Source organism: Pleuronectes platessa, chromosome 6 (genome assembly GCF_947347685.1).
Source record: "Pleuronectes platessa chromosome 6, fPlePla1.1, whole genome shotgun sequence".
NCBI lineage: Eukaryota > Metazoa > Chordata > Actinopteri > Pleuronectiformes > Pleuronectidae > Pleuronectes > Pleuronectes platessa.
The window spans coordinates 6,145,193-6,433,550 of NC_070631.1; the positions used below are offsets into that span (position 1 = coordinate 6,145,193).

At 41.8% G+C, this 288,358-nt stretch overlaps 8 protein-coding genes and 1 long non-coding RNA gene across 13 annotated transcripts in view; 4 read left to right on the top strand and 5 right to left on the bottom strand.

Annotated features, from left to right (window-relative positions):
* Window positions 1-28,981: 28,981 nt before the first annotated feature.
* Window positions 28,982-141,863, bottom strand: LOC128443121 (metabotropic glutamate receptor 4). Its single transcript, XM_053425877.1, has 10 exons — window positions 141,396-141,863; window positions 77,749-77,965; window positions 56,947-57,082; window positions 53,476-53,630; window positions 53,254-53,394; window positions 43,847-44,047; window positions 39,455-39,591; window positions 37,089-38,024; window positions 32,989-33,235; window positions 28,982-29,578 (listed from the first exon to the last, which is right to left on the bottom strand). The coding sequence occupies exons 1-10, from the start codon at window positions 141,837-141,839 to the stop codon at window positions 29,529-29,531; spliced, it is 2,664 nt and encodes an 887-aa protein (XP_053281852.1). The 5' UTR covers window positions 141,840-141,863; the 3' UTR covers window positions 28,982-29,528.
* LOC128443122 (uncharacterized) lies at window positions 72,209-75,043 on the top strand. Its single transcript, XR_008338949.1, has 4 exons — window positions 72,209-72,307; window positions 72,717-72,899; window positions 73,519-74,512; window positions 74,745-75,043. It is a non-coding gene; the product is annotated as an uncharacterized LOC128443122 (long non-coding RNA).
* A 65,910-nt stretch (window positions 141,864-207,773) lies between the features above and the next one.
* Window positions 207,774-213,829, top strand: hmga1a (high mobility group AT-hook 1a). Of its 2 annotated transcripts, none has more exons than XM_053425104.1 (5): window positions 207,774-207,889; window positions 208,814-208,926; window positions 209,764-209,844; window positions 210,918-210,980; window positions 211,755-213,829. In XM_053425104.1, the coding sequence occupies exons 2-5, from the start codon at window positions 208,834-208,836 to the stop codon at window positions 211,815-211,817; spliced, it is 300 nt and encodes a 99-aa protein (XP_053281079.1). In that variant the 5' UTR covers window positions 207,774-207,889; window positions 208,814-208,833; the 3' UTR covers window positions 211,818-213,829. The 2 variants fall into 2 exon arrangements, with proteins under 2 accessions (XP_053281079.1, XP_053281077.1); XM_053425102.1 differs by lacking the exon at window positions 207,774-207,889 and adding an exon at window positions 208,002-208,114.
* Window positions 213,830-213,872: 43 nt separating this feature from the next.
* smim29 (small integral membrane protein 29) lies at window positions 213,873-218,203 on the bottom strand. Of its 2 annotated transcripts, none has more exons than XM_053425100.1 (5): window positions 218,067-218,203; window positions 217,294-217,648; window positions 216,616-216,641; window positions 216,392-216,497; window positions 213,873-215,381 (listed from the first exon to the last, which is right to left on the bottom strand). In XM_053425100.1, the coding sequence occupies exons 2-5, from the start codon at window positions 217,399-217,401 to the stop codon at window positions 215,313-215,315; spliced, it is 309 nt and encodes a 102-aa protein (XP_053281075.1). In that variant the 5' UTR covers window positions 217,402-217,648; window positions 218,067-218,203; the 3' UTR covers window positions 213,873-215,312. The 2 variants fall into 2 exon arrangements, with proteins under 2 accessions (XP_053281075.1, XP_053281076.1); XM_053425101.1 differs by having other exon boundaries at window positions 217,779-218,127.
* Window positions 218,204-221,820: 3,617 nt separating this feature from the next.
* Window positions 221,821-252,999, top strand: LOC128442913 (protein kinase C and casein kinase substrate in neurons protein 1). Its single transcript, XM_053425542.1, has 11 exons — window positions 221,821-221,974; window positions 228,484-228,554; window positions 241,099-241,228; window positions 244,553-244,709; window positions 244,829-245,064; window positions 245,860-246,015; window positions 246,565-246,740; window positions 248,112-248,232; window positions 248,346-248,452; window positions 248,775-248,998; window positions 250,204-252,999. Exons 3-11 carry the CDS (start codon window positions 241,169-241,171, stop codon window positions 250,311-250,313), a joined length of 1,347 nt encoding a protein of 448 aa, XP_053281517.1. The 5' UTR covers window positions 221,821-221,974; window positions 228,484-228,554; window positions 241,099-241,168; the 3' UTR covers window positions 250,314-252,999.
* A 99-nt stretch (window positions 253,000-253,098) lies between these two features.
* Window positions 253,099-260,467, bottom strand: LOC128442914 (SAM pointed domain-containing Ets transcription factor). Its single transcript, XM_053425543.1, has 6 exons — window positions 260,220-260,467; window positions 256,871-257,306; window positions 255,384-255,581; window positions 255,231-255,275; window positions 255,008-255,142; window positions 253,099-254,247 (listed from the first exon to the last, which is right to left on the bottom strand). Exons 2-6 carry the CDS (start codon window positions 257,286-257,288, stop codon window positions 254,069-254,071), a joined length of 975 nt encoding a protein of 324 aa, XP_053281518.1. The 5' UTR covers window positions 257,289-257,306; window positions 260,220-260,467; the 3' UTR covers window positions 253,099-254,068.
* Window positions 260,468-263,155: 2,688 nt separating this feature from the next.
* On the bottom strand, window positions 263,156-269,419 carry LOC128442645 (protein ILRUN). The gene is made up of 5 exons (XM_053425203.1): window positions 269,111-269,419; window positions 266,694-266,848; window positions 266,376-266,573; window positions 265,214-265,539; window positions 263,156-264,698 (listed from the first exon to the last, which is right to left on the bottom strand). The coding sequence occupies exons 1-5, from the start codon at window positions 269,272-269,274 to the stop codon at window positions 264,663-264,665; spliced, it is 879 nt and encodes a 292-aa protein (XP_053281178.1). The 5' UTR covers window positions 269,275-269,419; the 3' UTR covers window positions 263,156-264,662.
* Window positions 269,420-270,210: 791 nt separating this feature from the next.
* Window positions 270,211-286,558, top strand: bltp3a (bridge-like lipid transfer protein family member 3A). Its single transcript, XM_053425853.1, has 21 exons — window positions 270,211-270,441; window positions 272,517-272,679; window positions 274,555-274,593; window positions 274,833-274,924; window positions 275,023-275,212; window positions 275,494-275,634; window positions 275,746-275,916; window positions 276,713-276,893; window positions 277,087-277,170; window positions 277,748-277,918; window positions 278,410-278,528; window positions 279,550-279,691; window positions 279,954-280,147; window positions 280,239-281,425; window positions 281,552-281,730; window positions 281,807-281,946; window positions 282,092-282,242; window positions 282,645-282,904; window positions 283,122-283,230; window positions 283,327-283,391; window positions 283,841-286,558. Exons 1-21 carry the CDS (start codon window positions 270,398-270,400, stop codon window positions 283,955-283,957), a joined length of 3,939 nt encoding a protein of 1,312 aa, XP_053281828.1. The 5' UTR covers window positions 270,211-270,397; the 3' UTR covers window positions 283,958-286,558.
* taf11 (TAF11 RNA polymerase II, TATA box binding protein (TBP)-associated factor) overlaps window positions 286,557-288,358 on the bottom strand; it is a 2,958-nt gene continuing 1,156 nt past the window's right edge. For all 3 annotated transcript variants that reach the window (XM_053425852.1, XM_053425850.1, XM_053425851.1), the window contains exons 3-6: window positions 288,087-288,217; window positions 287,899-287,986; window positions 287,578-287,674; window positions 286,557-287,445 (exon numbers count right to left, since the gene is read on the bottom strand). In XM_053425852.1, coding sequence (XP_053281827.1) covers window positions 287,315-287,445; window positions 287,578-287,674; window positions 287,899-287,986; window positions 288,087-288,217 — 447 coding nt within the window. In that variant the 3' untranslated portion in view covers window positions 286,557-287,314. The remainder of the gene's footprint in view (window positions 287,446-287,577; window positions 287,675-287,898; window positions 287,987-288,086; window positions 288,218-288,358) is intronic.

Below are 288,358 nucleotides of genomic sequence, written 5' to 3' on the forward strand. Positions count from 1 at the left end.
AGATATTCCAATCGGTTGGGAACAAGTGCCCAGTGGTTTGGAGGTTTGCACGTGTTGTTTTGAGAATGTCATTTCTGTTTCGTGAAATGACCCAAAGCAATGGAGAAAAACTGTAAGCAATTCTTAATATTCATTTGACCAGTTTTCATCTGAAACACTCAGTGCATGTAATTTCTTTATTGTAACAACATCTATTAGCGACAGATGGAAAACATGAGCACGAATTCAGTCATGCAAATGTCACTCGCTGGTACTTACCATGTGATTTCGAGGAGAAGCTGTCACATGACGTATAAAGCTTTCATGTGATGCTAAATTGTCATTACTATTAACAGTATTTTCAACCACAGAGTCAGTGATGCAGAACAAACGCTCTTAATGTGTTAATTATACATGTTTCCACATTACTTCACGATGGTAATGACACAGACACCATTGATCATTTAAAATACCCAAGGATACTGTATTGGATTATTACTGCCCAGATGTTTCATCGTTCCACTGATGATTATCTATGATTTAATGTCGTATTTAAATCGATGGTTTGACATTATTGAAATCTTGGTTATTCTCCTACTTATGAGAAGGTCAATCCCACTCAGCAACCAGCTGCTGTCTGTACATCACATAAGAATCCAAAGGAGCATAACATAAAGAGTGAAATCAGGCAGAACTGCTACCCTAGCTATGCCCAATGCTAATACCTGCAGGCTGCAGCTCTGATGGGGGAAGCTCTGCCCTTATTTCTTTAATGGTAGTGGGGACATGTGGGTGATGTCTGACTGCCTGGCGACATCACTGTGGTGACAAGATAGGAAGTCTCTGCTCTGGGCTTTAGAGGTGACAAATCAAGTTCTTTACAAACAGTAATACTGGTGGTTTATCTCTTAAATGTTAAGAAAGTGACTTTTACTTTTCCCTATATTATCCATAAATCATGATAATAATTTGTTCGAGCCTTAAAACAAATTGTATTGCCGTTGTAAAGCTGCTAAATTCTCATAATCAGATGCTCTTTATTTGAATCCCAATGAGATCAAATTTCTCCTTTGACTATGAAGCCTCATTGTTTTTATAATGTCTCACCTAATACAAAAGTGATGATCGTTAGAGTTGTGTATTGTACTTTTTCTATTGGGAGAAATGAGATCCTTCTCTGACAGTTCCTCCGTTGTTATGCTTGAGCATCTTTCAGTGTAGAATGAATGAATTAACGTTGCAGTTTCTTATGGCATTTATAGCTTTATATATTTATAGCCTCTTTTCAGTGTTAATTACAGGCAGATCATAGAAACAAGTTCTTGCATAATGTTACACTTAACTGTATGTAAATCAGCTTGAGATTGTGCTACACAGTTGAAAATATAATATATGTATTAAAAGTGTAATATACAGAACTTACTATAATAGAATAATAAATTCTGTCATGTTCTGTACTGAAAACCTTCAGAGCCGTGGTAAGACATCTCATTTCATTTACAAAATCCTCTGGACGAGCATCAGCCACGAAAAGGATCTGACTTAAAAGTCCACTGGCAATAAAAAGAAGAAGCAGAAACTGGTCCCTATCTTTCACTGAGGTTGCTCCCCTGCCACGGATTACTCTCTAAATCCTCATCACATCTTCCTGGTGGCCCGTCTCCATCCTCATTACTCACAGCTCCGAAGGCTCCAAGCTTGATTAATTCTACTCTATCACAAATAATCTCATTTGAATCATGTACTTAAGAGCCGACCAATCACCGGAAAAAGCAGAACATAACTAGGATCTTATTGGGCGGAATGGCATTCAGTGAAATTTCCCTCTGCCAAAAATATGAGGATTTATAAAGGTGTGTTCTCGGAAGTGGCCTTTGTATTCATCCAGTGGGATCAACACCATGTCGCAGTGATGTCAAAGAGCCAGAGATCCACACAGACATGGCACAGTCCTCCACATCGGTTTGTTCCGGATTGACTAAATATCATCAGACATTCTTTTTTTTATTGACTGCAGCTGCACAAATTACGTTATGCAGGTGGAGCATGCAACACAAAAAATCTTGTGTGTTCACCTTTATGTGCATTTTGTGTTCTAGTATTATTGTTGAGGTAAAATGCAGATTCTGTTGTCTCAGCCTGTAGCTCATGTGCTGAATTTTAAGTTGTACCAGCAGGTTCTCTGTCGGATACGTGCAGTGAGTGACTCACACTGATGTTTGGACTCATTTTACATTTAAAAATCAGGCTGGACTTCTTTTCCTACAGATTCCACAAGATGGCAGTAGATTTCCTTCCTGAGCACTCATTGTGACATTTAAAACCACTGTCCTGGAACAAGTTGTATATGTAAATACTGAAATGATCAACGTATGAATCATAAGAAGCCCACTCTTTGTTATTGTGTAGGTGTCCAGCAATTTGGTATATATACCATATCATTGTAACATTAGTCCAAAACCTATTTTCTTTCTCAATTTGGATCAATGCATTTTCCCTCACAAGGTGAAACTGGAGATTAATACAGCTTCGACCATTACATAAGCTAATATCCAGATTTGATTCAGTTATTTTTCTTCATTGAATTTCAGACTATTTCCCAAATGCAGTGAGTAACTCATTTTACTGGATTTGAGAAAGGCACAGGGTGAGGATGTATCGGGGCTACCTCGGCTAGATGAAATAAAAAAGCTCTCCGATGAAATGTGAGCCGGCCATTCTTTAACTGTGACCCAACAACTGCACATTGCTCGTTAAAAACCCTTTAGACCACCTCTGACGTTCAGAAGTCTCACATAACTGTTTAATAACTGAACCATAGTAGTTATTGCTGAACTTTATCAGCGCTCACTTTTAAGGTCTCCTACAATAATCATATGATTGATGGAGACTACTTGAGTCGTGGCTTTTCTCTTGAATCTGCTTGAACATTTCTTTTGCCCCTGACTGGTTTGCACAGACTTTTCTTCTTCCTGTGCAGTTTCAGAAAATGACACAATTATCTTGAATCCATCACTTTAGCCGACAGCTGAGGGTCATTGAAGCCAGCATTCGTATCGACAAACATGTAAACAACCAAATACTCATGAGAGAACACAAATGTTGCACTGGGATAATGGGACCATCATGGTTACACCTGCATAGAAATCACTTGTCAAAATCTGTGTCTCCATGGGGAAGCGTTTGTCATTTAAAAGCAGGTGTTTGTGTCACATCTGAAAAGTGTAATTGGGTCCAGGATAATTGGCCCAAATATTTTCGGTTGCCTCATGGGAAAAAAAAAAGGATAATCAGGCCCAGCATCGCTCCTCATGAACAGCCGCTGTCATGTCGTCAGTGACTCTAAACGTGGCAACTCAAATCAAATCAGCTTCATCATCTCCAGTCCCCAGTAGTGAGTAACAGCAGCCTGTTGCCCCATGTGCTAATTTTAAAAACCCTGTCTGCCTTCTGTCTCTGGTGTTGTGTATTAGAGACATCTGCAATTCATTTATGACCACCAGCATTGACCCTCAGTGGTTAACATGATTAGCATCATGCAAATCTAATCTGATCCTAATTTTATTCTCCGTGTAAACAGCTTGTGACATTTTTTATCTAACAAAGAAAAAAACATATTTTAACAATTTTCTTTATAGTAGAGATTGTAATCCAACAGACACTCATGATTTACCAATATGAGTAGATGAATAATAGAAAATATATATGTATATAAGTAAGTTTATTAAGTAATGTTGATGTATAACACAGATTGGACGTAATCTATTTACAAAAGATGAAGATAAACATTTACAAACCTGACATTATATGTATATATGTATCTAAGAAATAATATGGCCCTTGGTTCCAGAGAGGCATGAGAAGCCTTCCTGGAACACCAGTCAGTTGTGGCATCTCTCAAGTGCCTGCATGGGAGGCTGACTGCCCGGCCTGAGTTTGGCGATGGGTCCATGTGGGCACGGAGGTGGCTCAGAGAGCACCTCCACCTGAACCAGGGGAGTAATCAGTGCAGCTAAGGGCTGTTGGCTGATTACTCCTCAGGTTTAAGAGCTGCCACAGGGACACACGGGAGGAACTCGTGAGACACACAGAGAGACAGAGACTGAGCTTTGAGTTTATGTTTAGCTTGATTTATGTTTGCTAATGTGTTTGAGAGACATAAATGATTTTGAAAAGTGAATGGTTCGTGTGGGGAGACCCCGGTGGCATCGGCAATTGCTAAACACAGCAAATGCAATTTAAAATAAATGGAGGTTTACGGTCTCTACAACTGTCGGGCACATTTCCTCTGGTCCACAGATAAACACACATTATTTCTGCTTGACCTATTCAGGCACATTAACTGTTTATCACAAACTTCACAGGCTTTTAGCAAATATACAAATGTAGCGAAAGATTTGAATGTTTTTAGCCTTTTAATGAAGTGAAGCCAGGACACAGGGTTATTACTGCATCCATGGGCACAGTCCTTCGTTTGAACTACAATATTTGGCTGGTTTCTCCAGCACCCCCAAAAAGTAAGGAAGCAATTTCAGACTAAAAATAAAATAAAAATTGGCTCTGAGTGAGGATTCACATGGCAGTTTGATTTGTGATGAAACTGGCGAGATTGTTGCTGGTGATGTGTGGTGTCAGTGGCTCCCTATCTCTCAGCAAATCCTGGCCCATCAGCCAACAGAACACGCTTCAGTGAGATCATGATACTTAACCATCCACTTAACAAGATGGCACAGCAGCAGCAATTTAGGGGGAGAAAAAGAGCCGTGAGAGTGCCTATCAGTCTTTGAACTATACGGCTTAACCACATCTCTGCAGAAGACCCACTTAATACAGAAGATAGCAGATAAGCAATCCCGAAAATTCTGAGGCCAAAAGTTGAACATCTAAAAAGCTCTGCTGTTACAGAATCTGTGTCAAAGTTATACGGCAATGTGCGATGCATCAGAATTATTGACAAGGATCTTTTGTAGCTGGACTGTCAGTTTCAGTATTTTTTAGATGTACAATAAAAGTACACAAAGCTGTTTAATCTAAAATCACCTAATGTGCATTTAGCTCATTTGATTAATTGTCAGATTGTTTTCATTTATCTATTTCTGATTGAAATGGATTGAAAGGGAAAGTGCATCACTGCCATCCACTATACTCTTTAGAGACCACATTTGAAATTTCCAAGTAATGGTCGAAATATATTAATGAAGGTGATTGCAAATTGATTAAAAAAAAGACAGAAATCAATTTCTGCACCTATCACCCAGGAGAGCCGCTGGCCCCTTCTCATTATATTCTATCGTCTCTTATCCTGTAATTTATGTTTTTTACCACAGAACCATTTAACTTGACAATGACTTTGGGAATGTGACACTCAACCAAGTGTCTCTCCTGATGTCAGTCATTACAAATGTGGGTTAGATTGAGGCCCGCCCCTCAGGACGGCCTGACACCCGCATCCTCTTCACTCATCTGTTTCGTCCGCCGACGTCTCGAACCGCTGAACCTGTCAATAAAAACACAGTTTCCCCCGCCACCTTCCCACTGCTCATCTGCTGCTGTCGCGGGTCACAGGGACCAGACCAATCTAACACTTTTCTAATCAAGAGGTCACCCTTTATCATCTCCAACTGACAGCTTTAAGTAGCCATAAATAAGCGTGAGCCGAACTCCTCATTTGTCATGTGAGGCCCTGCTCGCTGTATATCTCCCCCGTTAGAGACCATAGCTCTTCTTTACAGCTCCTGCCTTAAGTAGGCAATGCTGGGGAATGACTGTAACAAATAATCCTGTGATAATAATGGGCCTCTGCTCCTCAACGATGATGAAAGGATCCCTTCATAAAAATACCTTTTTAAGCTTTCATTTTATTAAACATCGGAGCCTCCATTAGCATCGCAGAATTTATACTGCGGTGGCTTGTCGAGAGAAGATTTCCAGCCTGCAGAGGAAAAAAGATGTGATACATTTACCCTCCACCGTTCTGGAGAAATTTCTCATGACTACAGGTTCCCTGCTCATTACTTTTCTGGTTTCAAGGTTTCATACTCAGGGAGGTAATTGCCATATTATTAAAAAACACAAAACACATCCCAACTTCAAACATCCGGCAGCAACAGAAGACTTTGAACCAAATTTAGTTTATTAAAGGAAAGAATGTGCTTCACTTACCTCCATTTAAATTTTGATTTGAAAACATATTACGACTCATTGGTGCGCCATTGTTTGCACTATAGGTTTCATTATTATTATCATTCGTTATCTGTGTGACGCAAACGTTATACACCACCACACCTTACACCTCATCTGTGAGGGAGCCTGGGATTAAAGATACCTCCACACTCATTCATCTTTTCAAAAAATGGAATTACTTTTTTTGGAGCTTTGCCGGTTCTCAAATGTTGTGTGTCAAAATCCCAGTTAAGATTATAACTACTGACGGCTGAGCTCCATTCTCATCCCACCAGACACTGATGAACCACTGGTGTCAACTGTATGAGCAGGTAATTGTAAGCTTCTCACCCAGTGGGCTGCTCCAACACATCCCTAACTGATGGTGTGGAACTCACACACAAGTGGATGTAGTGAGACGTCCCAGCTTATTCAGGCCTGATTGTAACAAGCATCTTTATTAGAGCTGTAACAGAGTCTTGATCATCTCAGTCGAATCATCATCACTACTTCTAACCAATTATCTTGACTCCAGAGTTAGGGTTGGTGCGTGGGGTGTCATCTCTTTCTTATAATTTTCATGTTGATAAACGTGAGTTATTATTTACTCCCTATACATGTAGTGCCTATTTAATTGCCCTAAACCATACACCTGAACACAACTCTTCTGTTTTACCTAGAAAGTCATGTTGTTATGACTTCTTTGATCACCTGTTATCGGACAACACATGATTTCCAATCAGTCAGAGAAGGAGAAAGATGGCATCGTGAACACTGTAGCGAGGGGTTAGGGTTTCATTACTGACCAGGGTGTCTCTCCTGCCAGGCAGCTGACAGCGCTGTCTGCCGGACACCAGAGCTGAGAGCATTGTAGTCGCCAACACCGACTTGTAACGCTGACCTGACCTGCTATGTCCGGTTTCCATCACCTGTCTCTATTTCTGTCACGTTAGTTTTGTGGTTCAGTTATTTTAAGACATGACTCGGTTTGTAAAGTCTCCAGTCTGCCACACTGTTGCTCCTGCAGTGGTCGGTGTTCTGAGAGGCAGCTGAAAAAAGAGAAGGGAACCAACGTGAGCATATTGTAAATCAGTCAATTCATCGAGGGGTGTGCAGGGAGACTGGCTGACGATATTAAAGCTATTCAAGTCATTTCTTCTGCTCTAATGCTGTCCAATGTGAATGAATACATTTTAAATAATATATCTACATTTTCAGCTACCAACACTGCCTCCCTTGATTTACTGGCCACTGCTTAGCAGGGAGAAAACAAACATAGTCTTTTCCTGATAGTGCACAGCAGGATCCTGAATATATCATTTTCCTCACACTTTTTCCTGTTGTAGCCATCAGAGATTTGCAACATGCCATTTAAAGGGAGGTAAAAGGAAAGGAAAATATCACTTAATTCACAACCAACCCAAGGCCCTTTACAACCCCACATTTACTTTTCTATCTCATAGCCGGTGAGTGTGCAGAAATTATGCGCCTGACACTGAGCACAAGGTTCTCCTGCATAATTCTAAAGAATAAAGTTCTATGAGACAACACGATAGACAAAATGTATGCATTTCATTCTTTCAAAGTAATAGTGAATTCAAACAAACTTGCAATACAATACCATGAATAAGAATGCAAAAACAATGTGAATTAAATTGGGACAATTGGGTCACATTGACTGTTGAAGCAGTAAATGAGGATTAATGAGTAGATTCACAGGAGCATTGCACTGACTTGTAACCAGTACTTAATAAGAAAAGCTTTATTAAAACCCTGTACTTGTGAGCGCAGATTAGGTCGTGAGGAGAAAACAGAAAAAACACAAAAGTCAGATGCAGATACAGAACAATGATATTAGCCTATTACGAGTCCACAACTCTCTTACACACATTGATCAGTCGCAGTTCAGCTGTAGTTTTTTGACCTAGTTTTGCCCTTTGTGATTTTGCTCCTTTAGAAAACAAGAGCATCAGTTGTTTCAGTAAATACCTTTTAAAACATGTGTTTTATAATCAAGTGACAAAGTACTCTGGCAGCTGAAGTGATTGAGTTACCATTCAGGAGAGAAAGAGGAAGTCGATTGACATTACTGGAACAAGGACTGCAGAAGGAGCAGGTTGAGGGTAAATGGATGGGTCAACAAAACATCACACTTAACATAAGAGACTGCTGGTTCTTTCCTCGTTTACCTAAATCATATCCAGCTCGAGCCACAGCAGTGTAAGATCAGAAAACTGTTTAGTCATGATAAGCTCTAATGAATTCTGAGATATATGGTAAGAAGTGTTGATCAGTCTGAGACACCGAACATCAAATCCAATCAGGGTAACTGTATGAAACTAATACTCTACACCAGACTAAAAGTGTTCATTTTTAAATATTAATATCCCGAGGCTCGGGGAAAGTGGTAATCATTCCAGACAACATCATGAGATGGCCGCCTGTTGAAAAGCGATTTATGAAGTGGATGGCTGCCTGGGTCTGAGCCCCAGGAAACACCCTGTTCGGTATGCACCACTGAACACAGTTAAAGAGGAACGTGCCCACAAGGTGCAGGTGTCTGTGGGTTTCTCTGAACGCAGAGACCTGTGTGAGAACGTGTTTTTAACTGGAGGCTAATTAGAAATAAATGTGCTGTTGATTTAAACATTCTAAGTGTGGAGTTAATGGTGAATAATTGAAGGTAATTGGGTGTTAATGGGACTCACAGGTGTCACCTTCACACATGTACTCCAAACAGAGTAGTTAATCACTGGTTGTGTGTTTGTAGCATGCTGCTGCATACAGATTACACTGAGCAACAGAACAACGCAGTATATTTTCCCTGGGCTTTGTTTACCCTATCCCCTGGTAGCTTTGCTTTTGGCCCATCCTGTGTGAAAGGCCTTTCTAACTGGACTGACAGGCACAGAAGTTTGCCAGTAAATGAGACTTGAACTGAGCGGGTAAACTCTAATCTCCAATATCTTGTCAAGAGCAGAGTCTAATATAACAGCTATACGTTTTCCAGGAAATCTCTGAAAAAGTCTTTCACACCTAATATGAAAACTTTCAGAACAACAACAACATACAGCAGAGGCTGGAGTAAAGTTGCCTCCGCCGCTCTTATTGTAACCTTTATGTGTGTTGTCAAAAGATTGACGGCTGTTTTTTTATTAAACCCAGTCAATCAATTAATTGTGTTTCTGGATTCTAGTCTCACAAAGCTCCTTAGTAATGTGAGACACTAGTGTCCGTCCAGCAATTCATTGTGTTTTCAGTTGATATTGTCTCTGGGGTGTTAATTTACTTTACTGTCCTGATGAGTCCCCTGTGGTTTCCTCAATAATCAGTGCAACGTCTCCGACTCAATTTTCCAGTATATCTACACTATTATCGAGTGAGGGATCGATAACAATGATTGTTGTAATGGGCTCAAATCAGGGTCCACCTGATTTTGAGCTTGTTAATCCTCAGAATTTGAAGTTGTAAATCAAGCTTTGTAAATCTGTAAAAAAATATAGGCTTAATGAGTTATTCAGGTATGTGTTTGTTTAAAAAAAAAAAAGTGTAGTCAATTTTTAGATGGGCATTTATTATGCTATGTATGTTTGTAAGCCAACAGGCTGGGGCAGCGTCCTTCCATCTGAGCAAATATACCGTGAATAACCTTATTGGCTTTGCAATCTGTATCTTTACATTTTACATTTTTGAATTATGCTATCACTTAAATTCCAAACCATTCTGCCTTGTCTTACATCTGCATGAAAGAAAATGATTCTGCCTACAAGACTTAAAAGACTTCCAGTCGTGTGGTTGCAGCTCTTTGTAGTTTTCAGTCATTATCACAGAACTGCAGGTAAAATAGAAACATGTTGTACAAACTGTTTGCATAATTAAAGCTAAGCATATTGTCATGGGTGTATTCCCATGCTGCAAATTAGAATTAGATTTAAAGAATGTGATACCAGGATTGAAAATTATAAAATAATCCTTGTCTTGGGCAATCAAGACAAGGATCCTAGTTGTGTAGTAACAGCCTGTAAGAGACACTGTGAAACGAATGTACCTGCAATGAGGCAGTGATGATTTCAGTGGTCAACCTTATATCTTACATTTTCTATTGTTTGGGGATTTTCAACAGGGTCAAACATCCAAGAGCAAGTTCAGTTTCACAAGTGCACAGACGCATCCTGAGTGTGAGAGGAAGGATTCAGCCTGAAGCACAGAATGATTGTGTAGTAATATCCGAGTGGCGACAAACAACGAGGGACTTTTTGAGAGCGAGGGCGAGTATCGCAAAATCTGAACGTGATGTGAAGAAATGATTCTCTCAAAAAATAGACCAAGCTCTTGAATAATACAAGAAACAAGTGCCATGGTGGGGTAGTAAGGTCAAATTGGAGGAGAGCGCTATCCAATATCATGTCTTGAGGGACCATGAAATGCCAATTCAATTAAGTTGCTGGACTTGTCTTATATTTCAACTACAGCAACGTCACAAGACCTCTGCTTGTTTTTAAGCATCGGATCCAATTTCTCGCTTGTCAGCATGTTTCTGATTTCTCCTGAGCACACGGGTTACTTTGTGGTTCTGCACCCCACTTGAAAACAGCATTATGTAACAATAGCATTCATATTAATGCGACATCCAGAGAGAAATGTTGATGTTGGTGAAATATTGATGGCAGGAGAATTTTGTGCTCAGCATTTATTTAGAGCTCAACAAAAACCAGGAAGTCCCTGTTTCTCTACCCGGATGAGATTCAGGCTGGGTTGTGGCTCTGTGGCGCTCATGTAACTGATGTTTCTGAGATTTCGACCTGTTCTCAATGGAGGGTAAATGGTCGTTCATCTCAAACCAGACCCTCTGGTGTGTCATTACATGCGAGTATGTTGGGAGCTACATTGTTTTTGCAGGTCGACAAGATCAGTTTGATACTGTGACACTCGGACCCACTGAGGCAGCTTTGTTTACATGTTTGTAGTAACAATTTCAAGGGTTTAGGGTTACTTATCAACTGAAGATAAATTCATGTTTGTTTTTATCAAGTATTTGCACATGGCTCCTTTGACTTTGATTTCCTTATGCACAAAAAATTGAATGTGCATCTGTTGTGAAAATGTCAAAATGAAATCCAATCATACTTGATGTATTTCACTTATTTAATATGCTGCCATTGGTTTAGAAAGATATATTGATTATAAAAAGACAAGATAGATATCGTCTATTTGTAAAATAAAGTGCTTCCATTGAAATGCGATTATCAGTCTCAGATCACTTGCAGGGAGTCCTCCCATGTGTTTCTAAATCTATAGAGACTTGGAGCAGGTGTTTTTTTTATAGCTGAACAGAAATGTCACAGCATGAATATACAACCATTTTTATTGGGGATGCTGAAATGATATCAAGGGATGAGAGGAAAGCTGCATTGTTTACCCGGGCCAGACGAAGAGAGGTCCAGAGAGACAGTTTTTCATCCTGTCTGGTGGCACTGTGCACCAGCAGGTTTGTAATAGCCCTGCTTAATGAGGGCTATGATATACCTCAACCACTTTATTGGCAGGACTTGGATTCTTTCCTTGTGTAGAAAACCATTATTCATTATAAAAGAATCCCTGGCTCCAAACAAGCCCTAATGCATTGCATCTGTGTGGACAGAAGAATGTGACCACGAATATGAAAATAGAAGCAGGAAATTCAATTTACTTTGGCCTTCTTGTAAATACTGTATAATGAAAAAAGGAAGCGCTTGTAGTCTGCGATGATGGGTGAGTTGCTGAGTGGATATGTCTGTGATCTCATCGTGCATAAAGGGAAGATGACGAATGGTATCATGGGGGAAGCAAGTGGCCTGTTAAGTGTTTATATGTCAGTTTTACTCTCTTTTACACACATGCACACGCACACGCACACCTATCACAGTCAGGAGAAATCCAACGTGCCTGGTTGACTGTCAAAACATCCATAGTGTCAAGTTTTAAGTATCTTAAGCATCGGTAGACAGTTTTCTACTGGTAAGTCAGAGATAACATGTCCACATACTATGGGGTAATTTTAACAAATTAACCGATATTAATTTGTAAATGATCAATATCCTTAATTATGTACTTAAAAGACATAACTCTAAAAGAGAGTTGGATCTTAAGACCTGAGACTGCTACATTTTAGCTTAAGGTGAAAATTGAGAAGAGGATCAATCACTTACTTGGACACTCATTAAGTAGAGACCTCTTAATGGCCATAGGATGTAACTGCGTGGATGTACAATATGAAGAAGATTTGAAATTACAAACTTTTTTAAATAGGCCACTGACAATGAGAAATTGATTTTATATAACACAAGCGTGCCAGACTATGATCGTTCAAACCAGCTATGTTTAGCAAGGCATACTTGCGTTTTCTGCTGAGTCTACAGCAGTTTTCTTTGCTCCTCTGTGCACAGCATTATGTGCCTTCATTTCTTTACTGTGCTGTCTTAAGCCCCAGGTGGGCTCGGAGCTGGGGGGGCTCTTGTTCCATTGTGGGTGCTGTTTGGTTTTGTAACATGTGGTGAGACATTTCATCTTCTCATCCTGAGTTCTGAGCAAAGACAGGCTTTGCAAACACACTCTAATCCACCAGCAGCTCCACACAACAGACTCCAAAGCTTCCTGATTCCTCATATATCCTTTTAAATAACAATAAATATGACTCTTTCTTTCCGGTCCAGGCGAGGCCTGCTCGAAAAGACTGGGGGCCTCATTCACTTTATTTTCTATTCAACTTTAAGTCAACTTTGAGTCTAATATTAATCACCCCTTTTATCATCACTTTTTCACAGAGAACTGCTTGGTATCTTTGTCATAAAAAGGGGGTGAAGCTCTGCGTAGACAAGGAACCCCACCCTCACCAGTGTTGGTTGTATGGGATGTAGAGCTGAGTATACGAAATCGGTTGGAGATGATAGGAGGCTCAACCAGGGCCCTGGATATGAAGACCAGAGGTGATTTAGGTGGAGTAGGATCCCTAGAAAATGTAGAATTGTGAACAAATTAGTCGTCAAGATAGTCTTGGTTTTAATAACTGTTTTAAAAGGATTAGGAGGCTGCTTGTCACCATGAAATTGGTTCCTAGAATCAGATCAGTGTCTCAAGGTTTGCTTTTATCATGGTGTGTAATTTCAATTTACAAAGTTGCCACACATTCACTCAGATTGTGTCCTGCTGGGAAACCTCAGTATACTGTCACTTCTCCACCTCCCTCCTCCCCGTGGAGCCTGTGGAGAAGGTTACTTTTTCAAACGCCCCTTTTAAATGCACTAAGAATACATTTCTCATCACGTCGGGTTGTCAGTAGACGGTTAAAATAAACACAAACTGTTATTTAATTAGTGTGATGTTTATAAGTTTGATGTTGCTTTGATATTTTGGTAATAAAAGCGTTACTGACAGAGGTGTCAAAAGTATTCACATTCATTACTCTAGAAGAAGTATAGATACTAGGGTTTAAAAAGACTTCTGTAGGAGTTGAAGTATCAACTAATTATTACTAGAAACCTACAAGTAGATATGTGGCTTTTTGCCATTCAGACAAAATATGAAGGAAGACTAATACTTCTGTATCAGCAGATGAGATTCTTTGTCACGGTGGATTTGGCAGCAGAAGAAAGGCCACCGTGTTCTGGGTTTAAACGAGCACAGTGATTACAGCAGTTTCACTGCAGGTGCCAGAAGGCGTTGAGGAATAATCTCCAGGGCGAGCTCCTATTCTTCTCATAGATACTTCGGCAGGGCTCAGACAGGACAGGTGGCAGACAGGAATGCAAACGGTTTCACTGGATGGCGGCCACGCAACGTACATGCAAGCTGTTGGATGCTGACAGTGAATAAGTGCTTCATATACACAAACCCATTATTGTGGCGTACACCAGCACTCCTCGAGGAATTTCTGTGGTCGGCCATGTGGAGTTTCTCATTTTTCTTGAGGTTCCATTTTTTATTTCCTGGCTTATTCATTTCCTACACTCATTTCATTTGCTCTCAAATATAACAACCTCATTTCTTCTGATGAAAGTTTGGGCCATACACTGTTCCTCTCTCTAAGTGAATTACTAACCATAAAGACAAATGGCCGGCCGTGGCAGCAGATGCTCCACTGAGGAATGGCGCGGTGTTATTGGATGCTTATTAGAACACGAGAAAGCGCGAGAGATTGAAAGGATCGGGCAGTCCGAGTAATTCTGCACAGGACTGCTCTTTAATCTTCATTTCAAGACAATTCACCCAACCGGTGGTGTTCAATAGCGGTTTTCCTGCTATAGTGGCTTCATCGCATGGCAAGTGTTTGGACCTGACACATCATAAAGGCATCAGCGGGAAACCTCTGTTCCTTCAGCCTCTTCATAGCCGACAATAAAAGCAATTTAATAGGATTAGTTAAAAAATGTATAACAACTTATAACCGCAATGCGAAGACTGTTACATTTTGTGTGTTGGGTTGAGGTGGGAAGATGATGGCTTAGAATACAGATCTAAAGAAATGTTAGTCTGCAGGTGTGGTACTTTTGCAGTATTGTCAGGAACCAGGTTTTTAGGGTAAATGTGGAATAATAGAATAAAAATGCTTTGCTCTACTAATTGTTACTGCAAGTTCAACGTTAAAGCCCTGTGATTTCATTTTTCCCCAGATTAAACATTCGAAGCACAAAAAAGTGATGAATTGAGGCAGCAGCGTTATTTCATTAGACAGATGAGAGAGGAAGTTAATTCCACCCGTGTCTCACTTGATGAAAAAATATCATCCACTTTCCCAAAGTAATTACTTGGGATCTTAGTCTACTTGAACAAAACAGCCTCCGCGTTTATGGATTTCTGTATTTGTAGTGTTCCTCGAGTGCTGCGGGGATTGATGGTGCTGGACGTGCATATTAGTTGCACAAATGAAATTCAGCTCATTTCTGCTCCGTAGACAAAACAGAGGAGATGTCCCAACTCTCATAAACAATTCAAACTGAGTTCTGATGGAGAGTAAATTGATCCCTGAGTACAGTTAACGTCCTGCCGCTGGACCGTGACCAGACGGTCCAGCGAGCTGAAGGCCTTTTTCTGAGTTATGAATATTTCAGAGAAAGTGCCATATATTTTGAATTCCAATCAACACATAAGGAACGCCGGAGAAGACCCCTGAAGGAAATGTTAAAGAAGTGGTAGGATTAGTGGAATTTCATATAGTTTTTCTGTGTTTTAATTCAATAGTTAATCGAGAACAGTGGTTTAAACTTAATTCTATCAAGGTTTTGTGCCTTAAAAAATGCATGTTCATCTTCCTCCTCTAAGGGGCTGGCAATAAAGCCAAAAAAGTTCATAATTATGAAAATGTTCTAAACAGATAATATCCATATATATCGAGGTAAATGTCATTAATATTTAAAGACTCATTTTGGCTCCTGAGTGAAGGTTGTGGTTTTAAACTTTTTGAACACCAAAACATTTTACAAATCTGAGGTAGATCAATTGTGTGTTACACCTCCTCCCTGTGCTTCCACAGTTCATACATCAATAAATATACAAATTGTGTTCTATGGCTATTGATGAAAATGTAATTGCAATAATTTTTATATTTTTGCAGGGTCTGAAGTTGTAGAAGGTAAAGAAGAGGTTGAAGAGTATATTTGCCAAAGATGCTGTTATAACAAACTGATTACAGTTTTATTACACAGATTTTATTACAACATCCACCATCAGGTTGCTCCGATATCTAGGAACCCACAGGCAAGCACACCCCCAGATTATAAACCTGGCGCAGTCCAAAATGAAGATATTTCCTTAACATCTGCTAGTGGTTGCTAACACTCACTAACATTTACTTTTTTTTTAAACTATGATTCATTGTTTTATTGTTAAAATGAGGCACGAAAAAACAAAAAGGTGTTCATCTAGTATCATGACATTAATCAACTGTCAGTCTGGCCCTTTTAGTTTTTTTTGGGGTCATATTACATTCTTGGGTTTCTTGCTACAGAAATTGCAAGTCAGCTGTGGCAGTAAACCTAATTTCCACATGGGTGAACTTTTATTCAAGCTCTTCAGAAAGGGCAACGAACCAAACCCTTTTACATGAATGATATTAAATAGATTCCTCACCATGGCTTGGCTTGAGCAGGGGGAGGGATGATCTGTGTGTCTGTGACTCCAAGTGAAAGCAGAAGCTTGTTGATGAATGGGAGGAGGTGTGATTTTAAATTTGAACAGGGCCGTTTCTCACACTGTATCTACCCCTCGCATCCACTGCCTGAGATTGTCTGGCGAAGTCGGGCTTTCTACGACAACTCAAGCATGATGGAGGGACCACAACCTTCATGCACTGATCCAAATGGTTGGAGGCTGCTCATTAATATAGATGGGGTTTTTATAGGAATGGCTGTTGAGCTAAATTATTCAGAGAGTTCAGGGAGACATATGGGCCGGCTTCTTCAGTGGCACAGCTAACTGAACACGTAAATACCTACTGCGGCCCAGGTGAGGCAGAGGAACGAGCAGAGAGTGTGCTGTGTGTGTGTGTCTGTGTGTGTGTGTGTGTGTCCGTGTGTGAAGAGTTATGGCTCCGAGGTTTGACGATCCTAAATCACGAGCTGTAATAGTGTCGCCGAGGTGGCAACCACATACACACACTAAAGGGTTTTCTTATTTGAAAAAGACGTGTATCATGCATTTGACAGAGATGTGTAGATGTGATGCATATAATTAATGTTAAAGATAATTATGCAGCATTACAATTGGCTTCAACCTTTTAATTTAGTTATTTTCTGTGGATGATCCATGTGTTGGAACCAGGCAGTGAGGCAGGGCAGGGAAAGACAGCACAAGCAGCTGTGGAGAGTGGTTTAAAAATAGCAGAGAAGAATATGATCGAATTCCTGTCGGGGCATGTACACATTTGATTGACACGTCCTCACATGTGACAGACCACTGCAGAACACGGGACTGCACAGAGTGGGGTTGTACACCCGTCTTTTCATCCAACTGGTAGTTTATATACACTCACGTACTCACAAACTCACGTGCACGCAGATAAATGAGAGGTCTCTACTCTGCGATCAGGTCCATTAAGTTATCCTGTCCGTGTGGGCATGCTGTCATTATTGTGTAAGGAGTGTGGGTAATGTGCACATGAAACTCCCCCCTCTACTGTAATGTGAATAAGGATGGGCTGGATAGAATTTCCTTGAACGTGAATCCTTTATTGAATCTTTTGTTCTTAAGGAGATGAAAAGATCTTAGTTAAATAAATATGTGATGTCTTGATTTCACTTTGCACCGGAGCTAAACCTCTGAGATTCAGATGTTCTGCTGGGATAAAAGGGTGAAGGAATTTGCAGCACACATTTTATTCCTGCTCTGGGACGTTCATTAACCCCCGTCCAGAGTCAGTTTTCCTTTTTCTGTGTGTAAAACAATTCTCACTGCAGGGCTATGCTGCAGCTGCAGAATTTACAAAAGCTGCTGAAGCCTAACTTAAAAAAAATAAAAATACACAGGGGGAAACAATATTTATTCTACCTTACATACCAGAAAATAGAAACTAAGTAAAACCCCTGATTTATCTGTATGCACGATGCACTTCATTACGACTATGACTTCAAAACACAGGCACAAAAACTGCTTGGTCAGGAAGGATCATGGTGTGGAACAAAATAAGTACTTTTAAGGCTTTTCCTAATACTCCAGAGAAACAAAGCTGGAGACTCACATCTACAAACACTAGACCAGTATTTATTGTTGTTAGGGTCTAACTCCTAATTTAAGAGAAATCGTGTGGGAATGTTGTGATAATGGAATATTTGTCTGTTGAGTTAAACATATCTGATCATTTTCATTACAAAATGTGAAATGATACTGTGTTGGAATGTGGTTTGTATAGAATACTATTTGGAGGAAGATATTCAATTATACATCTCAAGATTAAAGTCAATTTTTTTTAGAATTAAGTCAAAACCTAAGTTTTTTTTCTCCATTTTGGAAATACAGTTATATTTGACTATTTCATGAATAAAGTAGAAATATCTGGTCCCTCCCTCCAGTGTTTGGGTAACATTTATATCCTTGATCCTTGCATTGATCCATTTTGAACTATTTCAGTTTGGCTACTTCTTCAGATTAGATATTTAAACTCAGATTTCAAGGATTTTTAGCAACAAGGTCATTAATTCAATATTTTCTGCAACCTTAATAGATTATTAGTTAGGTTGTTTGCTTGTTTGCTGCTCGAACAAACTTGTCCACAGAGTTTGTGTCTTCAAGTTTAAAGTGCAAGCCAAGTGTGGGGATGGGGCTACTAATGGAATATGATTTAATATTTGCCGAAGGAATATTTGTCTCTCCTCCTCCATTATGCTGTCACGCAGTTTATTAAGATTATTCTAGGTCCACAAAAAGGCTGCTATTATGCATAATGAGTCTCTTACCGGCTGATTTAAATGTTTGTAGTGGATACGTGCTCATTTGAATTTCAATGATCATATTCTAGTGAAGAGACTTCTGCCATCTGATTGTTTGATGGAGCATGTCCACAGACTCTTCAACTTGTTGGGAATAATCATCGTAAAGTTGCTGCACACGTATATGCTAAAATACCACATGTCATCTCAAGATACACGAGCCCTTTAAACATTCATAAAGCAGCAGGCTGATGCTGTTGTTCAAACAAATTGAACAAGCACTTCTTGGCGGGGAGGGCGAGCGGAGGCGTTTGGGACATGCATAAACTGTTAATGGCTTTCCCTCCAGATTAACTGCTTTACCATCTCGTGTTTTGTGTGTGGCTATGTTCAGGGTGTCGATGGTTTGCCCTCAGCTGTTGCTGTAAAAACAGTGGCAGCTGTATGCTCACAGAATTCATTTTGTTTAACCTCCTTGTTGTGTTGTCCAACATTCAGTGCTGCTTCCATTTCATGTTACATGGTTTAATCAGAGTAAATTGTTGCAGACATCTGTCCTGATGCTGAGGATTTGATGAACTGTACAGAGAATACCTCAGAGAATGTGGATTACAAGATTTCCAGTGTTCTTCAGCTCAATGTGGTAATTTTACGGTTAAAGTTACTGTTATAATCACATTAAAACACGTAAATGTAGAACTGATCTAGATGTGACCCAGAGTGAGCTGTTCAATCTGAATAGTCTTGTTTGTACAGTTTTGTTCAGGTTATCAAATTACTTATTTTTTTCCTTTTATTTCCCCTGAGATCTAGAAAGAAATGAATGATTGTTCGGCCTTGACAAAACTTTGCACTCTACTGAGACCTGTTCTAATTTTCCCAAGGTATTCAGTGTGTGCTTGTTGACAGAATCACTAAATGCTGAGTCATGGTCACACGAGCGATGTGCCAGATACAGATGTTTTTGTCGGCTTGTATTGTTTGGCCTTTGGCGAAAAATAAATTTTTATCGAAACACCCAAACGCCACTTTGCCACCATCTTATTGAAATTAAACTTTCATCTTTTTTGCATCTCTCCAATCCAGTAACCGAGTGTTGGGAATTTCACTCAGGAGTAAAATTCTCAAATGCACAGGAACAGCTAAACGACACAAACATGGCTTTATTTCCTTACACTGCTCAGTTTGAACTCAGGTGCTGACAAAAACAGGAAGTAAAAAAAATAAAAAAAATCAGTAATTAAAATAAGCAGCGAGTGAGACTACACATAAATCCAGCTTTTATAAGTTAACTCATTGGTCTTCAGTATTTTTTAACTTGTATATATTTCACATGCCTGGTTCCATCTCCATAAACCAGTATAGTGCCCCGTCTTTGCTGTGTATCCTGGAGTTTTGTAAACACTTTTACTGCACTTTGGCCCACTGCTAATCGTTCAGACTGCTGTGTGGTGTTTAGTTGTTCTTTTGGGGATGAAAAGATTGCTTTCTGTTAAACTGCCAACCTGTCCAGGCGTGTGTCCCTGCCTCTTGCCCAACGTCAGCTGGGATTGGCTCCAGCCCCTCCATGACCCTCGAAGGAGCAGCAGTATAGCTACTGGTTGGATGTGTAGATATATTTCCTAAAGGATATTTTAACACATGCAGTTTTAAAGGGCTGAACTACCAGAATCCTTCACTCCGCCGGCTCTATGGTGATGTTTACCTTCTGTAGCTGAAATGAGCCTTCGACGCTTTCAATTTTGTTGCATCTGTTCAGTTCGGTGAAACTTTCCCAATCAGAAAATTGTCACAGAGACGGGGCCCAGTCGAGACAGCAGACGATTGTCGAGAGGGAACTCGATTCTGATTATTTCACAGCAATTACGACATTTTTTGTGACTAGTCACGGGAGGGCCAAATGAAATTCCTGCTACAGGCCCTCGCTGTAATGGGCCACCAAACAGTGTATGGGATGTCATCGTGATTTATTGTTCTACCCAGAAAATGTCCCCCCCCCCCCCTCCCCCTTCTGGTCTTTTGTGTTATATTTTTACTTCTGGTAGGAAGTTTGTGAAAACAAGTTAAAGTGGGATACGTGCATCGTGAGAGGGATCTCAAACATTTTTTAATAAAAATGATAAGAGCACAAACTTTAATTCCTTAAGCAATCATTGGATGGTGTTTTTGGCTTGTGAAGGTATTATCTCTGCACTGCAAAATACTACATTATATTGTACATTATTTATATCACGAGGAGGAACAGCCACACATGCAAAGGGGCCATTTCCAACCGGCCTAGTTTCATTCCCATTGTCATTAGAGCCCTGCAACCTTCCAGCTCCATCACTCACAGAAAAATCCTGTCTGGTGCCAGCTTTAGTTGACAGGAGCTGCATCAGTCACACAAAGTAAGATACATGTGCATGAAGCTAAGATCAATGGTACGTTGTATACAGCTGCTGGAACAACGCAAGGGTATGTGGGAGACATAAAAAGCAGGACAAGCACAGGGTTTGACCACGAAGGGACGGCCTCAGAATGTGTTTGACCCCATTCCTTCAGCTCACTGTATTTAACAAAGCACCAGAATCCAGCAGGGTTAAATTCAATCTGCGTTTACCCCATCCACAGTATCTGGTTTTGTGTCTTCACCTCACTGAGAGGGAAACAAATGCCTCAGACGCATTTTAATGCGTTTGTCCTGTCTGAAGAAATGAAATACCCACTCCCTGACTGGAGCAGCAGCGTGAACATATTAAAGTGATATTTCAAATGAGAAATCTTTTTATTTCCAGCGTGTAGTGCAGAGATGATGTCGTGGAAATGTACTTATTCATTTGCACAACGGGGACGTCATTCTGATAGCATTAGATTTAATGGGAGAATATTCGGAAGATGTGGCGTTTCCTTGGTAATTTGTGGGAAGTGATACGGGGAACAATGCATTCTGGTCTTATAAACCATTTAACAATTTAACAGGAAAATCTTCTTCAAAATACTACAGATGTGTTTTTCTGGATCTCCACCCACAGCTTCCCACTGTGAGTTGCACAGAGAGTGCATATCTGGGGTCCACAAGAGCTTGACTCGATTTAGTGAATTGATTATAAAGATGGGAAATATGCACCTCAGGAAAAGACCCAGTGTTTTTAGAATTGCTGCAACAGCCGGCTACAACCTGATAGTTTTTTCTTGAGTATTTAGTCTGTGTCCATTTGGTTCATATATTTTCTTCAATTGCTCGATAGCTTCAGGCTACGTCATATCCTTTAAAAGACAAAATGGCTTTAAATACATTGAGAAATTAGCTTTTTATCAGATTGAACAGACAAAAATTTAATATTCTCAATTCCGAAAAAATAAAAGCAGCGATATTCCCTCACAAATGTAAAAGCTTGCATGGACGGGATACGGGTGTGCTAATTAATTGAGTGTAAAAAGCCTCAAGACCTATGGCCTTTCTTTAACTTATGCTTGTATCATTTTATACTCGGCCCCACGTTTCACCTTGCATTGCTCTATGCATTCATGACAGCTTTTAAACAGTTATATTACTTTGTAACACCATCCCTCACCTTCTTCTCTAAATCATTTTACCCCCTCAGTCAAACAGAAGTGCAAAATCTATCTCTGAGGAAATGTGGATAGAAAGGCAATGATTTAAGTGTGAATGCTTTCTCCTGTGTGAAGAAGGGGGGGGGGGGGGGGGGGACCTTTCAGACCAGAAGGAGAAATTACACCTCACCGGTGAAACAACTTCCTAGATAAAGCTTTTTGCATCGGCGCTATGTGTGCGACTTCTATTTCAACCCTGTAAGAGTTACTGTTTCTTTTACTCTTTGGATTCCTAACCAACAACTTTTGACATTCACACCTGACATCAGACCTGTTTTTATTCATCACCCCAAGATCACCACATACCTCTCTTGTATACAAGTAAGAGAGGAAGGTCAATGAGACTATGGTGAATTTGGTGGTTTGCCAAATCATGCCATCACATGCAGAGTATATGCTTGTCATTAATTGTTTTTTCTCTGAAAATGGAACGTTATGTCTTGGGTTCTGAACCAATTGAGAAAACTGCTTCTTTCTCTTGACCCCACCTTTTCCTGTCACTATATTAATATTATAATGGATAACAATAACTTTATCAACAAAGTAAAACAAAGAGCTGCACAACAGAAAACAAATGGTTTAAATACAGAAGGAAGTACATTAAATATAATGGTAGTAATAGTGGTAGAAGCCTCTTAACCAATGATGCACCCCATGCCTCCCAAAGTACTAATATTACCGACCAATACTATAAATATAAAGCATGAGAATAAAGTCTGTTATAACAAAAAGTAGGGATGTTGTTTGTATGCTGGAGTCAGTGACAAGCTCGGTCCTGTTTGTCAGGGGCTGAACATTTCTGCTGCCATTTACTTCTGTTCCAATATCTATCTCTGCATTAACACCTCTGCACCTTCAAAACACACGAGACCATGCCAAACATGCATCTGCCTTTATTATTATGACTGATGACAAATTATTTCCCGACAGGTGCACGTATAGTATGTGGTTATCAGACAGCCGGCAGACAGCGTGGAGAAAAAGGTAAGAGTAGTATTTACAATATGTTTCTCTGAACTAGTCTTACATCATCAGCCCTCGGGGGGCCGTCCTGCCGTCACAGTGACGCTACACATGCTTGACAAGTTAATCAGTTTCCTGCAGTGGGAATTTTCTACGGCCGAGCTGTTCATCCTCCTCCATGACAAAAATATAACCGCTGCCTGTGAAGCTGAGAATAATGAAGGGTGGATATGGCGAGAGGCTGATTGCGTCTCGCTGATAATTCGCCCCAGTGGTCAGTTGTGGAAATGCAAAACATAATTTTCCGTGCTGCCACTGTAAAAGAAACGTCTGTGAAAATGTGGTATCTGAGCAATATGTCTGTTAAATGTAAGATCTCAATGTCATGGTTTGGGAAAATGTTTTAGAAGAATATTTTAAATTAAGTAGAGTCTTTGTACATAAAAGCCGAGCTCAGTGATTCTGTTTTGGTTGTATTTTTGCCTGTCACAGCTCGATGGGACTAACAACTTAATTAATGTAATTACTTACACACTTTGTTTTGACATCTTTTCTATGAAGAAAAGTTGTGGTTAGGTGATTGTATTATTTTCTTCATTTGGTTCAATGAAGTCATTAGATTGAATTAAGGACTCATTCACTGTAGAGTTTACCTTAGTTGAATGAACATTCCCAGTCTGGGTTAGATCCAGTATTTTTATTAATCATTCATTACTTTATCTTTCAAGCTAAAACCATACATATTACATTTCTAATGTATTGTTAAAGTTACCTTCGATAAGCTACACAAGATGACAAGGCTCTGATATATTATTAGTCTGGTAAAAATCTTAACCTTGTTTTGAATTGTGCTTTACAGCTGGTACCTGAATGAAGACTTTAATGTTTCCTAATTTATTACCTCTTAATCGATGCCACATTAAAACTTCCAGACTGTTAATGTGTTTGTTTGTGTATCAAAGGTGATTTGAATTAAGAAACTAAAACCAAATGCACTGCACATTAAAAGGCCCCATCGTGTTAAGGTGTTTTTGTTTGCTCATTAATTGTGTCATATTAGGACGGTGTTCTACTACCACTGAAAAGAGAGAGAGAGATAAATTAAGACATTCATTGAACAGAAAAAGCAATAGCCATTAGTATGAGAGGCTTGTTTTCTGTTTGAAACCAGAAAGGCTCTGTAGTATAGTGGGTGGGTGTGTGGGGGGGAGGTTAGCAGCAGGGAGGAGAGACTTTATTAGAACTTGAAAAATGTCCATTCTCTCCTCACACAGTTTCCTATCGATCACAGTGAGGACAAGACGCTGCAGTTTTGTACATACTGCTGTTTTGCTAATTGTACAGGGCAAGGGATTCACTTACTAAACACAAGGCTAACGATAACGCCCTATCAGTGATCGCCCAGGTGGTAATTCCACTCCTGCAATAAATCCACTATAAGGTTTCACTGGCTCTACTTTTCATTTTGAGAGGCTCATATTTCTGTCAGCTTTTATAGATGGCATGATATTTTCTCAATTTGTTCAAGGCTTGTGCTGAAGGTGTATCTGACCATATTGATCCACCGTTAAACCGAGGTTGAGGTTGTGGCTTCCCTGATTACTGGTGAAACTCACAACACCCATTCCAGCATCTTATTCTCGGCTATATTTTTTACTTGTGCTCGTGTTTCATTACGGTCTCTGCACAAGTCTCAACGCATTGAAAAACAAGTCACAGCTTATCAGCTCCTGTATTCATAAGTCACAGAGTCCTTGAGATCTTCCCTGTGTTACGTTACAATTTAATGTTTTTGACTGATGCAGAAATCCATTTGCCTTCCCAGACCCTTGACAGCCTCTCCCCCGACAAACCACGAAAGTACATGTCTTCTGGGCCAGCCATGGTAGATGTCATGTATGATTTGATTGTTTGTTTCTAGTCTCTATGAATCACAATGATGAATTATCCAAGTGTATTCATGCAGAGAAACCTGAGTTTGTCATTCCATAAATACCAAGAAAGATTGCTCTTTAACACTTGAGATATTTAATACATACTCTCAGCAAATAGTTTACAATTGACTTGTGCATTGTTGAGTGAGCTGCCAGTTTTTTTTCTCGAAAGAGCTATTATTCTTTTTCTCTTTACACCAGAAAATACTGGGAAAAGGCTTTCATAGTTCAATATGACATCTTGAGATCAATTAAATATATAAACATTTTATTTATGATTGTTATAGCTGGATTTAGAGAGTCTCTGGACTTTTTGTTCAAATCATCAGCTCAGTTTGTTAAATTATTGATAATTAACTTCACCAAGCTTCTTGTCTGATTCCTCTTTTAATGTTACAGTGGAACCAAATGGAAAACCCATCCCAGCAAGTGGACGGGGTTGACTCCTTAGGTATGTGATGCATGAAACCCCGGGTGTGATGATTTCATTGGTGTTTGTCTGTCAGCAGAATTACTCAAAAACCACTGAACTGATAGCAATTAAAATGTGTTGGATCCGCCACTTTTGCTCTGAACTCTAATGGATTATTATTATTATTATGTTGAAATCTGTTCGTTCATTTCTATGTAATTCTTCTAAAAAACAAACAAATCAGGAAACCAAATAGGCATAAAACACAATCTCCTTTGTGGAGGTCACTGATGGTGGTTGTTTGTTCCAATAATGGAGAAAGTTAGTCTTCAATTATATGAACTGCTAATGAAACATGTTATCAAAGGAAAAGACAGCAACACTTTATTAGCAAAACAGTCTTTTATTAGAAATATCTTGTATAAAAATGAACATGCTCTACACATTTTTTTTCTATAGATAATTCATAAATATCCAGGCACTGTAATTATTTTTTATCTTTCTTCTTTTTTTTAAATAATTCAGTACATAAAGCAGACATGATCAATCCATTTTAATAACGAACATTAACTTGCCATTTAATTTCAGTCAGCACTTACATATTCTATTTTGTAACACAGACAAAGTGTTTTAGAAAAAACAAAATGGTTTGTGGCCCAAAAACAACTGAAATGATCATATTCACAAACACAAACAATCCCACAAACAATACTTTTTTTTTTATCGAATGATGAGAAAACATTTGCGGCCACATCTTAGACTTTTGTTGAAGCTGAGAGAATAAGTTATCAAACCAAAATATTTGTTATTTATAATCCTCTGTAGTAGTTTTCCTTCTGGACATTACACCTTTCTCTTAAAGTGTTCACACGACTTGTTATGGGTTCTGACATGCAACATACAGATTTTTGCATCGCTGAGGCTAACATTAAATGAGACAAATTCCAGAGTGTATAACAAATACTTTTAGAGATCAGAGACTTGAATGAAGGTTACACACACAATTACAACTGTAAATGTAATCCTTTTCTTCTTTATATTTGAAAGGAACATACGTTTGAAAGGTACAAAAGCAAAATGAAGGATCCATGGAAAGACTGGCTGTGGTAGTTGAATTGGTATATGAGGCACAGAATGAAGGCACTGGCCCTTATTTCTCAAGCAGCTGTATGTCCACCTGATTCGTTTGGAAATAAAAGGAAATCAAATCATTTGTCTTAGACTTAGACGTGGACGTTATCGCAGTAGAAGTTTTAAGCTGCGTTTTTTTTTTTTAAACCTCTTGATTTAACAAAAACCAGAGACACTACTGGCAAGCAACACCACTATCCTAGTCGTCCTTTTGACCACCTGACAAATTCAAGTCCCGGATCTGGGTCTTAAACTAAATCACTCACTGGTTTGCTGCATATCTTTGCTGTGTCCTGCTGGGAAGGATTGATCCATACACACCTGATCAGATTGTAGTCAGATAGTCCTTAACCATATGAAAAAGAGGCGTAAATGTACCCAAGACACATTTAGGATGGATCGATTCAGGATAGTGGAATAAGGTTAAGATGAGACCAGTTTTCAGACGGCTAGGTAACATAAAAACCATCGTCTTCTATCCGTCCTCTTCGGATATTTTTTTGGGGACGTACTCAAACTGGTTTCAATGGGGACACTGGAGACACCAAAAGATATCAAAATCAAATCTAGATACGTGGATGAATTTGTGTGTTTGCTTAACAAGTGTTTGCTGCAGTGCTCTACAATGTAAAAATTGTACTCATGTATTCTCTTTCTCTGCTCTGCTGTCCATGGCAGTGTTTGACAGCGCCCCCCCCACACACACACAAACACGCACACACACACACACGCACACAGCGTCTGTGACACAGCAGAGGTCGGCACTGTACTTCCAATAAAAACCTTAGTGATTAATTACTTAATAGACTCTACCCTGTTTGACTTATTGAAACACACAGCTATAAAGATCCTTTGTTAGTTTCCATGTTTTACAGCTTTATTTCTTGCTCCAGAATTCTTTAGTCATCTCCTTTTTAAGTAACCTTACATCTTGGTCTTACATAGTTGTTTGGTTAATGTTTAAAAGAGAGATGAGTTATTGTAATTTCTTTTGAAAAAAAAAAAAAGGAACCTTATTGTATTTCTAGGTCTGTTTTTTGTTTTTGATTTAGGAATGCCACTAGACTAGTAAAATAAATGTAAGAACCCAACCGGGGTTTACTGTTGACATCCTCACAACTTTACCACATAGTCGTATAAAAAAACAAAACAAACAAATAATGAGGACTTAATCCACACTATCATCGACACTGTTACTTAACACTGGTCTAATGTAAACGTAATCCAAAGTATGAGGTTTAATGAAGTGACTGTTAAATGAACGTTCATGTGAGGAGTTCTCAATTTCCAAAATCTAATTCTCAAGGACTGTGGAGACCAGTTAAATTTAAACGAACACAGGCCACACTGAGTCGGTTAAAAGTGAATACTCTCACACACCTGCTGCGGTACAGTATGTCGTCCACCTAGTCATCTTTTTGCTCTTTGATGAAACTGCGATTGCAACACCTCCAAATGGGTCTTCCTGCTGAGAAGCCACACGAGTCTAATTTTGCACCGAAATTACCATCAAACCTCTCATGAATCATTTCTACTGCAGCATCAAAAAATTCATGACGCAGAGGAGAGGGAGAACTTCTGTGGAAAGAAAAACTTTTCCAAGAGGCCCAGGTGATCCGTGCACCTACCACAAATCACAGTGGGTCCTAGTGTAATAGCCCCCATTCCTTACCTTCAAGCTTTGAAATGAATATGACAACAGACTGCTGTGGTATATTATTCCCGTAAAAATTATCAAGCACTGCACTCACTTACAGAATCTCCCTCAACCCTCTGCAATAGAAATTCAGACAAACACACACAAATACAACAAAAAAAAACTTGGCGTAGTATGAAAACAACCTTGGTCTCTTTGTTGTTTTCAAGAAAAGCATGTGTAGTGTTGACTGCTTGACTTTCAGGAGGCTTCAACAAGCGCATGATAAATAAGGGCCAATAAATCTTGGATGATTAAAGTATGCATCGCCAAGTCTCCAAGTCCTGGCTGACATTTATGGAGTGCGGTGGGAGCCATAAAGGTTTGGCTCCTTTTTGTGTTTGAATGACTCTTTTTTTTATTTTTTCATTTTTTTCAGCCATGGGTAACCCAGTGGGTAATGGTTTCAAAATGACATCTCCACTGTGAATGACAACCATGACAAATGTTGCATTCCATAGACGTTTGACAACACAGCACAGTACACGTGATGCTCCCACACGCATGCTCTGGGACTGTACACTAGGTTTGCCAAGATGGTGGCGTCATCATCATCATTATTATGAAACATTTATATTAAAAAAAAATAATAATATCGCTCAGATGACCAGCTGCTTAATTTTTAGGTGTTTCACATGTGGTCAGTTCGTGTGGGAATACTGAATGTACTAAAGTAAGGCAGTTTGGAGAGTACTGCAGCTTTCAGCAGACAATAATACCAGTAACCAAAAATAATGAATATATATATTTTTTGTACTCTTTAATCTTGTAAACTGCATTTGACTAGAGCAAAAAACAGAACTCTCTTTTTCCCCCTGTTTTTGTTGAAATGAGGGGGAAATGGATCAGCCTCGGAGAGAACGGAAATAGTGTGCTATACATTTCAGAAGGAAACCGATTCCAGGTGTTCACTCAGCCTGCATCTGGGAAACGTCACTGTTCGCCTCTCGGTCGCGTCTCAGAAAGGGTGGGAAGAGGAAAATGAACTGTCCAATCTCCCCCCCCGACGTCTCCCCAACTCCCTCCTGTGGATCATTTCGCTATCTCATAAATTTTGGCATCCGAGCCTTTACCTGATTCTCTAGAAAAATATGACATCCTCTCTATTTATGGAGTGACAAATTCCCATCTTTCCACCCCGGTCGTCTGCGCTGTAGAAGTGTTGAAGTCCTCCAGTGTTTCTCCACTATTCCCCAGAATCAGGTGATTTCTCCTCCGGCAGTTCCCTTGCTCCACTCGTACGGCTCGTCTCTGTCTTAGATGGCATGGTTACTGTAGCTTATGTAAGTCTGCTTGGAGGCCAGCACTGCAAGGGAGAAGTGTCGCAGACAGAGAAAGGAGGTTAAAGGTGCAACAGGTGAGAATCAAATGGATGTGAAACTGAAATCTTCTCAAGCAGGTTGTTACGTCTTGTCTGTGGCTCGACTGCATTTACACTGAAATGTGTCATTTGTGAAGATGAAGACTCAGGAATTAACTGGGCTACAAAAACTGTTTATAATCCTTATGATCATCAGCTGGCAAATATGTTTTTCAAGTTATCAAATCACTTTTTAAATCCCCCCAAAAAATGTATGCATTGTTTTGTCTGAACCAAAACTGAAACAAACAGAAAAAACCCAACGTTTAAAAGAACTAGACAATATTTCTGATATTTTTATGAAAAAATATATTAAACATTAACAAGTTGTAGAAATGCCATGCTGCTTCTCTGCTGATGAATCAATGGTTTCAGCTATAAAACATCCGTTACATGAATTTATAATATTGGAAATTTATTAATGCTGAGATTGACCCACTGCTAAAGCACATTAATATGCAGACTTTGAATCAGTGGTTGTGGCAATGTTCATAGACACCTGCTATTCGTGGAATTAAGGGAAACTGTCATAATGTTTTCCTCACAGCTGATAATATCATAAAATTGTCTCAAATCACCAAGCAGATCACAACATTAGTATAAAATACATTAGTACTCATTCATATGCAAGTCTTTTACCACATGCAAAGACCTGAGATGTCTCTGTGCACCAAGCAAAGCATGCAGCAGCAGTCTGTGTGATACTATTTTGAATTGCACAGCGTATTAGATTTAAAAATGATACTGAGACAATATGTGATCTGTCCTGGCACTACAAGTGGTGTCATACATTTTTGATAACAGTGCTCATTATTATTTAATGTTTTCATGTATCATGGAATTTTATATCGGCTGTGAATAAAACACACGAGACAGATAAACAGAGGGCTGACCACAGAGACCATGAGAAGCCGGGACTGCTGGTCAAACGTCGCTGTCATATCATACAGTACCTGTGTGTATGCGTGCAGTCATGCTTGTCTGCACGCATGTCTGTGTGCAAGTGTCAGCTTATATGACAACCTGTTTGTCATATTTTTTTTTTTTTTTAAATAAGATTGTCCTCAGCGAGCATGCTCCATGGAGGTAATCACACTACCATCTGCCAATCTGCCCACAGCAGCCTTGTCTGATTGAATATGTCAGAGGGGATGAATCCAATCAGAAGAAAGCCAGAGTAAGGGCAAAAGTGCTGTGGAGTAGAGCTCTGTAATGGTAAATGTTTCCGTATATTTGTCAGTGCCACGTTGGCTGTGTGAATGGAGGGGGCGGTGTTCCTCGCCATTTCATCCAAAGCATCTCTTCCAAGAGAAACATTGATAAATGAACCTTATTTGAATATTTATGTGCTGCGAGGCCAAGATAAAGAATAGATGGTCCAGAAAGAATTGGAGCTGGCAGACCCATCTGTCTTTTCCTGGTCACACTTATTGTTGTTGTTGTCCCATTACCACATATTCCTCCTTTTGTCAACAGGGATACAAATTACAGGGGACACATGGCTATCGCTTGTCTCCTGCACTCAGGCAGAGTGGTGTCATCTTCCCACATTAACAGGCCCTACCATGCCGATTGGCCATTTTACAGCGCCACACGCCATTATTGTCCATTCAAGTCAATGTCTGTTGGTCAGAGATGGATTTGCGGGGGCGTGATTACTGTGATGACATTCAGGGTGCTGTGTTTTGGCCAGGGGGGGGGGCGAACTGTGATGCTTTGTGCATAGTTTATGCAGGCATGGGTGTTGTGGTGAACATTAGCAGAAATTAACCGGGTAAAAGAAAAAGTGGTCACAGATAATAAAAGGGCAAAAATCATTATCTAATTTGGTTACCTGAGAGCCTAAAGTCCCTCACAAGGCTCCCCTCCCCCAACACAGTCTGACACATAAGCACAAAGAACATTTGTTAGATTCACAGTTCAAACCAGAGGGGGAGAATCAGCACCTGTAAAAGGGCTCTTTAATAGGATGGGATATAACAACTCCATTCTCACGTCAAGAAAAAGACATGCCTGCAAGTGAAGCCACAGGCGCCGTGGTTGTAATACACATCATTGTATAGTGTGCAGCTTGTCAGAGTGTAACATCAGGACCTTCAGTAATTAGAACATGTGGGGTCGCTTGATTGGATCCAAACCTGCTCCCGCACAGGGGCTGCCTGCTCACACACTCTATCTCGGTGATTGAAATAGTCTCCTTTTCAACACCGAGATAACCGTCTCCTTCGTCCCTTTCAAAATCAAGAAGTGTGAGCACCCTGTCACACGTCACAATTACAAATCCACTGTGGTGAGAGTAAGCCACAATGAAACCATTATTCATTCCCATGTATTGAAAATGCTGGATTATCCCGGTGAAAGGGAACAGTGGCTTTCTGCCTTTTAAAAAGTATCTCTTGTATTTGCAGCGAGAAACATATTTACACTATTATTGCATCTTGGATGATTAAAGAAGATAGGAAGGTATATTGCAAATATTAACCTGTAGGTTATTTATCTATAGCTATTCTAGTTAAGGGTTTATGGAAATATGCTATGAGTGTTTTCAAACATATTTAGATTTTATCTGTGGACGTAGCTACAGATAGAATCTAATGAGGGGTACACAGGTTATGCTGAGTTCTGCCTGCTTGATGATAGATGTTTAAAAACTTGATGGACTTTTAGATGGGTGGGATTTCTCCTGATGCTGCTGATGGCCACTGTGAATATGACAGAACGTTTTATATAAATGTGTGAGGGAGAGACATATCTACACCCCTTATCCTTAAAACACTGACAGGTTTCCAGCCCATCACAGAGCCAATAAACAATCATTTACAAAATCACAGTCAGTTTACAGTCTCAAATGAACCAAGCCCCATTCTGCATGTCTTTGGACTGCAGGAGGAAGCTGTAATACCCAGAGAACAACACACACCGGACATGCACACTCTCATAATGAGAAGTGTAGAAATATTTGAGATCATTATGAACCTGTGACAGGACAAATTAGACTGTCTGCCTGCCACCTACAGGTAATTAATGAGAAACACTTCAGTCCAGATTGTTGACGCAGTTCTTTTAAAGTCCCTGGTAATGGGTCATGGTTAAAAAAGAAGCCATATTATAAAAGCTGTTTAGCTAACTGCTGAAGCGCAAAGTAATATTGTCATCAATTATGTTGTCACCTAAAATTAGTCAATTATTTTTTAAATGGTGCACTGAATTGTGTTATATATATTAAACCTTATCTGCAACCATTTGTCACAAACAGCTCATTACATTATATAAATCAATTGTCGGTTGAGGTTGTTTTTTTTGCCTTTACATTTTTTCCTCCTTCTTTTTATTGCTCCATCAGTCGTGATACTAACCTTGTGTTTCGAGACTTTCACAGAGTTCAGACTTGGCCTCTCCATTGGGCCTCAGGCCACCTTTAGGGTTGAACTTGTTGGACATGGTGGCTGCAGTGACTACAGCCTTCAGGCTGCGCTTGCGCTTGGGTACGTTCTGCTCCGGATGAAAGAGAACCACGTAGACTTTGGGCATGTAGAGCATTCCCAGCGAGACGGACGCACTGAGGCTCACGGAGATGGTCAAGGTTGTGGTCTGGATATACATCTGTATCGTGTGAGAGACAAAACAGAATCATTTGTTGAAGTTACACTGAGTGATGGGTTTTTGTTGTTTCAGGTTAAGCTGAGCACACGATAATGAAGGGTGAGCCTTCAGTTTGAAAAAAGACTTACATGCATGACAGATATAACAAGTCGTATGTGGATAGCAGAGGAAAATAGTTGCACGTAACTACAAATTCACAAACAAAGAAATCAATGTGCCCTTTATTCAAACTCTTTTATTCTTTTATACGAGTTTCCTCACTTCTAAATTCCACTTTTATTGCTGTGCTTGTTAATTTATGACATACAACTAATAGAAGAACCTCCTCCCTTCTTTTGGGAGTCTAAGTTTTCTGAGGATAAATGTTTTAACCCTGAGGTCTTATACAACAGCATAAGGATTTTATCTCTGAGGTCTGTGACAGCTGCGTCTCACAGCTGGGTAACAGATACACAGCCACAGGCAACAATGATGGAGCAGAAAAAATACATCCTAAAGCACATTCAAAGTGGCTACCAATGATTTTTTATTTATGCTAATCACCCCTGTGCTCATAGAGAGTCTATCTCTGATTTGTTGATGCAGGGATTGAGGTGAGTCAGCACAGTGGCTGTAAAAATAAAACAGGCTAGATCAAATTTAAAACTGAATCATGACACTTTGATACTGACAAGCTGCATAGAGCAAATACAGAAGATAACATTAGTTGAAGTTGTAATTTCAGTAGCAAATAAAGAATCTGAAGCTCACACTCCTTCTTTCCCCAGTACTAAAGTTTTAAACACAGTCATTAGAGAAACAGGAGGAAGAAGAAGAGAACTGATTACACCTCTTGGTTGAAAATTGCTGCCCGGTGAACACGGGGCGAATGGTGTACAGTGGAAACCCAGCTGGCAGACATCCCTCATGGAGTTTTGCCTGAGGTTTCGTCTGACATTACATTCTCAGACATCACAAATGACTGAGTCGTTTGGCATGGGAATAGCCCGCAGCGCTCTGCACCATGCCAGCATGTCAACAGTAATGGATGATGTTTCTCGATATAGGACTATGACATATGTTGTTAGTATATGAGTTTTTTGACGCTTCAGCATTATTAATTTTAGGACCTTTTTTTTTTTACCATCATGAAAGTTTAAGTGTTTGAGGTAAATGTCAGTATTGAGTTGTAATATCTCATATTACCTTTGTTTTCAAAAGGGCAATGTGTAGCCACACAACCTTTTGCAAATGTAGGACATTGGTTTTTTTGAGAAAGCACCTAGAAAAAATATATAAATAAGATAATCTCTCATACTGTGACTGATACTGTGGTTTATGTGATTTAAAACTATTGCGATAATTAAGCATCCTAATATCATGTTAGTTGAGAAAAATAATATCATTGCTAAATGGGAGGGATGGGGCTTTGTATTCTGTCGTACAGCAAGCGGCACAGGAGCCTTTCTCTGTGACAGAGGGGGGAGTGCTGTAATCTCCTGAGAAGATTACATGTGGCCTGGGGTGAGTACAGAACAATATTGTTACCCCTCTGGAGTACAGAGTGGAGTCACTCTGCGATGGGAGCCAGGACCCTTGTCCACTTCTATCGGCTCCGATGACATAAATTTTCACTGACATGCCGATATGATTGCCAATCTGCTCCATCGGTAGGGCAAGAGAACTGGGCCGGGGACAGCAACCTCAGCGAGCCGAACCATTATGAAGTTTATGTGAAGCTGGATTGCTCCTTTTTGAGGCATCAGACCTCATGTGCAGACAGCTGCCACAGAGCTGTCCCTATCCATATGCAAAACTCGACAGCAGGAACGCACGTCCACATCTACTCCCAAGTTCTCGTATCCAATTATTTGGGTTTAAGGTATTCTGAACATAGAATAAATTACTCGAGAGATATTTAATCATGTGCACCTCTTGTTGGCCCAAGGACACCATATGGCTTTTCACAGGAGACACGTCATCGTTAAAAAGAGAAGTTGTAAATAATAAGATTAATGAATCACATGTGGCTACTTTGGTTTCAGGCTCGTTCACTTTTCGGGACGTGTGAGAATTATGAAGCCGTCATTAATGTCAGTAATTAGTAGCGCCTTTGCTTTTCCTACCATGACAGGTCAAAATATGAGCTGTGAGAAACGCCCGTAGACTTTGTTCACTGCATATTTTTCTTTTCATGTCATGGCATTAAACCTCAAATTTGAAATTAATAACATTACATTGCATATGACTGTATTCCAGCCAGGATGCTGGTCATTCTTTTCATAGTGAATGTGGGTTGCTGGGAAACTTAATTTAACTTGTTAATGGGATATGTATGTGCACACAGGCTAACCCTGCGCTGTAGGTTTCTGCTGTACAAAGGCGTTTAAAGTCAAATGTGGTTGGTTCCAAACATACACACATTACTAGTTTGTGATTTAATTGGGGTATTTTTTTTGTCTTTTCTTTTGTATATAAATGACCTTCAAGTCTTCAAAGTACCTAAATTCCAAATTGGATATTATTGGAACACTCCCGATAACTCTAACTCTGTCTTCTGATGGAAAATGATAAACCAGTTGAAAGAATATTCCTTCTGCCTATGGTGTCCTGCCAACAGCTTAACTATGGGTTACAGAAGAGATTAAACCAAGTCACCAGCTTGTAGTCATGTAGTATTAGCCAGCAAGCTTGCTGTCTGCTGATGCTAAAGGAATTTGACCCAATCAACTAAAAACAGATCTGGCAATGAGGGCCGAGTGGATTCTGGATTCTGCCACAGGGTAATTCCACATGTATTCTTGTGTTACTAAATATAGAGTTTTAAGCAGTCGTGCTGTACATGGAGTAAAGGATTTAAAACTAAAAAACATGATTAATGCTAGAAACAGTTTTTTACTTGGCAGGCTGAAAGCACAAAAAGGCCACTCATCAAAAGATGTTAATGGTCTGTGGTAGTAAAAATAGTCCTCAGGAAGAGAACTGTCGAAGCTGTCTGGTCTTTAATGTGCATCTGTGTAGAACCAACTCAAAATTACCACAATTGGAGGTAATTTGTGATTTGACTTTACACAGGGAAGAAATACTGTAATTGTATGCTATACTTCACAAACTACCTGCTATGTGTGAAAGAATGTGCAGTGATTAACTGCTCGGTAACTCCACCCAGTGAAGCTGAATCAGACACACACACACAAATACAATTAAAGCAAACATATCCAGGAAATGTTAGGTCAATCAATTACCCTCACAAGGCGACTCTAAAAGCCTTGTAAGCCCCACGGTGGAGCACAAAGCCCATCGTCTCATGATGAATCCCGGCTGATGCTATACAACAAGCTTAATTTGAGTGGCTATTTTCTTCACAATGAGACACACAGAAGGTATAAGTAGTCTAAATGAAAAACAGGCTCCCTACATGCACACGTGGATTTAAATCACATGCTGCTTCTTTACTTTTTGTAAATAACATAAAACTGATGAAACCTCCCGTGTGTGTGTGTTGTCTTTGGAAAAACACGGACAACACAAAATAAATTGTAAGTAGGGTTCAAACTAGGTTGGTTATTTAATTAAATACTATTCTGATATTTTAGTTCATAATTTGGGTTATCTCTTTAAAAGGTTTACATGCTGTTTTGATCAGTAAAGGCATCACTTTAAGAACCTCCTCTCGATTAAGCCCAGTCTGCTCTGATTGACCAGTCGGCCCACACTGCTGTGACTGGTCAACTGATTCCAGTGCAGGTAGAAGGTGTCGGTCTCTGCTCCGGCTTTCCCTGTTGTGTCAGGGCTCATTATGCATGAATTGTGCAAATCTTGAGCATTGTTATGTCATGTGACAGCCTATTGGTGTGGAAGTATCAGCCAGTACCTTTTCTGCTGACTGTGAGGTCCCGAAGAAGATGGGGATGAAGGCGAGCCACACGATGCAGGTGGTGTACATGGTGAAGCCGATGGGCTTGGCCTCGTTGAAGGTCTCGGGAACCCCCCTGGTCTTGATGGCGTAAACCGTGCAGGTGACCATCAGCAGCATGCTGAAACCCAGCAGACAGATGAGGGACAGGTCGGATATATCACATTTCAGAAGACCACGGGCCATTACAGGATTGGTCGTACGCTGGTCCTGGTAGTCGATGATGGCTTGTGACGGGTCAACTCCGAACCAGATGCACACTCCTAGGAGCTGCACTGATATCAGGCTGAAAGTGATGACTAACTGGGACGCCGGGGAGATGAACCGAGGGGCACTGACCGACATCTTGCCCTGCTCAAAAATCCTGTAGATCCGATTTGTCTTGGTAAGCAGTGCTGCATAGCTTATACTCATACCCAGGCCGAGGAAAATCCGCCGCAGTGAGCATATTACCACATCAGGAGTGGAGATCATGAGGAATGTTGTGGCGTAGCACAGAAAAATACCCGTCAGCAGCACGTAGCTCAGCTCTCGACCCGATGCCTTAACAATGGGTGTGTCATTGTAGCGTATAAAGGTGGCGACCACAAACATCGTGGCCATGATGCCGAAGACAGAGATCAGGACAGGGATGACTGCCCAGGGGGAGCTCCACTCCAGCTTAACAATGGGAATGAGATCACAACCAGTGTGGTTGGCGTTAGGCCGCAGATCAAAACGGCACATCTTGCATGTGTAAGTGTCGGCCTGGTACTGGTACCCATCACAATTCTCGCAGTGCCAACAACATGGAATTCCCTTGACTGTCTTCTTGCGCTGGCCAGCACGGCAAGGCTGGCTGCAAACAGAGGAGGGGACTTCTTGTGTTCCACCCGGCCACTGCATCTCACTGATCTGCAGGGGAAATAATGAGAGAGGACATGGTTTTGTGGAATTTCACCACATCAACAACATTAGTAACGTAAAACCTGAAAAAACTAATCAAAATTAAAAAGCTCAATTTAAAAAAAAAAGCATCAAACAAACCTCCAAGGGCTAGTGTAGTAACTCAATTTGATGCATATATTGTTGTGTTGTGTATACGCAGTTCACAACATTATAAATCCAATTCAATTAAGACTTGTTAGAGGAGAATGAGCAAACTGTAAATAGTATATTCACCTAATGAAAGTGGAGTTTTCTTTGGTAATACAGCTCACTGAATTATAGCTCAACAGGAGATAACTGCTGTTTAATTGCTCTGAATGTTTCACAACGTTATGTGAATAGAGTCGCGCTTCGTGGCTCTGCAGTGTCAACACAGTGCAATGTGGTATCATGTGCCCGTACTGTTGCATGGAGCTTATTAATGTCATTACAAAATAGTTAGCTGAATACCTTATTAAGTGAATAAGTATTTGTTATTCAAACCAGTATCTGGATGATAACCTTTGAGGTTTAAAATATCTTAATATGTATTTCTTGACTTTAGTGCCATGCATGTTAAGGTCAGTGGATCTCAGTGCAGCAGTAAATCAGGACCTTCACGTCTAGAATAACCTATTACTGTACCTGCAGTATGCGCATTAACAAAATAAAAATGCCCGGGGGTTCATGTATAAATGATGATAACAATGAAAATAATACATGAGCTTTGTTCCTCAACATTGTTTCAAAAAATTGCTTCTCACAAAGTTTGAAACTAAGCACTTTTGATGTTAACACATGCAATGCTGCAGATTCTGTGTTCCAATGCAGTAATGTTGAAGAGGAAAATCTACTCCTGATGTCAAATGTCAAAGTAATTTCAAAATGCTTTGAAATACTCTCCGACACTTTCTGCATTGACATAAAGCTTTTGTCGGCCTGTGTGTTTACACATTGTAAAGGCGACGAGGCAGAGGAGGATTTATTATTAATATAACGTTGTCGGCTGCTGCCCTGTAAAACCTGACATAAGGAAGATGCATTCTGCATAATGTTTGATAACAGTGATAAGTTATGAGAAGGTGAATACCCTCTACTGTGTGTAGCAGTATAAGCTTTGCTGTAAATGTCACATATAACTGTTGCACTTCAAGAGATGGCTTTGGCGCTGGAGAAGGAAGATAAATTCAAATGGAAAGTATATTTTGAAACTCATGTACGGTGAACTTAGTTGTAGTTTGTTCTTGTGAATATGTGTGATGAGCATTCCTTGTCTTACTTGTATATTAAATTAATTACCAATAAAATGCTTAATGTCCAAATATAGGACGAATATAAATATTTTTTTTGCTGTCAATGAAAACCCTAACGTTTAATCCTCTATACACATTTGAACTAATATTTAGAAAAACTCATACGTCTAAGTGGAGCTGATCTGTCCAGTGGCCGATGCTCTTGTACTCTGTGGTGTTATTTGCCATCTGGTACTGGTAGATCTCATAGCGACCCGGAGCGTCTCCATTCACATTGAAGACCACTGGAGTGCCGGCAATTCCTACAGACAAAAAAAAAGAAAAGGGGTTAGAAATATCTAAAATCTAAAACCCAGTAAAAACTCCCTCTCTTATTCTCACAATGTCCTTAGATGAATCAAGGCAGCAGAAGGGGACTTCAAGCCAATGCTGTTAGTGCTAATGACGTTAGCCGAATAGATGTTGACAGCCATGTTGTCCTGGTCCTTTGAGGCAGGCCAGGGCGGCTGTCTGTTCCTGTTCCCACATCATTTCACACTCCTTCATTGTGCTTATTGCCCCATTGCTTGTTATCCGCAAGGTCCCCCACTCAGAGTGCTAACGAATGACCGCATTGGTTTTGATGACCACTTTGAGGTCTCTCTCATCCCTCTGCTTCCTGTTTCTGTCCGATTCTGAGACGACCCACAAACCCCTTCCTCCGCTTCACAGCTTGGTTTAAAATTGTGCTGTGAGGGGTTTTGCAGATTTAGTGATAGGAGGCTACCGCAGTGTTTGCTTTTAACAAATTTGCTTTTGCTTCCTTTATGCAATCCCCTAATGTTGGGCAATTCTGAGGCTTGTTGAAGTGTGTGCGGGGGGGGGGAAGTTAAGTTGATGTAGTGTTGAATAGATTCTGCTGCTCCATCAAAGGTGTAAGACTCTGTTTTACTGCAACACAAAGAGGATATACATCACGCCCATAAACTTGACTTGGTGTTTTCAACCTCTTGCACTTCAGGAGAGAGTTGCACATATTTTACAAATAATGACAACTCTCTCTCCACTGTATGAGAATGATTATTTATTCTCTTTTAATTGTTCACAGTATAAATTAATGTTCGTTTTTTTAACCCGTGAGTCGGAGTTGAGCTGTTGTGCTTCAGACTTTATAACCATACTTATTTTTCCCAATCCGAAACTTATTTTTGTGTGTGTGTGTGTGTGTCAAAGGTCTGATTAAAACCCATAGGAGATAATTGCTTGAGCACAATCCTGCTGCATTATCTAGAAGGCACGTCTAAGACGACAACAGGCAGTCGTGTAATTATGAAGATTTTCTCGCCTATCTCAGCAATACAGAGAATCGAGTGGGGTGTATTTCCCAACTAATTTGATTGCCTTAATTGATTAGTTTCACCTCCTTAACTTGCAGGAAAGCATTTCTGTTTTCATGCACACACAGCGGATATTAAGAAACTGCCTGTTTAATAACCAGTTCATATTTTTGTACGAAATATTACATAAGAACACTCTGAAATGAAAAATAAAGATCTGATGACATCAGCTCTTCACAAATATTCTGAGGACGATGTGGTCAGATCAGAATACTATGTTAATTCAATGTGCTCAGCTAGAATAACAACAGTGTATGTATAAGACTCCATATTAACATTAAGTGTACATGCTTAATGTTTTTGGTATGGCTGTAAAACTCAGCTTTGTTTACTGTTCTTGTTAAATCTTCTCTTTAAGTAAATAGTCTTCTCATTCCAAACCTGTCCATGCATCTCTTGATTTTATGGCTTGTGTGTTGAAGACTGACACACATTTGAAGCTGTGCTATGCTTCTCTTAAGAATTGGTTACTTGTTTAAACAAAACTGTAATTTTATGGATGTCACTGTTGCAGTTAAACATGAATATTCATTTCACTCCATTAAGCACTTACCGAAAGCGATGAGAAATGTGATGTATTTACACATGTTGAATGAAAACGGATCAAATAGCACAACGGTTCTTACTGCTCAACTTAAAACGTGTGGGTGGCTTCAGTTATCTGGCTGAGGAAATTTGCTTTAAGAAAACACTATTAGGAAACTGTCTCGATAAATGTAAAGCATTCATTTAAAATAAAGGTTCGGAGATGTCAGACATCGTATTTTATTTGTACTCTGAATGGAGGCTGAGCCTAACATGGTTATTAGTGATTAAATAGGGAAGAGTTAAGTGCCATTTCTGGGGTTGATTATCTATCAACGTTTTAAGTTTCTGATCTAAAGAATGGTTTAGGCTTTCAATATTTGCTGTATTTGCTAAATACTTTGTAAAACAAACTCAGGACAAAATGGCACCATGCAATGTCATCTGCAATATATGTAGTGCTTGGGTGTCCTCTTTCCTTTACTCAGCATGGACATACTATAGACAATTCCCAGAATACACTGGGATCATGTAGAGTTTCCTGCTGTTTTACTATGAACCTTTTAAATTCTCAATCCCCTTTGAGCCAAACGACTCTTAAAAGCAAGACTATGCCGGTAATGTGTAGCATTGATTTTCTAGCCATCCCTGTTTTAACCCCAATGGCTTCAGTGCTGACGAGCCTTCCAGTAAAATAAGGCTTGAACATGAAAAAGGGGAATGCATAAAGACTTTAACTCTATAAGACAAACTGGTAATACAGTGTTTTCAGATTAAAGCTATACTCCTCTTGATCCATATTGTAAAACCAAAGCAGATATGACTGGAAAACAACTCCAAACGTTTTCCTTTCATTTAACACAAATGAGAAGTGACCCGTTTACATGGTAATAAGCTCACCCGGGAACAGGTAAACAATGTTAAGACTTTGAAGATGTGGCCTTCAGTACAACACTGCAGAGAGCTGCCCTTTCCTTTCAATATCTATTCGCTATAAAGAGGATGTGCTGCAGACCTTAGTGTCAAGTTGACCTTTATTATCCCCCAAAAATAAAGGTTATGTTGAGTACATTAAAAACCTCCTGATAATATTGTTTGCAATGTTCTCTTTGGTAAATGCCTTCTTTTTCTTGCCAATAGAATTGATCCCTGCCGCTGCCCTCCCCTACTGTGGCTCTGCAGAGGCGCAGCCCTTTAGGGAATATCAAGTCCAACCAACTAGGACTCACAATGTAGTGTTTATCACTGTCTTGTGATCAAGTATCTGGATTTACTAATACAGGGATTTGTCAGACAGTATCAGTTCTCATCAGAGACGCTTTTCCCCTCAAACGTTGATATACCAGACCAACCCTGACCAACCAGTAGCTGTTGTTGGTGTGGGACATTTCTTGCTTTCCAGCACTTGCAGCAGTGGGAAAGGGTTTCTTCATCCTAAAGCTCCGGTTCTTTTTTCTCATTTACTGTCAGTTACTTCCACCATGTACTTGCAACTGTCCTTCACACAATATCCCACTGAGTAACTGCCGTACAATTAAATGCTGTATAATCATCTGCGATGGTGGAGCAGGTCTAACACTGTAACTCCTCTTGTTGCATTCTGCTTGATTGGTTGGACACTATGACCCTCTACTCCTCTGACGTACAATTATATCTGCTAATGCTGACCTATGTCAAACCCTGTGTGGCGTACATTCTTATTACGTGTTCTAGCCAGTGGATTTTATTCATACCGATGGGGCTTTCATGGTCTCCTTATGCATGGATATTTTCTTGTACATGTAAGCCTGTAATTAAGTTTCAAAGTGCATTTTACTTCCTGCTATTGTATGTCATATAGAATCGTGAATTTTAAGAAGGCACATTTAAGCCTAATGATTATAAAAATCAGTTTTTTTAACTCTTTCTGAATATTCTATCATGTTCATTACCTTCAACACTTTATCATTTATGATGCTCTCCAGACGTTAATTAATAGCAAAAGCATGTATACACCACATCAGTACTTTTATTTACATGCAGAAAGAGGAAAAGAAAATGCAGTCCAGTCAGTCTTTCTCTGTTAGTTTGATGGAATAAGATCCTCTTCATAGAGTGGACTTATAGAATACAAGTGTCATAGTTATGGGACCTGGTCAGAGATAACTGCAAACTCTCGCTGTCAACACTAATAGATTGAATTTCAGTTTACATAGGATAACTACAGGCAAACTACTGATGCCTCATTTTGCTGCTGCTGTCTTGTCTTGTCTCTTCCTCCTGTCTTTTCCATGTTAAATTGTTTAACTCAACAGCCAGCACACTTACAGAAGAAGATCTTTTGCGTGGGCAATTCAATGCTGACAAGATAAGGCGGGAAATCTCACAAAGCTCACAGCTCCTGCACATCATCGGTGATGATAAAACACGCTGTTCTGCTGCTGATTGTCAACCCCTCCTACAGACCTCAGCGCCATATACTTGCTGGGAGTACTTTACATTTAGTAGCCTGGTAATTGGAGACCATTGTACACTGACAAAGCCTCTGCATGGGCAGGTTGCTGATTCCAAAATAGGACACACCAGCAGCTTCAGATAACACCACACAGATGAACAACTTGTACTTCATGTACGGGAAATACACACATGCAGCTGTGAGGCTGCGAAATATACCAACCTGTAAAGTTGACATCGCGGATGTACTTGAGCAGCAATGTGCCATTTATTGAATCCATGTTGGAGCAGAGGCCAACTTTTCCAGGACAGAGATCTTTGTGCATGTTGTGTAGAGCGTGGGCCATGGAATACACAGCATCGATCACAAACTGGACCTTCCCCTCCTGTTCATAAGATGAATCTTTCCCAATCCGCTCATGATCTGAAAAAAATTAAATAAACATAGTCCAACATGAATATTAGAAATGATTAGCATTTCTCCCACAAAGCACTGATATGATTAATCCATAAACACTTGAGGAAATGTGATCCTTTATTCGGTAAAACTCCCATGTATTCACACGCTGTGTTTCACTGGTAATCACGACAGGCAATTGAGACCAGAATATTTTTTAAAAGGAAGACAATATAATAACACTCACAACAGAAAAGCTGATCCACAATCAGTAAAAAATGTAAGAAATAAAAGACGGTTGCCGTGTGTAAAATCAGGCAAATCATAGCCTTTCAAGAGACATGATTACTCAATTGTGAACTCCTTTATACCCACATTATTTAATTTATTTAGTGATTGAGATATTGCATGGTGCCTGTTAACTGCCTAATTATAAGCGATTTCTTGTAGACATCAATCACAGAATCTCCCTCTACAAAATCCAAAATGGCCTCATATGCAGCCCCTCTAATTATAGTGCACAGATCACTGATCAGACACGAGATTGTTCAGCACGATAAAATGCCTGACTGCACCGCATGGCTCCATGAAACCAGGATGTTCCAAATGAAACTGAGCAAAGGTTTGTCAATGCAAACATAGATCACATTAGATTGCCGATGTTGCTTAGGAACAGTCTTATGATCTCCTTGAGTAAGTCACGTGCACATCCATCAATCAAGAGCAGAGAGTGTGATGGACCGGTGGAGGAGGAGTGGAAGACTCAACAAGACAGGCCCAATCATTCCGCAGCATTAATTTAATTAGTTATGACAGGTGTATATTAATCGTGGCTGGGGTTGATCTAATGCTTTGAAAATGTGTTAATTGCCAATCAAGTTTTCAATTAGCAGCCTTATCATTTTATTAGCCAATTCCCCAACAGATAAGCTGAGCAGAAAGACACTTTAACTGCTTTAGGTGAAATCTGTTGACGGCAGTGTGTTCACTTTGCTTTTTAACTAGGATCTGCTGATAATTAAGGAATTGTCCTTGAGTTATTTGCTAATGGTAAGCGCAGATGAATGTAACAAATAACTTGAATTAGTATGCAACTACACGTTCCTGTGTCCTTCGAAAACTAATTTGAGTTTTTTAAATTTCATTATTTGATCTCAAAATACCAAAAAAGTTAAGAGCTTTAGCAAAACATGAAAAAATAACAATTTTTCACAGATTTCTGACTTTGTTCCATCACAGACTTCAGTGGTGGTACAGCTGAGATGAAGAGGGTTGAGTAAAAACACAGACACTCCACATGTGCGCTGCTTTCAGCATCTTTTATTTATAACCCATTTGAACACTGCCATTCTTTAATTCTAGGGTGCTGCTAATTTCCCTCTTGCTTTTTGAATGAAACAAAAGATTGCAGACTGACTCTTATGATCAGAAATTAGTGATCTAATACAAAGTGGTTTTGAATTGGCAGTAAATTGTTGATTGCAGGTTGGTCTGTTGATGTTAACTTCCTCCAGATCAGCAGGTTTTCTTTTTAGGACTGGGGTTGATGGCAGTTAGTTTTAAACTGGAGGTAAACAACCCAGTCAAAAGACACTTAAATGATTTGTGTCTGAAGGGGATTTCATAAGGAAGGAGAGGGCATGAGGTCAAGATGCATCATGGTCGACCCTGGATTTGTGACTAGGTCAAACTCTTCAGTGACAGGAGAGAAGGTGGAAAACGAGCTGACACAGAAGGGAGAGGGGGTGGTGATAATGTACATTTTTATGGATTTGTCATGTAACCATAAAACTCGCAGCAGAGTTTTATAGCGGGTTCAAAATTGTTTAGCCGGTTGAAGTAGCTTATTGATGGTTTGTGAAATGACTCTGGGGTTATCTCAACCGTTTGCAACTATTGTAGAAAAGAAGGTTTAAAGCCAGAACTCCTCCCGAAATCCTCTGTTTGGATTGGCGACCAGTGGCCTGGAAATGTAATGGTTAACTATTGGACAGTATGGAAGAAGGACACATTGCATGTGTGCAAAAGTAATGCAAGACTAGGAGTTTGTGTTAGCGGACTATTAGGCTTATAACTTGGTGTATATGATGCTGTGCAGACACTTGGATGACACCACACGAGCAGTATGGAGGCATGTTGTGTTTTTTTTTCTCCACTTTATTGCTTCTGAAAAAGAGTTCACTTTGGCTGAAACACTCTTTGTGGACTCAAACACTTCAGCCACCCCTCCTTCGGCATAGTGGTGAGTAGATAATTATTATATTTACGTTTTTCTGTGGACGAACTCTTTGGGAATGACTTGAATGTCATTCTGAACAGTAGGTAATGTCAATAACACAAGGTTAAAAAGGAGAATAGGTGTTTTTCAGGCTGTTTCCTTATAACTTAAGAGCTGTTATGCTTTGACATTAATACTAATTACAGAAATATATAATTTAAATGATATGCTTGTTGTCGTCAAGAGAGCTGTAGCCATCTCAGGACTTTGCATCGCTGCTTTCAATTAAGCTTAACATCCATGTTACTCAACCAAAGGTTGATCTTTTTTACTGTTTGTTTCTCAAGTATGTGTCAAGATAAGCACCACACAAGGCAATGTGAAGAGTGCCTCAAGATCAGATAACAAAAAACACAACATGGAGTAGTTGCTAGAGGAGAATAGTGTTTTGTAAGATGTCCGAGGCAGGAATTTCTTATCTCGACAGAGAGACTAGGTTTTAAACAGATGAATGGTTTTTGTGTTGTTCTTATCTACTGTATGTGCTCCCCAGTATTTTCTCACTTCTAAGAAGCAATTCAACATCAGTGACACGACTCTGAATGATTTAAAGAGCTTCAATATTGACAGTTATTCTTCAAATGTCTGCTACAGGCAAATAAAAGCTTGACTAGAAAGGCTGCTGTCTTTTTTTCTCTTTTAATCTATTTCACACACACATTTGTCTAATTAATGAAAGGATGATTGCTCAGCCTGCTGCCAGCCAGAAGGCCTGTGTAGATGCAGGTTTCCTTTTATAGCTCCAGTTTCCCAACCTAGTCCAAATCCTGCAACCACTGCAGATCAGATGGTTCTCGAACCCTTTCAGCACTGACAAATTCTGTCTAGTTTGATAAATATTTTATATCCAAAGGGTCAAAGGTCAAATTCTCTTTGACGTCCTCATTTTCCCTGCCATTATTTACCAAATGTGGAGACTGTGACAATTCTGGTACAAAATGTAAACATGAATGCATGTATTTTACTTATTATTTGTTCTTTAAAAAAGATGTTGCGCTTGTGTCACATATCAACAAACATCAACGAAGACACCGATAATTCTGAAAAGCTTATATTATCCAACCATGGGTCTGGCTGCTCTTAATTATGAATCCATGGAAAATAATGTAATTTACATCAAACTGAAAGTTAAAAGAACAATTTTGAGTATTGTCTTGTACATAAATATCAGTTTTGTAGACGTATTGTTGCAAGTAAATTAAAAACAGTTATAAATAATTATTTTCCTTTTAAAAACTTTGTATCTTGTCTAGATATATCAGAAAACATACAGTAATGTAGTGTTTCTAAAGTAACAGCTCAAATGAGGGCTCGACCAACCGTGGCTGACAACCACTGCAACCCCCCCCCCCCATTGTCTTTATCTAATTAAGAAGTTTGAGCGTTATAACTGTGGAGACGGGAATAGACCACAGTACTTGACATCGCCTGTCATCACTGCTTCCAGAGACACGGTCGCTCAGATGAAATAAACCCACTGTTGCAGCCGTGAGATGTGGAAAACAATTCAGTCACTGCTGTGACTGAATTAAAGGAAACATGTATGTACGACTAGGTAAGAAGCTAGCGATAGCAAATTACTTTTAAATGGGACACCCCCCTCCGCTTTCATACAGAGTAATTATTCCAAACCACTGCAGGTCAATAATAATTTCTGCTCAGAGGAGGAAACATCCTTTTGTTCCTTTTCATTTGCGTTGTCTCTCCAGGGAATCAAAGAGCTGTCGAACACTGCTTAATTGCACGTGGTGTCCTTGATGCTTTCAGTGAGCGGTGGGCGTCAGACAATCGAGCAGGCATGTGCTCATGTGTGGTAGCCTTGATGACTCATGTCTGCAGAGATGCAAAGCCACGGAGTGACTCAAGCCTGTTTGCTTCACTCCAGCCGAGCCCCATCGTGCACTGGAGTGAACAAGAAGCATCGCGTCTGCGGAGGATCTCGTCTTTGCCAGCGGCGCAGGAAGACGGCAGATTCGACTAAATACTGCATGAAATGACTGTTGTCAAACCCTCTTGTCAGTAATCTATTCCCTGTTATGTTTCATATTTTAGCAGGCAAATTAAAATAACACTTTTGGAAAAAATTTTGGGGGAAAAGAAGATTAAAGCTGTGTCACGCTCTTGTGGAACAACATTCTCGACATGGTGCATTTGAAGAGTTGTGTTTGTCAGATGAAGCCAAAATAATTGCGACTGATGTGTCAGCTCTGTTCACTAATGACAAAAGATAAGATAAGATAACTATTAGTGAGAATCTCATGATAATGTGCAAAATCTTTCTTACCACCGGTTTGTCACTTGTCTCTCAGACTTAAGATTTAATAGATTTTAAGCAGCATACATTCCAGATAAACTTGTCTGAATTTCTAATACTAATGTAATATCAGTCCCTGTAACCTGGAATATCTGGTGTTCTCACTTATTCTGCTATAAAAAACAAAGGCAATGGCTTTTACAGGCATGATTTCATAATTTTATGGGCAAGGCCACACCACAAATCAATTTAACGGGATTGTGTTTCATTGCATGTCAAGTTTTTGGTCTTATTTGTTCTCTAACTTGTTAAATCTTTCTTCCCTCAGCTCAGCTGATATTGTCATAACTCATTGTCAGTAGTTTCCTGCTCACTCACGGCTCTGCAGCGCCGCCATACCAGGATGAGTTAGATTTTGTCTCCTGGCTGGCTCGCTGCTGAATTTGTGTCCACCTATCCTCATAAATATCCTGGCTTTCCTGCAGTTCATATCAAGCCGGAAATCAAACTCACTACTGATGCCCAGGTCAAAGTTTTTTATCACCTGCCCTCAGCGATTTGTTTTGAGTGACAGCCCATAACGCTCGACCCCCAAAAATATGCCTTAATCTACGAGCCTGACCTGAACTACTACTCCTGCTTTAAAATATAATTTATTCTTTGAACTTTTCTCTAATAGAGTCCATCACATCAATATTTACAGCCTCCTCTTTCTGACAAAGTTTAGATATTTGTGTTGATGTATAAACAAATTCTGTGGATGCCATTCAGAGTTAAAAACTCTCGGTGAACCCTCATCAACACTCTGAAACCCGGGTATCGACCAAAACCGAATTGATAATAAAGCTGCTGATGAGACAGGCCGGGCTTTTATTACAAATCAAAGTCTGGGTGCATAGATCTGTGCAGGGCTACTTTAAAGTTTTTGGTAATGCAGTGGATTATTGACAACAAGCACATTAGAGCACCTGCCGTGTGTGTGTGTGTGTGTGGCTATGGCTGAGAGAGAGAGAGAGCGAGGTGAAGGAGGGGTGGATATCAGCCTTGACTTACTTATAACACAACACCTACTGCACGCGATGTTTCTGTATGTTATTTATAACAGGCTGAGCGCTGCTGTGTCACTTTTGAGGCTGCCCCGCCCTCATACTTTTTTCTATGAAGCTGACACAAGAGAGGACTTTTAAGTGATATATACTGTATGTGTGAAGACTTAAAGTGTGTAATGACCTGCGCTCAGTTACTCTTCAGAGCGTTTTCACTACATTCTGGGAAAAATCCATACAGAGTACGATTGTGACGTGTGAGTTGGGTACGTAGGACGATGTCAGTCCGAAACTACAAAGTCCACCTTGTCCTCTAGGGCAGCAAACACAATACCAAGGGAAAGGGTGCAGGAATAGGATGTGAATTATACATCTGCACTCAATGTTGTTTTTCTTGCTCTTTGAGTCAGACACGCTTTAATATCTCAGTCCTGGAAGATGATCTGTTACTACCTGGTTGTAATGGCACATAAATCAGAGGCCAGTGACTTGGAACGTGCGATTAAAAGCTTTGATATCACATTAAAAAAAAATGACATGTCCATCTCATCATGTGAGAACTTCAACAATATAACTCTAAGGTCCATAGTGTGTGATTAGTCTTCCTTAGAGTAATTCATGTCTGTGTGTTATTAAAAATGTGTTTTGCCTCAAAATGTGTTTTTAGCACATGACTTGATGCACTATACATGGTCTATACAGTAGTATTGTGACTAGCAAGGTCTATACGTGGCGACAGGGAAGGATTGTGCTTGAATGAGGAATAGTGAGAGGAAAGTCGCAGAAAGCTTTGATTGATGTGTTTGCATCTCCTGACTGTAAAGATTTACTGAGGCCTGGAGGGGCTGCAACAATTTAGCTCAAGAGCAGCCACCATGACAACTGATAGATGCAGAAATCATTCCGGATTATGTGTTGTCCTGAAACCAGCAAGTGTTGATTGTTGCAAACATCTCTCTGTGCTACCAAGGGACACATTGTTGAAGAGAGAGTTGGCAATAGATCTCTGCTTAATTGGTTAGCTCTCCATTCTACCAATTCAGGGCTTCTTAGGTGGTATTTGTGGACATCGTATCTTACATCCACTAGATCAGGAAGTCAGGAGATGGAATAAAACGTGATCGACTGGGTTTGATAGTTTTGTGATTGAAAAAACATTAATTATTTACAGAGCTGTCAACGCAGAGAGCCTCATAGTCTCCATTCTGTGTCATGATGACCAAAAAAGAGTCCGTCACGACTAATGTGCTGCAAGTACAGCGTCAGATATAAAACCCTCAAAAAGTAGTAAATTCATCTCATACGAACCATATAACATGAGTTAATCACAATTATATTTCAATAATACTCAATGGAGTTTGAGGATATGATTAAAGGGGCACAAGCAAAATTACTGAAGGAGAATTAGTTTCTTTAATCTTTGCATTTAATGTTATTTAAATGTATTCCGTGCGTTGAATCAGCGAGTTACTGTATTTTTCTGAGCATATCAGTATTCCTAGTTTATTACTATTAGTATTGTGCCTGGAATGTTGTAGTCAACAAAAAAATTAATTTAAGTCCTTTAATTAAATATGTTGCAGAAAAAACAAAAATATATAATAACGTCTGAGGGGAATCATTTCATTCTGTGATTGACTGGTGACCTATCCAGGGTATAGCACATTTTAAAACACTGTTACATCCCAGTTGCTTTAGAAGTTAAGATCACGACATTCAACAAGGCAGTGGGTGGAGCTGTAGGGGGCGTGGCTTCATCAGAGGGTGTGTGAGGGTTCAGGAGGAGATGTCTCAGTGCAGCGTGAGCAGTAACGTCAGAGCAGCTGCCATCAGAGTGTCTCTCTGTGGATACCTGTGCAGGGTTAGCAGCTTTACTGTGATAGGCTCTCCTGCTGTGCGTGTGTGGAGGCGGGTTTGAGTGTGAGCTCATGGCCATGTGTTATATTGTGATTAACGCAACTCCTTGTCAGCCCTAAATAGCTTGTTAATCTCTGAATATAGCCCAGTTAACGGCGCGCCCATGTGTTGTGTTTATTGCCACTGCAGAGGAATAAATCTTGTAATTTTTCCTAAAAAATAGGAAAAGAACAATAAAACTACAGGAGCTGTCTCCAAACTACTGTGCTCTCATCCTGACGCTTCGAAAAGTTGTTTAGCTGAAGTCGCCTCTCAGCAGGTACCAGGTTACTGCAGATAATAAACTGTCGGTTAATTGCAAACTTGTTTTTGTAATTAACATTTCAAGTGTTTTCATTATTCACAGTGCTTATGCTTAACATTAACTGTGGGCTTATAAAGTTTACTTCACAGCAAGTGTTGATCACTTAGTAGTTATTGTATGGATGAATATCTACCAGAATTTAAATTACAATGGCAGGTTTCATAGTTGGTGTATACTCGTCATATATTTATCTAATAGTGGACATGAAATGCGTTTTTTAAGAAGTTTGTGGATTACACTCTAACATGAGCAGTTAACAAATGAATGACACAGGCTGATGTTTGTGTTGCACAACACTCACAACACAGATATCAGAGGAAAGCTCCCCCTGGATACGTTACAGTCACAAGCTTCAAATCAGGACACTACTGGACATGCAGTGTTGCTCTGCCGTGTTGGGTGGCAGACAGACCTTGGGAGACGACTCATTTTAATGACCTTAATGCTTGTGTCTATTGTCCTGATTGGATTCACTATTGATTATCTTTTCAACTGGTGCAGTGTTTTGATTGCTGTTGTCGTCAACTGCAAATTGAAGCAGTTAACAGACAAATGACGAGAACACTCGGGCTGCAGCAGGTAATTGATTTAATTGATTACTATCGATTACAAGGGCGACTAATTCAGTAATCATGGAGTTGGGTCTGTTTTAATACACGGCTCACACTGTACCTACGTCTCCTGAGGCATTACAATTTTATAGATATCAGCTAAATCATTTCCAGTAGTCGTACTCTAATTGTGACTAGAAATAATTGTATGTTAGATATTTACAACATCATTCTGTCAAAACAGTATCATTCATTCTGATAAATAAACTACTCAAACAAAAAATTTCGACATACGTAAATTACATCTTTCACAAGTTCGATTCAAACTACTTTCTTGTGTGCATTTTTTAAGCAGATATCCACAATTCCTTTCAATTATTACTCTATTTAATTCCAGTTTCATATGTTGTATTTACAATCAATTCTGATTCAAGTTCATGATATCTGCATCACCATTCTGAATCGTTCAGACTAAATTTAAGGGATCTTGAATTGAGGCAAATGGAATATATATATTGAACTTAAATTATGACTAGTCCGAATTAAATTGTAGATATCTAAAACTGGAATTATAGTCATTAAGTTGCATATGTCTGTTATATGTATAATGGAATGAGCATTGTACGAGAAGACAAAGTTGCTTTTTGAATCAACTGCTGGAAAGGACTATCTACCTTTTCATTTGATTTAATTGATTATCAAAATGGCTGTTAGAAGCAGCCCTAGGGAACATTTTCCCCAGATGAGATTGTGGAGTGTGATTGTTTACCTATAACCAAGTACACGCACACACATGATGTATTCACAGGAGACTCATTCATTTTACCAGTGATTGACTGATTGCTTTCCATTGTGCCTTCACATCTTTTCATTGTTTACTCACTTGTGCATTTTTTGATGCCGGATCCTTTCTTCGCCGCATGTCGACTCAGCTTGCACTGGAAGTTGTTCTCCCAGAACTCTGCAAACCAGATGTTCCTCCGGTTGTTCTCCAATGTTCGGCTGATGAAATAGCGATCGAAACCTGAAAGGAATTGATGACAGATGTAACTGTATTTCTTGTCAAAAGTAACAAATAAAATAGTCCGGCTCTTGTTATGAATACCTTTGATGGATTGTCGTTTGGGGAGGATGGTGACGGCGCCCTCGGCCATTTCCTCCTGGTTCAGAATCGGGGTGATCTTGGAGCCCCAGCTGTCTGAGCCCACCCAGATGAAATGTCCTGTTTGATTGGCCTTCTTAGCAGCTTGAAGGAGACGTCTAGGGGACAGGAGTGGAGAAGGAGGAATAATTAGATCTTTTATAATATTGCGTGTTCCTTTATTTTCTAATATAAATCATTGCATATTCAGTATAATATCATCTTTAATAGAGGGTTCCCACCTAGAGCAGCTGATTTCCTGACAATGAGTCTGGACAAAGACGTACGCAAGTAACTACTTAAGATGATATTAAACGCCACCACAGACACCAGGTTATTCCCAGTGCAGGGAAGTTTCTCTTTGCTCTGTCAGAATTAGACCCTCGCCACATTTGTCCAGGCTTGTTGCCAGTAGGAGTAAGTTTGGGGAGTCGTAAAGAAACAAAAAACTGCCAGCGAGCTCGGCTACAGCAGCAGTGTAACATCAAGAAGTCTGGAGCACTGCAACATAAACTCTAAACCCGGCCACCTGGCACGTGAAGCATTACCAGACATTATATGGCTCCAAAGATGCTAGAGCAGTAAATATTAAGCGTCATATTGTGTTGTACACCACATCAGCTTCTTCTTACATGGCAGATACTTTTTTAACATCTTTTATACAACGTTGTGTTTGCATAAAAAAAGGACGTTATAACCTTGTAAAATAATTAACACAGATTTTTGTAAAATGTGTAGCAGGCTCACAGTGAGTCATCCGACAAACTTTATACCCCTTTACCTTATTTTATGACCCCGAGGATTTATGTTGGATTGGTAATGATTTTACCCCCCCCCCCCCCACACCATTCTAATCTTGAGAAATTTAGCGAAATGAGTGTCTTCAGATGCAATCATGTGCTCCATTTATGAAAAAGGAAAGGAATAGAGGTTTCCCACCGTCGGGAGATTGCATAACGCAGACATGGCTAGATAGTCTGACAAGTCTGGTACAAAAATAACTCAGTGAGAAGTAAAGTCAAGGTGTCGGGGTTGCGGATGGTTCATGGTTGGATGCTTCTCTGAGACTTAACAACTACAGGTTAAGAGTTCAGCTCCTGACACACATTTAGTTCTCGACCTCTTAAAGTGAAATTGTAATTATCCTACAGTAAAAGCTCAAGCTTACACAGACGTGTTACTTTTCCACCTGACTTTATCACATCCAATGTTAATGTAAAATACTCATTATAGAAGCTGTATTTATGATAACATGTAAAATACTCATTATACAAGCTGTATTTATGATAACACAATTGATCCAGCTTAGACGTTAGATCAAGGGACTTTGGAATTTGTAAATCAATATTTCAGAGGAATTAAATGTTACTTACTTGAAAATCTACGGGTTATCTCCAGCAACAGAATTTTATATAGTTAGTCATTATATTTGTGTTGCAAGTTTAGTATCACGTTAAATGGTTCCATCGAAACAGCTCTGCGGCGCTGAAACCCCCCAGGCTTTCGGTAATTACTATATCCAGACTTTTAGCCGTTATCAGGACTGGATTATGTCAATGAGCACTGGGCCTACTGCCCTGGTCCTCATCACCTGGCCGCCCCGAATCTCTGCTCCCTTCCACCAGGAATACACTGGCCTACTAACTGCCCCCCCCGCTAAGCCCCAACAGTGTCTAATGTGTGGATTCAGGCAACAGCCAATTGATTAATTCTTAATATAGACGATCTGTCTCAACAGGAGATAATGGATTTAAATTGATACATTTTTGTCCTCACGTGGAAAGCAGGGACACTGTTCTGTTGTAAAATGTGGTCAAATTTAAATAAATGGGGACAGAAGACGGTGTCAAATGGAGGAGCAGGAAGCTATTAGTCGGATAGGAAAGATATGGGGTGGGGATGGGGGGGGTCCTCTCAAATTTGATGCAGCTCATTATAATACAACAACACTATGATAAAATATGGCTTCGGAATAGACTAGTCAACACGTCTCTGACACATCCTCTATGAAACGTAGCAGTTGTGTATTAATACCACGGTAAATATACAATTTTATTAAAAGCATTCTTTTTTTTAGTTTAGAAAATATTTGTTTTCTTCAGCAAAATACACAAAGAAGCAAAGGAATTTATTATCTAGTATCGATAATTTAGTTTTACATAATCATGTATGTTTTATACATTTAACAGGCAGGCCGCATTTCAATGTTGCAGCTGACATTTAAATCTTTGTTTTGCATGAAAGTAACGTGATTTTTTCAGATGAAGTTAAGTAAAAATCGAGTTCAACCTCAATGTGATATGTAAGTACAGTACTAATAGTAATAATGAATAAAGGTGGTCTCAGCTTTAAATTGAGTAAGTTCACCTCACTATGAATAGAACATTGAAGGGAAATATAGCCCTTTAAACATAGTGATCAAATTTGAGGGGATCAAAATGTTTTGGACGGATCAGAGTTAAGTAAGATTTCAGACAAAGAATTCTCAACTGAGAGGCATCAGCAGACACTTTGTATTTTCCCTGGTTACTTCACACACGTCAGTTATGAGGAGTTCCAGTACATCAGAATGAAATGAAGCTGTGAGTGGACGACACTGCAATTACACACAACACTGACTATTTTTAATGATACAGTTGTAATTAATTTTATATGTGTAAAACATGCTTTAGTAAATGGGCAAACTTTGTAAACCAGGAGACTTGATCTTGGTTGCACTCTCTGTCTTGTTTTGGTTTTCGGAAAGCACCTGAAGGCAGCACCAACAGTGAAAATTGTGGAATAACTGTTGTTTGCTTTGCAAACGTTGCTTTCTGTCTTCTTGGCTCTGCTCTAACGCACCGGTCGGCACTTTTGGGTGAACTAGAAACAAATGTCTGCTGATCAAAGGTGACTAGCGGCGGAGCTGGTGACACCGAACCAGGGCTTCTGTCTAAATATTAGATATGTTGAAGGACGGAGCCTGAAAAGTAAAACACATGTACTTCTGCTCTACCGAGGGCTTTTCCCTGAGCTATCATAGAGTCCTACTATTTGTCTCTCGTCTCTTAACCAAATGCTTCACTGCGTTGTCCTCATCAAAGAGTATAAAGTAAATGTGAATGTACCCAAATATAAACATATTTGCCATTTATATCTCATAAATATTAACTTACGGGTAGCAGACTGTATTTTAGGAGAAAGGGGAAATTTCATTTTGTTCTACTCACAGGAGACATGTATGACATTTAAAAAAAACAGCCTCTGGTAAATACTTCAATAAGCGAAATTTATCATATCAGACATTTGTAAGATTTGCTAACTGCGTCACTTCAACTTATCAAAGGAACATTGACATAATCTGGCAGTTAACTGTAACAAAGCAAGTATCCAACAATGGAAGTGGAAAAAAAGGGTTATGTTAATTGTCAGCAATTACAATTCCGCGTTGCTCACCTGATGTCATCCTCGTTGGCGAAGATAATGACTACTCGGGCGTTCGGGTTCTCACTCAGCCTGCGAATTATCTTGTCAAACTCTCCAGTTCGTGGCTCACGTGGTATTTTCACCGACTGGGAAATGCACAGGCCACCTAATTGGAAGACAAAAGAAAAACAAAGTTAAAAGGACTTTGAAAAACAATTTTTTTCTATAATACATCTGGGCGGATCTCATTAACAGATATCTTAAGTGCGATTGCTCATTAGTGTTAGCATTAGGTCTCGTTTACCCGAAAACATCTGTCTTCTTTCTTCTTTTTTAACACCTTTTCATTCCTTTGGACTTTTCGGTGATAGATGCAGTATTAAATGTGTTCTGGTGCAGTATTTCACAGCATGAGCGATGTAAGGTATTAAAAAAAAAATCTTTCCTTGGACCACAAGGGGCAGTTTTAAGACCTGGAGACCCATCAATTCAGTTTACGGTGCTGTCAGTGAGACCGGGGGAATTTGGTAGCATTTGGAAGTACATCAATTTTGTAATTGAAAACTGGTTCCATTTGTACTGAGCCATTTCTTCTTATTACTCCGGTTTGTTTAATTTGGTTCAAGCCTGCAAACTGTTTACTCTATTTCTCCTGCTTGTGTCTGAAGAGCGTCCTCAACCATTATAGAACCTCTGGTATAATTCTAAAGGCAGCGTCCCCCTGGTTACCCACAAGTGAAGCCTTTTTAATTCTCTGGGCAACATTTCAGGATAATCGTTCTGTCGCTCTACCAAAATGCCAAAGAGAGTACGTGCATGCTAATGAATTCCCCCTCGTGACCCAGAGCAAAGCCGTCCAAAGAGCAGCCAGAGCAGGAATAATACCCTGTATGTTGAGTTCATGATAGCTGGACTAGCACCACAAAACAAAGCCTGGCCTCAGCTCAGATGTGAATAGGGTTTGGGAAACTGGAAATACGAGAACAGAAAAGCGGATGCCATCAAATTAACCGGCTTCTTTGCTCTTGGGTGTAAAGAGTCACTTCCTGTTAGTTCAGTGAGGGGCTTCAGTCACTGGCCTTTTTTTTATTGTTCTGTAGATGAATTTAATCCAGTTTTCTTTTTATTCAAAGCAGTGGGTCCTCTGTTTCACTGCGGCTTTATGTTTCCTCCGGTCATGCATGTGAGCTGCAGCTCGACTGTTGTGATTTAAACATTCACAACAGGCTTGTTATAGCAGTTCCTTCTAGGGCTGTAGAGTGTAGAGACTAATTTGTTTGTGTTTACTGCCTATGTTTTCTTGTTGTGGGGGGTTGTTTTCCTCTGAATTCAGGCAGGACTTATTTAGAGCAAAGATATCCCCGTAAAAAGGGGAAATAAGTGTACATCCAAGATTTGAGACCCAGTAATTAGATTTTAGATAGATACAATTATACCAATATATAAACCTACGTTTGTTTTGTGCATTTACTCTTTTATTTTCAGGTTTTGTGTGTTTTACTGAAGAATAAGTGATATTGAATGTATGATAATATGCATATTATGCAATCAGCTTTCATATACAGCTTTTCACAGTTTGAACACCTTCCCAGCACCTACATGCTCCTGATTGTTGACTCTTTGAATAAACTGAAGCAGAGTTATATCTGTGTCCCTCTCAGTTCTACTGACACGACCAACACAGGCACATGGGAAATGTATCAGCTTCAGCTCTCTGCTCCAAGCGAGTCCCTCAAACATTACATACGACGTCTTTGCATCGCTGCTACTTCAGTCCCCCTCACCCCCTCCCCCAACATCTGCTATGTGGGAGCAGAGCACTCATCCCTCACTACTCTTCTCTCCTCTCATCAGCGGCAGCAGGCGGCTGTGTTGCTGAACCTACAGGGAGAGAACCAGGGGATGAGAAGCTAACCTCTGGGAGATGAAGCACATTCAACGAGGCTCTCCAGGGGCCCCCTGTGTAGTAACACTGTTAGTTGAAGGGTAGACAAAGCTATTTGTTTCATTGCAGCTGTCTATTAGTTCACTGAGTATATAGGATGGTCAAACACACGGTATCCTGACTCGAGGACCTTGTTTCAAACCCTTTGACTGAACCACACACTCAATCCCTGCACCTGCTTCAAGCACTGGAGCTGATCCTGCACCTTTCCACTAACAATGTTCACTATATCATATCATGTCGTCATATCTGCACAGAGCTAATATATACAGTTTTATTTCCTCTCACAGTCGATTGTTTGCATGCTGGGATACCTGTGACGTTCAGCTGGGAAAGCTGTTAATACGGCCTGAGTGGCTTTTAATTGGTCTTGGTAATTGCAGCCCTTGCTCATTACATATATTATATTAATTTTAGCTAACTAAATAATTCCCTTTACACGAGTCACATTTAAACATCACCCGTGGCTAGATTACATCTTGCCACTGGACACAATCCACTTAAGGACTTTAAGGCTTCCTTCAGATTTAATGGATCACCACCATCTCCTGTTACACTGTCAACACAAGAACATACAGAGAGACAATTAAAAAGCAATTGTTCACCATCTTCTGGCAGCTGTGAGAAAAACAAAAAAAACACCATTTGCCTTAATGTTTCTGTCTCCACACTCATACAGCATCTTGTGCTCATTAATTATAGTATATGCATTAAAGTGGCCTAAAAAGGGTCTATGCAGATTAATAACCAGTGGCTTGTGTCAAACCAAACTGGAGTACTGGGCAGTGCTTAAAGTCTGGCAAAGAGTTAAAATGTCGTATTTCATTAATCTCTCTGACGACCTGTGTGTTGTGTTTAAGCAAAGAAGGGAAGTGCAAAGTCAAACCGAAGCCTCCTTTATTCTGCTGGAAACTTCACAAGCCATGTATTTCTCCTCCCAACACTCACCCTGTACGACTCTTAACATCCGAGCCGTGTCTAAAAAGCGCCTCTAAAAATATCCGTTGCTGAGGAGACTGTGCGCCTCCTCTCCTGCGTCTCCCATTGTCAGCCCCAGTCTCTGCTCTCCTAATAGCTCTGAACAGTAATATTCCTTCTCATTTGACGGCTGTGAGAGTGACACTGCTGCCGTGAACGTTAAAATATTTGCTGGCACTGTGGCTGATTGCAGCACAGCTCCCTGCGCTCGGTGAACAGTTTTGCAGATGCACACAAAATGCATCCAAGTGGGAGTTGTGCTGGTGAAAGTGCCCGGGATAAAAATAGCCTCTTTATTGGGATACCTTTCACAGAAATACCTACACAAGCAGGCTCAATCTGCTGGATAATGTTAGTAGTATAATTATAAGTGTATATATTAATAATAATAATGTCCCTTTCTTTTTTTTAAATGAAAACTTGAACACTGTAGCTGGTAGTCGTGTTGTGTTACAGCAAATTTATAAGACAACTTTATATTTCCCATCTGCTTTGACCTTCAATGTAGTTCCATCAATTAACTGTTGGTACCTTACTCTCTGACGTACACAGCAGCTCGATCAGTCAAAGCTGGTCACAGTGGCTCATATTATACAAATATTCATAGAATATCAAACCAAAACAAGGTGATGGGGATGGAGCTAAATAGCGAGATAAGTGACCGCCAGCTTCTGATTAAAGGAAACTGCATATGCAGTGATTTATGGAAATCAGTTGATCAGCGACACGCCATCAACTGGCAACCTGTCCGATGTTTTTCTCCTTTTCATCCAATGCATGCTGGGACACGTCTGGGCCCCCGAGAGGGAGAGAAAATGGATGGGTGTGGGGGGGAATTGATTTTAGGTAAGAAAAACAACAGTTAGAGTTAAAACCCCGACCACCCCTGCTAGCAAAATATTACCCTAGATGAATTGGAGGAGCTGCGCTGTGATTTAATATTGGAACATAATCCATTTTTTTTTTTACTCATTGCGTGTTCCTCCTCTTTTGCCGGACTACAGCCAACAGCGAGTGGGGAGTGAAATTCGGGGAGGAGAGAGTGAGAGAGAAATCATTGGGGCAGACTGACCCTGAACAGAAGAGGCCCAGGTTCTGTTCCCTGTTTCATCAACCACCCTGCTAACGTGTCCTGGAGCAAGAAACTAAATCCCCCACAGTCCCCAAGGCACTTTTCTGTCACTGCCGCTGTGCGCTGTGCTGGGTTAAGAGGATAAGAAGTAATGAAATCCTCCTCAGGGGTTCAATTACTGTATAATATCCCATTATAGTTATTATAGACTGCTGAGTCACAAATAGGGCATTTGGAATTGAGAGCTGGTTCCAGTTTGGAACAGGAAGTGTCCGGCCTATCGAAATCGTGTGTCCCAGAGCTTAACAATTCCCACATCAATGGAGACTTAAAACAAGAGGAAGACACGGCATGGCTTCATTTAATGGTTATTGGTAAGGTCTGTGAAATGGTAAGAGCAAGGGAGGTCGGAAAAACCTGCAGTTTGCTGAAACACCCTTTTACTCAAATTCAAGGAACAAAACTTAATGAAGACAGGTAATCAGTGGAGCTGGATTTGTTTGTTTGTTTGTGAGTGAGATTAGACCAAATCGACTGAATAGATTTCCACAAATCTTCCTGGAACGATCCAGTATGGATCAGTGGAGAACCCATTTTACCAAAATTGGGTCCTTTCAGTTTTACCCAGAAACTAATTCATGGATCCTGATGACAGAAAATCAGGCACATTAAGAGAACTGATTTCTAAAGAGGGTGTGAAATGAGGGGCGGCTAGGTTGAATTTAACAGGACTGTCGGGACTTGGTGGAGGTTTGTGCCGTTGGATGTAGACCCCTCACATTCCCCTAACTACAAAACTTTATTTACTACAGCAACATTATGAGAACGGCTCGGATCAATCTCACCTGCAACTTGGGGAAAACCACACAAATGAACAAATAACATCTTGCATTAAAAAATATTTTGGTAGAGATTGCATTTGATTTGAACCAGTGATTGTTCTCGTATTAGATCGGAGAAGATGAATGACCCCAATTTCACCTACATATCATTGCAGTTAATATTTATTATACCCATAATCTTGTGTGTAAATCGTGTCTGTGTGTGTTTGTGTATTCACTGTTTCTTCATTTTACATTCATGTCAAACACATGGATGCGTCTGAGTGCACTTTCTGCGCAGCCCACAGCTTATCCCGCAGTAGGTTAATATCAGGGTGCAGCTTTGGACTGGAATGATGAGTCTTGGGTTTTACCAGTGTGTTCTACTGGGAGAGCGAGGCTGAACTGCTGCTGAATGGTGTAATGTGAGGTTGGTCAGGAGTCAAGCTCTCCCACTCAGATCTCTCAAGCTCCTGTGTACTCTGGGTTCAGCTTCACTCTGCTCGTGTAAATATATATATATGTGTAGTGAAGAACTGAGTGGACACTGTTTATAGAGCGGCCAGTAAGAGACAATATTTGGATACATGATTAGCTACAATATTCCACCACTGGGATATATATATATATTACATATGATGTTTTTAATGTGTTCTTTGATGCATACTGTTTTTTTTTAAATTTCGAGATACGCAAAGATGTCTCAGGAATAAATACATAAAATATGTTAGAGGATAAAATGTGAAGAGATCTATTTAAAACACTGTTTTTCAAATGAAATTAATTTACAGCACAAAAGTCTATCGAATGAAATGTCCATTATACAAATAAAGATCTGTCTTGTTTGTCTGTGGCAGTTATTACTTCTCATAGACCCATTATATACCATCACGTCCCTGTAATTCTATAATAAATATAACAATGAAAACATCAGTGCAGCAATGTTTCAAAGCAAATCATTAATTCTACAAAGTATCTCCGTATAATATGTTTTAAGTTTATGATATCATCTTTCTTATTGGGCTGATTTGCTGTGTCCTTCTCAGTAATCCGAGCAGATAGCATGGACGACTTCTGAGGCTTTATTAGTTTATTTGTTTCTCTTGATAACCACGGCACAGTGCCTCTGCAGCCTGGCTTGTTCTGTGTCATTGAAACAAAGTGGTGATGCTGAATATTTGGGTTTCAAAGGAGCAGGAGATGAAACCAAATGATAGGAAGCAATTTGCAATTTTCCAGCCTCCAGCTCATAATGGGTTTCCAATGTACTCAAGGCGGAGATGCTCTGATGTTAATAAGAAATGCATGTACATGGTGGTGTGTGTGAAATCAGATTGGATTAGAGAGGGATGCGATTACTCTGATGCATCTTCATGTGTGCTTCATGTATGGTTTCTGTAAAAGAAGTGTGCCACCGCTTGTACGAAAGATTATCTAAAATTAAAGCATGTTCTTTAATCATCTACATCATTGGCTGCATCTGTTATTGTGACTATAGAAAAATATCTGCTTAAATCTAAAACATATTCAGTCTCCTTCTCTTTACATATCCTCTTTGAGGAGATTAGGTTTTCATCCCCCTCGGCTTGTTAGTTTTACAATTTACATTAGATGAAGTTTTGTGTTTTGTAAAACTGAATTTAGACTAAAATGTTGTCAATGTTGTTATTTATACTGTAACGTCCATGTTCTGACAGAAGACTCATATTAAATGATATCTTGTTAATCTAACCTGCCTATGATATTGATTGTATTTATTAAAATATGATTTAAATAAGGTCATATCATAATTTAACAAACATTAACAACAATGCTTTATGTTGTTTGGTATATTTTGGATGTTTCTATTTTTGTAAATAAGAATTTCCCTGAAAATGAACATTTTCTCACTGCAGATAGTTTCTCAGACGTGCTCTTACTGTTGGGGAATCATTTCTCGCCTCATTGACCTGATTGGATTAATTCAAACAGATGATTTATGATGATAAATGTGAAGAAAGGGAGCGGCGATGCGACAGCAGTGCCACAACAGGTGCTGTAATCTGGACTAGCTGTTAAATTGAGTGTTATGAAGTGCAGGGGTCTAATCTTTGGTCCCTGAAACGAGAAAGAATCACCCACTCAGGTTTGTGTTGATGACTCTGCAAACAATCGGTGAAAGTCTATATACAAACCCCAGAACTGGATCTGTAGTTACACTCTGGCCTCAAAGTTGATGGATCAACTCAGAGTATTTGTTGGCATGGCTGTGTTCTTAAGCCAAATGGCTACCAGTCGCGGTATTACATCCGTCAGCAACTCTGCTCAATATCACGCCGTAAGTCCCGGGAGGAAATAGAGCCACTCGCTATTCATCCCCACAGTGAAGGGGGGAGCTCATGGAGGGGCAAGAGGGCAGCCCTGACAGAACATGATATTTTGTTCCTATTATTCATCCCACACTGTTCTCTCACTTTGATGCATACTGTAACAATGCATTCCCATCACTGTAATACATTGGACTGGAAGCACTGTATTTTAAGGAAGATTTGACAAATATAAAAATATAGACAGTGGCTGGTTTTCAGGCGACAACGTGAATGTGATGAACTATGATTCTATTCTGTGTAGGTGTTTAATCAATGGCGCTTTTTGATGAAAATCATTAATCAAAGTGAACGCCCTTGTCACACTGTGATTGGAAACTTCCTACTAGACTTTATGTCACAGTTCAATATAAAAACACTGCATATCAATACTTCCATCTTCAGTCATGCGTCCGCCCACGTCCTTAAATTCAATCAAGCTACATTGAGTTAAACACACTCGTAGATCTCAGTCCCCTGAATGTGTCTGATCCTTTTTGGCCCAGGTCCCATTCTGCCACGAAGACCCTTTGCAGAGGTACATAAAGAAAAGCAGCATTTCTTAATACAAACTAGTTTTCAGGGGCAAATTACGTGATTTAAAAAAAAAAAAGGAAATATGATATATCATTGCTAATAAAAAAAAACAGGGACATTATTTCAACTGCGTCTGCCAGAGCTTGAAAAATGACACGTTCCACTTTTCAGCAGCTCTGAGGTTCCTGAACCGTCTTTAAATAACCAAGGTTTTTTTTTTTTTGTGGGGGTTCAATTGTGGAATTTTGACCGGAGGATACACGCTTCGTATACAGAAATTCTGCTAATGCATTTTTATATTCATCAGGAGAGAATGCTGGCATTGTCAGCCATTGAGCAGCAGTCTAGCTGGAGAGCACACTGTCTGTTCTGTTCCAAAATCCTGAATGAGAAAATACTACATGATAACAGGTTCCGGGGGCAACTGTAAATTAGATTTTAAAAACGAGTGAATGACATTTCCCTTCTCAGTGCAAATGATTTATAAATCAAAGACGGGCCTCTGAGCACTGTGAAATGAGCTTTTTCTGCGCTGTGGTAAAATAACTCACCTGACAACCATGGGACTTTCCTCTTACCAAGGAGAATTCACATAGCAAGCCTCTTAGGATTAAAATGTTATTAAAGCGTCACTGAAGAGTTTAAAAGTATATGCCACGTCTGCTCAGAGCCATCGGTAATGGTTGCTGTATAATCAGGCGTGGGCACAGAAGAAGAGCCGGCTGCTGGAGGCCTCGTCACATTGTCAACGCTCTGTGGAAAACTTCCCTGCCACTACATTTGATTGTCGGCGTCTAGCGGCTGATACGATAGCATCACGGGGTAGCATTCATTTCTAATGACAGACGAGTGAACTGACGGATCACATTCTAAATTTCCTTCTCCCCCCTTTTTTCCCCTCTATCCTGCTGAACATCACAATAGTTTCTTTCTCAGTGCTTCACAGGTGATGGATAGCTTCTGGGCTTTACTGACATTCTCCACCAACATAGCAGTCGTTTAGTGACGAAAAGTGGATGAAATATGAATGTTTTTAATGTGTCGTTAATAGATTCAGGATCGAATGCTCAGTCTGAACCTGCTCATTATTTCATGCTTTAACATCGATGGAGCTTTTTTTAGTGTTAATGACCTCTGAAAGTACTTTTCAGTGCAGTTTGGGTGTAACCAGGTGTCTGTGGGTCTAAAGTCGCTCTGCCTCAAAACAACTGTGCGCCAACAATTCATCTGACCATGCCTCGTTTTAAAACCAGCCCCCCCAATCATCAGTCTGAAACTATGTGCTACTTTGCAGGACAAGCTGTTAGAAAGGACCTTTAGACCTAAAGTTTTATTTCACAGGAGACTCTGCTACATCTGAGTCTGTGGTGTCAAATGTGTGGGAGACAGTGATTTAAAAAGGTCCCTCTCTCTGTTTCTTCCTGATTTGCCAGGCTCCGTTACCATTGGACTCAATGGGGCCATTTGATGGAACATCAACACACAGTGAATGACCGAGGTCATCTTTTGTGAGAGAATAGATTTTGAAGAGCTTAGAGACGCCTGAAACCGATGCACACTGGCATTATAAAAAAAGAAGGTAATGGATTTTTTTTTTTTACTTGCACAGTGACTCATTACAAACTTTGGAATATTTTTTTTTAAATAGTATTTCGAATACATGCAATGAAAATACTGCTTGCCTCTGCTTCTTTCCACTGCGTGCTGCAGCATCAGAATGCACCAAGGTTAACAGATACCCCCCCCACAGCTGCAGCGGAATCCAGCTTCCTGAAGGTTCATCCATTTTGTGATATAGTGCCTTCACCTTTAATATTGCCTCTGGCAGGCCCCAGGACAACCTCTTTTCAGAGTCCAGAGGAGCCTAGCTGGGCAATCAGCTTCTCCAAGATACGATAATGAACAAGCCTCCGATGGATTTTCCTTTTTTGTTGAGTTGTTATGGAGCCAATTTATTGTTCTAAATGCTTCTGCCCTCATATTAAACAAGGTTAAATATCCACAAGAGCATCTGGCGTTCCTGCATTAGCTCATCAACTGAATCCTTCATGTACAGACACAAAACATCTCATATTATTAGTTACACGTTCTGAAGACGATACTTTCTACTCCAACAGAGTGAACAAAAATAGAAAAGAAGAGTTTACTTCATCCAAACAACAACATTTCAGTTATTTTTCTCCTTCTTTTGAAGGTATTTCAGTTCCATTGTTATGCTGCTCTGCCCATTCAGCACTTTTTCTATTTTCCACTTTCCATTACTTTGTTTGATTAACAGTTTGCAAATGGTTTCGTTTATTCAAAACTGCCACAGTCACACTTTCGAGCTCTTCTTCATGGTTCTTTCAACCACCTGGAACATGGTTCCTCAGACGGTTTGAAAATAGAGAGACAGAGAGAGAGAGTCTCACAGATCTGCTTTTCTGCATAATGTGCTTTATCTCTATCGAGTCACAGAGAATTCCCAGAACTGCATGAAACAATATCCCAAACTTTACACTTTGAACAAAACGACTAAAATCTGCGGTTTTAGTTTATTAGCCTACGTTTTCTTTTTCATAATCTATTTTGAATATAAATTGTGTATATACCGCAGCTTTTCCATATTGCTCATCACTTCTCTGCTGTCCTCTTCCCCGGGAAAGCCACACAGTATTAAAAATAATGTCAGGGTTTCAGCGTCAAAAGAAGTTTCCCCTTATGTCTCTTTTAACCCTTTCAAAGCTGAACACAGTAAAGCAGGAGGATCAGCCGAGGGAACAGGAACTCCCACCTTTCTTCCTCTGCTCATTTCCTTTATTCGTCCCTTCCCCATCTTTTTCCGCAAAATTATAATTAGAATAACACATTTACATTAAGCAGGGAATACTGTGGAAGCCACAGATTTGCATGATGCTAACTCTTTATTGGTTAAAATGCTCAGCTGTTCTGTTAATTCTTGTGATCGTGACAAAATGAACCCAAAAAACAAGAAATCTATTCATTACACAGTCTCTCGTGTTTTGTCCTAATTGTTGTTTAATCCTAATCTCATAAAGTGTGTTTACATAATAGGTAATGTCCTTGTGTGCATTGGTTACACAAACATTAGAAAATATTAGAGAGAAACTCTTCTTTAGAGAATATTTTTTACTCTACGTTTCAGCTTAATGAGTATTCAAATCGTCCCTCGTGACATTTCCCCCATGACAAAGGGCGCAGTAGGCAACCATCATTTCTAACATTTGCATAATCTCCCTGTCGTCTCTGTGCTGCTGTCTTTGCCCTCCTCCTCCTCCTCCTCTGCTTCAACTGTCATTTAAGAAAGAAAAAAAAGTATCTACCCAAATAATCTTAGAGGAGGGTTAGTGTCCAGATTTTGGGAAAAATAAGGCAAAACAAGAGACCTCTAAAAATGGTTTTATAGATATTTAAAGTTTCATTTTATACGCCTGCCTGAGATAAATTCTTAATGCTTTCATTTAAGAATGTCACCACCTGACGCAATAGAATCCACAAATTAGATTATAAAAACAACGAGTGGACAATTCCCACTGAGAGAAAATCGCACTCCCTTTCATGAGGTGAGGATCAAGTGACATGGTGTGTCCACCTCCATTGCTGCAGAGACCTGCTCTCTAATAAGGAGACTGGAGGAGCAAACAGAAAGAACTCTCCGGAGGGAGAGCAGAGCACCGTGCATCGAGGCAGGTCTTGCATTTCAAAGGGTGACGACAGCTCGACATCACAGTGAAAAACAGTTCCACCCCTCTTCTGTCGTGATCATCTTCCATAATGACGCTCCAGCCTTAATCTCACGGGGCAGCTTGATAGATGTTACACGATGGGGGAAAACCCCCGGTGAAAACGCAGCGTATTTAAAAGAGCTCTGCGCCCCAAAGACGAAACGCTTCAGAAACAGTCCACAGCAGCTGCAGACAGAAGTGATGACCTTCGTATTGCCATTTGACAAAAAAGTCCCGATGATGACACTCCACCACATGCTCATTCTCGGGGGGGCAAACACATCCAAGAGACCCATGTAAACAGGTTCTGTATGTGAAGCTCATATGGTCTTACATTAAATATTTATGCCTCTTTTTTTTCCCCTGCTCCCAAATGGAAATGCTGTGAATTCTTCTTCTGCATCTTCTGTGTCCCTCTTCTTTTAAAACCTATATGCAAATGCTTTCTGAATGCAGAATGAATACACTTTTTTCTGTGATGTCTCATTTACTAATTTGCTTAAATAATCTTGATATTGCAAGAACTTTGAAATAATGCAGATATGCAGTGTAAAAATGATCATGATTTCAAAAAGGTTTAGACCGTAGTGTGGCTTTAAGAATGGCAATGTTGGTTGGGTTGGTAGGTCGACCTGTTGATTGGTTGCACCACCAGCAGGTTAAAATGTAAGTATAGTTGTTATCCTCCAGTTTTGTAAAATAGAGCCAACAGTTGGGTTGAGGAGCCTCATGCATGTTTTAAGAAAACCAGCAGTAGATGGTGAAAAGATCACAACTGAGAGTGAATGACTCAACGTTCCTGCTCTTATTCGACTCTGGCAGAAAAATATCCAACTGCTACAACGAACGCTGCAGAAGACCCTTAGTCAGAAACACCATGTGCAATATCACAACAGACAAAAACATATTGTATTTGTTTCAGGTTTGAACATTCTTGGATGCTACAGGTTTGTTGTGTTCAGAGAATACAAAACCTGTTTATTTTTTAAGGACATATTCGGCTGTTCTTGAACTAACTCTAGATTTAAGGTACAAGACATAGGATAATTCCCCCCCCCCCCCCCCCCCCCCCCCCCCTATCCTTCTCAATTGGTCTTACCCATTTCAGCTTGAGCTCACGCTTGCTGTCACAGAAACACTTATTCCGCCGCCTTAAGACTGATTCCGCTCCCAGTGCTGACACCCGAGTCCCGCCAGTGTGGGCTCAAATGCTGTGTGAGTTTCCAGTTTAATTCTCGTTCCACACGAAAGCCCAGTAAGCTGGGATCAAATGATATCAGATTCTCGCCCCAGCAGGCACTTTGACACCTACACCTCCCCCCACATGCCCCCAAACCACAAACTGGTAATTTCTGAAAGTGTTAAATATAAAATAAAAACTTATTCTGTAACGAAGGGCCTTTTTAAATGTAAAATGTAATACATGTATTTCATTATATTGCTAGGAAGTACGTGGACCTATTGTAATACAAAATGCTTACTTTAATGTCCAGACTACTTTTTAAGTTTTAATTATTCTGTCATTTTGACTCATTATAGTAAATTATTTACATGTGTCCTCCAATGAGCCTTCAACAGAAACATTAAGCTGCAGGATACTGTGAGGAAACAGCTACATCTTGAGCTTGAGACAAGCTGTGGACTAAACTAGAAATATGACTGCGTTTAATATCAACATGCAAGACCTTAATTAAAAAAGCTGACAGAGTTCACCGACTCTAGCAGAGCAGTCATGTCGATAATTGCCGTCTTTCATAACATGAATTCAACACAAAAGAAAATAAATGTTCGACTGTATTTAATAGAACTGGGGGCTGTGTTGTATTTTTTACCGATATCACGTTGCACGGCTCTGCCATGCAAAGAGGCTGAGTGAGAACGGGGCCACTCTGACATTAGGTGGGTGGGACGGCTGCTCGTGGCCTTTGGCGGCTTAATGTGATAGAACATTTGACCAGTTCTGATCCAGACGTTTTATTATGTGAACAGACAACTGTGGATCCCATTGAGCAGCCAAATACCTGTGGCTCTGAGTTCGCCTGCTTGTCCTCTGCGTCTCTTGCTCCAACACAATCAATCAAAGCCTGGTTGATGGGCAGTAGGTTGGAATCTAAACAGTATTTCAGCATGTGACATGTAAATGTTAACCAGTCACATCAGACTGAAAGCAGCAGCAGCCGACATGACAGATGTTTTGTCTGGATTCTTGTTCATAATTGAAAAGCGGTGAAGACGGTGGCGTGTTTGTCTCTGAGCAGTGATTTTTTTCCCGCGTGTTTGACAGTTTGTGTCTGAAATGTTGTTTTTTTATTGGCAGGTGGTTAAATCAAGTGACAGTGATGTTTGAGAAACAAACAAATGTTTTTGTCGAAACTAAAATCTTTCCCCTTAAGTTCCCTGAACAGGTCCAGTAGTACAAATTATTTCTTAGAAAAGCAAATGTCTATGGGAGCAGAAGTTTAACACTTTGTGTTGGTTTTTTCAAATCCAGCCCTGGGAAATGTCCATTACACCTGGCAGGGATGAGACTTGAGGCATCAGTCACAATTACTCTGAAGCCTACTTCTGCACTACCGCACTTCTACATGTGACCAGCTAAATATTACTTTCTAACAGCATTAATCATTTCTGCAATTCTACATTCCTTTAATTAACTGTTGAAGTACTTAATGAATGTGTACAACTAAGCCTTTTATCTGTGAAGGCCCATGGAAGCTTCGGAGAGAATTAGTTTACACAAGGACAAAAAGTCTGACTTCAGGCTGGAAGTCGCAAATCAGAGACGGCAAAGTTACTTTCTGGATGTCACCTTCCCAAATTTGATATACTCCAAACTTTTTAGTCAATCACATTGTCACTTTACTGTCTCAGTGTTGGTGCTGGAAGCATTTGATAAGAGCTGTGACGCACAAAACTCTCCTTAAGATTAAATGTCCTTGTCTAAGAATAACCAATGATAAATATTAGTGAAGCATAATGAAACACTTTGGATTGCTTACTTTATGATCTGTTTGTGACTTGTCTTGTAACGGTTATGTAATTATAATAATATAAAAACATTGGACTACGGTTTTGGATGTTGATTGCAATGGTCACAGTCAAAGCTTCAAGGCATTCGACCAGACCTCATCAAGAAATATGCATTTTGGACAATCATCCCAAATTTGCATTAGAGGATGTGAAGTACATGTGAATGTACATAAAGAGTTATGAAGGGACTCAATGACTTAAGATCATCACTCTTATGATTGCCTTGTTTGTTTGCTCTTTTGAATACATGTTGTATATTATACCAACCCAGTCTCATCAGAAAACGTTCAATGGCAACGTTGGTCCACTTGGAACGACGTTACCATCTCACAATCTGGCCTCTCAGATTGTGAGATGGTAACATTTAGTCCTCCCATTGTTTTGCATTGGCGTGTTCTCAGGTCACGTGACTCTCAAGCTCCCGTCTGCGGAGAGGAAAACATGGCGGAGATTCCCTGTTTTTTCAGATAAAAATATAATTTTGTAACTTAGTTTGGGCATAAAAATACATTCTGACACCATTTCTAGCGAGAAATGTGCTCTTTGCTTCCACAGTCTTCAGCCAGTTCGTGCTTATGATAAATATTTTAATAGTTATCACGCATGTTTTTATCGTTGCTATGACGGTTGCCATGCCACCACGGTGCAGCTTGGTGTTTAAATCACAGTCCCTGCGTGGTGTCCTTCAGTGATCGTGAATGTTATTCTTGTTATATAATAGTAATATTTGAGGCTAGATTACATCTCTAATGAGAAGGAACCTGCGAGTCTGCTCATACCGAGGCCGGCCCGAGTGCGCGAGCGGACCGAGTGCGCGAGCGGACATGACGTGTGGCTGTCGTAAAAACCCTATTTGTAAACAACCAGCCCTTTAACTCGGGGCTGCGTCATAAACACGGCGCGCTTGGAAGACCACGATGTCATCTTCCTTCTGTCAGGTAAGTAGTTTATTGTTTTTAAAGATCGTTACGATCTAGGTTTACAGTCCGAGTGCGGAGAGAGTCCGTCAATCCACACTATGGACGCTGTTCATCAGCTAATACGCCATTGTTAGCCACATGCTTCAGCCCACGGTAGCCTGTGCTACCTGGGAGGTGAATACATGGTTGTTGAAAACCAGTTCAAGACGCTTAGCTCATCATTGAGGGACGCTACAATATAAATATAAACATGAATTTGATTTATGAATGCTTTAGATTAATAAGGAGTGTATTTCTCTACTATTACTCCACAATATCAGGTCAATTTGGTTTAATGTATAGTATGCACTATGACAATAATGTTTTCATGTTATGGAGTTGCGATTCATTTTATAAAACAATTGCTATGTTCTGTTTTTTAATCAAGGAGGATCAAAGTGAAGCTACAGGAGTTTCATTAACGTCAACAACTTGGACCGAACAGTTTGTTTTGCTTGATGAAGAGCAGGAAGGGCAGCCTGGAGAGAAAGAGAAGCCGGGTTGAGCCCACTACCATCATCCATGTACCACAAGGAAGATGAGGGAGAGAAATGATCCTACCATTAAAGAGGTACTTTTAAGTTACATACCAGAAAAACCATTTTATATAATTTGCCAAATATACATTTTTATTAAATCCCCAAAGTACGCTTGCTGAAATACAAGTTAATATCACACTGAAAGAATTTTGATCAATCATGCTTCCCTGCTGTGATTGTTTAACTGGGAAAACAACTTTTTCCACAGGAAGGCAAGTAAATTTAAGGAATACATGTGCAAAGTTTTCCTCTGTTATGTATAATGATGACCCCCATCAAACATAATGTTAGCAATCTTTACACCTTTTAATTTATACTGATTATTTCTGTCTACATATGTGAATTTGCCTTCATTAGTTTCAGAAAAGAGCGATGATGTATCGGTCAGTGGGCGGCAGCACGAGACTCCGCAAACTAGTCTGTAAGCAAAGCAGACGAAGGCATCGAGGTTGCGGCCTGCCATCATTGTTATTTTGCTTAAGGGACTGAATATGTTTCATGCAGAAATATTAGCATTTCCCTTATATCTACCAAAACTGCTTGTTTCACAGACTGCAGTTTTGTTTTGATCCGATGTGGTGTGCAAATACAACCGTATCTGCAATGGGTTGTGGGGCATTAACATTTGTAAGTCTAATTTTGTTTTGACAGACTGTGAAAAGAACGTTGAGAACATCACCACTCTACAGGAAGACACAGTCCAGTAATGGGTGTCAGAAGTTCAGTAGTGAACGACAGGTACTGTGGAAAAATGTGTGTCATTGTTGTACAATGTCCTTTGACTCTGTTTACACAAGGTTAACACAAAAAGGTTTGATTGTAAAGTGATATTGGTATGAATTCATGTTATTCTCCTCTTCACAAGAAACAAACAATCCAAATTACCTGCAGAAAGCCCTTGATGGACGCTTCAGCTGCATCGTCAGACTGGCCAGACAGCAAGATGCCAACTTTAATGCCAATTTATTTGTGTAACATTCTGTGACCAAATGTGTAGATAACTTTTTGTAGATTGTAAAAATAGATAACCCATTTATTACAAAAAAACTACACTAGAATTACCGCACTGCGTTGTATGACTCCGCTAACCAGAGCAGTGTCCGTCTACATATTTCTACATATTTTCTCTCATATAAATGACACTGTATCTCTTGACAACTGAAACCATAAGATGAGGTCAGTGTGGCCTTGACCTTTTTACTTTAAGACAAATACAAAGTTAGACAATCCGAAAACATGCAGTTATGCCTCCGGCGACTCGCTATTGCAGAGGCATTAAAACCGTAGTGTAGTAGATTGGATTTTATTGGTGTTACATTGGACATCTTGTATGGGTACACCAAAAAATATATTTGGTTTCACATTCTAGATGGCAATAAGCAGAGTCATCAACTCAGGAAAAATATTTCTGTAGAAAAGAAAGCCCTGTATGTGTGTATGTATACATACACACAAACGCACTATTGAGACGTTTTGTTTTTTATCATATATTCTCAGGCAGTACTGAGTCATTTACTGAGAGGGGACGTGAGGGCCTACTCTGCGTGCTCAGAGTTCAAGCCCAGCAGGCTGCAGCGGGCCTGACATATTCTGGAACAGCAGCACAGTCTTTGGATGACTCCTCTGAAGATGAAAACATGGCGAGGTACTTCTCCACTGATGAAGAACTGTGAGGGCTGTGATTAGCTACACTCTCTTGCTACAATGCTACTCATGCTACTCCCTGGCAGCCTTAGGAAGGCATTAGCTTGCTGTGTGGTAGCTGTTAGCTTCAGCATTTTTAGTTTTTAGTGGCCTGTCTGACGTTTATGTTTTAAAAAAAAATCTGAGGGAACCATCTTCATAATTTAACACTATGGTTTGTTTGTGTCCTTCAGTTCTTCTCAAGAGAAGCAGTACAGGTGTGCCTCAGCTCCACGGTCCCTCCTGCAACCTCCGCTCCTGATGCTAACCTCATGTCTCCATCACACCAAGCAGCAGACCTGGATTGACAGACCTTTCTCCAGAGCTGCCCCCTCCCTCTGAAACCCCCCTCTCCAAAACACTATTTGTGTAGTTTTTAAAGTATTTTTTGCATGAGAATTGTTGATCATATCATTTCCAGCAGATGCCTTAATATAATGTTTGTGCACAATAAATGACATTGATCATAACATAATGGTATTTCCTTGCACTTCTACACCATGATATTGGCAGATAAGATGCTGATTACATTAAAGCAGTGAATGCTCTTCTTTAAGCAACATAAACAAACAATGATCCAATGAATCTGAAGTAGAATGGGCACATTACATTCTGTAGAGAATGCCTCAGTTATGGAAGTCAGAAAATAACTTTTGTATAAAACGTTATGGCAATGCCAAATGGATCGAGATTTACACACTATGAAATATGGATTTACACTTAGTTTAACCAAGTTGTCTTCACCATAACAGAAATTCTACCTGTAATGATTCATGCGCAAATCATGTTCAGAGATGAGATAGTGTTGAAGATTAATTCACATTATATGCAGCAAATGGCAGTGAAGAATCCTGTTGACTCAGAAGTGACAGTGAAAGGAAAAAACTGCCGACTGTTCACAAGTCACCAAAATATATAACAAACCTCAAATCTTTTGGAAAAGTCATACGTATTACATCATTAAAACAGTTACACCACAATTTGTAGGGGATTGATTTCTCTACAACCTCTACATGACTTTTTATGGTAATTATAAATTATGAACTGATGGGTTTTCAAAGGCTCATATTAAGAATATTTGAATAATACATGTAAATTAAGGCTTCATTTCATAAATGTAGAGAGAAAATAATAAAAGATTATTTTCAAAATAAATGAGCAAAAGCTCAAACCATGCTGGAGCTGTCGTGTTGGGTTTTGAATCCCCTTTATATGTATTGTTAGGCAAATAGGCAACTGAGCTGGACTGACTGGAGGGCTGCGCAGGAGTAATCTGCTGCTGGTGCTGCTGTGGGATGACTGATGATGGGCAGCAGCTTAGAGCTGGTAGGAGAGAAAGGGACTCAGTGGCACAGCGAGTACTGGAAATGTCGGTAGTGATTACATTCTGCTTCAGAAAGGGTCAGGGGTCAGAGTGAGCATGTGCCAGCAGCTTCCTGCACTGAAGTGACTGTACGATACCATCTTCTTATGTTGCTCCGGGCTAGCTCTGCAGCATCCCTTTCACACTGTCAGGTCTTGTCAGTATGAGAAACCAATTTAATTCCATCATTGCATCCACTGAATGCACCTGTGCAGCAGATATTTCCCAGAGCGAAGGTAAGCTTTCTGTAAAGTCAGGTTTCAGGCTGAGAATTTAGGTTTCAGTATAAGTCAAAACCAAGAGTCTCTGTTTTATAAAAACATAAACTGTAAACATTTGCAGGTCTTTCCCAAAAAATAGCTTTTAGTCTTGGATGCCCCATGAAGTGGATGTGTCACATTTCTTTTGAAACTGGCTGAAAATACATATTTGAAGCTCCAGTAAGAACTTTTGGAGGAAGATTGTTTTGCTGTTGAGTTCAAACATTAACAAACCCTCCATTAGAAGCCCCCCACTCCAAATTCATGGACCTGCAGCAAGGCAATGACACAAAGTAAAGATATCTGGACTATCTTCAACAGCGTGGAGGTTGATACGCTACTAAAGATGAAGCAAAGCCAACATTGTTATATTAAATGTCATTAAACAAACATGGTGAAGTAAAATCTAGGAGGGGTTGGTTGTTTAGACTGATTTTACATTAGAAGACAGAAGGTGTGTGTCTAAGCCGAAGACAAAGACAAAGTTACCTGGGACATAATTTTGAATTATGCATACAACCAAATCAACTGTGCAAGCAAACTCAGGTTATTAGGACATTGTGACACATTTGGATGGACAGATACCATGATAAAGCAAGACCACAAACAACAAGACCACAATCTGTAACTAGAGCTGCTGCTGCAGAGCGAATATGCAAAATTACTAGTTAGTTTCCCAAAGCGAGCACATTAGCTCCAGACGGGGATACTCACAACTTCACAGCCACTACAGCTAACACAAAACCCAAAAAACTGCTAAGCATATGAGAAAGTATTGCAAATGTCCGTTGGTAAGTACTGAAGTGCTTGTTTTCCCTACTAACTGGACAGGAGTAGTTATCGCACTGTTAAGCAGGAGAGACTAAACAAAACATTTGTGTGTTTGCAAAACTGTTGTTGCCTTCATCAAGAAAAAAACACAATCTCTGCAGTCGTTTTCCTTTCTCTGGATTCTCAAAGGTCTCTCCACCGTTGTCTCACAGGTGTTAAAGACACTCTTCTCCTTTGCCTGATCATAGCTTTTCTTTTGATTTCAATCTTCTGACCCTCTTTGGCTGTTCTTCTGCCATCTCTCCTTCACGACACCGTGTTTGTGTTGTGTAGTGCTGCTGGTACACTGCTGGAGGCTGCTTCTCCTTGTTAATCATTTAATTATCACAATCTGCTGGCACGTGTCAGATTTACAGTGTCTCCCTTCCTTTCCCCCACCCCACCCCTTCCTTTCTTTTTATGCTTCATGCTTCATGCTGTGGTGTTGTCTTCCTTGGTGCAGGCCAATTTGTTTACTTCCCTCTTACAGAGTCGGGGCTGTTTGTTTCTTTTAGCACACACACACACACACACAGAAGGGCCATCTAGCGGACCGTGAGGAGATACTCACTGAATTTGACAGTAAGTGTATTGGATTATAAGAGCTTACTCTTCCTCCAAGACACCAAAACCTTGTCCACTCGCAGGAAAACACTTTGTGTGTGTTTCTCAGCGCACAGAATGAGATTCACATTGTGAGAAACACTTTCACGTCCATCTGAACAAACAGGGAAGCCTGAAGACACGTTGGAGGAAATTACTCACCGTCCTCTCGAGACTTTTGAATGAACGCGTCGACGCCGCTTTCTCCGTAGTTTCCCTCCGAAGCCACGGTGGAGACGTAGTTCCAGGCCATGGCCTTCACGATGTCCACCATGGCCTGGGCCTGGTAGGTGTCCGGGGGCACCACCCGGGAGAAGAAGTCATAGCGGGTGTTGTCACTCAGTTCTGGAGCCGTGGAGGCGTAGCTCACTTGAGGGATCTAGGAGAGGAAGACAGAGAGATGTGGTTACGTGTGATGAAAAGTATAAATACATGCGTTGTCAAAGTAAATTATATATAAAGTGTGAAGGTTCGGTGCAGTTTCATGTAGAAAAACATGATTACAACACCTAACATCTGCTGAAATCCCTCCACTGCTCTTCTAGTGGTATTCATCACCTACATTTGTCTGTTGCTTTAAATTGTTCCTATGAACACAGATTTACCTTCTGAGGCGTATTTCCCAGACCAGTGAAGCATCACTAATGTTTTCATGTATTCACACTTACCCATTATGGTAGAATTAGAAAACAACAAATATAATATATAAAGGTATTGTCTTTCTCAGATTTGAATGGAAGAGGAATACAGCAAGATCAAATTTTATGGGAGAGGTTGAAAGAAACATATTGACCTGATGGAAACTGACACATAATCTTCAGAGAACAATTAAAGACAATATCAGTACACAATAACTCCGAACCTTTGAAAACATTGAGGTTGACAGAAAAACGGCTCAAGTTGATGAGTACAGTTCTCAGCCCTCTGGTTGCTCTTGTGCCCGGGTTCCTCCGAAAGGTTTAAATCCCTCTGTTCCCCGACACAAGTGTTACAGAAGCCGCTTCCGGGATGAAATTCTGAGCTGCTAATCTGAACTTTTGCTTTCTCAAGTTATCTCAGATTTATGGCTGCCGTTAGCGTCTGTGATCTCCCCACTCTACGGCTTCCGTGCTGCACAGTTGGGAACTTAACTGACCAGATTTTACGACATTCAATAATGTGTTTCGAGGGTTTTACTTCAAATATGGACACATCATTCAGGCAGCAGAAGTGGAGGCAGCTGATGCTTTAAATCAGAATATAGTTTGACATCACTTGAGTCTTTTTTTATCATTTCAGTCATGTTCCCCCTGTTTTTATTCCATCAAATGACAGAGAACACCGTCTAGAAAAATATATTTGACGTCCCATCCATTAACATGGAGTAGGTGGGATTTACGACTTATACAGCAGCTTTAATGTCGTCCATCTTTATGTACAGTCAATGCTCTCAACACAATTTGCTTTGGCCAGTGACTATATCTTTAACTTGCTTTAATTTGTTCCAGAAATTACTTTAACAAAAGACTAATGAAATAAATAACCATGTTTTTCTGATGATAAATTCAAAGACCAAAATAGTCGGCTTGTGCTGTGACGTCTGGTGATGACTGACAAGCGAATGAGACGTTACTCATCCTTTCCAAATGCTGTTTGTCATGGCACCTCAGCTTGCCCCTGGGGGATTTTGACAAATGCTGTCGTCTTTGAGGAATCCACGCTGAGATGAAGGGACGTGTGGACGGACGGATAAACTGGATATGACACCGGAAAACATTTTGAAGCTTGCACTTTGTTCCAACAACATTCATTTGTTGCAGCTTAGAAGGAAATCCAGGTTACCTACCAACCCATTTACGGTACTTGTATCTCGCTGCATCAAAGTACACTCTATCTAGCAGCAGTCCTACTTTTTCCAATATTTGCTCCAGTACCTGCAGACAGGCTGCTGGGGGGGGAGAGATATCGTCCTCTCCTTGCTCCCTCACCTCCCAGTGGAGGCTTTTGATGTGGTCAGCTGTAGCCCGGCTCTCATCCTGCCTCTGCTGTGCTCCCTGCTCCTCGCCACGGCCCGTGTGAGGAGCACAGCTGTTCAGTGGGTACCAATGACCTACAGCTCCTCACCACTCGTGACCTCACACCGGCTTTGTGTTTTCACGATCTGCTCGGTGAAGCCAGAACAGAGGATTGCGAGTGTAGAATTTGTTATATACCTGATATAATAATATCCGGTGTTCGAGGTCCAAATAAAAACTCCCTGTGCATCGAGGGGGCTCCTGTGCAGGCTCAGCTTTATAGGTGGTGATTTGAAACGCGACAAACATCCCGATCAGAGGCTGCCTTGTTAACTCGATTTCCTTTCAAAGGAGTGAAGAGGCAGGAAAGGAAAAACCTGCGTGTGTGGAAATGGACGACGTGGACGCTGCATGTCAGAACCTGGACCGACGGCTGTTCAGTTGTCCCCACCCGTCACACGGTGCTGCCTCCATGGTCTCTCTGTGTTAGTTGTGTCGTTCTGAGCTGCAGTTGCTTGTGCAAATTGCATTGATTCATTGAAACTGTGAGCACAGACTGACATCAGTGATGGAGGCAGACATGTTTCTTGCTCGTCTTCCTCTGGGATTCTCTCGGAGACTCAGACCATGACAGGATCTGAGTCTGGATCCTGCAGAACCGGTGGCTGTCAGCTGACTTGGTGTTTCACCCTTGACAGTAATAGCCGACTAATGCACACCTGATCCCCAAGTTGCCTTACTTTGTCTTCTCTTTACATCTGTTTCTTTCTCCATCTTGGAAGCCAGTTTTCTTCTCACACTTCTTTGACGCCACAAGGACGACGGGGGATCAAGCAAACTAAATTTAAAGTGTTGTGAAAAGGTGTTGGGGAGGTGTTAATGATGTCTGCTTTATATTAGTCCAAGGTTCTAACACACAGCAGAAGAGTTAGAACTTGCCCTTTTAGCAATTTGCACCTCCAGCTCACTCAGCTCCTGCATCAGAGTGATAGACGCTCTTGTTCGGTTATTTTTGCAAATACTCTCTGTTCTTAAGAATAGAATACAAGGTGATAACACAGTAATAAGTGTGGCAGAGCACAATGGTGGCAAAGAATTACAAAAAATAAAGGAGATGATGGCAGCTGTGACGTCAGAAAAGACATGATACCAAATTTACAAAGGTGGAACTATGAGAGCAACAAGTATCCATGTGAATTAGAAGTTTGGGTTAGGGTTAGACCATGATCACAATAAAAAAATAAATCACGTAAATCATGTACTTTCTGTACAGCTTTATTAGATGTTAGTATTTTGTAATCGTTCACCAAAGATGTGATTTAACTATGAAACTGACTGAAAGTTTTGTTATTATTCTATTATTATCATCCATACATGTTTTGGTAAGGTTGTTATTTTTGGCCATGATAATCGCTGGGTGAACTTCTGATATGATTTTGGTCTTATTGCACAGGCTGAATATATCCATATAAATATTTTCGTCCCTTGTTTGAATTTCTACAATTTTGTTGCGGTCATGTACTGTGGGGGCACAGTCACGAGTCTCGTCCCATATCTGCCCAATAAGTCGGGTCTGCAGTGAAGCTACCCAGGTTTTTTTGTATTTTTTACCTGAGGGATTTTCACGGCTGTAACAATCACACAATTCCAGCATTCTGTCAAGAACCGGGACAGGCAGAGCTTATCATGTTTGTGTTGGCAAGATTTCTTGCTCACTGGACTGGAGCGATAGTCTTGAACAGTTTGCCTCCTCTAATAGAAAACAACCATTTCTTAGCATTGAGTCAAGAAATTGAATTCCTCTTTGAGGGCCTCCTTCCCTCCGATCCTTCCCCCAGGGGATGAAAAGAAACGGGGATTGTGAGTGGAGAAAGTAAAGATGTGATGTGTTGCAAAGAGGAGAATGTGTTGTATGCAGCAAAGAGAGGAAGGATACCTTGGCAGGGGTTTGATCTATGAAAACTGCTGCTGATTTCAAGATGGCTCACTATACTCGCATTCTAGATCGAGCGTTGAAAGAACCCTGTAGGTTGTTCGGGGGGTGGGGGGGGGGGCTCCATTTTAGCAATCTGTTTCCATCTGCTCAGGCTGGGAGCTTCCTCTCCTGTGACGCAAGCGCTTTGTGACCTAATTACTTCATATAGAGTATACCAATACATTATGCCCCCCCCCCCCCCCTTTAAGTTTATAGAACTACTTTAATCTGTACCCACTCACCCCAGAACTATCTATTTAATTGCTAATAGGCTTTGGAAATATGTTTAATTGCTGTGATTTGAGTTTCAAGCAGATTTTTGATGCAGATTTAATGCTCAAATCACTTTCTTAAAATAACTGTTCCTCTTCCTTTTTTTTTCAATGAGTTCATTTGGCAACGCCTCAACGCAGGAGTAATGATGCTCATTAGAACTGAACAGAAATATTATACATCTGCACTGATTGCTGGGGAAGGAAAATGAAAAGCTTCGGTCGGGCTCGTTAAATGATTCCGTAAATACTTCCCGCCTGTATAATACGTTTACTGAATATTTTGGACCTGTGAAAATGGAAAAAAAAAAATGTTTTGAATTAATTAACTTGTGGCTTAGTCTTACTGACACATGTGTAGGAAGCTGCTACTGTGGTGTTGATATTTCATCTTGGTTTGAAGAGGTAGGATGAGGTAAAAGTTTGATTATATGCATGTGTGTAAATATTAATAAAAAGTAATAACTAACTAAAGGTGCTCAATGTTGTGTTAAAGTTATGAAAAAAAATTGGAAACACACCACTGACGGAGTATAATTATAGAAATGCTCGCTGGTGAATTTGAAACTTGTTTTTTTCAAGCCGATATTGAAAAGGTGAGTTTTAACATTAGATTCATTGAAGACTGTGTTTTGTTCAACAACTTTTAAACTTAACCTTCTTCTCTGAATCACTAAATTGTTCGCCTCTTCAGGTCAAAAACTTAAAAATCATTTCCCCTAAAAACAATAAAGGATAAATCTTCTCATGTTGGCATTTCATCATTTGTTTGTCGTATATCTGCTCTTTTTTAAATTCCTCCTCTTGTGCGTCTGTTGTGGTTTCATCAGTTTTTTCTTGCCTTTGTGATTGTCTGCAAAACCATGATTTGCTTCACCTATGTCTCGTTGTGTCCCTCAGTATTTAAGTCTGTTTTCCCCTTCACTCGTTCTCAACTCATGCTTCCAGTCTCCGGCTTTGTTTTTTGTCCCTGCCTCAGTGGTTGGATTAACAGAGTTTGGACATGTGCAGTTTGTTTGCCTGGCAGCTTGTTCTCCTCAGTTTATTTCATCCGTCTGTGTGGAAGCCAGGTTCCTTTAATTAAAAGTGTCTTCACTGCTCATTCTTGCCTTTGTGTGATTTTCTGCACTTGGGTCCAGAAAACATTGAACTACAACAAAGCATCTCATGACATTATAATTACATTTTTTATTTTCTAAAACTATAACATAATACCATGGCTAAACAGCTTCATTGTGCGGTTCACAAACAATGAAACTCTTAATGTCTGGGACATGTGGCCTAATTTACTTTAAGACCTATTCCTTTAAGTTTAAAGCTAGTTCAGGTTTGTAATTCACAAGCTAACTAACTTTCTAGCTGCTGATAAAGTTCTGCAGTTGCCATTATAGTGAAAATTACAGCCATTAGTTGTGAAATCAAGAGCTTTTGAATGGTTAATGCTTTTGCAACTGTGAACTCCAGGTGTGCTATGCTAGAATCAAAAGCTTGACTTGCAGAGCAGCAGTAACTTAACAATCGACTCCCGAACCCTTTCACCTTTCAATGTCCTTAAGGGAAACTGTTCAATTAGTCCTAATAATGTCACTGTAGTTTGTAATTCAAAGAACAGTTTTACACCTGCGTTTTATGTTCAGACGGAGGCAAGTGTAGTTATGTTTGTTCTCTCTTGAGGCCCCGAGAGGCGACTGGCTCACACCCACCGGAGCCGTCACCATTCCATTAAGAGGCAGCTGCGGGTGGATGTAATCCAAGGTGAAGCCTTCGGTCAGCGAGTCCCCACCGTGTAGATTTCATTCCTACTGAGTGATAAATTAAACAATTCTCCTCTTGGCATACGGATTGATCAAGCCATTGTCTTGCAGACACTTTTTATGTGGTTTCTTATTTTCAACTACTCAACAGTTTCAGTGTTGTCATTAAGACGCATCACTTTTGCCGAGTAAAAAACAGATTGCTATCTCTCCAGCCTGGCTTCACCCTGTGACTAGCTGCAGCCCCAATGTGCTGAGTCATAGAGCACATTGAGATCTCTCCCCCCATTGTTACCAAGATCAATATGATGAGACTCGCAAGTGAACAATGCAAACTCCACACAGACGCCTGGGCCCGGATTCAAAGTCTGATCGGCTTTTCTGTCGAGTAGCGCAGGTGCTTATTTTTCAGCTGTTTGCAAGAATCGCAAATATCTTTCCCCCTAAAAGATTAACAGCTTTTTGAGAGTTAGTTCCATCGAGCACTTTTGACTTTGACCTCTTTGACTGTGTGTGTGTGTGTGTGTGTGTGTGTGTGTGTGTGTGTGTGTGTGTGTGTGTGTGTGTGTGTGTGTGTGTGTGTGTGTGTGTGTGTGTGTGTGTGTGAGAGAAAAGTGCAATCAAAATGCTCAGAGACTGTTCCTGTTGAGCACGGATGCAAAAAGCACAACATGGAATTATGCACAGCTGTAACATTCATGAGTCAGTATTCTTTATGACGCGTGATAGATTCAGATTAAGATAGACATCAGTAACTCTGTTAAACACGTCATTGGCACCACCTACAGATGCACATTTAAATTTTCCGGATATTCCTCAAATTCTGAGTCAAAATCAGGTCATTATCGATTATGAGACTTGGGTCTGCAGCTTCAACCCTGAGACCAAACAGCAACCTCCTCAGTGGAAGAGTCCAAACTCCCCAAAGCCAAAAACTGAGCATCGGCCTAGAGCATGTTTGTCAATTTGTTTCGACAATCGCAGGGTTTGAATTCGTCGCCCGTGGTCAGACTGACTCGTACTGACTGCTCCAAAGTGTCCAAAGAAGACATCTGGTGAACACAACCTGAACTGTGGCGCAGTCGCACTTGGGTGTTCCGTAATTGCCATGCACCTGCTCACAGAGATTTGGCTCCCTGTGACTTCCTCCTCTTCCCCGGAATAAAAAACCCAAGCTGTAGGGTCAGCGTTTTGACACGGTGGAGGACATCCAGCGTGCTCTGCAGATGGTGCCTGACGTGCTCGCTTGATGCAGAATGAGAGTTCCAGTCCCGAGCCTGGCAGCCAGCGGTGCATTGCTGCACAGTGTGTTTCCACTTTCAAAGGGATGACGGCTGGATTTGACGTTTTTCTGTGGTTGTTATAGCCACAGTCTCATGTGCGTAGAGGAGTCAGAGGATTCACAAAGTTTTCAGACCCCTCACTGTCTGTTATGTTGCAGCAATCTGCACACACAGTGCTCCATAATTCGCAGATGTATTAAATGCGTGATAACCTTTTAGCCTCAAGGAGAGAATCCGGATGCTGAGAATACGTAGGAACCTATAACCGTACTTTCACTTAACCGCACCATCCTGATAACACAGAACATTGTGTATCGGACAGAATTTATGCTGATAACTGTAATGTGATTATTGATCAGTAATGTGCTGACTTAAGTGCCCTGTGTAACACGTCTGGGCTGTAATCACTGAGCTCGGCTGCATTACATCGAGCTGCGGCAGATTGTTATCTCACCGCACTGGTTCTGGGAGAGCTGTCATTAAACAGGATTATTGTAATTCAGAAAAATTATGAGTTCTAAATTAAGTGAAATACTTTGCATTTAGATTAACATGTATTATTCTGTTAACTCCTCCAACAGTTTGATCATCCTGCTCTGCTGTTTACACTGTAACTGGGCTCAGGACAGCCACTGGGCCAGGCTCAAAATAGTCCAATCAACATAAGGGTAACTGAAGCAAGACTGAACTCCCCGCAGTCGGCAGAGTGTCTCGCTGGCAACATCATGGGTGTGAATCCCACAAATTTAGTGTTCTTAATAAAATTCAGTTGTTTATAGATTCAGGAGACTGAAAAAGCCCAAGACGCACAGAACGTGTCAGATGTGACTGTCAACAGATGCACTTATTGTTCTCGGAGGATGGAAGTAAAATGGAGACATTAAAAGCCGTGAAGAAACACTTTGACTCTGCTCAAAGCTTCAGCTGCACAGCGAGCGTCCACAGACACGTCTCTCAGAGCCGAGCAGCGTGTCTCATGATGTGGACGCTTTGTGTGCTTTTAAATTAATGTTAAAGAGTCTGAAATTCCTCCCTGTTCGCTACCTAGTGCATTATAATGACCCTCCATCACTTTGAATAATTAATAGTGCTGGTGTTATTCTCTATAGTACGTACATTAGACAGCCAATATATAATATATACTGTTCTCTTGGTACGAGAAGGTGGTTTAATTTAATTGCATAGATGAAGAACATGAATCTGTATTTACTATAAAGAGGTATGTGATACAATTGATGCAGTCTATGAAGCAAAAAACAACTGTACATTGAATAAATACTTAAAAAAACTAGAATGGCCCTTTGTAGAGGGCAAACCACCACCATGGCCCAATAAATCTTAACCTCCATTGGAGAAATATAATAGATTGAATTCATGAATTGTTCCTTGGAAAATGACCGGATGCTTCATGTCTCTTCCTTCCAAGTTTGGTAGAAACTCACTCAGTAGTTTTTAAGTAATCCTGCTTAGTACTTTATTAAATACACATAATGATTTGACCTTACTTCCTCATCAGGTTTCAGCATTTGAAGAATGTCCACATATATAAACTCTTAATTCAACCCTGTTCTTTCATCAATCACAATAATACCGACCACACATCACAACAGACATCTTGCCGTTATAATGTCCATATCCACCACTGGGGGGGCAAACAAATTCCCTGACGAAACGCCCATCAAGATACAATAGTCAAGTTATTATTTGCAGGGCTTTAACTCTGAATATTGTATTTTTATTCAAAATGCTCTCTCTTAAGAATATTTATTCAGTGTTGGAACTTCCTTTTCTTTCGCCATAGGCTGACTTCCCCAAAAAGAGATTTAACATGTGCACCCGCTGCCCTGAGGTACTGATGGATCAACACTGCAAGAATAAGGAATGTTTATGCCTTTGATACATAAATAATCGCCACCTGAATGGGGTTATTGGTCAACATATTATTGGATTCTGTGAGACTCTGCTGCACCGACAACAAGTAGCCTGCAGGAAAAATGAGAAGTGGTTTGTAGTTTGATAAAAAATAATACAAATAAGTTTGTCCAAATAACTCCAGAGCGCAGTCATTTTTGTTTTTTTCACAAAATCCTTTCCCTGAGTGCGTTCATCACTTAACCATGCTGCATTCATATCATGCTTTATGTCTCTGTGTTCAAATCTTTAACACGTTTATTCGAAAATGATGGTTTATAGGAAACAAGATTCCCAAACAAAGCATAAAAGACATGATGACCTAAGACTCACATTTCCTCTTCACAGTTATCCAAGACAGAAACAATCTAAAAGCCCACACGCCAATCTTAGTGACCGCCTCATACATGGATACTAAATAAAATGTGTTACATCTCTGTAACACCAATAAGGTGTAAGGGTCTTCTCTATCCTGGCTTTGATTAGTCGTGTGTCTCACTGAACTTTGTTGGAATTCATTTAGGTTGTTTGAAAGAAAACTAGATTAAAGTAAAAGCTAAAAACCACTGGTGTCTGTTTACATTCACGGAATGTGTCCCTCTGTTCTTATTGCTTTCGCAGAGCCGGGTGTTTTTCCATTGTCTGTCGATTAGGTTCACTGCTCAATAAGTTTGGCAGTAATTTAAATCTTTATTTTTAATGGAAATGGACAATGTGAGCTTTGGATTGATTAATAAATGCCAAGACTATTTGGTCACAGTTAAAGTTGTGAGAAGACCAAAAGTAGAAAACTACAGCTTATTGGAATGGAACTTATTTGTAACATAAAACACAAAATGCAGGGTTTTTTTTACCAGTTATGTATTTGTTTTGTTTGTTTTATTGTAATTGCTTGTTTTATAGGTTTGAATATCTTTCTCTAAGCCAAATGGGCCTCATTAATTGAAAAAGGGTATCATCGCATTACTACAAATTCCTAGTTTGTTCATTTCTTTATTGATGGGGCGATGGGAATAAGCTTTTCCTTTAGCAGAAGAAATACAATATATTGAAATGTACTAGCACTTGGTGTTCCTTCATACAATGCAAACTCGCGTTTGACTGTTGGAGCTTAATTGATAGATCGGGTGAAGTTGTGTTAGCGCTGCATTGTTTTCAAAAGTATGTTTCCTCAAGTGTCTTCCACTTTAGTGCTCCTGATTTATGAAAGTCCAATATGACGCAAAAAACAGTCTTTTTTCCTCTTCCATTGTTTATTCAATTGTGCAGTGTCTCACATACACCCACCAAACGCAGTGCAGACAAATGCAGTATAGCCAGCAGCCATGTGTGCATTGTCTCAGTCTGCATAAATCTCTACATCGCTGGTAAAAGAGAACAGACAGGCCGGACTAGATAAGAATTTATGTGTCGTTCCCTCCTAGGGTGGCTTGTTCCATTTCATTTTAACCTTTTGTCACAAATAGGTAGTTCATTTTTCATACTTTGCTTTGGCCCCCTCCCAAAAAAGAGAAAGCGAAAAAAAACAAAAAAACATTGCAGCTGAAATAAATATTTGATGAGCCCCGGCACTTAGTGTTTATCTTCTGCTCTGAAAGCCACTCTCTGCTGTTTCTACAGACTTCTTTGGTTTGTTAAGCCGTGGCAATCATTAATTTGGCCACTGGCAACTGTGATTAATCATCTCATTACAAATTGAATTATTAGATGCGTTAAAAAAATGCAAATCATCTCCACTAAAGGTTCAGCATGTTGTGAGATTTGAACTCAACGACATTTTTGATTAATGAGTCACTGCGTAAACAACAATGCACCTGTTTAAAGGAAGTTGTTAAGAGTGCAATTAATGCAAAGGTTTGAACACTGATGAAACATTGAAAACAAGACAAAAAGGTGGAAACGTGTATTCAAAATAGCATTAAATCATTTAGACAAAACAAAATGTGAACCGGTGAATTACAGTGAGATGGGTGGATGCATTTGCAGTGACACGATGGATGTTGTGTTCAATGTCTCTGCACAGGTTCCCCTCTGCTGCCTCGGCCCTACGGGCAACAGCCTTTGCTCGGCCTAGTGGTTCAAAAGGTGTCAATGAAGTAAACAAGGGAGATTCTCCCAGGGCCTTGGGATATGAATGGGTTTAATATCCCTGGGAAGATTCAGATCCAGTGTCGGATTCATTCTTTCTTTATTGATCCAGCCCATCGTCTTCAAAGAAAACATCATGAGGTCAGTCGTGCAGTGTGGAGCTTCCGGTTGTTGCTGCATAGGAGCCATAAGAGTCTAGAAGTGTTTAACACTGGATGCGTCACATCAATGAGCACGAAGAGTTTTTTTTGATGGAGTCACAGCGACTTCTTGTTTCCTGGCCACTTCATAACTTCTTTGTGTAATTACACGCCTGATTCATTCTTCTGCGTCACTGATTCACGACCTTAAAGAAATGCAGCCCAGGCCAGTTCATTAAAGCTTTTGTTATTTCCTCCCTTAGTTTGCCGGCCGTGGCCATCGGCACTATCAGCAGGCACAAACATGTGTTGACAGACAGCCGAGTTATCGGTAAAACTGGCTATAACCGACTGAGGAGATGGAGCTAATTAAAAATAATGAGCTCACAACAAATCACATTTTCCTGAGCGTGCACCCTAACCTTATGGGAAATATCATGTTAAAAATAAAGAAGCTAATCTCCTATGCATTCAGATTGGCTCATTTACGATACTCCATTCTAAATGTGGTCTATTCAACCAGCTCCATTTCCCCCCTGCTTTAATAAGTGTGACATTTATTTCAGATGATTATTTCTGGTTATTATACAGGGATGCACATACAGTGATGTTTCTAAACCTCAGTAACATGTATAGCCAACTTACCCATATTTTGATACTTCTTCATATTTCACGTTATTGCTCAGAAAGTTGTTCGTAGGACCAAGATCATCAGAACATCAGATTAAGAGCTCGCTGCAATTACTGGTTACTCGATGCTGGATATCACTCTTAGCTTTTTGTGTTTTGAAGTATTTGCACATTTGAACATACATATTATATAATAACATATGAATGTATGAATTCAGCAAACTGGATACTTCTCACCTCGCATTTCCCATGTTTGAGGAAATGCCCGTTTGGAGGCAGGTCAGACATCAGAGGCAAATTGCTAACATTTATCATATGGCAGTAAAGTTACTCATCTCAACTCAACTGGATATTATTGGATAATTAACTTCTGTTGTATGACCCACTTTTTATGGTTGTAGCAAAACCGTAAATACTCATACGACATAGAAGAAGTTTGGCTTTGGTGGTCCTAAGTGTTTTCCTTCCACAGAAGCCATCTGCTATCATGGAAAGATGGACTCATAAATTATTCACAATTACTCCTTGTGTGACAACATTTATTTAGGATGGAAAATACACTGTGTTTAGTGTTTAAAGAGAGTTCAGATGAGTATCCCCAGCAGGTGGACCACAGGGAGCCACTTCCTAAATTAGTCATCATCAGCTCCATTTACAGAGGGAACGTCCCAAATCGTTTCACCACGGCTCGTTCCTCCCGTCCCTCATGAATACTTATTCCACTTCAGCAATCATGTCAGGCGAGACAAAACAAAGCACGACGGTGGAAAGCATGTAAACTTAGTGGCTTAAACAAGATGAGACATACACTGTGCTTCTGAAGAGCCTATAAAGGAAAGAAATAACATTATTTTTGACCTTTAAGTCACTTATCATTGATAGTTTGACACTGGGGCTACAGATTCAAAGTATTTTCAAAAGTACTATATTTTTTTTACTTCATATCTTGATAAAAAAACTGGTACAAAAGGTTCTTCATGAATACATCTGTCTCCACCGTGTCACATAAATAAGTAATACAGAATCCATATAAAGGAATTGAAGGTGGTAGCTTGGTTTCTCCCTTTTTAATTTCCATCATTATAACAGTTGCCAAAAAAATAACCAATGGCTTGAGTGGGTGTGATGTCGCATATGTGAGAACATGATCTCTGCCAGGCCTCAACTGCAGAGCGTGTCCAAAAAACTTTGAGTCTAGTAAACTGTTTTAATTTCATTTCCAGTAGCTGTACAACCTTGACTAAACTTATTTTCGGTCCACGTACATGTAAGACATCTTTGTCAGCTGTCTCCTCATTTCAGTACAGCTGCTTTACAGCATTTTGCATTTGATAGAGATATGCACAAACTATATAAACAATTAACTCATGTGCTCAAACCGAGCTAATGACCAGAAAGTATATGGTGCAAACATCTGTTTGTCTAAAACGACAAATTCTGTTCATTAAGCTTCTACAACACAGTTTGAGTTTTTCAGGCCTTTTTTTCCCCAACTGGGTAAACGTCTAAAAATGTGTCTGAGAGCAATTTCATGGAGGAATAAAGAATCTGTGGGAGATAGAAAGGCTCATTTCAGAGGGAGGACTAAAGACAGGTAGAGGTCAGAGGGACGACTGCTGCCCAGCTGCTTTGTTCACAAACAAACTTAAAAGCCAAACAGAATTGAATCCAGCTGTGATATGAAGACGGCTCCCTGGGTGAGCAAGGTAAACAAGTGTTGTTGTTGGTGTGAAGAGCAAAAGATTGTCGCTCACTGCCAAGACAGCAGACATCAAGTACCTTTTAATAAAACTGTATCAGCAGGGAAATAAAAAACCAACACAACAAAAAAACTGAATTAGTTATTCTCTATTCGTGTCAAAAGCCCAACTAAACTCACACAGCACATACCTCTACCGGTCTCTGTTTCACAACATAGTACTGAGGATGACAGCGCGGGGGAGGGGGGGGGGTGCAGGCCACTATATTATCCATGTTAATCTCATCAAAGATTAATGCAGCCTCTGTGAAGGAACAAACACAGCTTCGGTCTAATTTAGTTCCATGAGTGTGGGAACACTTACTCCCGGCAGCTTCCTGCTCCTTTAAGTGTTACATTAATTGTGTTTGTTTTGCACTGAATTAGCCTAAAACCTTGAGTGAGTTGGGAGTTTGTTGAAGAAATGCTGCGCCTGTGCTTGGTGAATCAGTTAAGTGTACATATTTTTAGACAATATGGGTCACTCTGTAATTTTGAGCGAGTCCCCACGGGAGATGTGACCTGTTGTCGAGTGGAAGAGAATAAAGAAAGTCTCTGTAAAACATAAAGTTATCCCGAAGACATGTAGTTAGTCGCTTTAAATCCTTAACAAATTATGTTTACTGTACATGTTTTATGATTCTTAGCCAAATGCTCAGCAAGGAGCACAGTGCACAAGGCTTAATAACAGTAGAGTGACTATTATGTATTTATGATGTTATTCCCCTAATTTGTTTTCTCCCTTTTCTTTTGTCTACATATAAAACAGCTCCTACGTTAGATAGAAAAAATAATTTAAATTTAAAAAGCAAAAAGTCTTTTGAGGAAATGGTTTCACCAGAGTTGTGATATAATGTCTGTTTAAATGTCAGATTTAAACCTCGGCTGTAACTATATATCTCTCGCCCTCCAGACTTCACAGAGGATACAGAATCAATACTCTGCTTCTTTTAAAGTAGCATTTAGCATCAAGCAGAGCACAGCAGTTGCATTCCAGTCATGCTTCACCAGTGGTGGCTTATTCTTCAGTGGTTTGGCTACCAGCTGACCACTAACATCCACTGATATTCATGCTGGTGAGGAGCGCCTCTTACTATCACTCTGTTCCGTACCAGACCTCCTCCTAAAAGCCTGTATCTAGACAGGATGTTATAATGGACAAATACAAAATAAAAAACATCTGGATTATGTGATTGTGCTCAATGCAAAAGTGATCAAAGTGTTTTTCCCCAATCCCACTGCTGCCTGTTACCAGTGGACAGACAGAATCATAACATGATGATGGGATTTCCTTATGTGCTCAGTTTCCTGTTGTTTTTATTAATTCGATTTTGATTTAGATTAGAAGATTCATAGTTTATCAGAATCATTATTGCCAATCAGATTCATTGGGAGGCTCAAATGTAGCAGTCCAACCATTTGTTATAAATTTGTCATTATACTGGGAGGATACGGTTCTAACTGGAGAGCTGTCTATTATAACCACAGCCACCTACGGCTCCACTGGAGAACAAAACCCATAACACTATGTTCAAAAGCTGTCTTTTCAATCTGTGGGTCATGTTCTCTCTTATCTATGTAGAGTGATGACTGGATGTTTGGTCACTTCCCCGAGGCTGTGTACTGACTGTGTTGTTGCTGATGATCAGTGTCTACTGTTACAGTATGGTTAGCCAACATGAATGGCCTCAGAGAACCAAATATAATCAGTTTGCCTCCGGTGATGAAGAGAACATCACAGATCTTCACTTGGCATTGACTGAAATATTTCTGTTTGTAAGCCAGAATATTATCGCAGGATCATGGTTGCATAGCAATTTATAATTCTCAGTACAAAGTCAGCTATGAATCAACTCAATTATAAAACAGCTTTATAAGGATGTTTGATCCTGGACAAGAACAAATTAAAATCATAGAAAAGACCAACATTTCATTTATTATAAAAATTATATTACCAAAAGGCATCCAGATACATATATTGCATCAGATACATATGAACCATGTAAACCTTCACATGGGCAAAGTATCCATTGTCTGATATAGTTAAAGTGAATATTTGGTACGGTACAGTAACTTAATATTTATTACAAATCTAAAAATCCGGATCCTTATCCAGATCCTCACAAAATTGCATCTGTTCATATTAGCACTCTGCTGATGAAAACATAACCTCCTTGGTAGAGGTAACATCTAATATTTATATGTTTTAAGCTAAATATCATATTTGTCTTCAATGACAAAGCCTTATACATGCATCCCCTCAAAGGAAAGCTCTGGATCATTTGAAAATGAGATGACAATGTTAATGTCTACAATAACAGAGTCGAGGATGAAGAAAGACGTTTCGATACGTTTCACCCATCACCACTCGGGGCTCCATCTCACAGCAGCCGGTCCTATATATATATATATATATATATATATATATATATTCTAATGTTATATTCTGGTGATGGCTCCTGCTATTAAATATGTTAGGCTCTTTTACATAAATAAACTTATAGCGCGTGCACGTTGCTAAGGAGCTCAGCAGGTGGTCATCTTTTCATAACTGAAGGAAAACACATTACTCAGATTCTGGGAGTGGACTCGAGTATATATTCAAGTGAAAAACATTACAGAAGTCATGTCTTGCCCAACATATCCCAGTTTCTTAGTTGAATCCTGGGTTGTGTCTTTCCTACAGTGTAGTCCGGTATGTGTAATAGTGTACAACTCTTCCTGTAAGTGCAGTTTCCTCCCAGTAAATTCCAGTCCTGTTCCTCAGCCTGTTGTGCTTGCGTTGTTGCTGTAGTCATATACTTGACAGCATTAGGCGACAAAAACAAGTGATGCTTTTATATGCTTTGCCTTTAACTGAAAAGAATCAGGTGCATTTTGTTCCTCTGGAGCCGAACACATTACACCAAGCAAACAGATCGTGGTCCCAAAATTCAGAGAGCTGACTGCAAGCAATCAGTCAACTGTCTGAGTGTCTCTATGGGGGACAACACAAATCACTAAGTTTGAAAAGGAATACTCAAAATATACAATAATTCAGCAGTCAACAAATAATTATTAAAAAGTCTCCTATTCATGTGCAGGCTGATCAATATTCAATGAATCAATGTGGCCTGTGATCCAACACACTCCCAGTAGCTTCCAGCAAAGATCCATTGACCACTGGCTGCTGTTGTAGTCCAAAAGATTAAATTATGCAGTTTCCCCCCCAAAACATTTTTTTATATTTGGCTTTTTAGCAAACAAATAATTTCCTGTATCACAGAGAAGTTTCATCATGTGTATTTATTTACACATCAAGTGAATGCTGTCTTCCTATGAAACACTCTTTTTCTTCCCCCCCACACACTCCTGTAAGATGCAAATCCCAAGAAATGATGTATCTTTCTCCAGATGAACTCTTCACACCTCCGGGGGCTCTCCAGTTCAGGGGGGGTGAAATGCACCGGCTCAGCAAAAAGCATCTGAGATGTGGCTGTAAATAAGAAAGTGATGCAGAAACAGGGAGGATGGATGGGCACTAATGGGCAAGCGCAACCTTCTTACAAGACAGTTCATTAAACACCTTTCACCGCCACCGTGGCAGTGTGCCTGGAATGAAAACCATGATATAAGCTCCTGCTGGTCACGGGGTCAAGCTGCCATAGGGGTCCACTGATAAATGCTGAGTCAGGAGCCGGGAGTCAACAGCCACAAGGCTATCGGAGGCTGTATCACATTTATCTGGAGAGCACTTTATCTCCACTGGAAAACATCTGGTCGTGCACCTTGTTCCTGTCCCCAATATCTTATCACTGTACACTTGGACCAAAGGAAAGTAATGAAAAAAAGACTATTAAAAGAGTGGCAACGATGTGGAGTGTGTGGGCAGCACTAAGGAGATTTCATTCTCCAGGGCTGTGGGTGAGTGAGTGAGTGAGTGAGTGAGTGGTGGTGGACTGGGCCGCAAACATAAATGGTTTTATCCAATTTTCCAGAGCAGTCAGATCTAACCTGTTACATCACTGTGGTACGCCGCCGCGGGATAATTCAATATCGTCTGAAGCCAAAACACAAGAAACCAAAAATAGGAGGGCTGTCGTCTCCTCGGCTTCTTCACAGCAGTTGCCATGACACGTAATTACACAACCCTCTTCTCTAATGAGAATGAACACTGATATCATTTCCAGTATAGCAAACGTAGCCGTACAAGATAAGCAGCGGATAAGTTTTGATGGACTTTTTTGTGGGGCATACCACTGGCGGAGAGGCAAATTAATGACCTCCCCGGAGAGCAGGCACTGGTGTACGGGGAGGCTTATTAATAGAGCACTGGTATGATGGAAAGTCTGTGATATCTGCGTGTGGCTCCCGCTGATTCCGGATGACCCACCAAGACTGAAACAAAGACATGACACATTTACTGAACCCACAACATCACTGAGCCAGAGTGTACCATCACAAAGTGACAAAGTGCATTAATCTCAACAGAATCCATACAATCGGTGAATTGACTGGTGCATCCTGGCAAGTGCTGTATTGAATTCAATTTAAAATTTGGCCTGCCGTCCACATGTCTGTCCATTACATCTTTGTTTATCTTCAGCTGTTTTAGTGTAAACACCAGTCCCAGATGTGAGGAATTACTTTCACACAGTTATGAGACAGGAGTAGAGTAGTGGCCGATATATGCTAATCACGTTTTTTTAAACATAGCTTATTTTTTTATTGCCGGTGTCACTGTTGCATTGTTCGTCCAAAAGAGAGCTGCGACTCCAGTGTTGGCAGCACAGCAGCCCCGTGAGCCCATCGCAGCTCAGCTTACAGCTGGAGGGCAAACTGAAGTTGGTGTTTATGGATCGCTGCCTTCAGTGTTCATTCAGAATTTTTTTTAAACTCGCATTGTTAATGTCTGACTTTCACAAACAGTAGCAGCTGGCTGGAACAATAAACACTAGAAATATCCTTAGTTCCAATGTGGAACACATATATTTTTTACTGATTCAAACACTTTTTAGGACCCCCCCCCCCCCCCCTTTATAATTTAAAGTAAAAAATATTCGTCAAAAATCTTAAATATCTTTTATTATATACATATATTTATAAAGTACGCTGATATATCCATTTTTCCTCCTACGTGGTTTGATCACCAGCTAGTAGTTCACTAAGTTTCAAGTTTATTCAAAACTAGTTGCTGAAGACCAATCTCCATTTTTCTGATCTGCTCTGATCCATATCTGAGATTGTGTGGACTCACAGAACACTACACACATCCAGTTTTATTTTTGGTGTATTTTGGTGATTTGTGCCACATCATAAATAAAACTGTCCCCCTTCAACTCAGGGCTTAAAAACATCTAGAATTTAAGCCTAAGCAATTTTAGTCTAGTCTGAGGACCGACTCAAATCAATATACTTGAGGGGGGAGCACAGAGACCAGGGGACAGGCAGTTAATAGGAAAGTCAAATGAGAGTCTTCCTAAGTACCTCTGTACCCTGTGTGCACGAAAGGACGAAAGTGGTCCCCGGAGAAAAGTTACCACATCAACTTTTCTGTGCCGTGTTTGACGGATAACAGCTCACGAGTTTTTCCCGATATCCTCCAGCCATCATTAACGTGTGTACACAGTATGTCGCTCACTGACTAAAGGGTCTGCATTCATTAGAGACAAACAACCAAACTGAGTGCATGCTTTGATTTGTGTTTTGTAAAGATGTCAAAGAAAGACATGTTGCCTCTCGGGTCTTCGGGGCTTTTGTTGCAATTTGGACTCTCTCTGATATTAATTCTGGCAGGACGCAAAAACAAATTAAAATCGTCAAACTGATGATATAATATGAATTGATTCAAAGGATAGTTTTAATTGTAGAAAAGGGAAACTTGCTTTGAAAAATCTGTTCAGCCTCCTTTCTTTAGTTCTTGTCTTGTGATTATTTGCCCCATGAAAGAATCTTCTGCCGGAGTCACTTGTCTGTCCCTATTGGAACCGATATGGCCCAATGGAAATCAGAGTCAAGTTAGAGCAAGAGATGGGGATTGATATGACTTAGGTGTCGTTTATTTAATCCCGGGGTGTCGGAGAGAGAAATGGGGTTGTCTTTTTCGGGTAGTTCCTTCACATACAAGTTTCTGATGGGTTTGGATGGTTTGGAATTACTTTCTGAGTCCAGACATGCAGACACAAGCCAGGTGCCCCTGACACGTCACATTCTATAAACCTGTTACCCGGCTCTTGTGTACTCTTTGAGGAAAGTGTATTATCTGTACATTTTTACATGAGTTCAATTCAGAAAACTGGTCGCAGTTCGGGGGGAAAGCATGCATTGTTCGGATCATTTGAAACAGATCATGACGTCTGTGCAGAAAGAGTAACTGGGTGAAACATCCCAGCTCGCAGCTGCCAGTCACTCTCAGAAATCCCATTGTTTTGGTCGACTGTGCAGATTTAGCGTTATATATATATATCTATATGACAGGGACGTTTAAAAAAAAAAAAAAGGGACGAGCACCGTGCAGCACGCGTGGCTTATGCTAGCAGCGGCACTTCCGTGATGATGAACCGTTTAAGAAGACATCTCTGCTCTGTGTCCGTTGACAAGCAGGAGAGAGCCGGGCAGGGAAGAGCAGCTCCTGCTCCCTGCAGCATTTAAACAGCCTGTTCATGCAGAGACAGACACAGTGGAAAGTCCATAATGAAAGCATCGGGGTGTTTTGTGTGAAGGGTATGCAGCCCCTGTGTATTGCTGCCTTGAAGTTGATGGCCTTAGTTTTATAACTTGGACACATTTGCACTAATTAAAATTATTATTTTAACATTAATTCAAGATTTGACAATGAAGAAAAAGTTATAGACTTTCTTTACAAGATAAGTAAAAAGCATTTTTTATGAAAACACAAATTTACCGAACCGATCTGACAACCGTGAGTGAGGAACGAATCAAACCTAGAATTTTGTGAATCCCTCGCCCCTGGTATCTACAGTGGAAGCTCTTAACGGGGTAAAACACTAATTAAATCCTTGTTGACTTTGATTAAACATTGCTCTGTTTACTTTTCTAATATTGAAACGGATCAAGGCTGACGGAATCATTAAACGTGACCTTTTCTTTCTTCAAACCAAAATCAATCGCCTCAAAGTCACTGCCCCGGCTTATCAATACTTTAAGCAAATGAAATGAGCCGTGCGATAAGGAGCCTTTGTCGTCTTGTAGAGATCACAGCTATTCACCAAGGAGTCATTTAAATAATGCCTTTCATTGCTGTGCTGTAGTAGGAGGATGAGGGTAGAGAAAATACAAAGGAAATCTCCATATGTTATCAGCAAGAGTCAAGAAAACAAAGCGGAGTCGTCCCTTGGTTTTTGGGCGAACTGTCATTGATAACATGTAATCCAGAGCTCGTGGTCCGAGACTCATAAGAAATGCAAGAAATACTCCAGCGAGTTGCTTTACTTCATGATATCTACCATTTTTAAAAGCAGGGCTATTAAACCTGGATGGACGCCAAAGTAATCTTAGTTGGAAATGTGTCAAAAACAGATTTAAACGGAAAAAAATGCAACAGAACGCGTTGATCCCTTAATGAAAGAGACCTTTGTGTGAACGTCTGAACAGTTCCCTCTTCAATTCATTCCACACAGCTACACTTCAGCTGCTAATGGGCCTTGATATGGTAATTGACCAGTGGTAAACATTATTTATCATGCAGCTGCATTAGGAAATTGCAACTGGAGCAAATCCTTCTCTTAAAAAAATCGGATGCAGCTCTTGAGTTCAAACCGGGGCCTCCTGCATCTGTTTGATCTGAGGACAACACAGACTCGTCTCTGTCTCTGTCACTGTAGCTTTGTTGGAAATATCCTCTTAAGGCACAGTTGCCTTTGTCTTAGAAGCGATGTCTTGCTGTTTAGACTGAAACCAAGGTGAGAGTTTGTCTCTGTGATGAAAAGGGAAACTTTGAAAAAAGTGCGAAGAAGTTTAACCCAGAATAATTTAGAAAGATTCATGTGGAAAATATAAATATCAGCTGGTTGAAACAAAAATGCATTTCGGTCCCTATAGAAATCTGGCTTGAATTCAAGCCTGAGCTTGTTGTCTGTAGTGGCTGCTAAACAAATACAAAATTAAGTCTTGATGAATGACAGGTCACACTCACACAGCAGCCTATGAACTGACATGCAGTCTTTTCCTTTTGCAAACCGACGGAGGCACTAATTAGTTATGTAAGTTATTCAGGGAAAACCTAATTAATATTCCAATATTACCCCTTCGAGCCAGCTGTTACATGTAAGTCTCTTTATGCCTTCAACCTGCACTTCCATATCACATCTGTGTGATGGAACACATCCCTCTCATTTCCACAAAGCAGTGGTGTAGATACCAGCTTCCTGAAGGCTTGTGCTTTTCAGAGTCTCTTTGTTTTCCACTTAAATTCAGCAATTTATTTGAAACCCCAGGAAAGGCGAGTATTGCAACCGAAGGATAAACAAATTTTTTTCCCCTCTCCCTGTAATCCTCAGAAGTATTTTCAATGTTTTTTCTTCCAAACCTGACTGGAAGGAGGCAGCATTTTCTAAAGGGGTGTGTTGTACTGGGGGAAAGAAACTTTTCTGCTTAAGATGCACCACCCTGACGTGTTCTGATGATGGATCGAGACCCAATGTCCTACCATTACCCTTCCTTCAGCCAATTAGCTTTCATAATACATCTCCTCCATATCAATACATGTAAAATAATGCATGTTTTACACACATTCTTTCAAACACACACATTCAAAGCCAGTCCTGTGTCAACTGCTGTAACTATGAGCCTGAGGATACAGTGGTGGATGTATATACGGTTCAACCCCCACTGTCTTATTACACATTACACCTGCAGCTACTCAGAATGTTGAACACTGCTTCAGTTCTTGTGCAATCTTACAAATGGAGGGCCCATGAATCAATACACTCCCTTGTTTCTGTTTTCCCTTGAGACATAATGTCTGCCTGGTGCTGAGGTGCTCAAGGCGTTGCACGTGTCCTAGATATCGACAGCAGTGGCCTGTCGGGCTTCTGCCAGGCAGCCGGTGTGTGTGCAGTCAGTGTAACAGAAGAGACCCAGTCCAAAATACTCTACTTCATTTCACTTTTTCTGCAGTCTTGAAGAATAAAACCACAGATATGCTTCGTTATACAACTGGCTACATAGTGAATGGAGCTGATCAGACCAGTGTAATGCCCGTTCTAAACATGGCTGATTGGAATGGGCTGATTTTTTGCTCTGTGGCAATGCTGGGTGCAGCTCTGGACTCAGAACCATGACACTGACATGACGCTGCTGCACAAAGAGCCGTTCACCTGTTTCCTCAAAGTTCAGTGAAGCGTGATGCGCTACAAAGAGAACCAGTCGTTGATGAGCTCAAGCCTCCGCTGCTACAGAGCGCCGGCCAGCTGTTTATTCAGAGTTTATTAATATTGGACGTATTGTTTGTCCAAATTCCAGCAAATCGTGAAAACAATAAGATCACAGAACATCAGCTTGTCCTCCAAACTGCTGACGTGTCCATCCTGTCACATTGTTATACTGCATCTGTTCGGGCCTCTCATGTAATGTGAGCTTCAGTTTGTGTGATGAAACAGGATTATTTTATCAAACGGAGGCAGTGATATGTTTCCCTCGTGCACTTTCAATGTAACCTCACAGCGACCTTAACCACACGATTGACACTGTTGTGTCTTTGTTTATGGACTGATGAATGGGAGAACGAGGGAGGAATACAGAGTGAGAGAGAGAGAGAGAGAGAGAGAGAACTGAGAGTCTGTGGCCGGAGAGATCCCACTAAGGCTACAAAGAGCAATGACATGTTTGATTACATTTAGGTTTGATTGAGTTTAGTGCTCCCTAAAGCTAGCTTGGAGAAAATTAGATTTCCCCTCCCAAAATATTACCCTGCATCTCTCTTCCAGGCCATCCATCAGGGTCCCATACAGTTTACCACTTTGCCAATTTTACAGATCCCATCAGCCTCACCTCCTCTCCCACACATTGCACTCGTATGATCAAAATAATCCACCAAGACCCGAATGGTGATTACACTCCTGGAAAGTCAATGAAATCCTTCAGGCAGCCTCGTGCTGGGATACCAACTCTCCACGTGTTCTTGAACGCCGCAGAACAAACACAGCTCTTTAATTATTTACACGCGCAACATAAATGCACGCGGCTGGGTTGCAGTAATACATTACTTCCTATACTGGGTAGCAGCAATGTGTCACAGCTCGAATGTGGCACCTTACTCCCAGCAAATGGAGAGAAATACCACCAGCCGCTCATACTGGCTGTTTTCTGTCATTGGAAATAGTTAGAAACTGCCGAAACAAATATGAGTGAGGGAAAACTAAGATCATATATTTATTTTGCTTTGTTTGTACTCTGTAATTTTTGTCCGGACGACTTACGTTAGATTTTTGCAACGTGAAAAGAAGGGATCAACACAAAGTTGAAAGACAAATATTGCCTTTGATTGCATCAGGCTGTACAAACTGCTCTCAATCTGTCACCCTTATTGCAGACTTCCCTGTGTCTCATCACATGGCCGCAGATTGGAGGACACTAGCACACAACTGGGCAAGAACATGAAGGAAAGGTTCTTTATCATTTACTGAAACCTGCTCTCACGCAAACATTGATTCTTCCCGTGTTTCATCATGGTGCTGAATAGTGTTTGTGTGATGTCAACAAGCACAAGGAGCCATGAGTGGATTTCAACACACCCATCATCATTGACTTCACAGTCAGCACTGTGTTGATTTGGCTTGATCTCACTTTGGCAACATCATCCTCCCCACGACACAAGAGGATCTATTAAATCATCGCCCTCCACTCCTACACTCTGGCGTGTCTTTGGTGCCATAACGACCATTTAATTGATAATTTACTTCTAGATATAATTTATCGGCCCATATGTGCGTTGTTATGTTATCGCGCTGCATGTTTTGGTCGCAGTGTGCACATTTAATTACCCTCACTTGTGGACGGAAAATGTTAATCACATCCGCTTTAATGGCTGCTGATGCAGAATTATTTTGAGGCTTAATAGGCAGTTAATTAAACATGAAAGATTTAAACTCTGGGGGAAATCTCAGGAAAAACTAAAATCTGTCTTTGATGTTGTCACTCAAACTGAAACTGGACTCAAAACATGTCTCTGCATGCTGTGATAGCAGCTGTGCAGGTATGTGTGTCATGGCACAGTTTGTTTTTTTGTTCTGCATACATACTAAGACGGAAAATGAAGGCGATGTGAGATTAACAGAATGTGAGGGAGAGGATCGAGCGTGTGGCTGATACCTGTGGACCAACATGTTCTCTTGGCTGTGTAACCAGGCCTTACTCCACCTTGTTGGCTCTACTCTGATGGGTCTCCCTCCACCCATAAAGCCCAACGCTGCTGGTTACCTTGACATGAAGGACATATCATACATAAAAAACACATTAGTCTGGGTTATGGGAATCTCCTATGTGTGCTATCGTGGGTAGTGTAGAAATCATTTTGACATTTATTCTCTAAAGATTTTCTTCACATGGATGAAAAGAATGAAAAATAATATTTCATCCAAATAATAATTATCATTAAAATGCTGTTGTACCAGTGCTGTGCCCTTTCTACTCACTGAATGGGCCGTGTGCTCGGCCTGTGGTGATGCTGGTTTATGTTTTATTTCTGTCACTGTAAAAGTGACCTGCAGTTATCAAGCTGTGGGACTCGAGATATGGAATACTTCTGGAATTATTAGATAGATGCTGAGCTTCTCTCCTAGTAGACACTTCATATTGTCTGATTGCTGATCACTGTCCCATCTCAGCACTGTTGACTAGTGAGGTTTTTGTAGTGTTTAGTGCAGATCTTCTTCCTCCCTACAGCGAAACCCAGTTTGGCTGCTTTGATCACGTCTCAGCTCAGGCTCCTTGGCCCCACTGCTCGAGATGCTCTCAGATTTCCATCATATACAAACTCCCTCCAGACTCCTTGGGCAGTGGATTTGATTGGCTTTTTGTCAGTGGGAAGGCTGCCGTGCAAGTTGGTTTGATTATGCCCCAGTGCAGCAGCAAACCTGGAGTCTGGAGATGTCTGCATTACCTGACATCATTGAGAAGTCAGACACGGCTCGTATCCTGCGGTTCAATGTTTACACCACAGCTGACATGTGATGTGCACACTCAAATTTGCCTTTACACATAAATAACATGTTCTAAAAACTAGGCGAAAACAAAGCCCACTGAAGTATCAGTTTACAAGAGGTGGCTCTCACATTATAAGTCGTCCTATTAATCATATCCAATTCCTGTTTTGCTATTTTACATTTCTACTGAGGAGAAATAACACACACAAGACAAGCTCGGTAAACAAATGACTCTAAATTATGCAATCTATCAATTCAAGAGGGACCTGCAAATACCAAGCTGTCAGAGCCAAATGAAAGCCATTAGTTTGCAGCGATCAGAGCCTGTGAAAACCTCCGACATGGACGCCCTGCTGGGGGGCTGTCAGCAACTATTATATAATTATATATATATATATAAATATTAATAACAGCTATGATGGCACCTGCCACAAAGAAGCAGTGATCAAGGTCATGGAACTTACAGGTGTTGTTCAGCATGTCTCTCATTTCCTTGTTTTCACGTTCATTCACATTTCACCGTCATAAAAGTGGAAGAAGTATGTCCACTCAAAAATGTCCATTTGACAAAAAGATTGAATCAAATTACAACTCTATGGACAGTGGAGAAGTAGATCCAAGTTTGAGATAAAGACGTTTGGTAAATGGATTATATTGATTTATATAGTTTTTCCAGTCTGCCAACACTCACTGATTCACGCAATATACCATACATGCTCACATTCATACAGCGCCTCTATATTCAGCACTTTCACAATCACAAACCATTCATACACTGCCGGCACAGCCATCAGGGGCAATTGGGGGTTTTGTCTTGCCCAAGGGTACATCAGAAATGCAAAGAGTTTTGGATCAAATCTAATTAGTGAGCTTCCACTTTGCCGTCTGAGCCAAAACTAAAACTAAAAGTGAAAAATGCATTATTTAAACCAACCTGCTTCACCAGTGAGTTTCTGCTGTCAGTGTGTATCCCACCAAAATGTCTCAAACCACCTGACGATTTGCAAGTAGGAAAATACTTGAACTAGTCTAATTAACAGTGAGTGAACCTCCACATTCTAGAAGGTAAAACAGAAGAAGCGTACCTTTCTTTTTTTTAAATGTGCAATAATTAAAAACTCTGTTTGTCAAACCCACATTTGAATCCCTCAGAGCATCACATCCAGAACAGACCACAAGAATAACACCAGAAATCCTCCTAACTGTATGTGTCTCCAATGTCTCCGGGGCTTTGCTGTTCAGTATCCAGTTCACCATTTTGAGCCTCTCATCTAACGGAGCTCCTACTTTCTTTGCACAATGTTTGATTTAATTATGTTATCTATATTTGTCTTGTCTGGATTTTGTGTGTGCGCTGCAAAAGATAGTCTTTGTAAAAGTAGGGCACCTCTCTCATTAGACACTCCCAGTAAAAGAGGATTTTGCACTTCATTATCATTCTTACAAACATGAAAGTACTCTTCTTTTTTCCTAAATGATTTAGCAGGACCTCTCTGGCTCAGCGTATTTAAATGTGCCACTTGTTTTGGAGCCATTAGTGGAGGAGGAGAATAAGAGGAGCTAACATTTAAACAAAAATGGTGCACGCTTACCGGCATCGTGTTTTCTCTTTCACTGTGCCTATATTATTTATTTTTGTAAGTTATCGCTCTCAAGCTGCAGCCCCTCATACATTTATTTTTAAAAGACCACAAACACAATTGACACAATCTGTAATTACAATATTCTAGTCCAGTTTAATATTGTGTGTGGTTACTGGCTTATATTACTTAATGATCCCACGAACAAAGAAAGCAGAGATTCAGAGGTAAACACTAAACTAGAGAGAAAACTGTGAAGGGAGTATTTTGATGAGATGATATGAAAATTTATTTTTCAATGAGATCAATAGGAAAGAAGAGATGTATTTATCACATCGTTTGTGGGTAATCCTGAACGCTGCCTTTTGGACCAGTGGCACAAAGAAAGATGTTTCTGCCACCGAGGCCTCCATCACAGCATCTACAGCCGACAGTGGAATCATTGATTTTCCCTCTCCAAAAGAATAATATGTAATTCAGTTTAAAAAATAGAAGCATGACATATTCTGCATTTAAAGAAATTTAATAAACGTTTTATGATCTTTGTAAAACAAAGTGCAGTCATTTCTCAGATAGATAAAAAAAAAGACTGTTAAGTTATTGGATGAACAACATTTCACTTTGTAGTAGTTTTTTTTCCTTCTTCTATCTCAGTTTGACAAATGACTTGAGCCAGATTCCCTCTGTTTGGAGAGAGAGAGAGAGAGAGAGAGAGAGAGAGAAAGAGAGAGAGAGAGAGAGAGAGAGATATCAAAGTAGTGTTAACTCCTATGATCTTTGGAATAATTTCTTTGGAGTCCACTCTCCTTTGATCAAAATAATGACCTTATCATGTTTACCTGATGTGGCGGTACTGCACTTTACTTACTTGCCAACCGCCGAACAAACAAGAAGAAGAGCTTATATTCTTAAGCGAGATGGCAACAGTGAACAGGTTCACCCAGGACCATCTGCTCCACAATGCTCCAGGCAGACGTGAGGTGTCGACCATTAAGGAGGAGAGTTCCCTTTGTTCAGAGATAAGCGCTCTTATTAAGCTGCATCAGCAGGACCTTGACTGTATGGAGGAAAAATACCAAAAAGAAAAAGCAGAGAAGGAGATCCTGAAAACTTTACTTCATAAGGTTACCACCAGCTCCCAAAATGGGACCTGCATTGACGAGATCTTAGAGGGATCATTCTTTGAAAAGAAGGCAGAGCTTTTAGAGATTATAGTTTCTCAAAAGAAGTCCATTATTGAAGAAAATAACCAAGCTATTCTGGCTCTCAACACAAAGATCACAGAGTTAGAGCATTGCAACAACCAGCTGAAGCAATCTTCTCTGCCCGCCAAGAGCCCCCCAGTTGACTTTGACCAGGAAAAGCTCATCCACAAACAAGTCCAGGACCTCCAAGAGCAGCTTCAGATGGAGCTGTGCAAGTCTGTGGCTTCTGGGGATATAATCAAAGTCATGGTGATGGAGAACCTGGACATGTCAGAGAAGATCTCTCGTTATGAACAGAAGATCTCTGAGGATGAAAAGAAGATTTCTGGTTATGAACAGAAGATCTCGGAGTATAAACAGAAGATCTCTGAGGATGAAAAGAAGATTTCTGGTTATGAACAGAAGATCTCGGAGTATAAACAGAAGATCTCTGAGGATGAAAAGAAGATTTCTGGTTATGAACAGAAGATCTCGGAGTATAAACAGAAGATCTCTGAGGATGAAAAGAAGCTTTCTGGTTATGAACAGAAGATCTCGGAGTATAAACAGAAGATCTCTGAGGATGAAAAGAAGCTTTCTGGTTATGAACAGAAGATCTCGGAGTATAAACAGAAGATCTCTGAGGATGAAAAGAAGCTTTCGGAGTATGAACAGAAGATCTTGCAGGACAAAGACCAAGCATTACAATTCTCATACCATAAGCCAAAGATCTCAAATCATGAGATAAAGGACTCAGACAATAAACCAGAGAGCACTGTTTCGTGGGATGATGGCTATAAATCTTGGGACCTTAAATCTGAGGTCTCAGAAAATGAGGTGCCAGAGACCCGAGATCGGTTGGACATAGAATTTAATATATCAGACCTAGAAACTGATGTCTCAGATGGTGAACCAGAGAGCACTGATTCGTGGGATGATGAGTCTAAATCATTGGACCTTAAATCTGAGGTCTCAACAAATGACTTAGAGGTTTCAGACCATATTTCAAAGGTCTCAAATGTTGAGCCAAAGTTCTTAATCAAGAAACCCCCCATCCCACCCCGTAATTCAAAGGTCTGGGATGATGAACCAAAGTTCTCTGATGATGAACCAGAGGTCTCTGATGGTGAACTAGAGGTCTCTGATGATGAACCAGAGGTCTGTGATGATGAACCAGAGGTATGTGATGATGAACCAGAGGTCTGTGATGATGAACCAGAGGTCTCTGATGATGATCCAGAGGTCTGTGATGATGAACCAGAGGTCTGCGATGATGAACCAGAGGTCTCCGATGGTGAACTAGAGCTCTCTGATGATGAACCAGAGGTCTCTGACGGTGAACCAGAGGTCGAATGTGAGGGACCAGAGGTCAAAGTTGACGAAAAACCAGTGACAAAAAAGAAAAGAAAATGGTGGAAAAGATTTTCCCATTATCTCAAACCATGGAAGTGGGCAAAAAAGATTTGAGCAATAGTCGGAAGAAGCCTTTGGGGGGGATGAGACGAGTTACATCTTCAAGCAACTCCAGCCAAGTCGCCGCTTTCACCGCCTCTTGGAGGACCTTGACCTGGTCTTACATGATGCTTGCTGCTCTGTCTTTGTACCCACATGGTTGATGCACTTATTGTAAGTCGCATTGGATTAAAGCGTCAGCTCAATGACATGGTAGTGACTGCAAATCTTAGTTGTCACTAAGTGCTCTGACTGTGCTTCTGTGGATTTTCTCTGTGTGCTCTTACAAATTATTCTATATTTGTTTCAATCAATAAAAAACAAAAAGTATATTATGAACAATTCTGTATTGACACTTGTTTGCCACTGTTTAAAAAGGTCAGGCAAATATCTATTTAAATTGATGTGGATGGGACATTTAAAGGCTGCACTAGTTGTAAAAACTTCCCTGTGATAAAAAGCTAAGTCTATTAATTTAAGCAACACTGTGTGAAAGAGCAGATATTTATTCACTAAAAATGAGCCATAGAATCTGTTAAAAAAAGAGAAGTAAACCAAATTGTTGAAAAAGAGACCATATGAAGATCCAGTGCATGATGCCACCTCTCTGGCAGGCTCACAAAGGAACCCAGAATAAAAGTCTCAGATTTCTCTCATTCTTTTAACTGAGACAAGTTCTACTTCTTCTTCGTTTGGTTTATTGGTAGATTGCAACCAACGTCAAGGTGAAATAGTGCCATCCACTGGATCTGCCTCCTCTTCCTCCGCTTCACTCTTGTTGCGCAATTATAAGTAGACTTGATGTTGGCTTATTATTAATGATCATAAAATATGATTGTTAAAATAATGAATTTATTTATAAAAATAATAAACATATTAATTAAAACTATAAAGTGTATTATTAATGAAAAAACTATACAATTATCAATTAAGAATAATCCAATTTGGAATTATAATTTATAAAAGACGGGGCACCACCATAGACTGTATATATAAAGGACGTAGGGTCTGTGACTTCACCCGTTGGTTTCTGCAGAGTGAGAATGAGACTAGTAGGAGGTGTTCTCCCGGCGCCATCTTGCCGGTGCTGTGTCCTCCTAGAGCCTGTCTCTTAGGCAACAGAAGCCACAGTTCAAAAGCAAGTGTGTGGGTGGAAATGATGAATAAGGATGAAACTGAATTATAAAAATGTTGCTTTGTCATTATTCTTCTTCTCATTTTTTGGGACTTCAACTGCCCAATTCAGAGAAAGAAGAAAACACTGGGTAAGTTGAATGATGCATTTAGTCTCGATGGAAGTTCCCACTTGTCTGCATTGTGTTGACAATGCACTCAACACAATACTGCAATAAAGACGGGGAGAACGATTGGTTCGTTGTACTGCGGCGCAATCCTGGATGTCCTCTAAAGATTTCTGCCTTTGTTTGGAAGAACAAGACCCAGACTGAGAGGTTCCTGCTGCCCGGACCGCTCAGCTCCTCTATGTGGGACGGATACTTCACACAGCGGCGCCCGGGGCTAGAAAGCCTGGCCGCCGGATCAAAGTGTGTCAGACTGGACTCCAGGAAACCCGTCGCCTCAGCCACACATCCCGAGGACAGCCGCGCTAATGGGACTTTCCAGATAGAATCGTGTGAGTTGGAGAATCTCTAAATGATCGGAGAAAGCAGGGCCACTGCTCGGCCGCCTTTAGATCTCAGCTCTGCCACAAGAGATTTAAATTCCAGCAACGGCAACATGCTGAGTCAAAGAATTGCCTCAGTGGCAGTTGCTGTTATCTGAACTTTGGTAATACCCCTGTGACTGTGAACTTAAAATGTATCTTCACATTTTTTTTTTTTTTTTTTTACATTTGCTCCTCAGACTGTGTATCATAAGGTCTGTAACAGCAGAATGTAAAGATAAGAGCTTCCCTGGGGCAGACAAAACAAGGCGCCTGCGTTCGGTCCTTTTAGGATACGCCATCCGTGCGTCTATCTCACTGACAGATCCGATTGTTAGAGGGTAAGTGCTGCGGGTGGAGGAAATGATACGGGTGACATACAACGTTGTCCCCGGCAGATTCCTTTGGAGCTCTCATGCTCTCTCGCCCCTGGGCCTCTGGATACGTCCCTGTTATGATTGGCCCACTCGTCTCTGTGGATTTAACAACTTCACATGAATACTAAGTGTGGAGTAGAGAGGGACAGCAGATGAACTTAACATTTAAAAACAAAATACATCTGAGAAATGCTCTGGGGAGTTTGGTCAAAGTTTTGGATTTTAGTCTTGAGTTTCTCAAGTAATGTGAGATGACCCATTAGCATCCATCGTCTGGTTTAGAGAGATCACGAGACATGACAAGACCTTCGATATCAGGACTGCTGGAGCGACGATAAGGATCAATAAATCGTTATCGGTATGTTCAGGGTTTTCTCTACCGTTATAGGACATAGGCACAAAGCACCTAAGCATTTACTTGGATTCAAAAGTGGGGGTTGTGTACTACTTCGAGACTCTCTCTTTATAAAGTGCTTCTCTTGTCCTGATGACCACTCAAAGCACTTTCATACACACATTCATACAGTGCGTCTATGTGCACCACTGTCTCTATGAGAAGGGGTTAGGGTTTGTTTAGTGTTCAGATGAATTAATGCCAAAAGGGCGGCTATGGCTCACGAGTGGTTTGTCCACGACCCAGTCGATCGGACGTTCGATCTCCAGCTCCCGCTTTCTACAGGCCGCAGTGTCCTTTGCCAAGATACTTGACCCAACTCCTGATGGCTGTGCCGAGGATGTATGAACAGTGTGTGAATGCGAAAAAACTGGATGTTATATAAATACAAACCATTTAAGGCCTTTTACCCAGAAGAGGAGGAAAAGCTCAAGTGTTGGTGAAAACATTGACAATACCTCTGATCGCTCCACGAGTCCCAGTACGACACGAACACGTGAAGGTGTCAAACCAGAGCCTTGAAACTGAAAGCGGCTAAATTCAGCTGTCATCATTATTACCTGAGCATGTCTTAATGCAACATGTCTGCCGGGAAAAATGCCCTTTGAGTCTAAATTTTGACAATTATAGTCAAAGCTTATCCTTAAATTTTGTGCTTGACGAGTCACATCACTCTTCAAGGATGTTAGCTTGTCGAGTTGAGCAGGAGCTCCAGCCCGTAATCATGGCTGACTCAGTGGAATGAGTCCACACTGACCAACACCCCTGCAGAAGATGTACGCACCTGAATAGAGAATTTGTGAGACAATATTGACAATGAAGGTACCAATAAAAAAGATGAGTCTATTTGTTTGTTCATCTTTTGAATTATGTTATAAATCCAGAGATTAATATTCAGGTTGTGTCTTTCAGCTGCCTTGAAATGTCGAATCGCTGCCTCGGTGTGTTTTGCCAACAAACATATGAATTGCAACTAGATGGAGAACTGGCAGGGTGGAAAGAGTTTGTCCGGTGCCGGGGACACAGTCGACAAACACCTCCCAGCTGTTCCTGGTGCATACGACAATAGATATTTTTGCTAATTATTTGTGCGACCAAACAGTGAATCTGTTTTAAACATATTGGGTAAAAAACGTAACTTGTATAGTATGAAGTGTTTAGAAAACTGAAAACATGGAACATGTGTCAGTCATGGGTTAGGGGGTTACAATTAAATGTTCGTCAGTTTAAGGTTACAGTAGTTAACCTATAGGCTAATTCAGTTTTCCACTGCATTCATGGTTTTCACGGTTGGTGGCTCTCATTTGATTATGAAGGCTTCATCTTTCTTCTGTAAACTGTGGTTTGTTGTTAGATTAATTGATTTAGATGAAGAGATTTACTTCCTCCAGCTGGTAAATAGTGCACTGGGGAGGGGAGGCAAACAAGCGATGGCTCCGCTGACATTTCTGCTGAAGGGCAGAGAATATAAATCCCTTTCCAGGGAATGCATGACTACGCATTTATTTCAAATCATAACTCAACACTGCCTACATTTGTTAATCATCACCGTTCCCCCCATCAATAATGCTAACGGGAACATACATTTATGGAAATGAGCTGATTATCTGTGTAAGAACAAGTCATTACTGTGTCATGATTAGTGAATCTTATTCAAACCTTGCAGGTGGATTTTTCTCAATTACCTCCTGACAGCTTTTGCGTTTTGGGTTTCTGTGCCTTGACTTTTGTTGCACTCCCCTCTTTTTGTCGAGTGTTCCTGATCTTGAATGCGGCTGTGAGAAATATCTTTCCTTGTCTGTCATTGGGCCTCGCAGGTGAGTGATGTTGACTGATCTGTGTCATTATCGAAGCTTTTCTGGGCGTCGGTCCAAATCCAAAGAGAAATCGTGGGACTTCTGTTCTTCTTCAGATCAGTAAAGATGAAAGTGGAAACGTGGGTTACAAACGCTGCAGCTACTTTCATGTGCGACCACAAAATGTGTGTTTTATCGTGAATAATTCTTACGAAAAGCCTGCCAATCCATATTTGCATGGAAGAATAATAACATGATTTTTTCCCCCCCCTGCAAACTACACAGTCTGACAAAGCTGATTTCCCTCTAAGGCTGTGCATCATGCTACTTACTGTATGTCTGACTCCTCATTCTGAATTTCCAAGCTTGCCTTTGCCCTAGGTGTGTAAACAGTGATGAAATTCTGTCTAATTTTGTGAAATAACTTCTGTACCATGCCTCACAGTCCTACACCCTCTTAAACACTAAGACCGCCAAGTTGAGAGCCGGCTTTGTCTGCCAGGCTTTTATAGTCAATGTTTTCTGATGTGTGGACCCTCCGCTGAGTCGCCCATGAAAGGCTCTGTGGGAGGTTTTGCCAAAAACTGATCTTAAAACAAACAGGTTACATGATTTTCTATTTTATTCAGGTTTACTAAGCTTTATATTTTTGACTCAGTATTTGGATCAAAAAGAGGATGTAGTCTCCCGCTGTGTTCTTTCAATGACGCAAACCCAGAGTTTACTTACTCAACATTTAAGTAACATAAGTGGTCGGTACTTGATACTGTTTATGCATAAGAAATTCAGTAACATATTTGTTTCTACATGATAACACTTGAATACACGAGACATTGTGTGTAGGTGGCAGGTTGTTATTATACAGTTTAAACCTCTATGTATGTAATTTCTAACATATAAGGTTAAAGGTGAACATTAGTAAAGTCACACTAATAGAGAACCCCCCCCCCCCCCCCCTCCTCATTTTGATTTGGAGATTGTCAGTCTCATACCGAAAGATATTAAACTGCACCACTCATTACAACCTTATTCACAGGTAAACACTTTTAACAGAGAGAAGTTATAATATAAAATATAATATAATAAAATGTAACCGTATGGACAAACTTAACTTAACGTTTAACTAGAACAATGATGTGAAAACTGTGACATCAGCTATTTTAGTTACAGGACTAAACTAATTCAAATTTGTTCTTCATAAAACATTATATTACAGTTCACAAACAAATATAGAACTATTATAAAAAATATATAGTGCTACTAAACTGTTTTTCATTGCTATTTCATTAAAAAAAGTAATAAAATGCATGCAACAAAAAGATCAGTAAAAGCTTCCGCGTCAACTTTTTCATCACAGAATAAACTGCTGCTAACAATATTCACTCGGCAGCACAGCTTAATGAGCCCTATAGCAAACATTAGCTCGGCTGCCAGTGCTGCAAGTACCACAGAGGTGGTGTGTGTTTGTTTGTGTGTGTGTGTGTGTGTGTGTGTGTGTGTGTGTGTGTGTGTGCTGCCATGCCAACAGATACGATGATACAAATGAGAAAGATGACAAGCTGCATCAAAACATGATAAATGACACGTTATCTGCTCACATTCAATGATGAATGTCATTAATTTCCACAAGCTGGATGCACAGCTCCGGTGTCAGTGCACAGCTGTTCCCGTGTCCTTTCGCTCCTTTCATTCACACTCGGCTTCTTCTCAACTTGAAGGTAATTAAGTCACTGGTTGGACGGATGAAAGTAGAAGCTACTGAAAGAAAACCAGTTGACACAGTTGTGAGACGCCTGCTTCAGAGCATTTGGTAGAGATTTGTAATAAAGACCTTCTCCCACAGTCGTCAACCATCATAGTATCACAACAGGCTCATTCAGAATTCACCAGGCTCCAGGGGAAATGACATCAAGATAAAACAAAACTTCATATTAGTGGATAAAATGAATTAATGCCACTTTATTATTTCTATTTGTTAGACATTTTTCTACTGAGTTAAAGTCGTGTTTTTAAATTTCATGGAATGATCCTTTCTCATTTCACACAAACTATTCAGTTTCCTCATTGTGTGTGTGTGTGTGGGGGGGGGGCGTGATCTACCAGAGAAGAGAGATTCATGTCTTCTGTTGCTGCAGAGGGTATTTTATCTTGGATTAGACTTCTTCATGATGATCTAATGTTGATTGTATGATGATGAAATTTAAGATTTATGAATGATATCGGGCAGCTTTTAACAGGTACATAACTATTTTGTTAAGAATCCCTTAAATTTACAGATGAAAAATAAGTTGAACCATGAAAAAAAAAAAAGTTATGTCGATTTTTCTCAAACCAGCTTTGGACAGTTTCTTTTAACTTACCTGACACTGACTGTCACAGCCATATCTGCAGAGAGCGAATACCAATATTCTGAGTTAACAAGATTATCAGACACTCTCTTTTCTTGACTGCCATACATTAACCAAAGTCTGAGTCACAAATTGGTATTATGAAATTAAAAAAATGTCTAAAAAACCATGAGAACATTTACTGTTCCCACAAGTTTTGCGCTCTTCTTTGTTTAATAAAATTCAGCAAATCTAAGCCCACTAACACCCTGAGCTAACATGGTGAATATCAGTATCATTGTGATCTAGTAGCATGCTGGTGTTAGCATTCTGCTCACAGCACCAGTGTGCCTCAGAGCAGCCTCATGGAGCCTCCACCACGGCTGCACACTCTCTGTCTCCTGCAGATTCTTTTTGAATTGGAAATACAAAATGACTGAAGTTCTGCTCATATTCCTCACATGAGATCTTAAATGTGTTATTAAAATAAAAGCTTAAGATCCCGTGGTTTGAAACCATTCAAACTAAGTCAAACATCTCTCTGGTGAACAAGAGTGAAATATTTCTTGTCATCTTCACACCATCTGTTTTCCATGTGACTTAGAGGCATCACTATCCCACCTGCAGTCATGCGTGCCTGGACCACCGTCTATGTTGTGTTCTTGTTTTGTATAATCATGAAGGAGCGACTCCACTAAGAAACTGAAAAATAATTGCCTTCGGATGGAAAAGAAAACACACAACAAAATGTCTCCTTCCGGGATTTAAAAACATCAATTCTGTATGGTAAGCACTGGAGAGATTTGAATTTATTATGCTTCCTCTGTGGATAAGCACATCTGATTCATCAAACAGGGTATCCCTTCCTTTTGTCTGTTTAAAGTCTAACGACACTCAGCAAGCCACACTCATTCTAATCCCCATTCACCTCCTGCAGTCATTCCACTGAGTCTCTGTGCAATTTCCTCCACAGCTCACACATTTAACAGACAAAATTCACTCCCAGAATGCAACTGTTTGTCCCAAAACCCCATAAAACACATTAGTGGAAGCAGAATTCCCTTAAACGTATAGACACCTGCTGATAAATGGAGAAGCATGTGGTGTTTATAACAGGATCTCATATTCATGAGACGACAGTCATTTCAGTTTCTGCTTCAAAACAGATTGCAAGTGTATTAAACCTATAATTGAACATGGGCGAGGTTGATGCCAAGAAATTACCTCCTATTAATAATCAAATACCATGTGTGAATGATGAGGTTCATTTTGTGCTGTGTGAATGAATGCTTCAATTCTATAGGACACAATTCACAATGACACAACACAGCTAGTTTGTTGGAGCGACAAAGTGTTGTGTTGTTGCTGACAAGGGTGTCAATGCTAATTTGCAGAAAATGGCTAATTATGCCTTGATGTTTACCTTTCTGCTGTCAGGGTATTTCACTGTTTCACATCCCAGAGGAAACCGAGTTACCAGAGAGTCAAGTACCCACAAAGAAGTCATCACATCTGTTATTTTCTAAAGGGGCTTAATATGTAGGATTAATGGGATGCAGCCACTTTGTGTGTCCAATGGTTGGAAAAGCAGAAAACCTGGTGTAGAAACAAACTTCCAGATAATACACAGGGTTGAGACTGTGGCTGTGGAGCGACTGATTCCTCTCTTCAACATGAATAGCAAGTGGCGTTGTTGTATTGGCTTGACTGATCGGAGAAGACACTTGATGCTGTCAATGATGAGGACCGCATCAATGCCTTATTTCAATGGGATTGGTGGGTGGGAGATCTTACTGATGGAGGGGCATGATTGCAGCGTTCTTCCGCTATCCTCCATTTGCCCTATTGTTGAAAATGTTTCCACAATGAACCCGAGCAATGTTCTGTCTCCTGATTTGTCAAAGAGCAGCCTGGAAACAGCCGTGACAACAGAGCCGACACGACAACAGTCTTCCCGGTAGTTAATATTCAGCCAATGTGAGCGAACGCTATAATTCTTCTTGGCTGTTTATGAATATATTTCTTTTTCACTTGAGGTGTGAGCTGCTGAAACATACTGGAAATCCTCACATGATGGAGACGAGCCACGGTGCTGCACAGAATGACAAATGTCGCAGGCACAACTTGTACTTGAAGATATTCTATATGCAAGAATGATGACTTACTAAAGTTGAGTCTGAGTCTAAGTGAAGGTAGTTGGTTTGTGTTTATGCACAACTTTTTTGTTCATCCAGACTGGGATCGAATTAATCATGCATTTATAATCAGCTTAATTTGCATGTGTTTTTATTTCTGTGTCAAAAGTGTAGTATTATAATTTTCCATTAACATAATTTCAAGCAAAGTACAGACAATGTTCTACAGCTGCAGACAACCATGAGTATATTTTATAACTTTCCTCTATACTTCTGCTGTAGACTGAATACAGTGTCAAATGCATTGTTCAGAGACTTGTGCAAGATTGTTGATAAATGTGAGTGAGTCAAACTCCTCAGATGTTACTGTAGCTAGGGCCGTGCGATATGGTGGAACAAAGCTTATTGCAATACGTTTGTCAATATCAATATGTATATCACGATATGAAAAATCATTATTTCTGTCATATGTGCTTCAGATGGTAAAAAAGATGAATGGTATTACCCGTCTTTGTGGGAACATGCGTTCGACACAGTTTTCATTGTACACGCTCCTCTGATTCTTGTCTGACTTTAAATAGCGTAAATATCTCCCCACTACCAAATCCCTTGGACTCTTCCTCTCAACAGTGTCCTCGTCTTTCAAGCCTCGGGCTGTGACTGTGGGGTGTCTTCCTCTTCTTCTTCAGATAACGCTGACGCTCACGTTTTCGTTAACAGCGTTCTGAAGCAGTATTTTCATTTAAAAGAACATCTTTGTGTCCACAATGTGTTTGGAAGTGAAGGCTACGGCGTCTAATGAGTTCAAGGGAAAGCGTTTTCTATGAGCTCCAGTGTTTGAGATCCAGTGCATGTGTGGCTGCTGATGGAGGCAGCTGGATAATGAGCCGTTTGCAACGTCTCAAGCAGGAATTTATGACTGTGTGAGGCCTTGACATAATGAAAGGCCCTTGGCCTAAATCAATCCAAGATTAGACCTTTGGTTTCTTAGCGAGTTCAGCGACCAGCACTGGCAGCAGCTTAGTGAGATACAGTGTAAGTAGTAAAGAGGAAAACCAGAGAGAGACTCGTGCAAGCATCAAGCATCAGCAGATTTAATGTTTGCTGTCACATTTCTAAGACAATCTCACTGGTTTAATTGAATCGGGTGATTGGTGACTCTTTGTGTCAGCTGACAGTGACCAGTTGACTCATGCATCCAGTGGCACGGCTGCTGGTTTATCTAAGAGTTAATGTCGGTAGTGATTTCTTATCTCACTTCTTTCAATACTGATCCTAGTCAACTACCGAGCGGCGAGCCGCCGTCCTGTCATGTTCATTAGTTCAGCATTTATATGGTAGCTTTCCATTTGCTTAGCTCCAGCTTATACACATGTTCAAGAGAGTTTGAGGATCACGGCCTCTTCAGTCAGCCGGGCTTTGCAAGGTTTCCAATCTATTCATCATATCAACAAGGCCTGAATCCCTGAACCCTCCATTAACTGTCTTACCTTGAACATCCACGCTTACAAATCTGCATTGAAGCACCAGCATAGTGTTGGTCAGCTTTCCTCTTCTCATTCGATGGAGTTAGAATTATCACATATGTATAAATCTTCTTATACAACATAGTATTATATTTACATTACCAAATTCACTCCAGAATCCCCAAACATTTTACTTCTCTTGAACGAAACTTGAAAAAACAACCCTCATTTAAAGTTTAAAATAATAAAGAAAGCATGATACAGTTTCACTGTCTGTAACCTTTGTCAGGGCAAATTAAAAGAAGCTATAAACTTAATGTTTTTATTAACAGTGGATCAAGGGTCGTTCATAGTGATAAAACTCTACTGATGATCAGTTCCCTTCAGCCCTACAGAACTTTCAGCTCATTATTAAGTATTTTACAGCCTCTAACTTTGCTTTGACTCTTGATTTGGAAGCTTATTAGACAGATTTTTCTCTCAGGAAAAACAAAAATGAGCTAAAATGAGAGTGGATGTTAAACTTGCATGTTTTTGAATTGTTGGATACAACTAATTTCTCATATGGTTACAAATATGGCACCAAAACCATATTGTAAAATGTGAAACATGTTGTGCAATATTTTTATGGCACACAGATGCAATTTTGAAGACAGACTCTTTTCTTCCCTTGGATTTCTGGTGGTGTATTTCGGCCTCCCAAATAGTGCTCACAAAAATTCTTCAGCTCCACAATATATGTGCTCTGTGTGGGTCAGGAATACTTCCAACATGAGCTATTGTATCAGAGCGGCATGTGAGCAATCAGCCACAAGCTGAACGTGAACGTGTCCTGTGAGTACACCAGGAGGCCCCCTGCTGAGTTCACCACATCCCTTTGAGTAATCACGTAGAGGGATAGTAAATGCCAGCCCCAAAGCAGTTTTTTACCAAAAACACCACATTTTCAAAGGTAAAGATTCTTCTTCAACTTAGTAAATGTGTTGGATAATGTAAATATTTATAAAAGAGATGGTGCACACGCAAACAGCTTAGGCGAATGTGGGTTTTGCCCGTCAGGAAACTCCAAAGGCTAAAAGCCTCCACCCCTGATTCAAAAGTGTTTGTGCTGTTACTGGAGTCATTTTGAATTTCCAGGGAGATGCACTTCATCAATAACTTTGGGTTGAAGTCACTCTTCAATGCATCCTCTGTGCCCAAAATGTAAAAGAAACTCAAATTAATATTCTCATGTTATGGATGAGAAATGAGAGTTCTTCAAGAACAGCACAGAATGCCAGTTGACAACTTCACATATTAAATGAGGCAGTGCAACTTTCAATTAGAGACACAGGAACAATTTATGCATCTCGGGATTCCAGGAGGCATCAATGAGAAGAAGACGTCAGCAAGCATCTTGTTATTGTTTCATCTTTGCGTCTGTTCCTTCCATAAAGACCCATTTTAAAATGGATGGCTGAAAGATGACGTCGATTAGGAGGGAATGCTTGTGACAGAACGTGCACTTCAGGGAAGCTGCGGAAATCCTGCATATTTCAGTTTTGGATGTTGTTGTTGTTTAAAAATTCCTCTGACATGTATCTGAACAGGGTGTTTTTACACTTTAAATAGGGTGTAGGGTCTCTTAGGTGAGAGAGCAGAAATGACTCTGACATGTTCACAGGGAGTTGTTTGCACGAATGCCACTTCCAGCTCCAAAATATGATGCAAACTATATTTACACTATAAACTGAAGTCACCAGTGAAAAGGCGGCAGGTAAAAACCTTCCAGTAGTATTGTTTATTCAGTGCTAGTGCACCTGGACACGTTTGTATTGTAAAATGTCTCCGTAATCCTGCAGCCACAAACTCCGGCTAATGTTAAATCCTCCACGGCCAAACTGTCACTCCACCATTCTCCACACCCTCGGGTTGGCCAGTGTTGTTGCACTAAATTACACTCACGCTGGACTGCCACGCCAGGGGGCAAATCAGCAGCAGTCTAACTCTCCGTTGAAATACACAGGCCCCACACACAGGGAGACAAAGAAACTCTAAAATATGCAGTTCTCTCTCGGCCATGATATCACTGGCACCAGCACTCTAATCCATTACCCTCGACGCCCACACTGGAAGGGATCTGTGGCTGCCTGATAAACACAAACGGAAACAAAGCCTGAAGACTCTGCCCACATTTTTTTACTGTATGTTTTCCCTGCCATTATCGCTCAGTGGCTTAGTAGGAGGAGGTAAAAAAAAACATGCCATTATATACAACCTCTTTTTTTTTTTTGCACTGGAACCATTTGGGGTTGCACGACCCTCGGAAGCTGTTTCCCGGGCGGCTTCCTGCTCTCAGAGACGGTTTCGGGAGTTGAGTACGGCGCCACAGCCACCGCCTCTCCTCCACTTTAAACCTGTTCACTTTTGTTCCCCTACTTTTGGGTCGGTTTTATTTCTCTCGCCTCTTTTCTGAACTATTAATTCCTCAAAGACTGAGAGTCCCCCCCCACCTCCCATTCTCCGAGGCGACTAATTATCCGACCACTTCATAATCGGTCAAGAGCCGGTACAAATGGCTAATAAAATTGCCAGTTGATAATTACTGCAGTGTCAGGGAATGAACGATGGTTTGCGGTTCGGAGTCTGGAGAAGAGGGTTGGAGTTCCAGCCTCAGGAAGCTAATTAGATCTGGTCTCCCCGAGCGGCGGCTGACAGGTCTGAGTGTCTCAGTCTTCTGGAGTAAATGGGAACAGGTGTCGACTCAATGAGAGCTGAGAGCGGGGGGGGGGTTGTGCCGTCCACTCATCGACTCTCTCACCTCACCAGTTTCAATCCACTGTTGTATTAATTATATGGAGTCAGCAGGACCTTTAAAACACTTAATACCGAGGGTAAAGATCATGGCTCTGGTTAAATGTAATTCAACACAATCGGCTGTGAACTTGTTCTGGATTATAACAAGACATAGACAGAACCATGACAAGTTTAATTATGTTTAAGTCACAACCAAGTTTTGTACTGCAAAATCAGATAATTTGGGGGAAACCAAAAACTTTTCTGTTAAGGTTTTACCAATACATTTAATTTTAGCATATTTATGAATAATGTGTAAATTAACTACTTTTACTCATTACTTTGATAGAAAATGTATTCTGTTGTGATAACTCCGCTTTTAAAACATATTAAATGTTGCTATTTGTTGTGTTTAAACATAATTTCATAACACTTAAAAGTTATTAGTTGTTATCCCTATTGAGATTTAACAACAATCTTGATCCTAGACCTGGATGTGAGTCCCAGTCTGTTGTGACAGTAACTTAATGCCTCCCATCCACCACATACATCTCTGACTGTGCTCAAGTTAACAAATCCAAGCATCATTCATTCAAACAAAGTGTCTGTATATAATCCATTCAGCGATCCAATTCCTACAAAACATATTTTCTGTCGCAGTTTTGGGTTTATAATTATTTCTAGAAAACAACCTAACTGTCAAGCAGTTGCCGTAACATTTTATTTTTGTCATTCTCTCTGATACAAGGTCGCTCTGGTATTATTTTTGAATATGAGATGTTTCCATGCAGTTTCTGAATTTCCATCGTTTCATTCACTGTGAGAGAGAGCAGGGGAAACAGAGCAGGGTTTGTTAACTGAGCCTTTTGTCTGACGTGCTCCATGTTGTCATCATTATTATTAACAAACTTTCCTGCAAGAAAACAAAAGCAGCTCATGTTGACCAACTTGTACATTTTTAATGTACATGTGGAGGCTCCACACCGTAACACAACCCTAATTCAGATATGTGAAATGTTACAGTTGTTGACTGACAACTTTGCAACACAAGTTCTAGTTCTTAACAAGAAAGAAAGTCGAGCTGTGCTGTCTAGCAGATCAGATGCATGAATAGAAATCAGAAATAGGAAGTTGCAGACACTGACTCATGAACAGGTGCAGATGTTCTCCAGACGTCCTCTTTGAGGAGATTATTTTAGGATTTAGCAGAAAAACCGATTATCACTGTCTGGGATTGTCAGACCTCTTTTCTAATGTGGCTCATTTTACTGCAGAGCCTTGAGTACCGGCTGTAAACACATCCAACATTTGGTTCTTATTAAAGTTGATGCTGAGCTCATTTAATGTTTCAGAACTTTGGATTCACCGTCGTTTGAACTTTCTTTGAGTTTTTGCGTTTTTTTTACTCTGATTTATTTTATTCTGCTCAGTTTCTTTTAGATCCTCTCTCCTGCACTCAACAAGACACTTAAAACCAAATGAGTTTCCCTCGTCAACATAGAGTACTTAACTTTTTGCTATTTCTCCGAACTGGAAAAAATGATTTGCAGATGTTTATGACACAAACTATTGTTAACATAGGAATGAAATGGGCTCCGAAATCTGATTGTCTGTTAGAGGATAATAAGTAGAATACATTCCATCCTAGACACGTAACTAAGTATGAAATCAAGAAGCCTGATCTTGAGGCTCACGTGTTTAAACCATGGAAAATCAAGGTTAGCTGGGAAGCAACTGAAAGCTAAATTTTTTTTTAAATGTGTCAAAAACATGAAGCTGTAGAATGGCCCTCAGCAGAGCAGTCCCCTTAAATTCAATTGGGCCGCACCATCAGTTCCTTAAATCCAAGACAAAAGAAGTCCTGGATTGTCCCCTGATCCAGATTCGCACCAAATTGAATGGGCTCTTCCCCTGGTCCGCACCTCCTTCCTCCACCTGCGGACACGCTCGTTGTTTTGGTGCAATCTGTCTTCCAAACCAACCAACAAACCAACTCACACACAGGGCTGACAACATCCCCTTCTTGGTGGAAGTAGAAATACATCCACTCCCCCTGCTCCTCCTGTTGTTTGCAGAAATATGTCACGTCCAGCAGGATTCCAGCAGCACGTCATCCTGCCCGACCTCATCAACATTCACGAGCTCATCTTAATGCTGACATGCAGAGCCTTGAGCAGTGAGGAGCCCCTAACATGCAGCGTGTTGGCAGGACTGACAATCAGGGGCAACCTACTGGGAAGCTGCTTGTTTTCTCTCGACCTGCAGCCTGTTTACTTCCACTTCAGTTCAGTGGAGTTGTGTAGTTTTCCATATCTAAAGCAGTGATTACTGGGTGTTGACTAAATGTGACTGGGTAATGACTTGAGGCCTCACTTTGGCACTTTAGGTCGATTTTGAAGTGACGCCCATATGTGTTCCATTCCAAAAAATCTGCAGTTGATCAAAGTGCTTTAATAATAGTAATAATAGTGCTATAATAAAAGAAGCGACAAGAAAAAAACTAAACTACTGTAAAATAACATAAAATGAAAGTTTCAAAAATGATGATAATGTATAAAGAGAGTATAAACATACTTAATGACACTTGAAAGCCTGCAAGAACACTTCAGGGTCTTCAGCTTAGTCTTTAATGTATCTAACCAAAAAGGTAAACTGTTCTAACGCTTCTGAAGGGCTGGAGCAAGTGATCAGAGGATCTGAGAGATCGGGGGAGTGGGAAGGGGCCTGAGGAGTGTCGGGGTTTAAGCGTTAAGTAAATCACACACTTCATGACGGGATAACTGACCGATCGATGAATGCATAATGTGCAAAGTGGGCTCATTCATGTAGCTCGTGGTCGGCCAAACCATGTTCAAGTAAACCCCACTTTAAACATTATTTAAACCCTCATAAATAAGACCTGGGTCCCGTTTGATAGTGTGATTTACTCTTTCCTCTCATCAGGAGGCCAAATGTACCGACTAATTGCTGTAATAGACCACGAGGCAGTTCAGCCGCGGGCACACAAGGCACAAAGATCCCGTGTGTTTTAAACAGGGATTTAGTTTGACATGTGGGTTATTCCCCTTTTTTCTGATATTTCCATTCCAAGTGTTAACCTCACACAGATTCAAAGTTACGAGGGAAAAGGCTCAGATTTTACATGGCACATTTCACTTGGCTGTTGCTCTTCAGATTTTGTAGCCGTGTAAACACGCCGGTCAGCGCAAAAAGAGACTGACAAATCCACAGCGCCACTGAATAATTCAAAGCACTCCACCATCTATTCATCCTGCCAGCTCTTAAAGCCTTTGACTGCACTATTGATCCGTGTGCTTTGGCTGTACCCCATCGGATGTGTATTGAATGATCAAAATCAAATGAACAAGATCGGTCCCCTCAAAAGTTTTAAGGTGTTAAACTGATACAAGCGGGGGGAGAAACATCCCGATATCCTTAAAGGCTCAGGTGCCATTGTCAAATTTCTCAACACAAACTTAAGTAGAACGTCTCTTGTCATTCAGTGGCTCTGAAATGGATCTAGGGTAACTTTTAAATGTCCTTTTAATATCATGGGATTTGAGTCCCCTCTGAAAACCCCTTAGGACCACTTAATCCATTTTAAAGCTATTAAGAACCTCTTAATAAATAAAAAAATAAAAGAGGTAACAGGGTTATTTCTTTCTTTCCTGTGACAGACCTTAAAAAAGAATAAGTCTGACACTAATGGAAAGTATTCTTTAAATTTCAAACCACTTTCTGAAACTGCTCTTTAGAGTCGAATGAGAAGATTTCAGCAGAATAGAACAATACAATTTAAACAAAGATGTTTGCACCATCGACTTATGACAAATTAAAGTGTCTCTAAATGTTCTGATGCTTTAGGGGTTGACTCAGGATCATGAAAGTCATGTCCCTGTGGGGTCCAGCGTGTCCTAATCTCCCGTGTTCTGAAGCATTTTAATCATTGATAACCAAATGTGCTGCACAAAAGGGCACACGCAAATTACATTTCATTTGCATAGATTGCTTAATCAAATTAAAATCCATCCCACAGAGACCAGTCCAATAGAATCTATTAACAGCATTGTCTCAACACCAGGTAAACAAGTGAGACGGCCCCGCTCTCATTGGCTCGACTCATATTACCAGAGTCAATCGATCTAAACTGAGTCTCGACTAATTTTTCAATCTTCTCCATGACCCCCCCCCTAAAAGTTGTGTTTCTTCTTCGGCAATTTCACCGACACCTACCCGTGCAAACTGAAAGAAAGAAAGGCGCTGCTCTGCAAACCCCAATAGTTGTTTTTTAAATATTTTATTACTCCTCCTTTTCCCGCTTAACTTGCAGAAAAGAGAAGTGGGGCCATGAAAAGCATTGATAGCAGATGCACTGTGCAGCAGTTATGAGACAACAGAGTGGGTCGAGTGAGTGCCTAGTAGTTTTCCTCCTGCTCAAAAATCAAACTGTGCCTGGCTAATGTGTGTGAGCAGTGCGGGCTTATTGCCTGAGTGTTTCAATCTAGTCATTCCTGTGCGCGCTTTGACACTGATGCCAACAGACGGTTAACTTCTCCATGTGTAAGCAAACTGGGCTTTTCCACCCGAGGCAGATCTTTGAAGTTTTAGGACCTGCAAATGGAAATACGGGCGAAATATCGGCGTAATGCTGTTGATGTTGCTTTTCCAAAGACTGACGGCAGCATGAAATATTCAGAACGGGAAGTGAATTTGCTGAAAAATCATAAAACTCTACGAACTGTGGAAGCACGGGACAACGTGACAGCTGTTCATTACTCTGTCAGAATTCATGGTTAAATCCTGGTGCAGTTGCAGCGATTGTTTTATTGATACCAATGACATCAGTCCGATTCTTTATTAATCAAATGGAAGTGAAGTATGTTTTACACTGGTTGTCCTGTTCATTTCTCTAAACATAATGTAGAAATAAACTTGTGGGGGTGAGTGGCACGGCAAGGGACAGATGGAGCATGCAGTTCAGTGTGGGAGAGTTTAACACGTGATCACTTTTCTTTCGCTACTATTTACAGATTTTCCTTGAACGCCTCATTTGCAGGTAGCTTGGACAGGTGTGAGAATATGTTTTCAAGTGTTAATGTTAAAGTTCAGACTGAGTGATTTTATGCACCTGTCCAAGTAACTTATGAGGCCCATTGCTTGTTAGGTGGAGAAACTGTGGCTCGTGTGCAAAGTGTGGAAAACACAGCCTCCCTGCATGTTGAGCTCATTTTCAGTTGTTTTCCATCGTTACTTTATCTTGACTTATTTCCATTCCACAGACATTACAGCTCAGCCTTGCATCTTCCTTCTGTTTGAGAACAGACTCAAACTTTGAACCGTGTCTTCCTCTCCACCAGGACTCCGTGTTGTTACCAGTTTCCAGCAGTGCAGACGCTGTTTGACATCTTTCTTTTACAAGGAAGGAATTGATAAGTTTGGTGTTATACAATTCTGATGCTTCCGACTATTCTCAACTGGAACCAGTTCCCAATTCGCATCATTAACTACAGCTGCAAATGCACATGCACTTTCCTCTGATTTACCTGTACCTAAAACATATATATCCCAGTTTCCCCCTTTCTGCATTACATTGCATATTGCAATTTGACACTGGTAATTTTGCATTTCACTTTTTACTTCACTATTTATATCTTTTATCTTTTATATATTTTTATTTAGATATGTTTATGTCTAAATAAGTGTTAGTTTGTATAAATATTCGAAAAAGTGAGTAAATAAGAGGTAAATATATATTGTTTTTTTATTGCTTTTCTTATGTGTATTGCATTTATTGTGTTTTTATGTTTCTATGTTCATTGTATGCACCAATAACCAGAGCAAATTCCTGGTAGGTGTAAACCTACTTGGCAATAAATACCCTTATGATTCTGATTCAGATTCAGATTTAGCAGTTTCTATAGTGTACCAGAGTTTCTTCATGATTCAGGATCATCCACAGATCTTCCTGTTGAATTGTCTTGTTCATTTCTTTGGTAGGTTTCATTAATCTCTCTTGCGAGGTGTCACTTTTCAATGCTTAAAAACTCCCCCCCCCCCGATAAATGTCCACGTTCCTCTTATTGTCGGTATCATCACTGGAGTGTGTGTCTCTTTGTCACATGCAATCCATATTGTTCATTAGCCTGTTTGAAGAATTAAATTACCAGGAGAAGCATTCATGCATGAAGCACATGTGATGGATGTGCAGAGCATTTTGCTGAAACAGGTAGTCGGCCACTTCTTGTTGTGTACTCATTAAAAATGTCATCTTTTCCTGAGGGACTCCAGGCTGCTTTGAAAACCTGTTTTCCCATCATGTTTTTTTCCCCCAGTAGACACATTAACACCATTTGGTCGGGACCAGAGCTGCTTTTACAAACATTTAACTGAAGTGTATAAGAGGAGGTGGAAAAAGCAGCTGCACAATCAGTGAAGGTGTCTATATCACGATCTGATGCCTCCATTAACACTGACCAGTTGATTAACTGGGAGAACAGTACACTGGCAGGTAATGTATTCACCCAGTCGATGGTAATGGCTTTTACATGAGAGTGTCACTGTCTGCACAGGTAATCTGTTTTGGAGGAGACACACGCTGTTAAGAGACGGGAGACGGGTGCATGATTGTTTTTTCTTTTTTTATTATAACGACTGCTTTTGTTCATAAAAAGCATTTTCACCATTAAATGGATCAAACTGCAGCTTCTTCCACAAATCATCTCATGGCTTCAACTTGGATAATTGATGTGAACCACGTTATTGTCTTCATCCGACATATATCAACCATATAAGACATATTTATCAAACAAAGCTTCCTTCTCATGTTGCGCATAATTACCTGCATCCTTTAATTGAATATAATTATATACAGTTTTGTGCCTTCGGCTGCTAAGTTGCTTAAAGTAAGGAGTGTGTCTTACTTTCACCGTGAGAGCTGTCACGCTCACTAACAGGAAATCTGTGATGTAATGCCTTTTCATTTTGCATGCATAGACCTTATATACATATATTGATATTATTCAGAAATTGTCAATATTAGATAGATATAAATTAAAGATAAATCTGCAGTGCAAGAATTGCCATCTCTTAAAGCCAGGGTTGGTAATCTTGGAAAAGCAAACAAGAGCAAGCTAGACTTAGAAAATAAGTTCGGTACATCCCACTGCTGGAAACCAACGGTTCTGTGATGTGCTCGTTAACTTCTGGCTATCGTCTCTGCTTTAGCGGTGCATGTCTCTGTGGTCACGCACAGTAAGACAACAGACAGGGAGCAGGCAGCCAGGCTTCGTGACGGGACAGGTATCACAGTCATTCGGTCCAGATGGGTTGTGATTATTAAATTTCTACGAGGGCCTGAAAACTGTCTGTCTTTTTTTCTATTTTCTATTTTCAAAGGGTTTGAGAAACTACTTCCCAACCCAACTTTGAATATTTCAAACACAAACAATAAACCCAAAGTGACATTTCCCCCTGATGCAGTCAACAGACACAAACTATGTGTGTCAGCAGTATTGTTATTCATCACATATCAATGAAAGAATTAATAGAAATGTTAATTTTTGCTATGCTCATTCACGGATGTCGATTCCTCTCACACAAGCTGTAATGGCACAGCGCCTCTGAATGACTTTGGAACACGTCCATCCACTCGCTGTGTTCCTCCCCGTGTCGATATTGCTCGAGCTTTAAGTAACGCTCAGGCTCCAGCAGGGGTCAACGGGGTCGTGCAGATTTACCGCCTGCACTGTCGACTCTGCCGTGTCATTGAAGACACATAGGACAGTAAATCTGGGGTCACACAGGACACAGGAGGTGGTGATATTAAGAGAAGTAAATCCTCTCCCTGAATTAGAGAATTATGATTGTGACTTTGTTTATGTGTTCAAACCGCGACTCTGTTGACATTTCATTTACTACAAATCAGCAGCGTTGGGGGTGGGGGGGCAGCGAGTGTCTCACAAAACTGCTGAGGCTGTGGATCCCGTCTCAGCTCTATAGAATTTCACTGGGGAGCCCAACAGGGTAGTGACAGCCGCCCTGAGACGATATCACGTTTTATAAAAGGTCTAAATGTGGCTTTGATATGGGAAAGTGCAGCAACCATTACAATGACAACAGGGCTCCTGGAGTTACATCTGTAAAACCAGCAGAAGTTGTAAAAAAAATATTATCTGAGAAATATTTCTCATGTCGTCATGTAAAGTCAAATCTTAAGATTTGTGTCTTTTTTAGAAACGACTCCTATTCAAGAAAAAATACAGAAAACAATACAGCAAAAGGTCTGATGACCTCATACATCATCCGCACCAGCAGCGTGTTACGACCCATCGTTCCGGTTTATTGTTCGTTGACCTCAGGTGACCGGAGTGTGCCAGGACCAGAGGAGGAAGTCAGGTGCAGAACTGCATAAAATGTCTTCTTTCAGAGGAGGTGCAGGGGGAATGGATGAGCCGACAAAACAAAGGACCCAGCAGAACAATAATCACCGTTGATGCTTTTATCAAAGACCACTCCACTACTTTACATCAGGTACCCTCAGGTCACTAAGGTCTCTTCCTAAACAGAGTAGGTCTTTGCTCGTGGCTGTTCCACCATCTAAACTGTGTGTTTACAATTTGTAACAGTAAGTTTTAAAAGCTTTATATCCTGGTTAATGATGTTGACTTTGTATAAGAGAGCGAGATCAAATAATCCCCATATAGCTTAGTTTAGAGAGGGATTTTAAATGTAAAAGTTTTTGTGTTCATCTGCATCTGTACATCTGAGCCAGGACCAAGTATATTGTAATTCAATATGCTGTAATTATTGTTTAATTCTTATTTCACCATAGAGTTACATATGAACACTTCAGGATCATTTAGATTTAGTTCAGCAAATTCCACAAAATAAGTTGTTAATCCTTAGAATAAACATCCAGGAATGCATGTTTACATGAAAACAAGGTCTAATGGTTTCAGGTATTGTAAATTCCCATTGCGTGTGAAGTATTCAAATCTCAGACCATGTCCAGTAAAACAGAAACACTCATCCAGCTTACATCATTACTATTCATGTTGAAATCCACATTCACACATAAAGTGCTTAAATACTTCAGGCGTAGCCAGGAGCATGGAACCATCAGCTATAATAACCTGCATGATACTGTATGTTCCATAAGAGGCATGTTTAACTGTAACAAATTATAATATATGAGACCGAATAGCAGTGATTCATAAAAAGCACCGCAGGATATAAACACAATTTGAAAAAATGTAACACAAAATGCTGTCTGTTAAGCCTCTCATGTGAGATGACTAATTCTTTTTTATATTCCTATATATGTCAGATCAACTGCTATGGGGACATTACACTGTACATACAGTATTATATCAAACTGTCCACAGATTAAATTATTATTTATATCTCGTCTAACAAAACACAAATCTAGGTTATTATCCTCAGAGATGGAGTCAGAGAATAAAGATGTTGACAGTTTGCTGCTCGGTGGTAAGAATTTACTTGTGGTGGTAGGTGGGTGACAGATGGTCTTGCATGTGGGGGGGGGGGGGGGGACACAGACAGTCTAACCCAGGGTATTTTCTGTAGCTATGATTTATAGATGTCTCCTGAATGCCTCACATGTGCACACTTCAATTTATAGTTGGGTCCCTAAATGGCTCGCTTGCAGGGTATCTGCAGACGTTAGCGAGGCGGCCATGCACAGAGACACTGCTCGTCTCCTCTCGGTATCCACGCCATTTTTATTTCCTTTACAATACACTTGTACTTTTAGTTTTATCTTTTTATTTTAATCTTAATTCTCTACTGTAATCTTGGAGTAATCGCATTGTTATTGTTGTTTTGATAGTGGAGGACGAGGTCGACATAAGTTTACTACCTCTCGAAGACGCTGTGTCATTATCCATGTGTGTGTTTGTGATGGAAGGTCGTCGGGTCTTGATAATGCATTGATTGCAGGTTAAAGACACAAGGTGGTTGGGGGGGGGGGTTAATAAATACATGGCTCTGTCAGGGTTCATCATGTTTTGACAGAGTGAGGAAACACCAGAGATCATAATTAGCCTGTAAATTAAAATTGATCCTCCTCTGTCTGCTGGTATTGTGAATGTGTACAAGTATTTGGAGAGTGTGAATGATTGGCCTGTGTGTGTGTTCGGTCTCTACGTTAGCAGCTCGTCTCGGTGGACACTAAATTTAGACGTGAACTCATTTCATAACAAGGGGTGCCACTGTGAAGTCCTGGAAATAATCTCTTTCTTCTGAGATGTGAGGTTCCACCTTTGCTTTGTGGAAACAGCGGAAGTGAAGAAACAAATTCACAAGCCGGAGTCTCTGGTGGAACATTGGGAAAGTACTTTATACTGGAGCTACAGCCTAAAACCAGTTCAGGCACCGCTAAGTAATTGTCTGCATATATAAACATCAGCTGTCAGAGTCACTGAGACCATTTCATTAATGCTGTTTCGTGTCAGCCTATTTTTATAACCATCGATACTTTAAATAAGCAAAACAGCCCTGTTATTGAATATCCTGTCATGTTTTCTTAAAATCAGGATGTTTGTAAAATAAATGAACCAAATATTCTCGAGCTGATCAATATCCTATCATCCCATGGATCACCAGCTTTTTTTTGGGGGGGGGATCTCAAATGTGTCTCCAGTGCATGTTTGGGTGAGATTAGATTAATCAATTTAAAATGATTTCTGCTGAGGAAATCAATGGAATTAATGTAGAATTTCATTAGTAGAACTCCTTTGCACCAGCGCTGTCCTCATTAGATCTTTTACGATGCCACAACTACTAAATTACTGCACAGTGATGCATTCAGTTTTTTGGGGGAAAATGATTATGTTGGCTCTTGCATTTCACAGAGTTTATATTTTCCTAATCAAAAGTTGAATCCACATATGACATTTTCTATTAAACGTCACTTAAAGCAAATTATAACTCGGGGCCCAGAGCTTAGTGTCATTTCATTTATCTTGTTTAATGGGATTTACTGTCAATTATGAGAACCAGTCGATAAGCAGCAGCCCGGTTGCTATTGAAGTCAAAATCCCTTAATATCCTGCAGGAATCGGTGGTTGGTTGAATTCCCTCTTTGGTCCAGTTTCAGACGTATTGGATGAATCACCATGACATTCATGTTCCTCAGAGGAAGAACCCTAATGCCCTTGGTGATTGAGTTGGAATCATGGATGTGCTGTTCTGTGGTTTCCCTGCAGCGTCTCACACTTGACATTTGAGTTGTGTTTCATCTGTTGCTACTGAAGCTCAGGAAAAAGACTGTGAGACAAACAGTTACTACACACACTTTTGTCTATATGTGTTTTAAGTTAACAGTTTAAAAAAAGTACCCCTCCACTCCAGAGCTGCTCAAAGGGGAAATGTATGTTGTGTAACTGTTGGTTATCACTGTTGATGTTTTTGTTGTGTTGGCGCGTTGAAATGCCCAGTGAGAAACCAATTTCCCAACAAATCTATCCAGCTGGTTTCATCTGGTTTCCCCACTGTGCCCCCAGCAGGTTAAGATTGCAGATATCCAGTGAAAAAGCTCAACATCTATCGGATGGAACAGAGGATTCCAGTTGTATTTGATGCAGATTCCTGTTCCCTGCAGGATGATCTGTACTTGATCTGGACAAAGCAGGTTAATCACTAAATATCTGCAAAGCTAATGACAGTCCCGTCTCAGCCTCAGCTCGTTGTGTTTCGAGCAAATTACCAAACATGATCCTGCCCCTATGCTAAGCTAAGATACCGAACATGGTTGTCATTGTGTTTGCTGAATGTCAACATCTCAGCACCGACCCAGTCACGACCACAATGTTGAAAGTTTGTAATGAACTTGCCCCTGTTTATGAATTATGGCTGAGATACTGTGTTTGTCGGGGTGAATCCCAAGCTGCCTCTGACCAGAGAGCGAGGCCCTTTGTGTGACACAGCAGTGACTCATGGGAGCCTCAGTGTCTTCTCGTGTGCTGGAAGGCTGGATGATGTCCAAGCTGCTTAGCCTGAAGGCGGCCAGGCTTTCTGTGGCTGTCCCTGCTGCAGGGGAGTGTGTTCGCTGGCATTAGGCTGACGGGGGGGGAAAAAATCCTTTTAAGATCTCAGGCTAACTTTACTGTGGCTGTACGGAAAATGTTGTTATGATGACCTATTCATGCTTGTTTTGGATTTATCAGTCTACAAGAAGCTGCACGGAAGCTGCAAAATCCGTGCAGTTGTATCTCCGAGTGACATAATGCACATATTTTAATATTTTGATTTAATCCTATTGTATATTTTTACTCTTGTGCTGTAAGTTCCTGTCTTTTTCTTTCTCTTATTACTCACTTTTTTAATTTGCTTTATCTTTCCGCTTGTGTTTCTACTTTCTCTGTTTGTTATGAACCAAAACATCGAAGCAAATTCCTTGTAGGTGAAAATCTCCTTTGCAATAAACAAGACTCTGATTCTGAATAAGATGAATAACTAAGCCCTCAGAAATACACAATGAATATCACTCACAGTCGCAATCGATATGGAATCTGTCACAGCACCATGGATTACATTTAATTCAAATGTGTTTGAGCTACTCATTGTTTTCTCTTCCGCTGCTTGGAGCTGAGGCATCGGGACAGTGATGGATCTGAGGGTTGATGGTGAGATTATTCAGGTGAGACGGCTCCGAGCCTTTAAGTCCACGCTCTCTTCAAGGAAACGTTGTGACGGCTGTGCTGTGTTTGTAAAAAGTCTGTTGTGAAGACGTCAGTATCTTAAAGTTTCACAGCAGAAAACAGAGGACACAATCAAACCTGGTTGGTATTCACGTTGTTTTCCTCCCTGTGCCTCTTGGCTTTGAGAATTTCACAGCGATGTTCAGCATTTGGAAAAGAAAATACAGTTTCCCCCCCCACTTGCCAGCTTTTTCCTCTGTAGGCCTGTTAGTGCACACTAATTAAACGCCAGGAATTAGTTTGAGTGAAACTTAACATATTGAGAAAGAGAGCGCACCAGGGGAGACAGCCACACAGTCGTTTTTTGGGAACTCTGCTTGGTGATTAGCAGCAGTGGTTGGGATTGCCTACAGAGGGATTTACAAACAGCAGGAGAAAGAGGATAAAATGCTGCCAAGAATATATAAAAAATACAAAGTTAAAGAGGCTAAGGTTCTGGGCAGCCCTCAATCATATCTGTCCTGGGAGTTGACCGCCTGAGCTTGGGTGGGCAAAGTGAGTTGAGTCAGAACTAATCCTGAACTAAAGGGGAGGGGGGGGGGGGGGTCGTCTGCAATCTGCGTTTGAGACACAGCCTCATGGATTTGGTCGGCTCGCTTGTAAAAGTCAAGTTGAGGGCCCCAGATAAAACCCACAGAAAGCCCACTGGCCTGTGAACACACTGAAAACAATTGCTTGTTTTTACGGCATTTATATTTGATTCGCTTCCCTGTTTGTTTGCATCGGCCGGACTGTGTGGGAGCAGGGATTCCAGCGGCTACATGGCGTTTGAGGAGCCTGGGTGGTTGGGTTGGTCTCGGGGAACGGGCTTCGTGAATGAACTAATGTAGCGTACTGTGCACCAAATTACACTTCGCACGGAATGGGAGTGAGCTCAGTCAGAATCAATTCTCCAGCCCAGACCTCTCTCTATCCTCAATTACCGCCCAGGTCCGGGGTGCTGAGGCTCTGTGAAGGTGACAGGGCACACCTTGGGAGCCCTGGCCAGGTGTGACCAAGCACTAACAAGGAAGAATACAGCCAACGCTACACTCTGAGGAATGGAGCAGAGCAATAACTATAAATAGCGTTATTATCAATGTAAGTCTGAACACGCCAACTTTTTAAAAGGTCAGGAGTCTGCATGATCATTAAATCAGATACAAAGTTTAAAGGTCTGAGCTAAAGGAAGAGGAGTATTGGAATATTGGCCAAACAGTCTCCTTAAAATCAATCGATCAATTCAATTGAGCGATGCCACATTCTCTCACACTCATAGATAGCAGTCCTCTTAATTGGCCCAATTTTATTAATCAAAATCATTAGTCAAAAAGATTGTCATTCGTGCTCCGTGGTGATTTTGTCAGCACGGCTTAAAAATTGTGATTTCATCATGTTCATATGTCCCCTTTGAAACACATCTCTGAAGCTTCACAGCAACAAGCCACCATTTGTTTTAATGCTGCTGTGTTTTTCTCCACGATAGAAATGGCGAGATTGAAAAGATCGACGATTAACAAGTGCAAGTAAATGGCGGCCATGTGCATATTTTTCTTGAGAGCCTCTTAAGCTTTCAGGGTATCTTCACTGCAGGCTGATGGGATAATCCAACGAGAGCCCCTCCTCAACACAGTGAAACGCTGAGGGAGAGTAAGGCACTGTGTGTGCCGGAGGGCCTCTGCCTCTGTTTCTAATGAGGGAAGAGAAAGGCGGATACAAGGTCTCTGCTTCACAGCCAGCACAACAGGAGATAACCCTCCACTCTCTGCTCAGAGCACATCCTTCTACCATCTCTGCTCCCTCCACCTGTCTCCACTGCTCCAAGCTCCCTCCTCCACAAAGGAGAGACTTAGTCCTGCTCACAGACTGCGGCTGCTTGTACCTAATTTAGAGAGCTGTTGAGTGCAAGTTGCCCAAGCTCTTTGTCTGAAAGCTTATGATTGTCTCAGCAAGTCAGCTTCAACACCTGAAACAGTGCATGCTCCTGCAGTTTCTGTCTGCTGCAGTAATATCCCTCAAGCCGGCCGCTGTAGCTGTGTTCATCGCTGTGTAGGAGACACAATCAAAAGCCTGAGACTTTAATTACACTCCGTCCTGAGTATCATAAGCAACCAGCCACTAATTACCTCAAGTGCTGGTGCACTTTGCTCCTGCTTATATAGCAGTATAAAGGCCCAGCTGATGAAAACAGACCAGGAGCCGGACCCAGTGATGAAGGGATGCAGAGAGGGAGCTTTCAACCCCAATCCCTGGGCGTAAATTACGTAACAATATAGTGAAATATTCATGACACACCATGGGGACGGAATCTTGCCTGCTCTGAAGTGCTGAGCCAACACTTTGCCCTCAGCCACTCTAAGACTGCGAGGTGGATAAGGAGAGGCTCAAAGTAAGGAGCTGACAAACAACTGCAACCGTGAATCCAATTACATTATAGTCAGAAAACAGATTCCTGCTGCATGAGGATGGGAAGCAGCATCATTTCTGTAATAATAGTTAATGCATATTGTGTTAAGTTTGCATGGCTTCATGCGTCGACTCTTTTCATCAAATCATCAAGTAAATTCTCATACTCTCACAAAACACTGGGGTTATAAAAGATATATAATTATAAAGTAATTTCCTCTTTAAAATATATTATAAAGAGGAAAAGAACAATCCTGCAGACATCAATCCACAAAGCACATACTGGCTCATGCACCAGTATAGAAACTGTGTTATATGCAAAAAATAAAAACTCACCATCATCAGTTTAGCTTCAATCCAACAGCTCAGGTTAGGGAAAGAAAGAAGTTGAAAGAAGTCAGGCCTAACTCCTGAAGTCATTAGAAGTAAGTGGTGAGCAGTACGAGCCTCCACTGCCACTCAAGGGAGTCCCACTCTTCTTTTTTTTTTACATGCCTTTAATCATGAAGAAAAGAACCAGAACCTTCTGAGCCGATCCATGTGAGAGTCCAACCTTTAATTATTTGTCAATATCCTCACAGCAAGTGCAGAGGATGCCTTTAATTGCAGTGGAGGAGTTTCTGATGGCTCCACAGTGGGGCGTTTGTTCAGAAAGGCCACTGTGAAAGCTCATCATAACATTTATTGAAAGTAAAAATCTGCCCTGGGATATTCTTTTGTTGTTATTGTTAGACTCTGTATCTTTGAGCATACCTGCTCTTCGTCCACCTGACTCATCTTCTACTTCAGTGAGTAATTACCTGCATTTCCCACAATGCCTTTGGCCAACTGCCAGAGAATGAGCATAATTTTTTTCCCAAGCCACCAGACATTCAAGCACCAGAGCTGAGAGAAAATGAAAACTCAGCCAGATAAATGACCAATTGCACGAGAACAGCCCCTCCTGGTTTGCATTTAAACAGCTGCTGAGGCTCTCCATATATATTGTGGGTAATTGTTTTTTTTAGGCAGTTTGTTTTTTTGTGCAATAGCACTGCCAGCAGCATTGTCACCCGTGAGACAATTAAGTTTTATGCCTTAAGTAAAATGCAATCAACAAATCGATTTTTTGTCTCATAAGACTATTCTACAAAGAATCACGTTACTAAACCAAATCCAGAGAAATTATACAAAACCAAACAATACAATGAAGTAAAGTCAAATATAATACAAGTGAGTGAAACAGTGAGGATGCTGGATGGTAGATTAGAGTTAAGTTCAGCACACAGGGAACCTTTTATCATGAAAATACAGTTGTTTGCATGAAGATTAAAGATTCAATGATGGAAACAAGGACACAATGACACTCACACAATGAGTGATATGCATCTAGTGCACTTCAGTTAATGTAAAGGCATTGTAGAGGATCTATCTAATCCATGTGCAATATCATCTTGTGACCTGCTCTGCTGTTAATGCTATTAAAAATATTAAACCCTCTATTATTCTTTTCACCTGGGGCCACTGCTGGGCCCCATACAAATCACATTTACATGGCTTCTTGTTTCTGCATCAATGTGATTCATGAAAAGACGTTCCGCCTGTCGAGTCCAAAACACAAGATAAGTGGATTAAATGTGTTTAAAGCTTCCTGGTTCTTTGAAATTTATTGGAAATGCTGCAGGAATAAATATCTGAAGAACGATGTTTCAAGAAAAGTTTTCTGTTGTTCTAACAGATTTGTATCATTGGGTCTGTTCAGTACACACTTGTGCTCAGTCAGACGTAAAGAATCTTTCTTTCAGATTTTAGCTGTACGAACACTCACTGTCCATATACCTGATTGGACATGAACAGGACAGTATGTGCTGTCAAAACCTTGCAAGAAGTTGTGCTGTTGGGTCATTTTGTTGTTTCAAAACAAACCTGAAATGTTGACAGGATTTTGCCTGAGCTTTTATGTACTGAATGTTTTCTCCTCCCTGTTATCCACGAATACAAGTGGATGCACATGCTCCAATACCTAAAAGCCTCTTGTCTGCTTCCATCTGATCCCACTGCTGAGGATAAGACTCAGACAGGATCTGCTCATTGTGCATTAGTGCTGTGATATGCAGAACCTCCTAATGGTCTCTCCCCAAATCTCTCAATGCTTGTATCATGTCAAGGACAGACTGGAGATTGTAGGATTGTATTCAGAACAGGAAAAGACCATCCATTGTTTGTCCAGCCCAAGATATTGACAAACTCTCTAAAAACCTACTCCTTCTGCGAGGCTTTTACATCAGTACCACATATCAAAGTGTGTCAGCTAGAGATGCTTTTTATCAACCACCTCTTGAAATGTAGTGTTTCCTGCTTGGAGTGAAGTGGCAGCATCTTTTAACATTCTCCTCCGTCTCTCAGTAGGATTTGCCAGTTGTGCTCAAGGCCCTGTCAAGGAGGCTGTTCAAGCCCACAGGGCAGATCACTTTAAGGCCAATGTCCATCGAAAAAAGCATTCCTGCTTCGGTTCATCAAAGACATATCAAAATCTGAGTTGTTCTATGCTCACAAAACTCTTTCTTTGCCTAGGAACAGAGAGTATTGAATGGTGCAGCCCTTTAGAGAAGAAACAAAGTAAAAACATAAATAACGTATTACCACTGCAGGATATGGCCTACTGCTTGGAACCCACAACAAGTCATTGGCTAGATCCCGTGCAAACCAAGAATGTACACAGCACAATTAGCTGCGTGAAGACGTCTCAAAGGTTTGAGAGTGGACAGTCCCTCATCTGGCGGTCCATGTAGCCTTCCCAAGGTTTCTGGCCGCATTAATCCAATCTTGGATTAGAGAGTTGAGGAATAGCATAAGGAGAGAGGGTCAGTGCATGTTTGTAGGCAAAGCACTGCTTCGCTTGGAGTGTTATGCAATGAGGCAGTTCTTGTGGGAGGTGTGTCACTAACCTATTAGCTCAGAGGTAAGAATAATACGAATACGTGATTGATTGCCATGATTGTGAGGACCATTCAACCATTCTCTAAATCGCACAAGAGAAATGATGGTGTTTGTGACGCCTGGATACAGATGTCAGCCTTGTGTCAGACAGTTCATCTAAAAGCGCAGCGATGGGGTGGGAGCAGCATTTATTCTGGTTGACTTGTGACATGTCAGTCGGGCTTGTGATGTGATGTATTGTGCTATTAAACCTCTTGTCCTCTGCTGAGCACTTAGTCAGCCCTTGAATAGCAACAGGGGGGTGAGACATTGTTGAATCAATGCCACAGGAGGGGATACAGGCCTCATCATGAAAATTCCCTTTTTAAAAGATGTAGCTGGTGTAAACAGAACAAAGGTCCCATATGGTTTTGTTTGCCATTTGGAGGCTGTAACCATGTTGCCTGCTACTCCACTAGTCACTACATACTCAATGTGTTACTGACCGGGAAAGTAAAGCTATCACATGCCTAGTGTCTATAGAGCTAAATAGATTAATATTGATCACATGCCTATGTTTTAGTGTCTCCCCAAAAACATATCCATTATGTTGATCACTGACACTCATAGATCCAGGGTCATTAAATAACTACTGACTTGTTCTTAAAGCTATTAGAAACAGCAGCAGCTTTCAGCCCACACATCTGACAATAATCTTTTTGAACCTACTTTGCAATCAGGATTTCCTACATCAGTATTATGAAATATGGAGTGCCCCAGGGCTATATTATTGGTCTTCTGCTTTTCTCTCTGTTTTACGTCTTGGCTAAATCAAATGCACACATGGAATTCATTAAATTAAAATGAATTTCCGTTGTTACTCTGATGAGCTTAATTTTCCTGTAAAAACTAATGACCCTTCTTGGATTATCCAAATTTCGAAGCCCGCAGGTCTACTCTGTCCCCGTTCCAAAACTCAGATACAACTTAGATACTGGTCGTTGTCCTAGCTGAACATGAAAACCAGTTTGACTAATTTACATACAAAATCCTAAATGGGCATGACCCGTCATATTTCTCTGTCCTATGCTCTTTGCTCCAAATACAGGGATGTTGTCTGTCCCCACGGACGCCAATCCACATTAGGACCTTTCCCTATAAGGCCTCTTTCCTCTGGCACAACCTCTCTGCTGAAATCAGACTGCCTGACTTCACTGAGGTGTTTAAATCCCAAATTAAAACTTAGTGGCTTACGCTCTCACTTCAGCCCAGGTAGCTCTTTCCTTTCTCCTGTAAGCAAATCCTTCTCAGTCAGAATGAATCCATTAAACCTAGAATGTACATTACATCTCTCTATTCTCTTCTCTCAGTCCTCTCTTTTCACTAATGCTCACTTTGCTGGTTGATCGGCCAACCTAGAACTTCTCTCCTCTCTCTCTTGGCTGTTAGTCTCTTATTCCAGATGTTTTGGATGTGGCTCTTTGCCCTTCAGGAGTCCCAGCCTCCTTGTTTCCCTTTCCGTCAGTTTGTTTTCTTCTAGACTTGGGATTTTGTCTCTTGTATGTTTAAATAAATCGGTCATCTTGGATAGGAGGTCATGTTGCTTACCTGGTGGCAGCACATGGAAGAGTTGTTCCATCATCCATCATATTTGTCATCCTAATAGTCCATGCTGTTAATGTAATATGTTCACTCAACATCAATTACACATGTGGGAAACCCTTATCCGTTACTTACCCTTCGGTTTCCTCAATTTTTATCCCATTAAATGTTTTTGGGGGAAAGTTGTTCCATGTTTGATTTGAGGATCCAAGGACAGAGAATGTAACTCTATACAGATTATTAAACCCCTTGAGGAAAATGTGGAATTGAGCTATATATATAAAATAGGACTCAACTAAACTTGACTGTTCATCCAAAATGTTAGATCAGTAGGTTCATGAAAACAAAAATACAAAGACGATGTCCACACTTGTATTTGTAGAGCGTGGAATGTTTACAATATGCAGTATAACCCCAGGCTTTCATACTGCTTCATTCTGACGAGTGCCGGGGTAGCACAAAATAAAAGACAACCTGTTTTGACACAGACCTTCTGCTCATTAGTTCGGTTGTGTCCTGTAGTTTGGTTTGACAGCACCGAGCAGGTATTACTAAAGTCCTGTCATTTATTGTTTGTGTTTTGCACTCATTTGCACATCACATTTGCATATGGTGAGCCAGCTCATGTAGACGCACCACGTTCGGTAGCAGCACAATGAGCTCGACGGTGCCATGCATGGCTTCCCTGAATTAATTAGGGGAAGGAAACACTAAGGACTTCTGGCAAATTAATGTCATTAGTGGGAAGAATAATGGTGCAATGATCAGCGGCTAGTTTTTCTGGACGGTGGGAGAACGTGTCTGGAACGAATGTGATTTAAGCCAATGAGGAAAATAAAAAGGTCAAAAGAAAGGCAATAAGAACATGAGCTGGGTAATACTGAACACAAGGGTAACCAATGTATGTGAGTATGTGTGGTTTGTGTGGTGTAGTAAGATGATATAAGATGAAAACTGAAACTTTGCCCTCTTTTTATTATATGTCGTGTAAATTAATTATATACAAACTGAAAGTATGATCTCCAGAGTTTATGTTCACTAGAGGGGATTACAAGAAATAGTCATCCTCTGCAGCCAAGAAAAAAAAGGTGTATTCATTAGAAAGTATATGATGGTGGAGAAACTGACCTTGAAGAGACGCAGTATGTTGGCTACCATGATGGACACGGAGCTGGCAGATGCACCGATCACTCCCACCACTCTCTCAGGCTTAGTGATGATGGGCGGCCCTCCGCTGAGACATTTGACATCCGTCGAGTCTTTCTCAATCAGCGCCTGAACAAATGTCAGTGACTGCTCCAGAGCGTGAGTGTCCCGGGAGCAGGTGTCCAGGATGCGGGCCCCCAGAGTGATATTAGGCAGCAGCTCAATGTCATTATTGATTCGATCCAGGGCAAATAACATGGCCTCCAGCCTGTGGATCCCTTTCTCCTTCTTAAGCTCCCCACAGGCTTTGCCGTCGTTCCCCCTCGCATGCACTGGGAACAGTCCGCCCAGAGATATCTCCCCATCAATGCGTATTGAATTGAGGTGTGTGTGGCCTGGCATTTTCGGCTTGGCTGCCAAGGCCATCAGGAAATAACAAGCCAGCAGCAACACCCAGCAGCAGGCACCTCTACAGCCGCCAATGCACGTTCCCTCAAAGCCTCCTCGCAGAGTCATAATGAAAGACTAAATCCGCATCCAAATACAAATTCAAGTCCTTTGAAAATGAAAGAGGAATGCACGCATATAACGGCCCGCACATGCAAATATCCGGAAGGTTGGCTGCGATGTTTTTCAGAGCACAGTCGTCTTCAGAAGCTTCTTCTCATGGTCTCTAGCTTTAACACAAACTCGGTAAAACACTAATTATGCAGCCTCGCTCTCTTTGTCTCGTTCCCTTTCTTCTTTACTCTTTGTGTCCCAGTCTTTTCCTGCACCTGTGAGTCGTGCCTACACTAAACTAAACAGTGCAGGGTGAGCTGAGACCAGAGTCCACAGAGAGCGCACTCAGAAGACAGGAACAAAGCTGGGGTTTGCTTCTCTTCTCTCCTTCTCCAGAACTACTCGGTGCATTTAGTCCTTCTTCAAGCAGGCAGAATGTCAGGGGACGAGCCAGTGGGCTCCACAGCAGGCTCCTGAAAAAAGAGAGGAGAGGTTTGTGAGACACTGAAGAAACAGCAGTCAGAGCATCCACTGGAAATATAGGAAATTGAAAAATAAAATATATTAATGTACAACACAGTTGAGATACAGTCTCATGTGTAGTCTCCCACAAATTCCCACTTATGTCGGTGGATATAATATAAGCTGCTGTCATGATCTCCATATTTTAATTTACATCCTATTCCAAAACCTCACACCACATTTGCATTGGAAGGTCAGAGTTCCAGTCCGGCTTCTGAACCCTAAAATCCCGGCATTAATAATATGTAGACCCAGCACTCCACACAGGAAATCTGTTCTGTGTTGCGCCCATGCCTCAACTGCTTTCAGAGCACTGCCATGAATTATTTCTATCTGCCTTGAGCATAACGGATTCGCTGCTGCTTGGCACCGCTCCACAGTCTTCACAGCCACTCACTGCTCTGCTCATGTAGAGCGTCTCCAGAGGGTTTTACTCCCAAAAAAGTATGAAATAATATAGTAGTAAATTAAGAGCATGGGATTCTGATAATCAGAGACGAAAGATTCCTCGAGTGAACCCCATCTGCTCTCTGTACCATACCCACAGTGTGTGTGTGTGTGTCTTTGTGTGTCTTTGTGTGGTGCATGCATGCACATGTGGGTTCTCTCAACAGTAGGCCGGCTTCATCCATAGTGCCAGATGAACAGAGGGGTGGATATGGCCACAGTGAGAGAGGCCTGCAGCACTCTCCATCTCTCTTTCCCTCTTTCTCTCTCTCTCTCTCTCTCTCTCTCTCTCAGTCTTTATTGCTTCTGTATGTCAACATGCAGACTCCCGCCGTTTTGCAGCAGGAGGACATGAAGGGCGAAAAACTCACAAATGATCGGAAAGTTGTGTAACATTGCAGCAGCTGTGGAGCCGTGATATTTTGCAATTATTTGAATGGGGCTGGAGGTGCAGCGCTGGCAGTGATGACTCTTTTTCTCTGTCTCACTTCATCTTCTTCCATAACGTTGAATACACATTTGGAGAACCACCTCTGTGAGGTGTCAGGAGATTTGTCACAACTCATGAATTATACACACAGCTTTGCCATCTGCTAAGTCACGTGTGTGTGTCTTTACTTCCTTACTTTGGACATCAAATCAAATAGTAAAGATGCCCCCCTCTTCCACCACACAGTCGCCTGCCTTGTGCTGCTTCTCCCATTCTGCTGGGAACCAAAAGTAGATATTTATATCATCCTGCACAGATCATCCCCTTAAAACACAGCATCCATAATGGATGAAGGCCTACCAGTCACTGCAAATCTCATTCGAGGGGAAAGCCTAGAAGAGAGAGAAGAGGAAACACCGGCTACACAGGCTCGCTCGTTTGTAGAAGAGTTGAAAACGGGTAGGAAAGCAAACTACCTGACACCTTTTTAACCACCAGAAACAAGTATTTGGTTTTTTTACAAGAGCAACATATAGAGCAAAACAGTTTATGTTGCATGGACCACAGTAATTCTCCAGAGCAAGCTTTGCAGCCTTGTTTGCGTAGTCTTCGTAGGCAGTAATGTCCACCAAGATCATTTTCCATGAGATCTTAATATAGCCCTAAAAATTTAAAGAGAGGAGCTGCAGGGAAGGTTTGTCAGTCCATCCTAAATAAAGCAACAATAAGACAAAACAAGCAGATGCATGTGTTGTGTGCACACTGGACAATCCTCTGGTAACTGAGTCAGGTTTTTGCTTTGACATCTCCCAGATAAAGTCCTCCCTGCCTCGGGAGATCTTTTTGGATGGGGGGGGACAGCAGTGCCCCTTGGTTGTCTTCGCTCTGTGAAACACTGCGTGCACAGTGGCAGCTTTGCCAGATGTTTAGTCATAAGGCCCAGATGGGCAGAGCAGATAAACATCAGCTGTCTGCAGAGGAGTGGGAGTTGGGGGAAATGGCAGAATCCTCACAGCAACCCCCCCCCCCCCCCCCCCCCACTGCAATGAGGAGGAACTCCAGCATCCTCTGCACTCGACCACATTCCCCTGCTGCTGTGTGCGCTGCCACACTGATGCTTGGCAGAGCTAACAGCTTTACTCAGGCAAAGGCGTCTCTAACATGGCATGACTCATTTCTATAGATAAACTTGAACACAATATTAACTGGAGTGGGTCTCAGAGTTGAGAGGCAGAGAAGCGTCTTTCATCAGCGTTTGTGCACGTCCACACGGTTGAGTGGGAGCCATTCATCAAAGCGGAATTAATCACTATTAAAATCTGTCTCTTTACATTCTACAGCAAATTAATCCGACTTTACAGCCGTAAAGAGCCGATGAAGCCGTCTCACCAGTAAACATTGTTTTACACTTTAAACTGGCGTAAAAAGAAAGTGAAGCTAAACATGAGGCTGAACAAATACTTAACAGTGGGGTTATTAAATTCTCTCTTGACGTCTGTATTTGATAGTAAAAACATATTTTATGATATTTGTGGAGAAGGAGCACTTGACATGATCTTTAATATTTTTACTGTCTCGCTAATTATATCCAAAGAGACATAGGCTTTGTCTTCTGAAATCTTGATTTGGAGCAATTTCCTTTTGTCCCATCAGGTGAACACGCCTAGGGAGCAGATGTTGGGGGAGTAAGGTGCCTTGCTCAGGGGCACTTAGACAGTGGGGGTAGGGAGAGTGCTCTTTGGACTTTGGAACAGATCCGGGTGTTGTCCTGGCAGGTAGGTTGTATTGTCCCCGCGAGGAATTGAACCAGCGACCTTCCAGTCCGATGTCCGTAACTTTCTACCCATAGTCCAATTATACTGCCACTATTCCACTGCTCTAACCAAGGGGATTAAACTAAGTTTGTGTATTACAAAGTACTTATATATATATATATATATATATATGTATATATATGTGTGTGTGTGTGTGTGTGTGAGGGAATGACATGCAGTTCAGAGAAACTGTTGGCTGACCAGGAGTTGAACCAGGGACCTGCTGCTGACGGCATTAAAGCCGATGTGGTTTAATGTAACCATTCATCTGTCGGGTTGCCCTGGGATTGACCATATTGAAGAGCAGCAAAAAAAGTTCTAAGTCACAGAAAAGAACTGCTGAAACGCTAAGAAAAGTAGAAATCACTTCAAAATGATCGAAAATTGCCGACAGCAATTCTAAATTTTGATTCAGAAGATGGCAACTCGCCAGCCAGCGACAAGCAAACTCCCACCAAGCCAGACTCCTTCTGAGGCCGATTGAGATTCTCTTCACGCTGTATGTATGACATCACAGTGATAACATCTCATTCAGCAACATCCTCCCACTCGGAACCTTCAGAGGAAATAAGCTGCTGTTAATCATGTGAACCACATCTCAGTTATTGTTTAAAGCCTCAAAGCATCTTTAAGGTTTGAATTCACAGGAGCAGGAACAGTCAGTGTCTCCTTCACGACACATATTTCAAGAGCTTGAACATTTGAAACGTTTGACATCTGCATCTAGGTAGAGCTCACAATGTACAACCAGGCAAACTAATGGCATTTTTAATTTAGATATACTAAGCAATAACTACAGAAAAAATACCGGACCGTGTCCACCCATTTGTCCACCATCGTGTTTTGCGTTTTTTTAATTTTTCTCTGTAAAATGCAAGAAGACACGCCCCTCTTTTTCCACCCTGTCATCTCTGTGAAGCCTCACAATGCCACGCATCGAGCTAATAGGTCCATCAGAGTGGAGCTGAGCGCCCGTCTGACAGTGATGTCCTAATCCGACGGGGAACTGCTGTTTTGTCCGTTGTGCTTCAGCGGAGGAGAAACTTTGCCCAAAAGGCCGATGTGATCACAGAAGGGAGACAAAGTCCTCTGCGGGGGGGGGGGGGGGGGGCTACACGGCTAAAAATACTGCTGGGGCTTCTTGTAGCGTCAGATTTGTTGTTGATTCATTTTGACATTGTGCTCACTCGGTGCATTTTATTGTTTGTGCATGATCAAGAATTTACCTGCGTGTGAGAAAAAAAGGAAAGATGAAGAACGCAGCTGTTTTTTAAATGGTGATTATTTATTTTTTTTAAAGTTTTTTGCCGTTACGCTTTTATTTGACAGGGCTGAGTAAATCATGAAAGGGGGAGAGAAAGAGAGCAGGGAAGACGTGCAGCAAAGGGCTGGGTCAGAACCGAACCTGCAACCCTGTGGGAGGGTTGGAGCCTCTGTCTATGGGGCAGCTTGTGACACATTGTGTGTCAGGATCTGCCAGAAAAGAAACAGGAGCTTAATTATAGTTATTGTTCGGCTGTGACCGTTGGTTTTCAAAGTAAAGTCATTGTTCTCAATGCCAGTAAGAATAATGACATCACCTGAAAGCAGTGACTCACCGGTTATGGCATTTGAGAATAATGCAGTTGTAATCTGATGCAGTTTACAGCTTGTTAGAAAAAATGTCTTCATTTCATGTTTATGTGTGTGTCTTGACATTTCTTTAGATTTGTGGTCTATAAAAATACTTAATTACATGCATGGAGTTACATAACACACAATAAGCTGCTATGTATCTGTATGAGGGGTCGATCGATCGATCTTGCTTCATGACAAAAATATTATTAAGTTGTACTTCAACCTGCGGGAGGTTTTGGAACAACACCCTATATTTATTTAACTTTGGCAAATGCTGTTTGCAGTGTTTCAATGGACGTACACACACAACTGTCACTGGATTAGTATAATTCTGATATAGTTATGTCACTCAGCAGATTTATGGATGTTTATGGACATTGTAATCGTGGAGTTCAAGTCCCAATTCATCAACAACAACAAAATCTTAACAGCTCTGTGTGTTCAGATTTAGTTATGACTCAGAATGGCCTCAGGGACGATGTGCGAACAAATCAAATTCAACTTTTACATTAAAAGAATGCAAATCTAAAATGATGATGAATGATTTATTCTATATGTGTCTACAGATTGTGATGCCTGAGGACAATAATGTTAAACGCTGTCTCCATTTCTTTCACTGCACTCGCCCTGAGAACAAATAAAAGACAAGTGGTAGAGGACCTGAGTGAATATATATTAAAAAGCTTTTATGAAGAGTAGTCATGCACCAATCCACAGATTCCTTCGAACACCAATAAATAAAAGCATCTTAAAATCTGACAGGCAGCAGGTGACTTTAGGACAAACTGTGAATCAGTTACAAGGACATGCAACTCAAAAAGGACAAATAATGCATCACATTCCGAGTCGGTGTGTCACCTTAGCTCTGTGTGAAATGTTCCTTGTATGATGAGTCATAGTCAAGTTAGCGAGGACAAAAACAAGGGTGCAGGGACTCTCTGAGAGTGGCTGAGAGAAATGCAAAGCAGAGGGGAACGTGCACAGAGCTTCATGACGTGCAGTGTCACTCTACACACCAGGCGATCCGCATTCATCCCATTTCCATAACAGACTTCAGACGCCCTCCTGTAAGGTGATTCCCCCTTCTCTCCATTAGCCTCGCTCCCTCTGCAGGACAGTGTCCATTAGCAAACTCCACCAGCGCTGAAGATATTAGGGCTCATTAGCACTTTATTCATGCAAAATGTAGATTCCATTAACAAACAGTCGGTGTTGCTGCCCTGGGCCCTCAGAGAGAATGATTCAATACTTCTGTGGAGAACATAGCTGTGAAAATGCAGAATGAGACAAAGAAAAAAACCTTTAACGGGGTCATAGAGGCATAATAGTGATATTAAACATTCTCACGCCTACACCTTTCTTATCTTAAATCTTAGGGGTTATCTGCATTTATCAAGTGTTGAGAGATTTGATGGGCGGAGGAGAGATTAGACTTTGTCCTGGTGTTTTCCTTTATATCTAATTCAAGACAGAGTAGTCTTGCGAGAGAAGAAATGTGCGTTGGAGAGGCAATGAACGATTGAACAAGGGGCGCCGGCTGAGGCTTTGTGTGTCTCCCACTTTGCTTGAACAAATTTTTCATGTCACAGCACAGTTTACAACGTCAACACACAAAAGCAGCCTTTGAGCCCAGCTGCTGCGGAGCCAACTGCAGCAGTTCCTAAATGCTTGACTCACGGTGTGTCCTAAATGTGCCAAATGAGACAGACTTAAACAGGGAACAGTACGAGGGGCCATGTGAAGTGCTGCTTGTTCGCTGTGCGGTGAACCGTGACTCAGAAACAAATCCTGATATAGATCCACCGGTCTAAACCCTGTGTTAGTGGAACAATAATGTAGCTGAACATCCCAGCGGCTCGCTCTTGATTTGGCTTTGTTTCCCACCGATTGTGAAAGAATTGAACTGGTCGAAGAGATCGATGGTGGAGCCGGACGATGCTGTGACGCTTTGATCCTTCAGATCGATACACTTGTGTCATACATGTCGGGATGAAGCGTCAAAGAGGTCGAAGCATGTTGTCTATAAGAGGAGGAATCAAATTTAGAAATTAAATTGACGGCATTTCTTGTCTGCTCCACAGAAAATAATCAAAGGGAGACAGGTAGCTGCTGGGGCTGTGCGATATATGTATAGCAAATGTACAGTCATCGCTGATCCGAATCGCAAAAGACTCTGATAATTGACATTCTATGTTCCATGCATTCACTCCCTGCTTGTCAATATATTTGACCAATCAGATGGAGCCCTGCTGCCCCAGATAATAAGATAAAGATATTCAGATCATTGACGGGCCAGTCTCTGTTTTTTTTTTTCTACACAGAGAATTGCAAGAAGCCGCCTTCGTCAAATTTAATGCTGCCACCGCCTGCTGACAAAAGTCCAGTACAGTCTGAACTGTTATCGATCACGTTTGCCCCGGGTCAAATAGCTTTCTATCAGCGGTTGATTACTATGAAGGAATAGCATAGTGGCTTTATTATAGTCCCAGAACCTAAGGGAACGGTAACCCCCCACACACACACTGACTCCACTGCTCACTTCTCTCTCTCTCTCTCTCTCTCTCTCTCTCTCTCTCTCTCTCTCTCTCTCTCTCTCTCTCTCTCTCTCTCACAGACCCAGCTGATGTCTCTGACTCGCTACAGTTAAAACGTTGATTTGTTTGAAATTATTCCAAAATATCAACACTGATCATCACAAAACAATCTATACATTTCTTAAATTAGTCAAATCTTTCCTCAGAGCAGTGCACGCATTCATCAGCCCGTCCCGCTCGCTCTCTTCCTCTCTCACTGACATACTGAGTAATCCAGACACACACACACCCACACCCACACACACACACACACACACACACACAGGTGACACGTGTAAACTCAGACCAGGTGAAAACAACAGAATTTGTAAACTTAGACAATGGAGAGTCGGAGAAGATGGCGGGTCACGCTCAGTTTGTGAAAAAATGCAGAAAAACGTCAACCCCATATACTTAAGCACTTGTTTATTTAGTCATATCATCATTGAGATATTCAACAACGTTATCGCAATGCAAATGTTTTCCTGATGTCACGCAGCCCCAGTAGCTGCCGTGTGAAGCTTGCTCTGGATCCAGCAAATCTCTCCCTCCCGCAGTTCAAGTAATAGCTGGCTAACAGTGCTGAGCCCATTCTACAGTGTGCAGGGGAGAAAGTGGTGCCACAGAAAGCAAAGGCCATAAGCGCACCTTTCTCAGTCATGAAAACCGGGGGCAAGGGGCGTATTTGTGAGAATCACATATTTCAAATCACACATTGAGCTTCTAAGTATAGCTGTGGTTGATCTGCGCTCCTGGAGACAGAGGTCATGAATACTGCATCCCTATGGTTGCTGTCACCCTGTCAGAAAGGGTTTCAGTGTTGAGGCATGCTCCAATGGATAAAGTGGAACTTCTATCATGAGAACATCGCCATTCACTTCTCTCGTGCATTCCCCTTACATACAGACGTGAGTGGTGACTGTTCCTGAAGGGCTCAAAGGCAACATCCTGTTTGAAAAGTTAAAGGTAGAACAAGAGCATCAGAAGTTCCCTTATCTTTCCTAAATATCTCTATACAATAGAAAGTGGCGTATGTGGGTCTCCACCAGCCGGAGTCCCAGTTTAAAATGAGGTCTGAGTGTTCGATGGGGGGGGACTGGACTGGGAGCTGCTCTGTTTCCAATGTCTGTGCCTGTTTTACCTGCTGGGGATCAGTTGTTGTTTCTTCTTAAGTCTTTGGACCACACACTTACTTCCAAGGCCTGGGAACAAGCAGGCAAACTGGGTTCATCAGTGGAGAGAGAGGACAGCTCTACATCCCGGCAACGATGTCCCTGCTGAACACCTGGTGCTCATTTTCACCGGTACAGACACCGGTGGAGATAATCATACATCTCTTTCTGAGATGCTGTGTTTTTCTGGGAACTCAGGGGTGAGCTCCAAACGCGAGCGGCACGACGCCGGTTTGTGCCAGATGGGTGTGTTTTCCGCACCATTTACATTTGGCTCACATGATGACACGCGTTGTATGTGATGGGCTGACAACAGGGGGCGCTTCCACGCGAGGCAAACAATGGAAAACTCTAGAGACTGGTAAACACAATTGATTCCCACGGCTGAGTGTGACATTTTTAAATTATCGACATTCGCGAGATGCCCAAACATGAACTTTGACTTCATTCATGGCCTGGGGCGTTGCAATAGGGGCCCCGAGCCAAAGGGGGTGGAGACTTCAGTCCTCAGAAGCAACAATTTCATGAGATGTCTCTAACTAACCAATTACAAGACACTGCTCTGACACCAATGTCGAAAAAACCCTTACAAGGCCCAATGCAACAAGCCCTTTTCCAAACTTTTCGACTTTACACTTATTTATGTGTATTTACAGTATGGATTTCATTATTCATTTTTGAAAAGCTGGGGGTCGACTTGCCTTGAAATGCTCCTGATCACGGCTGCCAGGAGCCGCTCAGGACAGTTCCTTCCTCCCTGATACTCAACATGTATCCAATCATGCAACTTGTTTCCCTTTAAGACGATTTCCCAGAGTGTCAGGAGGTCACAGCTCAGGGCCTTAATAACATGTTTCTCTCCCCGTGCACTCAACAAAGCACCGAGGCCCGTGTTCCATTAGTCCTCTGTACAAGGGTTCAGATGAACTCTCTGGGATTTCAATCTGTTGTGCTCTTCTTTCCCCGGCTATATTCATTTCTTTATTGCCAGATCTATCAGTTTGAATGTTTCCTTTTTTCCCCACAATCATACCTTCCAGATTTTTATAGATTTTTAATGTTCTATTATATCAATTTTACTGCTTCTAGAATACCTGCTCTTGTTGTCAGCAGCGTTTAGCCATGTGACCTTTGCCGAAAATGTAATCACCCCTACTGGGGACAATAAAATGACAAATTAGGTTGTTGAGCTGCTCGTAGAGACTTCCATTGAGACTCTATAGCTATGGTAGTAAGGCAAGGTAAAGTATACATTACTATAATCAAACTTAAAGCTAAAGTCCTCTTCGTGTTCTTGGACATTACATCCATACAGTGTATTTGCAACGAGAGTTATGTTTTGAATTAAATTCTGCTATTTACATTACATTTTCACTAGTGAACATTTCCCCAAAGTTGCAAACGTTCCTCTCCTGACTCCCTCATCATGGATCTCTTCTTCTCCATGAAACGTCGAAGGACCTCCTGGTGTCCCTACTGGTTGCCAGGCAACTGATCCCAACCAAGACATAGTCCCACACTTTGTTCAGATTAAATAAATGAGATATAGCGTTAATTTAAAAAGCCCTAGAGGTGGTGCTCAGTGGACTTTGTTACCTTTCAGACAGAGCTCGCTGGGATTTTTTCTCTATTCTTTGTTGTAACAATAATCCCAACATTTTACTTTTGTGTCGTGCAGGAAAGAGAAGTGTGTGGTCTGCAAAATAAAAAAAAAAAGTTGCTCAGGTCAGATCGCCCTGGGGCAGAATACGGTTGCACTCTAAATTTAGGAAGGTTTGACCGCGGAGAAACAGATGATGGCTGACATGACCAGACCAGGTCACCCACTCCAACAGGGATGACTGACGGTGACATTATATCATTAACGTGGCCAATGAGCGCCAGGAAACCAAACGTGGGAATCTAACCATTCAGGGGGGTTTTTGGGAGGGGGTGGGGGGGGGGTTGTCTGCATCCAGCACTTGCCTATGTCGCCCACGTCTAAACCCACCACTGCAGACATCGTTCCAAAACCAATAAAACCCGAGTATGTCCTCCAAAGATAATTGACCTAATTTCCCAGACTGTGTTTTCTTACAGTAACTCGATGATGCTCCATGTTGTGCGGCTGAGTGCTGGTGTTCTGCTGCCGAGCATCAGGGCCACAAGCTCTCAGCTCCTATCAAAGCTCCCTGTCACGATCACAACCAGGCACACTCGCTTCCTCGTGCTGTCATCTTCTCTTATTAGTGGGATCATTACTGAATAGAAAGTGCAGCGCGGAGCTCGGCTTACTTAATGCTATCTGCCAACACTGAAACCTCTCCTCTACTTTGCCATTCATCTCTTCTGAGAGGGAACTATCCGGCTTCAAAGGGAACCCAGTCAGCCTTTGGTCTGATAACATGGATTTAATCCCCAGACTAAAGATTGAATAAAAGTGTTGCCCTTCTTCATCTTGTCAAATGTGCATGCTGGGCAGCTGGAGTGTGGCTGAAAGGCCGTGTTGTGAGTCTGCCAAGAGGAGTGGAACTGAGGGCTAAGTGCAGGAACACAAACAGTGAATCAAAGGCTATGAGGTTGTAAGCTTAGCATTGTTGCTAAATGGAACGCCGGTGCAGCCCTATTAAAATGTGCCACTTTATTTCCCTTTCATATTCTGTGATTCTGGGCCGAGTGTGTTGCAAACGATCAGAGACGAACAGTCGAGCACTGCAGGCAAACCGTGCATGATGATTGTTAGAGTCAAACGAATGCTGCCGCAGCTTGGAAACAGTATGAAATGGCAGTGTGAGATTTTGCCGCTGCTTAATGACTGCTGTTGTCGTCTCTGACACCATTTTCTTTCCATTTATTTTCTGTTCTCTGTTGACAGTTTGATGTTGATGTGAAAGGTCTGTCCTTTTCATCTACTGTTTTATTACCCCTGCTGTTGTCTTCCGGGGCCATAACAGAGATGATCGGCCAATGCAAATACATTTTATTTGACTTTGTGAACAGGAAATCTGAGATTTGACACCAGCTGCTCAGTCGAAGAAGCAGTGATGTAAAAGACGATACACACATCCGTCCCTTAGAGAAGGTCCAGCACATGGCTTCGGGTCAATGGCCCTGAGCTTAGCCACAGGGCTCCTCCACTAAAGCTCGGCTTCTGTCAGAAGCCTCTGACCCGTTCGGCTTCAGAGAAGTATTTTAGTTTGCCCTAAGTCTTTACACTGAAAAGAACCTTTCAAGGAGCTTTGAGCCAGTGGTCCTGATCTGCAGCCTCTGAAGGAGTTAATGGCCAAATGAGACGTGATGTCCAGCTGTCCATCAATCTCACCAGAGCTCAGTGTCCACAGCCAACACGGCCATGTGTTGCGTTCTTGATACAAACTGTAATGCATCCAGTCTTCTTTTTTATACTTAATTAACAACGAACATAGATCGTAGCCATAACGTGGCACAAAGCTGAAATATTGCATTTATCATAGGACAGAAAAGGGAATCATGGTTTTGATAAATCATTTCAACAATTTTCAAAACCTTATAAATTGATGGCAGATTGAAGAACTTCAAGATTTGGATTCCTGCAGTTTGAAGATGTCATCTTGAGCGTTTATGTCGGACATTTCTATGATCCAAAGGATTAATCAAAAAGCTAGAATGGTAAACAAAGACCTGTAGCACGATAATAGAAGGATAATAATCCTCCACAAACCATGGATGAAAACATTAACTCCTTGACAAATTGGCAGATTAATCAAGATTGAAATTAATAATTTCTTGCACCTACATATAAACGCCTTTATTGTCCTTGTATTGTTGCATTCGTTAGAAAACGGCCACAGTATACTAAAGCAGACAAATGGCCGTGGCTCTCCTCTGCAGACTGTAATAAGACACAACATGTCCATGCACAGCAACAGCAGATATTCTGAGCACGGCCTTGTGCCTCCTCTGTGGCTTTGAGCAGCAAACACATTTGAATCCAGGGTTCTTCCTGTTAAATCCCTGTGTCTGAACTTCAAGGTCTGTGCCTCGTGAACATAATTTTCACCGGAATAAAAGAGGGCACCTTTAATTCCTGGGTATTGACTCACTAGTACTGTTGAAATGCTGATTCTCCTTCTCCCTCTCGCTCTTTGCAATATTCATATTTAAAGGCTTATTGAGAGCATCTTTGGGTTTTTGCAATTGAATACAATCTATTAATTATTCAGCCCAGCTCTGCTTTATTTTGTGATTTCCACAGCCTCCTTATTTCTCTTTATCTCTCCCCTCAGTCTCTTTTGTTAAAATCTCCGCAGCACTGAGTGAGAGGATACAAACCTCAGCCTGTAGCAAAGCTTAGCATAAGCCAGGCTAACTTGGTGTAAGGCAGTGTTTCAAGTGGCAACCTCGAAGATTTTAATTTTAGTACATGTCGTCTAAGTTGTTCCTGCTGAATACAAAGGTGAATAAGCCTATTCCTGTGATATTTGCCATGTGAAGAACTGGGCTTCAGTGGCAACGTTATTGAAAATGCAAACTGAACATCTTCTACATCTGCAGCTTCACATTTAAAGACTTTAACTGGCAGAACACTAGTTGGCTTTTATTCTGAAGAGGTCACAGGCTACTTCATTGATCCCCATCCATACTAACATACCTGAGAATGCATATCACAGGATCATTCACTGGACGTGGGCGTTCTGGTGTAAACAAGAAACAAACAAGGATTTTCTTTTCTTGTATCGCCAACAACGTGGATCTGTGTTTACAACATTTAGCCTTCACCACTGCTTTTCAGGTCGTGACTGATAAGAACCAAACATGAAGGGCATGTGTGTTACTTCATCAATGTTTCCAAACGTCTCTGTGTTTGCACGTCCATACCACAAGGCAGCCCTATACAGAGAAGTCGGGAAACACTGCTTACTCCATTTTAAGTGGAATTCATAGTAGTATGGAGATAATAGATGATAGAGTGATATGGACTGCAGGTGTGATTGTAGCAACAGTGATGCATTTGAAAGTAAAACATAGAAGTGTGAAAGTTTTTCTTGCCAGTGAGCTCAATGCTGTCGTTCATCAAACACACGTCTACAAAACAAGTCAACGGTCATTTTTCCCCCATTTTTCCACCGCGGGTCAGTTTGAAACAGTGCAGTGAGTAATGGAGCAGCCACACCGAGCTGTTAGATGAAGAGCTTCAGGCAACATGCTTCACTCCTCCAACTCCTCTGCCAGGTAACACAACTTGTGTCTCTGCACCCTGCTGTGCACAGACTCCAGCCTGTGAAGCTTGAGATCAGATCACAGAGTGATGAGCAAAGTCCATTTTGAATTTCTTTATGAAAACAACAGCAGTTTGTTCTGTTGTGATCTATAGTATTAAACCACATGTGCTGTTACCACCACTAGATATTCAGTTTAGATATTACCCCTGTGTGAGACTCCAGGCCTCCCCTGTGCCTCTGCAGTCATCTGGCGTAGCTGAATTAAAAACTTTTGTTCCACTAATTGTGCTTAAAAATTAATGCACGTTTTGAGAGCCTGTCTTCTGCGAGCATTCATCATGTTCTGACAGCTCCCCCTGAAGATTAAGCATTCACCCTCATCGCCAGAGGAAAACAGGGAGGAGCCCTGATAAGAAACGGGGTCATTAACTCGAGGCTCCTCAGCAGAAGTGGGGGTCTGATGGAGCAATCGGGATTCTTGGAGGAGGGGAGCTTTGAAAAAGACTTTGATCGGTAAAGGGCTCATGTAGTAGATTTGTACGAGTGTGTTTATACTGGATCCTGTGCGATGCTGTGATGCAGATTATATGGAAGCATCACGTGTCTCCCAGTGACACGCTGATCTGCGTCAGAATCAGAAAACAAAAGCCCACCACTAAGCCCATGGGGTTTCTGTCAGTGTGCATTTGAAATAGATTTATTGCATATCGGCTTATCGGTCCCACTTACAACTGAAGCCAATGTAGTTAGGAGATTAGCTAAAGAGTGAAATGGTGACACTTGAAATGAGCACTTTCATTTTTCCACTTTCAAGCAGACAAGTATCCATATTCATACAGGATTTCAGTGGCACTATCTCCAGAGTGTCTCTCTAACATTTATCATGTTCCTCTCAACATGTGGGTCCGCCTGAAAACTTTCAGTCCGAGTGAGATACATCAACATCAACACATTATATGATACTATTTGTACAATCTACTTCTGTGAACCTCAAATAATTGAAAAATGCCTTTAAACAACAACATTATCAGGCAATGCTTAGAAATATTGTTCTGCAGTGTGGGGTTGTTAGTTCTGACAATCAATGTTGGTGTGGGATGGGTGTAGGCATAAGTTTACTGGGTCCTAATGACCAAACCAGTTTCCAGGAAATGACCCCCCACTGGTTTTCCAATAGTTGTGTTTTGATAGAGCCAAGTCAGAAGCAAATGAAGCAGGGATCCAGTTACTTAATGTAACTAAGTAGTAACTGTAGCTTCATCCAGAAAGACTTACATCTGGACCCAGTATGTACCAGTTGTTGTAGATCTGTGAAAATACACCTTTTTATGAAGGGAATTCTTTGTGAGTGTGTAGGTTAGATGGGCGTGAATTCTCTGTTTCACCTGTGGCCTATTGCACACAGTCACAGCTGGAGGCAGCGGAGTCGTCTCACAGGTTTATCTGCAGGTCTCTGAGAAGCCCCACCGGAGCTGCTGCCTCCGACTTACTGCTTTTGATGCGAGTGATGAAAGTGAAACATTTAACAAATTCACACAGAAGGAAAAAGACAGATTTCTGACACATTGTTCAAACCTCCTGGTGCCTGAATTTAAAACAGCCATTGCACCGACCACCAGCCGTGTGTATTCTAGCATGCAGTGCACCAGGAGTTCAGTGGACAGATCACTAGTCCTGAATAGACACACCAGACAAACACACTCAGACTGAAACTGAGACCCGAGGCAGTTTCAGCTTTCCAGTTCAGATAACCTGTGTCTCTGCAGACCAAACAGAAGTAGCGTCAACAACGACACCACTAGTCCAGAGTAAACTAGGATGGCCTCCACTAGAGTGAAAACTGCAATGTTTAACAAAGTGAAAAATATTCCTGCATCCACCCCTTTGTTGAGATCCACAGCAAAATGTAACAGGTTCATTTTTTTACCCATGTCCAGTCCTTAAAAACCAAGTTTCGTGGAAATCGTCATCAGATTTTTTACGTAATCCTGCTGACGAACAAACACAACAATAAACGCACAAAGAAACAACACATCTTTGCCGGGGGTCATTAAAGATGCAGTTATTAAGGAGTTATGACCACTAGAAGCAACATGGAGCTGTTTTCACATTAAGATGCACACATGCACAAGCAGGCGATGCACATTACTGCAGTAGTACTTGTACACAATCTGTATGACATATATTGCACTGACTGATTGCTGGTGGCAGTAATGCTTTAAAAAAACTGTAATAAAATGCACGTGAAGAAGAAACCTGCTCGCTGATGTGAATGTTGATGCAAACAATGCGGGCTTGAAAATATTAAAACAAAAATCTGCCTTACAAATGTTTCATCAGGGAGACGATTCATTCATCGCAGGTCTTTTGCCTCAAGGATGCACCGCAACACAATGCATCTGATTTGAACCAAAGCTCCACAAGGTGCCTGTGAAACATGGGTGATCATTTGCAGAATACATTTGTGTTGTACATCAGAGAATTTAACCACACACAAGTTCACATTTTGAATAAATTACCGCTGTGTGTTGACGCCGCAGACCAGTCCCATAAAGCACCGTGGCTACATCCTGGCTGTGTTTCTTATTAGGGTGTACAGTGTATGGGCCGTATGTCTTGTTGTTAATAAAGGTCCTGTCAGGCCTGGTCTGTGGTTGCCAGGGGGCTGCTTTGCTGTGCCAGTGCATAATTGTGCGGGTCTCCCCTGTCAGCGCTGCAAAGCTCCCCGGACCCGACATGAGGCATCACAGCGAGAGAACACGGGTCACAACCACTAGACATATCATTAATCACGGAATCTGTGGGTTTTAGCATGGGATTATCTGTCCTGGGGGGGGGCTGAGTCCGTTATGAAGTCGTCGTCGTCGTCGTCCCCCCCCCCCCCTTCTGCCCGTTGGTGCTGCGGCTTGAGGGACATGTCAGTCTGGTGGTGGCTGATAGACTCCGCTCTGGTTGGAGCAATCTGCAGAGAGGAGGAAGGAGCTGGAACATTGATTTCAGTTGGAGAAGCAGGTGGGAGGAATAAGGAGCCATTAGAGGAGCAGCGGGTCCCCGGCCGAGGGAACTGCAGTCAGATGAAGTGTGGCAGTGTCCTTTGGGGGCTGAGGCCGAGGAGGTCTAAGTCACGTTCTGGTCCCTGAAGACGACTTCTGCTCCTTCTTTCATCCTCGCACTTCACATATTGAAATCAGCGAAACCAACGTTAAGACACTTGTAGAGTCCGTGAGGCGTCGGTGAGCTGTGGTTCTTGGTTCTGCTGTTTTTCAAATTCAGATTTTGTAGTGTTATGAGAACATTTTAGTATTTTTGCTTTTACTTGTGTAGAATATTTCCTTCTTTTGCCTATGTGCAATTTTTCCAGTATCTCCCCCTCCAGTTTCATGAGGATCTGAATCAGAATCAGAAAGTATTTATTGCCAAGTAGGTTTACACCCACAAGGAATTTGCTCTGGTTATTGGTGCATACAATGAACATAGAAACATAAAAACACAATAAATTACTGCACGAAATTTTAAGTGTCACATTTGATTGCCTCTATTATTTGAATTCAGATGGTTCCTTGTTGTGTCAGCCAGTGAGCCGTCCTGGGGGGGTGGGGGGGGGGTTCCAGGTGAATTCCATGACAAGGGGAACACGCGCCCTGGTTTTCTGACCCTGCCCCGTAAAGGGAGATGGGGGTCAACTGCCCCCGAGGCTGTTGTCTTAACCTGTGTGATTAATGGAGCATTAAGGAGGCGGCAGGTCTTTGAGCACATCATGACTCTCACGTTGCCTCTGCATTATTAATGCCGGCACAAAGAGCCTGTTTAATGAGCCAGAACTCACTCAGTGGATGTTGATTAGGCATGCAACGGGTGTAAAGGCCCGCCCTTCTCCGTGTTTCCACTTTTCAGGGGATAACGTGTTTTGCCTTTTGTGTTTTTCCAGCTGCTTTATGTCTTCTGGTATTTTCATCTCTGTCCATCTAAAGTTTGCGACACAGGACAAATCCAAGGGGTTGACATGTGATCGATGTCCTGAGTCAGATTAGCCCACTAAGCCCAGAGGAAGCCCCATTAACTTAGATTTTTTATTCAGATGTAAATATTATTGCTGTGTTGTCAGAAGTTCAATATCCCCTGTAGATTTATATGATCAGTAGCTGCTCAGCTGAACATACAGTAGCTTATCTTTGCTTAGGACTGGGAACACGGAGAGGCTAGAGAACAGAACTCGTAAAATGTTTATTAGAACGTTAAATGTAAGTTGTTGAATCCCGTGCTAAGACTTATGTCATCATAGAAGTCTCCACTTAAACCACAGCATGTCGTTTTTACGTTTTGTCCACGTTAAGTTTAGTGTAGTAGTGTTGTGGCTATTTAAAAGAAGGGACACGTAAAACTGACCTGGAAAGGAATCGTAGGGAAAGAGGTCAAATTCCAAAGAGGTCAATTGCTTCTTTGTGTTATTTATTTTACCATTTAGGAAGCAAACAATGAACCAGAGGGTAAAGATGTCTCTCTTGCTCATAAGCTCTGATACCTGTCAGTGAGTCCCTGTCCAATAAAGGAATCGATTACTCAAAATCAACTAAACTAAATATGATAATCCTATAGTGAAAACAATGGCGGCCGCAATAATACAAATAATAATGATAGGAAATATAAACTCAATAAAGAAGCTTTATGTTTAACCAGCAATTATGAGATCGCTGTTGATTTTCTCATCTAACTCTTTGTAAGAAAGAGAAAAGGTGCATTTTTCGTAATGTCAGACTTCAACACTAAACCAATTAAATCACAGCTTTTGTAGTCGGTGTCTGTGTTTTGTTTACATTTGGTTGTGTGTGTGTGTGCGTCCTGTTGATTGTCGTCTCATTAACGTGACATTCAGTTCATTCTTTGACATTCATTATGCTTCTTTTCTCTGAAGAAAGCAAAAATAATGAGCGAACAGGTCAAGTTAAAATACCAATGGTGCAACTTGAATATACCTGAGTCCATTTGAGGTAAAAGTGAAATATGCACCGTGCAGCCCAGTCACCTGTCGTTGCTTCAGCTCTCTGATCCCGAATAGATCAGTGAATTGAAAATACACTTTCAGAGGAAATCTTACGACATGTGATGTGTTGAAAGGTTAAAACTATTTTTACCTCTATAAGCCACACATCAGTTCTTTACTCCTTTGTAGATATTTTTAGATCTTTCATATATGATTAATGTTTAAGGAGCACGGTGACATGGATGGTTATTTTTCCCATCTTATTATTATTCTTATCAAACACTTTAAATATCCCATGCTAATTCAACAATCACTTCTTCAGTGAAAAGGGCACATGAGCTGTTTTTGAAATGGGAGGGGACAGAATAATAAATGAGAATATTCATGATTCTCTACATGTCAAATGGATTATATTTATATGTCTTTAGTTTGACTTACAGCAATGTGGTGGGTTTGGCCTATTGAAATACCTCGGTTATCTTTCCTTGTCTTAAGTTATTGAACTGATCATTACGAGGCCAAATAATATGTGCTGTCTCATTATCTGTGAAGCTCTGACAGGATCGGAGTGGGAGGGAGAACCTCGGGCATAGTGATCACCTTCACTGACCAGCATATGAAACCCAGAGGGCACGGTGCAGGTCTCCACTTGCCTTTCCCGATGAAACTTAAAGATCTACACTTTCTCACGAACACCACTGCGTTGTTTAATCCTCACAGATGGTCCAGACTCTTTTTACAGGTATTTTTGTCATAACTTCTGAAATCCCAATCGCCCCCTCGCAAATGATTCATTCAATTCTTCACACGATCCCAATTTCTCAGCATTATTTGTTTTTGCTTGTGAGTGCGGAACAATAACAATAATAATAATTCCCGCACAGTTCCAACAAATGAGTTCATGAAGCAACAATTGCCCCGACTGGCCTTTATTATCCATTCAAACGGCAGCAATGTCGCGACAAAGGCAGCAATTAGGAAACATTCTCCTTAAAGACGAGGCCACACTTCTGAAGCGCTTTAATTACTACAAGGAATAAAGCTGTTCTATCTGCGGTGCTCCTATTAAAGGTCTGTGCTGCTGCTACAGCTGAGAGGGCCACAGAGGTTTCCACATTACAGTAATCACCTTCATTTCCATACATGATCAGAGGCGTCTTTAGTTTGTGTGCGACGGGGTTGAAGAAGAAGACGACCTCCCCCCCCCCACAGAGTCGAGCAGATCTTTGTCATTGATATGGTTCAGCATCGACACTTGGTGAATACACGATCAGGCTGGGTATCTAAATTCATAGATAGAAACAGCCCCCCTCCCTCCGTGTTCTTGTTTTTCATTAAAAGTGTCACTTCTTGTATTGTTTCTCTGCCTCTTTATTAATGGTCTGGTGATGGGGGGGGGGAGTCTGAGACGAGAGGAAGAGGAAGACGCTCAGAGCGCGGCTGTCTGTCTCTGTGAAGGGAGGTTGCTCGGTGATTCTCGGCTCTTAATGGTTCCTCTTGTCCTTAAGCATATGGGCCGCAATTATTTTTTGCTTTTGTGTCACTTTCCACTGGACACAGGAATCTCACCATCAATCTCCACGACTGCAGCAGATGGACGAACCATCCTGTGGTAGACACACACACACACACACACACACACCTAACGCTTGGCCAGTCAACCAGCCCCACTGATAGAATCCCAGGTATAGAAGACTTTGTGTGTGTATGTTTGTGTGTGTGTGTGTGTGTGTGTGAGAGAGAATCAGTATGTGCATATGTTGGATGCTTTTATCCCTCCCACTGCCTTTCTTTTTCCGTTCTGGTTTGGATACAGTCCATTATCTGACACAGAGATGGAATCTGTTTTGATGTATGGAAAAATCGAATCCGAGGCAGGTGGAAATGAACGGAATGGAAATCGCAGGTTGCATGTTGAAGACTAGTGTTGCATGTTTGGCAAAGTGCAGTTGGAAGCTGCAGATGGAACGTTGTGATGGTTCTGAAGCAGATGTATAATTAAACGACGTGGCACTTTAGCAAGAGACACGCACAGAAGCACTGCGCTGTGGAGGAGAGAGAAGTTTTATAACGGGAAGAATCATATCAATATAGATTATTTTTCTTAATTTTCATGTGTAATTGGATAATTGAGTCCATTCTTCTGTGTTGATGTAACATGATCTCTGACTCTTAAACCAGTTTTCGCGAATATAAAGCATTTAAATATAGCAGATCTCACGGGGTCGATCATGTGACTATGAGGGCTGAGTTGGAGCCATACTTTAATGAAATCCCTTCATTGTGTGAAACGGCATTTTGGATCAAAGTTTCCACTAAATGGCTGTTATTAAATTCCACCTTCAGGGTCCTTAAACATACAGTAATAAGATTTATCGTTTATGTGTGGAAATGTGTGTGTCCATGGTTGTCTTAAATCTGTGCCTGTCTGACATGCTGTCACTTCATCAAACTAGACTGGAGCTCAGTAGAGCTCCTACCTTCAACACAGCAGAGAGTCCTCCCATGGGACCAGATCTGAATCAGCTAGATCCACAGATGAAATGGATCTGTGACAAATTTCACACACTCATTTATATACATTTTCCAAATATTTCCTGAGAAATCAAAGCAATGAAAGTGAGAAAAGTATCCAGGATCCAACCGGTGTTCCAGATCCACACCAAAGAATTGAATTGGTTCCTTCCCGACCCACCACGCATCCTTCCACCAAGTTTTCTGGTAATTCACACATTCATTTATGTGTAATTCTGCTAAAGGCAGAAAATAGACTAACAGAACATCCTTGGCGAAGATACTGGAACTCAGTGGAGCCCATACTTCCAGCAGCACTCTACTTATATCCAATCAAGCTGCACCGATACACACTCATAGATATCAGTTCCCGAAATATGCCAGAATTTTTTTCATGAATAAGTCCTTGAGAAATCTGTGAAAATGTAAAAGACAAAAGAATTGTTCTCTCTCGTAATTTTAAAGAAAGTGATCCAGAAATTCCTCCGTCCAATCTCTTGGTCCGGTTCCATCCCAAAATTCATCCATTCTGTAGTTTTTGTGTAATCCTGTTTACAAATAATCCAAACAACAAATAAACGGAGGCAAAAACATAACCTCCTTGTCAAGGTACAAAAACTTGTGCTTCTTATTCTGATTCAAGTCACAAGAAGCTATTTTATAAATGAATATAGAAACATTGGTGAATACATATTCTTACTGTATGAATTGTAGCTCTATCCATAAGGGAACTGCATCCTGCTCGGGCCTCCATTTCCAACAATTGCACAATTCCCTCACTTAGGTGGAGCCCGGGGGGGGGGGGTTTGTAAATGTGATTTAAAACCACAAAACATACATCCAGCATCTGCTGCTTCTCCACAGAGACCAGGAACCCTCTCTGAAACTTTAATGTTTCTTCAGATCCAATCTGCCTTAGCATGTGCTGTAGGGAAACCACATGCACATAGGGATACTGAGGAGGCTCGGTGTTATAATGCTGCAGAAGCGCTGATAGCCGAGCACGCATACTATCGGCTAATGTACAGAGATCTTTATTGACATAGATTTGTGGTTATTAGCACTTTGACACCTGACATCAGAAGTGAGAGGAGCAGAGGGGTAATGTGCTCACAGTGTCATTTCCCTGTGGACCCGTCAGATGAACTCTGACAACCTCTTCAGCTTTTCTCATCTCCACGAGTGCTGCTGGAGCGCGGGGGGGGGGGGGGGGGGTCAGGTCACTTCTTCCTTATCTGTCGCACAGGATGGAAACTGGTAAACAAGAGAAGGGCTCCTGCGGATCTCTGGGTCGGTTTTGCTCGATGACTTTCTAATGATTTCTGTCGGAGGCTCAAATAATGCTGCTTCCTATTCACAGCGACTGGCTCAACAGTAAAAAAGCGATTTGCTCAAGTTACTCCTTCGAGAAGTTCTCTGTCGGCAACAAAGTGAAAACTCAGAGTGTAAGTTTCACCGAGGTGCTTTGACCCAGAAAATGGAATATCCACACCCCCGGTGAGAGCACCGTCTTCGGGCGACATCACAGTTTCCAACAGGGGTGTGAAGTCATGTGATCAGTCCAGGCAAGTGTGCAGGTTTCATTTGAACCATCTCTACATCACAGTCTGTATTCACAAGGCTTTCAAAGGGAGTTTAGGCTGTGGTGAATTTATGAGAGAAAAAGGTGAAATCTTAGTAAATATAAAGGTGTTATACGGATGATATAGAAAAACCTTAAGAGTGGGAAGAAGGACTTGTTTTGATCTGTGAGTCTTTTTAATGAGCGTAAAGATCTCAGACCCCGATTAACAAAAAGTCCGGAGGGTCCTTCACATTAGATCGTACACAGTTGATATCTGTGTTTCATCTCCGTCTAAATAGAGCCAAGTGTGTACTCCTAAATTAATAAATCAATGCTCTGACTCCATTAGGAATTCACATATTTAATAAACGTCATTACCAGAGGACGTCTGCCCCTTGTGAGCCAACGAAGACGCGTTCGTGGACACACACTGCGTCACCAGACAAACGAACAATGAACTTATTTATATCGGGCTGACGCTTTACTTCAGGCGAGAAATAAAAGACAAAGTCAAAGCTGTGACTCATGTTCACCCCCCCCCCCCCCCCCGATATAAGTCTATGTCAAAGAAGTGTAATGAACCACACAAGTAACCCAGAGATGTAGGGTTTAATGCAAAACTATAAGAAAATCAGGTTAATAATCAAGATATGATTCTGTGACAGGATGACAGAATAAATATATTTTATGCAGAAATACACATGTTGGCCCTATTTACAACAACAGCATAGAAACAGTATCAAACCCTCAAGAGCATCTACACCTCTTTATATATGGATCCTGGTTTTTCATCAGGATCCATGAAGGATTTCCTGGGAAAACGGCTCAAACTACCAAAAAACTTCTTTCAGTGTTGTTGTAGAAAGTTCTCCGGCTCAACGGCAACATTTAATGGATTCTATTCTTGGCCCCGTGTTCCACAGAGTTTCATGGAAATCCATTCGTGCACAATCCTGCTGACAAACAAACAATCATTTGCTTTTGATTTAATGCAAAATGAGAATCAGGCCTGTCCGTCCAGCTCTCTCCTCAGTTCCCGTGTATCGTAACACTCCCAGTTCAACCAGCTCGTTAATAAGCTCTCAACCAACACTAACACATGGACACATTTGCATTTGTGGACAACAAGGAAGACGCCCACACGGATCGTTTCTCTGAACCAGCGAGCGAATAAACTCCTCCACAGTTTGCAGCAGTTTCTCTGTCACCAAATGTGTCTCGAATTGACAGAGCCGCTTTTCCCTGACGCTTTCAAGCTGAGAGGAAGAAAGGGCACATTTCAGTGTAATTTCAGAGTCACTTCAGCTGCCATTATCACAGGGGACCGACCCAGTGAGCGGTTAATTCCACAGACCGCTTGCTGACAAAGTAATACTTGGGAGGAGTGAGCATTGCATCTACGTCTCGAGGGGAGACAAATGCATATAGACCTTTTTTTTTAATCTGCCAAGCATCCAGCTTCCAGTCCATCTTGAACAACTCCCTGATGCATTTTCCCTTTTAATATCCTTTTTTTTTAATATTCTGCAGTGATCCAGGATGAAGTGAGGAGGACCTGTGAGTCTTTGATGGGAGGTGTCTGTTGAATCTCATCCATGTTTTTGAGTTTAATGTTTACGTCCTCCTGAAAGAGGATTTGGGAGAGACGTTCAGAGAAGAATGATTCCAGTCAAGATGATAAAATAGTAAAGTAGTGCCCTGTACCACTAAACTGCTGAAATCAAATCATAATGCCTGTGTGATCAGAAAATCACGTGATTTCTGGTTTTAACATGTCACTTCCTGCCTCTGTTTTATACTGTTTGTGTACTTTTTACAGTTTTTGTCTTATATCTATGCTTATCTGTACTTTTTCCCCCCCAACATATTGAATGAACTCTATATATGATAATGTGCTATAGAAATAAATGCCTTGTCTTTCCTTGTATAATGAGTTTTGGGAGTGCCAGCTCATACTTTACAGACGTGCACACCTCATCCCTGAGAAAAGTTTTCATCTCCTGCAAAAAAAAAATCCCCTCCAAACTGCAACTGTCTGCTGGAAGTTTTTCAAACAGCTTTTTGAGAAACTTTCCCGAATGTTTGTGAACATGACCCCCTTTGATTTTGACTAATTACTTCCTCCTCTCTCCTCATCCTCTTAGTGAGATCACCCGGTCTAATCTGAAAACTCTCTGCCCTTCTCGACACATGATTTGACAAACCTGGATTAGGCTCTTTGTCATCCCGCTCCCGGCTCCAGGAATGTATCGTGCGCTCAGACTGTTCAAAGAAGTGGAAAGAAGATCTCTGGGGATCTGAGTTGAAGAGTCTGTGTCACCTTCTGCTTTGCATTTCCACATCACGCCATGCGCTCTCCTGGCGTGCCAGCGTCTCAACCGGTGCACTCCTGAGGAGCCCTGTTGCTTTAATATTTGATATTTCCTATGGGCTCCGCTGTGTGACGATCAAAGATGGAGACAACCTTGAAATGCCTCCGTCAATTTACACGCAGAGCGTATCAATGAGAGAAAGTAGGCTAAAGAGCGGGGAACAGAGGGAGACCGTGCATTTAAACTGAGAGGGGAGGGGGTAGAGGCAAGATTCACAACCCCAGTCCCCATCCTGACAACTAATTAAAACTGTTAGGCCTCGCTTCTGAGTTCTATTATAAGCGACGAGGCAGCATGTTGTGTTTTCGCTGTGGAGCCAATTTAAAAGACTCGTCTGTCCTCCTTCGCTTTTCTTTAGACAAAAGACACTTTACATCCTCAAAGCACTTACTCATGGGTTGAGTTTTTCTTTTACCTTCTTTTAAAGGAGGGTTCATTTGCACATATTGACACACAATTTGGGAACTGGGGTGTTCTCCTCCTGTTTTACTTTATCATCAGATTGGAACAAAGGTCTGTGTCAGTGCAGCATTTCCTGCAGAACATAGAATAAAGTGCACTGGTTGTAATGGTCCATGTTTCTTCAATGACATCAGATGTAGCTACAAACAGGAAGAAGATTGTTAAAGCACTTCAATCACCAGAATTCCCCAAAACACAATGTGATTTTAGAAATTCTTTATGATCAGGGTTTGTATGAATTGGTTTTATTCTGAGATGATTATTTAAGAGAACAAATAAATTGTTTATTAAATGTATCTAAGCTGCTGATCAAACCTCATTCACTTCATCCCCTCATCACATTACGTTAAAGACACTCTGAGCTTTTTCAGTCATGAACAGATGTCAAATAACAGCTGGTGCATGTCAACTTTTCTTCATAATTAAAACTTTATGGGATATAAGTCTACGTAATTTATCTGTTGACAAAATCCACTGATTTCAACAGTTTCTTCTATTTTTTATTAAGTGACAGCGCCGGGAAAGTTCTTACTAAAGTTATGACAGAATACTGACATATCTGGAAAGTAGTGGATTCTTTTCTGCCTCAGTTCCCAAATACACCCCCCCCCCCCCCCCCCCGCAGAACTGTGTGGCAGTGACCTACCGTTAGGAGGGAGAGCCTCCAGCTATTTGTGGGTTGAGGCGGGTGGGTCTCCACAACATCTCACTCAGGGTTCATGTGGAAGCAGTTTGACTTGTGCTGCTGGATGCGTCTGGCAGTGTGCGAGGTGGCAGTGTGTTCTCCTCATAACCGGAACATTGAGACTTTTGCGTTGAGCAGATTTCTAATGGCTGCCTCTCCTTTTATGCCACATTTCTTTCTTTTGGTAATATGTGATGTTTGTTTACACCACGACACAGAAGTGTAGTTTCGATTGAAGGACATTTAAACCAGACTCTGTGATGTCTCCTGTTGAATCAACGAGCCGTGAGACAACTGCTCCTTTTTTTAAGTGATACAGTTTCTCCATGTTTGCCGTTCGCCAAAGGCACAATATTAGTTTTAATTACAGCGTGTGCAGCAGTTCTGTGATGCTTCTGCTTATTAGAGATTCAAGCTACCATTTGAACATGGCTTAATTCAATATTTGTTCTGTAGTAATCTGTTCCAATTAAAATAAGTCTTCTTCCCGGTTTGGTATATTTAGCATTTGACGTCATGGCGAGTTTTGCGTTGCTGTGACTTGCTGACGCATCTGAATCTGGTTTTCACTTTCGTTTGAATCATCTGCACGAGTTTCTGTCTCATTCTTTTAAAAAGATAAAGACGTTTTTCATCTCCTGATTCAATTATTATTTTTTCTTCCCATTTCAGTCACTGTGCAGTTAAATGATTTTGCACTAAACACTCCCTATTGATGTTTAGAAATGTTTTCGTTGATGAATTTGTAATTCTTAACAGAACTCTGTAATATTTCATCTTCATAATGAAATTCACTGTACTGTAATGTCATTTCATAATTGGTCAATGGAGGGTTTCCTCAGCTGGATCTCCTCAGGGTATTAAATTGTGTTTGAAAATGTATAAATTCATGATTATGAAATCTAATACAAAGAAAAATCCAAAAGTTAGATGTGCTAATTTATGCAGTATTGACTTCAGGCTCACCAGGACCAACTAAATGTTGAATTGAGTGACAGCTACAGTATTTTAAATCTCTTTATTTGTTTACTTGTCTCGTGGTGAATAAATTAATCTATCAGCCGAGCAGTAGATGGAGCAAACTGATAGAGAGAGAGAGAGAGAGAGAGAGAGAGACAGGGGACAAAGCAACCTCCTCTCCGTCTTTCAACTTTCAACCAACAAGGCAAACAGCTGTGTCTCTGGCTCGTTGGGAAAGTCTGACTCAATCCTTTAAACTGGTGATCCACCGAGCCTCAATGCAGAACATTCATTCTGATGTCCCCTCAAGGCTCTGATCCCCGTCCTGAGGCCAGAAGCTGCACTTCATTTGAAGAGACTCTGAGCAAGCTGAAGAGGCTGCTGCTACAATCACACAACTACATTTTAGTATGAATTAATTAATGTCTGGAGTTTTTTTCAGCACCTGAAACGGATATCCGCATATCCAGAGTGACACCTCCGTACAGTTCCTATCCACCTGAGCTCCTGGTATAAAAGTCCGTCCAAATCCAGGAGAAGTGGATGTGTGAACACAGCAGGGGGTCCTCCACCGGTCACACACACGTAGAACACACAGAGGAAGATGTGAGTTCGTGGTGATAAGAGCTGACAACGGTGTTGAGGTGCTGTCAACAAAACCATGTGATCTACACAGTGGAGTTAACACGTCACTTCCTGCCTCTGTCTGCTGCACCCGGCTCTGGCCTTAACTCTGGCTTTAGTAGTTGTTCGGCATAACCAGATTCTTTAACTAGAATGTAAATCAGTAAAGAGACATTGACGGCAGATCATTCAGTGTTAATCTAAAGCACAGATTCTATTTAAAGTCAATCGAAGGCAACTCAAGGTTCTTCTATTCCTTTTCAATACGCAGCCGAAACGAACACGACACGAAACTCTGAAGGGCGCTTGTGGTTGAGGGTTTCAACTGCCCTGCCATTTTTAATCACTGTGGGCGGCCCGGCGGAGACAGGTGACAGACTAGCTGGGCTCACTCTGCCCCGTGGACGCTCCCGGCCCGACCATCAAGATGACAAGTGTCACTGTGCCAGGCTGATGTGTTTCCCTGCAAACCGCAGAGCCCGACCGCCCACAAGAAGCCACCGAGCTTCACTCACTGCCGCGGCTCTTTGTGATAAAGGTCAGCGGAGAAAAGACGAGCGCTTCCCGTCATACGTCATAAACTTTCTTTTAAAAAAACGTCTGGTGGGTTTGAAGCAGCTCTTCACAAATCTCCTAAAACGTCAGTATCTCTCACTTTTGTTTGGAGGCTATATCCACTCTTGATCATTCAATCTTGTGTAAAGCTTTCGGGATTTAGAGAGCAGGCCTTTACACTCCGTGCCTCCTCCTTACAACCCAGGTTCTCTCTCCCGGCACTTACTGGGAGCAGAGAGCACTGCTCCCTTGTGCCGGCACTACCCCGGGCGACAAGCCTCATTACTGGCAGAAAGTGAAGTGTGCAGCAAAATGTACAAAAAGCAAATATCCCTGCAATGAAATATAGTCCTCGGTATTCCAGGCATGACATTTATATACTTAGCAGTGGCAGCGTTGAGCGAGATATGGTTTGAAACGGTGAGAGACGGTTAAACAGTCGTGCAGCATCGTGAAGATGGGACTTAGCAGCATCATTGACGCCGTGCTGCTTTTTTCTCTTTTTGCTTGTTTGTTCCATTTGCTGCACAACATCAACCTGCAGATGACAATTAGCCTTTTGGCAACATCCAGCACATTCTCTCAGAGCCAGACTTATCTTCACAGCCCTGTGTCAGCGCTGGAGGATTCTCCGGCTGCTCACATTATCATTCCGCTATAGGGGGAGTAACACTGTGTGTTGTCTGTGTTTCTTTACAACAGTCAGGGTTGTTGTGAGCGGCGCTGAGACCAGAGTGCAGCATCGGGGCCCCTGATGACAAGTGGAAAATGCTACAGGATGTCGAGTGTGCGACTGCGTGAAAGCTTTGTCAAAAGTTGCTGTTTTTTTTAGTGTTAATCTGCTGAGGTCGGTGTTTATCAGAGAGAATGGGGTTTTAAAAAGGAAAGCAGGCAGATAGCAGAAGGGTCCATGTCAGGCTTTTACCCCCAGTCCACCTCATATGAGACTGTTTGGACAACTGTTGTTATTTAACAGATCATAAGGATCCAGAAAACCTAAATTTATGATTTACTTTCTTCCCAAAATATGAATGAAAAAGTTAAATTCAAATATATTATCATCTGTGAATAATGGGATAAAATAATATAAGTCATTATTGGCTCTCGTGATGCTGCTGCTGTACATGATGTTCCCACTTTGACCCCAGTTAACCGTCTAACTCATCCTCTCCTCATTCCTCATCTGAATCTGGTGAGCCATCGGTTTATTCTCTTTTATAAAACAGTGCAACCAGAAGATGTTTTGAAAAATAATGAATTGATTATTCTCTCTTTTGTCAAAATGACGACTTTCTCTTTCTATCGATTCCCGGCCTGTAAATGAAGTATACTTAAAATCTTTTTTTTATTCCCTCATTTGGGAAAACGTATAGACCAGCACGGACATAAACTACTGTATAAGTCTTTAAAGGTGACAGATCCCAACTGTCAGTGCTCCAACCGAGACTAAGACCGCGTTTCAGGGTCAGTTTATGTGTCCTGACCCTGTTAAATACTGTGAGTAAAGAAACGTCTGTAGAGTTAAAGGTCAATTCATCAAAGTCTTGTTTACAGGTCTTAAGGGGGGGGGGGGGGGGGGGGGGGGTTGGGGTGTAACACTGCATGTGAAAGAAGCTGGAAGAGCCCCTGTGTCTGGACTCATGGGCGCTGATACAGAGAAATGACCTGATACCAGTGCATTAAGAAAAAGAAAAACTTAAATAATATAATTTAACACGAGATGATTGCTATAATTGTATATTACGTGTGACATGTGTTGTTATTGGCAGCACGGGTGAAACTGGCACCTTGCATATGGTGCATGTCGCCCTTTTCTAATGGGAACTTCCACTAATTGCTGACGTCTTCGCTAGCTCTGGCTCACGCTACACTACCGAAAATCCATTCTTCTTTGCTGCTCAGTCCAGAAGAACCATTTTAGAACCTGGAAGAAGAGCTTAGTCCCTGGAAAGGAAAGTTCTAGTTTTATCTGGGAGCATTTGCATACTGGCCAAAGCCTGACCTGGTAGTTTCCACAGTGCCCGAGGCATAGTACCGATGCTGGTATCAGAATGTGAACATCTCTATATGAGGCGTCGGTGGAACCAGCGTCAGTTGTGCTACATGTTTGAAAATGAAGGAGAAAAACAAGGAATCAGAAGATGTGAAGTCATCCACCTTCCAGCCCACTCCTCATCTCTGCTTGAGGCTCAGGGCTTCACACGGATCTCTGTGATGAGTGATCTCTCTGATTGTGATGCATTGTGGGTACAGACTGATGTGAAGGAAGAGGAACACGGGGGATTAAATAAAGACATGTATTCGCACTGTTTAAGTAACATGGGGATTTTTATGGGAGACTTGTGACATGCAAAGACTAGATGTAACAGCTGATAGGAAACAGGCAGCCCGACCTCCAGGCTGTGATTCACAAACAATTAGCACCTTTTTCATTAGAGAGCCGAGATGGAAATATTGTTTGTCTCCTCAAAGGACCAAATTAATTATCAGCCATGATGGAGAGAGAACTGGGAGGCCTGGCCAGTAACCTTGGCAATGGGCGAAGATACAGTGGATCAACAGGCAGGTGTGGTGATCGGATGAAGCTGAGCATCCATGAACTACTAGACCATCACAGAGTTTTGTTTTAATGTACAGTGCACCAACCACACCATGGCAATTTCCAATATATGCTAATATACGTGGCAATAAAAATAATTCTGATTCTGATTCTTATTCTAATCCATAAATTCACCTATGAAGATTACATTAGGAGATACTTCAGGTCAGACACATCTCTGTCAGACTCCTCTACACGTGTGGCACCTCTTCCTTCTCGTGTTAGAAACGTCTTCAACTCGCTCACAGTGACTTTTTCTATCCGGGATATCTTCCTGATATCTCTCTCATGGGATCACTCTGACATTCTACCGGTCATATCACCAGGGGGCTGCAGGAAAATGTCCAGAGCAAATTACTCTCATACAGCCTCTTTGGATAATTTCAGGAAAAATACCCCGAGTTCACTGCGGCTCTGAAAGCAACTTCCGAGACAAACTCTGAGTCACTGAACTTTTACTTAGAAGGTCAAGGCAAAAGTTATGATAATTTCTCTTTCCAGGGAACTTTTATAATAATCAAGATTCCCTCTAAGATGCAGCAGATAGGATAAAAAGCAATGCTTGTAATTCACCCCGTAGTGGTACCTTGCTCATTAAGGTACTTTATACAATTGTTAGAAATTAACAAAGAATGTTTCTAACCAGCTGACAAAGTTATTCATGGAAGTAATGTGACAAGGAAAAGAGAGACAAACAGGAAGTTGCTGAGATAAACAGAATTTCCATTCCGACGGAGCTTGACCTTTTAAAATTGAGTAAAGACACTTTACACAAAAACACCTTCAGCTCCATTATAACTGTAATTTATCGTGGAGCCGTGTGTTGGCGAGTTATGGGTACGGTCCTCCTGGGGCCCGCTCGGCTGCTGTTATCTCTCTGAGAACAGTAAGTGTTATTAGCCTTGCAAATGAGACGAAGAAATTACGACCCAAATCTGGGAAAGACCATCGCTGGTGAAGAACAAAGGGAGGAAGGAGGAGGAGAGGAGAGGAGAGGAGAGGAGAGGAGAGGAGAGGCACGGTGCCATCCTCTCCTCTCCTCTCCTCTCGCACAGGGACCCGTCAGGCTGTCAGAGTCTGGATATAATCTCCTCCATTGTGACACATGGGCCGATCATGGCACCCTGTCACCGGTAGTCCTTGTCGTTGATTAAGGCTTTTCATCCTCCATTGGGCTGAGCCGTGGGGCCGCCTGCACTTTGTCTCGTGACATGCGTAATTTCCTCCACACAGTTTCCCCATCTTGATAGTGAGCTAATAGAAACCCTCTCCAGATCCGCCCGCGTAATGAAGACAGATCCTCAGATGGCCGAGCGACTCTCGTTAATATCACCAGTCTATCAACTTCTTTTAAGCAGATTAGGCAGGTTCCATACGACGAGCAGGGGAGAGGAGAGTGTATGAAAATAATTTACAGAGGGATTTCACAAAGCATCATTATCGTCTAAGCTGAATCACAGAGCTGCAGACAATGAGGGGATCACATGTGTCAGCAGAGATTTAAAAATGTGATCAGATTTGTATTTGCTGAGGGTTGTCTGGCTGAGTAGATAGAGTTTAAATCACTGGATAGTTTCAAGAACAGTGAAACTACAACTAACAATTATCTGCTAGTTTATTAATTAATCTGTTTGAGTGATTCATCTTAAAAGTTCCAGATCAATATCGGCCTGATCAAACCGTGAGGCTACATCACAGAGTAGAAATAAAAAAAGTGAAAAACCAATTGTCTGGTCATAAGGGTAATGTGGTTCTGGGAAAAAAGGATATCAAATATTGCCTTGGTAAACATTTACAAAAAATCAAGACCTTTAAAAAATGACAGAAACAGCCTTGGACTCAATTTCCAAAAGTCATATTTTAAAATGGTTTGTAAAAAATCCTAAAAAGTAAAAAAAAAAAAAAAAAAGACAATCTAATTCCTCATTCCACATCAAATAAAATGTAAACCTGAGCTTCTCATAACTTTAATTTCAGACAGAGGAATATATTTAGCTGTAGGGTGACATCAGTCGAGAACATACTGAAATCCAGGAATTATTTCAGTATGTTTATGGGGATTATGTTAATGACTAGATATGTAGTGTTGGTATTAATCAGCTGTTTGTTTGAAATGATTTTGTTACTGCTACATTATGCCTATAGGTTAATATGGGTTTACATGGGTTAATAAGTTTATTTATTAAACCTGCAATTAATATTTAATTTTTTGTATTGATCGCTGGATATTATGGTCTGGAAAAACCTATTAATCCTTTAGTCTTTCCCTCATTCTGTTGATATAAATCCCAAATAGTTTCAGCGACTGAAACCGGATAGTGTTTGATATTATTATTTTTAAAAATGTCCGACATTATTCAATAACTCTCTTGCTGATGAGCTGATGAATATATTTCGAGTTGTTGTGACCTTACCATTTTAGAAACTTCCTCAGAGAATGATTGAGCTTAAAAATAAACATCTAAAAAGTTAGCACACATTCATTACTTGATAAAACACCCTATCTGCGCTCGGAGCTTTAATCATCCCTGGATCTCTGTCACACTGTGATGAAGTGTGGGCAGCGGGATGTTGGATTAGCCTCTCGTTCTTTCCCGTGAATGTTCGATGATCTATGATTGGACGGGAAGCAGAAAGTGTTCGCGGGGCTCTAGACTAACTTTTTACATTTGTTGCACCGCTGCACCGAACTTTTTCTAACTTTAGTTCCTTCAGCACAAACTTTAAGTGCAAACAACAAGTCAGGAGTCACAAGCCGAGAGAGTTGAAGCTCACTCACGAAGGCATTTCACTGCATAAGTAAAATAGTCTGAAAAGTAACCAGTGACTCCAGCTGTCAAATCAATGTGCTGGAGATGATACATAAAGCAGCATTAAAAGGAAATACCCTCATTAAACCACTCAGTGTTTATCAAATCCTACATTGGAGCTTGCTCGTTCCTATTTGTGCTTCCGGGAAGTTGCCACATCGGATGATCCAAGGAGCTGGAAACTTATAATTTATTTTTGTACCTTGTGGGCAAATACTGTGCTCTAAATTCCAATAAACATCTAAGCTATGCCATGACATGCAGCCCCACCACTCTGTTGGCGGAGATTATTCCCAAATTCAACCCTGTGGTCATTTGTGTGGAGTGCAGCTTGGGAGAAAGTGTGTTGTGTGTGGTACTTGGTGGCTGCTCAACACATTAACATCAGAGTAATGCACACGTTTTAAACTCCAGCCACTGAGCCTCGGTTAAAACTCGGCCTTAATTTGTGCAGAGGGAAGGTCAGGACACAAGGTGGGAAATTAAAAACCAATCTTGAACTCTTTGAACGAAAAAGGAAAAAAAAAGGAACTCCATTAAATGTAAAATCATGATATGACTCCCTGATGAGGCTCCGGCTCGGCCGCCGCTCCTCCTCCTCGTAATTGAAACAATGCTGCAGGATATCAGAAGTCAATGGCACATAATGCATAACAGTGCATTGAATGTATGAGGTTTAATAGATCGTGAAAATGGCAGTCTGATGACAGAGATGGAGCACTTCATTAGAAAGCCCGGGCGGAGTCTGTGCGGGTGATTGCTGCTGCACTCTACACTGTAATGGAGGCCTGGCTGCTGGAGGATCCACACCTGGAAGGAGGCAGATCTTTTGTTCTCACCAGGCACCTAATTACAGGTTGAGAGAGACAGCGCTATTTTAGATCCAGTTGTAAGATGGTGAAATACCAGCTTGTTAAGCTCCTACTAGTCAAACATCCCTAAATACACAGTACATGTACACGAACAGGAAAACAGCAAATAGTTCAGGTGATGTGGAAATAGAGAAGAGAAGAGTATCCAACATATTTGTGTTATAATAGATCCGTAAGATTCAAGGTTGAGTTAAGAAAATGCCTGTGTCAGAATCCACTGAACCGAACAAGGGTTTGGAGAGAAAAGACAAGGTTTAGAAATACTTGTCCTTTAGAGAAACTCCACATATAATCTACCTGTGTGCAGCCGCTTTGACTTTGTAGGATTATCATTCACAGTTCTGGGGTTAGAGCTCAGATTCTGTGACAATACAACAGATAACTTGTATCATGTCTCCGTATTGATAATAAATCATCACCCGTCTCCAGAAAAGCTTCGCCCAGAGAGATTAAGATTAAGAATTGAGCCGTGCTCTTGTTAATGTGTCAAAGCTGCTGTGAGGTAGAGTGGTCGTACCCCAACCAGGAAGTCGGCGGTTCGATCCTCAGTCGTCCCCATCTGCATGCCCAAGTGTCCCTGGGCAAGAAACTGAGCCCCTGAATGGATCCTCATAGATGTTGAATGGATAAAAGCCAAATGACATGTTATAGTAATGTAATAAAAAGTTTTCTTATTAAAACTAAACACCAAGTACTGCTGGGGGTGTTGTTGATGACGCATCTGAAACTAAACTTCTAACTTTTATTACCTGATGCCGACGCTAGAAGGAAAGTTAAGGGATCACGTCTCCTCCAAATGTCACAGCGATCCATCCAATGGGTTCAGACATTTCACAGTGAACCATAATAAATATGAACCTCACAGCTAAGTCAGATGAAAACAGAAGGCAGCTCCACTCGATGGAAAGGATTGAGATCCACTCTGGATGTTGGGCCTGGTCTGTTTGTGATGATAAATGCACGATGACAAAGTGCTGCCTTGTCTAAGTGAAGTTCCTGTTCACGCTGCACAGAGAGAAAAAACACAATTTCATCAGGATCTAAGTTTGAATCTGACGTTTATTAGATCAGATCTGCTTTTCATATCTGTTCAGGGAGCATTATCTCATCATATCTGATTAATATATTCATATTTGTTCACATCCTTACAAAATAAATCTGCCGCAGACGACAGTTTGAATACAAAATGTTTTCCTTTGATGTAGCATTTTTAATAAAGTGGCCATCTTATCCTCGCAGCCTCCAGTGTGTTGGTGGTGCAAGAGGAGCTAAATCTAGTGGAACGTCCCAATATATCAAATGCACTCCATTCCATGTCCTAATATTTCTCTACATGGATGAGACATCCAGAGGAGAACAGCCGGAGGCATTGTAGCAGGGCTGCTGAGTGTGTGCGTTTGTGTGTTAATGTGCATGTGCGTGTGTGTGTTAATGTGCATGTGGGTGTGTGTGTTAATGTGCATGTGCTTCACGCTGCCAAGTTTTGAAGCAGCCAGGGTCTGGAATGGTGTTTGTATTGACTGAGGAGAGTCTGCAGAGCCCCCATTACAGCCGGGCTGTAAACAAAGACAGGACGCGGTGTGTGAGTCAGACAGGAAGTCAGAGGTTTCTCCACTCATTGAACAACTGTGGCTCACAAACAGCTCATTGAATATTCTGTCCACGCCTCTCTCTCTCCGCTCAGTCTGCGACGCTGAAGGAAATAAGACCGACCGGTCATCGCTTCACTAAATCAAACTTTGGGTCGAAGGTTTTCAAACCGTGAAGAAAACAATATTTACTCTGTTCATCTGCATTGAACATAATTAAAACAAATTACATTCTACAACAGTTTAGAAAATGACCCTTCTTAAAAACACATCGATCAACCGCGTCTCCTAGAAAGTACATGTATATCCTCATCAGCTGCAACAGCAAGTTATCAAGAGAAACCGTTTGAATGAACATATCTCAAATACCATTAATATTGTCTTTTACAATGTCTCTGTATCCCTATTTTTCTGTTGATGCTCACACAAGCCAGAGTGCTTGGTTAAAGGAAAGGTTCGACCATATTATTATGTCTTGTCTTCAGGGAGTCGGATGAGGAGCCTGATACCGTTCCCCCCCCCCCCCCCCCCCCCCGCACGCTAAGCCGACTGACGAGACCGAGCACAAGGAGACGGGGAAAGTGTCACAAACAAAATCAGTTTTTATATCGAGTATATATTTGTATCTGTGGGGGTATAAATCTTCACATCTAGCTCTTTTAGAAAAGGAATTAGGTTTTATATCTTAAACATAATTGTGATCTTGGTTTAATATTCAAAAAGATATTAAACCCATACATTTTCAGTATTTAATTAAAAAACTTTCCTAAATCTCTCAACAGTGCCCACAACTATGCCTTTTGCTGCACTGCTCATTCTTTGAGGGTTGCGGGGGGGGAAGTCATCCACCAACATTGACCACCTGCCTACGACTTCTGTGATGTGATGGTAAGCACCAGGCTAGAGTCTCCAACCTCACCTCAAAGTACCTGGAAACACCAGGATTCAACCTTCCTGCTGTGTAAACGCTGTACCACCGTGCCACCGCCCTCAATCAGATACAACATTTGAATACAACACAAACGATATAATCCTTGCAGCTATTTTGTTTCCCACAAAATTTCTAATTTAGCATTTTGTACATAAACATTATTCGCAGGGAAAAATAAGTATTTTTGTGTTATCATTGTACAGCTCATATATTTATACATGTGCTGTATTTCCTCCTTCAATGTAGATCTTTTTATGACTTCCCACTCGATCCAGTTCTGTGTGTGTGGGCATGTTTGCATTATGAGTGGCCGTGTATTAATCCCCCCCGCTTTACAGGTGTCAGACATGGAAGCTGGGAGTGGTAGACACGGTATCCCACATTGCTCTGCATTAGTAATCAGGACTTGTTGTAAATACAGACATCTCATTACCGGTGAGCTGAAGTGTGGCGCTGAGGAAGGGCAAGGCCAATGACAAGGATTCTCTGACTAATGGGCTCTAACAGATCAGCACAGCATTAAGTGGACCTGCAGTGCACGTAGCAGCCCTACAGGCCCATTACAAAGAGAAACACAACTGAGTGAGACAACTAACGCCTCTAATGGAAATCTCCCTTTACAATTTAATGTTGTTAAACACAGCCCACTCTGTGCATGTGGAGGAGTGGAATGTGACTGCCAGACTGAACTATTGACAGAGATTGCAGGTGGATGCTGAATAAAACATGATCCTGTATATGTTTATTTTTTTCTACTGTTTTTGTTTTGTCCTAGATTTATTTATTGCTGTGCAGCGATAGTGATGTCCTACCTGAGCTCATTCGTGCTCGGCCAATTAAGGGACCTGAAATAACCGGCGTGCACGTTCAAAGTCAATATGTTAATGCGTTTTGCTCGGAAACAATGGTGATTCTGCTTCCTCATATTTATCCCAAGCTCCTTCCCCCCCTCCCTGCATCGGTTCATATTCGATTGGGGAGACTGTGGACCTCGGCACAACAAGGGGGAACATAGGATTGCAATTAATCATGTCTAGTGTCTGGCAGCAGTGACGCCTGTATGGGTCTTTGAACCAGTTTAGTTGGGAGGATGAACGCATTTTACATCTATCTTCCTTCAGGGCATTGGCAGGCTAATGAGAAAATCTGATCTGAATGGTGGATCTAATCATTCACCGTGGAACAGAACAGGAGCAGAACGAGATTAGTACCTGGGTCACCGTGTTTGTACAGGATTTACAGTAAGTTTGTTTGCTTTTTAAAGAACCTGTCACAAGGCAACACTGACCAAGACTTTAGATTTCATTACAGGGTTCTCTACTACATCTTCGGCTATTGTTTTAAATTTAGTCTTAGTCCTGTGTCAAAATTGTGAATTTTTTTTATTCACGTTGTAGGCGACTAAACATCTTAGTCAAATAAAACTGTTGCTTAATCTCATTGAATAACTGAAAACAGTTTGAGCCAAAACCAATAATATTTTGTCTTTTACGTCAAAGTTATTTTTTTCTCATTGGATTTTGTCTTGTCTGAAATTTGAAAATTACAGGTTGAATAAGTGATTCCTGGAAAGTACCCGGTGCTCCATGCTGTGCTGGTTGTAGGCTGCCAGCCGGTGTAGTCCTGATATGGTGCAGGCAGCCTAGGAAACAGGTCTGCTGCACATAAACTGTCTATTTATATATAAAATCATATGAAACACTATAATATTCTCTCAGAAAACGATTTTGGTAAAAGTTTATTTCTTTATTTACGAGCTGTCTTTCTTGAATCATGTTGACATAGTCCCAGTTTGTGTTGAACAACATCCAGTCATCGCGGTGTCTTTGTCTCGGAGAAGAAGGTTGTTCGTGAACATATTTAATAGTTTTCATTAACAAAATGAACTCCACTCTGGAGCCAGCCGCTGTGGCACACAAATAGTCATCGAGGGCCAGGAATAGTGCGCGGAGAGCTGGCTGGCGGTTGACTGCAGGATTTAGGAACTCGGCTGTGGCTTCCCACTGCTGCTGGCAACACATTTGTGCCAGGCGCTGGTGTGCAGAACAAGAACTAATCTGAAGTGGTCTGTTGCAGCTAAAAGGAACCGGCCCTGAGGTCATGCATTATGGGAGAAGTAATTCCTCCCTCTCATTTCTAAAATTTCCTGCTGTTGAGATATGTTGAAAATGTATCTTGAAATTCAAATCGAACTGTAAAATTAGAAAAGCTTATTAAAGCTGGTTCTAGGTACAATTGTTAAAGACACAAAATAAGCAGTATTGTTCATTTGGAGTTTACAGCTTTAAACTTTGACTGCACATAGATTTGTTCTTTTTGAGGCACCAGTGGGTAGTTTACGATCGAGTTCTCTTTATTCTGAAGATGTGCTCGTAAATATTCATCAGTAGTGGGCAGGCTCTAACATCGACAGAGAAAGAAGGCTCACACATTGTGAATATCAATGGGAAAACCCAGAGGTGGGCCCCTATGTGAGACGGGAACACGCATATTTATTTTAGAACATAAAAAACAGGGGATGACAGATAGTAAATGAATAAAATCCAGGGAAGATCACGTCCAAATGTGGCAAATATCTCTGATTAATGAACCACCAGGGGGCATCACAGCCTCTGGCACCATATGACCCTTGGGGGGGAACATGATGTAACATTATTTTGCTCACAAATAAAAGTAAATTATGTGAATTTGAGGTTCAAAGAACAAGAGTGTCCTGCAGTATATTTCTGTCTTTAAGCAGCTGCATGAATCCTGGGTGTCTGTGTTGTACTGTTAATGAATGTGGAAGGTGAACAGGCTGTGAAAACATCTATCTGAGGCAGTCGGCTTTATAACCACAAACAGAAGAACCCCTTCAAAATAAAAGGAATCTAATCTATAAATTGATTTATATTTATAAAGATAATCATAATATATAAGGCACAAAATACCCCGTCAAAAAGCACCACAGTTAAAATCCCACTGTGGTCACAATATGTTTATTATATGCAAAATAAACTGTAAAGATGTCACATGAAAACAAATCCACGTGAATCACGGAGCACTGCGGTGAAGATAACGGGAGAGAGAGAGAGAAAAGGAAACCAAAGAAGAGAAGAATGTGATTTAACAACCTGAAAAGGAAACGCAGCAGAACAACAGGTGACCTAATGGAAATGTGATTTACTTCACGCTGAACGGCGGCAGAACAAGAACACAAACATGAAAAGAGAAGAATTTACAGAAACAGCCCTTTGAAGAAAAAACAGCAGCCTCAGACGTTTTTGGCTAATTCCCATAAATGACTTATGTTTTACGCTGAAGCTGTTGAAGTAGATACGAGTCGTGTCCGGCAGCAGCAAGAGGAGAAAGTGCTGGAGCCACACAGTCCACAGAGGGAAGAGGTTTTGGTGAATCGGAACACAGAAGACACTTGAGATTAAAGTCAACATGGGTTTCTTTTTACCTTCACCAGCTCCTGTGGTCATCTTTAATGAAACCTGACCGAGCCATGACTGTGGTTTAACCTGTATTTTACTGAGGGTCGTGTGTATTAAAGGCTCCAGTGAGAGAGATTGAAGCTTAATGTCCTCACAAAGCTGCAGATACAAATATTTTACTTTAGAACTGAGCCACTGAATCAGGAAGTAAAGACATCAGCAGTAAAAATTATTGAAAGTGATAAATGATTATTATTGTGCTTGGTTAAGAAAATATCTTAAAAGTTGAAACCAGAACTAACAGCAAGAGAAATCTGCTTGTTTGCTGTTTTATTTAAACGTACAATATAGAGGTTTGGCCACTAGGGGTCTGTCAATCACAAAAGACCAAGTTTCGTGAAGTTGTGAAGCAGGAGTAAAGTTGAATTCACTATAAGCTGTAAACGGCAAATAATAACTGCGATGCATTACGAGTGACCAGAGCTAACTGGCTAATGGGCTAGCACTTTGATTTTCCTTCATCATATGTTGTTTGCACTTAAACTTCGAGTAGAGGCGGCGGGGGGGGGGGGGGGTACAACAGATGTGTCGCAGTTAAAAGGTGAACAAAGTGAAATGGCACATCACCTTGATTACAATTGATGATTTCACTAAGAATTCTTATATCTCATCTCTTTAAGTTTTCAATATACTTCTTATTCTCTCTTGCATGTGTCTTTAACTTGGACCAACCCTCTAATCCGAGTTATGACTTGTGTGTTGGTGATGCGGCTCCGTTATGATCCCGACTCGCTCCAGTGAACTCTGCCTGTCGAGAGGAGCAGATGATTTAAAATGGGAGGTGAAGCCAGTTTTGCTGAGGACAGCATGTGGCATCAGAGCCTTTGATAACAAACCAAGATTCATTCCACATCGTGTCCAATGCGTCTCCTTTATGAGCAGCTGTCTCGCTGCGATGGAAAGATTATTTGCTCCATTGTTTGTGTTGTAAATCTTCCAAATTAACCAGAGTGCCAGTGGATGTCGTCTCTGATTAGTGTCAACAGGCCTCTAATGAAGACGTTCAACCTGTAGGCGTGCTGGAGCCATCATGCACTGGCTCCGGGGTGAGTGAGTTTATTTTTCTTATTCATGTTTGAGCATCAGAACAAAAACAAAAAAACAAAACTGCAGAGTGAAACTTTCAAAGTCCAAAGTCTGCAATAAAACTGTTTTACAGAGCGACACATATGGCAGAAATGACTGAGCCTTAAAAAAAGAGAAGTGAAATCTTGTTAAAGGATCATAGAGAAAAAAGGAATCAGCACTTTGGAAAATAGGATTGTGTCGAGAGGGAGAGAGAGAGAGAGAGAGAGGGATCGGGCTCTGCTGCTGTTTGGGAGACGGACTGTGGTCAGAGCGGCGAGGACACACAGACGTCCCTGTGAGGAGCAGATGGACGACCAGGAGGAGACAGAGGAGGAGGTGATACAGAGGGTGGGCTCTCCGTGATTAGGAAGCAGTGATAAGGAACAGCAGAGGAATGGATGAGTCGCACACGGAGAGGACCACAGTGTGCCAGCCGGCCTGTCTTGTCTCTCCGTCCATCTGTCTCTCCGTCCATCTGTCTGTCTGTGGATGCGGACGCGTGCCCTCGCCTTTAGCTCAGTGTGAAAAGAAACAAGTGAACAGGTGAGCGTCATGTATCCCATCCTGTTCCTATAAAGTCACCCTAACTCCCAGCAGCATGGAAAACAAATTACAAGAAATGAGGAGAATGACAGTAAACTCATCCATGGGTGATTTTCTGGGTATAAGAGGAACATCATCATGTCTGGAACAGATTAATCTCATATGGAAGTGAAGTGAAGGCTTTCTGCTGACAGTCAGACTCGTGTTCTGTGTGTGTCTCGAGGAGAAAGTTATTAATTAGTTGGGTTTTTTTTTTTTTTAAATAACACTTTGTTGTGCCATTAGAAAGAAACCAGCTGGTATATTTGTAATCTTTGTTTATTCTCCGCAAGCACTGGAAAAACTTAAAGTCGGTTTTTTTCTGTGATGCAAGCATTTTATACATTTTTTTTGCTTGACACTCGTGAAGTAATTGTTCCTGTGTCTCTGGGGGCAGCACTTGCTCCTGGGGCTGTGCACAAATCCCAGCCCTGATTGGCAGACCTTCAGCTGAATTATGGCCTGAAAACCCGTAACCTTAATAACCAAAACCAAACACTGCAGTTTGATCGGCGGATGTTGTCGGGGGTGGAGTGCAGCTGCAGAGAGGGAGCTGGGTTCAGGGCAGGAGAAAGGTCATCGCTGCAAAATGTGCACGTCGTGTCTTCCAGGAAATTAGGAGGAGGCTGCACAAAAACACCTTCACAATATTTATAGCCACACACACACACACACACACACACACACACACACACACATAGTTTTAACGGCAATGCACCTGCAGCTATAGGTATAAACAAATAAAGGAAATCCATTAAGAGCAGGACTAAGTTCAAATACATTCTGGTGAAGGCCATCAAGTCAGAACCTGAGAATAGAGGCGAAAAATGTAACTGTATTCAATTTGACTTAAAGACTTGTAATTTTTGCTGAGCAGGTAATCGAAACGATATTTGATAAAACACTTCAGGTTCTCTGATCATTACAGCTCCTGTGATGTTTACAGTCCCCCTGGCTTCTGACCTATCTGTCCACAGCTTCACATGTTAATCTTCAATGACGGTTGAGGAGAACTTCTCGTGTGTATTCACTGTAATGCATGTGCTGTGGAAGCTGATGGAGAATTACACTCCAGACAGTGGGATGCTGCTCATAGGGGGGGAGCTGCGGTGATTCACAGAGTCTGTTTCTCACTGTGAGAGTGAATTTATGAATGATTGAAGAGAGGGGAAATGTGTTATTGGGATCCTGATGGGTATTTCAAAGCGTTTGTTGCAGGGATTAAAAAAAACTAAAAATTCTAATTAGCCTGTTTTTCCAAAAACAGAAGGAAATGGTTGACATGGAAATGTTTGTGTCTTTACGAAGCATTTCTGTTTCAGTGTTTCATTTTGAGAGATGATGTAATTTGCAACTAGTCGAGACTTGAAATAGATTTTTGAATTTGAAGATCTCAAATTAAATCATCGTCAGTCATTGAACTCCAGTGAGGCACTTGTGAAGTAGATGTGGTTGTGGAACTCATGAGGGAACCTGAGGGTTATGGAGTGGAACTTATCAAACCTCCAGCCAAACACAGACCACCCATTAAAAACTGTAATGAAAAGAGGAGATAGGGCCGATGCTCTGCAGCTCCATCTGATGCAAAACAAAATGTCATCAAGTGTGTGAACGTAGTATTTTCACAGGGGAAATAAAAGCTCAGAATGAAACACAATTCCAGAAATTACTATACCAGCTTTTCTTTGAGTGTTTGAATGAAAGAAAAAAAACATGTGTTCTCCAGCCTCACAAGCAGCAGCAGCATCGGTGACAGTGATGCATTATCCAGTGTGGTGTCACCAAACCATATGAACCCAGCAGGGCGTCACTTCAAAATGATTTAATGTAAAGATGGATTTCATTTCTAGCGAGTGGCACCTACATCCACCGTCTTAATTGAATCCCATTAGTTCGAAATGGACCTGGTCTGTCTGTGCATTGATCGGACCCAGACTCCTCTGATCTCCCTATGTGAGGAACAACAGCGAGCCAAGTGGAGCGGAAAGGAGAGAGAGAGGGGGGTTTGCAGGGGGGGGGGGGGGGGGGGCTCCCATAGATACAGCTGATGAAGGGGTTCATTGTGTTGTCAGACGCACCCCCCCAGCAACCACCACCTCCTCTCCATCAGCTCCATGGAGGAACGCACAGCCTCGTTCCTGCTCCAAAAGCCTCCAGCAGATTCATCTGTTGAGCCCGAGATCAGAGGGGGACCTCGGGCCCCACCACACACACACACACACACTAACACACACACACACACACACACACTAACACACACCAGCATTCACAAAGAGAGGGTTTGTAAAAGTCTGCGTGAGGCTGAGCTCAATCCCAAAATGCCACCATGCAGGAGCCGTGGCTAAGAGTCATATCTGCGCAAAGAGGAGCCACAGCACAGCTGCTGCGGTGCATGACTGACGTCCACCAGCGAACCACACCGCTGCTGATGTGTAAGAGAAAGACAGCACATGCACTTTACCTTTAAATCCTCCTCGTGCCAGCGAGTCCAAAGTGGTGAAAGTGAACTTCTGCCGCCATCCAGCTTCTCTTTCTGTTTGGCGTTTTTCTTCCTGCGTCTTTGCCCTCCAGTCCGCTCCGGACCCGCCTGCTGTCTGAAGCGCCGCACAGATCAAATTCAAATAAATACAAATTAAAGAAGAAGAGGAGGAGGGAGGAAGAGACAAGTGCGTGGAGTCAAAAATACCAGCGTGGCTTTTTGTTCTAAGTGTGGAAACAACGCGCCCCTGAGGTGTTAGTCCCAGACTGCTGGAGCCAAATCTCCCGTTTCTGGATCAGCTCCGCAGTTCAGCCGCTGTCCAGTGGCGGCTGGTGCTGAATGAGACTCCAGGGTTTGCAGAGATTCCCTCACTTTCCCTCCTCTCCCACTCCTTCCTCTCCAGCTGCTGCTGTTCCACTGCACAGATCTTCCCTCCCACCGGCGCACGCAAGACTTGAGAAAAAAGAAAAAGACCTCTCCTCCGTTTTTTCCTTCCAGATATTTTTAAGTGCTGCACATCACAGAGCTGTGCGTGACACTGACTGCGCTGCTAACGCATTCCACAACAACAAGAACAACAACAGAGGATGACAACAAAAACAAAAGGGACAGCAACTGAATGCGTAAAATCGATGGCTGGAAAAATGACACCGAAATCAGGCGCATTTCAAAAAACAGATCAATAACTTTAACTCCGAGGTCCAGGCCAGCGAACCTTTTAATTGGAACAAGACACAGACAGAGGTGGTGTGTGTGTGTGTGTTTTTTAAACGCGGTGTTCGAGTGGTGTGAAAGATGGTTTGCAGCAGCTGATGAGTCGTTTCAGGAGTTTTGTCTCACGCAGCCACACGAGGAGGACGGAGGAATGTGGAAAAGCTGGTTCCCTGTTTTGTAGGGAGAAGCACAGAGACACAACCTGCACATCTATCTCTCTCTTTCTCTCTCTCTGTATATATATATATATATATATATATATATATATATATATATATATATTTATTTATTTATTTACTATACTCCCCCCGACATCTGCATTTACGCGGACCTGAACCGCGCACTGATGTGGAGACGCTCGGCTCAAGAAATTACGCATGACGCATCCCTGCCCCACTGGGCGGTTTAAACGCAATAACACACAGTGGATGCATATGTGTGTGTGTCTCTGTTTGTGTGTATGTGTGTGTATGTGTGTGTGTGTGTGTGTGTGTGTGTGTGTGTGTGTGTGTGTTTTCGCTCTGAAATCTCCACCGTGTGTTGGTTGTGTTGGTTGTGTGGGAGGTTGGACTCAGACGAACTGCGCAGGAAGCGTGTGTCCAAATCCTCCGTCCACCACACGACTGTTACATTTCATTCTTAAGGCGCCGACTAGCGCATCTTTGGCTCCACTGCTTCTCTCTGTCTCCGCCCGTGTGAGTGGTTCCTGCTGCAGGAGCTGCTTCCCCCCCCCCACCACCACCACCACCACGCACACACGTGTTTCAATCACGCACGCGCCTCCCTCACCCTCCCACATCGCTCGCTTATCACCTGGGCGTCGTCCCTCGGGTAATTTCTCCATGTTCATTGGAGTCGCGTTCCTTTATATGTTTGTCGTTACCGGAGCTGATTGCAGTTAGGAGTATCGATCCATCAGTCTAATCAGTGGCTCCACACTCACACGCTCTAATGAAGGGACAGAGCCCGTCCAGCTGCTTCCGTCTCCAGGCTGCTCTTTAAACTGTGTTCGCGACAAACTGGGAGTCTGCAAGCTGGAATACAACGCTCCTGTTACATCAGGAGGGTTTAACGTACTTTATTATAATGAAAAAACACATCTACAACACTTTCTGATACACAACAGTCACCGAATAGTGGATTCAAATCTGTCTATAATGATTTAAGTTCTCTTTTCAATTTAGAGGAGGACACCTCTTATTAAGTGTTATAGTGTGTGTGTGTGTGTGTGTGTGTGTGTGTGTGTGTGTGTGTGTATGTATGTGTGTGTTCCCACTATTACTGGCAATACCTCTGTCATTATAATTGTTATTGCTGCTCCCTTAATCTCTGTCAGACTTTTTCTTTTGTATAAATGCTTCAAACAATGATGCACCTCTCCATTTATATGAGACACTTTCTCTCCTCGTGAATTTTATTATTTTTTATTTATCTATTATTTTATGAATAGTGATTTGTGAATGTAAAAACCGATTGATTCATTTATATTGATGTTTTCTTCGTGCTGCGGAATTTATGTTTTACTAGAAACCAGTTATTTCTAATTGATGGTTTGTGACTGAGCCCACTCATATTAATACCCGCAGAGAGGAGGGCTCATTGTTTCCACTGTTTCTACTCACATTCTGATAGTGAAGTATTAAAGAGGAGGAATGCTTTGAAAAGGAATCAGCTGTCGTCTTTTTAATTTATCTGCGTCTAAGAGAAGGCTGGTATTAATAGAGATCAGCCCACATGTCCTCTGGACCTTAAACATCTACAAAAAGTATCAGTGTTTGTGTTTAGTTATATGAAACCTTCCATTTGTGTGATAGAAGAAGCTGTAAACAGAGAATGAAAGATGGAGTCTTGGCCCACAAATTCGCTGTCTACACTAGAAGCCCTTCAAATAATGGCCTTTGCCCCCAGAGGCTAATTAGTTGTCAGACGATAGCCGATGGGGGATGCAAATGTTCACAGACACTTCTGATTTCCACCTTAACATTCACCCAGTCCACTGACCTCTATGGATTATTGGAACCTAGTCTACACCATGAATAATGTTGAGTTTGGTTCTCGTGAAATATTTAGATATCTCTTAAATCTTTGTTGTTTTAGATTTTTCCTTCCGCTCCAAGGATTGTTTAATAAATGATGCAAAAACAGACCTTACTAAGCTTGATGTAAAAAAGCCATTAGGGCACAAACATTTCCTCAGCAGAGTTTGTAGTGTAACTCACAGAGGAAGAAAAAACAGACATAAACAACTTTGGATAGCCCCGTGTTTTACTCTCTCAGCTTGTTAGTGCAAAATTCATGAGAAAATGGCAAACTCGTAAAAGCTCGGCACATTCTTTAAAGCTAAATATGAAATAAATCAAGATAAATAGGGCTCTGGTTATTTGTAATATAACAGGAAGCCTAATTTCTGACAGGGTGTAATGCTGCTCACGCAGAAACCCCGAGCGGATGAGAAGCAGCTATTTGGAGGTGTTTGGATTCCTGCTCATATTTATGGCTATCTGTGTCCTGCCAGGGTGGTGATGCAGTGCAGACTGAGCCAGCCAGGCTAACAGGGCTCCTAATGAAAGCATTGAGAGAGCTGCGACTCAGCACACCACAATAAATACATCCTCGGAGAGATCTTCAGGTTTTTTCAGTGAACCTGACGAGCGTTATTCGTGGGGCTCGGAGTGAGAGTTTTTCGTGGGGGTTCTTCAATAAATCATGTGTTCAAAGCTCAAAGTGTCAGATGTGGACAAACAGACGAGAACCTGGAACAGCTCTCACAACGTGTTCTTTAGGATTAATAAATCAAAAGCAGCCACTCATTGTGTTTTAATGTACAATTGTGAATTTGGGCTTTGATTATGCATGCGATCGTGAGACAGACCACACCATTACCAACAGATTGTGAACAAGTAGAGACATCCAGTTCAAAATGCATCATTTACACATTTCTATCTATCAGTCCGTCTATCTGTCCTTCTATCAGTCGTATATCATCCATCCATCTATCTATCAATCCATCCATCCATCCATCCATCCGTCTGTCTGTCTGTCCGTCCATTTATTAGTCCGTCTATCCATCTATCTGTCCATCCATCTATTTATCTATCCATCTATCTGTCTGTCTATCCGTCCGTCTATCATATCTATGTTTCGATCTATCTATCAATCTATCGCTCCATCTCTCTGTCCTTCTGTTTGTCCATCCATCTATTCGTCCATCTATCTATCTATCTATCCATCATTTCATCTTTCCATCTATCTATCTATCTGTTCATCCATCCCATCGGTAGGTTTGTCCAGCCCCTACCAGTCCATATGTGCGGTTCAGGTGTGTGTTGATTCAATAACAGTGTTCACACGTCCTGTATCCTCCTTGCATGGGGGGGGGGGGGGGGCTCTCACGCCAGCACCAGCTCGGACCGACACCACAGAACAAAGAAGGAGAGCGACTTCATTCTCTGCTCAGGAATCCACCACTGTATCTGTACATGAAAAACAGTTGATGTCTTCCACATTAAAGTTTACGATCTTGCATATTTAACCATCAACTTGTCATCCCCCTGTAACCTCCTGTACTTCCTGTTGATGTCTGGGTTGTGTAACATGTGCATCACACGTCCATCTGTGATGAGAGCAAGGTGTGATCCCAGACGGAGCCCTTCATCTGCTGTGTGCTCAGGACGGAGGATTCAGCAGCTTTGTTTACAAAATGATCTCTGGGATTCACAGTGTGTTTTTATCATCTTAAGTGTGTCGCCTCCGTGGAGCCATTGGTCCTCCTCATCTCCTCATGTCTGCAGAGCAAGATGCCTCCTGCACTGACTCAAGGGATGTAACCATGAGACCCGGGTGGACATGATTCAACCTTCTCTATCCTGTGATGACTTTCCTTGCACACAAACAACGCACACTCACGTCGGCCACCTGCTCACCACGGTGCAGTTACACCAGAGACACAGCAGTTAAACATTATGTAGACAACCTATGGGCAGTGTTTGTCAATGCTAGTGAGTGCAGCACAAAGACTGAATATAAAAAATGGATGTGCCTGAAACCTGTATTCTCTGGAACGACCAGCGGAGGGCGACTCCACTGGTTGCAAAAAGAAGTCTGTTAATTTCCTTCAGAAGATGATTCTACCTCTCACTTGAACTAAAACATCAGTAAACATTTCCATACACAGTTTATGTTCTCATTCACAAGTCTCAAGTCTTCTTCAATACAGCCAGATGTTCACTTTTGTGATTGACAGCTGGTACCATCCAATGGGTGCAGGTTTTAAGTGTAGGTGGGCGTGGAGTATCCCCAAGCTCTAAGTCAGGCTTTGACCCCCCTAACCTTCCAAGTGTGATTTCTTCTAGTTTAAATAGAAATCATGAAGGCGTTGGACAAATAGAAGTCTTCCAAATCTTAGTTCATATCAATGGATGACGGCACAAGTGGGCTGTCAGTCGGTGGAGCCCCAAAATAAGTTTAAAACACACATTTACCAACTGAAACGTCTCACCTGTCGACCAGTGAGGAAGAAACACAACAATCCATGTGTGTATTGCAACTAGCTGGATTGTTTAACTTGATTCAGTTGTGCTTCTGGTTGTGTGTTTAGGAGAGGATTTCACTGAGCTTCACTACACAACTTTAAAGGCAACACCTTTCTGACAGGAGGAAGGGAGGAGGTGGGTGTGGCTGATGAAGCATTTGTTTTGGTCCAAGATGTTGGTGCTACAGCGACCTCTTATGGCAGTCGATATCATTCATATGAGCTTTAGGAAGAGGTTGTTGTGTTACAGTGTGTTGCAGCTCTCTGACCCGTCCGTACTTTGGGAGGTGATGATAGAGGTTACATCCTCAGCGGGTTGGGACGGGCACTTTCAGTTTCGGGACAGGGCAGCAGAGTTCTGGGCGCCGGGCCATGGACCTGTCTGTGACCGGCGTCCTGCTCAGCTACACTGCAGCTCTCCACAGATGAAAATGTAACCGCAGGGGGTCTTCACAGCATTGAGCATTGCTTAACAGGACAGAAAACTCTCTGCTCCCATAGCTGATGTGGAACTTTATTAATGAAGATGCGTGTCTTTGCCAGGGTTTGTACTTTGTTTATTGTTTCAGCTTAAACTATTGACGTTTTCTATTCAATTTTTCATGCATATGCTTATTGACTAAACCCAGCAGAGTAATTCAGGCTCCAAAAGCCACTGAGCCTGTGCAAATAATAAAAAGACTGACAAGTGAGACATTAGGTGTGATTGTCCAACCGGTTGGAACTGGCAGCCGATCCCACAGAGGACAGAGTCGGTCTGAAGTCACTGTACCACGTCCACAGTGGAGCAGGTTTTACATGTATCATTTAGTCTGACCATTAATATTTCAATGTAAGTGATGGGAAACCAAATCCACTGTCTGGCCTGATGCAAATCTAACATGAGGATTCAGCTCCCCTCACTGCTGGGATCCACACGGAGGGTTTGTACTTTGAGGGAGTTTCCTTCCACTTTATCTGTGTGAGACTGAAGCTTCACATTGGCCTAAAATAAACTTCTGAGTGAATGAAGTTTTTTCGTATCACTTATAGTGAAAATGCATCATGAGCATGTGCCTGAGTGACCAGTGTGAACACGAGGGATGATTGCAGCAAGAAAGAAAATAAATTATAAAGTGCATATGAGCATCTAACTCGTGTTTTAAGACAGATTTGAATAATTTGGAGACGACAGTATCTTTAAAGGACAATTTAAAATACTTCTGGGACGTTTTTAACCTTTATCCAAACAGTCGAGAGAGGGAAATCTCCAGTTTCGGATACTAACCAATTAAATCTGTGGCAGCGTAAAAGGTGCAGAAGAATGTTGAAATATAATACTGATAGCCTGTCATTGAAAAACATTAGTCTTTGATTCTATTGAGACAAGTTCACCAGTATCCAATTTAGAGACTCAGCGACTGCAACCATCTCAAAGTTACTGTTACATTTACAAAATGAACAGAATAATATGAATAATGCACAATACCCCGGCAAACAGGGAAATGCTAAGAAATATAAACATTTCCGACAAACCCAATACTTTTCCTTCTTTTCCTTCCCTCCTCCTGCTCTACCTTAGTTTTTTTCTCTTTATGACTCTTCATCAGCCAAAAGAGCCGAAGCACGATGGAGCTTTGTGACAAGTTCTCGCTTGCGGCTGTTTTTCTTTCTATTTCAATCACAGCATTAGAATTCCCAAGACATTCATCGCGCCATCTGACAAGCCTCAAAGTTTTATATCACACCATCAGAACCCGATTAAGATATCGAGTGTTTCTTTGACACACCTCAGACAATGGTAGAAGGTTCTTATCACCCGGTTCAGCTCCTGCTTTAATGCTTCAATTAGCACTTACCTCCAGTCCCGTCTAAAATTACCCACCTATCTGCATCAGAATGAAGGTCGTGTCTAATGTCACGTCAGTGTCGATGCTTCATCTAGTTCGTCTAGTTTGGGCTTTTTTTAATCAAAGCACGCTGTACAACATTTAGTATTTAATTCCCCCCCCCCCCCCCTCTCTCTCTCCCTCGGCTTGCAATAAAAAAAAGTGAAGTCAAGTTTCTTCCTGTTGCCATTCATCACCACCACAGTGCGTCTCGGAGGAATTTACAGGCATCAAGCCTCCCAATCAATCACACGACAACATTTAGTGAAAGAGCAGAGCAGCGAAATCAAAGCACAGGACACAGAGACGAGTGGGAGGGGGGGGGGGGGGGATCTCTCCAGATGTTAGTCTGTTTAATGCACAGTGTGAAACGAGTGCACCATCTTGACTTTGACTAGATCTAAGGGTTGATATGGTGCTGTGGGGATTTTGATAGCACGTATATAGAGAATTACTATTACTATTACTCATATTACTGTAATAGTATTTCCCTGTAGGTGCATTAGTCCTGGAAATACAAACTCAAATATAGTTTTGATTTGATGCAACGTTTAACAGAGAGGAAAATAAATCCTGGATCTTCACCGAGTTCAGGGGAATCTGGTTCAGGTGTTTTTGTAAAATCCTGACAAACAAACACCCGTGAAAACACACAATCTCCTCAGAGGAGGTATTAAACTGATTCAGTGTTTCATGTCGGAGAAAAGTTTCTACAAAGACGACTGCAGACCTGGTTTGTGTTGGTTTGTCGGATCAACCAGTGAGTTTGAGCCTTTGACAGATCTTAGAGATAGTTTAAGACTTTAAGTGATGGCGACTCTTACCAGGACGTAGTTTGTTGTTAAATCTAGAGTTGAAACAAACTGTGAAGGAAAAAGTCAAACATATAGTTTCTGAACTTCTTCAATGTGAGTGTTTGGTGTTTTTTCACTTTCATGTATGACTCAAAATGGATTATTTGGAGTTTTATAGTCAAAAACAGCAAATTGAGTGTGTTTGGTTCTTGGAGATTGTCATTCGGTATTTATTTACCGTTTTGTGACATATTATTAAAAAAATAATTAAACGAAAATAATAGTTAGTTTCAGACCCAATGATGCATGGAATCCAAACTGGTTCACCACTTCACAGTTACTGATCAAAGAACTTGTATCATTTAAAATCCTACATTCAGGTATTTTCAGGATATCTTAAAATGTCCCCCCCCCCCCCCCACACCCACACCCACACACACACTTATTCAAAAAGGCAGATTCCATTGCTTTTAATGCTTGTATTAGCACAGCTCTTCCTGACCTCCAGAAAGTACTTCATGATAAACCTTGGCTGAAGTGATTAACTCCCAGCTCTCAGGTTTGGTCGGTGAATCATCCCAAACTGACCAAGGATCCTGGTCAATTATTGATGAGCGACCTGGCAACCGAACAACTGCATTCAGTGGTAGAGCTCCAAAGAAAATGTGAAGTAGTGTTCAAGGTTTTTCTTTGCGGAAGCAGCCTAGTCAGGGGCCCTTGTGATTAAAGTGGATGTAATGTGTGTTTCTCTTCTATATTTCCTGTGTTCGCGGAATAAGTCTATAGAAGAAAAACATTTATTCACTTTCTCGTTGAGATTGTGATGAGGAGACTGATACCGCTCTCTTATCTGTCAGCCTGCAGCCACTTGACTCAGCTCAGCAAAAGGGAATCAGCTGCAGCGCGGCTCTGTCTTATAGAGATTCCGCCTACCAGCTCATCTGAAGCACAGCTCATGATTTATCTTGTTTGTATAATCTGTGTCAAAGCAAAACATATCAAAGTATTCTTCTAATGAACCAGATCTGAGTGCAGCCTACGCTTTGCACTCTTAAAAACAGGGAGCTTTTTACAAACTTCCTGTTTCAGTTGAAGCTGAATTTTCACTTCTGCACTCAGTCGCGTTTTTCTTCTTCCCATCCTCTCCTTCATCCGGTGCCACAGTCTATCTGGGCTGAGAGTGTCGCCCGCTCTACATTGTGCAGATGTAATCCAATTCAGGGAAACGTTTGCAGCCGCGGCCAAGAGTCATTGTTATACATTGAGACACCCTATCTGGAAAAAGGCACCAAGCCGCCTCTACAATCGCAGCCTGCAGGATAAGTCATGTTTGGTTTTAATCCTCGGAGGCTGCTGCCGTCGGAGCACAACTACTCCTCTGTCGCAGATGAACCTGTGACGAGTGGGAGACGACGCTTCCCGAGATGAACCCACAATGTATTTACACATGAAAAACGCTGTTTATTCAACAGGATTATCGATGGCCGGCTGCAGAATAGAAGCTGTTCGGGGGTTACATTAGAGAAATATACAAAGATTTAACTACTGTCAGACTGCAAACGTATTTTGCAGTAGCATTTACATGCAGCATCCCATAATCGTGGAGAGATGTTTCCCCCCTGGACACAATGAACATTTTAAATAGAGTTATGGCTCAGTCTGAAGATGCATAAAGTACATTGAGCATTCGAGCTTATCTTAATTGCTTCTGCTTGTGATAGTCCTCAGCACTCCATCAAAACTAAACCGCCTTTACTGTCGCAGTGTTGACGATAACTCAGTTTGTGTTCCTGCCGTGCAGCCGTTTCCCTGAGGATTAGAAAACAGCTTAAATATGTTTGTTATAAACCATAGAAACCTGCAAACTGGGTGAGACACGCGAGGTAAATCAGGAGGGTATTGACTTCTCAGGAGAATATAATGTTCGTTAAAAGAAAAAAGGTTCAAACTGGTTTACGGTCGGAACTTATTCCAGGTCAACATCCACATGCTCTGTAGAACGGAAAATTGAAACTGCTCCACTGATTTAGATTGTTACGTAAAAGTATAACTTACTCCATGTTCCTAGCCTAAATGTCCACTGTCATCCTTTTAACCCGGAGCCACGTTCACGTTCTACTTTCGTACCAACTCTTAAAGTCTCGACTCAGAAAACTTCCACCATTGTTGAAATCACCTGTGATTGTCTCACTTGAACTACAAGCTACACTGCCCCCTCACGATTCACAGTGGTACTGCTCCGTTTAGTCTGTTGGTGACAAACAATTGACAAAAGCAATTCATAGAAAATAATATAATAGTTTGTTTTAGGCCTAAAATTGGGTAATGAATCAATACTACATGTGCGAATAAAGACGAAATGAACACCGGCTCTGTTCATTCTGTATACATATGTTACATCAAGCATAAATGTGTGTTTTGGTTCAATATATATTGTATAGCAAATTGCAAATAGGTACAAGTCAGTCCATTTAAAGAAATTAATAAAGTGACTAATTCAAGCCACAACTTGCTGTTTTTATACAATTCAAACAAATCAGATACACTGAGTCATTGAGCTCGATACAGATGTGAGCCAGACCACTGAAGGGTGTAATCCCAAAACAACAGAATAACGAGTCTGTCTATCACTCTGGTTGTTTGTTGTGACTTTCTATCAGATCCTCTATTCCCTTCATGCTCTGCTGTGAGAAAGCTGTTTTCCTTGTGTGGCTCTGATGAAAATCAATTATCTGGAGGACACGTACAAACACAGCGTTTCTCAAATAAAACACCTTAACCGCGGATTTTGCGCAAGTTTTTTTTCCCGCTTTGAAACTGGGTGTAACCTTTAGACCTCAGCTGGCTGGAAAATGTCACCGGCATGTTTACCCTCCTTCTGCTGTTGTAGCGAAAAGAGCCTCACGCGCTGGAACCAGAGAGGACGGCTCGGTGATCCTCTCCACCGCAGCAGCTCGGGTGAAGATTGTCAACCAGTAAACAACGGCTGAGCAGTCGTTTCTCCCATTGACCAAACCCTCCTCCAATTACTTCCTTGTCTCCCCTTTCCCCCGTTCTCATTTGTTACATCCTCTGTGACCTTTCCGTCGGCGGTGGCAGCAGTCAGACGTCAGCGTGTGAGCGTATCATTGATGGAGAGGTGGAGGTCATTACCAGCAGTTGTCTGGAAGAGGGCTTGAATCCCCCAGAACGCCGCAGCCAGCGCCCACCCCAGTATAGAGTGGGCTGAATCACTGACCGGGCCTAATTGGTTCCTTGTATGGGCCGTGGTGCAAGCAGGATGTGACACTTAAGGCTAGACGTCCTGTGCTGTCTGCCCTTTGTGTCAGTGCCATTAACCTTTCCTTTCTGCCTTCCCCTCTGTGTTTTTACGTTCAATTAAAGGCCCGATTGTAAAAAAAGCTGCAGTAGTAAGACTAAGAGCTCGGTCACCGGCCATGTAAAAGGATATAATTGCAGCCTAAGTTCCTATTCTGAGTGAACTTGGCTCCTAAGAGGTGAAAATCCTCTGGTCTGTAAATGTATTGGATTGTTGAGCTTTCTGAGGCTGAAGGGGTTTGCACGTGCTCCATTGTGTGTAGCTGTGAGAAGTGCGTTAGTAGTCTCAGGCATAAGGGGAAAATATTTGTTTTTCCATTTTGCATATTGAGAGTAAAGTCGAAATGTTGAGAATAAACATGAAATTACACGTTTAAAGTGGAGCTGTTAAGAATATATCAAACCACTAATGTTAGAGCATATGACCGCCTCTACAAAATTACTTATAAAGATGAATATGTGAAATTAGACTGTAGTATTCAGTATGAGCAATTTATACTGAAAAATTTAGAGTTTATTCTTGAAATACACCAAAAAAGTCTCCCTCTGATTAAGCTCAAATGTATTGTCAAACTTTCCAATCTATTCATAAAGTACAGAACATATATTCCTCCGGCTCCTCTCGATTTCTCATTAATTCCACTTTATTAAGAAATACAAAAAAAGAAATCTTCCTCCTCGTTTTTATTTCATATGTCTGCAAATACTCTTCTGTGGAAAAACATCTGAAATCTGTGCAGGCCTGTGTTTATTTGTCAGTGTGGGGGAGAGTTTCTACCACTTCCAGGCCGGACGGTGCATTGAATACAGATACAAATATAAGAAACTCTTCATCAGCAAAACTGTAAATACTTCCGATGATAATAACAATGTATATCCAGAGGGAACAATGCTTTCTAAATTCTGCAAAGTGAAACCTTGCTTGGGTGTCAGCCCGTTGGGATGCAGTGTTATTCGCTGTGTATTGTCCGTGCTGTGTAATTAATCATTCGTCCTAACTGCATTCACCGGCTCCCCTTTGGTTAATTGGACTGCAGCTGCAGAATGGACTAAGCGATGATTTATTCAGCAGGCAGGTGGAGCGCCCCCCCCTCCTCCCCACCCCCCCTCCTCCTCCTCCTTCCAGGTACCAAGGATGGATGGCTCACTCCTGCACCCAGCTACCCCCTGTCCCCCCCCCCTCCACCCCTCAGGCCAATCCACTCTGAGGACACACTTACAAGACAGGCTTCACGGCGGCAAAATGAGACGAGGAAAGGTGAGTCGGAATCTATTCTCTTTCTCTTCTCGAGACTTAAACTGGTGATGAGCGATGAAGCTCTTGACCATCAGGAGAAGCTTAAACAAGTGAACTTCCTCACAATGTTGTTCAAGTAGAAACAGAGACCAGGGGCAGCCGGAGGTGAGGCCCCTCACACCTCCGCTGCCCTCCTCCCTTCATGGCTCTCTGCTTTATTTACCGGCCGTGCTGGGAGGCAGGCCAGTGGTAACTTCATCATTCCAGGCTTGTTGGCGAGCGGAGCCGCTGTGCCAACCCTCCTCTGTAGTGTTTTATCAAAGGTTAAGATCATTTGGTCACACAGACTGTGAGAGTGTGGTTAAGACCAAGAGAGTCCCTCGCAGGTGGAGTAACCAACTGTGAAGCGTTTTAATTGAATCGCTTAATAAACCAAACACTGTTGCCAACAGCGTTTAACATCAAGGTTTCAACATTCAAACTCACTTTAAATCCAGTGTGGAGTGTGAAGATGTAGCAGTCCCTTTGATTAGAGTGTGTAATTATTGCTCCAGTTATGTCAGGTATCTGTCATATACTGTGGTGTACTGGCCACACACCAGTTTAACACCAGATTACATCATTTTCACTCATTTCCCTCCTCAGCCACATGTGAGGTTTCACAGATAATCAGTGTGATTGTTGAATGGAAACTCTAATCTCCAGGAGCAAAGCCCATATATCAACATTAGGATTACATCTCCTCTCCATGTAGTTTAGCTTCAGTGCTGCTGGCGTACCATCTCCCTGAGATAACCACACTTTAATAGTTAATGCAGCGGTGGGGCCCCCTCTGCATCACAAACAGGCCCATCCGTCTCACCTAGACCCCCCCCGGGTGGCAGCGCCTCAGAAACTCTAATCGTTCATCAATAGGCAGCGATCTGACACCTGCTGACACAGGAAACCCGACACCGTGATGTGGTCAAGGCCAGAGACGGACGTCCTGGTGTCAGAGAGGGGATCTGTCAACGGATATTACTCCAGACACCACACAGGGGCTTCCCAGCGTCAACAGCTGGACGACAGGCTCCGAGTTCTCATCACGTACAAAGAAGATCCACTTTGTTTAACACTGAACAAGGACACAGAGATTAGGTTGTTAGAATATCGCCCCATATCTGCTTTAGTCTATGTGAGCCAATACCACAGTTTTTAACTTTCCCCCACAAGGTTTCACATCGTTATAGGAAGGCAAAGCTAAATGAGTAGATATTTAAAGCTAGTATTCCAGATAGATTCATCCTCAGTCAGTCAGAGACCTTCGTATTTACAAGAGCACCAGGTAAAGACACTATAAAGTGGCCTCATTTGAACCTTTATAAATACTTTATATCTCTCTCCTGCGTCGATTTAGACTATTTTTATTTTAAGTCAATGTTTGTGAGTCCACAGGCTTCATGATTCTAGTGCACAGATTGTGTGGAAAACAGGGTAAACTGAATTTAGTTCTTTCTTCCAGGTTTTTGGGGATATTCTGAAAATGTCCCCGTCTGGCTGCTGTTTACTCACAGATTGTGTAAACTCTAGGCAGGAGCAGCCATTTTCCAAGAAGCCTGACAGGGGAATGCCAGTCAAAGTGCAATCAATAGGACAAATGTTGAAGTGACTCGAGTCTGCGGCGTCGACGAACCCGTTTCTGATGAGGGGTTTGTAAACCTTCCATCCCCAGCTGCACGGCCTGGCTCCTATTTGTTGTTACGGCCATCACATCAGCTCTCTGCCTAGAGAATCTCCCTTCCCTTCCCAATGGAAATAAAAAGCAGTTATTAAACTCAGCACAAATCTTCTCCACAAGTAACCAACCCAGGTGGAGATGGGGCCAGCCGCTTTCTCTCGGGACTCCAGCTGCCACGCGGAGATGTGACAGGCCCCAAATAGGCAGGCGGGTCCCTTCCATTCTGATCAATCAGGTCCGACAGAGCCGGGTGGGGGTGAATTCTAAAGCTCCAGATGCACCGTCAACAAGGTGACTCATCTATTACCCCTCCCAACCGCTCCGAGCTTACACTCGTCTGTCAGCGTGACAGAGCTTCTTCGTTTCCTGCACTTTAGTTGGACTTGGACCTGATGAGGATCCGTGGAATTGACTGAATTCTGCTGCATGGGATTGTGTTTTGTGGAGGGGGAGCTTTACATCACGCTGCACAGTGAGGGAGTTAGTGAGGGAAATGGAGCATCACATGCAGAAGTGGAATAAGAATCATGCATTTAGAAAAGAACTGTGTTTATGGTTTGTTTTGAATGTGTCTGGGAATGTTTCCGTACAATGCATCTTGACGACCATGTAGCCGATGCTTGTGTGCTTCATTGTCTTTATTCCTCTGTGACTGCAAACCTGCTGCACGTCAGTTTCAGGTGAGGAGTCAGTGCAGATTTTCCTCAGAGCAACAGCACCCTCTGCTGGACTTCACTGCTCCTGTGCATGGCAGCCAGCAACAAGAGCTGAGGTGTGTTTCACTTCACTACATCAGAGGAGCACGTCTCCAGGGAGGATGTGTTCAGAGCAGGTGTGTGTCTGGCGGGGGGGGGGGGGGGGGGGGTGGCACCAGGAGAAGAGGGGCTGACTCTACTTAGCTTTTTTAAATGAGCTGAACATAATGCTTTAAAAGAAATGAGGAGAATATATTTCAACCCATTATACATGTACTGACTGTGTATATGTTCGTCCACTAGATGGTGTCATTTCTCAAAGATGTGTTGACCTCAGTCAGTGTAACTTTCAGGTTCGATCACAGTCTGCCACCTATTGGCCAAGAGAAGATGTTGCTCTCTGCCAACAAAATAAATCAATAGAAATACTCCCATCATCAATAATGTATTTAATAATAATCTTTAGAAAGTGAGGCTTCTGAAATAAAATATACATATATAGTATAAATCCAAACAGTAAGAGCAGATGGTGAAGGAAGCATAGAGACTTTTTAGTTAAGTAAACGCACAAATACATCAAATGTACTCGTAAAAGTAAATGTATCACATTAACTTTTCTACCTGAGTAAACATAATCAGATTCCCTAATGCTAACCACATTATAGTTCCTTATTATTCTTGATCACCTTAAAGCAATAAGTATAATAACAAAGTAATCCTACTAGGTGATATCCCTCCACTGACTATGGCAAAGTGTGCGGCCCACATTAATATCCATATGAATATTACATGTTTTATGTAGCCCATGTTTTATGTATGAGGTTTTTTTATAGCTCACCTTGAAGAGTGTTGCACTGTAGCTGACCCTGACCTCTGACCTCCCTGCAGAGGCACCAGGACGTGACGGATTGCCTTTGGGGATGAAGAGATTTTAACGTGAACAATAATAAAAAAAACAATATGGAATATTTTGTAATGCAAAACCTCCAGTTTGCTTAAACCCTGGTGATTATATAGTGTAACTGGGTGGAATAGATTTGATCAACTCTGTGAAATGTGGACGGTGAGTAGAGATATGTGTTCCTGGCTTGAACGCGGCTCAATTCTCATGTGATGAGTAAAAAAAATCAAACGTAAGAAAAATGGGACCCACTGGCACTTTGAGGTTGTTGTTGCCAAAGGAAGTTTTTAAATATGGAAATGCTTTCTCCTCTTTGAAATTTCACAGGCTTGACTCACACTATGACTGATGCACCCCGCTGGATCTGTGTCCAAAAATCTCAGGATGTGGATATGAAAGTATTTGCAAAAAGGAGAGCGGGGCGCTGAGTCACTGACCGACGTGCCGAGGTGAAATTAGGTGGTATAAGAGCTCCCATTATTCCCCGCATGCAGGAGGATCACATAAATACAGTTCAATCCACTAAACAGGCAGCACGCGCTACTTCCTGTGTTTGTGTGAGTCAGATACTACTCATGACTGAATCAGCCCCATCGCCCGCCCACTAACCTCCATCCGCCCCCTCGCAGAAGTATAAAACACACCCACACACATATTCCCTTCTCCGCCCACCTTTCAACTGCTCCCACACTTTTCCTCTCTCCTCCCAATGGATTCTCTCTCCCTCTCTCTCTCTCTTCCCCCTCCTTCACCTACTCGTCAGAGGATGTGAGTGTCGTGTGCGAGTGTGTGTTTGTGTGTGTTAGTCATGTTCAGGCTCATCCAGGGCCAGCAGCAGCAGCAGCAGCAGCACAGGCAGGGGGAAACCCAGGCGCAGGCAGGAATAGGATGTTTTGTCCACATCTGTTAGTCGGTTTGGCTGCAGCACTCCTGCGGTTTACGCAGCGCCTAAAAATGGATTTGCTAGAATGAGCAAGAGAGCGTGCAGGAGGGGAAGACGGATGAGCGAGTAGGAGGGGAGGGTGGGGGGGGCAGGAGGACATAGGTGGTGGTGGGGGTGGGTATGCCAAAGTTGGCCAAGCACACCCCCCCCTCACCCACCACATCCACCACAACTACCAACCCCATGGTTAATAGGATTCCGTCTGGCCTGAGCTGCTGCAGAGTTCAGGAGACGACTCTGATGATGAGACGTCTGATGTGTTTGTCTCATGTGAGATTTGAACAACAGTTAAAGTCAAACACTGGCTGGTTTCATGCTCCAGGTTCAGATCTGCTCGCTGGGTTTTGAATTATCATCACTTACATCTGCAAGTTTACATCTTAACGTTCATCCATTCATTCTTCCTTTCATTCATTTAGACCTTTTTATATACGGGGAAAGGCAATCTAGAGCAGAGTTTTAAAAATTAAACGATATAAGAAGTTATCCACAAATGTTTAAAAAGTAAAGACAAGTATGATAAAAATCTTGATATGATAAATGATAAATTTCATCCTTCTAAATCCAAGAGCTGAATAAAGTGAGTTGAGCAGTTGCAGTATTAGATAAGAAATACATTTTACCTGGATTTGCACTTTTCTTTATCACCATCAAGGGTGTTGTGTTTCGATCCCTTTTCCGTCTGTAGGTTTGTTTGTTGTTTGATTGTTAGCCAGACTATGCAAATACTACAGAATGGATTTCCATAAGACTCGGGGGAGGGAGGCGGTACGGCTCAGGGAAGAACCCTTTACATTTTCTGTGCAGATCCAGATCATTCAGCGGATCCAGAAATCACTTTCTGTAAATTTGGGATATAAGGAGTTTACTGATAGTATGTGTGAGAGGATTGATATTATGTGTGTGTGTAATTTGCTGCAGCTTGATTTTAGCCAGTTGCAGTAGCACTCTGTGCATCTTAAGGTTTTGATAAGATGTATTTGTTGTTCATTAAGGAAGTTCCTCCCATTAAAACCAATCAGTCCTTAATGAGAGCAAAAGTAGTTTGTAGTTAATCTGGCTATGCTTTTTTTTATCTGAACGATTATAATGTTTAGCTCCTTGTGCCTTTCAGCATCAATGAAATTAAGCAAATAACGAAAAACACTTCCCTGTATTATAAAATGCAATTCAACAAGAAAACTCCTTTAAAATGATCAGACCGTTTACTCCAGGACCCTCTAACAGTTTTAGAAAAGAAAACTGAATCAACCTTGAATCCTCCATTAAGAGAGGGAATGCTGGGCTGTTGTTTTAGAGTGTGTTTGTTTTAGTACCTAATAAACTAAGACTCTCTATTGTGTGTTGTATTGCATTGTGGGTAATGTGAGTTCCAGGTTTTCACTCTGAAGAAGCACGATTAGAAAATACATTAAAAAAAATCACCATCAGATATTTTGATGCTTTCTTAAACCATGAGTGCAAAGCTGAATCAACAATAAATTATTCATCAGTGCACTGCAGCAATTTTTACAAATTATTCTCAACATGCGTATTACTGAACCTATGAAAATAGTTTTAATTTTTTTCACTATTATCGTGTTCTGTGTTGTTTCTTCCATTCTGTGGTTTTAGAGCCTAATAACCTGGAAAATGTAATAAAACAAGGTCTGTTTTCAGTTTGTAATATCTGCTCAGATTATTATATCAGCGAGAGTTTTTCAACACAGCTAAATGCAAAATGAACAACATTTGCTTTGAATCACCACTGATCAGTCACATTATCCAGTCCCCTCAACTGTCTCAAGTGGTGCCAGTGACTGGGGAGGACTGCATTCCTCACAAGGACACACACACACACACACACACACACACACACAGTGGACCTATTTCCCTGCCCTGTCTCCATCCCCTCTAGTCAGGGGCTGGGTATGGCAGGGATGTGTGAGGGTGTGGGGGATGGGGCTGAAGTACTTGTGGAAGACCGAGAGGAAGGAAGTGAATAGAGTGAGAAATGGGGAGGGAAGGGGGTGGCATGCACGGCAAGCACATGCTGAGCAGAACATTGGACTCATTGAGAAAAGCGCTCCTCCATTCATGCCCCCATCCAAACCCCCTTTTCACCAGACTCCCACTCCTCTCATCGTGTACGTACAGTACATTGATGTCTGAATGCTCCGTGCAGATCCCAGAGGTTCTGTGAGGACAGAGGGATTCAGTGCGTGTTTGTGTGTGTGTTTGAGGTCAGCGCAGACAAAACACATGCAGAGGTGAAATACGGACACTGGCGGCTTGGGCCACTTTCATGTCTGCGCTCCCAGTGTCTGTTTTCAGTTGAGGAGCCATCAGCTCCAGATGGGCAGTTCATTTACATCAGAAACCCTTGTGTGAAAGTACCAGGGGGGGTGATTAGACCAGAGTGTGAAGAGTTTTTACACCGTCTCATCTCCCTGTATCCACCACACCCTACAACACACATCAGATGCTTATCTGTGTCATTTAAATACAAATATGCCCCCAGCAGCAGACGATGGGGGCAGTGTGAAGAAGGGACCGAAGTTCTTTCTCACTCGAGGCTGAAAATCACTTTAAAACTCCACTTGGTGATAGGACTGAGAAACTGAGGGTTTTACTGTAAAGATGAATTAACTCTCACTGGTTTGAAGTGAAACACTGCAGCTGAAATAAACTGGATGTGATGTGATACCGTCTGTTCTGCAGAGGCGTCAACAATTAAACAAATTTGCTGCCATTTCCACTGAGAGCAGAACAGGAATCTTCATTTGCTTAAGTGCAGTTTTTTTGAGTGATTTAGTTTAGTCTTTTTCCTCCTGAAATTATTTGAACTCTGTCCTCTCCACTTAACCGTCCAGAATATTAAAAGTCAGATACAATTTATTTTCCTGTCTGAATCTGTTATTATCACTTTACCTGGCTGCCCTTTGGAAATATTTTCATTTTGGAATTAATTGTCAAAACATTTTCAAGAAACTTCAATTTAAAAAAAACAGTTATTACGAATAAGAAAGAGCTAACATTCTAATTTCTGTCTGATATAAATCTGATTTAATGTTTTTAATCTTAGAAACAAGCTGCATCACCCCTTTAACAACACAAAGGTTAATCATAAACTGTCTTATTATTTAAATAAAGATCCATCTAAATAAATGAAATGCAAACACTGGTTCAGGGACAGGACCCCACCCAGGACTCACAAGATAAGAGGTCATGTGACCACCGTGAAAGGAAAAACAGTTGTGGCCATCGGATTCTGCGGTTTCTTCAATCTTAGTAGTTTTTTTAATAATTAGCCTACTCCTATAATTTCTTCTTTAGATTTCTTTAAAAAATATATTTTTAGTTTACTTTGACTGAAGTTTAGAAAAGCTCTCAAACATCCGGGTGGAAGAGGGAACAGGACACATTCTGCAGTAATGAGTTAAATCTGCAAACAAGGAACTGACTCACTCACAAACTGAGTCAAAGAGAGTTGTGAGGGGACTAGGAAATATCTCACTAGATAACTGCATTGGATATATATATGTTTTTGTCATATTTATCTATGATTGCTCATTACATGGTTTTTAGTTTCATAAATTTTACAGACAAAAACTTTGTATATAAATGACCAAAAAGGAACTTAAATCTCTTATAAAGTAACAGGATTTACACTAAACAGCTTCAGTTACAACATATACTGTAAGTCCTAATACAACCAGATAATAGTAATAATAATAATAATCTCTTGATAATCTCAATACATTCTACTGATTTACAAACTTTTGGAACATTTTAAGATTGTTATTTCTACACAAGGATTTACTAAAGATAGAGAAGAAATATTTAAACAGATTTATTGATATATTTAAAGAGATTTACTGATATATTTAAACAGATATATTGATATATTTAAGCAGATGTATTGATACATATATCTTAGATGTAAAGTGGAGGAATCCCTGAGCTTAAAGGTGACTTGTGTTTACTCTGTTGGGGGGGGTGTCACCATGTAGACTGAGATATAATGCATACATTGCATGACACTTTATCTTTACAACAGGCTGTATACATGTTGTGCATTTTTGCCGGAGGTGTGTTGTGCAACACGTCTGTGAATTGTGGGCTCAGACGTGCAGAGGATCCGGGGGGGTTGGGGGGGGAGGAGGAGGAGGTGGAGGAGGTGGTGGAGGAGGAGGAGGAGGAGGTGGGGCTGCTGTCGTTCTGTTGGTGGCCCGTTTATCATATCTCCGCCCTCCGGCTCCCAGCTCCATGAGGGCGGCTCTTTAAATGGCCCCACGACTCCCCCCGGCTGGCGCCTCTTCCCCCCCACACTTCATCGAGACGAGACGCACGTGCCATTTATAGGACTCCGTCGGAATAAGCTGCTCGAGCTGCAGGTAAATAACATGTATTCTCCCAATAGTCTGCCTCTCTGCTGAGTTTGTGTGTGTCTGTGTGTGTGCGCGCCGCTGCACGAGCTGGTTTAAAGGGGCGGGCTGCGCGCGGTGTGACGAATGAAAAGCTGGAGCCTATAGATCAGTGCGAGGCTCTTTAACCGGGTATAACCAGTCAGCCTTAAAGGAAACATCTCCAGCCACAGTGGGTCCGGCCGAGCGGTGAAGGTGAGTGACGGGAAGCCGCTCGATCGCAGCCCGCGAGCTGCTCGCGTTCTACTGACGGAGCTCCGGAGAGAGAGAGAGAGAGAGAGGGCGAGAGAGAGAGAGGGGGCTGCACGCTCCGAACATGAAGCCGTCTTTTGTTGCCTTGGCTCGGGCTCTCGTCACCGCAGATGAACCCAACCACCTCGCTGCTCGCGTGCACTCCCCTCGCCTCTTCTGTCTCTCTAGTTATCGTTTGTAAATATGAAGCCACCGTGCAGAGGAGGAGGAGGAGGAAGGGGGAAGGAGGTGGTGGGGTTCTTTTAAAGTACATTTTCTCCACCGAGCAACACACCAACCAGTGTGTGTTTGTTTGTGTCGGTGGATGTGTCTCTGTGGCCCCGGCGTGCAGGCCCCGATGCTCGGTCACAGTGGAGCGAGAGGGAGGGGGGGGCTCTGATCACGGTCGTTGCGGGGACGGGAGCGTCGGGTTCAGTCGTCTTGTGCAGATCTGCGCGGCCTGTGACCGCCCACTGAGCCCCGGCCGCAGCGGCGTCTGTGCAGCGGAGCCGCAAATAGACCTGGGAATAAGAAGCACGGATTAATCGAGTTCTTAACGCGGTACCGGTGCACGGTTCTCCCGGGTCGTCGAGTTTAACAGCATTGTGTTGTGCGTGTGTGCAAACCCTGACCAGTGTGATTTCTCTCTCTCTCCCCCCCCAGGTGTGAAAAGCGACGCAAACATGAGCGACAAGGGGACAGTTTCACCTAAAGAGGAAACAGGGAAGAGGGGGCGTGGAAGACCCCGCAAGCAGCCCCAGGTGAAGCCCGCTGACGTAAGTTCTCCCTTCATTACCTCTGCATGTCAGGAGCACCCACAGTGAAAGAGAGAGAGAGAGAGCATGGTGTCATCCGAGGTGTGAAATCAGATCCAGTGGCTCACATCTGTTGCAGCTGGATGTTGTTGCTCCCTCACATCACTGCTCCTCCACCAGGCCCTGATTGAAGCCAGGTCTCATGCACGGAGGCCCTGTGATAATCCGCTCTTATCACCCACTACAAGCTTCCTGTGCTCCTCGGCAAAACCTGTAACCCAACACCTTTACTTCTTTTAAAGAAACCGGTTTTAACCCCCCCCCCCCCCCCACACACACACGTTCAAGGCACACATCTGCCCGTCATGTAATGGATGACAGGCGCACACTGGCTCTCACCGGCCGCCGCTCTGTGCATCGGGATTGAATTGCTCGGTTGCTACGAGCCGTAGTTGTAAACAAAAACGAGAAATGCAACAGGAGACGAGTCTGCCATGACATGGCCTCCCACCGCAGGTTATCATCTGAAAGAAGATGTCCCCCCCCCCCCACCCCCTGCACGCTGTGAGCAACCGTGTGCTGCTGTCATCTCCATCTTGTACCAGCAGCATGTTTTATTTTATTTATGAGATGTTAATGACAGTTCACAGAGCTTTGTTCTTCATGTGAGATCACGGCAACCTGTGGTCCTGTCAGCCTCGGTACACATCAGCCGGGTTGACCTTAAAAACCTCCACCGGGGTCTTTTGGTTGTGTTGTGATCCTCCCAAAACAGATTCAGATCAAGTGTGTACATATTTTAAAAAAAAAAAAATCCTGTGTGGTGCTAACTTTTGTATTTTGACTCTTGATTTTCAGGAACCAAGTGGGTCCCCGACTCCAAAGAGGCCCAGAGGACGGCCAAAGGGCAGCAAGAACAAGTCATCTTTCAAGGGCAAAGTAAGTCAGCGCTGTGTGCAGGAGTGATTTCAACAGCAGCTAACACGCATCCCACACCGGATGACAGCAATGCCAAGAAGACACACACACACACACACACACGTACTGACATTGCACAAACCAGTTGTCGTCCCATCTTCCCCTGCGAGCGTTTCCTTTTTCTAAACCCCTCGATTCCTTTCGGTTGATAAAAATTTTAACGGTAGCGAAACTCGTCGCCCGAAAAGGATGTCCTGCCTTGACTTGTGATATATGCCTTGGCTGCTCCCCCCCCTCCCCTCTGTCAGAAATAGCCTGGCTTGGGTTTCCCATTGTGAAGACCTTGGTTTACTGCCTTTTCTTGAGGGGGGGGGGGGGGGCGGGTTGGTGGGTGGTTGATGCTTGGCCTGTACTTCCTGTCCTCCAGCTTCCTGCAGCTTGTCATGCACAGTGCGGTGCAGGTGCAGAGGCCGCAAGACTGTTTCCAGGCTGACACTGAGCACCCCCCCCCCCCCCTCCTCCGCCCCCACCATGCACACAGCCCTAGTTCTTCTCTGCCTGTCGTCTCCATAGCAACCACTGGGTTTTTCTCCCCAGCACCCCCCCACCCCACCCCCCCGTGTGCTCTCGTCCTCGGCTGCCGCGCATGGGAAAGGGAGCGAGAGATAGCGGCAGAGCGGTAGAAGATATGTGTGCGATACAGGTTCTCCAGCGACGGGCCGAGCTGCGGAGGGGTTTGTGTCTCCGCTCGGTTCCACCAGCTGTCTCTGAGCCTCGGACCAGGTGGCCAGCGAACTGGAGTGCCCTGTGTGCAGTTCCTGTTGGCCTTCCAGATAATAGCCAATGAACCCAGTGCCCCCTCTTCCATCTGTGTCATTGCAGAGGCGCTACTGCCACCTGCAGGCTGCTCCGGGCACAGGAGATCTGGAGCGTTCACACACACACACCACAATGTTTTTTTTTGCACTGATCCGCCCCTCGTCCCCAAGAAACCTGTTTCTCACTGAGCAGGACGACACAGTGCAATGCATTGTGGGACCACCTGTGGACTCGTGGGACCCCCTGTTAACTTGTAACCCTGTTTCCTTTCACAGAAGGCGACGGCAGCAGCAACTCCAACTACAGGAGCAAAACGCAGGGGAAGACCCAAGAAGGAGGTGAGTTGTGACTCCTTTGAACACACAGTGCAGCACCAGTGCTCCTTTTGGTGAAACCACTCCTTCTCCCAATTCAATTATGATTGGTATGAGTGTCTGCAGGGCGAAATTGCATTTTCCTAATTCCCCAGCCCGCCCTCTTCCTCCCTGACGAGTCCTTTCTGCTCATCACGGCCATTTTAGTTCCTGCAATCTTTCAAAGTCTCTGCCTGGTTTTGTTGAGAAATCTGACAAATGATCACTAAAACCATCCTTTTCGATACAAAGGTTACACAACAGACGTCGTGATTATCAATACCTTTTTGTAGGTGTGAAACAACCTGCCTGCCACACACAAAGGCACGTTTAATCTCGTGAGGAATTGTGTAGTAACATTGTGTCATGTGCACGAGTGGTTTGGGCGTGTTCTGAGAGAGGCCTGTGTTGCATTAGTTACAGAAAGGAATGACCCAAAGTTACCTCTTCAACCAGCCCTCCTCGTTTTTATGAATGAACATCTTTGGCAGCAGCAGAGTGTGCGTGGGGGGGGTGGGGGGGCGGCAAAATGCAGGACGCCTTGCTGTGACTCACCAATCCTATGAATCACTTTTCACTACACATGGCTCACCCTTCCCCTGGGTGTTTGTCACACCGCTGCCTTGTATCAGGACATGTTGTTTTATTACGGAGTGGTCGGGTGATTGAAGGTTTTTGTTGTTGACTGAACGTGAAGCGTTTTCCCACCCGGTCGCACTCTGACCTCTGACCTCTGACCTGTGTTCTCCCTTGTTGCAGGAGAAAGAGGAAAAGGCGTCCCAGGAATCATCCGAGGCGGAGGAGGAGGAAGAGGACCAGTAGTTCCCCCGACGCATGCTACCTCACTCAACATACTGACTTACTGTTAACCAGAACTGGGCTGTATCTCCAACACCAGTGCCACCACATGACCACTGTTCACGACAGGGCCCCTCTTTGCCAAAAGGGGGCTTAACACAGTAAATAATCATGCAACAGCACTGGATAGACAGATGGACCTTGCTCAAGCATAGATCTCAGAATTACATGAAAGGTGTCAGCCCTTTTCTTCTACGTGTCATGCTATCACAAGTCTTTTATACTGGACAACGGTGTGCTCTACAGAGCCTGGATGTTTCTGTTCTTTCCCCCTATAAGATGATTTCTAGGACATTTTCTCTGCTCTGTTACTTATTGGTCGTTCCCCGCATCTGAGATGGTAGGGCATATAGATTTGTCTCCCATGTTTTGTACTGGACAAAGGTGAATTTTACCGATACTTGTTTGTTTTTTCTTTGTCGTGTGTTCATGTGAAGTGGTTGACCATTGCAATCACGTCTGTAGATGGAGTTGAGCTTCAGCGTTTAGGAGGAGGATAGGTAACGGCTGGTGTGTTTGCTCTATATTCCGACCCTAACCTCAATCCCATCGTCTCACCAGTAGAGCAGAACCATCGCCCCCCCCACCCCCCTTCCTGTCAAACCTAGATATGCTTCTTCCTTCTCGGTACTCGGCGTGTAATGGGGAGATGTTGACGTATCATAAACTAATCAGAACAGTCTGATCAGACTTACTGTTTTTTTTGTTCTTTCGGAGGTTACTTACCATTTAAAGACACAAAAAGAAAAAAAACATGGGTGTGCTGCTTTTCATGTCATAATAAAATTCAACTCTATATGGTATAACATGTGTTTTTAAAGGATAGGGTGACTTGGCAGAGGCTGAACGCATCAGTGTTGTTTCTTCAGGGAGCTTTTACAAAAAAAATTGCTGTTACATTGATCCTCGGTTTCCACGCGCTCGCCCGATCACTCGAGGAAGATACGCAGAGGATTGTAATGGAGGACAGTGGTGTCCACCAGGGCTGAACGTTTTCATTCCACGTAGCACTCACTGCTTCACCTAGGGGGTCGGTCTTTCTGTCAGAACTTAGCACCGGTATAGAAAAACAAAAATCTACTTTTCTTGGTCTTTTTTTTGAAGATGTGTGTTGTATGACATCGGCTAAAGAAAAAAAAAATGTTTTGTGTATTTCTAAGTGTCAGGGAACCCGCGGTCACAGTCCACTTAAACTGGGTTTTTTCCATACACCTAAGCTGCTACAACCTCAGTTACGAAACCCGGAAAACTGCAAACAGGCGATACACAGCCTGGATCTTCATACCTCACTCAACTGCTTACTTTACCATTACAAATGCATTGAACTGGTTTTTCTGTTTTTTTTTTTTTTTTTAATGTGACCTCTGGCATGAGATGGAAAGATGTCGTCATTACAAAGTTTGTGTAACTTACTTTTTTGGTTTCAGTTATTATTTTCCTTCTGATTGTTATAATTATTTTATTTTTAGATGCCAACCGTGTGTTCGTACACGCAACCACGTGTTGGCTCGTGCAGACAGGTTGTGTTGAAGCCAGTCGGCTCGACAACTGTGTTCGCTGACTGTGGTAGATTAGCGGGTTTGTTTTTATCCTTTTTTAAAAAAAGTTTGTTTCTTCTGGTGCACTGAAATGTTGGTTCCGATCTTCAAGGACAAATGTTTGTGTGTTTGTGGCGGACAGGGCGCTCTTTCCACTTAACCGTGCTGTTGGACATTTGTGTGTTTGGCACTCGTACAACAGTCATTTCACTTTTCTTTTTTTTTCTCGGCATCCTCCAAATACTCCTTGACAATATCGGTGTCGTTCTACATACCGACATCTTGCAATCCGTTCATTTATAAACCGTAAAACTCAACAGGATGGGATCATTCTTTTTAATGTACACCGTATATATAAATGTACAACGTCTATATTTCTATGGTGCCCTACAACAATTTGTATCAGAAATGGTCAATAAAGAGAATTTTCTTTGTCAACTTTCTGTCGTGTTGTTTTGTATCTTCAAGAAAACATCCGTCCTTATTTTGTTTAGTTTTTTATTTACATCTTCAACATTTTTAAATCAGTCTAATCCGGTCACTTAAAGCAACAACAGCCTGACAAGTCAAACTTAATATCTTTGCTTCTATTCACAGTCCACAGTTACATCAGTAGTTCTTTGAGTCTTTGACCTGAAATCAGAGTCATCCATGAAGAGTTCTATGCTCTGACATGTGTACAGTCTGAACTGTGAACGGCCAATTTCACGCTTAACATTCTACGTGGAAAAAACTCCAGTTTAAGCATAGAAAACAAACAATGAAATGTAAAATATGAGCAGGTCGCAGCCAGGAGCATGTTCCGGGGGGTCAGGTTGGTTTCCTGCACAAACACCTCCAAGCTTTTTATGCGTGAGCTCATTCTGAAGTACATCGATCACAAGTCCAGAGCATTAGCCGACCAATTACAACGCACGAGTTGTGCACCCGTCACGGAAAGTGTAACAGTTCTATTGTTCTCAGGTTTACATTCACAAACGCCAGGCAGACAAAGGTCAGGAGAGGTTATCATGGAGGAGAAATAAAAAAAAAGACTGAGGTTTTTCCTGAGTCAGACCTACGGTATTCATCCGAGCAGATTCTTCTGGTGCCATGCCTCATGGACAGGACATTTTTAGGGCACTAGTCACTCCTCATTCAAGGGCTGAGAGGATATTGGTTATATATGGTTATTTACTCGCATATCTGGCTCTTCATGCCTTTGATAGGAGTCATAGGATTTGAGCTTGACCGCAAAAATAAAAAAAGAGGCAGATCATCCGACGGGCAAATTCAAACCAAAGAGAACGTGTTCAACCTTGAGACTCAAAGTGAAACAGAAAATGGATTAAATCTCATCAACAGCTATAATTCTGAAGCTATTTGGAAACAGTGTTACAGCAACAAATGTGACTAATTGAAACTAACAGTGTTTTTTTCAAAGCAATGTTAACCACCTCAGTGAATGATCACATCCCCCCCGTCGCAGCAGGAGGGATTTCTTTAACCAGTGCAGAACATTCATACTCTAACCACAGCCTTTAAAACATAGTGAGAACAAATCCCTGCTGCACAGGAACAGAACTGTCGCCCACGCTGACAATATAAACACAGTGGAGAACACCCACAGGAATCTGGATCTCTACCCACACGCCACCTCTCTTCACCCGGAACGCCACAGTAAAACGGAGGTCGAATAAATAATTTCAAATAAATAAGTGTAAGGTAGAGCGTCCGGCGAGGCACACGGGGGTCAGCATCCGAACCTCGCGAACCAGCAGTCAGTACGTGCCCAGCGAGGAGAGAGCCGACTCTCGGGTGATGTCCTCACAGACGGCTCCAGACGGCGGTAAAGGAAAGCAAACCAGAGCCTCATGATGGAAAATGACAGGAGGTCCTCTCCACGCCGACAAATGTTTGATGCCACGGTTCGCCCCCGCAATCATGCGTTGACATCTTTGGTCAGGAGAGGTCGCCGCTGTTGATAACTTTTCGCCCAGCCTTGAACCACCTGAGGACATGAGATGTGAAATGAAAAAAACAGTTTAGTTCAGCGCAGTCGTTTTTTTAAAGTCATAACACGAGTGTAAAATCGTTTTTCGGGGAGAATGTGAAAAGCTGTTGTGACTGTAAACGGTCAGTCCACCTTAAAAACACACAAACACACACCTCACTTATTCCCAATTATGCGCAAACACACAAATATACTAACTCAAAAGCAACACTATGAACCCTTCATCAGAACTACTTTCTATGGAAGAAAGAGTCCCAGTGAAAACAGTGAAGTGAGGATCCTCCTCAGAACCAGGGACACAGAGACAAGTTGTTTTTTGAAGTTTTATGCAAAACAAATTAAATTAAATCCAGTTCCTGTGTTGGATCAGCAGCAGACATCTAAGGGACTTAAATCACAAGATTAAACCCATTTCAGCTCTAACTATAACTATTCAATAGCAGCCTCTTAAATCAATGCATAACTTGATTAATATCACATTTTCACAAATATGGAGTAAAATAGAATAAGCTGCTTATGCCTGTTAACGTTGCCACCTAGTGTTTCCCATGCCTCGGTGCATTGTTTTTAACCATAATCAGCGTGTTCTGTAATTGAATTTGGTGTCTTTGCTGCCATGGACATCTAATTTTATTGCAGCCATTTCTAAACTGGAGTTCTTGTTCCAACAATCGTGCTCGAGAAGAAAACTCTGTGTTATGTGAAGAAACTGACTTATCACTGAAGAGATCTTAAAAACAAGTCACCATCTGCTAGTGTGAGGTTTGCACATGAAAAGGGAAGTGCAACGTTTCTACTATACTACTACTTTTTTGTAGATATGTTCCTCTGTGAAACAGGAAGCGACTAAAACAGGAAGATGAGAGCAAAGACAAAGAAACTGTCTTTTACTCTTTGTAAAAAATGTGGTCATACAATGCTACACAACTGGAAATGCCACTTTCAACCTAGAAAAAAGTCCAGTAGAAGAAAAACACTCTTTAAGTTTGAAAAAGGTTGCGTCGTACCCGTGTGTCTTCTTCTTTCCACAACATTTCCTGTTCGACTTCATTCAGCTCCTCTGAAGGATCGTACGTGTAGACCGGTAACAGCTGATGACGGAGTCGGTCCATTCTGAGAGACACAAATCGAGGATAATCAAACCAACAAGTCAAGACCCGCACTGAGTAACGCAATCATGTTATCACCTAAAGCTCTGTGAGCAAATCAATGAGTAGATTAAGAGACTTGCCTTCTTTTCTTTCGGATATACATGACCTGAAAGAGACAAAATGAAGAGCGTGGCATTAATTGGGTAGAAATAGGGTTACTGGTTTGGGCTTGGTTTCCCATAGGCTAGTGGGATTTGTTCCACTGAAATATTGTTTTTCCCAGCTCGTCAACTTTGTGGAAGTTGACCTGCGACCTCCAGTAGGGCTGGAGGATACAGCCAAAAATAAGATCCAGATAAAAATGTTCACATCAGCGGATCATGTTAATTATCACTTTATTACAACTTTTCCTATTCCTGTAAGTTCAAACTTTAGGGCTATATTGATGATTGTGGTTTTAATTTCTTCTTTGTGAGCAAAGAATGACTTGAGACACATGTTTACAAATCTGAGGGTGGATCAGCCGTGTTATACCTCTGCACTGTGTTTGCATATGGAATATAATGATTTACACTGAATCAGAATCAGCTTTATTCACAATGTACGTGTGCACACATGTAACTACAGTGTGTTAATATAATTATAATAGCTATCTGTATGAGACAACAAGACAACAAGCTACTAGATAAGATGGAATTGTGACCAGAGGCTAAACCTAATATGGATTCAATTGAACACATGTTGCATTGCACTTTATGAACATGATACTATGATAGTTATTCATATTATATTATATATGGGCCAGTCCGACCACTTACCACAGCCGCAACTATCCCAATGATGGTGATGAGGAAAAATGGCACCAACACGTAGCTGGCCGACCGGTTCCCATCGACGGTGGCGGGGGGCTGAGTGGTGCTGTTCATTGCATACGTTCAGGCCCGGGTTGTGGGGGGGTTGCACGGGGACACACACACACACGGGGGGGGGGGTTCTGCAGCAGACCCCCTCCCAGCGGTTGACACGGTGCAGCTGTTGGCTCCTCGGGCGGCCCCCTCGTTGTTTACACGTCATCCTCGTCGCTCATGTGACTCCCACATGGTTCTCACCGCCCTCCCCCCCCTCCTCTTGATCAGCGAGGAATCTGAAGGGAGCAATGGAAGGGACAGGAATCTGCACAGGGGGGGGAGAAACCATCCAGGAGTTTGTGTTAAAAACAAAAGGTCAAACAGCGGAGGGAGTAAGTGACATTGTAGGGACAGCACCCCCCCACCCAAGCCATCATTCAAACCTCACAACTCACTGTCACGCTGCAGTTTTGTGTTTTTCTTCTTCTGCTTCTTCCGGGTTGTGGTCTTTTACTTCAGTGAGTCCCCCCCCTCCCCCTCCCCATCAACGTCAAACAGAAGCCATGAGCCAGCACACTGACAGCTACATAAACATTAGCAGCTATTAGCATCGACGGTGACGCAGCCGGACGAGTTGTTTCTTTAAACCGCAAAACCAGGGGGGTTGCACACACCCCGGGGGGGGGGGGTCAGTGTCCCCTGCGGCTGTCCCCCGTGTTTAGTGTCATTAAAGTCTCACTCACTGTTCGATGAGCGGAGTCTCGACCGGAGAGATGATGATGATGCGAGTCACAGGAAGAAGCGCATCCTCCAGCTCCTGCAGAAAAGCCACACCACTTCCGGCCCCGGCCCTTCACAATAAGAGAGACAACGCGAAAACTACGGAAGCTCGATGAGTTCATATGAGAAAAGAAGAAAAAAAAAACACCACAGTAATAAAAGCAGGCACCGGATGCAGATGGTTTGTGTTGTTTTACGAGCTTGGATCAGCTGCTCCTGTTTTTTTATTCTTTTTACAACATGACAAAAGAACACACCCATGTATTGGAGTGTCATGAAAGTAGTACAAATAAACTATCCAGATATTATACTAGAAATACTATCATGAAATACTACAAATACTTGATCAATCAATCAGTCTAGCCTGTCCAGCCTTTCTGAATTTCAGGTGATCTGAGTGTTAATTTGAGAATATAAGATATGATGGTGAATAGCCCTTGTACGTTTTAAGATCTTTGCACAATTTAAGTTACCAGCTACCCTCAGAAGTTGGCTGGTGTTAGTGGCCACCAACATAATATCAGTTGTGCACCTTAGCGTCATTGAGTGTTTTGGCTTTGTTATCAATGACATAGGCCCGAACTTGAGGGTACACTGAGGCTAAAGGTTAATCTGACTGCAGGTGACTGGATTGTATGGCAGCACTATGAGAGCCATGTGGCCGCTCAGTAGATCAGACAATCTTTACCTCTTTGCCTTTTTAGACTAAACACTGTTCCATTTGAAATAATAGGGCAAGATGGAGAATATCCCTTGTTTAATCCTCTTCACTAATTAATGCCTACCAGCAGTTGATGTTATCAGATCTTAGTGAACAACAGCAGGTGTACTAAGGTACAAATCTTCTGTTTTGTACCTTAGTGTCATCATAAAAAATATCTTCTCTCACAGCAGCTCAAGTGTTGCACAATATTTTAACCAAAATTTCAATCATGAGTTTAAAAACATAACAATATTTTTTGTTTATTGCAGGTATGACGATATTGTGTTTAATACGAATGGTTAAATTGTTAAAATATTTACACATGCAGGATGTCAGATCATATTAAAATATATACTTTATTGTCCCCATGGGGGAATTATTCTTGGGCCAAAGTGCCACAGCAGCTGCAAAACAGAACATTGTGTGATAACAACAAAACAACAATACTCAAGGACATATCGTTTAAGACCCAGAACAATAAAGCAGAGTTGAATATTGCACCTGCCCTAAAACATCTTAAAACGATAAAACACTAAAATGACATCACGCATTTCATAGAAACAGAATATTTTTCCAAGCAGAGAAGAGAAATGCATGTCATCCTGACACTGTGTTTACTCCAGTTATAAGTTTTGTGCTGTCGGTCCGTCGCCACAAGATGTCACTAAACTCCTGTGTGTCCACAAGGAAAGTTAGATTGTGGAGCAACGAGATAAATCTGAGTGCTATCACATAGAACGTAAATTAAACATTGTAAAAGCAACAGAAGAAATGAAAAGAAATTGAAAAGTTTTACGCAGATAATGAAAACATAAAAAGTAAGTATTAAATAAAAAAAGAGTGAAGGAGACAGTGCAGTGAAAGAATGTAGTAATTATTAGATTTATTAAAATGCCCTGTCCTCAGCATTGATTTAAACAAGATGAAAAAATCACTGAGGGTAAAATGTGTAATTTTCAATTACCATGCACATTTTGTCTAATCATTTAAAAAAATAGGATCACAATATATGGGGCATTGCATGAAGTAAAACCTAAAATAATTATAATTTCAGTTTGTCAAAAACTTTGAATATAGACAAAGTAATGCTAGTGAGTATTACATAGTGTGTGTGTGTGTGTGTGTGTGTGTGTGTGTGTGTGTGTGTATGTGTGTGTGTGTTAGTGTGTGTGTGTTAGTGTGTGTTTGTCTGTGTGTGTGTGTGTGTTTAATCCTTTGATATTGAATATATGTATTGTAATGTGATTTGGAGTGATCAAATAAAATGTCTATAGTTTGAAGCTGCTTTCATTAAATCATTGGCACATGTATTGAATCTGACCATAATTAGCATCATACACTTAATCTGCTTCATGACATTTTCTCCTCCACGATCTCGCCTCCACAGAACCAAACACCAAACAACTCATCTCCTCCCCTGTGATGGACGTACAGGGGATTTGTCACTGGTTCCACTGACGTATCAAGGGACCAGTAGTGACACAGAGATGTTTGGTGATTCTTAACTTCAGTGTTACTGGTGGATTAGATCATTTTCTCTGTTTGTCCACATTTTAAAAGGACTGTGATTGCACCGGTCCATGAAGCACAAAGGCAGATGGTGTTGTTTGTGCATTTAATACAAAGTGCACTCGAAAGGGCAGGCTAATGGAAAGAGGCTGCACTGTGAGCCTGCCCTGGCTGGCGATTGTGTTTGTGCACAAAACAGCAGACATGTCATTTCTTTGCCATCTGTTCATTGGCTAATAAAGACAAGATGTTAATAGTATATTATGAAATGATGAGGAGCTCTAAATTGAATCTTATTTGCTTCTTTGACAGAGAAGGAGCCAAAATACGCATTTAGTATTTGGTGTTTCTTGATATTATCAGCACAAATAACATTAATGAGATTGTGTTTTTATTAACATCACTAATTGTGCGTTTTAATAAAACTCAACAAATCTGACCTCAGGGTTTTCATACACCAGTCACAACAGAAACCCAGAGTTCCGAGGATTTCAGTACCTGACTCTATAAACCCAGAACATGTTTCCCAAACAGTGTCCAGCTTTTTCTTCCCCACCTCTTGGCTGCATGGTCACTTCTCGGTGTACAATGCCTTTTTATCTACTTCCACCAAGGAGGTTAAGTTTTCAACCCGGTCCATTTCTATGTGGGTGGGTTTGTTTGTTTATATACCGAAGCAATGATCACATAACTTGTTGAAAGGATGCAGTATGGGTCAGGGAAAAATGCAAATCAGTGTGTCTATACATTTGGGTAAGTTCAGTGATTTCTTAAGAATCAGGCATATTCAGCAAACTGATTTCTATAGGTTTATGCAGGTTAATTGAATTTAAGGCCACTATTGGGCCTTGGCAGAGATATAGGCTCTGCTCAGTGCCTTTCTAGCTACTGTCATATTTCGTCATTTATAGAAAACGTTGATGCAGACATAATAATTATGAGCTGAATCTCTTCCTTAGATGAACCTGGAACAGAGCATATATATAACAGGACTTGCTGGGCAGCCAGAGGACAAAAACACCACCTTCTCTGCAGTGTAGTGCAATGTGGACGTGATTGACAAGAAAAGAAGGGCCGCCCACTCCTACCACCCTCTCTCCTCATTGGTTGGAAAGTGGAAGTCACATTTGGGACTCCCCCCCGTTACACAAACTCCCATAATGTTTCAAATATTATCTAATCTCTATATTTTAAAAAACAAACATCTTCCAATATCTGCTGTGCATTCTCCACAGAACCAAATATATCAAAAGCATTCACTCTCATTTATCAAGCGGATGAGAACCTAACAAATCCAAACGACCCACTCGCACCTGCACATGTGGACACATCTGGCAAAGCCCCCCCTAAGCTCATGTGGTTACTGTTGTGAGATGGGGATTTAGAAGCAGCTTCCCAGCAGCATCCGGCTCAACCGCCCTCTCACCCTGCAGCCCTGCTCTGTCGTCCATTGAAAGGAAATCGCTGGGCCATCCCCCCGACGCGCGCCTGTGCCGTGGAGCTCCCCCTCGCTGCGCGCATCGTGATCTGGTGGATGCAGAGACGTGCACAGACTCGCAGGGTCACCTTCTGTCGCTGCAAGGGGAAATACTGAATTATTCGCAGCGCACTCCTCTCGGGTTGTAGTGAACCTCGGCGGCAGCGGCAGCAGCATCTCTGGTGAGTCCTGTCTGTGTGTGTGTGTGTGTCTGTGTGTGAGTGTGTTTTGGATGAAGAGGAGCTGAGCATCCTTTTAGCAGAAGGGCGACGCAGGGATGGAGAAACCTCGCTCTCATTTCCCATCGTTTGACGAATGTCTCTGCTGCATGCGAATCCCCACCGAGTACTACACATCACTACAGATTCACCGGCTCGGCTCCTCTCAGTCATGCATGCGTCATTTTCATCCGGTGTGCCTCTGTTTGCGTATGCGCCAAGGGTGAAGAGGACCATCTTGCATCATCCCGACGATTGATACGAGAGGCTTTGATACTTGTAAACTATATGAATGAGCCGTTTAGTTCGGTTCTGCACTAATGGGTTTTACTTCCTCCGGATGATGCAGGGTGTTGTTCCCCCCCCCCCCCACACCCCCCTTGAGCATTCTTCGATGAACAAATTTGACCTCAGCATCCAAATCCTATGCAGCTTGTTTATCTGCACATCATATTATTTGCAGAGCCCCCCCCCCAGCATAGAAATGACAGGAGGCTGTTGCCAGGTAAAGTGCACTCCAGTGGATGGAGGTTGACATGGAGGATTGCCATTTTATGTCCATTGCCATGCGTCAAACCAGTAAACAATACTGGGAATGTGAACGACACGTCGAGCAAACACGTAACCTTGCGCACTTTCTACGCTTTTCGTCGATATAAGCGCAGAGTGCGGGAGTCAGTCGTCGCCTTGTTGTTGTTGTGTGTGTGTGTGTGTGTGTGTGTGTGTGTGTGTGTGTGTGGTTGTGTGCGTGAGCGTTAACTCGGTGCAATGGACGCGAATGCAAATGAGAGCACTCAGCTCTGACGTTATGTAATTGGTTGTCACAGCAGAGCGATGAGCCATCTCCGGCGTCATTGTGTGTTGTTTAGTTTTTTTTTTTTCTTTTTCCACGAACAGAGGAGGAGCATCCGGGTCTCCTTCATGGGATTAGGTGCATGTGGCCGTTTAATCATTCATCAAATCTGTTCCCCGAGCTGAAATGCATCCAGGCTTTCAGCTGACTGAAGGATTCACACTGAGCCACATTTGAGAGCAGAGATGTTGTGGTGGTTGGTGGGTGATGATGATGGTGATGATGAAGAGGAGGAGGAGGAGGAGGAGGAGGAGGAGGAGGGTTGTGATGGAGGCTGGAGCATCACTCCTCCAAACCATGCAGCTCCTGTCCTCTAAGAACCAGCCTGTAAACACGCAGCCCCTCTCTCCACAGCTCTGTTTGTGTTTCTCTGCTCTGAAACCCTGTTGCTGTGTGGGATGAAGGTGGCGTACAGCAGGTGACAGGTCCCAGTTCCCTCTGCTGGTTTGTTTTGAGCTCCCTCCGTGACAATGAATCCACTGAAGAGCACGTCTGTCAGCAGCCAAGGTGCCCCCCAAGAGAGCCTGACACATGCAGGGCTGCAGAGAGGAGACGATGATACGTCCTCAGGGGCGGGGGACGGGAGGTGGGGGTAATCCAATTGTGTTGCGGAGAGACGAGAGTTAAAGAGCACCTCCTATTTATTAGCAGCCTCCTCACTCCTCACTGTGCAGCCAAGTCAAAAGGGTCTCGCCGGGATCTCCTTCACTTTTCAACCTGGAGGCAGAATCTGTCCATTCGATGCATTGTTCACAATTCTTTCCATTATTTTGCATAGTTCATCCGTGCAATCACCCGAAGCCCAAACGTTTTACTGCTTGTGTGTCTGAAAATGCTTTTAAGTGTCTTCAGAGAAATGAGTGGTTGTGATCTCTTCCCTCAAGTTGTGGCCTCGGGAGCAGTGTTTGTCCCCTCTCACTTCATTTGAAGGATTTGACGAGGAGTAAGAGGCGATAGTTTACTGTATTTGGCAGGAAAAAAATAAAGAGTACACATCATGTTGTGTTGCAGTAATAGTAATTTATTTTCTGTCCAAATCATTTATCTTCAGATTTACCCCCAAAACTGGGAAACACAGATCAGATCAGTTTAACTGGGCCTAGATTTCATGACCTATAAATAAGAATAGGTTTGGTACCATCTGAAATGTGTCTATGGCCAACAATGAAAACCAAGAGGCACCTGAAAGCTGCCATTGGTTGTGTATACAGGGTAGGTAGGTGTAGTAAGATATTGCTTCAGTCTACTACTTTCTGTCTACATATACCCACTGTATATATATATACATTTATATATATTGATCTATTTACTATTCATTACCTATTACTGTATTGTTGTGTGCCCCATTTTTTATGGAATACACAAGAATATGTGGATCAAAATAAACAGAATGGATGAATGAATGGAAAATCCTCGAAACAAATCTTTCTTACTGATAAATAAATCACACGTTTGCCAGTGAAGTCCATTAAAAGTCTAGTATGAAATATAAAATCTAGTAAAGCTCCGTGTGTTTATACAGCATCTAGATTTTTCCTATTTAGATTTTTGGAGAGTGTTGTACATTCTGTAGCTTATTGGCTCAAATTCTTGAATTCAAATATTGGCTGAAATATTCTAATATCAAAACCTTAAGAACAGTGATTTAACATCATCACTTCCTGTTCCGACTTCCTGTCTCTGTCATCCTGTCTTTGCTTGTCTGAGTCCTTGAGAGACAAAGAGTTATTAATTAAGTCACTAGCTATTCATCCCTTCTCCTTTGAGACTGCTGTTTCATTTCTGAAGCCACGAGTATGTCCACCCTGACTTCATCTCGTGTCTCCACGCTTGACTCGCTTTGTTTTTTTTCCATTTGCGGTGCACGGGGCAGCGTCTTCCTGCTCAGGAGGTTTGTTAATTATGATTTTCACTGGTGTAACCACTGCTTTGACTTGCTGTTATCTTCAGCCTTTAATAGAATAGCTGTGTGGTGAGTGTTTATCTACCACAGGGAATGTAGTGATATTACATCTCCAGTAAGAATAATCATAATAGAGTGAGGCTTCTTTTCTAAGTGATTGAGTTTAAGCCTCAATTTGGTTTCCTTTTGGACATGGACATAATAACTGATGAAGGACTAATGGGAGCGTGATCCGCCATCCTCTTTAAAATTGGTGCCGTACTTCTGCCTAGTGAGCTGAGCTAATTCAATGCTATTTGCATGTGTTCTTCATTTTGTTTAACATAGTTTCAGAGCCAAAAGGATTTGGATTTTGGATTAATTTTTTTCCTGATTTCATTATCTTGGTCACAGATTTGAGATGTTTTTTAAAATATATACCGATAAAGTGAGAGCTAAGAATAGTGTAGTTAAGTATAGTACAATATGAAAACATGAATACATAAATTAAATGTTAAAAAAACATGTAAACAACAAACAACTCAAATAGAAAACCTATAAAATCTTCAATACAGTCCATATAGTATAATAATAAAATGACATATATTACTATAACAGAGAAAGGGAATAATACATGCTATAAAACAGCTCATTTTCATTATGAATTAAATATTTAAACAGCATTTCAGATTTTCTTTTTGTAAGTGGACAATGACAGAGAGGGATCCTATAAATGTGTGTTGCCGTTTTCAAATGAAGGCAGATGAAGATAATAGCCTGTTCAGTTTAATAAATATATATATATCAGTATCTACTACAATGAGGTAAATCTGAATTTGTATTTTGGACTTTGAAAACCCTCTGCAGTCCAGTCAAAATAACAGGGTTTGGTTATGATCTCACACTCTCAATAGATTCCACATGGAGGGAATGTGGTGTGTGGTTGGTGACCTGCATGTTGTCGTCAGCTGTCTGAGGACGTTCCCCGAGACATCATGTGTGAGGGAGGGAGGACAACGTGTGAAATAGTGAGGTTGTTGTTTTGTCTCATTTCTGAAACCTTCTTAAATGTGGCTGCTGATGAAAGGGTTAAACGCGGCCGTCCCTCCGTGAAAAGACGAGATGGTGGTTTCTGACAAGGTGTGAAAGAAGAGGCCGTGGAGGAACCGGGAGTCTGAAGGGCAGCCGGAGTGTGGAGTGTCTGTGGCTGCAGAGGAGAACACACGCAGGGGAAGACTCCACATCCTCGCCCGAAAGATTTATGATGTTGGAAATGACTAAAAACATCCACTGCTCTTGTTTCCCCAACAGAAATAATCAAATGTTCCCTCCCTCGATCCGTCGCCGTGAATTCACAGAAATAAACAAAGACGACGTTAATGTAATATTTATGGAATAAGCAATTTACCAGATGTAATGTGGACAAATAGAGCATCAATATTTACCATGAATATGAAAAAGGCTTCAGCTGTGGATGTGACTTTACGCAGCCAACAGTGTGTTTCTCTCTGTGGAGCCGTGGTGGGTTCATGCAGCGTCACCACATGTCAGTGTCTGTTCTGAATCATCACCGTGCAGCCGGGGCTCAACCTGAGGCCGTGCACGCTCCCCGTGTGGGTCATGATCTCCTGGGGAATTCAAAATGGAGTCCCGGTGTGCCGCGTAGTGCCCGTGGATCGATACGGGATTGAATGGTGAAACGTAATCCTCATCATCATCATCCTCATCATCATCATCATCATCAGTGGGGTTGTCTTTGGTGAATGCAGCCGTTTCAGGTCAATGCTCTGAACACTAGAGGGTGTGTTCCTCATGGACATATTCAAAGAGACAGAGAGGAACCAAATGATGATGTAGCGGCCACTTGACCGGATGACGTGTTTGACCGTGTGTTGCCTGGGCTGCAAGTTACCATTACCTTCAACATCAATACACCAGTGTGTTGCCTTTGTTTGATTATTCATCCTCGACACGTGAGACAAATCACGAAAAACCATCATCCCAGTTTCCCAGAGCAAGACTTAGTTAATGAAGCACATAGTTCTGGACACTAAAAAAAAAGATCTCAGTCGTCAAACGCTGATTAATCTCCTGTTTATTTTCAAAATGGATTGAACCGCTGTTAAATGATGAGCCGATCTCTGAGTGATTCCTTCATTCAGAGGCTCTGCATCCTTCAGAGCGATCCTCGGTGACTCATATGTAGAAAAAACAAAACGACAAAAGCAAGCTGACCATGACTCAGTGGTTTTCCACGAACTTGCTCCTGATTCAGCCGGATGGGGCCGTTATCAGGCTTCTCATCAGACGCTGCCCACATCTCAGGCTGCTTCAGTCCACAGGTCCACGCCTCATGATGCTGTGTGAGAGGAAGATTCAGCCGTTCTCTTTAAAGTTACTAAATATGTTATGTGAACAGAATAATAACGTCTACACTGTCATCGAAGACAAAACAAAATGGCCGCTTGATGATATGATGAATGATCTTGAAGCTAGAGCTGCGACTGATGATTGTTTTCATCATGGATTCATCTTTTTATTCTTATTATTCGGTTTTCCCTGGTTTAACGAAGTGACATTGTCAATTCTTTCCACCACCTAAAACCCCAAAATATAGTTTATACTTTTCTTAACCAAGAAAAACAACAAAACCTCAAATTTCTGAAGGTTGAACTTGTTATTTTGCTTAAACAACAATTAAATGATCCTTTAACAGACTTATTGTTTTTCGTTGTAGATGAAGCTAGAATCTATAAATCTACAAAAACAATTGTGGCATCAGGAGGTAACGCAATGGATTCAAACCCATTTGCCTCAATTACAGGGTGCTTAACTTTTTTAAACAAAATTATTGCCTTCTCAAATTGAAATTAAGCTTAAAGCCTGAAGTGACGTGAGTTAATTGACTTTCACATATTCTCAAAGGAAATTTATACCTTGAAAAAAAAAAGACATTTAATTGAAACCCTGCTGTAAACGAGTAACTACCTTTCTGAGGTTTATCATCCATAACTCTGTTGAGATGGAGACAGAGTGAATTGCTCATGGTACGGCTGTTTTTTAGAACATTACATTAGCTCATACCCCCCCACCCACCCACTAATTCCAGTTATATGGTTCTGTTTAAAATTGTTTGGCGGTGTGGGTGAGCTGTATGTGTTGAATTCTGTGTGGGCTGCACACTGTTAAAATGTGGTGTGTGTTAGTGACAGCAGAGAGGTTGCACTTTTTAAAACAAATACTGAACATGTACATTATCATTTGCAACAAGCAGCTTCCAGACTGTTCCTGTTATATCAGAGTAATGTGTTTTCAGCTGTCGTTGCTCAAAACTACAAAAAAAATAACAAAAAACACACCAAAAATAATTTTCCTGCTACCATGCATAATCATTATTTACTGTATTTAAAGAAAATCAACACATTTATTCGAGGTCATGAGTTGAATCTGGTTTATAATTCCGTCAAAGTTAGTTCTGCACCACACTTGTTATATTATTGTTCTGCTCTGAAGAAGCACAAAATGCTAATATTATTAAATATTCTGCCTCTCACGCTCCCATCGATCGTGAGAGTTCAAAATGAAATTCTCCTAATCTCTTCACGTTTTATTCTCTGTAAAGATAGTTGGTGTTTTGACACGGTCGGGCTGATTTGCATTAAAGAGCGGTTCAGCAGCACTCCACTCTTCCTCGGAGCCGGACGCACTGACAGCTCCCTCTCGTGTTTCTCTCTGCAGGTGATCTCCTGCAGGGGACCAACAGCTCTCCCTCAGGTTTATGGAAACCTGACCTCCCATTGGTGGAGAAGGTGAGTTGATTTTTCCCTCTATCTGCTCGTTTCCCTCGACTTCGATTAGTCGGAAGCTGCAGAGGTAAAATGAATCAGGCTTAAGAACAGGCCTGAGTACTTTTGTTTCCTGTATTACGCTACACACACACCACTTAAGGTAATTAGTAGCTGTTTGCCAATGCTGTTAATATTTAATGAGAGGGTTCCAGTGTGTCCTTGAGCTAACTAGCCGGGGTCAAGCTTGGTGCTTATTGGAGACGTGTATTTCAGATTCCTCTTCATGTTCTCTGCTTAGTGCATGAGCAGGTGGAACATCACATATCAGATTGCTGAGATGTTGGACGGCTGCATTTCAGGATTCTAGCTTTTCACTCTGATGCCCCTTTTGGACCAAGGTGCTGCTTAAGACTTGACTCGACTTGTACATCTTATCATTCGGAGCTTGAGCTGGAGACGATCCCAGTGGATGTTACACAATCATTCACACTCAGATTTACACCTACGATCAATTCAGGGTCTCCAATCTCCACCTTCGGACGGTGGCAGGAAGCCGGAGTGCAATATATTATATAACCTTGGTCTTATTGCTCTAGCTACTCACTTAATCTCTGCCCCTGCCCCTAAGCAGCACTTTCTTCTACATCAGCAAAGAGACAGACCAGTACTTCAGTCTGAGTCCCAGTTCTTTGGCTGTCGAAACACATGGAACTGGTTTGAAATGAGGCACTGGCTCCGTGGTGGAGGTGCATGATGAACTCTCTCTCTCATATCTATTGTTTTTTTTAGAGTAGATTATCTCAAGAGTCTGTAAGAGTAGCTGCTGCCGTCTCACAGAGAAGAATGATAGCACAGGGCTAGTTATTGATTCCCCGGTTTGATCGCTTCATTTCGTGTGAATCATGACAGAACCTCGATGCAGCAGGGAGGTTAAGTAACTGTCTGAAGGAGGCTCATCAGAACACCGTGGCCCAGTTCAGGAAGGCCTCCCCGGGGATTCTGGGCGGCTCAGACTGGGAGGGGAAGCTGGGTCGGAAAAATATAGACTGAGTAACAAAGTGCGCTCGTTTGTTTGAGAGAAACCGAGGGGAAACACAGCTTCAAAGAAAACAACATCCCCGTCAGCGTTATTGGAAACGCTCTTTGGTTTCTAACATCTGTTTTATTCTGCTGTATTTGCAAATAAAAAGGACGATTGCGATTTAGAATTAGGTTTCTGCTGCAGGAATTAATAATATCATAACCATCTCTCTACGTGTGCTCAGCCACACTCTATAAAATCCTCTGAATGTAGGATCGGGATCTGATTTAATCGTTTAAATGTTGAATTTAATCAAATTTGTTAAAGTCAGATTTAGATGGAGTCCTCCTGGTGCCAGCCGAGGAGGTCGCCCAAGCTTCCCTGCTTGTTTATGCCTTCGGGATGGTTCGCCAACGCTCGCACAGAAACATTCACACCATACTTATTTATTTTATCTGCTTCTTTATTTGACAACTAACAGCAGTCGTTTGGCTCGTGGTTAGCATCCATCCATCACTCCGCACGCCAAATTGGCCACGTTGGTTAAGGCTGCTTCAAATAGACACTTCGCGTTTGTGCCAATTCTAAGAACATGATATGGATCCAAATAAAAGTTTTAAAAAGATCTATCGCTGGCTGAGATTTTGAATTCAAGTCAAAATGCTTGTTTGCTTTTTAGTTGACTAGCGAGTCCATCAACTTGATTTTCTCCGACTTTTCTCAGATTGGAGCGTCAGGTCTTTGATCCCCCGCTCCGTCTCTTATCACACGGTGGAATCCGGCTCTCACTCGTCCTGAATGGCCTCCGGGTATTAGAGGAGGGTATAAATAGGGACGTAAGGTGATTATGGTCTGGACGTTGTTGACGCTTCTCTGGGCAACTGGTGCTGTTGCTTGTGTCCTCCGGTCAGTTTCCTGTCATGGTGATGGTACAGTCCGATTTTCATTGCTACACAATATTCAGCACCAATTTACTCGTCTTATAAATTGGCTTGTTGGCAGCATAGAAAGGGACATTGTTCAAATGCTGCCGGTCAGTATTTAGGAACGTGAAAATTCAGATTCACAGAAATCCTCGGTCAGTCATTTTGTACAGACGTTCATGGTCCCTACAGGATGAACCATAATGACCATAGTTATCCCCTGAGTCCCCATGATATTCATATTTGACTTTCAATGGCTGGTTGGCCATGAAATTTGGCAAAATTTGATTCAGATTTCTTTCATCTTCAAAATACAAAGTGAATTCAACTGATTGTAATCAATTTTCTTTCCCTCCTCAAAATTCCAAATGGTTTGTTGATTCAATCATTGCCTTTAGCCGAAACCTTTCATTTAAAAACAACCAGCAGGTTATGAACTAACCTGTTCTGCTGTTGATGGGAATTACCTCGTTGAAACCTCCCATCTATTATTTATATAAGAATGCATGGTGATTTAGTCTTATGTATGTTTTAGCTATATGCAAAGCAAATAAAATCATTTGTAGCATAGTCACCCTCTCTGTGACTCCACCTCCCACTCTCCCTGCTTCTCGACAATCCACACACACGATGCATTTGGAAGCAGCCCATCAGTATTCAGTGCAGCATCACCCCGCTCAGCGGTGAGAAGGCGGAACACTGTTGTGTGTGAAGAGCAACATTCTCCTATATTGACTATTGCTCTGCTCGTGTGCTCCCTCCCTTCTTCCTCGGCTCCTCTCTCCGCCTGGACGTCAGGAAAAGCTGGACTGGAACCAGGACCTCCATCCTCTCTGCTCCATCTCACAGCCACTGCTGAATTCCTGCAGTTCATTCCTTCATCACCTCCCCATCACTGCCTCCTCCGCTCGGCTCTGCCTCTCCTGTCCATCTCTCTCCGCCCTCCCCCTGCAGTTTCCCCCCGTCTCCACCACACTGTCACCAGGAGGCTTGTGGCATGAGGCTTGTTAGTTACATAACCACTGCAGCAGCGCTCGGGACACCAACTCTGTTCCGTTGTGAGTGTGTGTGTGTTTGTTTGTTTATCTTAAAAACGCTGCCTATTGTGAAATGTGTGTTTCTGCTTACCAGCCGAGTTTAGGGATGAATCACAGACACATCTATTGAATAGTCTCTTCCTGTCTCCCAGCGTCTCCCTGGTTGTTTCCAGCTGTCTGGGATCTCTCACTGTTTATCTGCTCTTCAGAAACGATCTTCACCAAAGTCTCTGTACACATTGATTAGCCTTTAGCAATATTAGCTTCCTTATCGTGAATCCACATGAATCCCAGAAACATAGAAATGTCTTGTATCGTTTAACAGTGGAATTTGATCTTTTCTCAAATAGATAGTTAATGACTGGATTGACATGAAATTTGGAGAAACTGTTTTCCTCTAAATGCATTTAATAAAAATATGTAAATTTACCTAAAACCTTAATATGGTCAAACACCTGCTCAACTGCTAAGAACACAGTAATGTAAACTTGTTAGCCACATAATTAAAACCAATTAAGGCTGATTGGTGTATATATATACATGGTAAACAGTTGTTTACCTATATAGCATGTGTTAATTCAATTACATAGTATTTGTCTACCAAATGTAATATACATTCACGGGTCCATCAACAGTTATTTGATCATAAATCAAAGTTCTTCCTGTGGGGAACAAGAATATTTGTCCCAAAAATTCAAATGTTGATATATTTCCCACAATAATAAAGCTAGTTTTAAAGGTTTCATCTCACACATAAAAGATCAAATTGATATTTTTTACTTGAGGATGGTGCTGGAGGAAAAGACAAGTTATTAAACGATTTCTATTATTCTTAACCTAAAATTAAAACTCTCTTTGGAAGCTTCACCGGCTTTTTCTTATTGCCTATTTTGTCAAACAAGTTTATGTCCTCAATCTTCTACGTATGACTTCTTTAAATGATGATCAAGAGGTGAAACTTGTGCGTAGATTCAATGAATACAACTTTTACTCCCAGATCCTTGAATGCATCGTACTGCACAACTCTGAATAAGCTGTATAATAGATGATGAATGCTCAATGCTTCTCTGTCATTGAAAAGCTTCACGTTGGGCCTGCACAGCTCCAGCTTTGTAATAATACATCACACAAGGTCTGAGAGATGGTGAGTCAAGTTTTCATGTCAACGACTCTCTACAGCTCCTTGATGGATCTTTCTCAAGGAATCTTTCACTGAAGGTTCATGCTTTTTTAACCTTTTTTTTGGTGTGACTTGTATTAAAGAAGATACTCGGAGAGGTGCTGCAGTGTTGAGCTTTAGGAGAAGAACAACCGTGACATCAGGCTGCTGAGGTCACATTCAATAAGAGCAACACAAGGCGGAGGATGAAAGAGAGAGCACGACAGAAACATCTTAATAAGAACAGTAAGAATAGTTTTGCCTGAATGTAGTGCACAGATTGGCTGTTTCTGTCATATTGTTTTGTTAATGATTGACTATTGGGCTCACATAGTGATCTTCTGAAATGCTTTGGGGCAGGTGCAATATTCTGGGTCTGGCATGATTTGTCCTTGTTTTTTGTTGTTGTTGTTTGTTGAATGTACTCTTCTGCAGCTGCTGTAGCACTTTGGCCCGAGACAAATTTCCCTATGGGACAATAAAGAACATTTGATTTGATAGTGAGTATTTTTCTCCATCTAACACAAGGCTGCAGTCAAGGTTTTGAATTTAAAGAGATTAGAGCCCTTGGATTTGTATCCGTTCTGATTCATACATGTGCTTTAGTCAGTGTTATTGCTCTTTAAGTCTTATTTTAATTTCTAATTTGTATTAGTGTCCATTTTATTCATGATTGATTGTGTTTTTTGTTCCTGGGATCTGTTCTTCAAAAGACATGATTTGTATTTTTCACTGCCTTTTCTGAGGGTCAACATATCATAGATATATATTCCTCTTATGGCTTTAGAATAAAGTTTATTTTATTATAATTGACAAAGTTTTAACTAGAAAGTTTGCAGTAACATGACCTCCACCACTTCATTACGCTGTTTCATTCGTTTGTATTTCGATGTATATTTTCTTGCATCATTTTGTTTTGAGGATCATTTAGTGGCTCGTTAGTTCCTCTATAAGATATGTTTGTGATACTGTGCTTTAGAAACAACCTTTTTTAATTAAATCTTTTATTTCTTTAATTGGAATTTGCTCTTTTATTCTTATTTTTATTTGCTGGTATAAACTCATTCTTTCACGGTGCTATTACATCACATCTCTGTAGAATCTGAATCGTGCTTTTATCAAACCAGACTCTGGGGATTCGAACCTGCGTAGGAACAGTTTTAAGGGCAGTCACATGACAGACAGTGTCACATGACAGACAGCACTCGCTCTGCTCTCTCTCCACCAGCTTCCTATGACCTGTGGCTGATCGTGACCTCTGACCTCCCTGTGAGGACGAGAATATTTTCCTACAGAATTCGATGAGGTCTAATATTATTTAATAATAACCCCGCCATCTTTTCTCTCATTTTAATCCCAGTGATAATGAATTATGGTCTAATCTGTTTTGAGCTGAGCAATAACACACCTGGCTGACTCACACAGCTACACAAAAATTAATATTGATTAAAAACGACCCCCCCCACCATGGTGCAGTGACCCAACACAGAACCTCTCGAGGCGTTTGTGATCAGATAGCTGAGTCACCCTGCACTTGTGTGTTTGAAATCATGACACACACACACACACACACCAGCTCGTCTCTGCGATGGACTGGCTGCTGCATCTGGCTGTTGCAATAAACCCATTTCAAATTCTGAAAATGAAATGTGTGTTGGAACAGTAGCTGCTCTGTTGTGATGACTTGAGTTATTCACAGAATGTCTTGTGCGTTTGATGCTGGAGACGGACTGAAAGTGACGTTTTAGAGCTACAGGTTACAGAATGGATCTCAGCTTATGGAAAAGCTACAGACTCACACTCATCAGGTTGTGTATGACATGTGATAGTGGGGGTTCAGACTTACACACTCTGTTCCCACACTAGCAATATGGCGCTGATGCATGTCCTCCATTTTGGCTCAAATTGAAATATACTTGCACTTGGGTCTTGGGTCGATGGCGAGTGGACGTGGAAGTTTGTCCACTTTCATAATTTGTTTGCCCCCAGAGGACGAATCCTGAACTTGCTATGTAATTTAATTGAGATATTCCTGCCCCGTTGAAGTTGAAGCCTATAACATTGTAAACTTTGGGGCGTTTGACCAAACAGCAGCTAAACACATCTCTATCAGCCTCAGTGTTTTCATCTGGTGCAAAATATTTGATTTGATTTCACTTTATTGTCAAATTGTGATTGTTTTACAGGACGAAACACAACTAACACTTACAGCATATGTTAGCATGCTAAACATGAGACGTGCTAAATATCGGCATGTTGTCCTTGTGAGCGTGTTAGCATGCTAACATCAGCATAGAGCCTCTCAGCTAGCAGCTTCGTTGCAGGATGATTCACAGAAAAAGCATTTCCTGTTTTAGAAACCTGGGTAGCACATTTCTCTCGGGTGCATCAGATTATATCGTTTGTCTGCTTCTCTTCCAGGATGTTTCTAAACAAGTGAATTATGTCTTCGTATAAACCGACGTTTCAGGGACTCTGCTCTGGAGGCTACAGGCTCACTCTGAGCTGATGAAGATGAGAGACGGTATGAGGGGTTGTTTTTCTAAATTCTGTTGCAGATTCCCCGTCTGAATCAACACGTCAGTTCAGATCTGACTCTCCTCCTCTTTTCCCCCAGCGAGCACTGAGCAGGGTTCACAGCATTACTCCTTCAGCTGATAAACACCATCACCACCCTCCACTCGCACAGGACTCGTATTCCACTATTCTCCTTTATCTAACTCTGATGGCTGCATCGTTCTTCTTCCCCGATCTCCATCTTTCTTTTTTTGCGTCAGCACTCATTGACTCTCCACCAGTTTCTCTCTCTCCTGAGTGTTGGTGCTCACTTGAGGACGTCCCACGAGTGTGAGTGACAGCTGACACTGCGTCACTCAAGCAGCCTTTATTGCACCAAAGCGATGGTCACATGGCCATCTTAATGACGGCCTGGGCTGTAATGGTGTGTGTGTCTTTGTGTGTGTGTGTGTGTGTCTGTGTGTGTGTGTGAAATCTGCACAAGGCAGCTCTGTCTCCTGGCAACATCCAACCAGCCCGCTCACATTGTGCTGCACCGTGAGATGAATCACGTCTCTGTCCTGATGTGTCCAGCTGCCGTCCCGGCCCCTCGGCTCTTTCTCTGTTCCACTCAGGATCTCTCCGGATGTCTGACCGCAGCCTCCTGCACATTCTGCAGCTTCCTCCAGAACTTCTTACCCCCTTCACCTCCGTCCTTTACCTCCGTCTCATCCTCCCTTCCCCCATTGCCTCGATGTCTCTCTCTCTTCTCGCCATATGTCGATGAAAAGCCTCCCTCTCTCTCTCTCTCTCCGTGCTCTTGTTTTTCGAGGACACGCTGTTCTCATCTTTTCAGAATCCCAACCAGAAGCCATCGTAAACCGACTGTATCAAAACATCTGATCGGGTTTGACGAGGCTCATTAGATGTATTGTTTTTCTGTACGTTACTCGAGAGCTTGGTCTTCACACTGCTGCTGTCAGGATGACAGTGAGCTTAACAATCTGCTGGAGTAAAGTTAGTTCATCTCTCTAAAATCTTCTTACTCTAACGAGCTTAGGTGTTTGTTGTGGTTCCCATTCAGTGCTTTAAAACCAGCTGACTGTGTAAAGGACATTTGTGTGTCAGGAGTTCTCTTTGATTCTCTTAAAAAAATTCATCTTCAGAAAGTCCCTGCAGAATCGGGTTGGGTCATGTTGCTGTGAACTCCTGCAGCCAAACCATGAACTCATAATGTGTTTAAAAATATAAATAAAGATTAGGAAACACAACCTTAAGCTGCTTTATCAGTTTCTCACGGTTATGCTACCCTGTCGGTAAATAGCTAATTACAGTTTGATGTCAATATCATATCCCTTGTCCCACTTTCATTTATCTCTCTGTCTCTCTTCATCCGATCCACTTCTCCTCTTCCCTCCCCCTCTAAAGCCATTCAAGTGGCACACTGCAGGATTATCCCTCAGCCTCTGAGACATGCTGGTGTGGTCAGACTTATCGTCCTCTCTAGGTTCGCTCTGGCCACAGAGGTCAAAGCTGCAAAACTAACATTTGCAGCACATCCATAACCTTTCAAGGAACGGTCCGTAGAGGACTTAAATATATAAATATTGGGACTATAAAACCGTGCGTCCAGGAGGAGTCGGACATTTTTTCGGAGTTGTGTTTTTTTTTTTTTGCAATTATGGAGCAAACAGTGGTAAGTGATCCTCCTGATGAATGTTTAGTGATTTACAGTTTGTGCAAAAAGTTTGAATTGTACTTTGTCAACTGCAGAGAACAGAGAGATTCCCGTAAGTCTTTCATCTACAAACGCAAATGATCTGACAGCAGCAGGTGTTTGGGTCAGTGAGTGGGTTGTCGGTGGTTTTGAACTGAAAGTGGATTCATGCTTCTTCGAGTAACGATTTTATTTACCTGTGTGCAATATTTTAGACGTTTCTTTGCATTTATATATAGATCATTTTCATTATTCTATATAGCCCGAGCAGGATAATCTTAGAAAAACTCTACTGAGTCCTCCCTGTGTCTTCTTCACCACTTATTACACCAGGGGAATGCAAAGTGAGGTGGATTGACCTCACTTACTGCAGCATAAGCCCCTTTTCAGGACACTTACCACTCCCACCCCCCCAACGCTTATCATTCTAATGGGACACACTCCACTCTCCCACCGTGCAGCCGAACTGGGACATTTCTGTGATGAGCCCTCCTTCCGCTGTATCACCTAGAGTCAACTAGGGCGGATGAGGTGTCCGTCCATACTGTCTGAGGAGAGAAGAAACTAACCCAGACATCAGAATCTATTCAATTTGTGGTATTTTTTATTCATCTTAGAAATTGAAAGCTTCTTCAATTCTCAGCTTTTGTCATAGCATGAACATGCACGTGTAATTATCCATGCTACATGAGTTTTTCATTAAATATATGGACCTGGCTGTTGGAATTGTTTTACTTTGCTCCAGATGCTCTCCATATGTCATCAGGTGTTGGTTTAGGTGGGAGTTTTATTTAACCTGGCTGCTGGGAACACTGGTTTTGTTGTGAGATGGGATTCTGGCGCGGTGCCGCAGCTTAACAGGCTTTGATGTCACAAGGTGTTGCAGTCACGGAGGCGGAAGCTTATTGGATGACCAGGATAATGGGTCGGTAGCTTGATCAATGGGTCTTTATTTGTTGCCGAGATTAAGATTATTACTTTATTGCGGTTTAACCTTACAGCTGCATGACACACGTATCAGATAGATGAGTCTTCATGTGTCCTCAAAGCTCTAGGTGTGTTTTTATTCTTGGGTCGGTGGTGCATCACAGTTCTGCTGGGAGGGGGGCCTCACAATAATCCACCAGTTGGGAGCATTTTCATCATCAGCCATAGTGGCAAACTGGAAAGTCTCATGTTTGAATTAGTTTAGATGCATATACTGAAAAATGACTAATTAAAGGAAGAGTAGAACACGTATGAACTACTTTGTTAACTTCGCCAAGGAGGTTGTGTTTTCATCTGTGTTTGATTTTGTGTTAGTTAGCAGGGTTACACAAAAAGTAATGGATGGGTTAAAACATGGTGGAAGGATGCGGCGTCGCTCAGGAAGAACCTTCAGATGGTTACAGACCTTAAGATGGTTAGACCCTGAGATCCAGCATTTTTCAATATTTGTGAATTTCTCAAGAAGCAATGCTATTTGTAAAAACAATCTGGCATGTGTAGAGTGCTAATATCTAACAGGAGAGACTTACTGCAGGTCTGGATAATGATCTGGATGTATCTGATTTCCATATATTTGTATATATATATGAGAAGTGGGGATAATGTGGCAAAGCTCTGTGTTCTGAGTGGCCCTATAGTTACTCATGTGTCCTGTACCAGAGACAATAAACATCATGTTTACTATGTCCAACTTTTTGAAGAATGTCAACCTCAATGGTTCGTCCCACTGGACACTTTGTCACTAGGTTCATTTCTAAAGGGATAGTTTGACCAGTCAGCTTAAAAAGACCAGGTCTTGTCCTCTGTTTGTTTTAATAAAAAAAACATATAACATGTTAATATGTCAGATTTGATTCCTTTTGGATGGAATAGATGCTTCTCATCTCCATGGTAAATTAACTGTGTCAGTCGTAGCTTCATATTTGATCTATAGACATGAGAGTGGTATGACTCTACTTACTCTTCTTTATAGAAGCTCATATATATAAACTTATAATGTTTGTCTTCAGGAAGAGAGGTTCTTGTCCTTGTATTGGAGACCAGTGATAACTGGAGTTTCTTTATTGTCATGAGTTGTATTCAGTGGATCCAGGTATGGATTACATATCCAGCTCTTTAATCTGTACAGCCGACTGCTGTGGTGGCTGCCACGTCTCCTCTGTGTTGGATTCACAGGAAGGAGGTCATGTCCCTCTTTTGAAGAAGGGGATTACTGAGGGTGTGACCCAACTCATGTGGAGTCAAACATTTCGTGGATGGTCCAGTGGAAACTCACACGAGTTGAAATAAATGAAAAAGACCGACTACAAACTATCCGACAAGGTTTTAGAGATGATAATGAAGAGATGCAGGGACAGAAAAGGTTGGATAAGGTGCTTTTCATCACATTCACTTTATATTGGTGTCCCAGTACACGACTGGTTATGATTTACAGGTCTGAATTAGGATACTGTCAGTATTTGGAGTAGGAAAAGAACCCAGTCTCCCCCTGTGGCCGGTGAAATGTTGTTTTTCCTGCGAGGAGTCTAAGCAGTTGTCAGTGTCAGAGCCCTGTTTTCAGATGATTCACCAGAAAAAACCCTGAGCCGCTGATCTGAGTGCAGCTGAAAGACACAAATTGTCTCCCATTCAGACACTGACTGTAAAAATTGTTAAGTCATGAACTCCTGCTTCGGTCTCACATCCAGCACAGAGTGTAACTATTATGACCAGTGTGACGGTTGCTGACAGTAATGGTTCAAAATGCACCACAGCTAAGAAAACACCGACTGAGCTGGACTAGATTTCAGCTGAAACCAGAACCAGTCACATTTTGTGTTATCCATTCCTCAGACACACATTTTGATTGGAGTGCGTTTTTTTTAGGGAGCTGCTACTAAAACTGCTTTCCACTCGCAGGTTGACCTTCTAGTTTCTCTTTATTTATCTTACAAGGACAATTACTCTGCTGTGTTGTGCACGAGGAGAGTGAGGCCAGGCGCGTTCCAATTGAGCCTAACATGGGCAGTCGTCTTTGTTCGTGACTCACTCCCGGGGACGAGGGATGTTGCAGGAGTTAATTTGCACTTGACTGCGGAGGGAGGTTGACGGAGGAATCATCGAGGACACCGTTAATATTTGAAAACCAAACGATTCGTTGCGCTGCTGCAGACAGAAGGGTGCTGACTCCGAATTTAATCTAAAATGGCCATGAATCATCGTTCTTCTGCCTTGACCTCTGAGTAGCGTGCGAATCCCACATTTCATTCGGAGCGAGCATATGAAAAAACGACTGTGAGACAATGTGCAGGATTAGATAATGAGCCCACGATCAACTGTAATCAATTATAACAACTTGGAAACCACATGAGAGCACAAATGTCATCGACAAAGCCTCGTTATTCTCATTATTAGTTACCTGCACTTCGATGCATTGTCATATTTGGATGCTGCAGAGCAAATGGAGAGATCTCTGTCAGGGGAAGAGCATTAGTCATGGGAGCGAAATGGATTTGGCTTCAAAAGGGTTCGATACCAATAGAGCGTCGGAGCGGTCTCTTCTCTTTAAACCTCGGTGGTAAGATATCGACCAGACGTCACCCAGATAAATATAAATCACCCGAAAAGCTGGAGGGAATCCTGCAGGACCTGTATTCTGCAGCTCTGCAGAGGAGCAGCTGATTAAACCGCTTCATTAAAGGACACGTGCGGGTGTAAAAATAGCCGCGTAGATCTCTGTTTCCTCTGTGTTTACACGTAAAGTGTGTCTCTGGGCTGCTGGAGTTCATGAAGATGCGTGTGTAGTGTAGCATGTGTGTGTCAGTGTGTGTGTGTGTTGTTGTTGTTGAGCTCCCTCTCTCGAGATGTTAGGTCTCAAAGTGACGCAGGTTTGCACAGTGGAAGGATTCCGGGTCAGCGCTGTGTGAGGCTCCACTCTCTCCGGTGTCGTTTCTAGGACACCACACATAGAAGATGCTCCCTCTCATTCCTCAGGGCAGGGAGCTATATGCATGCACGGCGGAGGAGACCTATTTTTTATTCCATTATTATAAACGTCTCGAACAAGAAACCCTCACTTTGAAAGATTCCCCTGCAGTCGCCCCCGGGGGGAAATCGCCCCTACTGCTGATGTGTGGTGTAACACAGAAGCCGTGTGTTTTCCTTCCAACGTGTGTTCGAGACTCACTTCTCCGTGCTTTGTGTGAAGCTCCCGTCTCACAGTGTTTCTCTCTCCGTCTCTTGCAGTGCATGAGGAACCCAGCTCGGCTGCAGAGGACAGGTTTAGTCATTAGAGTGCTTTGCCACATCCAACAAAATGTCTGGCTCCTACGATGAATGTGCAGGTGTTGACGACACCATGGACAGCTTCTGGGAGGTAAGGAGGACACTTGGCGTCTGCTCTGATGTCTGGTGGCAACCTGCAACACAACTCCTCACACACACACCCACCCCCCCCATTCCCCGTCTTATATTGATTTGGCAGCTGAGTCCTCAGTGAAACCATGAAAATTAGATTACTAGTCCTTAAGCTTTTAGAAGGAAATTCGTTAAGTTACCCGTTGAGTTTCGAGGTTGACTGACAGACACAAGTTAAAAGAAGTTTGGTGTCTTACAAACGCTTAGGCAAGAAAATCCATCCTGCTCTTATATCTGTTCGTTGATATTAAGGTAATTACATTTCCCTGCTGTCATTCTTTATGTTAAATATATAATATGTAACAATTCTTTATTAAAATGTCTTAAAACGTCTAGACCTATGTTACTTATATTATTTACATTTTCCAAAATACTCCAAACAATGTTCAAACCCAGAGAAATTCAAACTTTCATTCATAACAGGACATTTCATTTAGTCGCCCTTTAATTACGTCATATCCTCTTCACCTGTCTCGTCTGTAACATCTGGTGCAAACTACTCATGGATACACTGTTAGTCAGTTTGCCAGTTGGTTGTTTTTCCATCTCACTGGTTGTATCGGTCACTTGTGATGGGCCGTGACTGTTCATCGCAGCTTGATGCTCAACATGAATAAAAATTGAACACACAACCTCATGCGTGAACATGATTTAAAGGCGTGGTGGTGAAGACAACAACTCCCATCATCCCACTCTGCTTCATGACGTCATCAATCTGGGTCTTTTGTTGTTGTTTTGACTGAGAGACCCCCCCCCCCCCCCCCCCCCCCCCAGCAGCCAAAGTTAACATGAACCAGCTGTTGGTTGTAGCTTCACATATAAAGTGATATTAAACTCCTCTGAGTCTTTACAGGGAAACAAAGAAGTGTCAAACCACCGCTTTTAAATAACGAGCTTTTTTAAAAGTGACCTGATTATAGATCTCTCCATCTCATGAGCCGACGTGCAGATAACAAACATGTTGCCGTGTTGATGTGAAGCTGCGTTTGTCTGTGATTTTGGTCACTGTGGCAAAAACAAACATGGAATCTGATGCACCAGATGGTTTAGAAACAGTTTGGAATAAGAGCAAATGTACTTGGCAGGTGAGTGTGAACCATCTGCAGTTCACTGTTCACCACGGCCGCCAGAACCAGTCAGAAAGAGAGAGAGCAGAGAGCTTGTTTATGATGGAGGAACCTCCCCAGTGCTGTTGTTTCCTCTTCTTACTATGAAGATATACTCTAATGCTACAGCAAAAGCTATGCTCACCTTTTAAATGAGACTTTCTTCTGGATTTAGTTTAAATTTTCTTTTTAAGTATCTCTTAATTTGTATCCATCTTTCTTCCATCAATCTAAATAGGACGAATAAATGGATAAATAATGTGAATACAATTTCAGATAATAATTAGAATTCTTTATTTGTTGACAAGTACTTTGTTTCATCAAAGGTGGCAGGTTAAGTGAGAGAATGTTTGTTCTCATATCACAAAAGATATTAACTTCATATAAGTGACAGCATCTTCACTTGTAATGAAAAGGCAGCATATGTGTGTGTCTGTGTGTGTTTATGTGTGTGTATTCGTCTACGTGTGCGCTTGCTTGCTTTTCAAACCCGCCAAATTAGCGTTAATGAATTCCCTCGGTACAGAGTCTTCTTTGTGTCATGGCTCGTACACAGAGACTCAGACAAAGAGCTTCAGTGCTCGGCTGCTCTGAGACGTCCTTTCACTACGTGCACCTGCCTGTAGCATCTCTGCACCAGCAACACAGCTCGGGTCAGATCATGGTTCTTAGAAAAAACGCTTTCTTCTCAGACGTCTCAACCTTATTACAGCCGTGAGATAATCACCAGGCTGTTGGAAAACAAGGGGGATCATGTGTGTGTGTTCACGTGCACGACCAGTCCACCTGTGTGTTGTTGTTGCTGGTGGGACTTGGCGCTCGGTCGCACAGGCCAAAGCTCACACCCCCACACACACCTGTCTCACATGCCTCCCTGCAGCTCCACCAGGACACACACACACACACACACTCACACACACGTGCATCCTCACGTCAGGACCAATCAGGGAGCAGCTCTGCATCAGACATGCTCCTCATGACTTCATGTCTGCGTGAAGATGAATAAGACGTTTTTTTTTTATTCATGGCGTGTGCTCCACAATGTCTGTGGCTCCTGTGTGTGTCTCTCTGCCTGCGTTACACCACTCAAGAGGATTAGAGCAGTCACAGTTTATGAACACACACACACACACGCCAACATTTACACACACACTGGCATACATGCGCAGACGCAGGCCCATGTCATTGCATAACTACACATGCACAGGCACGAGCCCCCTCCCCCCCTTACTACCCTCCCTCCATCATGCACCATGAGCGCACGCCCCCTGCAGGCACTGAGGAGGAGGAGCCACACGGCCTGGTAATGTTTTCGTTAAGGCAGCCTCGCTTAAGGTGGCAGGATCCAAAACGGAAAAATGGATAAGAAATGATGGAATAGAAAATATAGATGTAGTGCGCACACAGTACAATTATAAATACATTTAAATATGAAGGAAAAATAACAGACATATAGATGCAGGTTTCATTATTATAAAAAAAACAAGTGGAATATGAATAGTCTGTATTGAATAACTGCAATTATTGCATTTAAATCAGAATATTACTGCAGAAAAACTACAGTTATTTTCTTTGAATACAGAACATTTACGTAGCTTTTTTTTGCCTTTGGTAAAAAGATAAAAATAGATAAAGCTGATTCCTGCTTCAATTTAAAATGTGCTTGAATAGATGTGATAGAGTAGCATAACATGTATTGCAATATTACATATTGAACAATTTCTTTAAATGTAAAAAATATAATAAAACAAATACAGGAAGCATAAATTAAATTAATAGAATAATAGAATAATGTTCCTCCGGGAATTTGAAGTCACATTTAAATCAGATGTTTTGTATTCTAGTCGACGATCAGTCTTATTAATGCAAAATTGAATATATGCAATTGAAGGTTTAGAGAACACAACTAGAGTATATACAGTTTAATGTTGCACTGCTGCAGTAGATCCTACAAACTTCCTGGAGCTGTTCATTCTAAAACATTATGTCATTATGACCGTTGGCAAATGATTTTAATATTCTACCCAATCCTTATACACTCTTGTATTTTGTCAGTAAAAAGCACAGAGTGTACCCTGGCTTATCTTCCTCCTGTGAAAAATGTGCCTTGGGTCAGTTTTGTGTGTATTTGTATATTTGTACTGACATGTTTGTGTGCGTCTGTCGGTCGGTCTCAGGTGGGGAACTACAAACGTGCTGTCAAGAGATTTGACGACGGCCATCGGCTCTGCAATGACCTCATGGGCTGCCTGCAGGAGCGGGCCAAGATAGAGAAGGCCTACGGTGATCAGCTGACGGCCTGGTCCAAGAGATGGAGACAGCTCATTGAGAAAGGTCAGCGTGTGGCGGAGGGTCAATCAAATAAATAGCTCGGCGACTGAAAGTACCTCAATCGTGTCTGTCAATTCTGCAAAGCTCCGGTTACACAGTCTAATATTTGCGCCGATCCCCAGGTCCCCAGTACGGCTCGGTGGAGAGAGCCTGGCTGGGCGTGATGACCGAGGCAGACAAGGTGAGTGAGATGCACCAAGACGTGAAGAACAACCTGGTGAACGACGACGTGGAGCGAGTGAAGAACTGGCAGAAGGAGGCGTACCACAAGCAAATCATCGGAGGATTCAAGGAGGCCAAGGAGGCGGAGGAGGGATTCAAGAAGGCTCAGAAGCCGTGGGCCAAAAAGCTCAAGGAGGTGAGGAAAGGGTTTGAAGGGATATAAGTAAGAATGTCACAAATGTTGTTTTGTTGTCACATAAACAAGGTGATCTCTCCTCACACGGTCACTATTTGAGATCAGTAAATAAAGACACACATGTAGAAAAAAGAAGCCCAAAAATCCTGGATACAGGTTCGGCCATCTTGTGCATTTGATATAATTTGGAGCCAGAGTCTTCACAGTAGAGAAGGTGGAGTTTAACTGTAGTATTGAGGTTCAGCCGATACATATTAAGTCTCTGCTGCCAATCATGATATCTAATTAAGCATCAAATAACGAATTAAAACCAAATGCACTGGTCGTATTGGTCGTATCAATAAAGTGGATCGATTAACTCAAACCCTAGAATTCCTCAAAATGTCAAAACATTTCTTCTGCTACTTTGCTGCTTAAATCCATCGGTTTTAGTTTAATGTTCAAGATTGAATTTCCACTTTATTTGAGTCGAACTCCCTCCAGGTTGCTCTGTGTGATATCATAGAGCACTGATGAGGGTTAGACCTCAGTAGATACAGATATAATTGGGTTTTATTGACTCAATGATAAACATGACTTTCCTTCCTGTGCTGCGAGTCCTTGCTTTGGTCTTTAAGCCTAAAAAGCAAATATGTCTCCGGTCCCAGATATAAGAGCATAATAGTTTTTATGTAGCTATTATGCAGTTTAGTGATCACAATAAAATGGCGTATGCTGTCTGGACAAGGTCTCTGCTGCTCTGAGATGAGGAGATGTGACAATTTGCAATGACACCGTGTGTGTTTGGACGTGCAGTTGGAGACGGCTAAGAAAGGATACCACATGGCCTGCAAGGAGGAGAAGCTGGCCGCCACCCGAGAGGCCAACGGCAAGCTGGAGGCGTCGGTCACGCCGGACCAGCAGAAGAAGCTCCACGAGAAAGTAGACAAATGCCACCAGGATATGATGAAGGTGAGAAAACAGAGCAGAGAAGCAAGTAAACAGCTTTTCAGTCTTTTAATTTAAATCTCTTTAAAGGTAAAACATGTTAAGAACACATTTGGCTCATGGAGGATAATGGTCTCTGCTCACGGAGGATATCAGTACACACAAATACACAAGTACATGGTTCATTCTTCAGTAGAAGTCAAGTTTCTATGAATACAGGTCAAGTATCATATTGTTTTTTCTTACTGGTTGTATATTGATGAACTGGCAGGGGTTTTAATGGATATTGAGCTGATTGATTAAGCTTTTCTATCAGATTGATGTTTGCTGTGAGAAGGAAATACGTTTTTATATTATTCAGAAAATTATATATTTGCTTATAGTAATAAACCACAGCAACATATTTTAAAACCCTGTGCAATAAGCTGGAATGGAAACCACGTTAAAACGAGTTTCACAGAATACGTTCAGTTTACTTAAAGTATTTCAAGTTCATAATAAGAAAAAGCTTATTATTAAAACAGTAATTATTGTTAAATCACGTGATCTGCGTTTTCCTTTTTCCTATCAAAGGCTAAAGAAAAGTATGAGAAGTCTCTGGAGGAGCTGAACAAGTGCACCCCTCAGTACATGGAGTGCATGGAGCAGGTGTTTGACCAGTGCCAGCAGCATGAAGTCAAGAGGCTGACCTTCCTGAAGGAGGCGCTGCTGGACATCAAACGCCACCTCAACCTCTCCGAGAACCAAAGGTTTGTGAGTTTTATTAATAAAGACTCACCTGACTGTGTTGACTCTGACATATGATACTGAATACATGGAAAAAACTCTGATTTTCATCATAATCATTTATATAAGAAAGAGACACAATTTAGTTTTTTTAACCAGTAACCACCATCTCTATCACCCCTACATTTCTATTTAATTTCAGACTATTACATTCATTTAATATATACAGTGTATTTCTATGTACCATGTTTACATGCAACACGGATCACAATTCTTAATTTTGAATCAAAATTAATCCCATCTCTAATAGATGAGTTTGATTTGTTGTGTCACGTTCAGCACATTTCTCTTCAAATTGATTCATTTCAACACATTTCATAACCAGCCACACGTTTCTAATGAGGTTTTTTAGACTCGCGGTGCTTAATTAATTGATGATTCGGTCACTGAGGTTTCTGCCAAACTGATTCTTACTCAGAGTGAATGCTTGTCATATTCCAGGCGGGTTTTAACCTGCGCGCTACAACAAAGATGGCCCCCGTGACAAAGTGATTATCAGACTATTTAACCAAACCTGCCGTCTTTTGTTGTGTTGTCGAGCTGCTCGGAGAGTAGAGACACAACACTCATCCTGACTCATCATTCATCTTATTCAGCATTATAGTTTAACAGTTTTTATTCTATTTATTCTCTTTCCTCCTCGATAACAACATAACTTTTGATAAAGTACATGTTTCCTTCTTAAAAGCAGACAACAGGGAAGCTTTTATCCTTAAAACAATTATATTTTCCAGATTTCATTTACAACACAACATTAGATTTGCTGTAAATGAGTTCCCACAACTATGATGCATCATATGTGGATGCATACTGAAAATGAAAAGGCGTAGATTAGCACTCAGAAGAACCTGATGTGCTTAGATTCATGAAATAATGTATGTGTGATAAAAGCCAATCTGAGCTATCTGATCATGACCACAGTGAAATATTTCCCTTTAGTTTGAATATACATATATATATGTATCTACTTAACTAAGATTTTGAGGTGTAGTATCTTCTATTTGCTTAAAGCTGCTGTATTGTAGAAAGTGAGACGTCCTTGTTTTCTATTATAAAGCCCACAGAGCAATGCCCAGATTCAGAAACTGTGTTAAGCTGAGCAGTCGGGACTTATATAACTCTGTGATGTCACAACTATACAGTGACTCCAGGGCCTCAGCTCCAATAGAAAACTCAGGGAGACACTTCATTTTGGTCAAACCCCCGTGTTGGATCTCTCTCAACCCAGAATTTGAACTTCACTGCTGGGTCTGTTGCCAAACTGGCACCATCGCCCCTCCAGGCCCCTTCTGGCACTTTCGTTGACACCATTTGTTCCACTTCTCTCTCCTCAGCTATGGGAATATATACAGAGAACTGGAGCGCACCATCCTGGGTGCAAACACACAAGAGGACCTGAAGTGGTTCAGCAACAACCACGGCCCTGAGATGCATATGGCCTGGCCTGTGTTCGAGGTACGAAACCAAACCTTCCGACCAGAACATTCAATAATCTCTTTCTTTATGTATTTGAGACTAATCGTTATTCTGCTGGCGTTTGTTTCCTCTCTCTCTCTCTCTCTCACCAGGAATACAACCCAGACCAGGCCAGTGCTCCTCCAAAGAAGAAGAAACCAGACGGAGCCCCACCCACTCCCAGCACTGACCATGTGGCTCCCCCTGGTGATCGCAGCAGGTTAGTTCAAGGAATCGACGCTTTACAATCCCATCCATTGCGTTTTAACACCATCAATTTAACCATGGAGTGATGTCACGAATCAGAGCGATTAAAGGAACATGTCGTCCTGCGTCTCATTGTTATTTATTTAATTGTTTTGGACAACAATGAAGAGGTGTGGCCTGCAAGCTTTATGGAATACTAAGCTATACAACTATACTAACCAGTTAAATCTGTGAATTCTTGGTTTTGAACGTCTTAATGTGATTGAGAACAGTTAGAAGAAATGAGCGATAGAGAATATCACCTTAATCCTTAATCTTGCCCCCCCCCCCTCCAGTGTGAGCAGCTATGAAAAGAATCAAGCTGTCTCGACTGAGTGGTCCGACGACGAGCAGCCCGCCGGCTACTCCGGCAACGAGAACGGTGGGAACGGTGCGAACAGTGGGAACGGTGGGAACGGGAATTCGTTCGAAGAAGACACCAGCATCGGCAAAGGTGTCCGTGTACGCGCCCTCTACGACTACGACGGCCAGGAGCAGGACGAGCTCACCTTCAAAGCAGGTAGTTATCACAGGGTCAGCGTGCACGTGGCACAGGGTCAGCGTGCACGTGGCACAGGGTCAGGGATGAGACGTAAAGCTGAAATAACTCCAGCCCCCGTCCTAGTTTCTGTTCTGAAGCTTCCTTCCTCTTCAGACGATAGCAGTGATTAGTTAATAATGGCCACATGGAAAACAGATTACAGGCACTTGCCACCAATTAACACGTAATGGTCCTGAAAAAAGAGCTTCAGAGACGTGAGCAACGGATTAAAGACAAGAATTACAGTGAGAAACAGCTACTGAAGAAGCCACAGCTGTGCATCCTGTTCTCCACAAGCTGTGTTGTAACCTCACAGTTAGAGATAAGGTGTCAGGGATGAATGGCAAAGACTGGCGGGAATATTTAAACACTCTTTCCTTTTACCTTTTCTTGAAAAACAAATAAAAAAAGGTGCCCTCTCGAGTTTTCACGCAAACAAACAAAAGATTTTTTTGCATTTTGTGTTACTCACCTAAATCTACTTTGTGAGTCCCTGAGGCTGAATAGAAGTGTTGACTGCATTTCTTTACTTAGAAAAAAATCTTACCTGCCTTTTCCTGGTATATCCCTGTAACCTGACACTTTTACTACGAACTGTAGATCACTGGAATAATCTGCATAATTGTGTTTTGTCATCCCGGAGCTTGTGTGTGAGGATTATCACTTTTACTCCAGCAACAACAATTTGAAAACAGTATTTATTTAAAAAGTTTTGCTTTCTTGCCAAGAGTCAGAAGAGAAAGATCAATACTACATTTTCATACTTAGTTAAATGTGTGTCTAGAGCCAGCAGGTGGTTTGTTAGCTTAGCCCAAATTCATCCGAAAGTAAGACACATAACAAGCCGTGTTGTCCCAGGGGTTTAGACGCCACACTATTTCTAGGAGCGTGTTAATTAGTCCGTTTTACTCTGTACGTGCCTCTAAAGAGTTTTTTATATAAGTATGTTATAATTATTTAATGTACAATCACAAAAGGGGTGTCAATCATCTTCTTTAACTGAAAAGATCAAACATGAAACTTCAAATAATCAAAATATATGTTTGTTTCAATGCATATTGGACTTGGTCTGTCCTGTTTCGATATAAAAAATGTACAGATCAATAAAGTCGAGTGTTTTTATGGTCACACTGAACATTTGACCCCATGTTAATTGAAGAGAGGCGTCTCCTCCTCCTCCGCAGGTGACGAGCTGAACAAGACCGAGGACGAGGACGAGCAGGGCTGGTGTAGAGGGCGTTTGGACAACGGCCGAGAGGGACTGTACCCGGCCAATTACGTCGAGCCAATCTAGTCCCGTGACTGGACAAGGACAAGCCATTGGAGGCAGCTTGAACTGTCCCGTCCAATTGCACCGCACATAGCCAGAGACTTAAGAGCAACACATCCCTTGCCCAACAGATGCGCCAAGCAGTCTTGCCTAAATAAAAACTTAGTAACGTAAAAAAAAAGACTATATATCAGTATTATATATTTTATCCAGCGTTTGAAGGTGGGTGGACTCACACATTAAAAAAAACAGGAGCAGCCGTTATTCCAGTATAGACACACTCAGCTGTAACATCCAGTCAGTGCGGGAACACATTGCTTCTCTGTAAAGCTGCAGGTAACATATGATGCAGCTCATTTAAACTTGCAGTAGACTGCGGTCTGTTCTCTCGTGGGAATGGGACGATAATATAATCAGTTACACCCATTCGACAAAGACGAGCTTCTCTCACCTGCATTGTGTGTATATACAGTGTGATGCCATTTTTTGTGTAGCATTTCTAATGCTGTGTGGTCAGTCGTCATTCTTACATCGGGAATGCTGTGTAGTGTTAAAAAGTTCCACAGACAGTATCCTCTGTTTTTCCTTTTTGTTTTCCCTTTTCTGTTTTTTTGGTTTTTCTCTGTGATTTGGTCCGACCTCTTTTCCGGTGTGTGCAGTGCTATGTGTTTTTAACTGTTTCTAAGCTTGCATAGCAGCATGTGCTATGCAACAACTTGCATTCCCTGAATCCTGCAGCCTTGTGTGGGCTGCAACCTGATGCAACACTTCAACTCCAAATGCAGAGAGTCACTTTTTAAGCATCACATGCTTCTGGACATGCACATGCTTCCGTTTTCATGTGAGGAAGCGTGTTGATGAACTGATTTTTATGTTTTGTTTTTGACATTGGTTCTTTGTTTTGTTCTTAGCATCACAAATCATTCGACAGTATCATCTTCATGCACTCCATGGAAATGATACCGTCTCTGCAGCAGCTCTCATTTTTGATTCAGTAATTCAGGAGTCACTTTAATCATCTTTACTGCTGACAGGAGAGAGGAGCGCTGCTTTCCCTCTGAGCCAAGCCGGATCACTTCATCTTCTTTAAGGGGGCCACCGTTGTATGAGAGGAGGGTCTTGACCAATGACCTTTTCTTCCAGAGCGAGGGGGGCGATGGAGGCGTGTCAATGTGTTACTGTGCTACAGACTGTTGTCTGAAGATTGAAGCCTCTTCAACAGGACATGAATGTACTAGTGTTTGGGCTGGGAAGAGGTCATGCTATCTAAACATGGCTCTCCACTGTCAGTTAAAGCCCCGACCAGCAAAAAGCACTAGTAATGTGGCCCGTTCCCCTGCTGAGCCAAAGAACGACCCAGTACCATCAACTCTCTGTTTTTCTCTCCATGCAATAACTTCACATATCACGTAGACACACAGCTTCAGTGAGGACCAACTTGTAGCTGCCTCCCAGTCCACCCCAAACTTCACATGTCTGCAAAACACAACGCAGCGACACACAGTGAAAAGGCTCGTCACCAGTTCTGCAGGGCACGTAACTCGACCCTCACACGGCGCATTCCATTCTTCTCAAATCTTCAACTTGCTCCATAGATAATAAGATTTATCACAGGAATTGGTTTTTCCTCAGATGCTGATTAGTTCGTCGTCTTGCTACAAGTTGCACCCAAATCTCTGATTAGACAAGAGAGGCGCTTTTTTAACTTAGTTGTCCTGGAGTTTTTCAATTTCAGCGGAAAAGCCGACGGCAGATGTGTTTCGCTCTGATTCGACCGGTTTGGGTCACACACACACAAACACACACACACACACACACACACACACACACAAACACGAGAGGGGAAACACGTCACCAGCTCACAAGTTGTGTCTTAGAGTAACAGCTGTCCAGCATAGCAAAAAGGACTTCTACCATCCAACTGTCCCACATCCTCGATATGCACACAGACACACACACACACACACACAATATACACAATGCACACAATACATGCAAGTTCAAACACATAATCCACTTGACCAGGTTCATATTTGGGGGGGAAGACATCTTCATCATCCAGTGTGTATGAGTTGTGTAAATGTAACAGAAAAAAAAAAAATGTTTAAAGAAAAAAAAATGCAAGTGATTGACTATTAAGACAAAATGTAGTGTTATACATGTAAATGTGTTTCATTTAAATAACAGCAACGGAAAACATATAAAAGTAATAGGAACCATATCGTATGAATTTCATTGCAATGGAATTGTCAGTGTATCATAAAAAAGCGTGACGTTATCCCACGCTGTCAGATTTGTATATGATGATGTAATTTAAAGATTATATTCTATTGTAACTGTACAACTGTGTTGAGTTGAAAATGAGACCTAACCATGTTGAGGCAGTAAAAAGGTGTACATGTAAATGCTTTTTTATGTTGATGATCTCTTCCTTATGCACACAGGGGACAGCAGCTCACGTTGTGGAATCCCCTATATTAGCGGTCTAGAAGATGTATGTTCATAGTTAGTGATGTACTTTTATCTCCTAACTGGTGTAGTGCCTGTTCATCTTGATGTAACAAGAAGTTCATTTAAATATGCATAAAAAATTATTATGATCACAGATAATATTGATGATAGTGATGGAAAACCCGAAATCAAATTTGTGTGGTGGTGTCAATATTGCGATATTGGGTTTGAAAGGGAAACAAGTTTGTTGAAATCGTTAGTGTCCGTGTGTTTTTTGAATGGACTGCACGTGTGATCCTCAGTGTTTCATCAGGCTGTTTATCGTTTCTTCTCCTAAAAGGAAAACATCGGGTAATAATGTAATTCTTTATTGTAGATCGGAATCATAAATCCTAAGGAGGAAATGCAGAGGAATATTTATCACTGCAAGGTTTGATAAAAAATATCCAGGTACGTCATTTAAAAAACAAACATTTTAAAGGAAAAGTTTGACAATTTGGGAATTAGACTTTTTTCCATAAAAGGTTACACGTGAAAAAAACAATTATATGTCAGTATGAATAAATAGATATATATCTGGAGCCAGCAGCCAGTTAGCTTAGCTTAGCACGAGCGACGGAAATGTGTAAACATTGGTGCAGCTCTGGTTCAGGGCCGATCGAGGATTCTTTTTTTTTGGTGCATTTTGCAACACTTTCTGTAGTTTGTCAGAGAATAATTCATGGATCTTGATGAGAAAGAAAATCAGATGATTATTTGGGGACTATTGTTTACACAGTTTGCTGCAAATCCAAATAAAAACCTGGCTCCAGTTCATTTTAATGTGGTATAATGTGGACTGTTGGGCCTTGGTGGAGGTTTGTGCTCCACCAGTGCCAGTTCTAGTTACCTTAGTATAGATCTAAGCTGTAGATTCGTTTCCAGACTCGATGTTGAGTAAAGGTGAGTGGCTGCTCCCTCCAGTATTTAGAGCACAAACACACGTGTGGTATCTTTTCATCTAACTCTCTGGAGGAGAAGAGAAAAAGCTCCTTTACACGGTCTGGAGAAAAATGTCCTTTGAGAAACCAGACGTCACCGCGAAGAGTCGTTTTAAACCCGAGGGCTGAAGACAACAAAGAGACAAACTAAATAAAATCCGCTTTTTTAAGAACAATAAAGTCGAGCAAAACTATCATAGGCAGGAGTGCGTGTTTGTGTAGGCAGTCTTTACAAGTGACACCAAACGTCACATACAAACAGAGCGCCAGAGTTCATGTCATTCGACTGTATGTCCAGCATATCTGTGGGTGGCCATGAGCTCGGTCTGAGCGGCTGATCCTCGTCCATCATACTGGGTTGACGAACTGGTAGACCAGTCTGCGGGAGACGTCGGGCTTCCGGATGATTCCCTTCTTGTAGTACTGGCGTATGGAGCGACTCAGTTTGTCATAGTTCATTGCCGGGCGGTTCTTCCTGATGCCCCAAAGCCTGGCCACGTGAGCCGAGTCCTCGATTTTAAAGATTCCTGTGGACAGAGGACAACAACATTAATTTAGTTTGGACTATGGAGTGAATGACAGAGCCCTTTATATTTAAACACTTAATATTTACATCAGGAGCGGGTTCTCTCCACGGAGGCAGCCATGTTGTTTACAGTAGCCCACACTGGACAAAATAAACACCTTTTGGGTTTTCTTGACAACTGAAGGCTGCTGCAGGTTATCTTTCATGTTTGGAAGGGGAGGGTGAGGTGAGAGGTGTTGCAATACGAAACTTCACCACTAGATGTCACTAAATTCTTCACACTGAACCCTTTAAAAAACTTTTTCGGGGAAAACTACAACTCCTAATCCTGTCACTAAATTATTTGATCATACCCTTCCTCCAGAGCCGTATCAAATGGAAATTGAATTTCGGGGCAAATGGAAAATTGGATGACTCCACAGGATCAGCATGGAGGCATTTTATGTTTTTTATATGTTTGAAGAAGTGGTCACCATTGACTTCAATTGTATTGGATTTGGCTGCAACACTGTTTACCCCTGAAACTCAAAAAGTGTTCACCCACCAATGCCAACAGCATAGTGGTGAGTAGATAATGAGTGAATTCTCATTTTGACGTGGACCATCCCTTTAAATATACATTTTAATGGCATTGAATGCTATGTAAACATGAATCAAATATAAATTAAATGAAAAGCCACAGTATTACACTAACATGAACACCTCTAATTAATTTCCAGTTAAACTGCCACTGACTCTTTGCCTGGCTCTGGATCTGTTACCTTTCTCCTTGTTGATCCAGCGGATGCAGCGGCTGTAGCTGTGTGGTTTGAGGAGCAGCTCGTGGAGGAACTGCCACAAGTGGATGGGCTGACTGGGGTAGGTGTACATCACCTCTGACCAGGAATCCTCATCCGCTGTTGGCATCCAGAAACCAAATCACACATTACTGACTGAACGTTGTTTTTATCACTGTAGCTTGTTGAACCTGTGTCCATGACTCACCAGATTTGCTCTCTTCTGGAGGGCAGCGCTCCTTCAGAGCAGTCGCTAAAGAAACAAAATAAAAACCAATTCAGCAGCAGATTAGCAAACAGTTTGCCATCACTACAGTAGAGTTCATGCATTTCCATTTCCGGGCGTCCCTGTTGCTCTCACCAGATCTCCAGATGTCCAGATGAGCATACAGCACTTCTCCAAACTGCAGAGAGCGTTGTCTGAAGTCTGTCTCGGCCATGGAGCACAGATCCCTCCCAGTCAGCTCCTGAAACATTGTGCTGACCTGCGACAACCTGTACAGGTGCTCGGTCCAGAGCAGCCACTTCTGGACGTGCATGCAGCTCCAGTCCAAAGGGTCTGTCGAGGAAAACACACAGAGACGACATGTTCAGCTTTGATTCCTGATGCTGAAAACAAGTCAGAGCTGGAAGTATGTTGGGATTTAGCAGCCAGTAGGGTCTAATCAAGTCAAATATGTCTGCATTATGAATACGTAAGTAAAGAAAAACTGCCGGAGCAAAAGCAAATATTCAGGCGAACAGTGTGTGATCTTAGGCTCTAGATGACTCCTCTGTTTGAAGTGAGGATGATCTTGTGTCAACATGTGAGTTTGCACAATGCGGGCCGGGCCTCATCAGCTCACCAGGTGTCACTTCATTGTCAATGTCGGAGCAAATAAACAAATAGAGAATTTAATTTGACTAAAACTTCTGCCAACAATCTGCAGTGTTCTACCTTCTGTGTTCTGTCCTACCTGCAGGGTTCTGTTGTACCTTCTGTGTTCTGTTCTACCTGCAGGGTTCTGTTGTACCTTCTGTGTTCTGTTCTACCTTCTGTGTTCTGTTCTACCTGCAGGGTTCTGTTGTACCTTCTGTGTTCTGTTCTACCTTCTGTGTTCTGTTCTACCTGCAGGGCTCTGTTGTACCTTCTGTGTTCTGTTCTACCTGCAGGGCTCTGTTGTACCTTCTGTGTTCTGTTCTACCTGCAGGGCTCTGTTGTACCTTCTGTGTTCTGTTCTACCTGCAGGGCTCTGTTGTACCTTCTGTGTTCTGTTCTACCTGCAGGGTTCTGTTCTACCTGCAGGGTTCTGTCCTACCCGCCGGGTTCTGTTCTACCTGCTGTGTTCTGTTCTACCTGCTGCGTTGTGTTCTACCTTCTGTGTTCTGTTCTACCTGCAGGGTTCTGTTCTACCTGCGGTGTTCTGTTCTACCTGCTGCATTGTGTTGTACCTTCTGTGTTCTGTTCTACCTGCAGGGTTCTGTTCTACCTGCAGGGTTCTGTTGTACCTGGTGTGTTTTGTTCTACCTGCAGGGTTCTGTTCTACCTGCTGTGTTGTATTCTATCTTCTGTGTTCTGTTGTACCTTCTGTGTTCTGTTCTACCTGCTGCATTGTGTTGTACCTTCTGTGTTCTGTTCTCCCTGCAGGGTCTGTTCTACCTGCATGGTTCTGTTCTACCTGCTGCGTTGTGTTCTACCTGCTGTGTTCTGTTCTACCTGCAGGGTTCTGTTCTACCTGCTGCATTGTGTTGTACCTTCTCTGTTCTGTTCTACCTGCAGGGTTCTGTTGTACCTGCTGTGTTCTGTTCTACCTGCAGGGTTCTGTTCTACCTACAGGGCTCTGTTCTACCTGGTGCGTTGTGTTCTACCTGATGCGATGTTGAGCAGCTTGCAAGCCGTGTCCACATCCTTCAGCACCTCTCCCAGCACCATGGACTGGACTTGCTCCAGGCAGCGCTCCTCCACCTGACCTTCCGCTTCAGGGGAGGAAGCGTGGGCTTGGCCGGGGGCCGGTGGGCCCGGCTCCAGAGTTCTGCAGGAGGGAGCGGTGGGAGCGGGGGCCTCTGTCATCCCCAGCACCCAGGGGTTCTCCTCAATGACTAATCGGTCGTAGCAGGGGAGGTAGACCCCCGGCCAGCTGAGCTCAGGGAGCCCCAGCAAACTGTGTTGGGGCTTGATGTCCTCGGCCTCGTCCAGCCAGGCCACCCTGGGGTTAACGTGGGGGTGAGTGATGTAGAGGGGCGAGCGTGTGGTGCAGCCCGGGTGCTCGAGACCTGGACTCCCCATGCTCAGGCTCCTTTAACGCTGAAACAGGAAAGCAGCGGTTTTCAGGAGAGTTGTGAACAGTGACATTCACTTGTGAGACAAAGTGGCACTGATGCCGACACATATCCAAACAGGAGTAATCCCAAAGTAAACCTGACATTTGTTCTGTACTATTTACTTAGCTGGAACTTACTTCGAAACAAGGGATCACTTATCCCAGGTAAGCCTACTGGAATCTTTGTGACAGTTAAATCCATTGAGGCCATTGTTTGTCTCTCCAAGTGTTTTAATAAACCACTGGTCTGTTTTACAAACAACTAGTTCTCTCATGAATCTATACGTTGAAACATTCAGGTCAAACGGATTCAGCGGGGACAGAATTCTGAGCCTTCCGTCAGTTCTCGTGACTCATCGACATCAGAATCCAATCTGCTCCACCTTTCAGATCATAAATACAAAGATCGAAGTCTTGTTCAGGAACTAGAAACGTGTGACGTTATAACACCCTGTGCCTTTGAAAGAAAACATCATCGAGAGTGATCTTAGGTTAATGACAGAGGAGAGTGTGATACGGCTGAAAGGGTGGGACACAGGTGGGATACATGTTCTATGATAAGTAGCTGGAACGTGTGCGTTGTATAGTGAGTAAGGGAACAGATCACCGGTCAGGGAGTGGTCGACATGCAGGTATATTATATGTAAATTTTAAGCAACTGCACTAAAATTAAATACAGCACGTTTCAGTTTCCATTGATGGAAGAGAAATATTTCAAAATCAAATAAACAAAAAAAAAGAGTGTAAAAGTGAGAAAAAACACATGTTTTAATTATGTTTCTTTTACTGCTGCATGTACATTTCAGCTTAATGTGTGCTTTTATTGTGAGGCGTGTCGGGGGGGGGGGGGTAATTTCCATTGCTTTGCAAGTTTTTTTTGATTCTGATTTAAAGAGTGAAAGGTTGCTGTGTATCACATTTTTTTTAGAACAAAAGGTAAAATATTTTTTTTATTTTTACTACTAACCTAAAAGAGATGCAATAGAAAACAACAATGACAATAATGACATCATAGCTGTTATTTATTGCCCCCCCCCTTTTTTAAATTGACCTCAAACACTCATCATTTGTAGAAACGTGATCTTATAGAGTTTAATGTCTAATGTAGATTACCACTAATAATCAAAACATCATCACAGATGTTCTTTTTATAGAATCTATTGACAACAGCATTTATAATTTCTTTTTTCTAAAAGAAGACACTGTGTGTGTGTGTGTGTGTGTGAGTATGTGTGAGTGTGTGTGTGCGCGCTGCTCAAATGAAAGCACCATGCTCATGAAATCAAGCCCATTATTTGTAGACTTCTGTTGCAGTGTTTAACACCTTGTTAGATTGCAGTCGGACTGATATCAGAGGTATTTAGTCGATATGAAAGGTTTGTTCACTGCTCCTTTGCGTTCCACTCGTTCCACTGTTCCTCTGACAAAGTAATTCAAGTCAATACAACTTTATTTGTGTAGCGCCAAGTCATAAAACCCATTATCTCAAGGTTCTTTACATAGTGAGGTTGAGAACTTAAAATATGAAGAACCGGGGCTGAATATCACAGCTGTATCACAATGTGAAAGAGAGAGAAAGAAAGAGAGAGCATCCGAAATAATCACCCATGTTCATTTATAGTCAGTTACTTGAAATACATGACTTTAAAAAAGGTTTGAAGATTTCTTTACAAAGAAGTAAACTCATAACACAATCATTGTTGATCACAGATAGGTGTTGTTTGCTGTATTGTAATGAATTCAGTACAATACAGAAACAGTAATAAGGGGCGAAAAGTTGTTGAGTATAAGTACATGCAATTAAAGGAGTACTTATTTACAAATTTTAGGATCTCTATGCAACTAAATATTTAACAAACAACCCTTCGAAATAGTCTAAAGTCCAAAATATTTAAAGTCAAACTAAAACATCAAACTGCAGCTTACGCTTTTAAATTTTTTTTTTTAAAAAGGCAAATCCTGCATTAGATTTTTCTTGTTGTTTGATTGTAATACGCTGAACTGAACTTGTTCTTATGTATTTTTTAAATTGGTCTTTTCGACAACAGGAACAAAACATGTGGCACAAACAAAATATTGTCACTAAAAAGGTCGTATATGATACTTATTTTATAGAAATGTCATATCTCACAGTATTTACACCCGTTGCTAATAAGTTTTTTTCCGGGAACCACTTACACAAACTGTTAACAAACAATGACACAATGAAATGATCAGCTCCCAATGCGTCACCACGATATGATTGTTCTCTCTCAGAAGAAACACGTTGTTGCATCATCAGCGGATTAGCTTATAGTGGAAAAAGGTAAAAAGTGAATTTCCCTTTTATGTCAATAGTCTCAAACTACTTGACTAATCAGCCCCGTCGGGTGTTTAAGAGACTTCATCTATGAAATATGGACAGTGAGAATTTCTAGCAACTGACTTATATCAGAACTTGTCACTGTGTGAATTTTACAGGATTGATTTCAGCTAGAAATCATAAGTCTCAAGAAACGCTGCTTAGATACACGGGAGCAACAATATGGAGCGAAACATTTGTGAAACATCAATAAACCGAGGGAATAATATCATTAGAGTTGTTTTCAAAGTTGGAAAAGTTGAATAACTGGTCAACGGGGATGGGGGGGGGGGGGGGGGGGTCACAAACTAAACCTCAATGACAAGGACTATGAATATGATTCAGGCAACCATTATTGTTTTGTTTGAGTGTAATATGATCCATAGAAAGATCCATTTTAAAGTTCTGGCTCCAAATGAAGATTTACAGGTCCTCAGAATATTTCTCCTTTTGCTCCGTTAAAGAATCTGCATCCATCTTCTACTCCTGGTAACAGAAGCTTACCCTAGCAGGTGATTTACATCATAGTAGTAAAAGTCATGAAATGCAGTCTTACCTTGTTAGTGTTTCAATAGAGTTGCTTCAGTTGCTGATGCTTCCTCTCAGCTCTGCTCCTTGTGTCCTAGCTGAAGTGTGGACTAATCTCCAGGTCCTCAGGAGACTGGGACTCTGGTCCTCAGGTGAGGATGCACCGTACGTTATGTCTCCCAGCAGCACCTCGGAGCTGGGTCTCTTCAGTCCTCTGCAGCCTCTGGGACACCTTGGTTGACTCGCAGCAGTAGCACCTACTTTGGACACAGAGCCTTCGTGACATATCAATTCTAAAAGAAAGGGTGTGTCTCTATGTCTGTGAGGGAGTTTGCTGTAAGTGCCTACTTAATAATGACTTGGGGCAATATTCACTTGTTCCTTAAGTAAACAGACTTGGTGAGTCTTGACAGACGGGACCTGAACAGCCTGGAGGAGAAGCTGTGAGGGCACATAAAGTTTTCACTGCCTTTTTTCAAGAGAGGCCGTTTTTAAAGGTGATTATTCCATTTTGTGCGGGGAAACTTAAATAAAAAATACTACAGCTATACATCAGTGAACTTTTTTTTGATCTAATCTGATCTCCTGGAATTCAATTCAAAGTTCACCATGAGGTTGGGAGTAATTCATGCAAATTTTATTTAACATCTACATTTAGACTTGAAGCAACTGGGAAACTCTGCAGGAAATGTTTAATCAAACTTTATCAGGCAGGTTTTTATACTCAAACGAAAGTCACTGAGGATTAGCTCAGCATTTGCATGTTAATTCCCTTGAATGTGGTGTAGAAGAGCTCTCAAACTTCTTTTGTAGATTCCCTGTGTGGGACAGAGATGATTACATGGACGGTGACAAATGGCTTTTGTCAGAAAGTGTCAGGATCTTGAGGTAAGTGTGTATTTTGTGGGCTTTAACTTTCTCTGGCTGAGGATACATGAGAACAAGAGCAGGGACAGTAACACCTGTGAAATATCAATAAACCTTTTAAAGGGGGGAAATGGCTGTTTTCAAAGGTGTACAAGTATTGGAAAAGTTGAATAACTGGTCCACAGAGTGAGAGACAGAGAGAGGGAGCGAGAGAGTGAGAGTGAGTCAATATTTGCCTAAACTAAACAGTAATGTTTATGCGTTTATGTTGAAATATTCCAAAGAGCTGCATCCAGAGTATCCACCCACATAAATCCTCTTTTCAAGGCCTTTCCTGATTATTGTACAATTGCAATTTGAAAAAGCGGCTCAGTGAGTTTTTTTTGTTGCCTTGATTGAGAAAGTTCAAAATGAGCTGTGGGGGGGGGGGGGGGGGGGGGGGGGGGGGGGGGTCACACTTCAGCCTGAGCCACAACAACTACAGGTTTTTAGTCCGTTGGATGTTTGCAGTGAGTCACTCGTAAAATAATCTTGCTCTTACTGTGCTGCCCTTTGTCTTTCTTTTGCACGGACACATTGACATGTATAACTCAGCCAGAGCAAATGATAAATGTGTTGCCGCCTCCGGCTGATCTGCAGCCTGCTGCTGCTGCTGCTGCTGGAGTGAGACGTTGACAGGCTCCAACAGCCCCTAAAAATGGTGGGGTTCCTTTGAGGGGCTGCATTTGACCAGTAGCCCTCCAGGCTAACAGGTAATCTGATGTAAAGAAAAGAGGTAAAACCACATGGGATGAGCTCTCTGTGCCTCCACTGTCATTGGAAGTGTCTTTGAGCTTTAACTTTCTTTAGCAGACAAATCATTTTCACTGCATTAACACCTATTAAAAAAGCTCCTGTCATATTTGTTTTGGTTGCATGTAAAAGGTGATGAGAAGGAACAGGCAGTAAATGTCAACTGAGCCCTTTAGTGCTGCACAGCACATTAATGTGGTCCATAAAACAGAATATATATTTATAGAGAGGTGTCTCCTATTAGGCTTTTCACACTCATTTGAAAGTTTGTATCTCAAGTTTGTTTATCCTCAAAAAGGTCAAGCAAGTGCATAGAAACTGGATCAATCCCCAGTTTAATCATATATTGTACATATAATTGTATAATTTGCTTAAAAACAAAAGTCCCCGTTACAATCAAATCAAATTCATCACGGTGCACAGGTAGATTTGGTGAAACCAGTACCATGAGTCCATTTTGGTTCAAATGCAATAACAAAAATTACAAACTTCAAATGGCAAGACTTTTTGTTTTAGAGTAAATTACATAAGTCCAAGATACTGAGGCTGACGCTGAAAGATATCAAATCAAAGACGAGTCAAATCATAACTGCTTTTATATAGAGGAAAATTTGGTGGAAATATTAAGTTTAGGTGTTAAAATCTGTTTAGTATCATGTTAAATCGTGTCTGCCCTGGTAGGTGTAAACTAATGCTGTTGCACAAACATGACACAAAATCCCATCATTTCAGTTTTTCAGTGATAATTTAATCATACAAACATTCACCAGACATCCATACAGGAAACAAGCTTTCATTTGTTCATCTGTTTGCACTTCCTCACTCTCACAAATGTGCTGTTGTAATAGTCTAATGCCAACTGATCCATTCTGCAAGCTGGCCAGTAGAAACTTCACACGAGACATCACACTCGGAAAACTAAATGCGCTCAGCACTCGATGGACGTGACACCGAACAGTGGAGAGAAGAGTCGTCTCTCAATCGGACAGGAAACATGAAACATTCTGTGAAACGACAAAGAGCCCAGAGGTTCCTGACACGTGAGGTATGGGGCCGTTATCGCCAAACACGGAGAGAGCCGGGGAACCCTGGGGCCCCGACCGTTAGCTCCTTCATAGAAGGCTGGTCTAACACTGGGGCTCCGGACGACAGATACAAATCACAGAGTTGAGAAACCCTTCAGGACCTAACTGTCCTCGTGGAGGGGGACAACACGCACAGACCCCCCCCAGCGGAGGTCACCTTACTCAGTGCATAGATCAGCTGGATAGTGCAAGTAAGTAAAGCCGTAACAATTCCAAAACATGATATTGTAAGTTTTTAATTTGACTGATGTTACGTTTATGTCATAAGAAAGAAAAAAAAAGAAAAAAAGATAACAGGGTAAATTGTTTCCAATGCGTCTTCAAAGAATCCAAAGAATAATTGTAACAAGAGACGGGGAAAATGCAGAATAATAATTACACTCATAAAACTGCCAGTTCATTAAAAATTTACAATGTAAAATCTTTGGGAAAATGAATGTCTCCAAAAAAAACTGACTACATTCATCGGATACATTCAACTTAACGTGACAAAAGTCCGGGACAGATTTCAAATGAAAATTCAAGGCGGGACAACGAAAAACAAAACATTAATAATAATAATAATGTGATGTTACTGTGAGTATTTACCACCATTTATATTCATAGCTTATGGCATCAGGTACAAGTCTTCTTATTTTGTGGTTTTATTGAATTCAAGCATATCAAATTTAACTATATCTTTCATCTACACAATGACTGGGGGGGGGGGGGATCTCTAATACTGCGTTAATGAATACTATTCCTCTAATGTTATATAGATATGTATCATCCATGTGTCAGCAATGAGTCTAGTTAATGTTTTTGAAACCTTTCCTATCAAATCAGATTACTTTGCAGTACAATCTGGTTTACCTCTAAGTCTAGCTTTAGAAAATAATGTTTCTGTAAAATAATTGAGGTTAAGCTTCACCAAATCATAGGAGCCATGATATAAATATAAAATATATTCTGTTTCTCAGATGTCGGCGCCTTCGTGTTAGAGTAATTGCCGACTCCCTCAACTGGAGGGAAATTTCATTGCAGGTAGAATAACAGCATAGAATGGAATTCCCATAAATGAACAAGTCATGTTGAAAAACACTGATAAAAACCAACTGGCTTTTAAATGAGCCTTAGATATATTTCTGGAGGATGTTGCCGTTACCCTTCTCCAAAAAAAAAAAAAAAAAAAAAAGTTTATACTAAATGAGTAAGATGAAAGTAAATGATGATATCGAATGGTTAGTTAAGAGAAACTTATGTTATTAGACTTAGTTAAAGGGAACTGATTCAGAAATGAACATTTTAAAGAGTCAGAGCAGAAACTGGAGAATCAGTTGGCAAAAAAAATAAATGGCTTTTCCTCCAAAGTATTTCTTTCAGGTTGCACAATGCACACACGCACACACACTACTTAAACACTAAACTTCACAAATATATCCTGTCATCGTCATTTCATTTGCACTCTGACAACTAAAAAAAAAAAGGAAAGAAAAAACAAAATCACTCAAAAAGACTCAGCACTCATTTTTAACTTAGCATTCACACGTGCATACAGTGGGTGTGGGATGTTAGTTGAGCTGCATGTCAGGATCGTCAGCCTCTGGTTCCTCAAAGTGGAGCTGGACTTTGCATAAAGTGTTTTTGAATCTCCAGCAGCTTCTGATAAAGCCTCTTCTTTCTCTCATGGATGTGACAAACTCCGGAGGTACGGTTTAGTGCCGCTGCACCGTGACAAGTCCCGTGGCTTAGGAGTGCCCAAAAGGGAAGGACTCCTGTATACCCTGGAACGAAGGGAAACGGTTAAAGCACAGAGAGAAACGACATCGACTAAATGAGACAGAAAAGAATATATATCAACTTTCACAGGGGCTCAGATTTGTACATATATTCATGCGGATTAAAATCTTTGTTTTTCAAAAGTCTTGGCTGTAGAGCTGTAATGATTAGTTCGTAGAAAAAAAGTTAATGAGAAACTATTTTTTATTATTGATTGATTACTTAAGTTGTTTATCAAGCAGAAACATTTCTTCTACTTTATTCGGTTGTTTATAGACCACAACATTGATCTATTAGGTAAATAATCAATACCCTAAAGGAAAATATAATTAGATAATATTATGCTGAGTGATGAGTTAGCCTTACTAGCTTAAAACATAATTGTTAATAGATTATACGACTTTTTTCCATTTAATTCAAGTTTTGAATTAAATCTGTCACTTTATTTTATAGAAATGTGAAAGAACATAAGGAAAGATGAAAGGAAAATAATATTTCCTCCCCTGAGATCATATCTTACCTGGTTATAAGAGACTACTGATAGATTGCTTTGTAGACTGTTTGCTACTAGATCCACAGAGTTTTGTGAAAGTCCGTTCTGATCTTGCTGTAGCTGGTTTGGGTTTCCCTGCCAATGTTCCCCCGCGACCCGGTGGCCGCTGTCATCATGGAGGCTGTTGTTGTTGCTGTTGGGGCACTTGCTTTTCTCTGGCGAGGCGAAGGGGTTGTAGTCTCCTTCCAGGCTGCGGTGAGGCTGGGTGTTGAACTCGGCTTGGAAGGAGGAGAGCTGCTGTGTGACGCCGAGGAGGCCTCCCACCTCCACGCTCAGGATCACCCAGATCACATCTGTCAAGAGAAACAAAACCCCAACGGTTACATTAACCAGCAGATGGACCAAAAAACAAGGATTCATGGAAACAACACATGTATCATGTAAGTGGACCACACATCTCAGATCTCCTTACAGATTATAAGTGCTCCAGGTCTCTGGTTCTTTTCTCTCTCTTAAAGCCACTAAGACACTGACGGTGTAAGGTGATGAATTATGGCTATGAACACCTCCATGAAATATTAAGGTTAAGTATAATTTATCCCTCCACTGCTTACTTTGTAAGGGGGCAACTCCAGAGGGCCTTCCTGTTAGGATCCATCATACGTGTTGAATTTGTAGGACCACATGAATCGGTGAATTAATGGCTCTTCATTTAATTTGAGAGTGTTAATAGTGGCCCATCATACTATAGTTTGCACACGGTATTATCTGGCAGTTAATCTTAAATAATGACTTGTCCCTCAGGCTGCATACATCTGCATGTTGGACTCAGTAGCATAATAAAAAGTTGGCTCAATATGCCTGGCACCTCAACAGTCAGGATGACAACCTTTCATGTTGATGGGCGCTGCATCTCACCACTAACAAGCATTAGGGAAAGATGCAAATCCATTAAGATTCTGTTCCGTAGTTTAAGGGTTGTAACGGTTGATTATTAAACGCATATTTGTCCTCCCATAAGTCTAAAAAAAAACCAGAATCTTCCATTGACAAAGGAGTAAACCCGCAAAAAGGAGCCAAACCTCACTTATTAACGTTGCTAGAAAAGTTACACAACTTAAATTTTGTTTCTCTTTTATATATTGATCGACTAATTGACATTCTGTGGTGTGATGGCTGCAGTCCTCACCTCCGAAGTATAGTCCTGTAGCCGAGCACATTCTCCACTGACCCTGAAACATGCCAGGAGACACAGGGCTCTGCATCTGTACACTAACGTCCGTCATTTCCTGGGGGTCCAGAGACTTCACCATCACCATGTTCACGTGACCGAACTGATCTCCTCCCACAAACTTCAGGCAAACCCCAGGAGGCCACGACTCTGCACCTGAAAACAAACACACAACTGTGCTGAACTCGAACATAACATGCAGGTGAACTTGTTTTACATTTACAAGGTGTAGAATTAGCTCAGTGTTGTATCACATCATCAATCCAGCAGACTTACCAGTGTTCTGTACCCTCCAGGTCTTTGTGAAAGCCGTGTCAGGTGGAACTGATTCTCCCTCACCGATCGTCACATCCTTCACCAAGGACATGCACGGCGCGCTGATGTTGGGACTCTCAAAGTCGTAGTAGGCTCCGATGGCTGCTTGTAAATTCCTGAGACAACAGGAAGCAGAAAATTCAGGTGATCAGTCCACATCTAAACTAAAGTATAACTGCACAGTAACAAATATGGGATCCTCACAGAGCCAAAATCTCCGTGGGGACATTTATCTCATAATTTCAACTAAGAAATAAAGAAACAACTACATTTTAGAATTATTATACAACATTATATAGGTTTGCAACTAAGGATAATTTGTATTAAATACATTTTCTGTTTTATTTGATCGTTTGATCTATAAAGTGTTAGAAATAACAAAAGGACTCTTATAGCCGATTACGATCGAACGATATCTTCAAACGACTTGTTTTTTTAAACTAACAGTCTAAAGCTCAAAACATATTTATCACCAACCTCAAGACAAACATTAATGTCATGTATACATTTCCATGCATCATAAATCTCAGCTACTGTAAAGCAGCCTGGAGGTTGCAGTTATTCAATGTAGCACGAGCACATATGGCCTTTGAGCACCCAGATCTCTGGAAAAAATATAAACAGTCTTCTAGTAACAGCGAGGTTACTATTAGTACTACAATGATTTGTAGAATACTCAGTACAGTGATCACACTACAGTCATTCATGGCAGCATGTCGTGCCGTTTTACTGACTGATCCCGATGCAGAATCCTGAGGGCAACCACAGCTAAGATGTCTGCAGACGCAAAGCGATGCAGACGAGGAGCTTCCCTGACGTGCTGCTCCTCCATAAACCGGTGGGTTTTATTTTTAGCCTGCCAGCCCGTTGCAGAGGAGCCATTACACAACCTCACGTGATTCTACTACACACGGTCTATGGCCCTGCCCACAGCCACTCGCATGTTCTCCTACAAGTTCACTAACAAAAAAAACATTCCAATTCTTTGTATTTATGATAGAAATGGAACAGTACATGTCAACAACTTCCCTCTGCGAAAAACAAAAGAAGCCATCAAAACAATTTATGTTTGCAGCACTTTTAAATAACAGGTTGACAGGGAACTCATTTTTTGAGCTTCTCTGAAAATGCATTGTAACGTAGGCACTAATAGAGGGATGTGTTGGCCTGCAGCTATTTTAACTTTTAATTTTATTTAAGCATTTGCTTTGTTAATGTATTTCTTGTTCATATTATATATGATCATTCTCCTTTCTGCTCCTTTTCCTTCAAGTTTTGAGATTCTGCGTTTAAATTGCTTTGTTTGGTCGATGAATAAAAACACTCACCTCTTCCTCTAAATTGTTTTGTTTAATTTCTCCTTTGTTGTTGTTGTTTTCATTCATTATTTGTTTTGGTTATACAATTTATACGTTGCGATCCATGACCATCCTATCTTTCTGTTTCGATACTGTATGTTGACTGTAGATACTTGAGTTGGGTGGAAAAATACAAAATGAAACTTGCCTGTTCTTCTACATGCATACACACGACACACACACAAATTTGAGATCTTAACATGGGGGGAGGATTTCAGAATGACCTGACGTGTTTGTTTACACACAGGGAAACTGCATGTATGAACTATGTCCAGATTTAGTCTAAGAAGGTGAAAAAGGCCCTTTAAAACACACGATCTTCATGTAAAACATTAAAGCAGGCTGACACTCCTCCTCTGCGGGAGGACATTACTACCGAGCGTCTCAGACATTACGCAACCCGCACTGATCCGCCGTCGTCACAGACAAACGTGTGATCGATGTGCTTATCGATAACAGAAGCGATCGGGGCCTCCTGAATCTGATCAATATAAAAAACCCAAAGCTTTCGAGCAAACACTTTTTAATCACGGTGTCAGTCCAGTGACGTGACGAGCCAGGAGCTAGCTTGATGCTAAGAAGCGTTGAGCCAAGCGAGCTAACCACGAACGACGCTCACGTGAAATGTACTCTCGTTTATATTCATTCCAAATAAACGCAGCCATTTTAAATTTGAGCTTGTGTGTTGACTGGATGAATGTGAATTAAAAACCCTGCTAAGCTAACTGGCTAGCACCGTGTCCGGAGCCTGGAAGTCGGAGCTACACACTGACTCAGCTGGTTACGTTACTACAACGTATTCAGCTGTCAGCCCCCTACGTTTACGCAGCTAACGTAAATCAGCGTGTCACAGCAAAGGAACACACTAATAACAATCATTCTAATCGCGGTCTTAGTCACGATTTCTCCCTGTACGATAACGAGCAACGGGAGGGTAAAAATAAAAGACAAGAAGCTAGCTAGCGCACTGCCTCTGCACCGAGCAGCGCCCCACAGGCCACAACGAGTCCCCGGGCTCACCAGTTGGTCATGTCCAGGAAGAAGGCGCATCCGGCGGGGTTGAGCTGGAACCCGAGCAGCCTCTGGAATTCCGCTATCAGGATGTCTTTGTCCGTGGTTCCCATGCAGCTGAATTTCTGCATGAGCTCCTGGTCCAGGTCCAGGTCCAGTTCCATGCTCTCCATCGCGGAATCGCCCGGACAGACACGGAGCGTGGGGGGCGACGCTACAAATTTAGTCCGAGGCCTCGACTTGTCATAACAAAACTCAAACAACAGGGCCGAGTGCGCATGTCACATGACTTCATCCTCCACCTGCGGCCCGGGGAACACTGACCTCTGCGCCGCTGCTGTATCTTTATATACAGTCTGTGGTTGTGTTGTAATGGCACCTAACCGCAGCACAACTGGGTTAAAATGTTATTATTAACACAACCGAGCTATTTAACTATATTTGTTATTATATGACAGTGCTTCTTATTTTATTTGTGTTATTTAATTCCTTCTTTTTACTTGAAAATTGTTGTAATCTGTGCTTTCGTATTTTAAATCGTTCTGTTTTGTCTGTGATTTAGTTTTTTTTAATGTCCGTGTAGGAAAAGGTGCTTGATACATACAATTGCTTTTCCTTTCCTTAAAGGCTCAGTGTGTAGAATGTAGTGACATCTAGTGGTGAAGGTGCATGTTGCAGCTGAGGGAGAACCTGTGGTCGCCTACAGTTGTTATTAAAAACTCAAAAGGTGTTTTGTTTGTCCAGTGTGGGCTACTGTAAAACAATAAACATGGCCTCCCAGGCTAATAACTGATCTGCCCAATGCCCACAGCACAGTTCATGTTGTTTCAAATGCAACGTTGTCTTTGTAGACGTAACTGTGTTTATTATACAATAAATAAACCATATTGCTATATATTTTTGTACATAGTATTGACTTTATATTATTATTATTGTTATTATTATTTGTATTACCCACACATTCATTCCCTGAACATCCAGCAGAAGGCAGCATTGGGTTGCTATAGTTTATTGTGTGTGTATGAGAGAGACAGAAAGAGAGAGAGAGAGAGAGAGAGAGAGAGAGAGAGAGAGAGAGAGAGAGAGAATGTGTGTGTGTGTGTTTTGTGTGCATATGGTCGTGTGTTTGTGTCTGTCCGGTGTTTAGCAGTGTAGCTGTGCAGCAGCAGCAGCAGCAGCAGTTAGCAGAAGATGCTCACAGTTAGCTCCCTGCTCAGTATGGAGGCTGCCACCGGCCGGTACATGTTTATTTAACCGGGAGAACCGCCGCTCCGTGCGACACGGACCCGAGGAGAGATGGCCGGGATCATCAAGAAGCAAATCCTGAAACATTTGTCCCGGTAAGTGTCCGGTTCGTCTGCGCGTTAGCCTGTTAGCTCGGCTGCAGGACGGGTCCAACGTCAGTGACGGTAACTCAGATAACTGTGTTTTGTCATTTGCACCGATTCACAAACTGTGAAGCTGCACACGAGGGGAACAGGAGGAGGATGGACAGAGACAGTGAAGACAGGAAACCATCTCAGCACATCATCACTTTACCAACTGTCTACTGTGTGTCTGTGTCTGGTTAACAATAATAATATAATAATACAAATAAAGCCTCTATATTCTGCGTTATAATGTGCTTTAGAAACTGCTATATTGGATTAAATAAGCCCAGTGATTCCTCTCCCTTTACCCAACTGTCTACTTATATATCTTACATTATGATTATTCAATATCTACACCTGAATAGCATCATTCTCACCCCCCATGTCTGTCTGTGGACACATTAAAGGGATAGTTCACCCCCAAAATGAAAATTCACTACTACCTCACCACTACTTTTGGAGGTTCAGGGGTAAACAGAGTTGCAGCCAAATGGTGAGCAGTTATTCAAATGTAAAAATACAACAATAAATATACATGAAATGCCTCCATTCTGCTCCTGTGGTGTCATCCAAGTGTCTGTAAGCCCCGACATTCATATATTAATCAAATGAGATCATTTACACCATGTTTTTAGCGTAAATGTCGTCTGATATCCTCTTTTTTTAGTTTTTATTTCGCCAGAATGTGTTTGTTTGTTTTTCTGTCGCTCTCAGTTTAGCACAGGTCACAGTGAACTAATGTAATTTGGGTGAAATGTGTTTAAAAGGCCCCTCGTAGCCCGGCTGGATGGGGTAGAGGCTAAAGTCGACCTCGAGTGTGAACAGTATGTGTTGAATCAGAGGTTTTCTATTCGCCTAAGGGTTATTTTCCTCGTTGTTGTCGCTGTCACCGAGTGATTAAAACAATTATTTGCACCAGATAGGACACAGCATCTCCGTTAATGGGCGATCTTAAAGTTCACAGCCACTGTATGTTTGGCCCTAAACATACAGGTGGAGCGTTATATTTACACACAGTGAACTAGTGAGGGTTGTTGGGTTTAAATTGAGTAGACGGTTAAAGGCTGATCCTTTTGTGTGAATTGTTTTATATTGCAATCATTAAACTAAACATTTGTGCTTTGGCAGGATACTATCACAATGGTTTCTTTTCTTACCTAAAGAAGCTGTGGAATTTCATCCTTTCTTAAACCATGTTAATCTCAGCAATTAGCCTATTTAGGAAATAATGGAAACACTTTGTCTTTGTTGTTATGTGTAGTTTTTAATCATGCACGCTACACAAATCACTTCTTTACACTCTTATCTGCAGATCTGGCACTTGTTAGAAAAAGGAACAAGTCGTATGGTGGAGTTAAAGCTGTTTTTGTACGTTCAGACATGTCAACGTGCGTCTTTATCTCGAGTGTGGGAGTCGATATGAAACATTTTAGTTTTAGGAAAGCAGTGGATCAGGTTTTGTTGAGCCGTTATTCTTGTGCTGAGGAGCTTCTGACCGGCTTGTCAGGTTTATCAGGTGCAGCGAGGAGTTGGCCCCAAACAGCGTTAACAGCTGTGACAAAGTTCCCTCTATTTCCAAGTCTTCCAGCTGAGACACTTATTCTGTGGCTTTTTTTCAGCACAATTTCTTGGTGGATTTCCAAAGTGTCACATGGATTTGTCAGTACAGTTATCAATCACATTATGAATGCAAAATTAAAAATATGTGATTAATCAATTTCCTCTGATTGCTCCTGTATTCACCCTGCGTTGGGCTGTAGGCTGCTGGAGCTCCGGATGTTAGCCTTCTTAACCCAGTGGAGGAGTGCAGCTGCATGGGCTTTACTCAAGTTAAGGAGGCTGCTTCGGTGTCTCAGGATGACTCATTCAGATGCACTGCTTCATCTTAGTCAAGCTGCATAATTCATTTGTATCTTCTAGGTCATCAGTGACGTCTGCTGGTGTTTCCCTGATAGAAGTTACACTGAACCACTCCAGATCCAGCCTGTGTGTCCTCATCTCTAACACAATCAGCCTTAACGTATTTATCTGGTTCCTTTCCTCAGGTTCACCAAGAATCTGTCCCCGGACAAGATCAACCTGAGCACGTTGAAGGGGGAGGGGCAGCTGTCCAACCTTGAACTCGATGAGGAGGTTCTGCAGAACATGCTTGACCTGCCGACCTGGCTGGCTGTCACACGGGTCTACTGCAACAAAGCTGCCATCAGGGTACGTTCCTGCCCAGTCAAACCTGATCGTGTTGCTGGTCTGACGAGTGAAGCTCTCACCCTTTTTCAATTGAAACACCAGGGCTGCTGCAGAAATGCTGCACCAATTATGTAAACTTGACTCTTGTCTCCTTGTTGATTCTCACACTAATCAAAGGTTTCCTGTTTATTAACGCCAAAGAGGTGCTTTTCAAAGCGTGTAGAGTCAGTGAGCAAATAAGCAGTGGCAGTGCCACAATGGCTGGAGGCACTGGAGAGAGGACGCTGTGATCTCCCAGACCAGCGCTGCTTGTTGATAATGGAGAGACATGTCGTGATTCAGAGGGACACAACAGGCCAGAGGCTAAAGTGATCCTGAGATATACTGGCTGCTGCTGTACATTGAGCTGTAAGGAGCTGCTCTGTGCTCTCAAATGATCCCCAATACATGACATTTAAAAGTAGCTTTTAAAGTAGTCTGTCCAATATTATAACACCCAAGTATTACATATGTAAATGTGTGAGTTTGTTTTATGAATGCAGCTGTACTGTATTTTATTGACCAAATAAACCCAAAGCTATTTTTATAGCTTTCTTTTATAGCATTCATTTTATCTGCCCCCACACCAGTGACAGTTGTAGCCGGAGGTTTTATATCCGTCCATCTGTCCGTCCCACTCACTCTTAAAAACACAATATCTCAGGAAATCGCATTGACGCATCGATGAGGGTCTCTGGGATTTCCTAAAACACCTTCTGGTGTTTTGAACGTGACCTGGCATTGAGGGAATTTCTTCAAATTGAGCTCAAAGGTTCAACTGGATGTTTTGTGAACGTGATTCATCAGGAATTACCAGAGAGAGGAATTACCATTTCATGACTTCCTGCACAATCTCAGGGATGACTGATAGGAACTAGTGGTAAAAAGTCAAGGTCGCTGCGACCTCAGACACTCAAAGTCTCCACATCCATTTTTGGAGTCCTGATTGACCTGAATGTGAAGTGTAACTTGATTGGTTGGTGGAGATATACAACCATGATGCAGTAATTTCAGCTCAACCCAATAATGAGGTTTGTGGTGCTGCCACCAGTCAACAGAGTGACTCCTGTTTAAAAGCATCTCCTTCACAAATTCATGTTTTTCTGTTACTATTTTTTTTAAATGCCTCAGGCTTACTCAGCTTTAATTTGAAACTTGAACTGTGATATTAGTTTATACAAACACTCTTTTGTTGTGAGGCTCCCAACAGAGATAAAGACTGTTTAGTGGATTGCAATGCCTCTTTGCTGGCAACAGCCGTGGCACAACACATTATGTTCTCGTGTTTGCTGATCCTCTCTTATTTTTGGGACCATAACTCCGGATTGACAAAAATCGGACTAATGTGTAAATGGAGAATATAATGATATATTATATCCAAAAGGTCACAGGTCACATTGACTGTGAGATCATAATGTTCTGCACAGACACTTGAACGCCCATTATTCAGCCACATAACTCAGTAGTAGGGGGGCTAGTTACTGTACATGGTGAACGGAGGCATACATCTGCCATGTGGTAATTCCAGTTAATGGGCGGGTCAATTTACCTATTTAAAAATGTATTATAACAAAATAAAATAATTTTTGTTAACCTTGTTTGATCCCAAACATAATGAACATTATTATCCTTTTCCTTTTTTTATATTTTCGAATCATAAAATCAGACCTTATGTCTCTAATTTCCTGTGTTGGGTTCAGTTTGACAGATATGAAGGTTAGTGTTGTTGCCCCTGCTTCATGTTGTGGGAGCTTGAGTGTCCCTGTGCCCTCGTGCTCGGTGAATGACAAACAGTGCAGAATGCTGTGGCAAGTGTTCGTGACTGACGCTCTTGACTCTGCTGTTCTTTCTTTTCAGATACAATGGACCAAGTTGAAAACAAGCCCTATCTGCCTGGTAAAAAACAGTTCTATTTTTATCCCTCTGCAGAATTCCTCTCTATTTCTTCAACGGGAAGCTTCCCCTGTGTTTAAAATCCAAAATAAGAAAACTGTGGCATGACTCCAGCAGTGTCCTTTACAGATATTCTACTGTTATACTGCTCCCTAGGCTGCTTATTGTCGGTAGATGTTAGGGCGATCTCTACGTACCCTATCTCAGTGGTATGCTGTGTTTTGGTTTCCTCTCTCGTGCAGTTCTTGGATAAGGTCGAGGTGGAGATGAGGACGTGTGAAGAGCCTCGTCCACCCAACGGCCCGTCTCCTATCGCTATTACAGCAGGACAGAGGTCAGTCTACGCATCCGACGATGAATCCTGAACCACATCACATGTCATGTAACACAGTGAAATGTGCCCAAGCTCATCTTAATATTGTGCTTTCACAGCGAGTACGGGTTCGCTGAGAAAGTGGTGGAGGGCATGTCGGTTAGAATCAACTCCATCACCATCAAGGTGCAGGCTAAGGCCTTCCACGCCTCCTTTGAGCTCTGGCAGCTTCAAGGCAACAGCCTCAACCCCAAATGGCAGCACAGTGACCTCCGCTACACCCGCGTCACCGACCCAAAGAGAGGAGAGGTACACCGTCATTAACCCACTACATGCAATCTTCTACCACAGGAAACACATGAGCCCTGCTCGGTCCTTATTAGCTGGAGGGACGATGTTTAGATGAGCAACCTTTCAGAATGAGCTCTTATAATCCACTTAGAGGGAATTGCTTTTTATTCCTCTGTTTGTCTAAAAACAGATATGACCCCTTACCCCACCAGTACCAATCATTTCATATAAATGTTGGGAATTTGTGTATTTTTTTAGTTTTGATCGTTTTCAATTTTGATTTGATTTGTTTCCATTAGGTTTTGACATTCAAAGAAATCAACTGGCAGAGTCTACGAATCGAGGCGGACGCCATTGAGAGCGATGACCAGGACCTCGGCAGCACCCCGCTGCGTCTCATCACCAACCAGGGGCGCATCCGCATCGCGCTCAAACGCAAAGTACGACTGGGTTTCTACTGCTCGTGGGACTGGTTTGATATCACATGTGTAAAGTCATCTCAATAACAAATGATTTGTCCCAACTGTTGAATTCCTCATTGTTCTCTCCAGATAAAGGACTGTAACGTGTTGGCGTCCAAGCTGCTCTTCATTTTGGACGACCTGCTCTGGGTGCTGACCGACTCTCAACTCAAGGCGATCATTCATTACGCCAAATCTCTGAGCGAGGCCATGGAGAAGTCGGCCCAGCAGAGGAAGAGCATGACCGCCGAGTCCCTGCAGGTACCGCCTCCTTCCTGCTCTCTGATGATTGGTTAAAAAAACAATATACGTTGAGAAGTTTAAACCATAAACTTCATGTGTTGTACAGGATAATCTTGGCCAATGTCAGGATTAAAACATCTATGCTTGATTAAGTCATACATATCAATTGATTTGATGTTTGACAATGAAATGAATGTTTTCAAACAAACATCAATTTATCATTAAGTTTAAATCTGCCAGGAGCACGAATGCAAATCTGCCAGGAGCACGACAACAACAACAACAAACACAAAAAAGACAAATTAATTTACAAATCTAGTTATAAATACTCCAAAATATTACACCTACAGTTTGAGGTTTGTTAAGATAAAAGAAGTTCAACTATTTTGATTTTAGAAATGGTACAGAAATATAATTTTAATACAGTAAACTAAACAGAAAACATTTTATTTAAAGTTTTATTATATTCACTCATTTTGATGTCTGTTAAAAACAAAAAGTTACTCTCCACACATTCCAATATTACTGTGTTAAAGCCTCACACTAGCACTTTCAGCATATTTTAATCTTGTTTATGCATAATATAAAAATAAAGTTGTTACTATAAATAAAACAAACTCAATGCATCCACCAATACAACGTCAGACTCCAGATTGGTTTGCAGTTATGCATTCATTCAGTTTCCTCTTACAGGGACACTGAGAAAGACTCCGACACTGAACTTTCTGTGGAAGAGAATTTGTGTTGTGAGAAACTTTTCCCTAATTTTGTTGGTTGATCATTGTGAGATGTTTTCCTTCCCTCTGTGGTTCAGACGTCTCCTCCATCCCCCGGCCTCCACAGCTTGTGGACGGAGCCCCCGCCGGCTCCGACCGGCACCCCCAACAACATGAGTCAATACTTTGATCTCTACGATGTTAAGGAGTCTTCGTACCACACATTCATATCCCGCTTGGACTTACACATATGCAACGATGGTTCTTCAATGGATGAAGGTTTGTTGGGAAGAACTCACCATGTGCTAGAAGCATCAGAATGTGTAAATTCTCTTGTAACTCCAGTGTATTTCTGCTGCTCTGTATGGGTGTAAAGCCAAGATAGTACTCTCAAAATAACCCTTAAATCTGAGTAAAGTGCTAAGTATTTAATGTGACGGTGTTTGTAACGGCTGTGTGTGATTTTGCACAGATGAGCCTCCTCCTGGTGTGCAGGGTGCGATGCAGCTGACCTTCAGGAAGCTGGGTTTTGATTACTATCCCATCCACAGACCTGGTGAGTGTGCCGACTGCGACCATCATTCAACTGCCGCTCACCCTGAGGCTTTGCACTTGTCCGACCGAAAAAGCCACAGCGTCCAGTTAAGAGTGGCTGTTAGGAGGATTACTATTCAAGCAGACTAATGGCCTGAGAGAGTGTGCCCAGTGCCATTACTCTTTGTGGAATTCCTGAAGTGTAGAATGTAGAGCAGCCTCCAAGCCCTTATGGTCAATTAAACAAAGTTTTAAAAAAGCTTTTATTTTATATAACAGGCTTTGGAATATGAAAATAGGAAACTGTATCAAACAACACGGTTCATATTCAGTTTCTGCACATGTTTGGATATTGGGTTTGAAAACTACTATGACTCCTTTGCTTTTCCACATTTTACTGGGTTGTAGACTTGCATGAAGTGATCTGTTTAAGTTTTAATTAGTTAATGACCTCATTTAGGTAAAGCATGACTTTCCACGTATGAGTCCTTAATTTCTTTCTTTTGTTCCAATACATTCTACAATAATTTGCCGACTGGATCCAGTCATAATTGCTGATTACTGAATCATAGTTGCTTTATGATATTTCTCTAATCCAGCTGATGGATGTCGACACTGGGAGCGTCACAGTGGAGCCATGGAGGCTCAGGCCCAGTGGGCTGGGAAGCTGCTGCAGGAGTACCACAAGAGAGTCGAGGCCTCCGGGCTCCCAGGGCCTCACACCGAGGGGCCCCGGTCTACCAAGGACGGTCCTGCCAAGCCAGGCCAAGGTAGGAATGAATGTACAGGTTTGAATTTTCATAGGAAAACAGATACAATGACATAAGAAATAATTGTTTGACAACAGTTTTATCTTTACATCCACTTTCTAAAAGTTGGCTGGAGATTGATCTGTTGCCGTGGTTACTCTCTGAAACACTAATTGAAAATTGCTATGACACCCCATATATCAACAAATACATCTCCATGGCTGATGAAGACTGAGTGATGTGACTCAAAATCGTGATTATTTAGAATCTTTGTAGCTACAGTCAAATACCAGAAAAACAACTGAGATGCTGTAAACACCAGATTATCAATAAGAACTGATGCACAGTGGTGATAATAAAACTAGGACATACAAACCTACATGTGGTTCAATAAGAATACAATTTTTATGATGAGGCAAAAATCCTTATCTGTATAAAAATCTGTGTTTCCTGTTGTGCTTGTGCGGAAGCGAGTTATTTGAAGTGTTTCCTCTCCTGTGTAAACACGTTAGATGGACATTCTGACAAAGAGCAGCCGACCCCCAGGAGCACTGCTCCGACCGGGTCGTCACTGAAGAGGCTGCGGTCGAGCTGCGTGGTGGTCAGGGTGGATGACGTGGACATTCACCAGGCAAGCTTTTATCATCCGCTGATTTGATTTACCTGCTCTGACAGAAGCTTTACTCTCCAATTAGAAGATGGTTATCTGCTGTGGATCATACCACAGAGCACAGAGCAGCAACTCCTGTAGAATCATATCTTGAAGAATTAACTCATAAAATGATATCCCCAGATGTGACCACCAGGTCCTCAAGGTTGATTACATTAATGACAGTATAGATTACACGAGTGGAGGAAAATAGTTCTGTGACAATAGTGTATCTCAGCTTTTAACACTAAATATACTGCAGATATGAGTCTCCTTTAAAAAATGTTAAAAGCCCTTCACAGAGTCCCTTCACCTGGGACATTTTAAAGATGGAAAGACAGGGACAGTCTGTCCTTCCTACCCAGCTGAGATTATCATGTGCTGCAGTGTGATCATCAGCCTCGGAGGCATCTGCATGACAGACTTTGCGGAGCAGCCGTTCAGTTTGTTTGAACAGGAGCTGATTTGACATATTAATGGGATGATGTGTAAATATTTGGCATCAAATTACCTTTATAAGTAAAGGCTGCTTCTTGGTGTTGCTTTACTAGACCACAGATTTCAATATGAAATTCCTGACGTTTTAAGCAAAATTACTACTATATTCACAGTGAGAACACAATAACACCATAAATGTCACTTCAGCTGCTGTTTCGTCTTTCACCCAAGATGGAGAAACCCAGCTTCTATTCAAATTACACTCTGGGGCACGTTTTGCATTTCACACTTTTGTTTTACCACAAAAGATTGAGAAAAGCTTTCTGGGTTATTTTCAGCTAAAGACACTTGGACTTCCTCATTTGTTAGAACGAGAGACACTTTCTGTATGTAAATTATTTATGTGTGGACAGCACCCCCACCTTAAGACAGGAAGTCCCTGATATGCAGATTCAGGTGTTTTAGCTCAATTCACAGTTTAGTTTTGTTGAGGAATTGATTTATTGTGTTTCAAATCCCACATTTAGTGATATCTCCACCACTGTCCTCTGTCCTCAACCTGCAGGTGTCTACAAGGGGCCGTCAGAACAAGAAGACTCAGTCTTTATTGTCCTGTAACCGTAAAGCTCTGCATTTGCCAGACAGCGTACCAGCAATTCATCTGCAGTTCACTGAGTACTACTTTCCTGACAACCCAAGTCTCTCAGGTACCAACTTGTCTTTTAGTTTATGGTTAAGTTAACAGATATGTGTCAGTTTTACTCACATTCTTTTGAATGGTGTTGAATCTCAAAGCAGATGTGTGCTTCTGCTTTGCTACATTAACAAGACAGAAGGTTTAGTCACCCCCAACATATTCCTCTTGGATATGTTAAAGCATCTTTTTCAATTTGCTTTGTGTTAGCTATAATTGACAATGTAAAAATTCTTCCCCCCATCAACATCTCCTGCCTCCTTCCTTTCTCCCAGTGCCCACCTCGAACCTGTATGCCCAGTTAAACGGCCTGCAGCTGTGTGTGGACCCAGCCAGCGTGCTGTGGATCAATCTGTTTTCCAGGGGCCTGCTGCACACGCTGGACCAGGTCAAAGCTTTCTACCATTTGCAAGACAGTAGCAAGGCTGAGGAGCATGTAGACGTCCGCATGGATGCAGCTCAGCTTAAGGTGAATACACACGGTTTGCAGTGATTTTGTTTCATTAATTGTTCATCTTTAAAAGTAATGTAATTGATTTTTTTTTAATGTTTTTTTATAGTTGATCATTCCCTTGGATTCCTCCATACTGGACCATCCAGAGCGTCCACAGTCTCTATGCATTACTGTTCCCCAGATGGCTCTCAGCAACACTCGCCTCTGCCCCCATGGCTCCAGAGCAGACCTCCACACCATCTATGACAAGTTTTCCAGCTGCTCTTTCTTCCAGCCCACGTCAGCCTGCTCTTACCCCAGAGACCTTAGTGCCTTCCAGCCCATCCCCTCCTCCCTCCTCCATCACTCCCAGGAGACAGAGCCTCAACCTCTGGATGAAAAGCAGTTACGATCCCAGGATGTCTGGTCCCTCAGTCTGTCCCGTGTAACCCTGGGCTTCGATGGAGCTCGGCGATTCCCCAAAGGCCGGAGCCAGCCCTTTGTCGAGCCCTTTGCCGTGTCCATGTGGATGTGTCAGCCTGCTGCCTTGAAAAGCACTTCACCGTCTTCCTCCTCCAGTCCCAGCAGAGCCCACCAGCCTCCTCCAGAACAGGAAGAGGCTTCGCTTGCCTCTATCCACTTCCTGGTTCACACCAACACTCCAGTGAAATTGTGGCTCAACCACTACCAGTATGTAGCACTGCTGAGAATGAAGGATTCCATGGCTCGGTTGGGGGCCGAGCTGGGCCGGGATCTGCGAGATGTTAAACAGGCTCGTGGCCAGAAGACGAACAACCCTGCCTCTGTTTGCCTCGCCCTGCTGGTGGACTCGGCAGAACTCGGTCTCCTGCTGCCACCGGTCAGCTCAGAGCCAGAGGAAGAGGTCCCCCACACTCCAGAGACAGACAGCATGACAGACTCTGACATGTCACCGATTCATCACTCGGCAGAGCTGGTCCCGGAGGACGGTGGGTTGGAAAACGGCCTCTCCTCTGCGTTGGATCAGGATGAACACGTGGAGGAGGCGTGTGAGGCTGTGGAGGAGGGGCCGGAGCCGGACGGATTGTCAACACAAGTGGACAATGCTGTCCTCTCAGACCCACTGTCACCTGGACACTCCCCTGCCCTGTCCCGCGTGCCGTCCAGCTTTAGCCTGGAGGGAGAGCTGTCAAGCGCCATTAACGTCACCAAGGACGCGACTAAAGACGCCTTCAGTGCCTCGATGGATCTGACCAAAGGGGCGTTCTCAATAACAAAAGATGCATTTAGCCTCCTGAGTCGTGGCTCCGGGATGAGCAAACTGTTCAGTCAAAAGTAAGTGCCAGTGATCTCCTGCTGGGCTGTTGGTGACAACAATACGATTGTGTGTGTGTGTGCCTGGACCCCTGCTGTGCACTACCTGCTTTCACCGGCTGTCTCTTAACGCCTGTGTTTTCATAGGGAACAGGTCCAGCGTTCAGATGAGTCCTCCCCCTCGTTGGCTGCCGGCCTGCGTCACCAACCGATGAAGCAGTCTCCCTCCCAGCATTCCTTCGATAGTGCCATCCTGGAGGGCAGCCTACCGGATGAGAATCATGTGGATAGTGACAGCGACAATTTTGTTATTCTCATGGACTCAGGTATTTGAAAGTTTCCGTAACAAATTCTCTGAATACCTCAGGCGACACCTACTGCAGCTTTATATTTTGTTTCCAGAGTCAGGTGTGGAGTCCATGCGACCCAACAACACTCCACTAGGCAGCCGGGGAAGCCCCGCCCTGGGGACAGAGGGGGGTTCATCAGCTGACCTCAGCAGCTCCCTGTCCCAGAGTATTGAGGACGTGTCCGAGGACATGGTGGGCTACTCTACTAAGATAAAGTTCTATACAAATTAAAGCTGGTTGATTGTTTAACATTGGAGTTCTGTTATGTTCCTGAGCAAATATCTCAAAGAATAATTGAAATCAATTAAAGTGTGACTTCCTTGTGCTGTGGTTACAGTCCTCGGTGTTGTTACTGATCATGAGTGGAGCAGCATGTACCATGGAGGTAAAGGGAGAAAACCAAGTTGTGGCTGTGGAAGCTCAAAATCTGAGCCCTGTGCAGATGGGCACCATCAAGGTGTCCGACGTGCTGACTGGGCTCGTACAAGGTAAACTGGTTATTGTGGACACAGACATTTTCTGTTTGTATTTGCTATGAGTCCTTATTTTACAGGTGCTTATCACATTCTACAAAGGTTTATATGTAGATTAGTGTTTTGGATATATTTAGGAAGAAAAGGGATTAAGAAATCTGATCAATCAACTTCCAGAAGTTTAATTTAAGTTTAATTTAAATGTTCTGCAATTTCAAACAAACAAATCATGATGGTTTAATGGATTGGCACCACTGCTGAGTTGAATAGTATAAACACAAAACTTATAAGCGCTCTTTTTCTTCTGTATAAATGCCCTCAAATCAAAACGTGGTTTCTGCATTGCTATATATTGTATAGCCTGGTTGCAGTGTAAAGTGTTCACACAAATGTATCCTTTCCTTTTCGTCTCCGCAGCTCCAGGTGGACCAGTCCAGAACCAGGACGGGCGAGGCGGGTCTCCAGTGGTGCGCATGCGAGCAGAAATGGGTCCGTCTGCCGCCCGACACTCGTCCCTGTCTGAGTCTCTGGGGTTCCTGGATGTGAGAGTGCAGGACTGCCACGCCGAGTTGTTGGCCTCCACAGTGGCTAACCTCGGGCCTTTCCTGGAGGACGAGTTCAGTGTCGATGGCCAACCGATGAAGTTACACATGAGCAACATCACCATCACCATGAAGGTTGGTTCTTCATAATGTTTGGAATTGGGGAAAAGCTAAGTCAGAATATTTGACACGATTGGATGTCAACAAGTGGCCTGGCCTGGTATTGAGAAGTAAATGGAATTGAATCTGTAATCTCTTGGAATAAAAAGCATGAAGCAGTAATTTGCCGCAAGGGTAGATTTATGTAGAGATATGTGAATTAACAGGATCCCTTCCTCTTTGTTTTTTTCAGGATGACGGCCCTAGAAACTATCCCACAGCCCCTCAACCTGTCCCAGCCACTTTCATCGTGGATCAGCTTCTCCTGGAGCGCAGTGACGATGGCATCATGAGGCTCAAAGGTGAGCAAGAGAAGACACAGTATTATTATTTATCATAGTCACAGAACGATGAACAGGAAGTGAGAGTCACAATTTATTTTTTGGTTGGATCCTTAGCAGGTGCTCCTGTGGCTGTTCCAGACAAACCAGACACTTCCTGTTCGGTTCTACAGAAGAGAGAGGTAAGGGAAAACTAAACTAACAAAGTACAGCTGTACAAGATTGATCTAAAAAATGAAGTGGGACTCAAAACAATTTAGGTGGTAAACTTATTTTATTTATCAAATTTTATTTTTCAGCCACACACAAAAATTATTATATAAATGTCCTCGTCAGATCTTTAACGTCCTGTCAAACTGCAGCAGAGTTTGATTCATCAGATTAGTTTCCGCTCATGTTTCAGATATCTTCAGTCTTAGTTACAGCTGTTAAACTGATCACTGGTCAGCTCTAAGATACACACAGCAGAGGTGTTGAATGTCTCTGTATACAAGCTTGTGTAATGGTATCGTGATGACACCTGTTGCTGTCTGTCAGAATCTGATATCCTCCCTCTTGGCGTGGAGCACGAAGCCAGCGCCTCCATTCCCTGCAGCTGAAACTAACCCATTCACTCATCCTGTGCCCACAGAGACAGACTGTGGAGTCGCAGCTCTCTGATGCCCAGGCTGTCCTCACCCAGGCCCTCAGTGACAGAGAGCGCCTCCTTCTGGAGGTCAGGAAGTATGACCCTGCGTTTACTCTCTGACCCCCGATCATCAGTGCTGACTGACTGAGATCGGACATATCGGGATGAAGTTCAGGACACTTGAAGACTCACGTAAAGACATGTCAGGGCATTAGTCATGTTTGAGCAGAAAATGAAAGTTGAGGCTTTGGATCACTTCCCATTCTATTATCATGCTACTCATGAGATTCGAAAAGAGCCCTTATAAGGGGAAGCTAGTGGACTAACTTAAAGGTACATTATTGGTACTATAGTTGAACTTGGCAGTGTCGATATTCCTCACTACGTCACTAACCCCAAGATATTGTGGTTGTTTCATTCACATTGGTGTGGACAGTGAACTCAGTGTGTGGTTTCAGTGATTGTCACAACGCATGCAAGAGTAAACCTCATCAAGCTGTAATCCTCTCCACTTTAATATTACTGTTACGAAACTGCTGAGTCAGGCACAAGCCAAAAACCTCCTCTTCACATGCACTGACACTGCCAGACAGGCCTCAGTGGCTCCTTCTGCAAAACAATACACAAGTCACTGTCAAGCATGCTTCGTGAACAGTGCTAATTTACACATGGCACATTTACAGATATCATAACGTTAGGCTAAGTGAGGTAGAGTTGTGTTAAATACGATAGATCCATGTGTTTTCTTTTCTTTTACAAGTATTATAATAAGATATCACCTGTTGTTGGAGATGTGAGTCAATAGGTAGGGACATCAATGCACTTTTTAATTTAATAAAGACAAAGAAAAGAAGGAAGAAGCAGAACAACACTGCTTTCATAGAGAGAGGGGGATGTGTCACAGTGTTGTGTTGCTTTATCACCAGTGGTCACACAAATGTAACCAGGTCTCTGTTCTCAGAAAGCAGGTCGACTCATTCCCCAGTGTTGTGTTATTCTCCGAGCTGTGAAAGGTTTATCGTTTTTCTTTTGTACTGTGAAACGGTGCTCGGTGGCAGAAGTTCCACTCAAAGGACGACACGCCTTCCCCCCCCCCCCCCCGGCCCTGGAGAGCAGGTTGCACGGTACCTTCAGTATTGTAACTGGTTTGGTGTTTTTCATCTTACCAGCAAAACCAGAGATAGAATACTTGACGTTTTTGAAATGTGTTTTTGTAGCTTGCCAGGAAACAAGTCAGACTGCTTGTGTTGTTACCTCTGTACACGTTGATCATGTTTAGTGATCAGACATGATGAACTAAGCGCTCACTGTGTTTGTTGTTTTACATTGTGTGTATTTATTTAGTTTTGACAACTCCTGTGTTCTTTGTACGACCAGATTGACGACAGTGTGTTGAAGCCATATCAATCAAAGAAAGTGACATTTAAACAAGCTACGGTACTGCTTATACTCACATAGTGTTTTATGTTTGTTATCAAACCCACAACAAAAACGGGTATTTCCCAATGTTAAACCCTGATCTGATGGTTCATCAATGGGGCTGGTTGCCGGTTCAAATTTGTCACTTTCCTTTATTAATGCATAAATCTGTTACATGCTTGGATTTAAACAATGATACATTTGTTCATCTGTGTAACATTCATTTCATGAATTCTTTCTAGAATTTTTTTCTGATTCCTTGCCACATCCACATCTCACTCATGTCAGTGTCTCATTCTGCACCCTGGAGACCTCTAGTGGCTGTGTCTCGCCACAGCACTGCTCATTCAGAATTCATCAGTATTTATCTTTTTCCCTTTTTTCAATCTGTGGTTGCCTTGCAAGCTATGAATGATATTTTCCCCATTCTTAAAGAGGAATGTAAAATATTGAAGCAATAGAAAGAAAGTTTGAACCAAAAACACGACAACGAACAGTAACACTATATGTTTGATGTTGAATTCTTAACATTACTTATATCAAAGAAAATCAATTTACTCGTCTGTCAGGTTTGAGTGATTCTCCCCCTCAACTGCATGTGGACTGCACATCTCCTCCGTCTGTGTAACCAGGCAGCAGCTCTGCCCTTTAACCTCAGTGTCACCTGTAGATGTGATCTTCTCCTCAGCTCTTGGTGTTTTATGATTTTGCATGACCTCAGTAAACAAGGCTGTGTTGGTACGAAACTGAACGTCCCAGTCTGGATAGGACATATGTAGCTGTAGCGTGGCTCACTCCTCTTGTCAGGCCTCAGTGACACGTAGCCCCCCCCCCCCCCGAGCTGCAGACTAACTGGTGCTGATACCTGCTGACTTCCTTTTTGCACTCCAGAGCAGGCCAGGGTTTCCATGACAACTGGACCCTTACCCAGTGTGCCATGAAAAAAGATGAGATGGCTGGAGAGCGAAGCAGGACTCACTTCAGGGGGTCTCTCTCTCTCTAGGTGCATGTATGTTGTATATGCCTTGTGAATTACTTGCACATGTGTAGTAACTTCACTGGAAATTGCACTTGTTTTAATGTAAATCACTTCAGAGGACTCCTTGTGATATCTTCCTACGTGGCAGCAGAAGTCGCCGACCCTGTGGACAGTATTTTTTTTTCTTCATTTCTGTAGAATTACATTGAATTTTGTATCGTCTTTACCAGTTCATTAAGACTAATATAAAACTGGTTCTGTGAACCAAAGTATGTGGAACATATTTGAAAAAGGTGACAGAATAAATGAATTGCTGAACACTTCTCAGTTGTCTGTGATTTAATCAATGACGCCATTCTTCTAATGTACAAAACATGATCTGTTCAATGTGTCATGAGTCATTTTACTAGTGAGAAGTTTGTGTCACATATTTCCAAATAAAACCTGAACATCTGATTCATCTGGCAACCATAACAAACTAAGATGAGAAATACTTTTCCTTTAAATCTGGAAAAAATATTCCATTGTCTCCCATCCAAACCACTTCCTCTTAATAAGAGCAGACATAAGCAAATGTTATGCAAATATCACAGGTTGAACTTCACGCAAAAAATCACACTGCAACTTGCCTCACCACAGAAAGCAAATGTTTGAGTCGTCTCCTCGCTCTCACAGATTGGAAAAGAACAGGAGGGACAAGGTTCACCACTAATGAGAAGTCATGTGTGACCATGTGTCCAAAGTTCACTGAATCATAAAAATAACTACGGCACCAAAACAAAACATTACTGGTTTTCGAGTATAAAACTGTATTTACAACCATAATACATGAATAGAATTTTATCAAATCTAAATGTAACATTAAGCTTTGACAACAAGAGGTGAATGGCAGGTTAACTCTTCTGCTTATTGTTCAGTGCTGCAGTCAACACTGAGCTGGAGAATGATCAGCCCCAGGTCGGCTGCAGGATCATTGAAATGGTTCCAGGACAGGACTTTGACACATGATGGTCCGAACGTTTTCATCACAGTCGATCATCCGTCTCCATGATTCCCAAACGATGTAAAACTCTGGTGCCTCAGTGAAAGACAATGTTCTTAAACTTGGTGTTGGGAATCTGATCTCTGCTCTTCAACCTCCTCACGGCTTCCCTCATATGTTTGGGCTGTAGAGGTGGTGTTTCTCCCCACTTCTCACAAACATCCAACGCTGTGGGGACATAGAAAACCAACATGACCTTAAGAATCTTATACGCTAGGAAATGGGTCAAATAAAGCCAGCTTATATTTATAATATTTAAAAGGATTTTGTCTGAACATTCTTTGTTAGTCTGCCTCTCACCTTCCTCAACAATTTCCCCAGCGAAAACCTTTGAAATACCAGACATGGCGATCACTACGTTCTGAGACACCGATGATCCTGTTATAGACTGGATCAGCTGGGGGTAAAAAAGGAAGAACATATTTAGCTGCCATGAGCAACAATGTGTTCCGGTCATTTAGAGGAAGGAGATGGAAATGGAGGAAGAGGAAAGGGAGCTTTTCCTGAGGCATTTTTGCTTGAATAGAAATGAGCAGAGTTATCAACCAGGGTTTGAGCTCACAACCCTACAGACACTAATTTCTAATTTCAAAAACGCGGTCAGTGTATTTAACAGCGTACCCTCTTAATAGCGGCCTTGGGGAACGCCGAGCGTCTGTACATCTCATAGCGATTCAGCTGCTCCTCAGAAAAGGACGACACCAGAACCCTTAAACAAAACAGGGGGAGCAGAAGATGATGGTGAAGTTAAGCAAAAAAGAAGCTTGTGCAAATTTCAAGAATTTGAAAAAAAAATAGTTTGATCTTACTGCATCTTCTGTATTTCGTCCTCATCCACCTTGAGACGTTTCTCCTTCTTCTTCTCTGGTTCCACCTTCAGTCTTTTGGCATCAGACTCGCCGGACGTTCCTTCCTCCTCATCTTCTCCAGCTGCTGTTTCCTTTACAGACGAAGATTAAATGATTTATATAGCTACTAAAAGGGGATGACGTTTGTAAAACCACCATATACACACATAGTATATTTAAACATTGTGTCCAATTAACCTTTTTTAGTCTGTTGTTGTTTCAAATAAGTAAAG

Excerpts from the sequence above, each read along its gene's own strand:
- smim29 (XM_053425100.1), bottom strand. The coding sequence starts at position 217,401 with ATGAACAGCACCACTCAGCCCCCCGCCACCGTCGATGGGAACCGGTCG. Across the intron at positions 216,642-217,293 it reads TTGGGATAGTTGCGGCTGTG|GTCATGTATATCCGAAAGAA; the intron begins GTAAGTGGTCGG and ends TGTCTCTTTCAG. Across the intron at positions 216,498-216,615 it reads TATATCCGAAAGAAAAGAAG|AATGGACCGACTCCGTCATC; the intron begins GCAAGTCTCTTA and ends TGTGTCTCTCAG.
- hmga1a (XM_053425104.1), top strand. The coding sequence starts at position 208,834 with ATGAGCGACAAGGGGACAGTTTCACCTAAAGAGGAAACAGGGAAGAGG. Across the intron at positions 209,845-210,917 it reads AGTCATCTTTCAAGGGCAAA|AAGGCGACGGCAGCAGCAAC; the intron begins GTAAGTCAGCGC and ends TTCCTTTCACAG. Across the intron at positions 210,981-211,754 it reads GGGGAAGACCCAAGAAGGAG|GAGAAAGAGGAAAAGGCGTC; the intron begins GTGAGTTGTGAC and ends CCCTTGTTGCAG.
- LOC128442914 (XM_053425543.1), bottom strand. The coding sequence starts at position 257,288 with ATGGGGAGTCCAGGTCTCGAGCACCCGGGCTGCACCACACGCTCGCCC. Across the intron at positions 255,582-256,870 it reads GCTGCTCAACATCGCATCAG|ACCCTTTGGACTGGAGCTGC; the intron begins GTAGAACACAAC and ends TTTCCTCGACAG. Across the intron at positions 254,248-255,007 it reads CTGGATCAACAAGGAGAAAG|GAATCTTTAAAATCGAGGAC; the intron begins GTAACAGATCCA and ends CTCTGTCCACAG.
- LOC128442645 (XM_053425203.1), bottom strand. The coding sequence starts at position 269,274 with ATGGAGAGCATGGAACTGGACCTGGACCTGGACCAGGAGCTCATGCAG. Across the intron at positions 265,540-266,375 it reads TACAGGACTATACTTCGGAG|ATGTGATCTGGGTGATCCTG; the intron begins GTGAGGACTGCA and ends TTCTCTTGACAG. Across the intron at positions 264,699-265,213 it reads CAGTAGTCTCTTATAACCAG|GGTATACAGGAGTCCTTCCC; the intron begins GTAAGATATGAT and ends CCTTCGTTCCAG.
- bltp3a (XM_053425853.1), top strand. The coding sequence starts at position 270,398 with ATGGCCGGGATCATCAAGAAGCAAATCCTGAAACATTTGTCCCG. Across the intron at positions 281,426-281,551 it reads AGCAAACTGTTCAGTCAAAA|GGAACAGGTCCAGCGTTCAG; the intron begins GTAAGTGCCAGT and ends GTGTTTTCATAG. Across the intron at positions 283,392-283,840 it reads CGGTTCTACAGAAGAGAGAG|AGACAGACTGTGGAGTCGCA; the intron begins GTAAGGGAAAAC and ends CTGTGCCCACAG.
- LOC128442913 (XM_053425542.1), top strand. The coding sequence starts at position 241,169 with ATGTCTGGCTCCTACGATGAATGTGCAGGTGTTGACGACACCATGGAC. Across the intron at positions 246,016-246,564 it reads GCCACCAGGATATGATGAAG|GCTAAAGAAAAGTATGAGAA; the intron begins GTGAGAAAACAG and ends TTCCTATCAAAG. Across the intron at positions 248,453-248,774 it reads CCCCCTGGTGATCGCAGCAG|TGTGAGCAGCTATGAAAAGA; the intron begins GTTAGTTCAAGG and ends CCCCCCCTCCAG.
- LOC128443121 (XM_053425877.1), bottom strand. The coding sequence starts at position 141,839 with ATGGCCTTGGCAGCCAAGCCGAAAATGCCAGGCCACACACACCTCAAT. Across the intron at positions 44,048-53,253 it reads CGGCATCAAAAAATGCACAA|ATCATGAGCGGATTGGGAAA; the intron begins GTGAGTAAACAA and ends AATTTTTTTCAG. Across the intron at positions 29,579-32,988 it reads TGAAAGTCTCGAAACACAAG|TGCTGGCCTCCAAGCAGACT; the intron begins GTTAGTATCACG and ends TCTCCCTTGCAG.